Source organism: Nerophis ophidion, linkage group LG13 (genome assembly GCF_033978795.1).
Source record: "Nerophis ophidion isolate RoL-2023_Sa linkage group LG13, RoL_Noph_v1.0, whole genome shotgun sequence".
NCBI lineage: Eukaryota > Metazoa > Chordata > Actinopteri > Syngnathiformes > Syngnathidae > Nerophis > Nerophis ophidion.
Window position 1 is genome coordinate 24,324,179 of NC_084623.1, and position 288,358 is coordinate 24,612,536.

A 288,358-nucleotide genomic window follows, 5' to 3' on the forward strand; every position below is an offset into this window, starting at 1 on the left:
CTGTTAATTTCAGTCCTTAAAATCATCTCCGGCTTAGGAGCCTGGACACATTTATTTTAATAGAGTTCAAACAAGTAAATAGCACAAATTTAATGGAATGGACCAACAATACTAATAAGATAAATGTCACTGTTTAAAAGACTCTCAATCAATATACTGTTTTTTGCATGCTGACTTCTTGTTTTCAAATGAGAATGCATTTAGCAAGAACTACATAACATATTTGAAACATCAATTACTTTTATTTTTGAAATATTTCAATAATATGATATTGATACAATACGTGTAAATTTGACCTTGCATGGCTGTGGGTTTTAAAAGTAGTGTCTTTAGGACAATACACACACACATATTGAACCCAGACCTCTGTGAAGAGTGTAAGGTCAAAAACTATTAGTTTAGGCATAATTAACATGTTAACAAATTGTTGAGTCAAATCAAACACTGTTGATAAGACAGGATTGGGAGACAGTAGTTGCATTAGAGTCCATCTGCCAGAGACTTGCTGTCCTTTAGCAAACATGATGTCGGTGTCCTGGTCAATTTCACTTATCCTGCCAGGTTGTAAGAGACATCTCCAATGTGTTGCCAGATGATCAGGAGACTTTGCTTTTCATTCAGACGCACTCCCAGAATACGGGAGATAAGAGAAGCAAGCGGGGAACATGTTTACTGTCCGTTATTGATGGTGGTTTAATTTATTTTGTTCCCCCTATTGAGTTGAGGTTTAATAGGGGTGCATTATAAATATGAGGAATTATGACATCATAGTGTTAAATCTGATGACATCATTAAAAATCAACTGCTTTAACCATCAAAAAAAGCAAGATCTGTTGTGTTAGGGTGAGCAAATCAAGCGCTCCTTTCTCCTAACTCGAGGTCAGAAACCCACGGCTCTCGAGCCGCTTGCGGCTCTTTAGTGCAGTGGTTCTCAATCTTTTTTCAGTGATGTACCCCCTGTGAACATTTTTTTTTAATTCAAGTACCCCCTAATCAGAGCAAAGCATTTTTTGTTGAAAAAAAGAGAAAAAGAAGGAAAATACAGCACTTTGTCATCAGTTTCGGATTTATTAAATTGTATAACAGTGCAAAATATTGCTCATTTGTAGTGGTCTTTCTTGAACTATTTGGAAAAATAGATATAAAGATAACTAAAAACTTGTTGAAAAATAAACAAGTGATTCAATTATAAATAAAGATTTCTACACATAGAAGTAAACAACAACTTAAAGTGCCCTCTTTGAGGATTGTAATAAAGATCCATCTGGATTCATGAACTTAATTCTAAACATTTCTTCGCAAAAAAAAAAATCTTTAACATCAATATTTATGGAAGAAATTTATATATATATATATATATATATATATATATATATATATATATATATATATATATATATATATATATATATATATATATATATATAACTTAGATTCGTATCGCACTTTTCTAAACACTCAACGCGCTCACAGAGAAATGGGACTCAACATACATTCATACCTGGTGGTGGTAAGCTACATCAGTAGCCACAGCTGCCCTGCGGTAGACTGACGGATAATGCATTGTTGCATTTCTTTTCACAGTTTATGAACTTAAATTCATATTGTGTTGAAGTATTATTCAATAAATAAAGTATTTTTGAATTTTTGCTATTTTTAGAATATTTTTTAAAAATTTCACGTACCCCTTGGAATTACCTTCAAGTACCCCCAGGGGTACACGTACCCCCATTTGAGAACACTGCTTTAGTGCAACCCCAGTGGGTCCCTGGAGGATTTTTTGTTTTAGTATGTTTTTTGTTTGAGAACAAACATGACACAAACCTTACCATTTGTTAGAACAGGGGTCGGGAACCTTTTTGGCTGAGAGAGCCATGAAAGCCAAATATTTCAAAATGTATTTCCGTGAGAGCCATGTCATATTTTTTTAACTAAATGCGTGCTTTTTTAAGTAAGACCAACATTTTTAGAGTATAATAAGTCTCTTATTCTTTTTAATAACATTGTTATTCTGAAGCTAACCAATAATAAATAAAATGTCATGTCTGTTGATCATGTTTTTGTTTGGCCATGTGCTGTTTGTCCTTTGGACTCTTTAAGTTCCTATTTTTTTTCCACTCCCTTGTCTGGTTTCCTTGGTTACTCATTTTGTCCACCTGTCTCTGGCGGACAAAATGCCGGCTCACCTGCTCCCCGAGCACTAATCAGAGGCAGTATTTAAGCTTGTCTTTGCCAGTCAGTTGCCCTGTGCTGACTTGTTTCATGCCTTGCCATAGTTTTGTGCTTCATGCCATGCCAAGTAAGTTTTGTTTGATTTATGTTCTTAGTCTGTTTATGCGTTAGCTTTGTTCTTTAGCCCAAGTTGTGCCTCCGCTGTGAGCGATTTTTGTTTGTATATTTTTTTTGTGAAAATTAAATCATGTTTTTACCTAAATGCCATGTCCCAAGTAGTCCGTCTGCAACACCCACTATATCCCCCAAACCCCCTCTCCCCGATCGTGACATAAAATACTTCTTACCATTGACGCGACTTCTTGAACAGGTGTGGTAGAAAACGGATGGATGGATATAAATGCATGAGAATGGTTTATGTTTTGCACGTTATTTTTAGCACTGTGATTACCAGCGAAATTATTCATAATTATCGCATTAAGCAATGTCAGCTAAGATTTATCTGAGAGCCAGATGCAGTCATCAAAAGACCCACATCTGGCTCTAGAACCATAGGTTCCCTACCCCTGTGTTAGAAAGCCCCCTGTTTAATATGTTTGTGTGTATGCTTCACTGATTTAAACGATGTTCACTTATTTAGTGAACATCGTTTTGTCTTACTAATTTTGGCGGTTCTTGAACTCACCATAGTGTGGACTGTGACGCAACAGTTTGTTTACATGCAAAATTTTTCTCTCCTTCCTTCTCGGTCTCAGTTTGTCCACTTAAAGTTTTATGCTGTGCGCCCGTGAGTGCACAAAGGTGCGCTTTGTTGATGTTATTAAATTGTGGGGAGTGCTGATCAGGCATATTTGGTCAGTGCATGACTGCAAGCTAATCAATGCTAAGATGCTATTTAGGCTAGCCGTATGTACATATTGAATCATTATGCCTCATTTGTAACTATATTTATTAATTTCCTTTACTTTTATCCTCCTTCTATATAATTTAGTTTGGTGTGTCTCATGACACACTATTTGTTTGTAATATTGGCTCCATTTCTGATAGTTGTGTGTGTGCCATGTTGTTCCAGACCACAGCAAACATTACATAGCTTGCCTAAGATTGTATATAAATCTATTAAAAGAAGACGGACTTAACTTGGACAAGCACATCTATACTTTTGGACATTAAAAACCTGTCATTTCCAAGAGTTATCTCACCTTCTGAGTAGCCTCTGATTTACTAATGTTTTACAATGTTGTAAAAATGTATAGAATAAATATTTCATTTCAACATTTCTGTCACCAAAAATTTGTGTCAGCCTGCGACACAAAAACATTTTGATAGTAGGCTATGATAGCTGATATATTAGCCTACACTTAAATTATAACACTTAAATTAGACTTTTAATGTTTTGCGGCTCCAGACAGATTTTGTTTTGTATTTTTGGTCCAATTTGGCTCTTTCAACATTTTGGGTTGCCGACCCCTGTCCTAACTGTTAAGCCGGTCGCAAACCTCCCCTGAGTTCATTGTAAACAACCATGACGTCACTCGTTCACTGTTTCAGAGGTAGACTTAACATGTGCTATTTGCACCAAATGTTCTGCAAAACTTCAGTGAGAGAAAAAAACAAATCTGACAAAGACGCCTGCGCCGCTGAAGGAGCTTCCCCAAAGCTAGCTGCAAATAAAGGCCATACCACATACACATACCACAGTTCAATCTGCATTTGAAAAAAAAAAATAGATGGAAACTAGAAACAGCAATTCAGAAGAATTTTTTTTTAGGAGAAATTGAGAACCGTTCAAAACCCCCACTTCCTGGAACTGGAGGTTCCTGTAGAAGTGTGTGGTTTGTGTTTCCACCACTTTTCACAGTTAAGGGTAGTTTATACAAATCAGGCTGATGAACAATGGAGGAGTGGTTTTGTATATTTCTAAACCAATACCATATAAATCCATCCATCCATTTTCTACCGCTTGTCCCTATCACAGCTGCATTTGGGTGGAAGGCGGCGTACACCCTGAACAAGGCAAATCGCAGGACCAACACAGATAGACGGACAACATTTACACTCACATTCACACACTAGGGCCAATTTAATGTTGCCAATCATGCTATCCCCAGGTGCATGTCTTTGGGGGTGGGACCAGACAATATCAGGTCCGAGTCAATGTATTTGTAATAAACCATATTTTGTCCATTTTGGCTTTAATGTCTGCATCAGGGTCCAATACCAATTACACATAGAAGGGGGGGTTGCCCACATATGCAGTCCTCTCCAAGGTTTCTCAGAGTCATTATTGTCACCGACGTCCTTTTCCTAGCCCTTATGTGGGCCCTACCGAGTATGTCGTAGTGGTTTGTGTTGTGGTCTGTGCAGCCCTTTGAGACACTAGTGATTTAGGGCTATATAAATAGTCATTGATTGATTGATTGATTGATTGATTGATTGATTGATTGATTGATTGATTGATTGATTGAAATAGGTATGGAGAGACTGACCCGACGAGCCGACAGCGGGGTAGGAAATATGGCTGTCCAACCCAAGATGGAGGCCAGGAGGCGGAGCATGCAGCAGAGATGAGAGGCGGGGCGCACTCGGAGCGATGCTGCAGCCAGCCCAGTCAGGTGCGTAAATTACACACCTGTTCTCAATCCCATCATCTTCTGCTGCCGCATAAAAGGGGCGAAGGAGGAACACTCGGGGCAGAAGTAGTAGGAGACAACCAGACGAGCGATCAGACGAGCGAGAACCACGGAGAACCACGGAGCGACCGAGACCAGCACAGGAAAGACGCGGCGACTGAAAAGGAGCGGAGGTGGAGCTGAAAGAGCGACCGACCGACACTGCGAGCGACTCATTGAAAAATAAAGAGTCAAACCTGTGCGAAGCGATGTCGTTCCTGTTTGGTCCACGCAACCCACACGATGGCGGCAGGAAGCCGTTTACAATAGGCAATAGTCTTGCATCAAGCAGCTTGCATAAGCAATGCCGTCTTGTTCCTCCTCCTGCATACCCTCCCGCAGACCCTGACGTGCACCTCCCATAAATCATAGCTTTGCGGACCGCAGAGTTGTGATTGGAGTGTCCATGAGCACAGGAGAGCAGATATAGTGCTTGAAATGCACAAATGATTGTATTAGACAAAGGAATAGTGATTGAACATTTGCATGCAAACTGATATTCTGTACTTAATATCTTGGTGCGCTCTAAAAATATTTACTGAATATGTTGCTTTTCAGCTTGTTGTTGCGTTCAAAAGAAACCAGTTTTTAACTTTTATTGCCAATCTTGTGATAACAACAGGATCAATTTCGACATATTCTTTTTTTCCTGCACACAAGTCTTTTTCTCTCAAACATAACACTTACTCATTGTCCGTCAATCACCTTTTAGGCACGGTATGTTCACAAACATGGGAACTCTGAACATCAATAACACGTTAACATAAACATTAACACCAGCAGGTTATTACAATAGTTATTTTGTTGTTTTCAATTACATAGCTCACTTTTGTCCCTTGTCATGAACAGCGTTCCAAATTCGCCTATCCTCTGCCGAGACTCGTTCATGGGTTGCACAGTCCATCTTTACGAACATATTTTCCTCTGGGTTATGAGTAAGATGTCCATTAAAAATAAACAGATTTTTTTTTGGAATGATTATGCACCTGGGGATAGGTTGATTGGCAACACTAAATTGGCCCTAGTGTGTGAATGTGAGTGTGAAAGTTGTCTGTCTTTCTGTGTTGGCCCTGCGATGAGTTGGCGACTTGTCCAGGGTGTACCCCGCCTTCCGCCCGATTGTAGCTGAGATAGGCGCCAGCGCCCCCCGCGACCCCGAAAGGGAATAAGCGGTAGAAAATGGATGGATGGATAGTTCTGGCACTGCGATTAGGTAGACCGCCTTCCGCCCGATTGTAGCTGAGATAGAAACCAGCGCCCCCCGCGACCCTAAAGGGAATAAGTGGTAGAAAAAGGATGGATGGATGATTAGTTCCATTGTGGATAAATATGTTAATGTTTTGGTTCTCATTAATTTTCTCAAGAAGGTATATCCCTAGTAAACGACAGCTACCGTTCCTCCTTTGGAAACACAGCAGATGAGAATTACAAGTCAGTACCAGTACCTGAGGAAGAACTATAAAAGAATCAAGATGCCGTCAGAGGCAAAACAATCTAGAGTATATTTTAGCCATCAAGGAAAAGTGCACTTTTTTGGAATTTTTGGAATCCTTCACTCTCATTTTGTGAAACAAGAACACATGTTTTTTTTTTCTTGCATTTTCATTTGTAAAAACCGACCCGTTCTAGGTGGCTAGTAATGCTGCTAATGGGAACAATCCATTCTGTCTCTAAGTCAATCTAAAAATGAATCCAAAAAACGTCAACAGTACTTAATTCAAATTACGTATCATGCATATTACCCAAGCTGTAACAACATTGTTATTGTAGGACTGAACACTGAAGAACTGTTTTTTTAGCAAAGCACATCACCTTGAGACGGCATGCTGCGGCTTTAGCAAAAAAAACGTTAGCTCCTGCGTCAGCAGCTGAATCGCTTTTGAGTTTGTATTGCACAATACAATTCGATTGGACACCAATCTGTACTGACTTAAAAACATGAAGAAACATATTACAGTATCTGTAAAGTATTATTTCATGTTTTGTTTGTCTACAGCTAGCTCAACAGTGTATGTAGTTTTACTGACAAGCCGGATGTTCTTCATGTATCCGGATCGATATTATAAAGCGACTTACTCGATTTACAGTTGTCCGTTTTTTTCCAGTTGATTTTGGGTAGGCAGAAATAAGTTTCTATCACTGCAGGGTTTCTCACCGAAAACACTAACAGTTCGCATTTCATTGTGATGCAGTTTCTTTGAGCAGTGTCCTCCTAGCCGGATACAAAAAGTCTTCCCGTGGGAATAGCTTGGCAAGCTCAACATTTACAACACCAAATCTGCTACAATGTTTCACCCTCTCTCCGTGCTCGTGGAGCATTATGTATTTAAAATAGATAACAAAAATAGCTGAATTATTTCTAAATGTAGGATAAAGTGCAGTTCTTAATTGTTGCCTAACCTGACACTACAACATGGATATTTTGTTTGTTAAACAACAACAACATACTATTCACATGTGAATAATGCTGTATAATGGACTGCATTTATATTATTGACATGCAAAAAATACCCAAGTGTTTATTGTCTATTGTGAGCGAACTGATCAATTAAGTACTTTCTATTTTGTTCTATTCTATTCTATTATATTCCATAAAATGAAAATTAATGCAATCACTTAATGCATGGGTGTAAAACTCTGGCCCCCTGAGGCAATATCAAATTAATATTAGAGCTGGCCCTCCGGTACTATACCTCTGCCGCTGTAACACTGCATTCGCCGCTAATAGTCATACTTGCCAACTCTCCCGATTTTCCAACCATTCTCCCGAATTTCTCCAGATTTCCACCCGGGCAACAATATTGGGGGCGTGCCTATAAGGCACTGCCTTTAGCTTTGTCCACAATATGTTGTCACGTCCGCTTTTCCTCAATACAAACAGTTTGCCGGCAAAGTCACATAATATATGCGACTTATACACACACTTAAGTGAATGCCAGCATACTTGCTCAACAGCCATACAGGTCAGACTGAGGGTGGCCGTATAAACAACTTTAACACTGTTACAAATATGCGCCGCACTGTGAACCCACACCAAACAAGAATGACAAACACATTTCGGGAGAACATCTGCACCGTAACACAACATAGACACAACAGAATAAATACCCACAACCCCTTGCCGCACTAACTCTTCCGGGACACTACAATATGCACCCCCCGCTACCACCTAACCCCGCCCCCCGCCCCCAACCCCACCCATCTCATTGTTATTTTATTTTAAGATTTATTAGCCTGTGGAAAAATGTAATGTTGATAGTTACCTCAGAAGGCTGCAAATAGAAAAGAGGCATTACATGTTTTATTTAAATTGTATTAATTTTACCACTGATGTTTTTCGGGTTGTTTTTTTTTAAAGTTGATTTTGCACTATTAAGTTATATAATTATTGTTTGTTCCATATTCAGTGGTAAAGCAAATCAGTGGCGCAAACTGAGCAATAATTAACAATGTATTCATGCACTTTCTCTTGCTACTTCAAGGCTTGAATGTTTGATTCATTCCTTATTGTTATTTTATTTTCAAATGTATTATTAGCCTGTGGAAAAAGTTTATTTTGATATTTACCTCAGAAGGCTGCAAAGAGAAAAGTGTCATTCAATTTTTATTTAAATTTTATTTGATATACCATTGATATTTTTTTAATTATTATTATTATTATTATTTGAAACTAGGGCTTCACGGTGGCAGAGGGGTTAGTGTGTCTGCCTCACAATACGAAGTTCCTGCAGTCCTAGGTTCAAATCCAGGCTCGGGATCTTTCTGTGTGGAGTTTGCATGTTCTCCCCGTGAATGCGTGGGTTCCCTCCGGGTACTCCAGCTTCCTCCCACCTTCAAAGACATGCACCTGGGGATAGGTTGATTGGCAACACTAAATCACAACGTCTGTCTATCTGTGTTGGCCCTGCGATGACGTGGTGACTTGTCCAGGGTGTACACCGCCTTCCACCAGTTTTTAGCTGAGATAGGCGCCAGCGCCCCCGCGACCCCAAAGGGAATAAGCGGTAGAAAATGGATGGATGGATATTTGAAACTAAATTTTGCATGTCACTATAAAGTTACATAAGCCTTGCTTGTTCAATATTCAATGCAAAACTTGTTTGGGTCCCTATTAAAAGGTTAATTTGTTCAACCTTGGCCCGCGTATTTGTTCCGTTTAAAATTTCGGCCCACTCTGTATTTGAGTTTGACACCCCTGACTTAGTGGCTGAATAAGATTATAAATAATGGATGGAAAAGACACCTCGATATGAGATTTATTTAAAAAAGAGATACAAGTAGGCAGGGGCTTGAAACTTAATGTCATCGTGTTAAGGAGACTTGGTCACAACACATCAACAAGACTGTTTTATAATTGTTAAAGTGTGTATTTGATCACTTTTGATTAATTTGCTGCTTTGATTGTGACTTTATTTTTGTAAGTAAAACATGACATTATGTCTGTGCTTCTATTTTCCGCGCCATGTCAGCATGTCAGCCTCTTCTTCAGTAACAAGTCATTATTTGTGTCACGAGTGTCAGTAGTAAAGAGTCGTTAGTTCATGTCAACAAGATAGCTCTAACTTGACCTTGAATATAACAAAGAAACGGTTGCTGCTCCAGTAGGTGCACTATTTCCCATGTTTTGCCTCTTGTTGTCATGTCTGTAAGCACATCGGACAAGTTCCTCCAGTCTGTAATTTTAAGGCAGGTGAAGTATTCCCAAACAGATGATTTAGTTATTTTAAAGGGAGTAAAAAGTACAGGGGACGATCATCCTTCATCTGTCAGACAGCGTGCAGAGCTGCGTCCTGATAATGTCACCGCAGCCACATGCAGCCTAAAAGATTTCCATCTTTCACTTATACTGTATGGAAGGTATGAAGGAGCATTTTAGTGGTTCTGAGGCTGTACCTGTAACGGTACCTTAAAAAAAGCAACTAACAACAGTAAAATGCAGATTTTTTTGGAATCGAATTAAATGATTTGTACAGTGGTTCTTAACCTGGGTTCGATCGAACCCTAGGGGTTCGGTGAGTCGGCCTCAGGGGTTCGGCGTACCATGAATTGATTAAGGTGGACCCCGACTTAAACAAGTTGAAAAAAGTATTCAGGTGTTACCATTTAGAGGTCAATTGTACGGAATATGTACTGTACTGTATTGTGCAATCTACTAATAAAAGTTTCAATCAATCAATCAATCATGTAAATAAAAACTTCTCCCTATCGGCGTATTATGGATACGGCAACAGCAGATTTCACACTGATTTGTAGGTGTGTAATTTGTTGTGAGTTCATGCACTGTGTTGGTTTTGTTCTTTGAACAAGGTGATGTTCATGCACGGTTCATTTTGTGTACCAGTAAAAAACATAACTTTGTCTTGAATTTTATATCCATCCATCCATTTTCTACCGCTTATTCCCTTTCGGGGTCGCGGGGGGCGCCGGCGCCTATCTCAGCTACTGCGATGAGGTGGCGACTTGTTCAGGGTGTACCCCGCCTTCCGCCCGATTGTAGCTGAGGTAGGAATTTTATACATATATATATATATATATATATATATATATATATGTATATATATATATATATATATATATATATAAATATATATATATATATATATATATATATATATATATATATACATATATATATATATATATATATATATATATATATATAGTATATACATACATATACCGGTGTATATATATTTTTTTTTTCAAATTCAAGACAAAGTTATATGTTTTTTTACTGGTGCAAAAAAAAAAAATATATATATATATATATATATATTTTATACATACATATATATATATATATATATATATATATATATATATATATATATATATATATATATATATATATATGTATGTGTGGGAAAAATCACAAGACTACTTCATCTCTACAGAACTGTTATATGTATGTGTGGGAAAAATCACAAGACTACTTCATCTCTACAGAACTGTTTCATGAGGGAACCCCTCATGAAACAGTTCTGTAGAGATGAAGTAGTCTTGTGATTTTTTTCCACACATACATATTGCGCTCTACCACGGTATCGAGCACTATTCTCTGGATAATCCAATCAAGATATATATATATATATATATATATATAGACTTGTCCAGGGTGTACCCCGCCTGCCGCCCGATTGTAGCTGAGATAGGCCCCCCCGCGACCCCAAAAGGGAATAAGCGGTAGGAAATGGATGGATGGATGGATTTTAAATTTTTTAATTTTTTTTTCACTAAAGAAGGGTTCGGTGAATGCGCATGTGAAATTGGGGGGTTTGGTACCTCCAAGAAGGTTAAGAACCACTGGATTAGTATCTTTCCGGGATTGTAAATTGCTACTTTTTTTCTACGCTTTGAACGTATTTATGGATTTTTTTTTGCTAAAGGGCATAATGTTTTCTATTCACAAATAGTTTTCAACACTGACATAGACACAGAAAAGGTATGTTATGGTTTGTGCTATCACGCCATCTTTTGGACAAGTTTGCTCACTGCAGGTGCTGCAGAGTAAAAATGTCCTTTCTATTTTGTGCCTTCAACTGGAAGTATATCCCGTTTTGTCTAGTATTCGTCTATAGCGTTTCTGCTCAAAAGGACGGCGTGGCGAATTTGGGACACTGGCCGTGCCTGCAACCTGATGGTTCCTGGTTCAATCCCCACCTTCCACCAACCTCGTCACGTCTGTTGTGTCCTTGAGCAAGACACTTGTGTGAATGTGTGTGAGAATGGGTAAACCTGGAAGTAGAATCAAAGCGCTTTTTGTACCTTGAAGGTAGAAAAGCGTGATACAAGTATAAAGAAAAAGGATTCTTAATTCATCACTCTAAGCAATGATTGTAAGTTTTACAAGAAAACTAAAACAATTCATACTTACTAAACCATCCCATGCTTGATGTCTGTTAGAAGTGTTTTCATGCATATTTGTACGTGCTAGCGTAATGTAATCAAGCTACTGTCATTAGCATTAGCAAATATGCTAACACTTTTACAAGTGTCAGTGTTAGTGGTAATAACTTACAATGGCATTCTTTATGTATTGTTTCAGTTTCGTAAATTCACCAAAACGTCACTGTGGAGTTATTAAGTCTGTTTAAAGTCAAAGTTAAAGGCCTACTGAAATTCGATTTTCTTATTCTAACAGGGATAGCAGGTCCACTCTATGTGTCATACTTGATCCTTTCGCGATATTGCCATATTTTTGCCGAAAAGATTTAGTAGAGAACATCGACGAAAAAGTTCGCAACTTTAGGTCGCTAAGAATAAAGCCTTGCCTTTGCCGGAAGTAGCAGACGATATGCGCGTGACGTCACGGGTTATAGAGCTCCTCACATCCTCACATCCTCACATTGTTTACAATCATAGCCAGTAGCAGCAAGAGCTATTCGGACCGAGAAAGCGACAATTTCCCCATTAATTTGAGCGAGGATGAAAGATTCGTGGATGAGGAAAGTTAGAGTGAAGGCCTAGAAAAAAAAAAATTCCAAAAAAAAAAGGCGAGGGCGGTGAGAGCGATTCAGATGGTTTTAGACACATTTACTAGATTACTTCTGGGAAATCCCTTATCTGCCTATTGTGTTACTAGTGTTTTAGTGAGTTAAATAGTGTGGCCGCGGGTGTTTTGACGCCAGAGTCTCTGAGAGAAGTCACGGCAGCTGCAGGAGGACGCAAGCTCCGCTGATGTCTCCGGTAAGAGGCAGCTTATTACCACAATTTTCTTACCGAAAACTGCCGGTTGACATGTAGTCGGGATCCATGTTCGCTTGACTGCTCTGATCCATAGTAAAGCTTCACCTCCGGGAATTTTGAACAAGGACACACCGTGTGTTTGTGTGGCTAAAGGCTAAAGCTTTCCACATACATCTTTCTACTTTGACTTCTCCATTATTAATTGAACAAATTGCAAAATATTCAGCAACACAGATGTCCAAAATACTGTGTAATTATGCGATGAAAAGAGACGACTTTTAGCCATAAGTGGTCCTGGGCTAATATGTTCCCTCCAACCAACAACGTCACAAACACGCGTCATCATACGCGTCATCATTCCGCGACGTTTTCAACAGGAAACTCCGCGGGAAATTTTAAATTGTAATTTAGTAAACTAAAAAGGCCGTATTGGCATGTGTTGCAATGTTAATATTTCATCATTGATATATAAACTATCCGATTGCGTGGTCGGTAGTAGTGGGTTTCAGTAGGCCTTTAAAGTACCAATGATTGTCACACACACACCAGGTGTGGTGAAATGTATCTTCTGCATTTGACCCATCCCCTTGTTCACCCACTGGGAGGTGAGGGGAGCAGTGAGCATTAGCGGTGGCCGCGCTCGCATGGCGAGCTTGCTTCCGCAGCTAGTGGGTCCATGACAATGACTTCTGTTTTGTTTGATCAGACGTTTTACTGCTGTGTGACAGGCACTGTTTGGAAGCAATTAAGCTATGTAAATAAACATTTACAAAATCATTCAGACCAGAATATATCTAAAGTACGTAACAATATTTTTTTCTTCCAAAATTTGGTGGGTGCTGCTTAAACACAGGTGCGCTAAATAGCCCGGAAAGTAAAATAATCGCTGCAGCTCTAATTTGAACTAATGAAGTTTTAGAGCAACATGAATAAAAAAAGACACCAACAACAACCCATTCTGCTTTTTAATAAAGCAGCCATGCAGGAACTTTTGGGTTAGTGCTCATTATAAGAAGTCAACAATGTTATCTTATTTTCTTTTGGCTTCACGGTGGGTTGAGTTCAGCCTCCTTGATTCAGAAAGTCATTTACAAAGCAAGTGAAAAAAAAACGTCTGAGACCTGTGAATAAAATTAATTTAAAGATAATTGTGGAATGGGATGAGCCTGATAAACAAGCATTAGGTCTTCCTCTCGTTTTGAGCATGTCCAGGAGTCTTGCTGAGCAGCAGATGGTAAAGGAGAAATGGCTTCATGCATGTTCCTCTCCTGCCATCTGCTGGTCACACGCAGAGGTTCATTCTATTTTTCATTTTATCATACTGTATAACAGGGGTCACCAACCTTTTTGAAACCAAGAGCTACTTCTTGGGTACTGATTATGCGAAGGGTTTGATACACACTTAAATAAATTGCCAGAAATAGACAATTTGCTCAATTTACCTTTAATAAATAAATCTACATATATATATAAAAAAATGGGTATTTCTGTCTGTCATTCCGTCGTTCATTTTTTTCCTTTTACGGAAGGTTTTTGGTCGGGAATCAATGATGAAAAAAACACTTAATTGAACGGTTTAAAAGAGGAGAAAACACGAAAAAAATAAAAATTTGATTTTGAAACACAGTTTATCTTCAATTTCGACTCTTTAAAATTCAAAATTCAACCCAAAAAAATGAAGAGAAAAACTAGCTAATTCGAATCTTTTTGAAAAAATTAAAAAAAGAATTTGTGGAACATCTTTATTAATTTTTCCTGATTAAGATTCATTTTAGAATTTTGATGACATATTTTGAATAGGTTAAAATCCAATCTACACTTTGTTATAATATATAACACAATGTACCCCACCTTCCGCCCGATTGTAGCTGAGATAGGCGCCAGTGCCAGGCGACCCCAAAAGGGAATAAGCGGTAGAAAATAGATGGATGGACATTGGACCAAGCTATATTTGTAACAAAGACAAATCATTATTTCTTCTAGATTTTCCATAACACATTTTTTTTTATTAAATTCTAAAGACTTTGAAATAAGATTTAAATTTGATTCTACAGATTTTCTAAATTTGCCAGAATAATTTGTTTTTATTTTAATCATAATGAGTTTGAAGAAATATTTCACAAATATTATTCGGCGAAAAAACACAAGCTAAAATGAAAAATTAAATCAAAATGTATTTATTATTCTTTACAATAAAAATAAAAAAAATACTTGCAATTTGATTTAAATTGTCAGAAAAGAAGAAGAAGAAATTTAAAAGGTAAAAAGGTATACTGTAAGTGTTTAAAAATCCTAAAATCATTTTTAAGGTTGTATTTTTTCTCTAAAATTGTCTTTCTGAAAGTTATAAGAAGCAAAGTAAAAAATAAATGAATTTATCTAAACAAGTGAAGACCAAGTCTTTAAAATATTTTCTTGGATTTTAAAATTCTAATTGAGTTTTGTCTCTCTTAGAATTAAAAATGTCAAGCAAAGCGAGACCAGCTTGCTAGTAAATAAATACAATTTAAAAAATAGAGGCAGCTCACTGGTAAGTGCTGCTATTTGAGCTATTTTTAGAACAGGCCAGCGGGCGACTCATCTGGTCCTTACGGGCTACCTGGTGCTCGCAGGCCCCGCGTTGGTGACCCCTGCTGTATAACGTTCATCAAACAGACCCTGAGGGGAGCAGCAGGCAGCAGCGGTGACCGCGCCTGGGAATCATTTTTGGTGATTCAACCCCCAATTCCAACCCTTGATGTTGAGTGCCAAGCAGGGAGGTAATGGGTCCCATTTTTATAGTGTTTGGTATCACTCAGCCGGGGTTTGAACTCACAACCTACCGATGTCAGGGTGGATACTCTAACCACTACGCCACTGAGTAGGTTTTGTATGCATGTACTTTTCTTTGTAAAGACCAGGGGTCAGCAACCTGAAATGTTGAAAGAGCCATATTGGACCAAAATTACAAAAACAAATATGTCTGGAGCCGCAAAAAAATATAACCCATATTACATACAGATAGTGCGTCATGAGATATAAATTGAATTAAGAGGACTTAAAGGAAACCAAATGAGCTCAAATATAGCTACAAATGAGGCATAATGATGCAATATGTACATATTACTAGCCCAAATAGCATGTTAGCATCGATTAGCTTGCAGTCATGCAGTGACCAAATATGTCTGATTAGCACTCCACACAAGTCAATAACGTCAACAAAACTCACCTTTGTGCATTCATGCACAACGTTAAAAGTTTGGTGGACAAAATGAGTCAGAAAAAGAAGTGGCATAAAACATGTCTTAGAAAGTCGGAGAAAATTATACAAACCCCGTTTCCATATGAGTTGAAAATTGTGTTACATGTAAATATCAACGGAATACAACGATTTGCAAATAATTTTCAACCTATATTCAGTTGAATATGCTACAAAGACAACACATTTGATGTTCAAACTGATAAACATTTTTTTTTTTGCAAATAATCATTAACTTTAGAATTTGATGCCAGGAACACGTGACAAAGAAGTTGGGAAAGGTGGCAACAAAATACTGATAAAGTTGAGAAATTCTCATCAAACACCTTTTTGGAACATCCCACAAGTTTGCTGGCTAATTGGAAACAGGTGGGTGCCATGATTGGGTATAAAAGCAGCTTCCATTAAATGCTAATTAATTCACAAAAAAGGATGGGTCGAGGGTCACCAATCTGTAAGCAAATTGTCGAACAGTTTTAGAACAACATTTCTCAACGAGCTATTGCAGGGAATTTAGGGATTTTACAATCTACGGTCCGTAAAATCATCAAAAGGTTCGGAGAATCTGGAGAAATTACTGCACGTAAGCGATGATATTACGGACCTTTGATCCCTCAGGCCGGTACTGCATCAAAAACAGACATCAGTGTGTAAAGGATATCACCACATGGGCTCAGGAACACTTCATAAAACCACTTTCAGTAACTACAGTCGGTTGCTACATCTGTAAGAGCAAGTTAAAGCTTTGCTATGCAAAGCAAAACGCCATTTATCAACAACACCAAGGAACGCCGCTGGCTTTGCTGGGCCCAAGCTCATCTAAGATGGACTGACGCAAAGTGGAAAGGTGTTCTGTGGTCTGAGGAGTCCACATTTCAAATTATATTTGGAAACTATAGACGCGTTGTCCTCCGGAACAAAGAGGAAAATAACAATCTGGATTGTTACAGGCACAAAATTTAAAAGCCAGCATCTGTGAGGGAACGGGGGTGTATTAGTGCCCAAGACATGTGTAACTTACACATCTGTGAAGGCACCATTAATGCTGAATGGTCCATACAGGTTTTGGAGCAACATATGTTGTCATCCAAGCAATGTTATCATAGTCACCCCTGCTTATTTCAGCAAGACAATGCCAAGCCACGTGTTACAACAGCGTGGTTTCGTAGTAAAAGAGTGTGGGTACTTTCCTGGCCCGCCTGCAGTTCAGACCTGTCTCCCATCGAAAATATGTGGCGAATTATGAAGCGTAAAATACGATAGCGGAGACCCCGGACTGTTGAATGACTAAAGCTCTACATAAAACAAGAATGGGAAAAAATTCCACGTTCAAAGCTTCAACAATTAGTTTCCTCAGTTCCCAAACATTTATTGAGTGTTGTTAAAAGAAAAGGTGATGTAACACAGTGGTGAACATGCCCTTTCCCAACTACTTTGGCACGTGTTGCAGCCATGAAATTCTAAGTTAATTATTATTTGAAAAAAAAAAAAAAAATTTATGAGATTGAACATCAAATATCTTGTCTTTGTAGTGCATTCAACATAATATAGGTTGAAAAGGATTTGCAAATCATTGTATTGCATTTATATTTACATCTAACACAATTTCCCAACTCATGTGGAAACAGGGTTTGTACATGTAAACAAACCACGGTGAGTTCATAGTCCGCCAAAATTAGTAGAACAAAACGGCACCCGCCAAAAACTTGAATCAGTGAAGCATGTTTAATAAAAAAACAGTGTGTTGTATAACAATTATGGAGGTTTGTGTCATGTTGTCCTCCTAGAGAAACCATATTATTTTTTTCCCCTCATCTTTTTCCATTTTTCATACATTTTTGAAAAGGCTCCAGAGAGCCACTAGGGCGGTGCTAAAGAGCCGCGGGTTGCCGACCCCCGGTATGGACTATAGCTAGAATAACAACTCCAGACAGCTGACATGACAACATTGCTTGGCTAATCTACTTACACTCGAGCAACTGTTTTATCGAGATAACTGACTGAGCTACAATGCATTGTTTTAATCACAGAAAACACGTCAGGGAGGAAATGGACAGAATAAATGCCCGTCCATCCATGTTCGACCGCTTGTCCCTCTCGGGGTGATGGGGGTGCTGGGGCCTAACCCAACTGCATTCGGCCGGAAGGTGTGTCAACTTATCGCAAACAGGCAGACAACATTCACACTCACACTCTAGGGCCAATTTAGTGTTGCCAATCAGTCTATCCCCAGAGCCAGTTCTACCGTGTCGGCCAGACCAGCAGCAGGCCATAGACGGACGCGCCCAGCAGAGGACAAGGCACGGGAGAAGCAGGTGACAGTCAACCCTCAAGAGACCACACCCGATGCGGGCAGAAAGGCAGGAAGCGCTGCCCCGAGGGGCCTAGAGACTCCCTGCAGCCAGACGGGAAGACCGCCCACTCCCCACCAGCAACCAAACCCCCAGGAACCCAACCCCATACCCTGGAGAGATTGGCGGGGCCCGCCCCAGGTGTGTTTCCTAATGCGTTGATAAGGAGGTATGTTTTGTTTATATCAAAATCAGTTGCGCAGAGATCACCCAACAGGCAGAATGAGGGGGAGGTGGGATTGGGAATCTGTAAGGCTGATGACAAGTTCTCTCACACTGCAGGCACCAAGTTATTCACAGGATCACAGGACCATATTGAGTGTAAGTACTTGTCTATCTTGTTATCACACAGTGTACACAAATGTTAGAGTCAGCTAAACCCATTTTATATGTTCTTAGACCGATGTAATGTATTCCGGAAAGTGTTTTGAGCTGAATCAGCCGTAAATTTGTATACTTAATCAAACAAGAAGTATTGAAGCATATTTGATTCCAGAATTTTGGGTCACAGTTTGTAGATAGATCTGAGTGCAATTTGGAAGTTGGGTTACCTATTGTGTTACCATTCTTGATAATAAAGCATAAGGGAATAAGCTGTAGAAAATGGATGGATGGATGGATTTGGATAAAGCTTTGGGGCAGATATTTTAAAGAATTTAACAGTCGTGGGATTACTTTCCCATGTTGTTTTGTTGAAGGCATAAAAACGTCTCTTTTTTTGTGTTGAAAACATTTTGAACCGTGACACTATAATATTGAACCAAACTTTGAATTTTGTGTATTGGCACGAAAATAAACAAGTGAAGTTTCAGCTGAACAAGGAGTTAATGGGGAACATTATCACCAGCGTCAATATATACCTTGATGTTGCAGAAAAAAGACCATATAATTTTTTAACCGATTTCCGAACTCTAAATGGGTGAATTTTGGCAAATTAAACGCCTTTCAGGTTATCGTCAGAACGTGACGTCACCTAGGTAATAAAGCCGCTATTTTCCTTTTCTCATTCACATTACAAACACCGGGTCTCAGCTCTGTTATTTTCCGTTTTTTCGACTATTTTTTGGAACCTTGGAGACATCATGCCTCGTCGGTGTGTTGTCGGAGGGTGTAACAACACTAACAAGGAGGGATTCAAGTTGCACCACTGGCCCGAAGATGCAAAACTGGCAAGAAATCTGCCGGCAGTCCCCCATTGAATGTGCCGAAGTGTCTGCACATTTTACCGGCGATGGCAGACATGGCACAGAGATGTATGGACAACCTGCAGATACATTTCTGACGATAAAGTCAACAAAATCACAAAGGTGAGTTTTGTTGATGTTGTTGACTTATGTGCTAATCAGACATATTTGGTCGCGGCATGACTGCCAGCTAATCGATGCTAACATGCTATTTAGGCTAGCTGTATGTACATTTGAAACTAGATACCCGCATTTAATGCGAAACAAACACTTACCAATCTACGGATTTAAGTTGCTCCAGTGTCACAAGATGCGAAAGTCCTGATCGTTTGGTCTGCACATTTTACCTGAGATGCTAATAAGGCAGCTATTCGGCCATGCTATGACCGAATAGCATTCGATAACTATTCGCTCAATAGCTTCAGTTTCTTCTTCAATTTCTTTTTCGCTATCTGCCTCCATACTCCAACCATTCGTTTCAATACATGTGTGATGGGACACAAGTAGTGGATTTTATTTTTATTTTTTCAGGCTCGGGATCTTTCTGTGTAGAGTTTGCATGTTCTCCCCGTGAATGCGTGGGTTCCCTCCGGGTTCCCCGGCTTCCTCCCACCTCCAAAGACATGCACCTGGGGATAGGTTGATTAGCAACACTAAATTGGCCCTAGTGTGTGAATGGGAGTGTGAATGTTGTCTGTGTTGGCCCTGCAATGAGGTGGCGACTTGTCCAGGGTGTACCCCGCCTTCCGCCCGATTGTAGCTGAGACAGGCGCCAGCGCCCCCCGCAACCCCAAAAGGGAATAAGCGGTAGAAAATGGATGGATGTATTTTGAATTGCACGTTTTTAAATTTTAGAAGTTGATTGTCTTGTTTAATTGCATGTTTTTACTCCTTGTGGACTTTGCTGGTATTTTAAGACATTGCCCCTTTTATCTGGTTGCCCCTAACAACCAAAGTGCCCAATCAAACAGCACGGGAAATTGGACGCACCTGAGGAGCATTAGGACTGCACGTTTAAAAGGAGCAAAAAGAGAAAGAGTGAGTCAGGAGGCATGGGCGAGAGAGGTTGAATCGGCAGGAAGGATCGACAGAGGGAAACGACAGGCTTTGACGACAGGAGAGAGAGGACGGCAGGATTCGGCAGATTCTGGCCGGAACTGGGAAGAATCTGCGGCTTGGCCGAGAGCGACCGGGTAGACGCACGCAGGATGGGAAGGAACCCCTGGACACGCGGTAGAAGACCCCGCAGGCTACCGGAACGAACCCCAAGACGTCCACAACAGGCAGGGGCAGAGGAAACTCTGCCGCCCAAGTAAGTGCCGTACTGTTGTGGATCTGTGAGGACACCCAACTGCCTTTGGCTGTGGACAGGGGGGCGATTTGGACCCAGAGACCTGCGGAGACCCCCGGAGCAACCAGGAGGCGGAGCGGGACGGGTACGGACACGTGGGTCCCGCGAGTGACCGGAGACTGGCGAGGAGAGTGGGCGTGCCCCAGCACTTGGACGTGGAACTACAGCAAAGGCAGGGGAAACCCTGCTTTGTGTGTAAGTGTGACGTCAGCCCGGATAGCATCTCCGTTGTTTTAGTTGATTTTATCTCCGTGGCCTGCCTCCCTTTTTAATTTTTGTGCAGGAGGACGCCGTGGAAGGGGGCGGAGCTTAGATACCCACACGCCTGTTGGCCCCTCGTCAATCATATTGTACCATCTGGTATTTTAGTATCAACAACGGGACTGTTTTTTTTATTGTATTTTAATAAATTGTGAACCGGTTAATCATCTTTCCTTATTTTGGACAGCTGCTCTCACTACATTGGGTTCTTAATATTTATATAGACAATTTTTATTGGTTTTAACAACAACTGTATTAGATTTTAATATTTTTACCACTCGGGACCATTACACATGGGTGATCTGTTGAATTAATTAAGCCGCTGAAATCCGAGTCTGAATCCGAGCTAATGTCGCTATATCTTGCAGTGCTATTCGCCATTGTTTGTTTACATTGGCAGCACTGTATGATGTCACAGGAAAATGGATAGTAGCTTCGAGGATAGCGAAAATAAGGCACTTTAAAGCTTTTTTTAGGGATATTCCGGGACGGGTAAAATTTTGAAAAAAACTTAAAAAAACAAAACAAGCCACTGGGAACTGATTTTTATTGGTTTTAACCCTTCTGAAATTGTGATAATGTTCCCCTTTAAACAGGAAGTACAGCCAAAATAAGAGCACCAGGACAGAATATTATAAGGAACACAGGAACATAACAAATACAGTCCAAACTCTCATGAGAGTTTCTAGATTACCTCCGCAGATCCGTGTTTAAATTTAAGTTGCCACTTTCTTTTTTTAGTATTTCTTGTATTGCAATTTCAAACTTTTGCATATAAAGAGACAAGCGGTAGAAAATGGATGTATGGATGGATATATACATGTATTTTATTGAACTGTGTTGTACAACTTTTGTAACCCCCTGTGTTTGCGTTGAGGTCCGAAACCTTGAAAGTATGGAATTGAGTAATATCTCAATATCTAACAATGTAACTGACCTGAGGGGTACAGGGGGGTACAGGACTGTCAATACCTACTCAGTCAATCCCAGTTCCAACCGACATTGGCTTACATTACGACATTTTCAAGAGAAACATTTTCTCCATGCTAAAGCAACACAAGAAACATAAGCAAAACTTACCTAACTAACTAACTTATATATTATTAACTGTCTAGAATGGATGCACAATGTCTTTAAGTTTAAGTGGAGTGATAATGGTTTGTTGGCAACACCTAGTGACCACAATAATTAATTAAAATAAACTCATGAAGCAGTACAGTAAATTAAATGATGCGGACAGGTTTGGTACTGGATACTTTCTAATACGCTGCTGCCTTAGAGACTTTGTAAATGTATGTACAAACGTTTCAACCCATATTCAGTTGAATATGCTACAAAGACAACATATTTGATGTTAAAACTGATAAACATTTTTTTTTTTTTCAAATAATCATTAACTTCAGAATTTGATGCCAGCAACACATGACAAGAAAGTTGGGAAAGGTGGCAACAAATACTGATAAAGTTGAGGAATGCTCATCAAACACTTATTTGTTACATCCCACAGGTATGCAGGATAATTGGGAACAGGTGGGTGCCATGATTGGGTGTAAAAGCGGCTTCCATGAAATGGTAAGTACGGTAATTCATAAACAAGGATGGGGCAAGGGTCACCAATTTGTAAGCAAATTGTCGAACAGTTTTAGAACAACATTTCTCAACGAGCTATTGCAAGGAATTTAGGGATTGTACCATCTACGGTCTGTAAAATCATCAAAAAGTTCAAAAGCCAGCATCTGTGATGTTATGGAGGTGTATTAGTGCCCAAGGCATGGGTAACTTATACATCTGTGAAGGCACCATTAATGCTGAATGGTCCATACAGGTTTTGGAGCAACATATGTTGTCATCCAAACCACGTTATCATGTACGCCCCTGCTTATTTCAGCAAGACAATGCCAAGCCAAGTGTTACAACAGCGTGGCTTCGTAGTAAAAGAGTGCGGGTACTTTCCTGGCCCGCCTGCAGTCCAGACATGTCTCCCATCGAAAATTTGTGGCGCATTATGAAGCGTAAAATACGACAACAAGACCCCGAACTGTTGAACAACTTAAGCTGTACATCAAGCAAGAATGGTAAAGAATTCCACTTTCAAAGCTTTAAGAATTAGTTTCCTCAGTTCCCAAACGTTTATTGAGTGTTGTTAAAAGAAAATGTGATGTAACACAGTGGTGAACATGTCCTTTCCCAACTACTTTGGCACGTGTTGCAGCCATGAAATTCTATGTTAATTATTATTTGCAAAAAAAAAAAAGTTTATGAGTTTGAACATCAAATATCTTGTCTTTGTAGTGCATTCAATTGAATATGGCTTGAAAAGGATTTACAAATCATTGTATTCCGTTTATATTTACATCCAACACAATTTCCCAACTCATATGGAAACGGGGTTTGTATAAAGCGCTTTTCTCTAGTGACTAAAGGCGCTTTATTAAGTGAAACCCAATATCTAAGTTACATTTAAACCGGTGTGGGTGGCACTGGGAGCAGGTGGGTAAAGCTTCTTGCCCAAAGACACAACGGCAGTGACTAGGATGGCGGAAGCAGGGATCGAACCTGGAAGCCTCAAGTTGCTGAAACGGCCGCTCTACCAACCGAGCTATACCGCCTTATATATACTAATATAATTATTATAATTATTTGGTACTTGTTTATAAAAACAGATTTGCTGTTTTAGACACACTATTGTTCAATTAAATACACTTAAAGACACATATGTTTAGCTGGTGTGCTTTTGTGTGCTTAGCTGCTAGCGTCTAGAAGCCTATAGCGGCTATAGGCTTCATGGTAGGCTATAGTATAACCTACCATGTTTAACTTTTGTAAATGACTAAAATTGTTACAGTACGAAGAAGACGGCACAAATCACATGGTTGTAGCTCTTCTTTATTTATTTCTATACAGCATTATGAAGTGTGAAAACTAACCCAAAATGTGTATGGTGTGACTATTTTGTAGCGATTAGCTGAGTTACCAGGAGTGTTGAGCAAGAGGCAGCAGTCCAAGGGGGCAAGGCAAGCTTGGCGATCCAAACACAGGCAGGAGGTTTGGGGCAAGAGCGAGGCGTCAAAGTCCGTGTCCAGGCGGGAGGTTGAGGTCCAAAGAGGCACCCAGGGGAACCAGAGGGAATATGGGGAGACGAAACACACAGCTCGTGACGTGGAAACGGAGGAATGCTGCTGGATGGCGACAAGGGACAAAAGACAATTGAACACGGAGGGGGCGAAACAAAGAGAGAGAGATTGTTGGCTTAATGTACGGGAACAGGTGCTACGTCCTGGCCCAGAACGCAGGTTTGCTCTGACTTTAGAAGCCCAGGGAGTTCATGAGCGACAGGTGTGTTGAGTGCTGACTGATTGCAGATTGAATGCAGCCGCCAGCTGCAGCTTGGAGGTGCGGTCAGCGCAGCGCACAGATGAATTGCCCTGGCCGGGACAAAAATATAAGAACAGACCAACCTTGTGAGTTTATTGGAGGACTGGTTGTCCAGCTTCGCACAAGTAAACTCGCTGCAGGACTGCTTGTATTATATTGGACATTTTACATGCGATCAGATATAATCCCATACTTCTCGCTGATATTAGACTGATGTAAATTGGTTTGGGAGGTGAGGCCTCTGGTGAAGTCCTGCGATGAGGTGGCGACTTGTCCAGGGTGCACACCGCCTTCCGCCCGAATGTAGCTGAGATAGGCACCAGCGCCCCCTGCCACTCCAAAAGGGAATAAGCGGTAGAAAATGGATGGTTCTACATTTGTATTTGATCCAAAAACTGTACAAAAGGTTAAAGGCCTACTGAAATGAGATTTTTTTATTTAAACAGGGATAGCAGGTCCATTCTATGTGTCATACTTGATCATTTTGCGATATTGCCATATTTTTGCTGAAAGGATTTAGTAGAGAACATCCACGATAAAGTTTGTAACTTTTGGTCGCTAATAAAAAAGCCTTGCCTTTACCGGAAGTATATGACAATGTCAGCGTGACGTCACGGGTTGTAGGACTCCTCACTTCCTCACATTCTTTATAATGTGAGCCACCAGCAATAAGAACAATTTGGACCGAGAAAGAAAAAATGTTCCCATTAATTTGAGTAAGGATGAAAGATTTGTGGATGAAAATATTGATAGCGATGGACTAGAAAAAAAAAGAAAAGTTTAAAAAAACAAAAACAAAAAACAGGCGAGGGCAAGTGAGAGCGATTCAGATGTTTTTAGACACATTTACTAGGATAATTCTGGAAAATCCCTTATCTGCTATTGTGTTGCCAGTGTTTTAGTGAGATTAAATAGTACCTGATAGTCGGAGGGGTGTGGCCACGGGTGTTTTGACACCAGAGTCTCTGAGAGAAGTCACGCAGCTGCATGGACAGCGCAAGCTCCGCTGATCTCCGGTATGAGGCGACTTTTTACCACAATTTTCTTACCGAAAACTGCCGGTAGACATGTAGTCAGGATCCATGTTCGCTTTACCACTCTGATCCATAGTAAATCTTCACCTCCGGGAATTTTAAACAAAGAAACCCCGGCTGTGTTTGTGTGGCTAAAGGCTAAAGCTTCCCAACTCCATCTTTCTACTTTGACTTCTCCATTATTAATTGAACAAATTGCAAAAGATTCAGCAACACAGATGTCCAGAATACTGTTTAATTATGCGATTAAAGCAGACTACTTATAGCTCGGATCGGGCTTGAAAATAATGTCCGCCACAACCTGAGACGTCAAACGCATGCGTCATCATACGTGTCATCATACGGCGACGTTTTCAACACGACACTTAGCGGGAAATTTAAAATTGTTATTTAGTCAACTAAAAATGCTGTATTGGCATGTGTTGCAATGTTAATATTTCATCATTGATATATAAACTATCAGACTGCGTGGTCGGTAGTAGTGGGTTTCAGTAGGCCATTAAGACATTTTTCAATTTGGTGTCATGTGACTACAGCACGTTCTCCTTGTGGTTTTGTGCGTGTCAGATGTTGATAATCCAACTTGTAGTCCTTTCCAGTCTCATGCAGGTCTTTGTCACTGAGGTCCTTGGCCAGCTCTTTGTTTTTTTCCCTAAGGCAGGGGTCGGGAACCTTTTTGGCTGAGGGAGCCAAGAATCCAAATATTTTAAAATGTATTTCCGTGAGAGCCTAGGGTATCTGCAGGTTTCAGCAAGTCAAATTTAAGACCTTTTTAATACCACCTTGAATAAAAATTTAAGACCGAAAAAAATAATGAAAAATCTATAAATATAAACGATGTTTGGGGATCCCACTGTACTACAACCTCAATGACAATCAGTCAAGTTTACTTTTTGTATGTTTATTAATAAACTGATAAGCACCACTCTGCCAAACAGCTTATCAAAAATCTTGAGAGATCCAAAAACTTTGACATCCAAAACAAACAAACCAACGCCAGTAAAAACATAATAACCGAGGTGAGGGTAAAAATAAATTACATTTGGTCAATGATAGTGCAATAATAGTGCAAAACCGTATTATAACAACAAAACACTGAACACACACTCATATGAGCCTCAGTTGAGCTTCAGCTGGCTGTTCTCATTCACAAGTTCTGCCTCTATTTTTTTCAGCTCACTTATTTTTTCTTTGTATCTCTTGAAGAGATACAAAGAAAAAAAATGAGTGAGCTGAAATCACTCACTTTTACTCAAAGACGTCCCCTGATAAAAAAAAACAAAAAAAACTGGCCGGACAATTTAAGACCATTGAGTACTGAATTTAAGACCATTTTAGGAATTTCTAATAAATTTAATATTTTTTTAAGGCCTTAATTTTAGATACATGAATTTAAGACTTTTTAAGACTTTTTAAGGATCCGCGGATACCCTGGAGCCATATCATTTTTTTTTAAACACTGAGCAAAACTAAACATGTGCATTTTTAAGTAAGACCAACATTTCTAGAGTGTAATAGGTCTCTTATTCTTTGTAATAACATTGTTATTCTGAAGCTAACTGTGGAGGGGGCGTTGCCTGCGGGTCCTGCAGCAAAGCGGGGTGTGTCCATGACCGGCCTCGAAATCAGCGACAGGTGCGTAGATGGCCCACCTGGGCGTTGTTATCTAATCGCCTGTCGCTCTGTTATAAGCAGCAGCCAGGAGGAGAGACGATGTTGGGGCTGGAGCCAGTGTGATCGAGAACGAAAGACAAAAAGACAAATGCTGGAAAGCAACTAAGAGACTTATTGACAAAAAAAAAAACAATATTGTAACCCTGAAACAGGCTCTCATGTCGGTGCTTGGTGGTCTGAAGAACCCCCAGGAGGCCGAGCCCCACACTAACTAATAATAGATAAATAAATAAACTTCTTACCATTAACGCAACTTTTTGAACAGGTGCGGTAGAAAAATGGATGGATGGATGGATTAAAAATGCACGAGAATGTTTTAGATTTTGAACATTATTTTTAACACTGTTATTACAAGTGGAATTATTCATTACTTATCGTGTTAAGCAATGTCAGCTCAGATTTATCTGAGAGCCAGATGCAGTCATCAAAAGAGCCACATCTGGCTCGCAGCCATAGGTTCCCTACCCCTGCCCTAAGGTGTTCAGAGGTTTTATTGAAGAGAGTGTTTGTGACGGGTGTATTTTATAGTCATACTTAGTTAAAATTAGGAGTACTTTCTTAGAACGACAAGACTCTTCTGTGTGCTTCATCACTCAGTTGGGGTCAGAATTCCAGCTGCTTGGTAGTGGATTCAGATATTTATTTTCCCCAATCAAATACAAATTAATGTATAACCTTTTTATAAATTCTGTCTCTCTTTGACAAAATAAAATGACTATAACTAGTATGCTGGACTCAATGTGTATTTACTGTATGTCCTTATGCAACACTTCACCCTTGAGGGCCCTTCTGTCAGCGTCGTGCAGCAGGATCTCAAGGAATTAACAGAATTTGTGGTGAAGTGCAACAAGCAGCCGTGTCCAATCAACACAGTCAGTGAGCAGGCTGTGCAGTTAGAGTCCCGGGAGTCAGGATAAGCTGACAGTCCCCGTACAAGGGCCCATTGTCGGGATTGTACAATTTATATTACGGATGCATGAACACAGGTCCAAGACAAGAATAAAATGAATTTCTCTTCTGTTCTTGACTTGGTTTCATGTCATATATTTGTGCAAACTTCATGTCTCCCAGTCGGTTCATTCGTGGCTCTGACAGCCTCCTGCAATAAATCACCAGCGGTGTTGATAGGTTTTCAACATAGTGAATCCCAAGGACCTACAGGTGGTGATTTGGTTGGGTCCCTAGGAAATTCAGTGGGTCGCCAACTCATCACTAAAAGAGGCTGTGTGCAACCTTTACAGAAATATGTTTTAAAGACCACCTATTATGCAAAACCAACTTTTTCTACCGATAGATACGTATTTGTGTGTATTTGGGATGTGCATAAGTCCCAACAACTTGAAATCAAACCAACGAAGCATGGTTGAGATATTAATAAAACAATCTTGCATTCCTTCATACTTCCTTCAAAGGAGCCGTTTGGAATTTGCCCAAATTGTAACAGTTTTCCCAAGTTTTATGTCTGCAGATATCTCCATACATGGTAGAGATTTACCAAAAGAGCCTTGCGCAAGTCCGCCATTGTAGTCTGACACTGTAGTCAATAAGTTCCTTCTTTTCAGACTGGCTCGCACATGAAAATGTATCCATTTATCCTCAGCTCTTGCCGTTTGTAATACAAGGTAGCATATAGTTTTAACTTATATCTGTAGTAGACTCTCTATGGAAGCGCTAAAATCTACAACATGCTTGACGGCTACCCGATAGCTTCCACGCTAGGCCCTTTTGTTTTTGCTAGCGTCCATGCTAAGCTCCTTTTGTTTTCTAGCTCCCATGCTAGCTCTTTTAGTTTGTTATCCGCCTTGTGCACGCTTTTTGTTGTACCCCTTTTGTTTGGTTTTGTCTTAGTGTTTAATTAAATCATGTTTTCCTGCAAAATACCTCCTTCCTTCTCTGCATCTTGGGGTTCGTCACAAACTCACTCTGACACAGATCCCCTAACAAACTGATATGAGGCTTTAAGGTTGACTAAACGTTGATATCAACATCAATATCGTCCCCTTGTGTTGGAAAATTATAACACTTTTAACTTCCTTACCATGCTGATTTTTTTTTATGGTTGTTCTCAGGTAAGGATGTAACTGGATGCGTTACAGGGCCCGCTCAACGCTGCTTTCAGCTTTAATTACTAATGTTATTTTTTTTCTAATCCAGGACGTATTTATTTTGTTTGTAGAATGTGTCGTGGGCCAATAAAAGACAAGCTGCGGGCCACACTTTGCGCACCGGGGGGTCTAAAAGAAGTACACATTGTAACAAGATTTGTGTAGTTGAACCACCGGAAGAATCATTACTGCTGCCACAGGGGAGCAGTGAGGGAGGCTTCCTTCCCGGGCGTATCAGTCGTGAGCCGGGTCCAATTTCCAGCGAGCCTAACCAGGGCTGTTGGAGCGCGATGTCACATATTGTGCAGACTGAAAAAAGTCAGGCTTCAAACCGAAAGTATGGCCGTAAAACATGGTTGGTTGCACACACAAATGAATTTGTAGAAATCTAAGATATAATCACTCTAGTATCAATCATATACTGACACTACCCTTTGTATAAACTCTAACGTTGAACCACCAGAATAATTTTTTTTTCCCTTGCGCGTACGCCTGGCGTACATCGTTATATTATCCTCTCTCTTACTTGTTTATTTCCTGTTAGTACCTGCTTACTTTCTGCTGAACTTGCTCCATTTACATTTCTTAAACTTCATTATTTATTCTGTTCTTTCAACCTATCTTAGTGAATGGCTTAGCAATTAGCATGCCTGTTCTTGCTTGTTCTTACTCGGTGTGTAACATGTTTTGCCTCATCCACAAGTGATACTAAAATACTTGTAAGAAATTTAGTTTATTGGCGGCGAAGGAGTTGGTGGTTATTTACGTAAGGGAGCGGCTCAACACTATGTATGAACATTCACAGTTAGCGGCTAGCTGCCTCTGTCAGCCATGGGAACAAAAATAAATAAATGATCAGCCAGAGGGAATCGACTTTTATGATCGGCATTGTGAAGCTTTAATTGTCATTGGCCGATTGTAACTTTTTGGCAAAAATTTGCCAATAGTGATCGGTCGGTGTATCCCTAATGAAAATATATTTTTCTTCCTCTATCCTTATCTAAAAATAAATCTGTGTCGCACACCCTCAGCATAGGCAGAACAATTTCCGTTTTGTGCCCTGCAAGTAAATGTGTTATTTTTACGGAAAATGTCCAATATATTTAAATGCAAATGATCGATATTAGCTCTGTGTTGGAACAAAAGGAAGCAACATAAAAAAGCTACTGTGTAGTTCTTGTCAGGGTTGTCACGGAAAGTTTGGTTATGTTTTTGTTTCCCCTCTGTGTTTGTGTTTTGTTTCCTGTCAGCGCTCTTATTTTAGTTCCTTTTTCTGCACGTCTTCCTGAGCGCTTGTTCCCCTCACCTGTACCTGATTGGCAGTCTCTCCCACCTGGTGGCAATTGCCAATCAGGGTACTATTTATACCTGCCTCGCCCTCCAGTCAGGGCTGGAGTATTGTATGCTGGGGACTGTTTGCGGTCTCTTGTTCTCCCTGGTTCCTCGTTTCTTGTATGCTGATAGCTGTTTGCAGTTTGCTGTCACTTATTTTGTAGTTTCCTGTTTGCATGTTTCCTAGTTCCTGGTCACTGATTTGTGTTTTCTGGCATTTTTTTGGACATTAAATCATGTTTTCCTGCATCAAACCTGCCATCTCTGCATCATGGGGTTCATCAACAACACTCCCTGACAGTTTTCTGATCATGTTTGTTTTGTCTTCATGTGTTATTTTAGCCACGTTTGCAGTCCTGTAAGAAACACTGTCTGTCCTTGGTTGAATGAAGCGGTTTCTTGGGCAAAAAATTGAAGAAGCCTAAATCAATGTATGACATCATCACCCATCCAAAGCCCCATCAGTGCATCCTATCATCCTCGTCCTCCTCCAATTGTATTTCAGTAGAGGGTCTTATCAGCAAGGATTGTTTCCTGGGCCAAGGTCACCCCCCCATCTATTCAGCTCCCTGTGCTTGAAGTATTGATGCCAGTAGATCCACGGCTTTTGGCCACTAAAGCAAAATCGATATCCCTGAGCGCTTAGTGCTTGTGCTTTAATATCCTCCAAACACAGACTGCCAAAATGTTTGTGCTGCGCTGGATGCTTAAGGACACAGCAGCAACGACGAGGTGGGTAACAAAGACCGATTACAAATCAACCATTTACGATCTCATGGCTTCAAGGCTAACACTGGCGTCTTCGGTTGTGTCATGCACCCAAAAATAGAGCAAATATTTGTGATTTTTTTTCAATAGGCTTAACATGTATTGCGTTATTTTTTTTCTACTGTGTTTATGAGTCACTGCATTGTATTTTTCATGTATACAGCGACAAAAACAACACTATGGATCTGTGTATGATCTACTAAGACTGCTTGCACAATTGAAAAGTGGTGCATACCGCCTGATTGAAATGAGGTTTTTGCATGTACTATGCGGCTTTCACCATGGAAAAACTCATTTTCTGCACATACATGGCATCACGCGCCTACCCGTGGCGTTTTACTATGTTTGCAGACCATTATATACTACTTTTTATGGGCATTTTAGTGAACGGAACCTACTTTTTTACAGCCCTGGAGGTGCGCTCATGGGAAATACTGGAACTAACTGCGAGTGTGTGCTTGAATGATCCAGATGCAAGAAAATGCATATTTTTCATGAAGGAAATATATTTTGTAATGTATCTACTAAATGTAAAAAGGAACATCCCCCAAAAAACCACCAGCAGACAACAAAACTTATCAGTTTAGTTTGTTTTAATGAACCTCATATGAGTTATGCTTCAACTAAAAAAATTATAAAATTAAATTGCTGAATTTACAAAACTTAAAAAATATTTTTGTTTACAGTCCATTTATGTTGACAAGCTTACGTAGGGCACCAGACATGTCCCAACGAGTAATTCTCCCAGCAGATGGATGAAAAGCATCAACTTTTTTCGACCACAGCATGAATGGGTGAGAGCATAACTACAAATTAAACTAACTAGAGAAATAAACATTTTTTACCACTATTACCGTAATTTTTGGAAAATAGAGTGCACCGGATGATAAGGCGCACTACTGATAAATGGGTTTATTCAGCTCTATATTCATATAATAGGTGCACCAGATTATAAGGAGCATTAAAGGGGTCATAATATGATTTTTTCTGCATTTAAAACATTTCCAACTGGTCTACATAATATGTAATGGTGGTTCTTTTGTCAAAATGTTGCATAGGTTATGTTTTACAGACCGTTTTCAAGTAGCTTTCTGACCGCCTCTTCCGAATGCGCCGCTTTGTGGGCATAGCCCCTACAACAGGTAGAGTTTTTAGTGCTTCCATTGCGAGTCTGCAAGATAGGTTAGAACTGTACACTACTTTATATTAGAAATGGCAACAGCAGAGGAGGAATGCGACAACAAGAATATTGACTGAGGCGCGGACTACAAGGGCGAATGCGCGCACATTTTTGTGACACGAATGCGAATCCGAAATAAACATCATCAGGTACCAATGGGTAACAAAAGTTGGTTTTGCATAATATTGTGGAACAAAATGCCAGATTATGTCTCCTAACCTACTCAGTGGCCTAGTGGTTAGAGCAGGGGTGTCAAACTCAAATACAAAGTGGGCCTAAATTTAAAACTGAACGAAGCCGCGGGCCGAGGTTGAACAAATTAATCCTTTGATAGGGACCCAAACAAGTTTTGCATTGAATATTGACCAAGCAAGGCTTATATAACTTTATAATGACATGCAAAATCGAGTTTTAAATAATAATAATAAAAAAATATCAATGGCATATAAAATAAAATAAAAATACAAATTGAATGCCTCTTTTTGGCGGCGGGTTTGAGTTTGGGCGGGGTTTGGTGGTAGCGGGGGTGTATATTGTAGCACCCTGGAAGAGTTAGTGATGCAAGGAGTTCTGGGTATTTGTTCGGTTGTGTTTATGTTGTGTTACGGTGCGGATGTTCTCCCGAAATGTGTTTTTCATTCTTGTTTGTTGTTGGTTCACAGTGTGGCGTATATTTGTAACAGTGTTAAAGTTGTTTATACGGCCACCCTGAGTGTGACCTGTATGGCCGTTGACCAAGTATGCCTTGCATACACTTGTGTGTGTGTATGAGCCGCATATACTATGTGAGTGGGCCGGCACGCTGTTTGTATGGAGGAAAAACGGATGTGGCGACATGTAGAGAACGCCAAAGGCAGTGCTTTTACGGCCCGCCCCCAATATCATTGTCCGGGTGGAAATCGGGAGGGGCACTGAACTTCTGGAGTCTCCCGGGAAAATCGGGAGGGTTGACGAGTATGAGTATTAGTGGTGAATGCGGTGTGACAGCGGCGGGCCATCTCTAATGTTAATTTGATATTGCCTCAAGAGCCAAATTAAATTACACGGCGGGCCAAATATGGCCCGCGGGCCAGAGTTTGACACCCATGGGTTAGAGTGTCCGCCCTGTGATCGGTAGGTTGGGAGTTCAAACCCTGGCTGAGTCATACCAAAGACTATACAAAAAAAAATGGGACCCATTGCCTCACTGCTTGGCACTCAGCATCAATGGTTGGAATTGGGGGTTAAATCACCATAGATGATTGCCGGGCACGGCACCGCTGCTGCCCACTGCTCCGCTCACTTCCCACGGGGTGATCAAGGAGATGGGTCAAATGCAGAGGACAAATTTCACCATACTTAGTGTGTGTGTGACAATCATTGGTACTTTAACTTTAACCCAACTTTAACTTAATAGGTGCTGTTTTTGAGTCTTTCCATATTAATACACATATGTTGAAGCATGGTAACTCTGACTACGGTAGCCGTAATGCACCACATTCCATCAAGCAGTGCGGCTTCATAGCTTACCAGTTTCATACTAAAACATTTTGACAGATTTTTTAGCACCATGTATAATGTTCTATAGTCTCAATGAAACATCAAAGCTTTGGAGTTGCTTCCTTACCAGTACCTGCGCCATCATTTATTGAACAGGCGTCAACCTGCAGTCCACATGTATTTCTTATGTGTGACTGCCATCTACTGGTCACACTTATCGACACCATGTCCCAAATAAAATTGCTTTGAGGTTGCTAAGCACAACCAAAATTAATACAGACATTAGGCGCACCGGGTCATAAGGCACACTCTAAATGTTGAAGAAAATGAAAGAATTTTAAGTAAACCTTACAGTCAGAAAAATACAGCACTTGCTGCTATCAGCCTGCCCTCTTCCTTGATTTGACTGGAAGACGCCAAAAAGAACGGATTAAAAATGATTACAAATATTTCTTCAGACTGATGGAAAAGGTAAATGCTTATCGTATTTTACGGACCATAAGGCACACTTAAAATCATATTTTTTTTCTCAAAATTTGACTTAGGAATACATTTGGTTGAGCATACCCACCTCAAAAGCTATTTTATTTGGTATATGGTGTAATGATAAGTGTGATCAGTCGATGGCAGTCAAACATAAGAGATACCGTATTTCCTTGAATTGCCGCAGAGCATATAGTAGGCTCCTGCCTTGAATTACTGCCGGGTCAAACTCGCTTCGCAAAATAATTAGCTCATGCTTCGTATTACCGCCTGGTCAAAATAATTAGCTCATGCTTTGTATTACCGCCTGGTCAAACTCGTGACGTCACAAGTGACACTTCCCCTGTCATCATTTTCAAAATGAAGGAGGCTGATTTCAATACCAATAATTTGAAATTGCATAAAGGGAAGAAGATTAAGAGCTATTTAGTAGGATTTAAAGTCCAAGCTTACATCACACTCAAATTTTTACTGCATGCCTGCATGCCTTTGGTAAGTGCCGGAGTGAGAAGAGCTTTTAAAATAATTAGTGCATGATTACTTTTACCGCATGCCTTTGCTAAGCGCATGAGAGAGAGGAGGTTTTAAATTAATTAGTGCCCCGGCGGCAATTCAAGGAAGTACGGTAATTGTATATTGCCACTATGATGACAATATTTCTCATGTAAACAACACCAACATTTTCAATGTTCCATTGAAAATATAGAACATTACATCAAAATGTTTTAGTACGACTTTGGTAAGCTATGAAGCCGCACCGCTTCAACATATGAGTGTGTGTATAAGGAAAGACACATTATCTGGCGTTTTGTTTCGCAATATTATGCAAAAGCAACTTTTCTTACCTTGTGGTACCTGCTGATCTTTATTCGGGATCTGCGTAAATCCTGAAAAATAGTGCGCTACTGCGCCGGCGGCGTAGTTGATAAGCTTCTTCTTTTTCTCTATCTTCTTGTTATGTGACATTCATCCTCCGCAATTGCCATTTCTAATTAAAAGGAATTTACAGTTCTTACTTATATTTGTCAGTAAACTCGCCAACAAAAGCATTAAAACAGACCTGTGTAGTGAGTTTACATTATTCACCTAAGGAACTTTAGTTATAAAAGTTTTGGTCGGGCGGTTTTTCACAGGACACATTTCCGGTGTGGTTGTTTCCAGGTGAGGAGATGCTGCTCCGTTATTGATTGAAGTAAAGTCTGAATGTCATTAAAACAGTTAGCTCCATCTTTTGACACTTCTACTCCCATCCCTGCACGCTACACCGCTACGACAAAGATGACGGAGAGAAAACGCTTACGAAGGTGAGCCACGTAAATAAGGCCACCTACAAAACGGCGCATCAGAAAGCGGCTTGAAGATGATCTGTAAAACATAATCTACGCAACATTTTGACCAAAGACCCACCATTACATGTTATGTAGACCACAAAGAAGTGTTTTCAATTTACAAAAAGATAACAATAATGATATGACTCCTTTAATGTGCCCTATAATCTGGTGCGCCAAATATATGGAAAAAAAAAAAGATCCAAAATAGACCATTCATCGGCAGTGTGCCTTATTATGCAGTGTGCCCTATGGTCCGAAAAATACGGTACATTATTATTACAGGTGATGCGTTCACGGCAGTCCCAGCTGTGACAAGTTTGCAATATTTACCTACACTGTTATATTTTAAATATTAATATACTGTAGTTAATTGTATTTTTATTGTATTGCTGAGCTAATAGTTAGTGTTTCTTTGTAAAATGCATGTTACATGTTTATATAGTGCTGTTCTGGGAGGGCCAAGCACGGATTAATTTGATTTTAATGGCCAGGGCTACTTTAAGATACCGATTTGCGAGCTAGGCCGTTGGATGTCCTTAAAGTTTGAAGTACCACTGTATATGTAAATCTACAAACCCCGTTTCCATATGAGTTGGGAAATTGTGTTAGATGTAAATATAAACGAAATAAAATGATTTGCAAAACATTTTCAACCAATCTTCAGTTTAATATGCTACAAAGACAACATATTTGATTTTTTTTTTGTGCAAATAATCATTAATTTTAGAATTTGATGCCACCAACATGTGACAAAGAAGTTGGGAAAGGTGGCAATAAATACTGATAAAGTTGAGGAATGCTCATCAAACATTTATTTGGAACATCCCACAGGTGTGCAGGCTAATTGGGAACAGGTGGGTGCCATGAATGGGTATAAAAACAGCTTCCCAAAAAATGCTGAGTCTTTCACAAGAAAGGATGGGGCGAGGTACACCCTTCAGTCCACAACTGCGTGAGCAAATACTTAAACAGTTTTCTCAAAGTGCAATTGCAAGCAATTTAGGGATTTCAACATCTACGGTCCATAATATCATCAAAGGGTTCAGAGAATCTGGAGAAATCACTCCACGTAAGCGGCATGGCCGGAAACCAACATTGAATGACCGTGACCTTCGATCCCTCAGATGGCATTGAATTAAAAACTGACATGAATCTCTAGAGGATATCACCACATTGGCACAGGAACACTTCAGAAAACCACTGTCACTAAATACAGTTTGTCGCTACATCTGTAAGTGCAAGTTAAAGCTCTACTATGCAAAGCGAAAAGCCATTTATCAGCAACATCCAGAAACGCCGCCGGCTTCTCTGGGCCCGATATCATATAAGATGGATTGATGTAAAGTGGAAAAGTGTTCGGTGGTCTGACGAGCCCACATTTCAAATTGTTTTTGGAAATATTCAACATCGTGTCATCCGGACCAAAGGGGAAGCAAACCATCCAGACTGTTATCAACGCAAAGTTCAAAAGCCAGCATCTGTGATGGTATGGGGGTGCATTAGTGCCCAAGGCATGGGTAACTTACACATCTGTGAAGGCACCATTAATGCTGAAAGGTACATACAGGTTTTGGAACAACATATGGGGACGGCGTGGCGCCGTGGAAGAGTGGCCGTGCGCAACTCGAGGGTCCCTGGTTCAATCCCCACCTAGTACCAACCTCGTCACGTCCGTTGTGTCCTGAGCAAGACATTTCACCCTTGCTCCTGATGGGTGCTGGTTAGCGCCTTGCATGGCAGCTCCCTCCATCAGTGTGTGACTGTGTGTGTAAATGGGTAAATGTGGAAGTAGTGTCAAAGCGCTTTGAGTACCTTGTGAGTAGAAAAGCGCTATACAAGTACAACCCATTTATCATTTATCATTTACAGTATATGCTGCCAAGCGCCGTCTTTTTCATGGACGCCCCTGCTTATTTCAGCAAACAATGTCAAGCCACATTCAGCACGTGTTACAACAGCGTGGCTTTGTAAAAAAAAGAGTGCGGGTACTTTCCTGGCCCGCCTGCAGTCCAGACCTGTCTCCCATCGAAAATGTGTGGCGCATTATGAAGCGTAAAATACAACAGCGGAGACCCCGGACTGTTGAACAACTGAAGCTCTACATAAAACAAGAATGGGAAATAATTACACTTTCAAAGCTTCAACAATTAGTTTCCTCATTGCCAAAACGTTTATTGAGTGTTGTTAAAAGAAAAGTGGATGTAACACAGTGGTGAACATGCCCTTTACCAACTACTTTGGCACGTGTTGCAGCCATGAAATTCTAAGTTATTATTATTTGCAAAAAAAAAAAAAAAAGTTTATGAGTTTGAACATCAAATATATTGTCTTTGTAGTGTATTCAATTGAATATGGGTTGAAACGGATTTGCAAATCATTAAATGGGTTGTACTTGTATAGCGCTTTTCTACCTTCAAGGTACTCAAAGCGCTTTGACACTACTTCCACATTTACCCATTCACACACACATTCACACACTGATGGAGGGAGCTGCCATGCAAGGCGCCAACCAGCACCCATCAGGAGCAAGGGTGAAGGGTCTTGCTCAGGACACAACGGACGTGACGAGGTTGGTTCTAGGTGGGATTTGAACCAGTGACCCTCGGGTTGGGCTCGGCCACTCTCCCACTGCGCCACGCCGTCCCATTGTATTCCATTTATATTTACATCTAACACAATTTCCCAACTCATATGGAAACAGGGTTTGTATTATTACTCTTAATATGTTTATTTTTTGGATTAACTAATTGGATTAACATAATTTCCTGTGGGAAAAATTGTTTGGGTTTTCAGACTTTTAACGTATTTCTAGCAAAAACCAAGGTACTACTGCTGTGTGTTGAGAGGCCGGGTCCTCAACTTCCCATCAAGCTGATTGCTTTGGGATAAAGGGACGTTTCACAGGCCACTATCACGCCAGATGGTGACACAATGCAAACACATTCATAGTCGCTCAGTGTTTGCATGAGATTAATTGATGTTGGACCTCTTGACTTGATCAACTCCTCAGCACTGCATCCTTGCCGACAAACAAAAGCGGGGAAAAAGAGCGCGGGGGAGTTACTGCTCGGCAGGCGCACGACCCTGCTGCGTAACTGAAACGTCGCAATGGGAAGTACTGAATGTTCACAGAGGGAGTGGGGACATGCTGTGTCTTGCTGGTTAAATATGCAAATTATTAGTTTAATACAGCGCCATAGCCTTTTATTATTGATCTTGGGGACGGCGTAGCCTGGTTGGTGGAGTGGCCGTGCCAGCAACCTTAGGGTTCCTGGTTCGATCCCCAGCTTTTAACATCCTAGTCATGACCGTTGTGTCCTTGGGCAAGACAATACACCCTTGCTCCTGACGCATACTTGCCAACCCTCCCGGGTTTTCCGGAAGACTCCCGAAATTCAGCACCTCTCCCGAAAACCTCCCGGGACAAATTTTCTCCCGAAATTCAGGCGGTGCTGGAGGCCACACCCCCTCCAGCTCCATGCAGATCTGAGTGAGGACAGCCTGTTTTCATGTCCGCTTTCATACAATATAAACTGCGTGTCTGCTCAAAGACGTTATAACTGTAGAATGATCGAAGGGGAGTTCTTGGTTTCTTATGTGGGTTTATTGTTAGGCAGTTTCATTAACGTCCTCCCAGCGCGGAAACAACACACAACAGCAGTCACGTTTTCGTCTACCGTAAAGCAGTTCGTCTGCCGTAAACAGCAATGTTGTGACACTCTTAAACAGGACCATACTATCATCTACTGTACATGCATATGTGACAATAACGTCTACGGGTTTTAGGGAGTGCAGTGCACAACTGTGCACACAACAAGGAGACGAAGCAGAAGAACAAGGGAGATACAGCCGTGGTGACGCCGACGACGAGTAAGATGAAGAAATATACTTTTAAGTTCCAAGCCGCAGCTGCGTTTAGACCTGGCTAGCCTCCGGGAAGAAGTAGTGGACTACCAGGTGCTTGGCAGGGAAGATCTTCCTCAGGAAGCAAAGATTGACCTGTATTGAGCCATGCTAGGGAGAGATGAAAGATTCCAGACTCTAGTGCATTTGTGAAAGCACTTTTGTGCTTGCCACACAGCAATGCATCATCAGAGAGGGTGTTCAGCATGGTTAGAAAAATAGTGACAGACAATAGAACAGGGCTGGACAATTCAACCCTTAACTCAACAATGAGTAGATGAGTGTTATGTGTGTGTATATGTGTAAATAAATGAACACTGAAATTCGAGTATTTATTTTATTTATGTATATATATATATATATATATATATATATATAATAAAATGAAAAAAAATATATAGCTAGAATTCACTGAAAGTCAAGTATTTCATAAATATATATATATATATATATATATATATATATATATATATATATATATATATATATATATATACAAGGCTATTAGCTACCGGCTACCACCTACTGATATGGAAGAGCATTACACGACTACTCTGCCGAGTTCTGAGAAAAACTGAAAAACACTGGTCTGGGGTACACTTATTAATGATGAAAATGTTTACCTATCTGCGAGTAATCACGATTAATTTTGAACTAACTATGAACAATGCGATTAATGGTGATTCAATATATTTCTTCTCTCTCTGGCACTCAACGAGGGTGGACGCTCCCCTTTCTTCTCCCTTATCTCTCCTGCTTGCTTCTTTGTTTTGTCTTGTCTTAACTTTCTTGTTGCCTCTTTTTGCACTGCTCTCCATATCTAAACATAAACTATTTAACTGGCCTCAACAAAATTGACAAGATCTTGGGTTTGGGGGAACCTGCTGACGTGACGAAGCGGTTGTTGCTGGACACACGACGGACTCTTGGGAGAAGAAGGAGTGCCGCGTGCCTGGTGACCCTTTTCTGTCCAGGATGCGAAGATATCCACCGATTCGGAATTATGACAACAGGACATCTGCTGATAGGAGTAAGCGTTGCTCTGGTTTGTCGACAAATTGGAAGTTGCTGGCAGTCTTCAAAGTACCCCAAAGCTGCCACAAATGATTGGAGGATGCGGGAAGAACTGTGGATTACATCGGACTGTCTACCCCGCAGGTTTTGAGGACCGGTCATAGACAATTTAGAGTGAAAAGCAAATTTTATTTTCACTCGCATACAAAATCATTTTAACTTGGATTGTTTCCCTGGCTTCGAGACTCTCCCGAAGAACAGCGCAGCGAAGACACAACAAACTCCCTTCTTTTCTCTCATCGACACACACCTGTTGTTGTTGACTTTGGACGAGACGGAACAATACATCAAGGCCGCGGAACAGAGACACACTACGGGCTTATACACACACACATATCCACAAAAAATATATACGCCACACATACACCCCCCACCCCCCCACAACCCAACGCCCTAAACGCAAATCCCGTTTGGGTGATGAATGGATGGTCAGCGCCTGAGAGCTGTGGCCTACCACCATGACCTTGCACTACCTTCCCTCTGTTGCTAGATATCTCGAGATGTATTTTGTAATATGTATATGTGCTTTGCAATGGAGGTTTTTTTCCCGCTCCGAACTGGGCCCCCTCAGGAGCCCAGTCTGGATTGTATTTTTTTACTCATCCTTCCCCAGCGTTTACCTTTTCCCCATCTTTTACGGGGCGCCTTATGGCGACCCATCAGCGTTCTTGTTCTGTAACCCTGTTTGTTTGTCTAATCTTGAACAGGTTTGTGCTGAAAATAAAGTTTCGTTGTACTTGTGCAATGATAATAAAGATCTATCCTATCCTATCCTAATTGTTTGACAGCCCTAAAAATAATACAAGAAAGAAATACATTGAATTTCCCAGGAACCCACTCGACTCACCACCTGTGGGTCCCGGGGACTGACTACATAGAAAACCTATCAACATCACTGTACAAGTGCCAGTGTCCTATTTGCTACTTGTCTAATATCAGTGCTCTGGAGGATGCTACACACTAACCTATCATTGCAATCTGTCATACAGCTCCTGTTAGTTGACTTAAATCTTCATTGTATCCACTGTTGACATAAATTGTAGGAACTGTCTCTACCTTTAAATGTAGTTTGGGGTAAAGCCTTCCGTATATTGCTAATCGGAGCGAGGCGAATGTCTCAGTCAAGCTCTGTAGGACTTGTAAATAGGGCTGAACAATTAATAACATTTTGATTTTGATTATGGCTTCACACAATTATGAAAATATAATACCGTATTTCCTTGAATTGCAGCCGGGGCACTAATTAATTTAAAACCTCGTCTCACTCCTGCGCTTACCAAAGGCATGCGGTAAAAGTAAACATGTGCTAATTATTTTAAAACCTCTTCTCACTCCGGCACTCCAAAGATTTCTTTTTTTGTGAAGAAATGTTTAGAATCAAGTTCAGGAATCCAGATGGATCTCTATTACAATCCCCAAAGAGGGCACTTTAAGTTGATGATTACTTCTTTGTGTAGAAATCTTTATTTATAATTGAATCACTTGTTTATTTTTCAACAAGTTTGAATAAGCGGTAGAAAATGGATGGATGGAAGTTTTTAGTTATTTTTATATATTTTTCTTCCAAATACCGTATTTCCTTGAATTGCCGCCGGGGTGATAATTAATTTAAAACCTCTTCTCACTTCTGAGCTTACCAAGGGCATGCGGTAAAAGTAAGCATGCGCTAATTATTTTAAAACCTCTTCTCACTGCGGCACTTACCAAAGGCATGCAGTAAAAATGTGAGTGTGATGTAAGCTTGGACCTTAAATCCTACTGAATAGCTCTTAATCTTCTTCCCTTTATGCGATTTCAAATTACCGGTATTGAAATTAGCCTCCTCCATTTTGAAAATGATGACAGGGGAAGTGTCACTCATGACGTCACGAGTTCGACCAGGCGGTAATACTAACCATGCGCTAATTATTTTGCGAAGCGAGTTTGACCCGGCAGTAATTCAAGGGCAGGCGCATACTATATGCCCTGCGGCAATTCAAGGAAATCCGGTAATCGAAAAAATAAAAAAACGATTAATGGCCGGCGCAACGTGCATGCAAATTCTGGAGCTTTTAACAGTGAAACAGATGAGGAGCGAATGACTGAAAACAAGATGAGACGTTTAGGACTCACCATGGTTGCTTCTTTTATTTAACACAACGTTAGTAGGTCTAATCAATTATCGCCAAATCACTCAAAAAAAAGTAACGCATATGATTTCACGAGCGTTCGCGTAATCGTGGACAGAGTCTTATAATTTGCCAATAAAACGTAATCCACTGTTAAACGCAGAGAATATCAGAGGAATTGACATAAATGTGACTGAAATGTTGATATTTTTAGAAAAAGGAACATTTGTTTGGGAAAATAATGTGTTCAAGACCGCTCATACATCCCCAACAATCCTGTGCTATATACAATGTTGAGAGGGCCCGGGAAACAGCGACTATGAACTACAAAGCTAAACCTAGCAAGAACAATCTATATACCTACAACACATTTCATCTACTTGTGTTGTTGTGAACGACATCATCGATGTAACATTAATAAACAGCAGTCACAACTTGAGAGGCTCTCTTTTTTTACAGCCTCAAATTGTCTCCTTACTCGTCAAGCTGAGAACAACAGCATCCCTCCCTTCACAATAATAGGGCGGTCCGCCACATCCCATCCGACTGCACCTACAAAATAAAGGTTTAAAAACACTATCTTACACAAGCATAATGTACCTAATGTTACGATACAGTGCAGAAGGAGACGGCACAGAGAGAGGGATGTCGCTTAGCTTGCAGCGTATTTACAATGTGTGTAATTAATCCAAATACGTGTGGTGCTACTATTTGAAGCGATTATATGGTGAGTATTACCAGTAGGTGTTAAATGTGCGTGTTGAGAAAGATGCGGAAGTCCAGAAAGGGCAAAGCAGGCTCGGAGGTCCGGGGACAGGCAAGTGGTCAGCATACTTGCCAACCCTCCCGAATTTTCCGGGAGACTCCCGAAATTCAGCGCCTCCCACAAAAACCTCCCGGGACAAATTTTCTCCCGAAAATGTCCCGGAATTCAAGCGGAGCTGGAGGCCACGCCCCGTCCGGCTCAATGCAGACGGACCTGACTTAATGTTGTGACCCTCTTAAACAGGACAATACTGCCATCTACTGTACATAGAATAGAATGTAAATATATTCTACATTTAAGTGCAGTCAAGGAACGTGCATTAGGAGTCTGTTCTGAAGCCCACAGTAAAGAGACGTAACTTCATCGCGTTGCCTGGTTATTGACTCCAACCCAATACATTACACCGTGGACGAGCAAAATGAAGAAATACGCTTGCAAGTTCCAGAACGATTGGAAACAAGAATTTCAGTTTATCCAGAAAAGTTCGAAGGGGAAAGGGGTATGTTGCCTGTAAATTTTGTTGAACAGACTTCTCCATTGAACACGGCGGCCGAACGGATATTCAGCCATGAATGGTCAGCGAAGCACAAAGCGTCCGCAGCGCAGCATCGTTCACAACCCAGTATTATGGCCCACCTCGCAAAATGGAGACCCGATGGTGTATCCTATGCTGAGACAAAGATGGCTATGCTGATAGCTGGAAGCAACATCCCGTTCTCATTTGTGAATGTCTACAACAAATCCGTGCAGGATGTCCCCAGATTCGGAGATCACTCGTCAATACGCAAATGGCAGAACAAAGGTTACTCAAATAGTGAAAGGTAAGTGTTGTTGTTGTTTTTAGTAACCAGCAAGCACAGTACAGTTAGTAGAACAACTGTGTTTTTATTACTGTGTATGTGATGACTCTTCTTCGGCATTGTAATGCCGGTGTGGTTTTCCCGTGGATGCGTCGAAGCAGAACACAGCATAGGTAAGATAAAGGGTATTTAATAACAAAAGTCTATGAACAAAAATACTGGTGTAAAGAGAAAAAGTAAACAAAAGACGCTAGCGTGAAAGCTAGGATAAAACAAGGAAAACTAAAACTTGGTACGAGGACACAAAAGAGTAAACAAAACATTTAGCATGAAAGCTAGACAATAAAGTGGCTTGGCGTGAGAGCTAGCGAGAAAATACATACGAATGATGAGAGTCGTCACTGATGCGCGTGGGCAAATTAGGATCCGAGAATGAGTGAACAGAAAAGGTGAGCTTAAATAGGAGGGTGATAATTATTAGCAGGTGTGCGGGGCGAGACAGAGAATGAAAAAACAAACACGTGAAGATCTGAGCAGCAGATCGCAACAGTATTCCCCCCCAACAAAAGACAGATACCAGATGTCTTAAAAAACAAACAAAAACTTGAACCCCCTCCCCAAAACCAGAAAAGTTCACAAACGAAGGGAGGGCGGAGGGAGGCCACGGTGGAGGGTCGCCAGACCGCATGTCCCCGAATCCACCGAGGACACATCATGTGGCGGCGGCGGGTGGAACGCTGCTGCCGAAAAAGTTTTGGCGGGCGACCTCGAAAAGGCCACATTAGTGGCCGCCTCGCAGGATGAGGTGCCCGGCGAGGCGGACGACCCGGGCACGGCCACATCCGTGGCCGACATGGAGGAGGGAGTGTCTGGCGAGGAGGATGACCTCGCAGAGGCCACGCCCGTGGTCGACGTGGTGGACGACGCCTCAGCACCGAAATCCCAGCAGGCTTGGAAGCAGCAGACGAGGGTGCGGGGACTGCAGCCAAAGCAGGCCCGAGTGCAGCTGGCGAGGATGATGCGGGTGCTGCAGCCGCAGGAGTCGTCGGAGGCGGCCTGGGAGCCGCAGGAGTCGTCGGAGGCGGCCTGGGAGCCGCAGGAGTCGTCGGAGGCGGCCTGGGAGCCGCAGGAGTCGTCGGAGGCGGCCTGGGAGCCGCAGGAGTCGTCGGTGGCGCTGGTGTGGGCTCCAGCCCCGTCGTCGGCGCTGGTGTGGGCTCCAGCCCCGTCGTCGGCGCTGGTGTGGGCTCCAGCCCCGTCGTCGGCGCTGGTGTGGGCTCCAGCCCCGTCGTCGGCGCTGGTACCGGAGTGGGCTCCAGCCTTGGAGTTTGTGCTGGCGTGAGAACCAGTTTAGAGTCTGAAACTGGCGTGAGAACAAGGCTAGAAACATTTTCTGGTGTGAAAACCAGGCGAGAGTCTAATTCTGGCGTGAAAACCAGGCGAGAGTCTAATTCTGGCGTGAAAACCAGGCGAGAGTCTAATTCTGGCGTGAAAACCAGGCGAGAGTCTAATTCTGGCGTGAAAACCAGGCGAGAGTCTAATTCTGGCGTGAAAACCAGGCGAGAGTCTAATTCTGGCGTGAAAACCAGGCCAGAGTCTAATTCTGGCGTGAAAACCAGGTCAGAGTCTAATTCTGGCGTGAAAACCAGGTCAGAGTCTTGTGCTGGCGTGAAAACCAGGTCAGAGTCTTGTGCTGGCGTGAAAACCAGGTCAGAGTCTTGTGCTGGCGTGAAAACCAGGTCAGAGTCTTGTGCTGGCGTGAAAACCAGGTCAGAGTCTTGTGCTGGCGTGAAAACCAGGTCAGAGTCTTGTGCTGGCGTGAGAACCAGACTGGGAGCAGGTGTCGGCTTCAGCCGAGGAGCAGGTGTCGGCTTCAGCCGAGGAGCAGGTGTCGGCTTCAGCCGAGGAGCAGGTGTCGGCTTCAGCCGAGGAGCAGGTGTCGGCTTCAGCCGAGGAGCAGGTGTCGGCTTCAGCCGAGGAGCAGGTGTCGGCTTCAGCCGAGGAGCAGGTGTCGGCTTCAGCCGAGGAGCAGGTGTCGGCTTCAGCCGAGGAGCAGGTGTCGGCTTCAGCCGAGGAGCAGGTGTCGGCTTCAGCCGAGGAGCAGGTGTCGGCTTCAGCCGAGGAGCAGGTGTCGGCTTCAGCCGAGGAGCAGGAGTCGGCTTCAGCCGAGGAGCAGGAGTCGGCTTTAGCCGAGGAGCAGGAGTCGGCTTCAGCCGAGGAGCAGGAGTCGGCTTCAGCCGAGGAGCAGGCACAGGGGTCTGCCGAGGAGAACTAGGGGACTGGCTGTGAGCAGGACTAGGACTATGATGAGTGATAAGACAAACACTAGGACTCGGGCAAGGACTTGAGAGAGGACCAGGACTTACAATCACACTAGTGCTTTGAGAAGGGCTTGGGCAATGACCAGGACTTACAGTCATACCAGGGCTTGGGCAAGAACTAGGACAAACGGTCAAACTAGGGCTTGGGCAAGGACTGGGACTAACAATCAAACTGGTGCTCGGGCAAGGACTAGGACAAAGACTAGGACTTACAGTAACACTGGGGCTCGGACAAGAACTTGGGTAAGGACTAGGGTTCGGACTAAGACCACGAGGGGAATCAGTACTAATATTACAAAGGCAAGAAACAAGACTCGGGACCGGACTCGAAACAGGACTCGGACTACGGATCAGTCTACGAGTGGAACTAGGACTACGACGACTACGAGAAAGACTAGGACTACAACTAGAATCAGAACGGAAACTCGGACCAGGACTTGGACTACGACTCAGTCTACAAGTCGGTCTACGAGTAGGACTAGAGCATGGGCTACGAAGAAGGCTGGGACTCGAACTCTGAGAGAGACTGTGACTCAAACTAGAACTAGGGCACAGACGGAACACAGGTGGAGGAGGTCTAAGAGGGCGTGACTTGACCGGGGAGAACACCGGTGGAGGAGGTCTAGGAGGCCGTAGCGGTATAACAGGGGTAAACACCGGTGGTGGAGGTCTAGGAGGCTTAGTAGTTTTAAGAAGAGGTAGCGTCTGCCCTACCTCCGCAACACAGCTATAGGCCGTAGCCCCCCCCTCCAGACGGGAATCCCAGACCCGTTCCCTGTGGTCAGGGACTGACCATAAGGGAGGGCGGTGGGAGGTCTGGAGGCAGGCAGACCCCTCCCCTCTATATTGTCCAGAGTGTCCCTTTGAAAAGGGAGAAAAAACCTTGGACTTGGGCAGAGAATGAGGTTTAAACGGTGGGTTAGAAGAAAAACTAGGTGACTGAGGTTGACTAGAATAATAAGAAAAAATATCCTGATACTTTTGTATCTTATTATTAATGTTATTGTCATTTGAAAATGGCTGAGAAAACGAATCTTCCCCAAAAAATTCCTTGTTGATGACGTCATCATCGGAAGACGGGTTTGCGTTACCGGGGGGCGTCGACGAAATGACGTCATCTGCGCGGGACACAAGTTGGGAATTTGCCCAGTCGGTAAAACTGTTAGCAAAGTGTGTTATTGGGTCCCCAAACAATGGTGTAGGGGTTTTGTGTGCTGACTGTAGGTTGCTGTGTTCGTGAGGAGGGAGACATGGAGTGGGCAAGTCACTGTCGCCCGACGAAGCCATACTTCGCGGCTTCCGCCTACGCGGACGAGCGCGAGCGCTGCGGGAGGGAAACTCACCGCTCCCGGAAGCATCGATCGGAACCAGTTTTCCCTCCAGGTCCCACATCATGCTTTCGTCTGGATTGCATCGGAGAGTTTCAGCCTCCATCGCTCGGAATACCCTCCATGTGCCTTCGTCGAAGGTCTCCTCGTGGTTGCCAGACGCGGAAAAACTTTTTAATGCTCGGATCCTACTGTGATGACTCTTCTTCGGCATTGTAATGCCGGTGTGGTTTTCCCGTGGATGCGTCGAAGCAGAACACAGCATAGGTAAGATAAAGGGTATTTAATAACAAAAGTCTATGAACAAAAATACTGGTGTAAAGAGAAAAAGTAAACAAAAGACGCTAGCGTGAAAGCTAGGATAAAACAAGGAAAACTAGAACTTGGTACGAGGACACAAAAGAGTAAACAAAACATTTAGCATGAAAGCTAGACAATAAAGTGGCTTGGCGTGAGAGCTAGCGAGAAAATACATACGAATGATGAGAGTCGTCACTGATGCGCGTGGGCAAATTAGGATCCGAGAATGAGTGAACAGAAAAGGTGAGCTTAAATAGGAGGGTGATAATTATTAGCAGGTGTGCGGGGCGAGACAGAGAATGAAAAAACAAACACGTGAAGATCTGAGCAGCAGATCGCAACAGTGTATTTGATAGGTGCCATCGGAAATTCAACTATTGTTTTTATTTATATATATAATAAAAATAGATATATATAGCTAGAATTCACTGAAAGTCAAGTATTTCATACATATATATATATATATATATATATATATATATATATATATATATATATATATATATATATATTTCTATATTTCTATATATATATGAAATATATATGAAATACTCGAGTTGGTGAATTATACGCCACCCCTCTTATCCACGACCCCCGCCCCAACCACGCCTTCGCCTCACCCCCGACCACACACCCCCAACCCCCCACCCTCCACCTCCCAAAATCGGAGGTCTCAAGGTTGGCAAGTATGGTGGTCAGGGACTGGAGCGAGGCGTCGCAGTCTGGGGCAGGGGAGAGGTCAAGATCCAACGTGGCGGCATGAATTTCAGAGGGAATCCGGAGTGACGAGACACACAGTTCGAAACCACGGAACGATGAGGAACCGCAGGACGAGGACACAGGACAAGACACGATGAGCACAGAGGAGGGGAAAGATGGAGCACTTAGGCGTGGAAAGCCAGAGACGTGTAAAGCTTACTGTACAGGTACAAGTAGCTACGTTCTGGCACTGGAACGCAGGACACGCTGGCTTAAGAAGGAAGTGGAGTCCTCTTCAGCGTCAGGTGCGTTGATCACAGATTGAGTGCAGCCGTGAGAGGAACGCCCGTGGGCATGTCCAGCGGTGTGGTCCGAGGAGCTCTTGAGCAGTAACACTTAAAAGCCTACTGAAATTAGATGTTCTTATTTAAACGGGAATAGCAGGTCCATTCTATGTTTCATACTTGATCATTTCGCGATATTGCCATATTTTTGCCGAAAGGATTTAGTAGAGAACATCGATGATAAATTTCGCAACTTTTGGTCGCTGATAAAAAACCCTTGCCTTTACCGGAAGTAGCAGACGATGTGCGCGTGACATCACGGGTTGTAGGGCTCCTCACATCCTCACATTGTTTATAATCATAAGCCACCAGCAGCAAGTGCGATTCGGACCGAGAAAGCGACAATTTCCCCATTAATTTGAGCGAGGATGAAAGATTCGTGGATGAGGAAAGTTAGAGTGAAGCACAAAAAAAAATAAAAAGAAAAGGCGACGGCAGTGGGAGCGATTCAGATGTTATTAAACACATTTACTAATATAATTCTGGAAAATCCCTTATCTGCTTATTGTTTTAATAGTGTTTTAGTGAGATTATAAAGTCATACCTGAAAGTCGGTGGGGTGCGGGGACCACCAGTGTCTCTGAGAGAAGCAAATGGAGGAGCCAAGATCACAGCTGCCTTTTTGACAGCTGCATGAAGAAGGTTGCATAATCTGCTCAAGTCTCCAGTAAGAGCCGACTTAATATCACAATGTTCCCATCCAAAACTTGCTGGTTGACATGAGAAACATTTTCAGTAGGCCTTTAAAGCACTTATTGATACATTTACACAAATATTATGGTTTGACCTAAAATATTGATTAAAATTGTCCAAAGATGTATTGCACCAATGAATGTGAGGATTTTTGCATTTGTTTAACAAACATTTCATTACATTCTATTTGACACAAAAAGCATGCACTCTACGGTGGTAAAATAAGTATAAAAGGTAAAAAAAATAACAGAATTAAAAACAATTAAAACGCTAAAAAATACATTTCATTGTTTTTATATCGCTATTGTTATTTCTATTTTAATTTTTGTACTTATTTATTTGTTACTAATTTATATCTGTTTTTTTTAACTATATTTAGAGTTGAGTTTTGGTGGTACAATAAATACACAAGTTTTTTTAATGAATAATTGTGTTATTAATTGTGATTGCAATATCAATCAATATAATTGTGAATATTATTTTTCTCATTATTGTCCAGCCCTAGTAGTAACTACATTGTCACGAAACACATAAATTAAGTAGGCACTTTTTACTTCTTTTTTCAAATGATATTAAACATTTGTGAAATGAGCTGTGCTTAATACAACCAATAACGGGGCAATTTAATTTATGGGTCTCAGAGTGGACATATATTCATTTGGACTACAACTGCTGCTATAGGAAATAAAAATAGCCAATACGCGCAATATACGTAACATGTTAATAAACGTCACAAGATGAGGAAAATCTAAAACGTCTTGTTTGGAACAAAACAACATTGCTGTTGGGATCCGCTTCCCGGATCACATCCTTAGTCTGGTTTTTGAGTCCTTTTCGTTTTTTTGATTGTTTTGGACTCTTCCGGTGCTGAAGTTGTGTGTGCACTTCCTTGTTTGTTGTTGTCACCATGATTACTTGATTTGTTCACCTGTTACTTGTTTCCTTACGCACACCTGTTGGTAATTGTTTACATAGTATTTAAGCCTGCATTTGAGCTCAGTTCGTTTTGGCTCGTTGTTTGCTCCATGCAACAATCACGTTGGGTTATCTACTTTTTTGTATCTGTGCTAAGTTTTTGCCTTAGCTTCCGTGCGCTGGACACGCGCTTCTTGGACTTTTTCAACTCGATGCTTGTTAGCGTTAGCTTCCCGTGCGAAGGCACGCACTTTCTTCTGTCAGTTTATGTACCAGTGTTTTTATTTTTTGTATATTAAACCAAGCTCCTACCTGCAATCCCTGCTTGTCCAGGTCCTCGTGCATCTGGTGGTGACTCAACACGTGCATCCAAAATGCGTTCCAAACATGACAATTGTTTTATTAATATCTCCTCAAAGCCTGCATGGTTTAAAATCCCATTTTTGCACTGATGGGATCCCAAACACACAAAACAAGATGCCAACAGGGAAATTAAAGTATGTTTTTGCATGATATTTTATACAGATGCGATCAAAACTTTACATACACTTGTAAAGAACATAATGTCATGGCTGTTTGGAGTTTCCAATACTTTCTACAGCTCTTATTTTTTTATGATACCGTGACCACCACTTCCCGAAGACAGCTGGCACTCCACTCGGCGACGGAAAGTTTCTGTGAGTATGGCTTCCTGCGCTTCGTGCACTTTACTCATGGATAGGTTGGCTTTGCTAGAGAGCCGTGTCCGCCAGTTAGAGCAGTGTAATTTCGTAACTTTAGATGTTGCGGACACATCTGCTAGCGTTAGCTGTAGCGAGCTAACTAGCCCAGCTTGTAGCAGCCCTAAGCGGCCTACAAGCTACGGTGTACCGGTTGAGACGCATAATAGATTTAGCCCTTTAGCTAGTCCTACACCCCAGTCTACCGGGCACCACACTTTAGTTATAGGGGACTCCATCACCCGAAACATAAAGCTTAGCAAACCAGCCACAATTAAGTGTATTCCCGGGGGCAGAGCACCTGACATTGAAGCTAATCTTAGGGAGCTAACTCGCAACAGGTCTAGTAAGCACGTACGGCAGGCTAACCGCACCACTAGTTATGCGAATATAGTAATACACGTTGGCTCCAATGACGTTAGGATGAGACAATCAGAGATTACAAAGAGAAACATAGCCAGGTCTTGTAATCTCGCCAGAAAGATGTCCAGGCATCGAGTAATTGTCTCTGGCCCCCTGCCTGGGAGAGGCAATGATGAGAGATATAGCAGATTAGTCTCTCTTAACAGGTGGCTGGATAGCTTCTGCAGACAACAGGGATTTACGTTTATTGATAATTGGCCCTCTTTCTGGGGCAAACCTGGCTTGCTGAGGAGAGACGGCCTTCACCCTAACCAGGAAGGCGCTATCCTCTTGTCTCGGAACATAGACTTCGCATTGAGCCACATTTGACTAACTGCACTAGAGCAAGCCCGGTCACAGGCAATTACAGAGCCTGCTAGCCTGGGTATGGAGTCAGTTAAGTTAGAACTAGCCAGCGCCAGGCTGGATGATCCCTGTACACATAGCAATTTTCGTAGAATAATACACAACTCACAAAATGTTTTTTCTACTGTGTCTATGACTTCGTCAGAGTTAGACATGCGTTCTACTGAGGTGGCAAATTATGATGCGTTCAGTTTATCGCAGCGCCAAGTAGATAATCTGAAAATTCCCGTCATATCAATTCCTAGATATGGTCGTAATTATTTTAAGTACACTGCGCATAATAAACGCAACATTATTAATATTGCTACTACGGATAATTTTATCAACAACTCCTTAAAACAGCCCACTACCTATAATATGGGCTTTCTAAACATCAGATCTTTGTCTCCCAAAACGTTATTAGTCAATGAGGTCATTAGAGACAACAACCTTAACGTCATCGGTCTTAGCGAAACCTGGCTTAAACCAGACGACTTTTTTGCGATAAATGAGGCATCCCCTCCTAACTATACGAATGCGCATATTGCCCGTCACCTCAAAAGGGGAGGGGGTGTCGCACTAATATACAACGAAAACTTTAACTTTAGTCCTAACTTAAATAATAAATATAAATCGTTTGAGGTGCTTTCTATGAAGTCTGCCACACCTCTGCCTCTGTGCCTGGCCGTTATCTACCGCCCCCCAGGGCCCTATTCGGACTTTATTAGTGAATTCTCAGAGTTTGTTGCTGATCTAGTGACGCACGCCGATAATATAATTATAATGGGGGACTTTAATATCCATATGAATACCCCATTGGACCCACCGTGCGTGGCGCTCCAGACTATAATTGATAGCTGTGGTCTTACACAAATAATAAATGAACCGACGCATCGCAGCGGTAATACGATAGACCTAGTGCTTGTCAGAGGTATCACCGTCTCAAAAGTTACGATACTCCCGTATACTAAAGTAATGTCCGATCATTACCTTATAAAATTCGAAGTTCAGACTCATGTTCGGCAAGCTAATAATAATAATAACTGCTATAGCAGCCGCAACATTAATGCTGCCACAACGACGACTCTTGCGGACCTACTGCCCTCGGTAATGGCACCGTTCCCAAAGTATGTGGGCTCTATTGATAACCTCACTAACAACTTTAACAACGCCCTGCGCGAAACCATTGATAGTATAGCACCGCTGAAGTTAAAAAAGGCTCCAAAAAGGCGTACGCCATGGTTTACTGAAGAAACTAGAGCTCAGAAATTATTATGTAGAAAGCTGGAACGCAAATGGCGCACGACTAAACTTGAGGTGCACCATCAAGCATGGAGTGATAGTTTAATAACTTATAAACGCATGCTTACCTTAGCTAAAACTAATTATTACTCAAATCTCATCCGCATTAATAAAAACGATCCAAAATTTTTGTTTAGTACAGTAGCATCGCTAACCCAACAAGGGACTCCTTCCAGTAGCTCCTCCCATTCGGCAGATGACTTTATGAAGTTCTTTAATAAGAAAATTGAACTTATTAGAAAGGAGATTAAAGACAATGCGTCCCAGCTACAACGGGGTTATAGTAACACAGATACGATTGTATATACGGCGGATACTGCAAATATCCAAAATAGTTTCTCTCGTTTTGATGAAATAACATTAGAAGGATTGTTACAACGTGTAAATGGAATAAAACAAACAACATGTTTACTTGACCCACTTCCTGGGAAACTTATCAAGGAACTTTTTGTATTATTAGGTCCATCAGTGCTAAATATTATAAACTTATCACTTTCCTCGGGCACTGTTCCCGTTGCATTCAAAAAAGCGGTTATTCATCCTCTCCTTAAAAGACCTAACCTCGATCCAGACCTCATGGTAAACTACCGACCGGTGTCTCACCTTCCCTTTATTTCGAAAATCCTCGAAAAAATTGTTGCAGAGCAGCTAAATGAGCACTTAGCGTTTAACAATCTATGTGAAACCTTTCAATCCGGTTTCAGGGCAAATCACTCGACTGAGACAGCCCTCGCAAAACTGACTAATGATCTATTGCTAACGATGGACTCTGATGCGTCATCTATGTTGCTGCTCCTCGATCTTAGCGCTGCTTTCGATACCGTCGATCATAATATTTTATTAGAGCGTATCAAAATACGAATTGGTATTTCAGACTCAGCCCTGTCATGGTTTAACTCTTATCTTACTGATAGGATGCAGTGCGTCTCCTATAACAGTGTGACCTCGGACTATGTTAAGGTAACGTGTGGAGTTCCCCAGGGTTCGGTCCTTGGCCCTGTACTCTTCAGCATCTACATGCTGCCGCTAGGTGACGTCATACGCAAATACGGTATTAGCTTTCACTGTTATGCTGATGACACCCAACTTTACATGCCCCTAAAGCTGACCAACACGCCGGACTGTAGTCAGTTGGAAGCGTGTCTTAATGAAATTAAACAATGGATGTCCGCTAACTTTTTGCAACTTAATGCCAAAAAAACGGAAATGCTGATTATCGGTCCTGCTAGACACCGACCTCTATTTAATAATACAACTTTAACATTTGACAACCAAATAATAAAACAAGGTGACTCTGTAAAAAATCTGGGTATTATCTTCGACCCAACTCTCTCCTTTGAGTCACACATTAAAAGCGTTACTAAAACGGCCTTCTTTCATCTCCGTAATATCGCTAAAATTCGCTCCATTTTGTCCACTAAAGACGCCGAGATCATTATCCATGCGTTTGTTACGTCTCGTCTCGATTACTGTAACGTATTATTTTCGGGTCTCCCAATGTCTAGCATTAAAAGATTACAGTTGGTACAAAATGCGGCTGCTAGACTTTTGACAAGAACAAGAAAGTTTGATCATATTACGCCTGTACTGGCTCACCTGCACTGGCTTCCTGTGCACTTAAGATGTGACTTTAAGGTTTTACTACTTACGTATAAAATACTACACGGTCTAGCTCCAGCCTATCTTGCCGATTGTATTGTACCATATGTCCCGGCAAGAAATCTGCGTTCAAAAGACTCCGGCTTATTAGTGATTCCTAGAGCTCAAAAAAAGTCTGCGGGCTATAGAGCGTTTTCCGTTCGGGCTCCAGTACTCTGGAATGCCCTCCCGGTAACAGTTCGAGATGCTACCTCAGTAGAAGCATTTAAGTCTCATCTTAAAACTCATCTGTATACTCTAGCCTTTAAATAGACCTCCTTTTTAGACCAGTTGATCTGCCGCTTCTTTTCTTTCTCCTATGTCCCCCCCTCCCTTGTGGAGGGGGTCCGGTCCGATGACCATGGATGAAGTACTGACTGTCCAGAGTCGAGACCCAGGATGGACCGCTCGTCGGGACCCAGGATGGACCGCTCGCCTGTATCGGTTGGGGACATCTCTACGCTGCTGATCCGCTTGAGATGGTTTCCTGTGGACGGGACTCTCACTGCTGTCTTGGAGCCACTATGGATTGAACTTTCACAGTATCATGTTAGACCCGCTCGACATCCATTGCTTTCGGTCCCCTAGAGGGGGGGGGTTGCCCACATCTGAGGTCCTCTCCAAGGTTTCTCATAGTCAGCATTGTCGCTGGCGTCCCACTGAATGTGAATTCTCCCTGCCCACTGGGTGTGAGTTTTCCTTGCCCTTTTGTGGGTTCTTCCGAGGATGTTGTAGTCGTAATGATTTGTGCAGTCCTTTGAGACATTTGTGATTTGGGGCTATATAAATAAACATTGATTGATTGATTGATTGATTGGAGCAGAGAAAGCATTCATGAAGTTTGGTTCTTTTATGAATTAATTATGGGTCCACTGAAAATGTGACCAAATCTGCTGGGTCAGAAGTATACATACAGCAATGTTAATATTTGATTACATGTCCCTTGGCAAGTTTTACTGCAATAGGGCGCTTTTGGTAGCCAAATTGAGCTGTTTGGCCACAATACCCAGCAATTTTTTTGGAGGAGAAAAGGTGAGGCCTTTAATCCCAGGAATACATACCGTCAAGCATAGTGGTGGTAGTATTGTGCTCTGGGCCTGTTTTGCTGCCAATTGAACTGTTGCTTTAAATGGGACAATGAAAAAGGAGGATTACCTCCAAATTCTTTAGGACAACCTAAAATCATCAGACCGCAAGTTAGGTCTTGGGCACAGTTGGGTGTTCCAACAGGACAATCACCCCAAACACACGTCAAAAGTGGGCTAAATCAGGCTAGAATTAAGGTTTTAGAATGGCCTTCCCAAATTCCTGACTTAAACATGTGGACAATGCTGAAGAAACAATTCCTTGTCAGAAAACCAACAAATGTAGATTAACTGCACAGATTTTGTCAAGAGGAGTGGTCAAAAGTTGCGCCCTATTGCTGTGAAACTTGCCAAGGGACATGTAACCAAATATTAACATAGCTGTATGTATATTTTTGACCCAACAGATTTGGTCACATTTTCAATACACTAATAATAAAATCATAAAAGAACCAAAATTCATGAATGTTTTTTGTGACCAACAAGTATGTGCTCCAATCACTCTATCACAAACAAATAAGAGTTGTTGTGATCCACTTCCCGGATCACACCCTTAGTCTGTTTTTTGAGTCCTTTTTGGTTTTTTGATTGTTTGGACTCTTCCGGTGCTGAGTTTGTGTGCACTTCCTGTTTCTTTTTGTCACCATGGTTACTTGATTTGTTCCTCCTGCTATGCTTTTTACGCACACCTGTTTCTCATTGTTTGCTTGAGTACTTATACCTGCCTGCTACCTTTGTTCATTCTGGACGGTTTGTTTCCTTCTTGCAACAGTCACGTTTATTTCTCTGATTTGTATTTACCTTTGTTAAGTCTCGTCTTAGCTTCCGTGCGTTCGTTACACTATTTTGAACTACTTGCTAAGTTCCGCCTTAGCTTCCGTGCATTCGGCACGTAATTCGTGGACTGCTTTGTATCCGTGCTAAGTTTAGCATTAGCTTCCCGTGCGTAGGCCCACTGTTTCTTTTCCTTTCTGTACCAGTGTTATTTTACCTTTTTGTATTAAACAAGCTCCTACCTGCAATCCTACCTTTGCCTGGTCCGCTGCATTCTGAGGTGACAACTCGCGCATCCAAAATGCGTTCCAAACACGACAAAGAGTTGTAGAAAGTATTGGAAACTCAAGACAGCCATGACATTATGTTCTTTACAAGTGTATGTAAACTTTTGATCTCGACTATAAATTTAAGGTTCATTTCTTTTTTGCGGCTTGAGCGTCGTCTCCGTTTAGTCACACATTGAAGAATTGCACCACACGGTAAAGCTCATAGTGCAGCACAGAGATAAATAGACAGCAAAAAGTGCCACGAAGAACAAATGGGGATGGCGGCGAGAGGCGAGGGCGGTCAGGTCGTTTTGGAACAATCCATTGATGTATTTTTTTTATGTGTCTTTTTTATCCTATTGATATGGACACTGGGGAGGTAAATGTCATCATGCTCGTGCAATAGATGTCCGCTTGGCGAATGATTGATTGTTCTGGCATTTGATCCTGCGGCTCTCAGTGAAGGATGAGGTGATGGAGTCATAAAGCCACCCCCTTCACCCCCACCCCACTTATCTTTTCCTATTTACCCCAACGTCATCTATCTCGCCTGTCATATATTTTTCTGTGCCACTTTCCGACACAAGTGCCTCTTGCAGACATGACGTTTCGAAAGGTGTAAAGATTTCATCTGGGGATCTATTGTTTGGAGATCCAGAAGTGTCTGAGGCCCCAATCAGCTGGCAATTTCATTGTGTGTTTGTCACCTTGAGATAAGGTGTGAAGATAACCAACCTGAAGTATTAGAAGAATATAACTGAGAGGGTAAAACATATTTTTGTCAGGGTTTTTTGTGATTGCCGTGTCCTGAAATGTCTCAATTGGCGGCAAAAGTTGCAAAGTTTTGCTACCTGTTTTGTTCGATAATATTGATCAAACGTATGATTTATTAAATTTGCTATCAATGTTTTTAAGTGTTTCTTGTAACATTAACCTCGCAAAGCAAAAGGTTGCAACAAGAATAGCAATACAAATACTGCATTGATGTTTCTCTTGTGATCCGGTTCCTGGATCACATCTCTAGTATTTATTTTCTTATTATTTCTGGACTCTGCCGATCCCTTTGTTTTGAGCACTTCCTTGTTTGTATTTGTCACCATGGCTACTTCATTTGCTCCACCTGTACTTACTTTCTGACGCACACCTGGTTTTGATCGTTGTGTTAGTATTTAAGTCCGCCTGCTACCTGAGTTCTTTCTGGATCTTTTGTTTGCTCTATGCAACAGTTGCGTTTGGTATTCCTCTTTGTATTTACTCTGCTAAGTCCTAGCTTAGCTTCCGTGCGCTTTGCTCGCGCTACTGTGGACTCTGAACTCGACTCTTGTTAAACTTTAGCATTTAGCTTTTCGTGCGTTGGCACGCTTTTCTTTGCCTTTTGTACAAGTGTTCTATTGGTCATTTGTATATTAAAATCAGTTCTTACCTACTATCCTGCCTGTCCGAAGTCCTGTAGCATCCGGGGGTGACACTTCGCGGATCAATATGCGTCCAAAACTTGTTTTATACCACACAGACTTAAAAGTAGACCGGAAAGAGCAGTAAAATGAGATACTGCTGTCAGCTGTGTGCTCTGTCATCCAAAAAAGAGCTGTGTATAGAAAGAGTATTGACTACTCGGTTTCAAACTTGGCAGCAAAATGGCACCCTCGAGTCAGCTGACTGGCTTCTGACCAATCATTCAAGAGATCCTCTGGCCATACTTTCCCTAATTGGTCAAAATCCCCTCACGTGACAACTGGGCGCCATTTTGCTGCCAACTTTGAAACCGAATTGGCCTTACATCTCAGTACATGGTACTGGTCCACAAGTCTACAGACATACTGTATATGTTTTACACTTGAAAATTGTTTGTCCTTATTAAACAGTGGTCCTCAAACTACAGCCCGCGAGCCAGATACGGCCCACCAGCTTCCACAATTTGACACGCGGGACCTTTCAGGTAAAAAAATTTAAATATTTATATTTTTAAAACTCAAGTTTCTGTAAATGCCCACAAATGCTATAAATATTTTACAAAAGAGAAATGTTGTTTATGTGTATTCGGCTTTATTATATGTTTTTGTGTATGTATGTATATATATATACATATATACATAGTGTGTGTGCCCCACACTACAAAGGTCCTGGGTTCGATCCTGCGCTCGGGATCTTTCTGTGTGAAGTTTGCATGTCCTCCCTGTGACTGCGTTTCCCTCCGGGTACTCCGGCTTCCTCCCACTTCCAAAGACATGCACCTGAGGATAGGTTGATTGGCAACTCTAAATTGGCCCTAGTGTGTGAATGTGAGTGTGAATGTTGTCTGTCTGTTTGTGTTGGCCCTGGGATGAGGTGGCGACCTCTCCAGGGTGTACACCGCCTTCCGCCCGATTGTAGCTGAGATAGGCTCCAACGCCCCCCGCAACCCCGAAGGGAATAAGCGTTTGAAAATGGATGGCTGGATGGATGGATGACACGGCATGGGCTCGAACCCGCTTTTCCCCGGCAGGTGGGTTTGCCAGAACCTCTGTTGGCAGCGCGCCAAGACAGGCCCCTGCTTGCGCTGGCCACATCACGCCCACATGCCGGCAAGGCTGTGGGCAATCAGCAATCAGCACACCTGGAAATGATGAGGGCGACTTATATATAGACTGGTGGACCCAAGGATCCTCACCGGAACTTAATCTTCAGTTACCTGCGTAAGCACCGCCTGTCCGGCTTGCATCCCGCGAACTCGCTCTTCTTCCTGTGACTTCCTTGTTTCCGTGTTTGATGCCCTTGTTGTCTTCCTGCAGTGCTTCCTGTGTTTTCCTGTGATCCCCTGTTCTTCCCCTCTGGACTCTGGACTACCGCCCTTCATCCTCGACCTCCGTTTTGCACACGGAACTCTTGATGCCTCTCTCAGCCTCACGGACCTTCCGCTTGGATCGCAGACCTTCTTCTGCTTGCCCTTTGGGACTTTTCTGCTTCTTCATCCAACAATTAGGTAATATCCATCCATCCATCCATCATCTTCCGCTTATCCGAGGTCGGGTCGCGGGGGAAGCAGCCTAAGCAGGGAAGCCCAGACTTCCCTCTCTCCAGCCACTTCGTCTAGCTCTTCCCGGGGGATCCCGAGGCGTTCCCAGGCCAGCCGGGAGACATAGTCTTCCCAACGTGTCCTGGGTCTTCCCCGTGGCCTCCTAACAGCTGGACGTGCCCTAAACACCTCCCTAGGGAGGCGTTCGGGTGGCATCCTGACCAGATGCCCGAACCACCTCATCTGGCTCCTCTAGGATGTGAAGGAGCAGCGGCTTTACGTTGAGCTCCTCCCGGATGGCAGAGCTTCTCACCCTATCTCTAAGGGAGAGCCCCTTCACCCGGCGGAGGAAACTAATTTCGGCCGCTTGTACCCGTGATCTTATCCTTTCGGTCATGACCCAAAGCTCATGACCGTAGGTGAGGATGGGAACGTAGATCGACCGGTAAATTGAGAGCTTTGCCTTCCGGCTCAGCTCCTTCTTCACCACAACGGATCGATACAACGTCCGCATTACTGAAGACGCCGCACCGATCCGCCTGTCGATCTCACGATCCACTCTTACCCCACTCGTGAACAAGACTCCTAGGTACTTGAACTCCTCCACTTGGGGCAGGGTCTCCTCCCCAACCCGGAGATGGCACTCCACCCTTTTCCGGGTGAGAACCATGGACTCGGACTTGGAGGTGCTGATTCTCATTCCGGTCGCTTCACACTCGGCTGCGAACCGATCCAGTGAGAGCTGAAGATCCCGGCCAGATGAAGCCATCAGGACTACATCATCTGCAAAAAGCAAAGACCTAATCCCGTGGCCACCAAACCGGATCCCCTCAACGCCTTGGCTGCGCCTAGAAATTCTGTCCATAAAAGTTATGAACAGAATCGGTGACAAAGGACAGCCTTGGCGGAGTCCAACCCTCACTGGAAACGTGTCCGACTTACTGCCAGCAATGCGGACCAAGCTCTGACACTGATCATACAGGGAGCGGACTGCCACAATAAGACAGTCCGGTACCCCATACTCTCTGAGCACTCCCCACAGGACTTCCAGAGGGACACGGTCGAATGCCTTCTCCAAGTCCACAAAGCACATGTAGACTGGTTGGGCAAACTCCCATGCACCCTCAAGAAACTTGCCGAGAGTATAGAGCTGGTCCACAGTTCCACGACCAGGACGAAAACCACACTGTTCCTCCTAAATCCGAGGTTCGACTATCCGGCGAAGCCTCCTCTCCAGTACACCTGAATAAACCTTACCGGGAAGGCTGAGGAGTGTGATCCCACGATAGTTGGAACACACCCTTCCGGTCCCCCTTCTTAAAGAGAGGAACCACCACCCCGGTCTGCCAATCCAAAGGTACCGCCCCCGATGTCCACGCGATGCTGCAGAGTCTTGTCAACCAAGACAGCCCCACAGCATCCAGAGCCTTAAGGAACTCCGGGCGGATCTCATCCACTCCCGGGGCCTTGCCGCCGAGGAGCTTTTTAACTACCTCAGCAACCTCAGCCCCAGAAATAGCAGAGCCCACCACAGAATCCCCAGGCACCGTTTCCTCAAAGGAAGACGTGTTGGTGGGATTGAGGAGGTCTTCGAAGTATTCCCTCCACCGATCCACAACATCCGTAGTCGAAGTCAGCAGAACACCATCCGCACCATACACAATGTTGATAGTGCACTGCTTCCCCTTCCTGAGGCGGCGTATGGTGGTCCAGAATCGCTTCGAAGCCGTCCGGAAGTCGTTTTCCATGGCTTCCCCGAACTCTTCCCATGTCCGAGTTTTTGCCTCCGCGACCGCTAAAGCTGCACACCGCTTTGCCCGTCGGTACTCGTCCACTGCCTCCGGAGTCCTATGAGCCAAAAGAACCCGATAGGACTCCTTCTTCAGCTTGACAGCATCCCTCACTGCTGGTGTCCACCAACGGGTTCTGGGATTACCGCCACGACAGGCACCAACAACCTTGCGGCCACAGCTCCAATCAGCCACCTCGACAATAGAGGTTCGGAACATGGTCCACTCGGACTCAATGTCCCGCACCTCCCTCGTGACATGTTCAAAGTTCTCCCGGAGGTGTGAATTGAAACTCTCTCTGACAGGAGACTCTGCCAGACGTTCCCAGCAGACCCTCACAATGCGCTTGGGCCTGCCAGGTCTGTCCGGCATCCTCCCCCACCATCGCAGCCAACTCACCACCAGGTGGTGATCGGTAGAAAGCTCCGCCCCTCTCTTCACCCGAGTGTCCAGAACATGAGGCCGCAAATCCGATGACACAACTACAAAGTCGATCATGGAACTGCGGCCTAGGGTGTCCTGGTGCCAAGTGCACATATGGACACCCTTATGTTTGAACATGGTGTTTGTTATGGACAATCCGTGACGAGCACAAAAGTCCAATAACAAAACACCACTCGGGTTTAGATCCGGGCGACCATTCTTCCCGATCACACCTCTCCAGGTTTCACTGTCGTTGCCAACATGAGCGTTGAAGTCCCCCAGTAGGACAAGGGAATCACCCGGGGGACCACTTTCCAGTACTCCCTCGAGTGTACCCAAAAAGGGTGGGTATTCTGAACTGCTGTTTGGTGCGTAAGCACAAACAACAGTCAGGACCCGTCCCCCCACCCGAAGGCGAAGGGAAGCTACCCTCTCGTCCACTGGGTTGAACTCAAACGTGCAGGCTTTGAACCGGGGGGCAACGAGAATTGCCACCCCAGCCCGTCGCCTCTCACTGCCGGCAACGCCAGAGTGGAAGAGGGTCCAGTCCCTCTCGAGAGAACTGGTTCCAGAGCCCTAGCTGTGCGTCGAGGTGAGTCCGACTATATCCAGCCGGAACTTCTCTACCTCGCGGACTAGATCAGGCTCCTCCCCCCCCAGTGAGGTGACGTTCCACGTCCCAAGAGCTAGCTTCAGTAGCCGAGGATCGGACCGCCAAGTGCCCTGCCTTCGGCTGCCGCCCAGCTCACAATGCACCCGACCTCTATGGCCCCTCCCATGAGTGGTGAGCCCATTGGAGGGATGACCCACGTTGCCTCTTCGGGCTGTGCCCGGCCGGGCCCCATGGGGACAGGTCCGGCCACCAGGCGCTCGCCATCGTGCCCCAACTCCGGGCCTGGCTCCAGAGCGGGGCCCCGGTGACCCGCGTCCGGGCAAGGGAAATCTGAGTTCATTTTGTTGTAATTCCATAGAAGTCTTTGAGCTGCTCTTTGTCTGATCACTCACCTAGGACCTGTTTGTCTTGGGAGACCCTACCAGGGGGCATGAAAGCCCCCAGACAACATAGCTCCTAGGATCATTGGGACACGCAAACTCCTCTACCACGGTAAGGTAGCAGCTCAGAGAGGAGAATTAGGTAATACTCAACAGCTAATCATTCATAGCCTCCTACCATACACCCCTTTTGGATTATTTACACTCCATTTCCTTAGTTTAAGTATTATTGTATTTTATATATATATATATATATATATATATATATATATATATATATATATATATATATATATATATATATAATATATGTATATGTGTGTGTAAATGGTAGATAAAAACAGAATACAATGATTTGCAAATCCTTTTCAAATTATATTCAATTGAATAGACTGCAAAGACAAGATATGTAATGTTCAACCTAAAAAAACGTGTTTTTTGGGATTTCGAATTTTTTTTTTTACAAATAATCACTAACTTAGAATTTAATGGCAGGAACACATTGCAAAAAAGTTGGCACAGGGGCATTTTTACCACTGTGTTACATGGCCTTTCCTTTTTAGAAACACTCAGTAAACGTTTGGGACCTGAGGAGACCAATTTTTGAAGCTTTTCAGGTAGAATTATTACCCATTCTTCATTTTTGTACCACATAAATTGTTCAACAGTCCGGGGTCGTATTTTATGCTCCATAACGCGCCACACATTTTCAATGGGACACAGGTCTGGACTACAAGTAGGCCAGTCTAGTACCCGCACTCTTTTGCTATGATGCCACGCTGTTGTAACACATGCAGAATGTGGTTTGGCATTGTCTTGCTGAAAAAGACGTTGCTTGGATGACAACATATGTTGCTCCACAACCTGTATGTACCTTTCAGCATTAATGGTGCATTCACAGATGTGTAAGTTACCCATGCCTTGGCACAAATGCACCCCCACACCATCACAGATGCTGGCTTTTAAACTTTGTGCCTATAACAGTCCGGATGGTTCTTCTCCTCTTTGTTCCGAAGGACACGACGTCCACAGTTTCCAAAAACAATTTGAAATGTGGTCACATCAGACCACAGAACAATTTTATACTTTGCATCAGTCCATCTTAGATGAGCTTGGGTCCAGTGAAGCTGGCAGCATATCTGGGTGTTGTTGATAAATGGCTTTGGAATGTACACTTTTAACTTGCACTTACATATGTCGGGACTATCTGTAGTTGCTGACACTGGTTTTCTGAAGTGTTCCTGAGCCCATGTGGTGATATCCTTTACACACGGATTTCTGTTATTGATGCAGTACTGCCTGAGGGATCGAAGGTCACGGGCATTCAATGTTGGTTTTCGGCCTTGCAGTGATTTATCCAGACTTTTCTAAACCTTTTGATGATATTGCAGACCATAGATGGTGAACTCCCTAAATTCTTTGCAATAGCTCACTGAAAAATGTTGTTCTTAAACTGTTCGGCAATTTGCTCACGGATTTGTGACCCTCGTCCCATCCTTTCTTGTGAATGACTGAGCATTTCATGGAAGCTGCTTTCATTCCCTAATAATGGCACCCACCTGTTCCCAATTTGCTTGTTCACCTGTGGGATGTTCCAAATAGTTGGAACCAGTTCGAACATTAAGTATCTTGCCTTTGCAGTATATTCAATTGAATGTAGGTTGAACAAAAATTGGCAAATCATTGTACTCTGTTTTTATTTATGATTTACACAACGTGCCAACTTCACTGGTTTTGGGTTTTGTAAATTGATATTGTTCTATCGGCCCAGTCCTAGAATTAAATATGTTAGTAACTCAGGCTCTGTGTTTTTATTTGAGTTGAGCCAGATACAGTCGTAGCATACAGTAATAGTTCAATCAAATTTAACAAGAGCCTAAGAGTACATGTTTTCAGAGTGTCACTGAACGCATCAGACTGCTAAGTTAGGTATAACAAGACAATCATGGGTAAATCGGTGCTTACCAGCTGTCCTTGGTAGTTTTGTAGCGAGCTTTGTCCTGCAATGACACCTTGATGGCATATGTGGAATTTGCTCACGCTAAGTAGATACGTAATATGTGTAAAGCTGTCTCGCTCAGGTGTATGTTCGCATCACTTGATGTAAACAAAATGGTATGAGCACACGGCCATTGTCCATGAGTCCTTGGCTATAAGTGCTAGAAACACTCAAGAATTCAATAAATAACTTGTCGCATAGTACAGAGGTGGTGTTCGTGGCTCTTCCTCCCTTGCCGCTCATTGCTGTCAGGAGACTTCAAAAAGACAAAAGTTATGTTAAATATTCATGTATACATTTTATTGATGATTTATATTTCTACTAGTTTCTTGCAGTTAAAACTATGATTAGTCTCACCAGCAGACGATGTCGTGTGGAGCACTGCAGAGACCACAGCAGTGTGTGCGGGTGTTGAAACAGGGTTTTTATTTTGTTGTTTGTAACGTGTGCAAAATGTATAAGCATGTATGATTAAGTTAATGTTTAGTTTTTCGTTATAATGTACTTTTGTAGCTGTATGTACTGGTGGCGGCGCTGATGTGGCTGCTGGTTGTGTCAGCTCTGTGTTCCTATAATGTCTTTTTTGTCCTTTGGGTTTTTTGATGTTTCCCTTTTTTGTTTTTGTTTTTTTTGGTTTTTACATTATTTTGTGAATTTTTTTGTATCTGCACTACAACCACAAAATACAGTCTATCCGTCCTATAACAGTAATTCTCAAACTGTAGTACTAGTGGTATGCGGGCTCCATCAAGTGGTACACCAAAGAATCAGTTGTTTAAAGTAGAGTGTTTTATTTTCCTATATTCAAACAGTGTAACTCTTTAAACTATGTGTCAAACTCAGGCGATATCTGGCCTGCCATATTGTTTTACGTGGCCTGCCAAAGCATGGACATTTTTCCATTAAAAATGCACTTCATCATTCTTACTAAACTTATTTGTTTTTTTTTATTTTGACATAAACACTGCAATGTATTGCTTACAGTTGCATTTCGTTTAAAATTGAGAACAATCTTGCAATGCAAAAAACATTATATTAACACAGGGATGTCCAAAGTGCGGCCCGCAGCCCCAGTTTTGTTGGCCCGAAGCATATTGTTAGTTAAACAAATAACTATATTTTTTAATCTTTTTTTTTTTAAAGAGAAAACTTTTGTGATGTAACGCGAACAAAAGCTAAATATTTATTAATTTTATTAACTCAAATGTGTCCAAACCTTGTCCACAAATGGTCTCAAAAAAGTCAAAATATGTGAGGGCTGTGAAGACATGGACTAGGATTCGTATTGCTTCTTCCACGCAAAGGATGATTGGCATGAGCCAGACGAGTGTGAGTACATATTTAATTTATTTAAACACTATAATACAAAACAGGAAAACAAAGGGCGCGCACAATGGCGGATAATAAACTAGACTACACTCCAAACAAAAACAGCACAATGGCATGACTATATACAAACAAACAAAAGATGCTATCTGTGGCACAAAACAAACCAAAAACTTGCACAGAAGCATGAATACAAAAAAAACTTACGTGGCGTGGTCAAAACAATAAACAGCGTGGCAAGGCATGAAGGTCAGCAAGGTAAGGGAGGTAGGACCAGTAGATATCGAAGATAGAGTTCAGTACAATACATCCGGTAAAGTTACCAGGCCGACTATCAGGCAACTGTGCCTTAAATACTAGCTGTGATTATTGAAAACCGGTGTGAGGGCTGAGGACAGGGGCGTGACTTGGAGACCAGGTGGAAACTAATGAGTTACTATGGAAAAACAAAAAAAAACAGGAAGTGCAAAACAGGAAACAAGAGTCCAAAAAACAAAACATAACACGACCAACACAAAACCTGATTCACAAGCGTGACAAGGGCCCTTTTATTTTTTCTTTTATAACATAAAAAAGATAAAGGACATTATAAATCCAATGACAAAACTAAGGGTCAACATTGTGTTATAAGTGGCAGTGTATTATTATTTTTTACTAGTAACAAAACGTCTGCTTTTTCTTATTGCGTTACTTGTTTTGGTCTTCTTTTTTTTCTACCTGCGTAATATTCAGTTGTAATAAACCGATAACACAAAGCTGACACTAGATTTTGTCTTGAAAAAAACATTTTGTCTGTTTTGGCATTTTATTAATTTTTTAAAAACTTAAAATACCGTATATCAAAATAACCCTTACATACTTTGCCTTTTCAGTATGTGGCCATTGTTGGAAAAAGTTGCAACACATACTGTATATTCCATACCTTTTTTGTTAGAACAAAATGCTTGTCCCCAGGATTTATGATTTCAAACGCAATTTGCACGTAAAAAAATGAATATTCAAATCCATGGTGAAATGGGTTAGAGCATAATGAGGCGATTATACAATATAATGTATATATATTTACTGAAACAAGCGGCCCTCTGAGCGCAACCATAACAGCAATGTGGCCCTCATAAAAACAAGTTTGACAGCCCTGATTTAGGTGATAAAATTACAAGAAGGGTATAGTAGTGCATTGGTTCTCAAATGGGGGCACACGTACCCCTGGGGGTACTTGAAGGTATGCGAAGGGGTATGTGAGATTTTTTTAAATATTGTAAAAATAGCAACTATTCAAAAATCATTTATAAATATATTTATTGAATAATGCTTCAACAAAATATGAATGCAAGTTCATAAACTGTGAAAAGAAATGCAACTATGCAATATTCAGTGTAGACAGCCACATTTTTTGTGGACTTGTTCCATAAATATTGATGTTAAAGATTTCTCTTTTTTTGTGAAGAAATTTTTAGAATTAAGTTCATGATCCAAGATTGATCTCTATTACAATCCCCAAAGAGGGCAGATTTAGTTGATGATTATTTCTATGTTTAGAAATCTGTATTTATAATTGAATAACTTGCTTATTTTTCAACAATTTTTTAGTTATTTGTATATCTTTTTTTTTCAAATAGTTTAAGAAAGACCACTACAAATGAGCAATATTTTGCACTGTTATACAATTTACTAAATCAGAAACTGATGACATAGTGCTGTATTTTACTTCTCTATCTGTTTTTTTTTTCTACCAAAAATGCTTTGCTCTGATTAGGGGGTACTTGAATTAAAAACATGTTCACAGGGGGTACATCACTGAAAAAAGGTTGAGAACCACTGTAGTAGTGTACTGCACTGCCATCGTGTGGACAATACCTTCTGTATTCATATTTATATTTTGTCTTGAACGCTGTACATCACCTACCAGCTACGGTACTGTTGCATCTTCAAGACATGAATTAGACAGTGAAACTCATTCATAATATTCAGCATACTCATAGTATTTTACAAACAAGTCGAATGATTAGCTATAGTGTATGGGTTAAAGGCCTGCTGAAATGAGATTTTCTTATTCAAACGGGGATAGCAGGTCCATTCTGTGTCATGCTTGCTCATTTCGCGATATTGCCATATTTTTCCTGAAATGATTTGGTAGAGAACATCCACGATAAAGTTTGCATCTTTCGGTGCTAAGAGAAAAGCCCTGCCTCTACCGGAAGTCGCAGACGATGACGTCACATGTTGATGGCTCCTCACATATTCACATTGATTTTAATGGTGGCTGCGAACAAAAAGTGCTATTCGGACCGAGAAAATGACACTTTCCCCATTAATTTGAGCGAGGATGAAAGATTTGTGTTTGAGGATATTGATAGCGACGGACTAAAAAAAAAAAGAAAAAAGTTAAAAAACAAAAATGCGATTGCATTGGGACAGATTCAGGGATTCTGGGAAATCCCTTATCTTTCTATTGTGTTGCTAGTGTTTTAGTGAGTTAACATTACGTGATAGTCGGAGGTGCGTGTCCACTGGTGTGTTGACGCCAATGTCTCAGGGAAGTCGACGGCAGCTTTATGGACGGCACAAGCTCAGCTGATCTCCGGTAAGAAGCGACTTTTTACCACAATTTTCTCACCGAAACCTGCTGGTTGACATTCGGTCGGGATCCAGATCCGCTGTGATCCATAGTAAAGTTTCACCTTGGTGAATTTTAAACAAGGAATCACCGTGTGTTTGTGTGGCTAAAGGCTAAAGCTTCCCAATTCCATCTTTCTATTTTGACTTCTTTAATATTAATTGAACAAATTGCAAAGGATTCAGAAACCCAGATCTCCAAAATACTGTGTAATTATGCGGTTAAAGCAGACAAATTTTAGCTGTGTGTGTGCGCAGCGCTCACATTTCCTAACAGCCTGTGACGTCAAGCGTACATGTCATCATTACGCGATGTTTTCAAGAAGAAATTCCCGGGAAATTTAAAATTGCAATTTAGTAAACTAAAAAGGCCGTATTGGCATGTGTTGCAATGTTAATATTTCATCATTGATATATAAACTATCAGACTGCGTGGTGGGTAGTAGTGGGTTTCAGTAGGCTTTTAAATAAGCGCAATTAAATAGAATAGAAGCACTACATTTCAAGAAATTTAATTACTTTCTTATTTTTCTTTATATATATACACACACATAAATTATAGTATGTAAAAAATAATTCTCGTAGAAGTTTACAAAGACTCAACAGAAAGGTAGCAGCAAGTGAATGTATTACTGCATAGTGTAACAATGCTGTATTCTAAAAATGGTCATATCTCTGTCAAACTCCATCAAATTACATTAAAAGAAGGTAAAAAAAATAGGTGATAGGTTGATTGGACACACTAAATTGGCCCTAGTGTGTGAATGTGAGTGTGAATGTTGTCTGTCTATCTGTGTTAGCCCTGCGATGAGGTGGCGACTTGTCCAGGGTGTACCCTGCCTTCCGCCCGATTGTAGCTGAGATAGGCGCCAGCGCCCCCCGTGACCCCGAAAGGGAATAAGCGGTAGAAAATGGATGGATGGATGGATGTTCTATATAAAAAATAAGTTATTCTTCTTGAACTGCAGCAACAACACACGAAACTGGGATAAAATAACCCGAGACGGAACTCTTTCCTACAGTATTGTTGTTTTCGACGGAGTTATATAAACAGTGCACTCCTGATGGAATCGACCGAAGTTTTAAACCAGCTGTAATCTTCGGGTAAGACACATTTCCAAGATGTAATTTATTGTATAATTCCATTTAGCAACGAAATATTTGTGTCATTATGTTGGTTTGTCATATCGTATTATCAACGCGTTTCTTATAACTTCCGGTGGCAGACAGAGACAAACGGACCACACTCTCCAAACATAGAAATGATCTAAATCTAAAAACACCCAAACACAATCAAACCGATGCAAAATAAAAATGGCTTCAAAATTCCAAATCACACATAACTCCCCAAAAACAAATGCCCCACGTTCACGAAACTAAACGAAATTTAGCTATGCTACCAGGAAGTTATTATCAGACCTTTTATACAGGTACACGGCCCGAGGTATACTTGTCATTACAGTGGTCATATCCTTGTCATTTTAGGGATTTTAGAATGATATTGCATAGCAGTGGGGAATGAATAAAGTTATTTATTTGTATAAAATACTCGATAAATCTCCAATTGCTCTTGGCCAAATCTTCGATATATTATAATCTCAATTACCACGATAATGGCTAGAATTAAAACACAGTAACATAATAGGCCTAAAATTTATTTAAAAAAAAGCAGAGGTTTTATTTGATAAGTATATTTAAAGCAGCACTAAGTAACTTTTTAACCTTCATAACATTTTTTCTTAGAGGCCTACTGAAATGAGATTTTCTTATTTAAACGGGGATAGCAGGTCCATTCTATGTGTCATACTTGATCATTTCGTGATATTGCCATATTTTTGCTGAAAGGATTTAGTAGAGAACATCCACGATAAAGTTTGCAACTTTCGGTGTTATGAGAAAAGCCCTGCCTCAACCGGAAGTAGCAGACGATGACATCACAAGTGTGGGGGCTCCTCACATATTCACACTGATTTTAATGGGAGCCTCCAATAAAAAGTGCTATTCGGACCGTGAAAACGACAATTTCCCTATTAATTTGAGCGAGGATGAAAGATTCGTGTTTGAGGATATTGATAGCGACGGACTACAAAAAAAAACAAAAAAAAACGCGATTGCATTTGGACGGATTCTAATGTTTTCAAACACATTTACTAGGATTATTCTGGGTGTTGCTAGTGTTTTAGTGAGTTTAATATTACGCGACTGTGTTGGATCCATTGTGGATTGAACTTTCACAGTATCATGTTAGACCCGCTCGACATCCATTGCTTTCCTCCTCTCTAAGGTTCTCATAGTCATCATTGTCACCGCTGTCCCACTGGGTCATTATTGTCACCGATGTCCCACTGGGTGTGAGTTTTCCTTGCCCTTATGTGGGCCTACCGAGGATGTCGTGGTGGTTTGTGCAGCCCTTTGAGACACTAGTGATTTAGGGCTATGTAAGTAAACATTGATTGATTGATTGACTGATAGTCGGAGGTGTGTCTCCACGGGTGTTTTGACGCCAATGTCTCAGGGGAGTCGACGGCAGCTATGGACGGCACAAGGTCAGCTTTTCTCCAGTAAGAAGTGACTTTTTAACCACAATTTTCTCACCGAAACCTTCTGGTTGAGATTCCGCCGTGATTCATGTTCGCTTCACCGCGCTCTGATCCGTAGTTAAGTTTCACCTCCAGGAATTTTAAACAAGGAATCACCGTGTGTTTGTGTGGCTAAAGGCGAAAGCTTCCCAACTCCATCTTTCTACTTTGACTTCTCCAATATTAATTGAACAAATTGCAAAAGATTCAGCAACACAGATCTCCAAAATACTGTGTAGTTATGCCGTTAAAGCAGACTACTTTTAGCTGTGTGTGTGCGCAGCGCTCATACTTCCTAAAAACCTGTGACGTCTTGCGTACACGTCATCATTACACAACGTTTTCAAGACTAAACTCCCGGGAAATTTAAAATTCCAATTTAGTAAACTTAAAAGGCCATATTGGCATGTGTTGCAATGTTAATATTTCATCATTGATATATTATCTATCAGACTGCGTGGTGGGTAGTAGGCCTTTAACTGTTGGGATGATACATTGACTAACATCTAATTCAGGGGTCAGCAACCCGCGGCTCTGGAGCCGCATGCTCTTTGATCGCTCTGGTGTGGCTCAGCTGTAAACTTGCCGACCTTCCCGAATTTACCGGGAGACTTCTGATCTCAGTGCCTTTCCCTTAAATTGTCTGAGGTTTGCATACTGCGATTTTCACTCGGGAACGCCGTGATGGCAATACCCATAACATCTTCATGTAGTAGTGCCCGCTGTTACACAACTCTATGTACGTGTTGGCCGGTCACGTATTGTGTGAAACCTCTAATACAATCGTTAAGCGATTGCAATGCATACTTGTTCAACAGCTATACAGGTTACACTGAGGGTTGTGATATAAACCACTTTAAAACTCTTACTAATATGCGCCACACTGTGAACCCAAACCAAACAAAAATTACAAACAGGAAAACATCCACACTGTAACACAACATAAACACAACATAACAAATACCCTGAGATGAGGTGGTGACTTGTCCAGGTTGTAGGTGAGATAGGCACCAGCGCCCCCCGCGACCCCTAAGGGAAAAATCGGTAGAAAATGGATGGATGGATAACAAATACCTAGAATCCCATGCAATTTTGACTCTTCTAGGCTACATTATACACCGCACTAGCACCAAACCCCGCCCCCCCAAGCCCGCCCACCTCAACCAACGCAGAAGAGGGGGGTTGGTTCTAGAAGGGTGTATAATGTAACCTGGAAGAGTCAGGGTTGCATGGGATTGTGGATATTTGTTATGTTGTGTTTATGTTGTGTTACAGTGCGGATGTTTTACAGAAATGTATTTGTCATTCTTGTTTGGTCTGGGTTCACAGTGCGCCGCATATTTGTAACAGTGTTAAAGTTGTTTAAACTGGCACCCTCAGTGTGACCTGTATGGCTGTTAAACAACAATGCCTTGCAGTCGCATGTGTGCGTCTGCAGGAGCAATATACAACACGTGACCTGACTGGTAAGCTGTTTGTACAATTTGTGAAGGGAACTAAAGACATTGCCATCGTAGCACGCCCTTATTTGTTTGGGTATTACTCAGCAGACGTCCGAGGGAATAGTCCCTCTGGAATAGTCCCTCTGGAACCCGCGAGTCCCCCGGACAAATTGGGAGGAATTGCATGCGTGATGCTAATAAGTGGCATTCATATAAAACTCACTGGCTGCACTAACATCAAATCTTCATATTTAATTGCGGGCCGCGTGTCTGAGACCCCTGGTTTATACATAGCACAAAACAAAAAAAACTCTGTATACAGTGTTATTTCGTTATAAATTTTAAGAGTCAAAATGGCTCTTTGAGTGGTAAAGGTTGCCAACCCCTGATCTAATTGAATGACACCTCTGTCACGGCCTGAAGGCGTCTGTGTCACTTTTGCCTGCACTCAGCAATATAAAGGAGAGTGGCAGGAACCCAGCCACACAAAAAACTACAAATGTGCTGACTTGCTTTACGGCATTTGTGACTCTCCCATTCCCTATTTGTTAAAAAGACGAAAGTCGATGCGAACGCATAGGTGCCACCAGAAAACAATAATAATAAGAACGCCTACGTTCAATTACTGCTATGATGACCAAAGAAATGTAAAGTTTTGTCTGAGGAGACAAAAAAAAGACAGTCAGGATAAACTTTGCTCAGCTTTCACTCACTGGCCTGAGCTCAAAGACGAGGAATTTCAGACCGATGCTGCCTTGGCTGTGTTCCTGCTAAACTATTTAGTAACTTTTTATAAATTATAAATGATAAATGGGTTGTACTTCAAGGTACTCAAAGTGCTTTGACACTATTTCTACATTCACACACTGATGGCGGGAACTGCCATGCAAAGCCCTAACCACAACCCATCAGGAGCAAAGGTGAAGTGTCTTGCCCAAGGACACAACGGTCGAGACTAGAATGTTGGAAGCTGGGGATAGAACCATGAACCCTAAGGTCGCTAGCACGGCCACTCTCCCAACCGCGCCGCGCCGTCCCCGATGATAAATATGAAGCGTATGTAGTACCTAGTGTCATTGTGTGAGACGAGGAAAGGCGGATGTGTTTCCTTTAATGTTAATAAACTCACAATGTGGGACAAGCGGTAAAAAATGGATGGATGGATGGGTTATGCAGAGGTTATAGTTGTAACACTTTTATAGACAAATTACACTATTTATAAGGGGGGCGTAACAGAAAATAACTAAAACGTACCACAGTAATATAGCATTACAAGGTAAATTCTTAAAAGAAATCCATTACTTTAATATGTCCCGCCATTTTTTGTGGATTTCAGAAGTCATTTAAATACAAATGTTTTGTATTGTTGTGTGAATTTGAATGGTTGTCTGTGTATCTTATGACCCTGGATGAGGTAGTAACTTGTCCGGGGTATACGCGGCCTTCCTCCCGAGTGCAGCTGGGATAGGCTCCAGCCTACCCTTGACCCTGAGAGGGACAAGTGGTAGAAAATGAATGGATGTAATTTGAGATTGAAACTAAATTATAACCATGTCTGTTTGTGTTCTTTCACCATTCACTTCACCCATATTTGACCATCAAGGGAAGATGCTTTGTCTGCGATGGAACCTGTGGCTTCGACCTGCAGATGCACTTTGTGTTTTCTCTCACCAGAGAGTTCACAAGCTGGCCTCGCTGCAAGACGCCAGAACGTTATCACCAAATAAAATCAAAAGGTTGCTTTACCCCTTCACTGATGTTGACGCCTACCTGGACAGGTATCGTTGACAATGTTGAACTCCACTCTTTGCCTGCCTTTGAACTCTTTATATTAGAGATATGGCTACGGGGCTGATATTTTCTGATGAACTGCCGAGTTAGCAGTGGACAATCAAATGTTATTCTCGATCTTGATAATGGTTTTTCACCGATCATAAAAATATTACAATAAAAAACAACAACATTGTTTTATGGGCTACATAACGCGCATGCAAATTCCTCAGCTACTAACTGTGAAATGGACGAGTGAGCATAGGGCTTGGCGATTATATGATTGTGATCGTTAACCGCAATTTATTTGAGTTAGATCACAGTGATCAGCTTGTAGCACATTACCTCGGTCAAACATGGCGGAAAGGTTTGTTAGAAGTTACCACAGTAGTAAACAATAGGGAAGCAACTTTGCTCCATGTAATTTTGCACGAAACAATCACCTTTATTGGCCACAATTTTGTGTGTTTGTGAATGTGTGTGTTTGTGTACGTTTGCTTGTGTTTGTGTGAAAGTGTGTCTGTGTGCACGATCATCTCGTTCCGTCTCGATCATCTCGTTCCATCCTTACAATGTAATGAATGTTCAATCAGCGTTTTGCCTCTTCCGCCCCTTACACAGCTGGAAGTGCAGTCCAGAAGAATAAAATAAAGAAATATGACTAACACAAGCATAGAAGTTGAAACACAACATTTTAAAGGAGCAGGGACTTTAGTTTTACTATCTGCTGCAGCTCACTAATAAGAACGTCTGTGTGACTGTATTGTTCTCAACCGGGAGAATGAACACAACCGCTCATTTAATCAGAAAAGTTTTTTTTTATATTTGAATATGTTTTAATCAGACTTTTTGTATATGTGTCTGCAAAGATTTCGCTCTTTAACTTAACTGCACCTTTTTTGGCATTTTGCCTATCGTTCACAATCATTATGAGAGACAAGAACACACTTAACCTTTTTTTTAGGATTTTAAAGATGATAAAAAACTCTTTGAAGATGCGGCTAATGAGAGTCACCGTTTTAGCCTTCAAAGCCTCTAAAACAACTTCAAAACCCTCCATCAACGTTTGTTATAAACACTTCAAATCTGTATATAATGTGGTAAGAAGGGTTCATAACAATATGTACAATATTTACCGTATTTTGGTCATTTTTATGCACAGCCGGAGATTTGGAACTACAAACCCTGTTTCCATATGAGTTGGGAAATTGTGTCAGATGTAAATATAAACAAAATTCAATGATTTGCAAATCTTTTTCAACCCAGAATCAATTGAATGCACTACAAAGACAAGATCTTTGATGTTCAAACTCATAAACTTTATTTTTTTTTTTGCAAATAATAATAAACTTTGAATTGCATGGCTGCAACACGTGCCAAAGTAGTTACCACTGTGTTACATCACCTTTTCTTTTAACAACACTCAATAAACGTTTGGGAACCGAGGAAACTAATTGTTGAAGCTTTGAAAGTGGAATTCTTTCCCATTTTTGTTTTATGTAGTCGTTCAACCGTCCGGGATCTCCGCTGTTGTATTTTACGCTTCATAATACACCACACATTTTCAATGGGAGAGAGGTCTGGGCTGCAGGCGGGCCAGGAAAGTACCCGCACTCTTTTACTACGAGGCAACATTGTTGTAACACGTGGCTTGGCATTGTCTTGCTGAAATAAACAGGGGCGTCCATAATAACGTTGCTAGGATGACAACATATGTTGTTTCAAAACCTGTATGGACCATTCAGCATTAATGGTGCTTTCAGAGTGTGGAGGTTTCCTGCGTCTCGCCCGGCTTCTTCTGACCACAGTATCACACAGCTCAGGATACAGGTTTGACATAGTATTTAATACATCTTTTACTTCACACAATTGTCCGTCTGTTCAGCTTCTCAGGTTTGACACAGTCTCTAGTACATCTTTTACTTTACACAATTGTCCGTCTGTCCAGCTTTTCAGCTGTCTCTTGTTTGCCTCTGTCCTGCGTCCTCATGCCTTCCCCGCTTCATGGTCTCCAGCGCTGCTAATAAAGGGAACAGGTGATTAGATAACTCGTTCCAGCTGAGGTATCCACTCACCTGTTGGCTGCTTCATGGCCGTCCCCTGCAGATACCCCGCCCGCAGGGGACGCGTGGAACACGCCCCTCTCCACATGCCTCCATCGCCAGACACAGGCCGGGCACCCGTCGGGCCGCGCCCACTCCCCCACCCCCCCAATAGCTGGGCGAGAGAGGAAGTCTGCCACGGCCATCTGCACTCCCGGCCTGTGGACCACCCGGAAGTTGTAGGGTTGTAATGCGAGATACCACCGGGTGATCCGCGCATTGGAGCCATACTGTGGAGCCACTGGAGAGGTTTGTGATCTGAGCAGAGACTGAAGGCCCGCCCCAGCAGGTAGCAGCGGAGGGCCCCGACAGCCCACCGGATGGCGAGGCACTCCCTCTCCACCGTACTGTACCCCGCCTCCCGGTCCGACAATTTCCGGCTGATGTACAGTATGGGGCGATCGACGCCCTCCACCCGCTGAGTCAAAACGGCCCCCAGTCCCCGGCCCGATGCGTCCGCCTGCAGACAGAAAGGAATGTTAAAATTTGGCATGCGCAGTACCGGCTCCTCACAGAGTGCTTTCTTTACCTCCTCAAACACCTGCTGGCACCGCTCCGTCCACTGTACCAGGTCTGGAGCACCCTTTCGGGTGAGGTCCGTCAGTGGGCTGGTCAGGTCTGCAAACCGGGGAATAAATCTACGGTAGTAGCCCGCCAGTCCCAAAAACTGCCTCACCTATTTTTTAGTCTTGGGGGGTGGACAGGCCGCAATTGCCGCCGTCTTGTCAACCTGTGGCTGCAGCCTTCCCCCCCCAAGTGGTACCCCAGATACTGTACCTCCCTCCGGCCAACCGCGCACTTCGCAGGGTTGGCGGTGAGCCCCGCCCGCCTCAAGGACTCGAGCACTGCCCCCACCCGCCGGAGGTGATCTTCCCAGCTGCTACTCTGGATGATAACATCATCCAGGTAGGCAGCCGCGTATGCAGCGTGGGGTCGCAGCACCCGGTCCATGAGGCGCTGGAACGTGGCAGGCGCACCGAACAACCCGAACGGGAGCGTCACGAACTGGTATAAACCTTGCGGAGTGGAGAAGGCCGATTTTTCCCTGGACTCTGGTGATAAGGGAATCCGCCAGTAGCCCTTGGTTAAATCCAGTGTCGTGAAAAAACGAGCAGTGCCCAGCCGATCCAGAAGCTCGTCGACCCGAGGCATTGGGTATGCGTGAAAACGTGACACCTCATTCACCTTGCGGTAATCCACACAGAACCGCACAGACCCACCCTTCTTCCCTACAAGAACGATAGGGCTGCACCATGTGCTGTGGGATTCTTCTATTACTCCTAACTCCAGCATGGTTTTTAATTCGTCCCGCACTATTTTGCATTTGTGCTTGGGAAGCCTGTATGGCCGAGACCGCACCGTAATCCCCGGGCTGGTCTCAATATGATGTTGGATGAGATCCGTGCGCCCGGGCCGTGAGGAGAACACATCTGCATAGCGCCGCTGTAACTCAGCAACCTCCGCTCTTTGAGCCAATGTGAGCTGGTGATCACAGGGAAGAGGAGAAGAAGAAGCAGAGTGCGGGATCTCTGGCCCCAACTCCTCCTCTCTCACTACCGTCACCATGGAGACAGGCTCGGCCTCCGTCCATGCTTTCAGTAGGTTTACATGATAAATTTGTAAGCCTCCACCTTGGTCCGAGCGCCGAACCTCGTAGTCCACATCATTTACCTGCCGTGTGACCTCAAAGGGTCCTTGCCTCTTTGCTAGTAATTTTGAGCTGGAAGTTGGGAGTAGTACAAGTATTTTTTCTCCCGGTGAAAATGTTCTCAGCTGGGTTCCCTTGTTGTACGTACGCTGTTGCCGTTGCTGGGCGCGGAGCAAATTTTCGTATGACAAGTGCCCCACCTGGTGGAGTTTTGCTCGCAGGTCCATAACGTATTGTATTTCGTTTTTACTGCGGCTTGAACCTTCCTCCCAGCTTTCTTTAATTAGGTCCAATACGCCGCGCGGGTTCCTGCCGTATAATAACTCGAACGATGCAAAACCGGTAGAGGTCTGGGGTGCCTCCCGCATCGTAAACATTAGGGGATCCAGCCGTTATTCCCAATTAGGTTTGTCCTCGTGCGTGAACTTACGGATCATGGTTTTCAGCGTTTTATTAAACCATTCCACCAGCCCGTCAGTTTGTGGGTGGTATACACTGGTGCGGATCGCTTTTATCCCCAATAACCCGTACAGTTCCTTTATCGTGCATGATATAAAGGACGTGCCTAGGTCCGTCAAAATCTCTTTCGGGATTCCGACGCGGGAAATGACCGTGAAGAATGCTTGCGCCGAACACTCTTGGCAGAGATGGAGCGCAGCGGCACTGCTTCGGGATACCGCGTTGCGTAATCCACCAGAACTAACACAAAGCGATATCCCCGTGTGCTTGGGTTAAATGGTCCGATGAGGTCCATCCCAATTCTTTCGAACGGGACTGCCATGAGTGGTAATGGGTGCAAAGGGGCCTTCGGGACGGCCGCCGGGTTTACCAGCTGGCAATCCGGACAGGCAGCACACCAGCGGCGTATGTCTGCCCGGATGCCTGGCCAATAGAAACGGACCATGACCCGATTGAGTGTTTTCTCGTACCCCAAGTGGCCAACGAGGGGATTGCAGTGCCCCGCCGTGAAATGGCACCAACAACTGGGTGGACTCCTCACCTGTTTGAGTGCCACGGCTCACTCTATATAACCTATCCCTAATAATCACAAACTGGGGGATACCTGCGTTTTCCCCGGGCGCTCCAGCTGACCGTCTATGCAAACCACCTGGTCCGAGGCCGCGCGCAAAGTTTCATCGCGGGACTGTTCAAGGGAAAAATCCTCCGTGGACTGCCAGCAGAGGGCCGGTGGGGCCTCCCGCGAAGCCCCTGCCGGTTCCCGCCTGTCAGTGCCGGATAAATCCGCGTCACCAGCGAGTACTGCGCGGATATTCCCCTGTCCTACAGTCCGTGAACGCATCCCCACACATTGTGTCACTAACTGGTTAAACCCCGGCCAATTTGTTCCTAAAATTATGGGATGCGTAAGGTGCGCGCTGGCGGCAACCTTAACATTATGCTTTTGACCTTCATACCAAATTTCCACTGGCACAATCGGGTACTCGTGCACATCCCCATGAATACACTTAATTCTTCCCAGTGTCGCCTGCCTCAACACCCCGGGTCGAACCAGGTTTTGGTGCATGATGGACTGTTTACAGCCCGAATCCACCATTTCGCGGTATGTACTCCCTTGTATTCTTACTGGGACACAGTACGTCTCCCCCGGATCGGGGGCGGGTGCTGGGATCCCGACAACCCGCATCACATGCCCCACCTCCATTACGGAGCACTTCCGGCGAACGTGACCGGGTTGACCGCAACCCCAGCACACCGGCCCGGGCGTCTTAGGGGCCCTCTGCGAGGGAAGCCCTCTCTGGACAGCTCTGGTACCCTGAAACAGACAAGGAGACAGTGGATTAGCTCCCCGGTTCCCCCCCCTTGTTGGATGTGCATGTGTGTGTGCTTGTGTTGATTGTTCAAGGAGGGGACCTGATCCCTGCTTCCCGGTCCTCCGGCCAGGTGAGGGCGCCACTCCAGTGCCCGTCGGTCTGGTGGTGGGAGTCGTCGGCGTGGAGCTGGGATTGGCCTTTCCGCTGCCTTCGGTGTGTTGTCCCTCTGGACCGCTAGGTGGTCCTCAGCCAGTGCCACTGCTGTTTTTACCTCCGTTGGACGGTGGTATCTCACCCATGCTGCGGTCCTGGGCGGGAGGGCGTCGACAAAGTGCTCCAGGAGGATTCTTTCAACCACTCGAGGATCTTGACCATTTGGTTGAAGCAATCTGTTCGCCGCGTCCCTCATTTGCTGCGCCAGGACGAATGGTCGGTCTTCTTGGCCCAATTTCATCGCTTGGAACCTCCTCCGGTCATCCTCTGGTGATCCTCCGAGCTTCTGCCGACCCGATCTAGGATGGCGTGGCATAAGTTGTCGTACTGCATCCTGGCGGCTGCCGGGAGGGCCAACGTCGCTCACTATGCCTCCCCCACCAGAAACGGCAGCAGCTTCACTCCCCACTCTGCCTCTGGCCATCTGCATGAGGTCGCTGTGGCCTCGAAGACATCCATGAAGGTGTGGGGATCTTCTGCCTCCCCTATTCGCTGCCTGGATGTCGCTGCTCCCCCTCCTACCGTGGATCTGTCCATCAGCTGCTGGATTAGCTGCGTCTGTTGCCGGCTTGCTGCCGATACCTCGACAAGCACTTTCCCGAGCGCCTCCAGGGGTGATGTGGTGGACATCGTCGTGGTTTGCTTAAGTTGGGTGCCAGTTGTGGAGGTTTCCTGCGTCTCGCCCGGCTTCTTCTGACCACAGTATCACACAGCTCAGGATACAGGTTTGACACAGTATTTAATACATCTTTTATTTTACACAATTGTCCGTCTGTCCAGCTTCTCAGGTTTGACACAGTCTTTAATACATCTTTTACTTTACACAATTGTCCGTCTGTCCAGCTTTTCAGCTGTCTCTTGTTCGTCTCTGTGCCTCTGTCCTGCGTCCTCATGCCTTCCCCGCTTCATGGTCTCCAGCGCTGCTAATCAAGGGAACAGGTGATTAGATAACTCGTTCCAGCTGAGGTATCCACTCACCTGTTGGCTGCTTCATGGCCGGCCCCTGCACAAAGCCCGCCCGCAGGGGACGCGAGGAACACGCCCCTCTCCACACATAGATGTGCAAGTTACCCATGCCTTGGGCACGAATACACCCCCATACCGTCACAGATGCTGGCTTTTGAACATTGCGCCTACAACAATCCGGATAGTTATTTTCCTCTTCGTTCCAGAGGACACTATGTCCACAGTTTCCAAATATATTTTGAAATGTGGAGTCGTCACACCACAGAACACTTTTCCACTTTGAATCAGTCCATCTTAGATGAGCTCGGGCCCAGCGAAGCCGGCTGCGTTTCTGGGTGTTGTTGATAAATGGGTTTTGCTTTGCATAGTAGAGTTTTAACTTGCACTTACAGATGTAGCGACCAACTGTAGTTACTGACAGTGGTTTTATGAAGTGTTCCTGAGCCCATGTGGTGATATCCTTTACACACTGATGTCGGTTGTTGATGTAGTACCGCCTGGAGGATCAAAGGTCCCTAATATCGTCGCTTACGTGCAGTGATTTATCCAGATTCTCTGAACCTTTTGATGATTTCACGGATTGTGGATGGTAAAATCCCTAAAACTGTTCGACAATTTGCTTACAAAGTGGTGACCCTCGCACCATCCTTGTTTGTGAATTACTTAGCATTTCATGGAAGCTGCTTTTATACCCAATCATGGCACCCACCTGTTCCCAATTAGCCTGCACACCTGTAGGATGTTTCACATAAGTGTTTGATGAGCATTCCTCAACTTTATCAGTATTTATTGCAACCTTTCCCAACTTCTTTGTCACGTGTTGCTGGTATCAAATTCTAAAGTTAATGATCATTTGCAAAAATAAAAATGTTTATCAGTTTGAACATCAAATATGTTGTCTTTGTAGCATATTCAACTGAATATGGGTTGAAAATTATTTGTAATTCTTCGCCGCATTTATTTCCGTTTCCATAGTAGCGCACTTCCGACTTCCTGCAAGAAATTTGTTCCTACTCCTGGAATCACATGAGTGTGTTTTTTAATCATGGCAGACTTGGTAATAGACAATGAAGACAACTACCGTATTTTGGGACAAATGAGGATTCACAACATTATATTTTTGAAACTGTATGGAGAATGAACTGTATCTTATATAAGTTAGCACGAAGAAGAAGCTGAAATGTTGGAGCAGACTGAAGCCAAGAGTGGTCATGGTCATGCTGTGATCAAGGGTGATGGGTCAAATGCAGAGAATACATTCACCACACCTACTGTGTGTGTGAGACAATCATGGGTACCTAAACTTTAACTTTAACTCATTTTAACATTATCCATGGAAAGTATTGGTGATCAATCTTGGTGTTTATATTATCACTTTTATAGTGAATTGTCAAAGTATTAGATCGGGACTCAAAATCGGATCGAATCCGAGGCCCTAAATGTTTTATGATAATATATGCATATGTCTTTAATACACTTTCAGCTCTGTGGATAGATCACAGTTCCAGCTTTTCCACCCCTCTGTGGAGGACATTGGATCAGCTGAGAAGCTTTTCTGCTCTTCACCATCTCATAAGATTGAATACTACATGTCAGCAGAAAGGATGGACCACGCACCCACACTGAGACAACCAGAGGTCAGTAGATTGGGACATGTCCACTTTTTGGATTGTCCTTTTCAAACAAATAAACAAATAAAATCATGTTTTTTTCCCCCCGTATTGGTCTCGACCGGGAGAATCGGCACACCCGCTAATTGAATCAGAAAACGCGTTTTTTTATGTTTCAATATTTTCTAATCAGACTTTTTGTATATGTTGTAACTGCACTTTTTTGGGGGATTTTGCCTATCGTTCATAATCATTATGAGAGACAAGAACATTAGGATTACGATTTTTTCCGAAATGTTTTCCCTTATTTTTGAAAGAAACCAATAAATATAAATGGCAGAGGTAATTCAAAACATGTTTTACTCTTATCCGATCAAAAGCTAGTAGTTTGAAATTACACTGAATACACCTTATCTGCGCATAATTACAATTTGTATAAACTTGTTCTTTTTAGACTAAATATATATTGCACTTGGTATGGAATCATTTTCAAATAACTAATTTAAGAGCTTCCACTGGTAGTCAAAACTTCTGTCTGGAATAAAATACTTATGTATATATAAAGATAGTATTGTACATTGGGTGCAAATAAATAATCAAGTAAAACAATATCCGGGAGACTAGTCCGGATAGAGAGAAATGAGTGCAGCAATGTACAGATCCTGTACACTTCCCGTCCAACCTGATGGAGCTTGAGAGGTGCTGCAAAGAGGAATGGGCGAAACCGCCTAAGGATAGGTGTGCCAAGCTTGTGGCATTGTAATCAAAGACTTGAGGCTGTAACTGCTGCCAAAAGTGCATCAGAAAGGTTTTGAGCAAAGGCTGTGAATACTTTTCTCCATGCGATTTTGTTTTTGTTTTTTTATTTATAATAAATAAGCAAAAAAAACAAAAAAACTTTACACATTGTTATTATAAAGTATTGTCTAAAGAACAATGAATTTGTACAAAAATTAATATTACATTTTGGAATTAGTCTGTAACATAACTTGTGAAGCCCTGTGAATACTTTGTGGATGAACTGTATGAACTATATGGGCAAGGCAATGGCAGACTATAATGCAATATATATTTTTTTCCCTACCCCTAGCAGATAATTGATTGGTATTCATGTTTAGAGTTGAAAAAAAAAATATTATGCCTTCTCCTTTTTTGTACAACATTCTTTTTACATGAATAGATCTTGGATGAGAGTGATACATGAACATATGAAAAGGCTAATTGACAATGGTGTTGACTGCAGGTCTTAGAACGAGATGTTCTTCAGGCCGAGTCTGTTTGGCATGCTGAGTGCCGACACTACACTGGTCAGGAGATGATGTATTCATAGCTTACTGGCAGCAAGAGCTTCCAATCTATTTTGTGTCCAAGAGATGGATGAGCCAGAGCTGTGCCCTGAAGGGCTTGGCGGTCACATTGCAGCAACCATGTTGGTTACAAATGGTTTTGACTTCAATTAAGATTCAATATAAATTAATGAGGCAGATGTTCCTTTACAAAAAAAAATCATACCTGTATTCTTGCAAAGAAGGGAGCGCACGGATGTGTTTTGCCAAAAGCGTTGCTGCTTCAGTTTTGTAGTGTGCACTGAAGTAGCAGAGCAAATGGGATTTTAATTTCCCCTCGGGGATTAATAAAGTATTTCTGATTCTGATAATACTGTACTTACTCCACGCTAGGTAACATTCCCATTGTGTTGGTGTGTCCCCAGGTGTGTTTCATTGGCCGAAGTAATGTGGGCAAGTCTTCGCTTATGAAAGCGCTCTTCTCCTTGTGTCCAAATGTGGAAGTCAGAATTTCCAAAAAGCCTGTAAGTAGTCCAGACTGAATGCTGCATGTAGCACCAACAAGATATTGCATACTGTAAACTTCATGTGTTTCTCACAAACAATGCCAAACCGATGCATAACTAAGTTACATAAAATGATATTTGTTTCCCAATCAATATCCGTGCTGCTCTGGTTTGTCAATGCATTCAGCATCTCTCAATTTCCCTTTGTTTTTGTCATTAGATAGGAAAGCTGAATAAAGTAGATGCTTTTTGTAGGGGTTACATTACAAGACAACACATAAGTAGCAAAAAAAATCCTGAGTAATTTAGACACTGATAAAAAGGTCCATCAGTGAGACTAATAAAGCAATTTTGGTACCGTGTGGAGGCGTCAATGAACACTACAATTTCTCAGCCCTTCCCCTCTAAACTATCGAAGCTTGACATTCTGATTTTGGATCAACAACTTCAATAAAAGTGTGTGTTGTAATTATTGAATTAAATTCACCTCTGATAAGACTCTTTGTTTCTTTTTAATTACCGTTAATATCATGCGCTTCAAGGGGAACTGCACTTTTTTGGAAAATTTTACCCAGCATTCACATAATTATGAAAGACATGATGATGGATGGATTTTTTAAAATGTATTCTATATATTACATAAACGTAAAAAAAGTGAGCTTACAGCGTAGCCAGTGGGAGCTCCACTATTTCTCCCATAAAATCTGATAAATAATTATTCAATAAGTGCCAACAATACTCCATTTACATTTCGTGATTTGAATATTAACCAAGTATAAGTGATATTGTTGTTATAAGCGCTAACATGGATGAACTATATATAGCGGCAATGTAATCACTTCCTTTTCTCCCTATGTTTACATCATCGAGTGGTCTGCTGTTTCCTCTGCTTCCATGCTCCCTGTAAATTTTTGTTAGATCATAAATCCTACATCTCACCTAGACATGAGACGTCTGAGTAGGTAATCCAACAAGTTGGGACACTTTAACAGCAAATTTACAACCTCGAACTGGCAAGAACGGCACAAAAACCCCGGCCCAGTTTTTTTGCGAGTATTATGAGACATTCTTCACCTAAATAGGAATATGTGGACATCCTAGCAGTTGGCATCCTTATGACAGCTGATGTTGGAAATTAAGTGATGTTATATTATGTTGGTTGGGTCTAATAAAGTCTGCAGTGAGCAGAAATCAGTGATGAAGAAAAAAAAGCAAATGCTGTGATGTGTTTTGTAAATTAATGCGCCGCGTAAACTTAAAATGATCAAAATATATAAATATTACATGTTATTATAATTGTGCCTGTTACTAGATTACATATAGACTTACACCATGCATATAAAACCCTAATGGAGGTGTTTGGATGTTTTTTAAGGGGCTCAATAGGCAGAATTGAACGGCTCCTATAGGCTCTATTGTAAGCAAACTTTTGATTGCATTTATTTAATATTTAGAATGCCTGAAAACAAAAATCCGTCCGTCTTAATGTATCTCATAATAAATGGGAATGATATGCAAAATTCCAAAAAGAGTGCAGTTCCCCTTTAAGGAAGCTAACAAGTTAAAAATGCTTTGAAGCACAATTCAGTAAAGCCCTAAATATGCTTTATCCGCTGTAAAACCTTTTTTATGTAGCATGATGTATGACTGTCTACAAATAAATCTAACCTCACGCTGCAGCGACTGTAAAAGCTCATTCAGAAAGCGCACAGCCCACCTCTGCAAATGCCTTTTTCCAATTTTTTATCAACATTTACAATAGAAGTTAGTGTTATGTGTCGATTAATTCCAGCTGCAACAACACTCCACTTCTCTCTAATTACCGTTGTTCCAACAAGCTAAATAGTGTACAAGACTTGTGGTGGCCCACAGAGTTCAACTTTGATGAGGAGCAATAAAAAAGTTTAACCATAAAAAAACACAACATTAAAAAAATAAGACATAATGGAAAGGGAATAGGATAAAATGTTGATACTAATAGCTAGTGTTGTCCTGGTCTGACAACAAAAAACAAATATTGGATTCTATCGACTTTGATTTAAAATGTCCAATAAAAGCCCAGATTCAAGCAGTCTGGCTGCACGTTCACTTGTCCAAAGCTGGACAGCCAGTTAACATCTATAGTCGTGGTCAAAAGTTTATAATAATGTCATAGCTGTCTTGAGTTTCCACTATTTTCTACAACTCTTATTTTTTTGTGATTGAGTGTTTGGAGTACATACTTGTTTGTCACAAAAAACATTCATGAAGTTTGTTTCTCTTATGAATTTATTTTGGGTCTACTGAAAATGTGACCAAATCTGCTGGGTCAAAAGTATACATACAGCAATGTTAATATTTGGTTACATGTCCCTTGGGAAGTTTCACTGTAATAAAGCGCTTTTGGTAGCCATCCACAAACTTCTGGCAAGCTTATGGTTGAATTTTTTACACAATTAGTGCATTTCAGCTACATTTGTTGGTTTTCTGACATGGACTTGTTTCTTCAGCATTTTCCACATGTTTTCAACGGGGTTTGATTCAGGACTTTGGGACCATTCTAAAACCTTAGTTGTAGCCTAATTTATCCATTACTTTACCACTTCTGACATGTGTTTGGGGTCATTATTCTGTTGGAATACCCAACTGCGCCCAAGACCCAACCTCCAGGTTGATGATTTTAGGTTGTCCTGAGGAATTTGGAGGTAATCCTCCTTTTGCAGTGTCCCATTTGCTCTCTGTAAAGCACCAGTTCCATTGGCAGAAAAACAGGCCTGGAACATAATACTACCACCACCATGCTTGATGGTAGGATGGTGTTCCTGGGATTGAAGGCTTCACTGTTGTAACTTATGGGTTGTATAGTTCATGTGTGATGATCATTCATTATTTGCATACTTGATTTAATTGATAAGAAATTAATCTATTATTGACAGTTAAAAAGAGTTAAAAGGGAATCGATTTGATTTATATATGTATTTGATATTGATTATTTGAGAAAAACTGACACTGAATTGAGTTGTTTCTACTTTATAGCCTAACAAATTGTTAACTAAAATACTGCATGTTCAACAATTCATTGCGGAAAACAGGATGTTAGAAAGACTGGGAGTAGGTGCATTGTGGTTGTTGAGATTGAGCATTACGAGCCTACGGGTGAATGAATTAACGACAGATAAGAAGATAAAAGGATTGTTTTGTACTGTTTTGTATGCCAATTTTATCTCATATAAAGTACAACTTTATTTTCACTTTTCCGACGTCCTGTCCAATACTTTGATCGTAGTTGATCTACACTCACATTTTCTCCTTCAAACATATTGCTGGGTATTGTGGCCACTCTGATGATGGTCGCCATACAATTCAATTTGTGAGGAATTTTGCATTTAGAGATGCGGCTGGGCTCAGGTCTTAGCCCTGTATTTGATTAAACACATTATTTTATTGTAAAACTGTGCAATATTTGTTTCATCTGACCACAGAACTTTTCACCAAACAGGCTTAACTGTGGACACTGACACCCGTGTTCCAGCAGCTTCCAATTCATTGCAGACCTGCTTTTTGGTGGTTTTCTGATTGACTCTTGATCGTCCTGACCAATTTTCTCTCAGCAGCAGGTGATAGCTTGTGTTTTCTTTCTGATCGTGGCAGTGACAAAACTGTGCCATGCACTTTATACTTACAATTGTCTGCACAGTTGCTCTTGGGACCTTAAGGTGCTTTGAAATGGCTCCAAGTGACTTTCCTGACTTGTTCAAGTCAACGATGTGTTTTTTCAGATCTGTGTTGAGTTCCTTTGACTTTCCTATTGTCGCGTTTGTAACCTAGTCTAATGACTGCATCACATGAGCCCTATTTAAATGGGCTCAGAGAAGTCAACAGGTGTCGTCAATCATCACTCACATGAAGTTAAGAGGCCATGCCATGAAGCTAATTTGATTTCATTGTAACTTTGCTACATCACCAATCTTGATAATGTATGTTGCTGTATGTATACTTTTGACCCTGCAGGTCACATTTTCAGTAGACTCATAATAAATTCATAAAAGAACCAAACTTCATGAATGTTTTTCGTAACAAAGAAGTATGTGCTCCACTCACTCAATTGCAAAAAAACAGAAGTTGTAGAAATTGTTGGAAACTAAAGACAGCCATGACATTATGTCTTACACAATTGTATGTAAACTTTTGACCACGGCTGTAAATGTCCTCCAATAAGCACACACATTTTGTCTTTTCTTGTATTTTAGTCAAGTCATTTACAAAAGGTTAACATGGTAGGCTGTAGGCTAAGCACATAATGACACACAGTCTAGACCAGGGGTCTCAAACTCAATTTACCTGGGGGCCACTGGATGCAGAAACTGGGTGAGGCAGGGCCGCAAGAAAATATTTCTAAAATTTGACCTTCTTTGAATGACTTTCCCGCCCTAGCAACATACTTGCCAACTCTCGCGATTTTTCAGGGAAACACCTGAATATCAGTGCCTTTCTGACAATCTCCCGGGGCAGTCATTCTCCCGGTTTTCACCCGGACATAGGGCGTGCCGTGATGGCACTGCCTTTAGCGTCCTCTACAACCTGCCGTCACGTCCGCTTTTCCACCATACAAACAGTGTGCCGGCCCAGTCGCATATTGTATGAAGCCTCTGCAGACCCACAGAAGTGACTGCAAGGCATACTTGCTCAACAGTCATACAGGTCACACTGAGGGTGGCCGTATAAACAACTTTATCACTGTTACAAATATGCGCCACACTGTGAACCCACACCAAACAAGATTGACAAACACATTTTGGGAGAACATCGGCACCGTAACAACAAACACAACAGAACAAATACCCAGAATTCAATGCAGCCCTAACTCTTCCGGGCTACAAAAGGGGGCGGGGTTGGGGCGGTGGGGGTGTATGTTGTAGCCCGGAAGAGTTAGGGCTGCATGGGATTCTGGGTATTTGTTCTGTTGTGTTTATGTTGTGTTACGGTGCGGATGTTCTCCCAAAATGTGTTTTTCATTCTTGTTTGGTGTGGGTTCACAGTGTGGCACATATTTGTAACAGTTTTAAAGTTGTTTATATGGCCACCCTCAGTGGCTGTTGATCAACTATGTCTTGCAGTTGCTTACTGCGTCTACATAAGTGAAATACAACATGTGGCTGGGCTGGCATGCTGTTTGTTCAGGTTGCAGAGGACGCTAAAGGCAGTGCCCCTACGGTGCCCCCTTAATATTGTTGTTAGGGTGAAATTCGGAGGAATGATTACCCCTGGAGGTGCACTGAACAATGGGAATCTCCCGGAAAAATCGATGGTATACAAGTATGACGCTGTAAAGCGCCATTCATATAAAACTCGCGGGCCGCACCAACATTACATTTTCATATTGAGGTGAGGGCCGCAAAATAACGTCTTGCGGTCGCAATTGGCCCGCGGGCCGCGTTTTTGAGACCCCTGATCTAGACATATGTATTCAGTGTCCTCAATTAAACAATATTGTTGTTTTAAACAGAACATTTGTCAATTTAAAAAAAATCATTAATTAATTAATAATTATAGTTGCATATCACTTACACATTCAAAATCTCCAAGGCAGAAGCATATTAGAAGATATCCAGTAAAAAACCTGTCTGCATCATTCAATTTACTGCTTAATTATTGTGGCCACTAGGTGTTGCTAAAATCAATTTCCACTGTACTTTAAGTTAAAGACGGTAAAAGTGCATTCCAGATGTGAATAATGAATAGGTCAGTGTTTTTCTTACCTACCATTGTTTCTTTGTTTGAGTCATTTCATTGTTACATTTTCTAACAAAGTTCCACACTACCAATTTTTAGGTCTGTGCTGATATTGTATGATTTCGAGGAACTGCTGAGAGTGACAGTAGTTCTAAAAAAAAAATGCTTAGTAAGGAAGCACAGTAGCAATGAAATTAATTTCAGTACATGTTTGTTACTGTATATCCTCTTAGGGTCATACAAAAAAGATGAACTTCTACAAAGTGGGCAAGGCTTTCACCCTTGTGGACATGCCAGGTTATGGACACAAAGCACCTCAAGATTTTGTGGAAATGGTGGAACCATATCTCCACGACAGAAAAAAGTAAGAAATTGACTTGACTTCATGGTTGCACATCTGTGTGGAATGTTAGTACTTAGTAGCCAAATAATACTTATTTGATCATAAAAGAAATGAAATAACGCCAAGATAGAGCTGTCAAACAATTCAACTATTTGGCAGTGCTGTACGCATAGCTTTTTAACTTGAAAATTTAGCAGCACAGAACATTTTTTATAGCAATAATAAATGTCTTATATATTACAATTTCATTATTAACACTCACACAAGGTACACATATAATCACAATGCCATCAGAAGGCTCACTGTAACGCTCAAGTATACATAGAGAACACTCCTAAACTGTGCTAGCAAAGTCGCTAACACTAGTGTAGGGCTGGGCCATACGGATCTAAACTCATATCCCAAAAAAGTTTGGCCCATAAACTAGCGCATAAATGGAAATATTCGTTGACGTAACCAAATACAGTATCTCCAGCACCATGACTTGCATTTTTGGGACTGATGGGGATCCCAAATACACAAAAACAGGTAGGTTTTTTTTTAACAGGATCTCAACTTTGTGATGAGAAAAACACTTGAAATTATGTAAGAAAAGTCAAATATAATCTCCAATCTTTTTAATAAACACGTAGCTATGCTCAATTTTTCAGCTAACAGAAACACAAGAACAAAATGTGAAACAAAGTGACCTGGTTTAAGAGGACATGTTTAAACGTCAGCAGCAACATGAAAATAATTGATCTGTAATGATGGTGGTTTTAAAGGTGAACATTATTATAGGACATACACATGAAGATGTTAGCCAGAAACACCAACCCGCCAACTGCTTCATGTTCTGAAAATTATTTTTAAAAAGTCATCGGTCATAGTTACTTTTTCTTTACCAAAAATGTAATTGAATTACAAACGGAATTACTCTTTAAAAAAAATGTAATTCATTAATGTGTTACAGGCTAAAGGTTTTAAAAACCTTTTTCCTAGTGATGTGTGACGTCAGCGTGACACTCAGTAGTCTTAATTTGGGTTGTTTTTGTTCGCTTAGCAGGCTAGCAGCGGCAGTTTGTCGGCTCTGACGGCAGCTCTGTTAAATTTTTCACTGGTTTGTGTTACCTTTCTTAATAAATATATTTAATGTGCTGCCATGGCTGTATGTTCTTGTCAACAAACACGGTATTATTTGAATGGCAAATTTTCCCACTTCTATTATTGATTTGTTATTCAATATTCCCTCCGACCTTTGTAGTTAGGAGCGTGCATTGCGGTTTGTGTCAGGTGGTGGTGAACTGACCAGTTCCTTTTACTAATATCTACTTTCACCAATGTTAGAACAAGTGTGTGAGCTCAAAGGAGCAGCCTCGCTCCTCTCATTGCATGGCGCAGAGGGTTGGGGAGGATACACACAGGTCTTAGTGCGAGAGTTCAATCATTTGATTATGATTTAAATTTATTTCAAACGTGCTTTATAGATCGACCGGTAAATTGAGAGCTTTGCCTTCCGGCTCAGCTCCTTCTTCACCACAACAGATCGGTACAGAGTCCGCATTACTGAAGACGCCGCACCGATCCGCCTGTCGATCTCAATTTACCGGTCGATCTACGTTCCCATCCTCACCTATGGTCATGAGCTTTGGGTCATGACCGAAAGGATAAGATCACGGGTACAAGCGGCCAAAATGAGTTTCCTCCACCGGGTGGCGGGGCTCTCCCTTAGAGATAGGGTGAGAAGCTCTGCCATCCGGGAGGAGCTCAAAGTAAAGCCGCTGCTCCTCCACATCGAGAGGAGCCAGATGAGGTGGCTCGGGCATCTGGTCAGGATGCCACCCGAACGCCTCCCTAGGGAGGTGTTTAGGGCACGTCCAACCGTTAGGAGGCCACGGAGATGACCCAGGACACGTTGGGAAGACTATGTCTCCCGGCTGGCCTGGGAACGCCTCGGGATTCCCCGGGAAGAGCTAGACGAAGTGGCTGGAGAGAAGGAGGTCTGGGCTTCCTTGCTTACTTAGGCTGCTGCCCCCGCGACCCGACCTCGGATAAGCGGAAGATGATGGATGTATGGATGGACGTGCTTTATAGATTGGCAAAAATTTTGCGATACAAGGGTTGAAATCCCTTTTTTTAATTCTCACGGTCTATTTTTAGTTGCATTTGCAAGTAAATTTGTAACACCGTATAGCACTGGTCACAAAGGACAATGCACACGATATTTGTTCGTCAAAAAAAAATCATGGGAATTTTTTTTATTGCGTAAGCTTGACAGCCCTACCTAAAAAGAAAAACTTAAATAATGACATATTTCATGGTGTTTCCAAGATAATAGACATACATCACATACTGTTTTTTTAATTGTGTATGTTACTCTACATTATCTTTAGAAACTGACAAGACCAAATTGTCCTTGGCAATGACTTTGTAACTTGTTTTTTCAGCCTGGTCAGGACTTTTTTATTGGTTGATGGCAGTGTTGGTCTTCAGAAGATTGATCGTATTGCCCTCGAGATGTGTGAGGAGATGAGATGTCCATATGTGGTAAGAAACTTGTATCCTATTCGATTGTGCTGTAACGTTGGTCCATAATAGCAGGTCGGAACATACTGTGGTTTTAAAGGTCATGGTTAGGTTCATTTTGGGTACAGCAAAGGAGGAACATGCAAAACAGAATTGGTTAGCTTAGCTTTTATGTAAACATCCTTCATGAAAGTGCAACAACAGTAAGAGCTTTAAGGATTGTTATTTTTAGTCAAGGAAAGTTGTCTTCAAACGGAAACGGTAGCCACACATTCCAGTTTGTGAGCAATTTTGCATTTAGAGATGCGGCTCGGCTCAGGTCTTTTTATTTGATTAAAAAGATTATTTTATTGTAAAACTGTGCAACTTGGTCTAGGCGATTATATAATCATGATCGTTGATCGCGAATCCTTTGAGTTCGATCACGGTGATCAGCTGTTAGCGTATTTCCCTTGATCAAACATGGCGGAAATTTCTGATAGAAGTTACCGCAGTAGCCTTGCGATGAGGTGACGACTTTGTCCAGGGTGTACGCCGCCTTCCACCCGAATGCAGCTGAGATAGGCTCAAGCACCCCCTGCGATCCCAGGAGCGACAAGTGGTAGAAAATTAATGGATTTAGTTTGAGATTGAAACTAGATCATAACTATGTTATAACATTGAAACTAGATTATAACTGCTAACTACTGCAGTAGGGAGGCAACGATGCTTGGTATAATCCTGTACGGAACAATCCACGTTTGTTGACCGTAATCCTTTGTGTGAATATGTGTGTTTGTGTGTGGGTGTGTGAGTGTGTGTGTGTTTGTTTTGTTTGTTTGTTTAAGTTTGCGTGTGTTTTTATGAAAATGTTCGTATGGGTGTGTGTGTGACCATGCCGTTCCACCGTCGCAAAAGTCAGTCTCGTTACGACTTAATGAATGTTCTATCAGCATTGTGCCTCTTCCCCCTCACACACCTGAAAGTGCAGCACAAAAGAACAAAATTAAGAAATATGAATAATAATAGCATAGAAGTTGAAACACAACATTTAAAAGGAGCAGCTACTTTAGTGACACACTTTACTTTTGCTATCTACTGCAGCTCATCAGTAATCCGGCCCTTAATGCGGACTTGCATCCACTCAAAAAACGTCTATGTGATTGTATTGGTGCCGACTGGGAGAATCAACTGCCCCACTAATTTAATCAGAAAAGGCATTTTTATATCTAAATATTTAAAGACTTCTTGTTTGTGTCTGCAAAGATTCCACTAGATACAGTAAAATGCACAAAAAACTCTGCAGATACTTTGTTCTATTTGTGGATAGAAAAACCTTTTGTTCCTGAAATAATCATCAAACTTGTTTTATGTGTTGGGAAACAATATTTTACTGTACTTGAAATTCAAACTGTATTTTAATGTAATATGACATATTAGATACAGAATTTGAGTTTTAAAAACTCAAATCTGGGTCACCACTTTTTGTTTGCCAAATAACTGGTGAGAAGCACTGATGTGTACAAGAAATTAAAGAATACAAAACATGTACCATGCGAAAGTGTTGTTTAGTAAATGTTAACTTGAAATAAATGTCCTATAATATTAACTACAACACTGATACTTTGTTTACCGCAAAATGTTTGCGATGACAGCCAAAAAAACAGAATAACTTTTAGAGGAAAATAAGTTGTTCTCTTTACCCCCACAAAACATAACGAAAAAGAAGCATTACCGTGGACCTAACACCAGGAACGGACCGTAGCGTAGGTTACCTGTACCATTGCACCTCTAGTAAGCACAATTAAATATATGGACAAAATGACAGTTCTCAGCTGTTAGCATATCCCATCAAACATGGTAGAAATGTTTGTTATAAGATACTGCAGTAATAAACAGTAAGGATGTGGTACTCTGTATAATATTACACAGGGCAATCCGCTTTAATATTTAAAAAAAAAAATGGTGATATTAATGGAGATCGGATGATATGAAAAAAATAATCGTGAGCTTTTTTCTCCGAGCCCTACAATGAACTCTTCTTATAACTTGGAACATATATATATATACATACAATGTGCAGTTAAAAATATAATGTGCAACTTTATCAAAATAAAGTTAAATAGAGTGAAATACTTAATGTAATTATTTACCTTCAAAGCAAGGCAAGGCTTCAAGCAGCTACAACTAACTATAGTCCTTCAAAATAAGCTACATGTTACTGCAGTCCTTCGTTTATACTCCATGAAGGGAGAACAGTGGTGGCTTTTGATATGGTAGACCTTGCTCTTGGACTGACAGGCCTTTCTCCACTCCTTCCTAAACAATAAAAAAATATAAAAACAAAACATTCTTTCAGGATACACATTAGTTGTGCAGTCTGGTGTGAGAGAATGGACAGAGAACTTTCAACATTGTCATTTATCAATTACACTGTGTATGATTTGTACTATGCTTGTAAAATACTGAAGCTAATCACTGTTAAAATAAATGAAACATTTTTCGTATTTGGCATAAATTAATGTGGACCCTCTAGTTTCCTGAACTAAATAATACAATAATAAAGTTGTAACTTCATTTTTTTAGAGGAGATGCTTAATTCTCTTAAAATTATTGCTACTTTAATAATTTTCATTTCATCATTTTATTCCGTTACCGAAGTAAACATTTAAATGTGCTCATTCAGCTATTTAAAAACTCTATAGACATTTCTGAAAGCCCCCTGTTGTGATTGTATAATGAAGTCAATTATTCATGCTCTCAGGCTATTAAACGTTTGAAACACCATTAAGGCTCTGACAGCACAGGCTTTAGGAAAGATGAACTATTATTCGTCAAAATAAAAGAAAACTTTAATCTCAAGATTAGATGTGTCTCTTTGCCTCACCTATCTACCTTAGGGAATATAATGTATGTTTAATGCTGATGTTGTAATTTTACCTTTTACAAAGACAAATTGTTATGCACCACCAAAAATAGCAAAACCACCTCCAGTCATCACTATTTAAGGTGTTGAGCTCAAGTGCGTTGACACTTTCAAGTACCTTGGCTGCACTATATAGGCAGATGGTTCCCTTGATAAAGAGATATCAACGGGGATCCAGAAGGCCAGCTGGGAACTCAGTTGTCTAAGAGTAGAGGTCCTCCAACAAGAAGGCATCAAACTGTCTACAAAGATGGAAGTTTACGTGACGTTAATGCTCTTTTCACTATTGAATGGCAGCAAGACATGGACAGCCTAATGCCGTCACATAAAACAGCTGTACTAGTTTCACATGTAATTGCTGCACAAGGTTATTGGTATCCACTGGCAATACAAGGTCATCTCCCAGGAGGTGTTGGACAAGGCAAAAATGTCAATGAAGACCCAATTATATTGGACAGGTGATTTGAATCGAAGATGATTGAATCCCAAAACAACTTATATAATGACATGAGGTGGGCACAAGCAGATTGAGGAGAACGACAATGAAGAAAATCCAAACACACGAAGAAAGAAAAAAGTAATATTGGAAGAGGACCTTCTGCTAACGTAAACATGACTATGAATGTTTGTCACAGCTATCTGGCAGAGTTGTAGCTATCATAGGAGTTTCTGTTGTTTGCAATGGCAGACAAACACACAGTGTTTAAATCAGGGGACTCAAACATGCGGCCCGCGGGCCAATTGCGGCCCGCGAGAGGTTATTTTGCGGCCCGCACTTTGATATGACAATTTAATGCTAGTGCTTCCCGCGAGTTTAATATGAACGCATGAACTGCGCTTGACAGCGTCATACTTGCCAACGCTCCCATTTTTCCCGGGAGATCCCTGAATTTCAGGGAATCCATCCTCTAGAATTCCTGTCGATTTTCTCCCAATCAACAATATTCAGGGGGTGCCATGATGGCACTGTCTTTAGCGGCGCCTACATCCTGTTCAAACAGCGTGCAAGCCCAGTTATATGTTGTATCTGGCCGTGTAAGACACACGTGTGATATTGCAAGACATATTTGATCATCAGCTACACAAGTCACACTGAGGGGGCCGTAAAAAAAAACTTTACACTGTTACAAATATACGCCACACTGTGAACTCACACCAAACAATAATGACAAACACATTTTGGGAGAACATCTGCACCATAACACAACATAAACACAACAGAACCGATACCCAGAATCCCATGCAGCCCTAACTCTTCCGGGACGCTACAATATACACCTCCGTTACCACCACACCCACCACCGCCCACCCCCCCTCTTGTGTTGGTTGAGGTGGTGTATATTGTAGAGTTAGGGCTGCAAGGTGTTCTGGGTATTTGTTCTGTTGTGTTTAAGTTGTGTTAGGGTGCGGATGTTCTCCCGAATTGTGTTTGTCATTCTTGTTTGGTGTGGGTTCACAGTCTGGTGCATATTTGTAATATTGTTAAAGTTGTTTATACAGCCACCCTCAGTGTGACCTGTATAGCTGTTGACAAAGTATGTCTTGCAATCACTTAAGTGAATTTGCATAAGTCTCATACAACATGTTACTGCGCCGGCACGCTGGTAGTGTAATGAAAAAGCGGACGCAATGACATTTTTGTAGAGCAGTGGTTCTCAAATGGAGGTACGCTTACCACTGGGGTTACTTGAAGGTATACCAAGGGGTACGTGAGATTTAAAAAAAAATATTCTATAAAATAGCAACAATTCATGAATCCTTTATAAATATATTTGAATAATACTTCAACAAAATATGAATGTAAGTTCATAAACTGTGAAAAGAAATGCAACAATGCAATATTCAGTGTTGACAGCTAGATTTTTTTTAATGGACATGTTCCATAAATATTGATGTTAAAGATTTCTTTTTTTGTTATGAAATTTTTAGAGTTAAGTTAATGAATCCAGATGGATCTCTATTAGAATCCCCAAAGAGGGCACTTTAAGTTGATGATTACTTCTATGTGTACAGATCTTTATTTTTTATGATTGAATTACTTGTTTATTTTTCAACAAGTTTTTTAGTTATTTTTATCTTTTTTTCCAAGTAGTTCAAGAAAGACCACTACAAATGAGCAATATTTTGCACTGTTATACAATTTAATAAATCAGAAACTGATGACTTAGTGCTGTATTACACTCCTTTATCTCTTTTTGTCCAACCAAAAATGCTTTGCTCTGATTAGGGGGTACTTGAATTAAAAAAAATGTTCACAGGGGGTACGTCACTGAAAAAAGGTTGAGAACCACTGTTGTAGAGGACGTCAAAGGCAGTGCAGTCACAGCACGCCCTTAATAATGTCGGCCGGGTGAAAATTGGGACAAATTCGGGAGAATGGTTGCACCGGTAGATTGTCGGGAGGTGCACTGAAATTCAGGAGTCTACCGGAAAAATCGTGAGGGTTGGCAAGTGTGTTGCAAGGGCAGGTAAGCCATTCATAGAAGGTGAATTCATTAAAAAGTGCATGTTGGATTTTTTTAAGAAATCTTTTCTTGCGACCCAGCCTCACCCAGTTTCTGCATCCAGTGGCCCCCAGGTAAATTGAGTTTGAGACCCCTGCTCTACATTGAAAAACAGTACCACAGTTTTTTTGCCGCAAACTTTACTGCTACTTTTTTATCGTAAAATAAATGTTCCCTGTGTTTAAAGTGCATTACAGTAAATGCAAAAATAGTACCACTGATGATTTTAGGGTAAAATTCTGGCGACTGAGCTGCCTGATTTTTGGAGTAAAATCTGCTGACTTTTTTTTTCTACAGTGTAGCCTTGCGAACGTGCCATTAATAATTGTACAGCTTGAAAGGGGTCAGTATGAGTATGGATTAAACTTGGAAATGACCCTTTGGCGGGCCAAACAAAATGACACTGAGTTTGGCCTGCTGGCCGCACTTTGGGCATCACTGGTCTACACCATGAACTTAAGAAATAATTGATAAGAACTACTAATGTAATCATAATATGCAATGTTATTGTTACTTAACATTTAAAAGGACATCAACTTTTATTTCTCCGTACTGTAAAATTGTTTACCATTGTACTCTAATTAGAAGGTAAATAACGTTGTTATCCTAAATTAATAAACAAATAAATTAAATGGACTCTTATTTCTGTAAGAAACAACTTAAATAAAAAATATATGCATTGAGTCTTTTAGAGTGCTTAAAATGCCAGGAGTTAATCAGTAATTAAAAATATACCAGTGTGCAGCCTTTAAACACGTCATCACAAAATGCTTGTTTCTTTTTGAGCAAGTTAGTTTTGTTGTTTTGTCATTTGTTGTTGGCTGCTATTTTAATTGTCCTTTTTTTTTAAATAAAAAAATGCAATTGTTTATTTTTGCACCTTTTCTGTCCTTACTTTTAAATGGTCAAAAGCTTAATAGTTATTTAAACTTTTAAAACAGCATAATGAGCAGCACAGTTACAGTATGATTAAATATTTTTGAACAAATGAGTCATATTTGTTGTTAATAAGCATATGCCTAAAAATATCTCAAGCTGAATTTAAAAGTTGATTGCTAAATCAGAGCCACTAAGTATGTACACGCTTTATAATCCGACTAGTCGTTTAATTGTTAAGATAGTCGATGACTCGGCTATCAAATTAGGCGTTGGTAGCAGCCTACTTGGTAGCAGAATCTCATCTTGATATCGCTTCGCATTAGGATTACTTTCAATTCTTCCATAAAGATATTGCCACGCACCATCACACGGCCTCCACCCAAAATATCCCCATTATTCCCACAATCCAACTTTTACTGTCAGAATTTCCCTCCCTGAACAAACGACTGTCCACATGATAGGTTCCAACATTGCAAATGGGCCTGACAGTGAAGGACTGTCATGGCAACTAGAAATACTGCAACTTGGTTATGTGGAACACCAACTTAAAGCTTGATGCTATTGTTCGGGCCTTGGCAAAAGTCAGCAGAATAAACAGTAGGCTACGGCAGCGACATGGAAGAACTTGCACTTTTTAGACAGAAGCAGTGCACGTAATTGTGCCACTAAGCCCAAAAATGCACCTTATAAAATGTCTGTCTGGACAACTGACAGTCAATCTGTCATGATCACACCAGCCTTCATGATGAAAAATGATGATCGCCAAGCTTGGCAAGACTCAAGGAGTGTTTTTAATTGAATTGCTGTACCACTAATTAGTGCTGTCAAGTGATTAAACAAAAGAGCAAAAAATTATGATCTGTAATTAATCTAATTAATCTTGTTTTAATCTCATATAAAATGCTGAGAAAAGGTCTCAACCTACATGAATGTGGCAGATCAAAAGATTGATAACCGAAAAAAGTGGCTTTATGAAGTCACTTATTGTTTGACTTCAACATATGCAGTGTTTGTACTGAAGCCATTTACTTAAATAAAACATCAGGTCCAAATAAAACGCTGAAGTGAACACATCGAAAAGCAGTACAAACACTTTTTCAAGCAATAAACAAGAAGGTATTGAACAGAGGTGGGTAGAGTAGCCAGAAATTGTACTCAAGTAAGAGTACTGTTACTTTAGAGATATATTACTCAAGTAAAAGTAAGGAATAGTCACCCAAATATTTACTTGAGTAAAAGTAAAAAGTATGTAGCGAAAAAACTACTCAAGTACTGAGTAACTGATGAGTTACCTGTTCGTTTAATGATGACGGCAACAAGTAATGCACAAAAACATAAAAATAGCAATGAACAAATTCAGAGCCAGGAATATCTCTTAAGCAACAAAAACAATAATATATATTAAATAATATATATTTGGTTTTGCACTCTATTGAAAAAAAATTGAAAATTAATTTTACCTTTGCAACCTCATGATACTATTGGCTAAGTTTTATATTCATAAACGTAAGTTTCTCAATACCCAACCTGTTTTTTGTGCCTTTAAAAAAGATTTAGAACTCTACATTAAAACACTCTACCTCTAACAACCAAAAAGCTGTGAAAACAATGATGCTGTGTTCCAAATTTAAGTTATTTACTGAGATTGAGTGAGCCTATGGCTTTGCACTTTGTTTATTTTATATATTTTTTTTTGCATTTTATTTTAGTTGCTTTAAATTTACAACCCCCTGGCGCTGTTTTGTACGGTTTTTATACAGATTTGTACTGTTTTTGTACTTACTTTGATTATTATTTTCAACTGTTTGTAAATGTTGAAATTTATAAATAAAGGTTCATTTAAAAAAACCCTCTGCAGTTAATCATATGACCGCCTGGCTCTGTTTGATTGGTGAAACGGAGTCAAACGTCACCAGTGACTGCATTTGATTAGTGAAACGCAGGCATGTGATATCCTACTTTGAAGGTCTGTCTGACAAACCAAAACAAACAAAGCGTGCATTAACAGATCGATAAAAATCAGTAGCGAGTAGCGAGCTGAATGTAGATAAATAAAGTAGCGTTTCATCTCTATAAATATACTCAAAAGTATTTTGCATTAAAACTACTCTTAGAAGTGCAATTTATCCTAAATGTTACTCAAGTAGATGTAACAACGTAAATGTAGCGCGTTATTACCCACCTCTGGTATTGAACGATGGACTTGTTGCATATCCTCTGATTCAGATAATATACAGAGTTATTTTAAAAGAATGAACCGATTTTATTACACAATATTTTTATCAGGAAAAGCAAAATAAATGTCCAGCCAAGTAACAGCTATTTTATCAATTAAAGCAGGGGTGCCCATTACGTCGATCGCGAGCTACCAGTCGACCACGGGAGGTGTGTCAGTCGATCTCCAGCCAGGCTTTAAAAAAAAATAAACCTAAAAATTAGTGATCATCAATCTTCACCAAGACGTCACTTAAATGACATTCACGGTACCGGAGGGTCTTGTGAGATGACGCTGGCTGCTGCAAGATCATTAAAGATCATTAAGATCATTAAGATCATGGGGACGGCGTGGCGCAGTGGGAAGAGTGGCCGTGCGCAACCCGAGCGTCCCTGGTTCAAGTCCCACCTAGTACCAACCTCGTCACGTCCGTTGTGTCCTGAGCAAGACACTTCACCCTTGCTCCTGATGGGTGCTGGTTGGCACCTTGCATGGCAGCTCCCTCCATCAGTGTGTGAATGTGTGTGTGAATGGGTAAATGTGGAAGTAGTGTCAAAGCGCTATACAAGTACAACCCATTTATCATTTATTATGATCCAGGCTCGGGATCTTTCTGTGTGGAGTTTGCATGTTCTCCCCGTGAATGCGTGGGTTCCCTCCGGGTACTCCGGCTTCCTCCCACTTCCAAAGACATGCACCTGGGGATAGGTTGATTGGCAACACTAAATTGGCCCTAGTGTGTGAATGTGAGTGTGACTGTTGTCTGTCTATCTGTGTTGGCCCTGCGATGAGCTGGCGACTTGTCCAGGGTGTACCCCGCCTTCCGCCCGATTGTAGCTGAGATAGGCGCCAGCGCCCCCCGCGACCCCGAAAGGGAATAAGCGGTAGAAAATGGATGGATGGATGGATGAAAATATGACCGAGAGGAAGGCGAGAAACACTTTTTATTTCAACAGACTCGCGCCGTACCTTCCGTCAAAACTCAAAAGGCCGACTGCACATTTCCTATCTTCACAATAAAAGCCCTGCTTCATGCTGCCTGCGCTAACTAAATACAAAGTCTCGGAAAACTGGCGTGCACAAGCGATCCCTCAGAAAGCTGGCGTGCACATCACTTGTTCACGCCAGCTTTCCGAGACTCTTATTTTGTTAGCGCAGGCAGCATGAAGCAGGGCTTTTATTGTGAAGATAGGAAATGTGCAGTCGGCCTTTAGAGTTCTGACAAAAGGGACAGCGCGAAAGTCTGTTGAAATAAAAAGTGTTTCTCACCTTCCTCTGTCATTTTTTCATAATAATGAACTGGCAGCAGCCAGCGTCATCTCACAAGACCCTCGGGTGCCGTGAATGTCAATCAAGCAAGCTACGGAATTTTCCGCCAATGTTTTTCTTGTAAAGTGTATGGAAGCTGGATGAATTAGATGCCAAAAACCAACCACTTTCATGTGGCATTGTACAGAAAGGACAACTTTTTTTCTCCTCCATTTGAAAATGTGGGCGTTATCATCATTACTGTCTGATTCCAATCAATGCAAGTCATCAGAATCAGGTAATACACCAACTTATATTCTTGTCTTTGCGAAAGAAAGACATCTATATGTGTTAGACATGCTTGTATTATAATTAAACACATTTAACTTGTTTACAAAAATGTCTCTTTCATAAATAAATAAATAAATATAAATGATATATATAAATGAGGTAGATCCCCTCGAGTTGGTCAATTGAAAAGTAGCTCGCCTGCAGAAAAAGTGTGGGCACCCCTGAATTAAAGCTATCACTCAGTCAAAGTTTATTTATTTAGCGCTTTTTTGTCCTGTCCAGCCTCTCGGGCAAATCATATTGTTGATGTATAATCCCACATTTGCTGTACAGATTTACTTTACAAAAGAAAAGTGAAGGAATACTTCTTTTGTTGCCTTATTTGTATTTGACTTTATTAAATGGATTTATATTAATGTTTGGCTCAGCCGAAACCAGAACAGGAGGGGATAGGAAGAAAAAACAAGGAAGACTGAGGGGGAAATAGCGGGGATAAGAGGGGGATAAGACAGAGAGACAACAACAGAACAGCATCACCAAATACGATATGTACAAATATGATACAGAAAATATCATATTGAATAATAATAATTACCTCTATTGGATTTAAGGCGAACCGTCAGGACGGAACGTGACCGCAAGCCTTCGCAGATGAACCCAAACTCGAACTCTGGCTGCGCATCTCCAAAAGTCCAGTGCCAGGTGCCCTTCACATAGCCCACTGCCCTCCAAGCATGCAGGTAGACTGCAAACCCCACAAGGTGTGCGTACCATGACTGGTCCAACAAAACTGCTAGCTCTGTTAGTATTGGCAGTTCAAACAGTCCTGGTGGTTGTGTCGGTCACATCTTGACATCTCGGGACCAAGATTGATAGTCATATATTCTCAGTTCCTCGCAAGGGCCCAGACTGACCTTTTCAAAGAGAAAAAATGTGTACTGAGCCCAGAGCTCCTTTCAGTACCACCAGCAGGCAGTTGATGTCCGGCCACCCAGGCCCTAACTAATGAACAGCGAAACATGCAGAAAGCACCGAACCGCCAACAGCCAGGCACATGCAGCCAGAGGCCAAGAGAAGGCTAGGCCGAGTCAACTGCAAAGGCCACAGCACAATCAATGTACATCCCAAATTCCCACTCAAAAACCCAACAGTGCAACTCAAAAATGTTGGCACTCAATATATATATTAGCATATATATATATATTGGCATTCAATAACAATTTCATCAACATTACTTATATCAATTAACAATGCATAATTGTTGAAAACATTTGTTCTAATAAAAAAGGAAGAAAGGATAAATAGGGAAGTCAGAGAGGTTTTTTTTTACCATCATTTACATCATCGATATGCCTGATAGTCTGCAGTATTCGTTTTAGTACATAATTTTATACAGTAGGTATTTTACCATCCCTTTCATAGTTATTGTTGCATTATACTGTAGACAGGTTAATTATTATTATTATTAATCTTTAGTTATTCCCACATATCTATGCAGAGTATCTTAAATATGAGTTTGAGTTTATTTCGGAAGTACAAGAGATGTGTATAATATGAACAATGACTCGTGTTCTCAATATGTTTTAATTTTATACAGTACAGAAGTGTATTTTTATTTTTGTCCTTCATTTATTTATATGCAATTTCCAATTTAATGTTCACAAATGTAGTTTCATATACTTGTTCTATCTCTTTTTCATTTATTCAGATTGTAATCTGTTTGTTTATTTTTTCTAATTTCCAAAGAGAATATACAAACCCTGTTTCCATATGAGTTGGGAAACTGTGTTAGATGTAAATATAAATGGAATACAATGATTTGCAAATCATTTTCAACCCATATTCAGTTGAATATACTACAAAGACAACATATTTGATGTTCAAACTGATAAACATTTTTTTTTTTTCCAAATAATCATTAACTTTAAAATTTGATGCCAGCAACACATGACAAAGAAGTTGGGAAAGGTGGCAATAAATACTGATAAAGTTGAGGAATGCTCATCAAACACTTATTTGGAACATCCCACGGGTGTGCCGGCTAATTAGGAACAGGTGAGTGCCATGATTGGGTATGAAAGCAGCTTCCCAAAAAATGCTCAGTCTTTCACAAGAATGAATGGGGCAAGGTACACCCGTTTGTCCACAACTGCGTGAACAAATAGTCAAACAGTTTAAGAACAACGTTTCTCAAAGTGCAATTGCAAGAAATTTAGGGATTTCTACATCTACTGTCCATAATATCATCAAAAGGTTCAGAAAATCTGGAGAAATCACTCCACGTAAGCGGCATGGCCGGAAACCAACATTCAATGACCGTGACCTTCGATCCCTCAGACGGCACTGTATCAAAAACCGACATCAATCTCTGAAGGATATCACCTAATGGGCTCAGGAACACTTCAGAACACCACTGTCACTAAATACAGTTTGTCGCTACATCTGTAAGTGCAAGTTAAAGCTCTACTATGCAAAGCGAAGGCCATATATCAACAACATCCAGAAATGCCGCCGGCTTCTCTGGGCCCGAGATCATCTAATATGGACTGATGGAAAGTGGAAAAGTGTTCTGTGGTCTGACGAGTCCACATTTCAAATTGTTTTTGGAAATATTCGACATCGTGTCATCCGGACCAAAGAGGAAGCAAACCATCCAGACTGTTATCGACGCAAAGTTCAAAAGCCAGCATCTGTGATGGTATGGGTGTGCATTAGTGCCCAAGGCATGGGTAACTTACACATCTGTGAAGGCACCATTAATGCTGAAAGGTACATACAGGTTTTGAAAGACACGTCCTGCCATCTAAGCGCCGTCTTTTTCATGGACGCCCCTGTTTATTTCAGCAAGACAATGCCAAGCCACATTCAGCACGTGTTACAACAGCGTGGCTTCGTAAAAAAAGAGTGCGGGTACTTTCCTAGCCCGCCTGCAGTCCAGACCTGTCTCCTATCGAAAATGTGTGGCGCATAATGAAGCGTAAAATACGACAGCGGAGACCCGGACTGTTGAACGATTGAAGCTCTACATACAACAAGAATGGGAAATAATTCCACTTTCAAAGCTTCAACAGATAGTTTCCTCAGTTCCCAAACGTTTATTGAGTGTTGTTAAAAGAAAAGGGGATGTAACACAGTGGTGAACATGCCCTTTCCCAACTACTTTGGCATGTGTTGCAGCCATGAAATTCTAAGTTAATTATTATTTGCAAAAACAAAAAGTTTATGAGTTTGAATATAAATTATCTTGTCTTTGTAGAGTATTCAATTGAAAATGAGTTGAAAAGGATTTGCAAATCATTGTATTCTGTTTATATTTACATCTAACACAATTTTCCAACTCATATGGAAACAGGGTTTGTAATTAATTTTATTTGAGTGATAGTTTGTTGATATCAAACCATGTGTTCAGTGTTCTGAGCTCATGTTCCACTGTATTCAGGAGATGACCCAAGTTATCCCCCGAGCAGTAGACTGGTGTCATCTGCAAATGATATGCACTTTACATTGTAAATACTTCCCAGACATCATTTAAATACAAGATGAACAATTTTGGCCCCGATATAGAACCTTGTGGGATTCCATATGTAGTGTTTTTTTTTAATCTATATTGACGTGGTTCATGTTTACAAACTGTACAAACTACTTAACCAGTGCCTCTGATATCATACTTTTCTATTTTTTTAGTAACAGATAGTACATTAGGCGCACCGGGTTATAAGGCGCCCTGACGATTTTTGTGAAAATGAAAATATTTTAAGTGTGCCTTTTATAGTCCGAAAAATACGGTAATTGATTAAGCGTAATTAACATGATAATTTGACACCTCTACTTCGAAATGTCCAACAGGTGTCAAAATAAGACTTAGTTAATTGATTTTTTTTAATTAAATACAGTCCGTTAGTTCATCATCTGATATTGTTTTCACAGATGGTGGTGACGAAAATTGATAAATGTGGCCGTGGTCCGTTAATGACAAATCTTTTGAATTTCCAAGATGTCCTTAATACTCAGACCACAAGCTGCTACCCTCAACCATTCCTGGTCAGGCAAGTGTCACATCAAGGTTGTGTGTATGGTGAGGTCTTGTTTTTTTTTTTTAATGCATCAAATGATATGTTCAAATCAACAAAGTATAAATCCTGAGCAGAATGTTTGATTTGTTTATACTGTAAAATGGGTGTTGTCTCGGGGACCATTTGATTGCTTTTTAGCATATTTATTGTACAAAATGTATCATAGTAATATTAAAAAATATTAATAGTATTTGCCTCTACATTTTGATTTGTGCTTTTATTTTCATAATGTTTCACTTAGTCATGCTGTTGTCTTTATTAAATGTACTTTACCGACCAATGTGATCTTTCTTCTTCTTATAACAGCTCTCTCCATTTTTCGGGAATCTATCTCCTGAGATGCTTCATTGCTCATGTGACGGGAAAAATCCAGTTAACAGACACCTCTACAGGTATAAACTAATGTATTGGCTTTTATGGCAGGCAGGATAAACTGTTTTCTTTTGGGTCAATTGAGGAGTCAGTAAAAAAGTTAGTTAGCAAGGTGTGGCCAATGTATCCATGCTGACTGGATTAATTAGAAATAAAATGTGAAAATTATGTGCATCTGTTGAAATTGTAAACAGTGGTTAGTAATGTTTGTCATTCCTACAACAACTCACAACAACTCACGATTTAGTTTTGATTCCGATTGTTGGGGTGACGATTCAAATTATTTAGCATAAAAATTCTAATCAAGCCTTTTTAAAACATGTTTCATGTTACAAAAGCTCTTTTCGTATACGTATATGCGCAGCGAATAAGCGCAGAGATGGCCTAACTCAGTGGTTCTCAAATGGGGGTACGCGTACCCGTGGGGATACTTAAAGGTATGCTAAGGGGTAAGTGAATTTTTTTTTTAAATATTCTAAAAATAGCAACAAACAAAAAATCATTTATGAATATATTTATAGAATAATACTTCAACAATATATGAATGTAGGTTCATAAACTGTGAAAAGAAATGCAACATTACAATATTCAGTGTTGACAACTACATTTTTTTGTGGACATGTTCCATAAATATTGATTTTTAAGATTTCTTTTTTTTCGTGAAGAAATGTTTAGAATTAAGTTCATGAACCCAAATTGATCTCTATTACAATCCCCAAAGAGGGCACTTCAAGTTGAAAATTACTTCTATGTGGAGAAATCTTTATTTACAATTGAATCACTTGTTTATTTTTCAAGTTTTTTGTTATTTGTATATCTTTTTTTCCAAATAGTTCAAGAAAGACCACTACAAATGAGCAATATTTTGCACTGTTATACAATTTAATAAATCAGAAACTGATAACATAGTGGTCTAATTTACTTCTTTATCTCTTTTTTTTCAACCAAAAATGCTTTGCTCTGATTAGGGGGTACTTGAATTAAAAAAATGTTCACAGGGGGTACATCACTGAAAAAAGGTTGAGAACCACTGGCCTAACTAACACAGTCTATTATGTTAGTACTAATATTTGTAAAATTGAAATGTATGCCTTGGGCGTCACGGTGGAAGAGGGGTTAGTGCCTCTGCCTCACAATAAGAAGTTCCTGCAGGGTTCAAATCCAGGCTCGGGATCTTTCTGTGTGAAGTTTGCATGTTCTCCCCGTGAATGCGTGGGTTCCCTCCGGGTACTCCGGCTTCCTCCCACTTCCAAAGACATGCACCTGGAGATAGGTTGATTGGCAACACTAAATTGGCCCTAGTGTGTGAATGTGAGTGTGAATGTTGTCTGTCTATCTGTGTTGGCCCTGTGATGAGGTGGCGACTTGTCCAGGGTGTACCCCGCCTTCCGCCCAATTGTAGCTGAGATAGGCGCCAGCGCCCCCCGCGACCCCAACAGGGAATAAGCGGTAAAAAATGGATGGAAATGAATGCCTTCTTATTTATTTAGCTGAGCATGATGAGAAACAGATTTAAAAGTTTTCATTTTCTGTAGGTGAATGTTCAATTGTAGTCAGAGTTGCATGTTTTCCTGCAACCATATTTTCTCTGTCATGTTATACAGGTCAAACACATGGTGTACCAGGGGTTTGTGCGTGTGCCTGTCAATACAAAGGTCCTTTGTTCGATCTTGGGCTCGGGATCTTTCTGTGTGGAGTTTGCATGTTCTCCCCGTGACTGCGTGGCTTCTCTCCGGGTACTCCGGCTTCTTCCCTCCTCCAAGGACATGCACCTGGGGATAGGTTGATTGGCAACACTAAATTGGCCCTAGTGTGTGAACGTGATTGAGAATGTTGTCTGTCTATCTCTGTTGGCCCTGCGATGAGGTGCCGACTTGTCCAGGGTGTACCACGCCTACGGCTCGAATACAGCTGAGGTAGATAGGTTCCAGACCCACAGCTACCCTGAAAGGGACACGCTGTAGAAAAAGGATGGATGGATGGATGGATGGAACTCATACAATTAGATTATGGTGTAAAAGTGACATATCTCTCTCATGTTTCTAAATGTTGCATTCTTGTGTAATTTGCACATGATTCAATTATTACCTTTAAACTAAGCCAAATGTATTCTAATCCTCCCCTTTTCCCTCTTTTTTTTTTCTAAATAAGAATCGACAGCAGAATTGAGAGAGGATTCGGAACCTGAAAAATCTTATCAATTCCCATCCCAAATCTTGCGTCATGCATTTCACTAATCAAATACAAGCAGTTACAAAAGTATTTGCAAGTAAAAGTATGTGCAAGTGAGAGCAGAAATTCCGCCATCACAAGCCCAGGGAGTTTGCATTACTACAGTGTGCAGAAAACCTCCAGAAGCATGCCGCTCAAACTTTAACTTCCACAAGTGTTAAGAAAATAATAGCTTAAAGACATTCTTCTGTCCTTTGGCAACACTTTGAACACCACCGCTTTACTTATTTCACCAGGTAGGCAAATTGTAACCATTTGCTGAATGCAGCTCTTTTTTATGGGCCTGTGGAACTTTGTAGAAATAAAGTAGAAAAGGACAACAAGAGCAAAAACGCATAACGTAATGAGAAAAAGTTGAAATGTGCTGACAAAACACAAAGATTTGTCTTTAGATATGTTTGTCTTTTTATTAGCCTATTTTATTACATAGGATTTCCTACTACCACCGTATTAAAAGCATGTTAAGAAAAATATTGTTTGTTTCATATACTTGAAGGCTCAATGGTACGGTATTGAATAAGCATCAACAATCGTGGAAATGTATAGGTGTCGATACTGACTAAAAATCTGGTATCATGATAACCCTATCCAGTGACATAAAACAAGCCCTGGCACGCAAACAGAGTGACGCATCACTAGAGTTTTGTCGTTAAAACAGTAGGAAACCATCACAATGCTATAGGGTGAAAATGTGTAGTAGTTGACTTAGGAGATTGTGTCTCTTAGCGACACATAAATATGGGGACACAACTGATGATCAGCAGTTAAAAGCAGTCATAACTTTTATAGAAAGTAGTGCTGGAAGGGTCAAGGTTATAGCCTTAAAATCTTTTGCACTGCAGTTTCTATCACTTCATAAAAGTTAATCTAGATGTTGACCTGCACCTTATGGCTGCATGTTCTCCTCCAGAGGATGAACGTGTTTAGAGTGTCATTATCTCGATTCGGATCGCTTAAGAAAATGACCATGACGTGACACAACTCCTCACACGCATTTTAACAACCCGGGAAAACATCCCGATTGAGGAACCAGCAGTGAAAAAAAAGATAAGATGGGGAGAGATAAAGATTAGATAAGACTCTGTTACCTACCACTAGTATTTGATTACTCCATCTGGCAAACCGCATACCAAAATCCAGACTCTGAAGCGTAAAAGTGCAACATACTTTGTTTGATGTTTATTCTTCTGTGATCCACCTTCCTATCTCATCAGTCTGTTAGTTTACTGATGGAGACACTAGAAACCAGCAGTCAATTGGAAGTGAATACCTCTATTACACTCCTGACACTTCCCAGCATTCACTTTACTAGTTTGTGTCCATAAAATAAAACAATAACTAAGCAACTAAACACAAACGCTAAATGAGTAAAGAAATAATGACACATTTCACATGACATTGATGGATTATCGTAATGACACAAGAATCACTGGAAAGAGCAGGACCCTAATTGTCAGAAACCACTGGGCAGGGTTGCCCCTAATTGTTCACGTGTCTGAGCAAATGCACAAACGCCCTGAGCATTCTTTTGACCACATGTGAGCAACGTCAGATGTGCACACTGTAGCCACACCAGCATCGCACCAGTCCAAAAGCTGACATTACAAGTTAAATGTTTTATTACTTAAGTATAATATTTTAAAAAAACAGCTGACATTTCCATTGTTTTATTTTATTGTCTAATATATAATGATAATATAAAATTTTGACCCACTGTCAATGAAAATAAAAAAATATTGTATGTGCACACTGTAGCCACACCAGCATCGCACCAGTCCAAAAGCTGACATTACAAGTTAAATGTTTTATTACTTAAGTATAATATTTTAAAAAAACAGCTGACATTTCCATTGTTTTATTTTATTGTCTAATATATAATGATAATATAAAATTTTGACCCACTGTCAATGAAAATAAAAAAATATGATAGGTTGATTGGCAACACTAAATTGGCCCTAGTGTGTGAATGTGAGTGTGAATGTTGTCTGTCTATCTGTGTTGGCCCTGCGATGAGGTGGCGACTTGTCCAGGGTGTACCCCGCCTTCCGCCCGATTGTAGCTGAGATAGGCGCCAGCGCCCCCCGCGACCCCGAAAGGGAATAAGCGGTAGAAAATGGATGGATGGATGTTTTTCATGAGCTCTATGTTTTATTTTAGCGGGTGAGTCCTGCTGTGTACCTCTTACAGCAGGGGTCACCAACCTTTTTGAAACCAAGAGCTACTTCTTGGGTACTGATTAATGCGAAGGGCTACCAGTTTGATACACACTTAAATAAATTGCCAGAAATAGCCAATTTGCTCAGTTTACCTTTAACTATATTTTATTATAGAATTAATGATATTTATCTTTGTGGAAAAACTGATCATCTTGATGATTTCTCACAATAGATATATATAGAAACAGATAAATATCAATATGCAACACTTTATTTTTATATTTTCTCTAAGTGCACATTTTTCAAATTGAACATATTCAAATGATCACTTCTAAGACAGTCTTGTGAAATCACAATATCCCATTTTAACTAGCTAACCACTAACATTTTTTCACAAATCATGAATTACTTTACACCATGTTTTTTACAAATAATAACTCATGTAAAATACAAAAGTCGACTCTCAAATGTTTTAATAAATCATGTCACACTTTGAACTGGACACCAAATCTGTTATCTGTTGCTTTGTCAGTTAGTGGGAAGCCTGGCATTGCATGCTGTTAAGTAGTGTGTTGTACTCAGCTGTGTAACTTGACAGTGCAACTCTGAGTGAGTCTTGCAGATGTGCATCAGTGAGGCATGTTCTGTGTTTGTTCTTGATGAAGTTCATATCAGAAGAGGCTAATTCACAAAGATAAGTTGAACCAAACAGGCTTGCAACCTTCATCGCTGCTGTGCATACACCACTGTACTTTTCTTTGTCATTAAGGCACCAAAGGTTTGGTGCAGCCTGGTGGGCTTTAACTTTTAAATTGTCAGGAAAGAAGAGGAAGGAATTTAAAAGGTAAAAAGGTGTATGTGTTTGAAAATCCTAAAATCATTTTTAAGATTGTATTTTTTCTCTAAAATTTTCTTTCTGAAAGTTATAAGAAGCAAAGTAAAACAAAAAATGAATTTATTTAAACAAGTGAAGACCAAGTCTTTAAAATATTTTCTTGGATTTTCAAGTTCTATTTGAGTTTTGTCTCTCTTAGAATTAAAAATGTTGAGCAACGCGAGACCAGCTTGCTAGTAAATAAGTAAAATTTAAAAAATAGAGGCAGCTCACTGGTAAGTGCTGCTATTTGAGCTATTTTTAGAACAGGCCAGCGGGCTACTCATCTGGTCCTTACGGGCTACATCGTGCCCGCGGGCACCGCGTTGGTGACCCCTGTCTTACAGTGATCACATTTTGTTCATCTTAAAACGTCCACATTTTGTACAATGAGATGTATAATGTAGCACAAGCATGGGATAAAGTGTACATTTTTTACTAAGTTTTTATTAACATTTTGAATGCTAATTAAAACTAAAGAATGTTACATCTTTTAACAGCATTTTATGATAATATCCAAAAACTAACATTCTTAAACTCATGACACTGGGAATAAGCACAAATGTGATTTGGGAGTGTTGGTGTACATGTATTGGCTGTTCATTCTGCTAAATTGAGATAGCATGCCATTTATTTAAAAGTAACATGCTGTTAATGTCTTTGATAGGTTGCATGTAAACAATGTATACATCACAATGTAAAGACCTGGCAGTTACTGTTTGTGTGGTGTTGGACTGGTCAGACGTTTTTTGTGGCCATTATTAACACATCTGTGGTTGAGCAGTGTGTGCGCGTATTCTGACACCGATTAAAGAGAGAGACTGTTGTCAATTGGCATTTAGTTTGTTTGTTTTGGTGTGATTTAAGCAGATAGTGTCTAGTTTTTTTCTGATGATTTTTTTGGTTTCAGTATTGCCGACAGTAATCAGTTTTGCGCAATAAAATGATTGTTGATGCCGACCACCTTCTCCTTCAAATGTATCAGATGCCATTTTGTTATCTGTTGTGACCACTTGTCACATGTCATTCATAGAGTTGCATTGAAAAATGGTACAGAATAAATAAATAATTTTATCCTGTTTCGAGTTTAGATTGGATTTTGTGCGTAGCATAGATTTTCTGTGCGTGGAGGACATGGGAGTAATGCGCAGGTGTGCACCGTGGACTGTAAAAGGCCGCTGGGGTTGTTTTGATAGCGCACATTGTTTAAGATTTTCGGTAGTTTACAATAGTGTTACAAATCCTCTAGCAGCTTTGGTGTTAAAAGGTATGAATACAATACATTTGGAAAAACTAGGTGGGCTTGGGCCCTAGTTTGCTGATGCTTGTTTGAAATGGACACATCCACATTAGGTCTGATGAATCAAGCAAAAAAGAAAAGAGGTGGTTTAAATCAGAAAATTCAACATTACTAGAAAACGAAGGTCATTTTACTGTAGAATTTACAGTTGTTTTAGTATCGACAACTATTCGGCGAGTCAGTTTGACGCAATCTGATTTGACTAATAACCAGTCGAAATCGTCAAACATTTAACCCACTTCAAAGATACTGAAATTCCATGACATAGTGAAATTGCAAACAGTTAAAATTATACACAAAGCAAACTATAACCGTTTATTTTCCATTTAGTCCATCACCATGGTTACTTATTAGTTTCAGCTGTTACTCCCAGTTCCTGTGCACCTGTTCTCTGTTAATCACCTTCCCTTTATAAGCCTTCCTCTTTTCATTCTCCTGCCTGGGACTCTAGTTTGTTTTCACGCATTGTAACGTCAGGTATGCTTTTCTCGCTAGCTCATTAGCTCAGCCACCTAGTCATCTTTAGCTCACATGCTAATCATCTTTGTTTTTACTTTTTATGCCTTCATGCCAAGTCTTAGTTCTTTATATTTCTTAGCTTTCACGCTAGCGTCTTTTCTTTACCTTTTTATTAGCTCCAGTGTTTTTGTTCGGAGCTCACCTTTTGTTAATTAATTTGTTAGATCCTACCTTTGTTGTGTTCTTCGTTTGACGCATCCGTGAGGGAATCGAACCCGGTACCACGATGCCGAAACGGCGTTACACTCCATCCATCCATCATCTTCCGCTTATCCGAGGTCGGGTCGCGGGAGCAGCAGCCTAAGCAGGGAAGCCCAGACTTCCCTATCTCCAGCCACTTCGTCTAGCTCTTCCCGGGGGATCCCGAGGCGTTCCCAGGCCAGCCGGGAGACATAGTCTTCCCAGCGCGTCGTGGGTCTTCCCCGTGGCCTCCTACCAGCTGGACGTGCCCTAAACACATCCCTAGAGAGGCGTTCGGGTGGCATCCTGACCAGATGCCCGAACCACCTCATCTGGCTCCTCTCGATGTGGAGGAGCAGCGGCTTTACGTTGAGCTCCTCCCGGATGGCAGAGCTTCTCACCCAATCTCTAAGGGAGAGCCCCGCCACCCGGCGGAGGAAACTCATTTCGGCCACTTGTACCCGTGATTTTATCCTTTCGGTCATGACCCAAAGCTCATGACCATAGGTGAGGATCGGAACGTAGATCGACCGGTAAATTGAGAGCTTTACCTTCCGGCTCAGCTCCTTCTTCACCACAACGGATCGATACAACGTCCACATTACTGAAGACGCCGCACCGATCCGCCTGTCGATCTCACGATCCACTCTTCCCCCACTCGTGAACAAGACTCCTAGGTACTTGAACTCCTCCACTTGGGGCAGGGTCTCCTCCCCAACCCGGAGATGGCACTCCACCCTTTTCCGGGCGAGAACCATGGACTCGGACTTGGAGGTGCTGATTCTCATTCCGGTCGCTTCACACTCGGCTGCGAACCGATCCAGTGAGAGCTGAAGATCCCGGCCAGATGAAGCCATCAGGACTACATCATCTGCAAAAAGCAGAGACCTAGTCCCGTGGCCACCAAACCGGATCCCCTCAACGCCTTGGCCGCGCCTAGAAATTCTGTCCATAAATGTTATGAACAGAATCGGTGACAAAGGACAGCGTTGGCGGAGTCCAACCCTCACTGGAAACGTGTCCAACTTACTGCCAGCAATGCGGACCAAGCTCTGACACTGATCATACAGGGAGCGGACTGCCACAATAAGACAGTCCGGTACCCCATACTCTCTGAGCACTCCCCACAGGACTTCCCGAGGGACACGGTCGAATGCCTTCTCCAAGTCCACAAAGCACATGTAGACTGGTTGGGCAAACTCCCATGCACCCTCAAGAACCCTGCCGAGAGTATAGAGCTGGTCCCCAGTTCCACGACCAGGACGAAAACCACACTGTTCCTCCTGAATCCGAGGTTCGACTATCCGGCGAAGCCTCCTCTCCAGTACACCTGAATAAACCTTACCGGGAAGGCTGAGGAGTGTGATCCCACAATAGTTGGAACACACCCTCCGGTCCCCCTTCTTAAAGAGAGGGACCACCACCCCGGTCTGCCAATCCAGAGGTACCGCCCCCAATGTCCACGCGATGCTGCAGAGTCTTGTCAACCAAGACAGCCCCACAGCATCCAGAGCCTTAAGGAACTCCGGGCGGATCTCATCCACCCCCGGGGCCTTGCCACCGAGGAGCTTTTTAACTACCTCAGCGACCTCAGCCCCAGAAATAGGAGAGTCCACCACAGATTCCCCAGGCACCGCTTCCTCAAAGGAAGACGTGTTGGTGGGATTGAGGAGGTCTTCGAAGTATTCCCTCCACCGATCCACAACATCCGCAGTCGAAGTCATCAGAACACCATCCGCACTATACACGGTGTTGATAGTGCACTGCTTCCCCTTCCTGAGGCGGCGTGTGGTGGTCCAGAATCGCTTCGAAGCCGTCCGGAAGTCGTTTTCCATGGCTTCCCCGAACTCTTCCCATGTCCGAGTTTTCGCCTCCGCAACCGCTAAAGCTGCACACCGCTTGGCCCATCGGTACCCGTCCACTGCCTCCGGAGTCCTATGAGCCAAAAGAACCCGATAGGACTCCTTCTTCAGCTTGACGGCATCCCTCACTGCTGGTGTCCACCAACGGGTTCTGGGATTACCGCCACGACAGGCACCAACAACCTTGCGGCCACAGCTCCAATCAGCCGCCTCGACAATAGAGGTTCGGAACATGGTCCACTCGGACTCAATATCCAGCACCTCCCTCAATTCACACTTGTCCCGGAGGTGTGAATTGAAACTCTCTCTGACAGGAGACTCTGCCAGACATTCCCAGCAGACCCTCACAATGCGTTTGGGCCTGCCAGGTCTGTCCGGCATCCTCCCCGACCATTGCAGCCAACTCACCACCAGGTGGTGATCGGTAGAAAGCTCCGCCCCTCTCTTCACCCGAGTGTCCAAAACATAAGGCCGCAAATCCGATGACACAACTACAAAGTCGATCATGGAACTGCGGCCTAGGGTGTCCTGGTGCCAAGTGCACATATGGACACCCTTATGTTTGAACATGGTGTTTGTTATGGACAATCCGTGACGAGCACAAAAGTCCAATAACAAAACACCACTCGGCGTTACACTATGAAATATAATTTACTTCACCAGTTATTTATTTATTTATTTTCATTGTGATACTTATGGAGTATATTGTGAATACATTGAGAAGAGGAAGTGAAGAAAAGTTTTAGCAACTGTGATGTAAGAGAAAAGACGTAGGATTAAATAAGCTCTGCTTCTTCCTACTCCTTTTCGAACATGTTGAAAAGAGAAACTGGAAATTGTGATGTATTACGTTGTATGCTTGCATGTTCGAAATGAACTCAAACTCAAACTTCTCAAGTTGAGTACCTGAAGCACCCTGCGTACAGTGGGCGTGTTTGAGGATGTTATGAGATGGGGGATGGGCTGCCATCAGACACAACGCTCGTCGTGCCACCACGCTGCCCTGTTGGCACACGCCAGAAATGTTTATGTTGTATTGTCGACCAGTTTGCTCGACCAGAAAGTCTCCCTCACTGCTGCCCTGCGGCAACAGTCATGATCCTTCCACAGGTTCACCATTCCTGTTTTTTCTTTTTCTTTTCTTTCCTTTTCTTTTTCTTTCTCTGGTCAAGTTTGATTTTCTACCATTTTACCGTTTATCAGCACTGCCAGAACCGAGGACCTCACTAAATTGTTCAATCTCAACAATGTTTATTTGTTAATCTGAAAGTGGGAAAAAGTCGAAAATGAGATTTGTATGAATGATGGGTCCTCACTTCTCTGTGAATCGCTTTGAGTGTCTAGAAAAGCGCTATATAAATCTAATTGATATTTTTTTCTATTCAATGTGTTCTGTTTATAAGTTTCTTGATGGAGAATCACTGTAACGGCTATAGCTACATCTATGATGTGACCTTACTTATATTTAGTGACCAGTCAGTGTAAAGCACTACATATCATAATCATCACCAGCTGTGCTCTTAACAAATACGATGGAATAGATTTGAATCATTCTGACTATGGAAATCCCTAATCTATGACAGCCTTTTTGGGGTTGCAAACTTTCTCTTAAAATAACCAAAACGTTTTGTTCCACAGATCCGGATCATTTATTTGCATGAACTGCTCTGATTGGATGATTGATGACCGGTGACAGACTGATCAGCGCTGGTAGGCTATTCAATGAGACCCGGGATCTAACATTCTCCACATGTGATATGACACAACTGTTTCATCAGATTTGGTATCTGAACATTTAGCTGTTTGGGAAACCTTTTTAGGATTAAGTGTATTTTTTCCTCCCTGTACTATGCGAAGGTTTTTTAAAGCATGTTTTACATATTTTTGGCCTTAAATTATGCATTATATGCAGTAGCAGCTGCATATAACCAATCAGAGTGTACTGTTCAGTATCTTGTCCACTTATTGGCTCAGCCTTAGGCAGCATCCAGGCCTGCCTTTTAATGTAAAGGTGACCATGTGGCTGTTATTTCATGTATCATAATGTTAAAACGGTATTTATACGTGTTTTTAATGCTAAATTTTTGAACATTTTAAATTTAAAAGGATTACTTCCTACTTTGCAGAATTTAATTTTCCACAATCTAGGCCCGAAACCAATTAATAAACAACGGTTCACCGTGTTTGTTAGTGAGTTGCAACAAAACAATATCCCTAAATTTGCAAACACTTTAATTTTTCTTTTTCTCCAATGATAAGTGTTAGTTTACAAGCAGGTTCTTAAAACTTTCTACGCAAATAGAGGCCATGATAATTAAATACATTTTGAATTTGATTACATATTTGAAATATATGCAAAGACTTGTCATATCTTCTGATAAATTGTCCAAAGTGGAGAAACACAGCTTTAGGACATAGTGCCAGCTTCATACGTTGAAAAATTCATTCCATATAGTTATTTGATTGATAACTTGATGTTTATTATTATTAATGACTATAAAAAATGCACAAATATTTCCATGGTGATAAAACCAAATTATCAAATATCAAGTGCTGTGTTGTTTTTTTATGTATAGAGTGCCAGGTCGTGTGTAATGGTGTTTACTTTCTGCTACCATGACAAATACATCTATTTACACTCGCCACACATATGTTAAAGAGCAAATACAATACAGAATATCAAATTTGATTAACAAATTGCATCAGTCAGTGTCATGTAAAATAGTAAATTCACTATTGATGATCGATTAAACAATAAAAAACTAAAATAATTAGGTAAGTCAGATGTTGTTCTTGATAAAACTTGGTTTACCGCCATTGAATGAAGGATGAAAATTAAAAAAGGTTCTTGGTGCGTCACTTCACCATGCTTTTTTTCTGCCTTGTCTTCAAAACGTATTGTACTTAGCTCACATTCTCACATCTGGCGTGTTTTTAATGGATCACATACTTAATAAAGCACTATCAATCTACTTTGCGTTAAAAGCATTGTATACGCCCTTGTTGTGCGCAGGTAAGCCTTATAGATGACACCTTAGAAGTGTATGTGACATGGCACAGGTACCACGTGTTTATCACCGATGAACCCTTCAAATACAGTACGTCTGACAGGCTGTCGTAGTCTTTTGAGGACAGAGGGTTCACACAGTGCATTGCTGTATTAAAATCATAAAAAGTAAATTTTATATGTGGTTCTTACACGTGCATACAACGTGTAGTCTCTTTGGAGTAAAACAAGCCGCCACCCTTGAACCCATAAAAAGCTCCAGCCATTTGTACTTAAAAAAGATAATAATTATGTTTTTTCTGTAAAATACTACTTATTGATGTGAAAAATATGTGATGTTTCATTTTACATTTTTCATAATAAATGTATTCATTTTTTGAAAAGATGTCAACTTACACTTTCTTACATAGCATCATGTGTTCATGTGTCTTGTTAGTATTTTTGCTATTGTGACAAATGTGTCACGTCAAACTTCACATATACGATTTTAAGGCTAAAAGAGTGATATTGTTTTTAGCTTGTTTTCTATGAATTCATTGAATAACTGTAGTACGAACAGCTGAATAGTAATATTTGACACCCTATTAAAACATTAAAATTACATTAATTTAAAATTAGCTTTAAAGGCAAAAAAGGGATATTTTAGAAATTATATATTTTACCTGACACATTTTGGAAAAGCCATAACCTGGGATAGTCACTTTGGAATTTAATGAATTCAAATCAAGAACAAAACTGTATTGGACATGGTTTAAAGGCCATTCCACTGAATTCGAGCCTATTGCTTGTTTTAACTCTAAAAATAGTCTTCAGTTTCTGTCTTTTTAACTCTTAAGTCTAATAATACACAAATTGTACAACTCTAAATCTGTATTGTCCCATCTTTATTTCATTTTTGTAAAAGGTGTGAATGTTGTCTATCTGTGTTGGCCCTGCAATGAGGTCCAGGGTGCACCCTGCCTTCCGCCTGGATAGGCTCCAGCACCCTCCGCGACCCCAAAAGGTACAAGCGGTAGAAAAAATGTTTGGATCGAAAGTTTCTAAGCTATAGATGACTCATTTGTGTTACAGGACTGAACGAATCAGTAGTGAGTTTTTTAGCATATAATTTATAGGTACTTGAAATATACCACATGATATTCATAAAATAAATACATATTGTAGTGATTCAACAAAAAGATTAAAAAAATAAACAACTCTAAAACAATGTAGGTAGCAGGATTATACTGAGATGTTTAACCCCCAATCATAGTGGGGGTTAAAAAAATGGGTGATCTCGCTTTTGTTCTTTCCATGTCCATGTTCAACACAGTAGCTTAGTTACAATGATGGAAAGTGTAAGGATGGAAAGGACATTGCAGGTATAAATAGACTAGGTATAGCAATGTAAAATATAACATATCTGCGAATATATACAATATATACTTATCATGTGTACAGTATACAATATATACAGATATAATATGTCTATAACATATATACAATATATACCAAATGCTATGTACACTATCACAGTATATTTGGCAGCCCCAGCATAAAAAAAGAGAGTAAGTCCAGCAGAAAATGGAATATAGACATTAACAACAAAAAAAAGTAGCTGACATAGAAGGTGTCAGGTAATAGGCGGATATTATCTGTTGCTGTATGGGGAGTTATTATACAGCTAGATGGAGTGTGGAATGAAGGAGTTCTTGAATCGCACAGTGCGGGAAGTAAGCTGAAGGAGCATGTTGGAGTATGAACTCCGCTGTCCCTCAATTGTCTGGTGGTGTGGGTGGGAAGGATTGTCCATGATGGCCAGCAGTTTGTCCAGTGTCCTCTTGTCCCTCACTGATACAAACGCCTCCAACTGCGAGCCAATAGTTTGGCCGGCTTTCCGGATCAGTTTATCAATCCGGTTTGAGTCCCTTTTGCAAAATACTCCACATTTTCAGAGTTGGTAATGTGTTAGGTTAACAGGACTGGGAGAAAACCGTAAGGCACCACTAAAGTGTACATTTTTACTGAGCTGTTGTTTTTTTTTCATTTTAAGAAAATAAAGTTAGAGTAAAGTTGGGACAAGAGGTAACACAGTTGGCACGGTATATAAAAATAGTTCTGTCAAACACATGTTTTTAATCAGATTAATCACAGTAAATAATTGCATACTTTAAAGTTAACTTAGACCACAATATTTTGACACAAATATATTACTGTCAGAATGTCAGAAAATTTTGAAAATGTAGTACTTGATTGTACGTCATTTATTTGCTCAAAAGTTGGTAATCGTCTAATCCTAAATCCCGTTGGGTTGTATTTTGAAGTGAGTACACCACACGGAGTCTCCTCACTCATCTTTGCACTGACGTATGCCTTGACCTGATAACTGACTCTATAACACGCACCACCTTTCAGGTACCCATCCAAAGGAGCATGTGTGCCCAAAAAATAAAGTGTGTGACTCTGCTGATCTCACATGTGATTGATGCAATCATTTTTGAGGATGAATCCCATGTGTTAACATGTTATCTTTGACAGCCTTAGCAAACATTTCAGAAGGATTTGAATGATTATATTTCATGGTAAAATTAAAATTTTAGTAAGCATTGGCAGGCCACAAACGCTGTTTCCAGTGTTCATTGTAGTTTAAATCAATCTTTTAAATTTGTATTTATATTAAATGTGGAATCTAATTAATTTGCAAAACAGTTTGCTTTGTAGAAACAATATTTCCCATTTATTTTTATCATGCATTAATACATTTGATTTTCATGGGGGCACAAATGGCACTGTGACACAAAAAGTGTTGGTGTCACAATGACTTATTCTGCATTAAACTCATAGGACATGATGCTTCATGGTTTAAGTGTGCTATAAAGTTTTAAGAGTGCAAAGATCATTCCAAAGAATGATGGTGCAATCATACTTCAAAACGATGATTTTATATGCATGTGCTTTTGAACACTGACCCCATAAAACATAACAATGCTTCATTTAATTTTTTATGCCATTTTCCTTCCCACTTGCACTTGAAGCAGTGGGCTGGTCTGTTAAGTCATCGTCACGTTATTGGATAACTTAAGGAACAGAAAATGAGTCAGTCCAGTAATATCTACAAATTACAAGCTACCAAAGAGAACACTTCCATTTGTCCCTCAAAGTTAACAGGCACAGATGATTTTCCCCCGCCATCACGTTTCCAAAATGTCTTTATTCAAGGAATCGACTGCAGGACTTCAATGCCTCGCAGAGGCTACCATCTGCTCGGGCGCCAACTGCCTTGTTCCGACTAGTGACTTCAATGCAACATTGAGTCTCGTGTTGAGTACGGTGCTCACCATCATGCTAGCTATGGTGATGTTTTCAATGGGCTGCACGGTCGATGCTGAGAAACTTTGGGGGCACATCAGGAGACCGTGGGGCATCTTTATTGGTTTCCTCTGCCAGTTTGGCATCATGCCTTTCACCGCCTTTGCTTTATCCATCGCCTTCGGTGTGCTGCCTGTTCAGGCCATTGTCATCGTGATCATGGGTTGCTGTCCAGGAGGTTCCGGCTCTAATATCATCTGCTACTGGCTAGATGGAGACATGGACCTAAGGTAAGACATTATCTGGTCTCTGTGATACCTAGTCATGGACCTAATGTAAAGACATTGTCTGGACTCTTGACGTCTAGTTATGGATCTATGGTAAGACATTGTCTTGACTCTGATATCTAGTTTTGACCTAATGTAAGATATTGTCTGGACTTATGTCTATTCTTTGATTTAGTGGATCTACAGTCCATCAGTGAATGGCTGAAGACTGTGTGAGGTTATGTTCATGTGGTAGAGTGGTTGTTTTCCAACATGATAGTTGTGAGTTCAATCCTCATCTCCCCTATGATCAGGTCCAAGTATCTGTGGGCAAGATACTGCACCCACATTAATGTCTGTAAAGTCTGTCATTACGGTCATGTACAAACCCTGTTTCCATATGAGTTGGGAAATTGTGTAAGATGTAAATATAAACAGAATACAATGATTTGCAAATCATTTTCAACCCATATTCAGTTGAATATGCTACAAAGACAACATATTTGATGTTCAAACAGATAAACATTTTTTTTTTTGCAAATAATCATTAACTTTAGAATTTGATGCCAGCAACATGTGACAAAGAAGTTGGTAAAGGTGGGAATAAATACTGATAAAGTTGAGGAATGCTCATCAAACACTTATTTGGAACATCCCACAGGTGTGCAGGCTAAGTGGGAAAAGGTGGGTGCCATGATTGGGTATAAAACCGCTTCTCAAAAAATGCTCAGTCGTTCACAAGAAAGGGTAGGGCGAGGTACACCCCTTTGTCCACAACTGCGTGAACAAATAGTCAAACAGTTTAAGAACAACGTTTCTCAAAGTGCAATTGCAAGAAATTTAGGGATTTCAACATCTACGGTCCATATTACCATTAAAAGGTTCAGAGAATCTGAAGAAATCACTCCACGTAAGCGGCATGGCCGGAAACCAACATTGAATGACCGTGACCTTCGATCCCTCAGCGGCACTGTATCAAAAACCGACATCAATCTCTAAAGGATATCACCACATGGGCTCAGGAACACTTCAAAAGACCACTGTCACTAAATACGGTTTGTCGCTACATCTGTAAGTTCAAGTTAAAGCTCTACTATGCAAAACGAAAGCCATTCATCAACAACATCCAGAAACGCCGCCGGCTTCTCTGGGCCCGAGGTCATCTAAGATGGACTGATGCAAAGTGGAAAAGTGTTCTGTGGTCTGATGAGTCCACATTTCAAATTGTTTTTTGAAATATTCGACATTGTGTCATCCGTACCAAAGGGGAAGCGAACCATCCAGACTGTTATCGACGCAAATTTCAAAAGCCAGCATCTGTGATGGTATGGGGGTGCATTAGTGCCCAAGGCATGGGTAACTTACACATCTGTGAAGGCCTCATTAATGCTGAAAGGTACATACAGCTTTTGGAACAATATATCTGCTGCCACCTAAGCGCCGTCTTTTCCATGGACGCCCCTTCTTATTTCAGCAAGACAATGCCAAGCCACATTCAGCACGTGTTACAACATCGTGGCTTCGTAAAAAAAAAGTGCGGGTACTTTCCTGGCCCGCCTGCAGTCCAGACCTGTCTCCCATCGAAAATGTGTGGCGCATTATGAAGCGGAGACCCCGGACTGTTGAACGACTGAAGCTTTACATAAAACAAGAATCGGAAAGAATTCCACTTTCAAAGCTTCAACAATTAGTTTCCTCAGTTCCCAAACATTTATTGAGTGTTTTTAAAAGAAAAGGTGATGGAACACACTGGTGAAGATGCCCCTTCCCAACTACTTTGGCACGTGTTGCAGCCATGAAATTCTAAGTTAATTATTATTTGCAAAAAAAAAAAAAGTTTAGGAGTTTGAACATCAAATATCTTGTCTTTGTAGTGCATTCAATTGAATATGGGTTGAAAAGGATTTGCAAATCATTGTATTCCGTTTATATTTACATCTAACACAATTTCCCAACTTTTATGGAAACAGGGTTTGTATTTAAAACGTTCAACTCCTGTAGTTTTAATGTCTCTCTGTGCACTCACGTCGTCACTTTCTTGTTTACATTGAAACAGATGTTAATGTCTGTAACATGTTAGAACTATATGAACTATCTCTGCCTCTGAGAACCTCATGTCTCTTGTTGGTGCCCAGAGTCAGGATGGAAACATGGGGAGACTGCGTTTCAGTTTTAATGCTCCTAAAATTTAGAATAGTCTTCCAGTAGATGAAACACAGGATTTCAGCGTTGGGGAAGTTCAAATCCAGGCGGAAAACTTCTTTTGTAGTTTCAATGGCACCCTCTTCGCACTCACTTCCTTTTTTTTTTAATTTCCTCACATCCTATTTACATTGACACAACTGTTCATTTTTGATGACAGTCCCCCATTGGTTTGGTTTACCTGTAATCCAATTCTGGTAAGCAGTACGGGGCGAACCCATTTAACACACATTCTGGCCTGATGAACTCTTGGCACTACTATTTCCCCCATGTCCTTGTGGTGCCCTCTAAGACAATTGTCCATGTAGATCACACCTAAAACTTCAAACTGAATTTTGTCACTTCGAGCTTTGTTGATCAACATTTACCATTATCATTGAGGTCAGCATCACTCCATTGAGTTGGTTACTGGACCAAAAATTATTTGTGTTTCTTATGACCCTTATTAAACAAAATGTCAGAATTAGCAGTAATCCATTTCCTTCTCGCAGTATCAGTATGACAGCATGTTCTTCTATCCTGGCCTTGGGCATGATGCCACTCTGTCTGCTCATCTACACCTCCATCTGGACTTCTTCAGACACAATCCAAATCCCCTATGACAGCATTGGTGAGTGAAAAAGTCATAGTTGATTCATGAAAATCGACATGACATTTTTATTATTCCGCAGGTATTACTTTAGTGGCCCTCCTTGTCCCAATTACCGTGGGAATATATGTGAAACGTAGATGGCCCCACGTGGCTAAGAAGATCCTCAAGGTACAAACATACATCAATTCTTCTTTTCTTCATAAAAGTGACATTGTTATTGTGTGAAGGTTGGGTCCATTGCAGGCTTTGTTCTTATTCTCATCATTGCTGTGGTTGGAGGAATTCTTTACCAATCTTCCTGGACAATTTCCCCTTCCCTGTGGATAATCGGAACAATCTACCCTTTTATTGGCTTTGGGTTGGGTTTCCTTATGGCCCGCTTTGTTGGACAACCATGGTACAGGTAAGGCGATAGATGCACAATGACACAAACCATTTCCGTGCGGAGCCTAGCAAATACAGTTGTGATCAAAAGTATTCAACTCCCACACAATTTTGGTGTTTTAGCAAGTTGGACATTTATTCCATATTTTGTTTATAGTCATATCCAATAAAGATGCATTAAATAGACCAATTCAACTTGAATTACAACATTATATTTTGTAACATACCAAACAGTGTCATTTCCCTTAATATCTCATTGACAAAATTATTCAACCCCTTGAAGAGTATAACTCTTAAGAACAGAATTTGAATAAGGTCTTTTCTATCAGGTGTTGAAAACACCTGTAGATGTGATTAGAACCATAACGAGCAACAATTAAACTGATTGAAAAAGACTGTGACGCTCAGCTTCTTGTAGATGGTCAATGGTGTATTTGCAACATGGTGAAGTCCAGGGAGTGGTCAAAGAAGTCAAGAGAGGAGGTAATTTCTCTTCATAAGAAAGGGTAGGGATATAAGAAAATAACAAAGACATTACACATTCCAAGAGACACAGTTGGGAGCATAATTCGCAAGTTTGAAGCTAAAGGCACAGTGGAAACACTACCTGGGCGTGGCAGAAAGAGGATGCTGTCCGGTATTTGAAGCGTACAGTGGTGAAAAACCCCCGGGTAACAGCTGAGGAACTACAACAGGACATTGCAGAAGGGGGAACGCAGGTTTCGTCCCAGACAATAAGGCGCGCACTACGAGATGAATGCCTCCATGCCAGAACTCCCAGGCACACCCCACTTCTGACTACCAGGCAGAAGAAAATAGACTCCAGCGCACCAAAAATCATCGGGACAAACCCCAAAGATTTTGGGAAACTGTTCTATGGAGTGATGAGACAAAACCGGAACTCTTTGGGCCTATGAATCAACGTTATGGCTGGAGGAGAAAAAATGAAGCTTACAAAGAGAAGAACACCTCACCTACTGTTAAGCATGGTGGGGGTCAATCATGCTCTGGGGCTGTTTCTCTGCCTCAGGTACCGGGAATCTCAAGCGCGTTCAAGGCATTATGAATTCTATTTCCTACCAGGATATATTAGCTGCAAATGTCATGAAGTCAGTGACGAAGCTGAGGCTTGGGAGACGTTGGACCTTCCAACAGGAGAACGATCCCAAGCATACCTCCAAATCAAAATCAGAGTGGTTGCAGAAGAAGGGCTGGAAGACTCTGGAGTGGTTTTCACAGCCGCCAGACCTAAATCCTATAGAAAACCTGTGGTGGGACTTGAAAAAAACAGTTGCAGCACGCAAGCCCAAGAATATGAATGAACTGGAGGCCTTTGCCCAAGAGGAATGGGTTAAAATACATGTAGATCGTTGCAAGAAGCTTGTGTCCGGTTATGTATCACGTTTGAAGGATGAATTACTGCCAAAGGGTGTTTTACTAAGTACTAAAGATGCATGTAACAAGGGGGTTGAATAATTTTGTCGATGAGCTATTAAGAAAAATGTCCTTTTTTGGTATTTTGTAAAATACAGTGTTACAATTTAAGCTACATTCGTCTGTTTGACACATCTTTATTTGATATAACTATAAACAAAATACGGAATAAATGTCCAACTTGCTAAAACACCAAAATTGTGTGGGGGTTGAATAATTTTGATCACAACTGTAGCAACCCACAATGGATCGCTTTGTTGTGAAAGCGAGTGGTGCCAGCTCATTAGAAAAAACACAAAACCATGTCCTTCTCCACCTGGAAAAATGGCTGGATATTGGCAAGAACGTCACTATTCAATATGTATCATGATAGTGCAGTCACAATAATATTGTGATATTCTACATAATTCACTGTAGAGTTGTACAGCATACCAGTATGTCACACATAGATATGTCGAAGTACAGCGGTACTAATTAATGAAAAACGGTACTTTACTGCCTCTGAAAAGTTTTTTTTTTTTTTTTACAGACACATTGTGACATTGCTGGTTTTACTAGGAGGGGCGCATGTTAGGCAACGCACATGCACGAGGCACTTAAAATCTGTAACAGTATAGAGATAAAAAAAAGGAGAATGGACTCATTTGGCTTGAAAACTAACAATAAAGGTGAAGCTATAACACTGAAACGCCCTCAGGAAGAGGTGCTTTAAGACATGGCTAGCTAGCCGCTAACGTCCATCCACAGTCAGCAGTGATTTAGCTACTTCTAAATCACTAATCCTTGCCTCCATAGCGACAAATAAACTAAGTTTCTTACATGTATCATCCCTGCAGGACGAGGACTAGCTAAACATGCTTCACAACACACCGTAGGAGGATACAACAGCTAACCGCTAACAGCAAGCTAATGTAGGGTGGATCTACACAGATATCGATTGTAACAATACCAAATACAAGACCCATAAATTGTCAATACTACAATGATTACATAGCTATGTTTTATTATCACAAAATCTTTTGTTATTTTTATTGTTTAGAAACTCTGAAAATACGTCCATGGACACAGAAGAACTGTAATTATGACCAACGTATGACCCTTGAACTACCTGGTATTGGGTTGATATAAAAATGTCTAGTATAACCCAGAAATTATATAAAGTATCCAAATAACAGAAGTGTATAGGTTATTATAATATTTTAATAGAAGTGTAGATAAAAGAGAAATTTTGCAGATATTAACAGCAAATGAAAAGTAAATTATTAAGCCATCCATTTCCTGCCGCATGTCCCTCATAAATTTGACAAAATGATCCAATATGTTACTGCATACTTCAGCAGCCAAATTAGGAGTTTTTGTAAACTGTTTGCTAACTTACTATTAAACACATTTATCGTATGATTTTTAATTTTTTTTTTTTTTTTTTGCGGTTTCATTTGTTTTGAAAAGTATCTAAATACATTTTGGTACCGTTACCGTTACCATAATATTGGTATCAGGACAACTTAAGTTCACTGCTAAATTTAAAGTGCAGCTTAAAATACAGGATGTAGATATCTACATTATATGACAGTGATGAGTTGTTGGACAAACAAATCAAAAATCAATGTAATTAAAATCAACCATTTGCATTTATTGCAGTTGAACACCAAGTTTCTTGCCACTTAAACATGAAATAATGTCTTCTACTTCTTAACTGTCTTCTTGTACTACCTTACTCACCACACGTTATTCAACTTTCCAGATGAGAAATCTTACTGTACGATATTATCAAGGTATTAAGACCATGGTATGATGTTATTGTGGTATATGCTAAAAAAAAAAACATATCGTGATAATGTGTAAAATGAAGTGCAGGAATGTTTAGGATGAACAAACCTACTGTAATTGAACACATATTATGCTAAAATGTTCTAATTATATTTATTACTACAAACATGTATTTAAGGTGTAAATAATTGTGCAGGAATATAACTTAAAGTTGATGTCTTTAAAGGGCCAATTTAAACATTCTCTGATGTTTAGCTTCGTTGACTTTAAATATATTTCCGGGGTGACGGTTTATGAGGTAGTGACTTGTACAGGGTGTACACCGTAGACATCATATATATAAACATCACATGGACCACTACTTGCCTATTGGTGCTGACGATATGTGGGGCCGCTATCTTAAAAAGGGCAACATCTCCATCTGCTGACAAGCTTAATGAAGCTTCAACTTTCTAAATCTCAAACTGATTTTCTGTTTAGGTTACAGCTTGCTGGCAACAATTTAACTGGAGGGGGCATAAATACACTACAATAACCTTCGATTCACAAAATACAGTCAATAGTAATGTTCACTCTTTCTTGTAAAAAGTAATCCCCCATTTGTCCACTGTCTGCAGATTTGTTGTGATGTGATGTGAGTTATATTTATATAGCGCTTTTCTCTAGTGACTCAAAGCGCTTTACATAGTGAAACCCAATATCCAAGTTACATTTAAACCAGAGTGGGTGGCACTGAGAGCAGGTGGGTAGAGTGTCTTGCCCAAGGACACTACGTCAGTGACTCGGATGGCGGAAACGGTAATCGAACCTGGAATCTTCAAGTTGCTAGACGGCCACTCTACCAACCGAGCTATGCCGCCAAAATACATACATGGAACATATACAATTTTGGTGTTGTTTACGTAAGTCATTTTGTAGTCTACACCTATCTCTCATGTGTGACTGCCATCTACTGGTCACACTTATCATTTCACCATCTACCAAATAAAATAGCTTTGAGGTCAGTAAGCACAACCAAAATTATTCCTTACATAAGGCACACTATCAAGTTGTGTTGGTTTGCCCACATCTGAGGTCCTCTCCAAAGTTTCTCATAGTCAGCATTGTCACTGGCGTCCCACTGGATGTGCTTTCTCCCTGCCCACTGGGTGTGAGTTTTCCTTGCCCTTTTGTGGGTTCTTCCGAGGATGTTGTAGTCGTAATGATTTGTGCAGTCCTTTGAGACATTTGTGATTTGGGGCTATATAAATAAACATTGATTGATTGATTGATTGATTACGGACCGTAGATGGTGAAATCCCTAAATTCCTTGCAATAGCTCGACGAGAAATGTGCCCCTCCCACCTCTAAAGACATGCACCTGGGAATAGGCCCCTCCCACCTCCAAAGACATGCACCTGGGGATAGGCCCCTCCCACCTCCAAAGACATGCACCTGGGGATAGGTTGATGGCAACACTAAATGGTCCCTAGTGTGTGAATGTTGTCTGTCTATCTGTGTTGGCCCTGTGATGATGTTGCGACTTGTCCAGGGTGTAATCCGCCTTCCGCCCGAATGCAGCTGAGATAGGCTACGGCGCCCCCCACGGCCCTGAAAGGGACAAGCGGTAGAAAATGGATGGATGAACAACATACAAACTTCACGGTTTTTGGGTTTTGTATTATAAATGTGTCTCGAAACGCTTCCCCATTGTGCACCACAAATTCTGCCAAGCAACAAAGCAGAGGGGTCATGCACGGACTGTGACCACCTAAGATTACATGTTTGGTTTGTGTTAACTGTTAATTCTAGCACTTCTAATTATGTCATCTCGTCAAATCTACTCAGAACAGTGATTTGGCATAGTGTTTTTCCTTGTTTCTGCTGCTGGAATACAAGTAGATGCCCCTTTCAGGTTGGCTGCTGAATTTCCTGCACTTTAGCAGCCAATGCTGTGTCTACAAATATGATTTCTATGTTGTACAAGGCCTTCCACACAAATGCAGCTGGGATAGGCGCCAGTCCACAACCTATACACGCCAGATGTGTATATATATATATTTTTTTGGTGATTTCCCTCAGTGTGTTTCGACTTGACCTGTTGGCTGTGTCCCCTTTGAAACACTCAAGACAAAAGTGGTGCGCTTTGCTTTGCATAAAACAGACTTTCTCAACTCCGCCAAAGAGGTTGTGTTTTCTCCAGGGCTTGTTTGTCTGTTTGTTAGCAACATAACTCAGACAGAGCTATTTGACATTTTCAGGAAACGTGCCAAAAAAACAATTCCTCTTATCCTAAATGAACATTCACTTCCTGTTTACTGTTCCACACCCCCAGTTTCCCGCTCCCTGTTACGAGGATGTCAGTGTGGTTTGTGTTTTGGTTTGTGCAGCCCTTTGAGACACTAGTGATTTAGGGCAATATAAATAAACATTGATTGATTGATTGATTGATATTTTCAGACCCGGCCAATTCTAAAGCGCCAAAAACAACTACACTCACCAAGTTTTTGTTTGATACCGTCACACGTCATGGCATTATCGTGAAGACTTTGAAACCGAAATACTGCAATATCTACCATTACAGCCCTAAAAACTACGGACTGTTGTTTCGTATTTCCAAACTGATTTAAATAACGCAATGGTGTGGTTCTTATATCATTCTGAGATCAGCGTTATCGGCCGTAGAAAGTTGGTCTATTTCATTCGTCAGAATTATAAATATTAGGGATGGGAATATTACATCTCATGATTCAATTCAATTACGATTTATGGGGTGACAATTTGAATGAGAAATGATTCTCGATTAAACACCTTTTTTAATTCAAAACAATTCTCGCAAAATATAATTTAGTATATGTAAATTGGAATAAATCATTTTCAGAACAGGTTACAAAAGTGCATCCTAATTGCTAATGTATATCCTATACGTACAGCGAGGCAAGTGCAAAGATGGCCTAAAAAGTGTCTTTTAAAAATATATATATTTTATTGTATTCTATTTCTAATTTTATTAATCTTGTTCTATTTTAGGGCCATTGCACCATTACAAAAATCCTACCCTGTGAATACTTTTACTGAAATTATGATATAAAATCTCCTGATTCCGATTAAATCTAACTGAAAAATTTGAATCAATTTAGATTGAAATAAATAAGAATCACGATTTGGATGTAAATCCATTTTTTTTATCTGGCACCCCTAAAAGATATTGGGGACAAATAGACCTCTTATTCAAAACACAAATGTCCACTGCAGAGGATGCTGTTCCCGTGATGCGTAGATTTAGTGCAGTAGTAAATATACATTAGAGAATTAGGAAGCATTCACACGTATGTTTTTTCGCACAATATTGTTGTTGGTTTTCTCAACCGATTTAAAGCAATTCAATATTAATATGTTAGTTAATTTAGGATATGATGGCCTGCTATTTGTGAATTCCAAAACATTCTCACATTTGCCATGTCACTATTACCTTTGAAGATAAAATGTAATATTTCTCAACTGATTCATTCAAACATTAAAATGTTAAGTTTATTCAGGGCATTCAGGCTATCTACTTTTTACATTACAACAATTGTCTTTTTCCTTTTAATAATACCATATTTTCTGGACAAAAATACCCAAAAAACATTTTAATGAGTGGATTTTTTTTTACACATTTCTAAATCCATTTAAATCATTCTTGCATCAAATGGGTTATGGGTTATACTTGTATAGCGCTTTTCTACCTTCAAGGTACTCAAAGCGCTTCGACACTATTTCCACATTCATCCATACACACACACATTCACACACTGATGGCGGGAGCTGCCATGCAAGGCCCTAACCACAAACCATCAGGAGCAAGGGTGAAGTGTCTTGCTCAAGGACACAACAGACGTGACGAGGTTGGTAGAAGGTGGGGATTGAACCAGGAACCCTCAGGTTGCTGGCACGGCCACTCTCCCAACCGCGCCACGCCGTCAAAGCATTCGGATAAACAATTGTGGCACTTTCCAAAAATTCCTACTCTTCCCAATTTCTTTTCCAAACACAGATCACTTAGAGCTCGAAATTAGTAACAACTGTCACATTTGTCCAACCGTTTTAAAGACCTAAACATTATGCTCAATCAAAACATACAGAATATTTTCCAAATTTCCAGTTTTCCCAAAATACTAGATGTACCCCTTCAATATTTCCCATTAAAACAGATAAAAGTTTCCCACATCTCTAAACTCACTTACAAAACTTCAACATTAAACGGTCCATCTTGGAATTTCATGCAAATTTATGCAAATTTAACCAATCCCATCTAATATAATAAAATGTAGTCGTATTGCTCGCAACATCCTTGCACATATTGACCAATCAGTTCCGCACTTTGCCAATCGAATTTCAATCAACAGTCTAATCAAAACTTTTTTTGTTTTTGTTACAGTAATTTGTAACGATGTATCAACTCTTTATTGATCAAACGAAATAACTGTCGTCTTCCTGTGTAGCTCAGACCTACTCTCTCTTCCTGTCTGCAGTGCTAGGCCTTCTGGATAACGAAGTATACAAAGATTTAGCAGCATACCACTGTCCCCACTTACTATTTTACATTTATTTACATATTTATTTAAGGTGTATTTACCCATGGTATGATAAATACGATAACATTTTCATTTGCAATGTCGACCTAGGAAAAAGGCAGCATTGATATGACAGAGATGTTGAAGTGTGATGATAATCCCTCGTCGTCTCTTATTTACCAACTAAAAATACCAGTAAAGATTGCCTCAACAATTCACAAATACTGTTAACGTGCAAATATAAATGTGTTCGAACATAAATGAATGTATAAAAAAAAGATGGACAACCACGGAAAATGTCTGCAACCTGTGGACGATGACAAAGCAGACGGGGAACAATTGGTTGTGCTTCTTTTCATAATTATTATTGATTAATATTATTAGTTATAACTAATTAAAACAATAAAGTAATTTGACGGTGTACTTTGAGTATGTGCTTCTTGAGGACACAACACTTAAAACGTTGATCACAAGTCCCTAAGTTGATTCCATTTTATTGAAAAAAAATAAGCCTCGAACTTTCTAAAAATATACCGCAAATTCAGACTTTGAAGGCAGCAACAATCACAAAGCTAGTAAGCAAAATCCTGGAGGGACTGAATAAAGCATAAAGGCTAACAATTTTCCACATTCCGAAAATTGCCAATCAAAAAGCTAGTAAGCAAAATCCTGGAGGGACTGAATAAAGCATAAAGGCTAACAATTTTCCACATTCTGAAAATTGCCAATCTCCCATTTTTCAAAACAGCATTTCATTTCAGTTCTTCTTTACGCACTCGCAATTACTACACAAATGGCCTTCCGTAGATTTTCAATTACTACGCTTGTATAGAGTCCTAATTATAGTTAATTGTTTTTCAGGTGTCGTACAATTGCACTGGAGACTGGTTTCCAGAACTCCCAGTTATGCAGCACCATTGTCCAGTTGTCCTTCAGCCCAGCTGAGTTGGAGGTGATGTTTGCATTCCCGCTTATCTACAGCATCTTCCAGCTGGTAGTGGCCGTCCTGTTTGTGGGAGGTGAGTGTTCACTGAGCAGATGTAAAATATTTTGAGATTACTTTTCCCGGGAAAACTGGACACTTGTGTTGACAATCACAGAGGTCAGATTTTTACTGTAGTTCAGAGGTGGCCAACCAGTCAGAGACTAAAAGACACTTTTTTTACTGCGTTACTGCAAAAGCCACATCCTACACATGGGCACACATGAACATCACACCATCCCTTCCTCTCTCTCACACACACACAACACACACACACACACACACAGTGTTTGTGTGTGTGTGTGTACTAAGACCACAGGCCAGTTATGTTCAACAATTAACACAGTGTGCACTGTCTCACACACACAAACTCTCAGTTCAACCAAGTCCACAAACAAAAATAAAATATTTTTTCTGTTACTATGCATGTTGCTTAGTGGGACTTCTGGCATTCCTTGTTACGCTGAAGATTTGAAGTTTCTATTATTGTATCGATTATCGCTTTCCGCCAGTGTTTTCTTTTGTTTATATTTGCCGGGTCAAATTTCCGTCCCCGTTTATTGCATTTTTATTAGTCATAAATTTTGATTCGCTGAAAGTTTTATCAATGACAAATACTGCCTTAGTTTGCACTCAGACAAGTTTACCGGGACAGGCTGTCAAAATAAAGACTTCAAGGTAAACACTAAGGCACTAATAGAGTTGTTACACCTTTCCAGACCATAGTCGAGGAGCGCAGGGGAGACGTTACTCCAGGGCCGATGTACTCTGGGGGTAACACCGTTCAGTGGGTCTTTACAGCTCCAGACCTGAGGGTGAATGACGAGGCCGGCGGTTTGTTGCAACTTTGTGACTTTATAGGTGTCTTGCAAGCAGCCATCCATCAATCTACAAGCACCTGCATGCATTCACTGCTACCGCTCCCTCACCTCTCTCGCCCACCCACTCACTGACGTCACTCACCTTCCATGCTGTCATATCTTAAAGGGCCACACACACACATACGCTACTCTCATAACAGAGTTAAGAGCCGCGTGAAGCTTGCGAGCCGCAGGTTGGCCAGGTCTGCTGTAGTTGGTCAGCAATATGGACTTTGCTCAGAGAAACATTTGCAAAGTAGAACAGTTGCACCTCCATGTTTGACAATAGCGACATTTTTGTTGGATTCATATTCAACATTTCTCTGCAAACAAACCTGTAGAGTCTACTTGATGACAAAAACTTAAATTTTTCTATCTTGTGACCACATCATATTCTCCCAAGCCTTGTGTGTTCAGTCATAGTGCTTCGTAGGCACATAGCTGGTAGGATTATTGCTAACTACTATCTTTCTATCTGTGTGCTTTTAAATGTTTTACGGGTTTCTTTATTCCTTCTAAAACATATTTAGTAGTCTTATCAAACTCTCTCAGCTAGCTAGCTGCTAAGCTAACGAAGCTAAGCTAGTTGTGGCTCAAAGCAACTCTGCTCCAAAGGCGCCTGCCACTCTTCGCCTATTGCTCCGAAGACAACAATAACTCGACTCGGTGAAAGAAACAACCTAGCTAGCTGCTAAGCTAACATAGCTAAACTCGTCGCAGTCGAAAGCCACTACGCCCCGAAGGCATCTGCTCTCTAACCGAGTCACCACTTCTCCGACGACATCTAGAACTCAACTCGGTGAAAGAAACAACGTGAGTATGGCTCTCTGCTCTTTGTGGACCGTTCTCATGGATAGGTAGGCCCTACAAGAGGACCGTATCTGCCAGATAGAGCAGAGTAATTTCGTAACTTTAGACGCTGCGGACACATTTGCTAGCGTTAGCTGTTCAAAGTCGGGACCCAGAATGGTCCATCCCCCCTTGCATCAGTTAGTGATTTCTCGTTGCCCTAACGTGTGTACATGCAAGAGGATCCACTGCTGGCCTGACTATGGACTGGACTCTTACAATTATTAACTGTATCCACTTGGGATCTAACGGAGGGATGCCCACATCTGTGGTCTCTTCCCAGGGTTATCGTTGTTCCTATTGGGTCGAGTTTTTTCTTGGTCAATGTAGGACCTGACCAAAGCCCTTAAGATATTTGTGATTGAGGGCTATATAAGTAAACTTTGATTCATTGATTACTTCCCTTTAATATTTATGATTGGATTCCCATTTAGTTATATTATCCATGCATCCATCCATCTTCTTCCGCTTATCCGAGGTCGGGTCGCGGGGGAAGCAGCCTTAAGCAAGGAAGCCCAGACTTCCCTCTCCCAGCCACTTCGTCCAGCTCTTCCCGGGGAATTCCCAAGCCAGCTGGGAGACATAGTCCTCCCAACGTGTCCTGGGTCTTCCCCGTGGCCTCCTACCGGTCGGACGTGCCCGAAACCCCTCCCTATGGAGGCGTTCGGGTTTGGGCGTCCTGACCAGATGCCCGAACCACCTCATCTGGCTCCTCTCGATGTGGAGGAGCAGCAGCTTTACTTTCAGCTCCCCACGGATGGCAGAGCTTCTCACCCTATCTCTAAGGGAGAGCCTCGCGACCCGGCGGAGGAAACTCATTTTGGCCGCTTGTATCCGTGATCTTGTCCTTTCGGTCATGACCCAAAGCTCATGACCATAGGTGAGGATGGGAACGTAGACCGACCGGTATATTGAGAGCTTTGCCTTCCAGCTCAACTCTTTCTTCACCTCAACGGATCGATACAGCGTCCGCATTACTGAAGACGCCGCACCGGTCCGCCTGTCAATCTCACGATCCACTCTTCCCTCACTCGTGAACAAGACTCCAAGGTACTTGAACTCCTCCATTTGGGGCAGGATCTCCTCTCCAACCCGTAGATGGCACTCCACCCTTTTCCGGGCGAGAACCATGGACTCGGATTTGGAGGTGCTGGCTCTCATCCCAGACGCTTCACACTCGGCTGCAAACCGATCCAGTGAGATCTGAAGATCCTGGCCAGATGAAGCCATCAGGACCACATCATCTGCAAAAAGCAGAGACCTAATCCTGCAGCAATCAAACCGAATCCCTTCAACACTTTGACTGCGCCTAGAAATTCCGTCCTTAAAAGTTATGAACAGAATTGGTGACAAAGGGCAGCCTTGGCGGAGTCCAACCCTCACTGTTATATTATCTCGCGTAGAAATTTGATTTTGATGCCAATTTATATTGAATTTGCCTTATACATCCATCCATTTTCTACCGCTTATTCCCTTTCGGGGTTGCGGGGGGCGCTGGCGCCTATCTCAGCTACAATCGGGCGGAACATGAGTTATCTTATATTACCTTCAAATGTGTTGATCAAATACAACCAAACAGCCGGTGAGTAATAAGCACAATACTCGAGTGTAAACACTTTGTAGGAACCAACAAAAGACAAAACTGACAATTTTAACTTAATAGCAAAAATTACTTCCTGAGTACGGCAACACACTTTAGACAAACTGAAATGAAAGCATACTTGTAAACCATAAGGAGTGGAACAATAACAATATGTAGCAAGTTATTACTGTACTACAACAGCCATCAGCTCACTGTTAAATGTTGCATTGAAAAATATTAGATTAAACTAATCAAGGTATAGGTTGATTGGCAACACTTAATTGGCCCTAGTGTGTGAATGTGAGTGTGAGTGTAGTTTGTCTATCTGTGGTGGCCCTGCAATGAGGTGGCGACTTGTCCAGGGTGTACATCCCCTTCCGCCCGAATGCAGCCGAGATAGGCTCCGGCGACCCCAAATGGGACAAGCGGTAGAAAAATGGATGGAAGGAAAATGTATTACAGCATGAATACTCAATAGTACCATTTTTTGGCGGCTTTATGAATCAGTATTAATTGCCAGGTATTGTATTGGTTCCAATATGTAAGGTGTTCATCCTTAGGGAAAATCTTCTACTGTATTTTCCTGTTCCTAAGCCACACCGGCATATTAACCGCACCCAATGAATTCTTGAGGATTTTTTTTTTCTCTTATTAGCCGCACTGGACTATAAGCCTCGAATATATACCGTACCGGTACTTTGTGAAATTACATATTTACATAGAAAGATTTTGTAAATGTTTATTTGCATACTTTCAATGTTTCTAAAAGGTGACTGCAAAACGGCTGATCAAACTAAACAATAAGGCCATTGATAAATTATACATTATATTCATTTTTTATGAGAGGGATAAGATGTTCTCCTTTTTTAATAAGGTTCAAGATGTCTATCAGTGTTTTTATTCTTTGTACTTTGTAAACACTTTGAATTTGAACAGTCTCTTAAAGTGGATCTTTAGTACTTTGTTTCATTTCTTTGCTTAATCTGTTCCTTACATTAGCCGCACCGTTGTATAAGCCGCAGGGTTCAAAACTTGGGGAAAAAAGTAGTGGCTTATCGTTTGGTAAATATGGTACTACGTGCACATACCAGGAAAACAACAGTATTATCTCATTTTGTCTTGGTCAACCATACTTGCCAGACTTATGATAATAAAACTACTTCATAACCACGCTTTGGGGTTTTACAATAACTTTTTATCGTGCCCATACCAATTTCCAATTGAATCAGCTCCTTTGCAGGAGTGGAAAATTTGATAACTGTACTCCGCCTGTGTTTGCGGTTATTGATTCAACCCAGTCCCTTGTCAAAGGAGCGCATGCGTAACAAGGAGACCAGTCAGGAGACGAGTACTAGTAAGTATGTTTCAGTAAAACACTGTTACATTTTAAGAGTCATTCGTGATTTAACCATCGCTACTGCTTTATTAGAAAAGTACCATTGGAGTTGCATTGTTGCTCTGCCTCCAATGTAAAGTTGTCTGTGAAGTTGTAACTGTATAACTGCATTATAAAATTATAAAACCTGCAGAGAATGTGACAGGTTACTTAGCTGCAGTAAGTCCAAGGACATTGTTCAAAGTTTATAACCGTAAACCATGTAATCAGAAGTTGTACAAACACTGAAAAAAATTATGTAATAACCAGGCGTGGAGGATGTTCATTCCGTTTAATTTTGTAGAAAAAGATAACAGACTTTTAACAGGGCTATAAGAAACACTAAAATAAATCAAGAATACAAATTGTGTTAACAGTTTCATAAATATAGAATTATGAGGAAAGAGTTATGGAATCACCCAGTAAATGTTTATTTCCAAAGTCAAAACCTGCATCAGATCAAATCAGTTCATTAGTCTGCAGTTAAAAAGAAGTGTTCACACCTTAGAGAGCTGTTGCACAAGGTGGACTGACTCATGACTCCAACACAAGATATGTCAATTGAAACACACAGTGTTCACATCTTAGAGAGCTGTTGCACTAGATCAGGGGTTGGCAACCTTTACCACTCAAAGAGCCATTTTGACCCATCCATCCATCCATCCATTTTCTACCGCTTATTCCCTTTCGGGGTCGCGGAGGGCGCTGGCGCCTATCTCAGCTACAATCGGGCGGAAGGCGGGGTACACCCTGGACAAGTCGCCACCTCATCGCAGGGCCAACACAGATAGACAGACAACACTCACACTCACATTCACACACTAGGGCCAATTTAGTGTTGCCAATCAACCTATGAATGCGTGGGTTCCCATTTTGACCCGTTTCACAAAATAAAGAAGACAATGGGAGCCGCAACCATTCTCGTGAAAATCTGCTGGTGGTCACCCAGATAACAATAATGAGGACGTGCTATGAAGCCATTGCCTTAGATGCCATATACGCCTTCTACAACATGTACATGCTGCTTGCCAGCCTAGGAACATGTTGTATGTGGCTTCCGCAAATACACGTACACGACTGCAAGGCATACTGGGTGATACAGGTTACAATGAAGGTTGTGATATAAACAACTTTAACACTCTTACTAATATGCACCACACTGTGAACCCACACCAACCAAGAATGACAAACACATTTCTGGAGAACATCCTCACAGTAAGACAACATAAACGCAACACAACAAATACCCAGAATCCTTTGCATCCATGACTCTTCCTGACTATATTTTACTCCCCCCCGTGCGTCGGTTGAGGTGGGCGGGGTTGGGGGCGTGGGGGTGTATAATATACACCAACGCTTATCTCCTCTGGGGTTGTGAAATGGCCGAGCGGCGCTACAGAGCGAACAGCGGGCCTACGCAAACCCACCCCTCCCTCTGTTGCAAGTTGGTGTGATATATGTATGTTTAATGTGTGCCATGCTATGTGAGGTTTTTTCCTTGGACTCAGACTAGACCTCTAGCCTTGGACTGATATTTTTTTACTCCCCCCCTTTCCTAATGTCACCCTTTTCTTATCTCTTTAAGGAGCGCTGTAACCGGCTGATCCGTCGGCGGTCTCGTCTTGTCCCCCCCCCCTGTAACGTGTGTTTGCTCTTAGCAGGACTGTGCCGATAAAGGAATTTCAGTTCTGGAGTGTCTTGTACATGTTGGAACGGACAAATAAAAATGATTCTGATTCTGATTCTGATAGAAGCATCAAAACGCATGCGTCCGGTCGGCACACAGATAGCATTGTGTGAAAGGCGGTTGCGGTGATATGTTGTAGATGACGTTTAAAGTAAAGCCATCACGGCACGCCCTCAATGTTTTAGTCCGAGTGAAAATCGGGGAACATTGTCCAGGAGAGGCACCGAAATCCGGAATCCCCCCGTAACAGTCTGGGGGGGTCGGCGATTATGCAACTGAGCCGCATCAGAGTTGCCAAAGAGCCGCATGTGTCTCCGGAACCGCGGGTTGCCGACCCCTGCACTAGATGGATTGACATGAATCGTGGCTTCAGCACAAGGAAGGTCAATTGAAACAAAGGACAGGATTATCATACTTTTTCAAGAAGGTAAATCATGACATAATCAGATGTTGATTGTTATCAATTAGCTGTGTCTAAAATCTGGACCAAGTACGAACAACATGGGAAGGTTGAAAAAGGCAATTATACTAGTAGACCAAGGAAAACATCAAAGTGTCAAGTCAAAAATAAGGCAGCATGTCTTAAAAACAGAAAATGCACAGCAAAACAAATGAAGGACAAATGGGCGGAAACTAAAGTCACCGTCTGTGACCGAACCGTAAGAAACCACCTAGAGGAAATGGGATTTAAATACAGAAAAGCTAAACAAAATCCGTCATTAACACCTAAACCGAAAAGAAAGGGTTTCAATGGGCTAAGGAAAAGCAAATGTGGAATAAAGATGACTGGATGAAAATCTTATTGAATCGCAAATTCCACATTATATGGAGCTGCATATCAGTAATGGCACTGGGGACATTATCTGTCATTACATCTTCAATACACGCACAGGTTTACGTTGACATTTTGGACACTTCCTTTACTCCATCAATTGAAAAGGATGTTTGGGAATGATGACATAATTTTCATGATGTTAATGCATCTTGGCGTAACTTTAAAACCTTTCCTTGAAGAAAAAGTCATAAGGTTAAAGTCATTGGCTGCAAATAGTCCAGATCTCAATCCAATTAAAAATCTGTGGGGGAAAATGAAGAAAATGATCCATGACAAGACTCCAGCCTGCAGAGCTGATCTGACAACAGTAATTCAAAAAAGTTGGCGCAAGATTAATTAAAAGTACTGTTTTTCACTCATTAAGTACATGCCTCAGAGACTGCAAGCTGTTATAAAAGCTAAAGGTGGTGCGACAAAATAGTGGTGTGTTGAAGTGGAGGAATTAAGAGAGTCCGCAGCTGCAGGAGGACGCAAGCTCTGCTCATGTCTACGGTAAGAGACAACTTATTACCACAATTTTCTCACCGAAACCTGCCGGTTAACATGTGGTCGGGAACCATGTTCGCATGACCGCTCTGTTCCATAGTAATGCTTCACCTCCGGGAATGTAAACAAGGAAACACCGGCTGTGTTTGTGTTAATAAAGACAGCTGCAATACACCGCTTCACACCTACATCTTTCTTCTTTGACGTCTCCATTATTAATTGAACAAATTGCAAAAGATTCAGCAACACAGATGTCCAGAATACTGTGTAATTATGCGATTAAAGCAGATGAATTTTTAGCCGTGATCGGTGCTGGAAGAACATGTCCGCTACAACCAGTGACGTCACGTCATCATTCCGCGACATTTTTAACAGGATACTTCGCGGGAAATTTAAAACTGCAATTTAGTAAACTAAACCGGCCGTATTGGCATGTGTTGCAATGTTAATATTTCACCATGGATATATAAACTATCAGACTGCGTGGTCGGTAGTAGTGGGTTTCAGTAGGCCTTTAATCTCATACGTGAAATAATAAATGTTGACACCAGTTGCACCAACTCCAGGACTGACATTGACATGAGTCGAGGCATATTTACTTCTGTAAACACAAGGCTACATGTTTGACGTCATGTTTTGTGTGAATGATAGTCACTTCATGGACTTATTTCGTTCTCATTATAGATGTACATAAATGTTGCATAATTTCTTGGTAATGTTAACGACTACATTAAAAAATCTTATTTGACAAAAAAATCTGTTGGGCGTCTTACCCTGCAGTGTGAAGATTGCCCTAAATTTCTTGCATTTCACTCTACAGGTTACCAAATCTATAGAAAGAAATGTGATGGAGGAAAAGCTGAGACGGACGGCGAGTCTCCGTCGTTGGAAGAAGGCTGCGCTGAACAAGCAAAAGAGAAGCGCTATTACGTGGAAAACAGGGCGTTTGAATCGAATGAAAGTAGCATCATTAAAGGCAAAGCTGATCACCCGGAAAAGAACACCCAGTTGTGAGACGACGACCAGGGTGACCTGCACTCCACGCTGCTGACAGCTGCCGACTTGAAACACTCTGCAGGCTGGTGGTGTGTGCTAGAAATTACAGTACGAAGGGGATTCATATGGCCCCATTTGTTGCGGGTTTGCCTGACACATGAAAGCTGATGAATTGGGGGGTTGCACTATTCACTTTAGCCGCCAAATGGCAGTAGTGTTGTGAATATCTTAAAGTGTGTTTTGTGTTAATTGCAACTATGTCCATAGCATCAGTTGTTATGCAGAGTGGCACTTTCCATAATTTTCAGCAGACTGCATTGCAAAATATATAACTTTTTCTCACACAAGATCCACCCAGGAATGGGGCCATATGAATCCCTTCCCTACTATAGCTCCGTTTGCAAACGAAAAAATGGTGACCAAACTAGATGTTAGATTTTCTGTATTTTTGTCGACTTATTTTTAGGTTCTGATGAAGTACATAAGTGGTGTGGTACAAATTACCTGCTGAGAAACCAGCATGCTCTACAGTGAACATTTGGGATTCGCAGAACAAATAACTATCTTTTTCTTAGAATTTGTTTACTCCGACAAAAGAAGTAGCCCTGAAAACAAATGTCCACTAAATATGTGGATTTATCCAAACAGTAAAAATACACAGTAGAGTTTTGCATACAATAGTACCTCAGGATACAAGTTTGATTAGTTCTGTGACACAGCTCTTACCTCAAACAACTTGTATTGAGAAACAGCTTCGCCCATTGAAAATAAGTGGTGTGGCGGAAAAAATCCATTCACATCTAAATTGCTAATTTATTACGATTCTGAATTGATTCAATAATTTTAAAGAATAATTTTTTTTAAATACTTTTGAAGCCTGGCCCTGCGATGAGGTGGCGACTTATCCAGGGTGTACGCCGCCTTCCGCCCGATTGTAGCTGAGATAAGCACCAGGGCCCCCCGCGACCCCAAAGGGAATAAGCGGCAGAAAATGGATGGATGGATGGACTTTTGAAGCTGTCTGTGCTTACTCAGTGCATCTGTACGTCATACGTGCGCAGCTAAGAGGAGCATTTTTAGCTTGTTTTAAAAATGTTTTTTTTATTATTTATTTTATACCAAATAATATATTGCGAAAATCTGTTCGAATCGAAAATTCTGATAAATCAAGAATTGACACCTATTTGAATCATCATCAAATTGAGTCGTGAGCTGTAAGATTCATATCCCTTGCTTTGACCTTGAAGTACAAACTTCTACTGCATCTCCTTCCGACCGCTTCTTCGTCAAACACACCATCAGCAGCTTGGATACATGATTGTTGTTCAGATGTTATTTTAACATCCTTGTCTGGGGTTATGCACTCATTATGCGTTAATATGTGGCAGATTAGCTGTGCTGCGCTCCAACTGCTTCACCAAGTTAGTCTGTTACACACTCTGTCATGGTTTTAATGATTTCTTTCTTTGATTCAATGAATATCATCCATGTCTTCTTTTCAGCACTCTCTTCTTCCCATCCTTGGAAAACAAAGTTATGTCCATCTTTTGCTGTAAGCTAATGCGAGCGAGTAAGACCAGATTTTTTTGATCGGATTTTATGGGGTTTACTATGACATTCACTACGCTACCTGGTCGTGTGGAGGCTTGCAACCCCAATTTTTTCTTGCAAACGAAAACATCCTGAAAACTTGCATCCCAAGGTACAACTGTATATTTTTTCTGCACCAAAATTCTATATATTGTTAGTCCTCTTATTTTTTGACACTCAACTATTCACTCTTCAAACCCTACCAACATGTTCAATTGTCTAGTTCAGGGGTCACCAACGCGGTGCCCGCGGGCACCAGGTAGCCCGTAAGGACCAGATGAGTCGCCCGCTGGCCTGTTCTAAAAATAGCTCAAAAAGCAGCACTTACCAGTGAGCTGCCTCTATTTTTTAAATTGGATTTATTTACTAGCAAGCTGGTCTCGCTTTGCTCGACATTTTTAATTCTAAGAGAGACAAAACTCAAATAGAATTTGAAAATCCAAGAAAATATTTTAAAGACTTGGTCTTCACTTGTTTAAATAAAATAATTTCTTTTTTTTTACTTTGCTTCTTATAACTTTCAGAAAGACAATTTTAAAGAAAAAAAACCTTAAAAATGATTTTAGGATTTTTAAACACCTTTACCTTTTTACCTTTTAAATTCCTTCCTTTTCTTTCCTGACAATTTAAATCAATGTTCAAGTATTTTTTTTTAATTGTAAAGAATAATAAATACGTTTTAATTTAATTTTTCATTTTAGCTTCTGTTTTTTCGACGAACAATATTTGTGAAATATTTCTTCAAACATATCATGATTAAAATTCAAAAAAAATATTCTGGAAAATCTAGAAAATCTGTAAAATCAAATTTAAAACTTATTTCAAAGTCTTTTGAATTCCTTTAAAAATTTTGTTCTGGAAAATCTAGAAGAAATAATGATTTGTTTTTGTTAGAAATATAGCTTGGTCCAATTTGTTATATATTCTAAAAAAAAGTGCAGATTGGATTTTAACCTATTTTAAACATGTCATCAAAATTCTCAAATTAATCTTAATCCGGAAAAATGACTAATGTTGTTCCATAAATAATTTTTTTTCATTTTTTTCAAAAATATTCAAATTACCTAGTTTTTTTCTTCATTTTTTTCAGTTGAATTTTGAATTTTAAAGAGTCGAAATTGAAGATAAACTATTTTAAAATTTAATTTTCATTTTTTCCGTGTTTTCTACTCTTTTAAACCGTTCAATTAAGTGTTTTTTTCATCATTTATTCTCTACATAAAACCTTCCGTAAAAGGAAAAAAAATGTACGACAGAAATACCCATTTTTATATATATATATAGATTTATTTATTAAAGGTAAATTGAGCAAATTGCCTATTTCTGGCAATTTATTTAAGTGTGTATCAAACTGGTAGCCCTCCGCATTAATCAGTACCCACGGAGTAGCTCTTGGTTTCAAAAAGTTTGGGGACCCCTGGTCTAGTTCATCTAGGACACGATGGCTACTCATTGACACAGTTCTTAACATGTCCCACATTTGCTGTAATTTCCCATTTTCCGTGATAAAATTCTTGAATTTTAAAAGTTTAATATTTTTTTAAGAATTCCAACAGGACAACATTCATGGTATTTCGGCAAACAATTTTCCACCTCCCAACATTCCTAAATGTCACATTTTTTTAAACAAAAATGTCTTTTGATCTTAAGAATTCTTACTACGTCCCCATTTCTCACACCATTCCAACATCCAAATTTAGCTCATTCAAAGTATCTCGGTTTGTCCACATTTCAAACATTTCTACTTTTACTGTTATTCAACCTTTTCCAGACAGCGTTCACACTTGATTTCTAGTATACACCTACAAATAATATTCAAAAGGCCTTAAAGATATCACAAATTATATTAAGACAACAACTATTGTCTTATTTGGTACTGTTTATGCTTCATACGAGTTCATAGTTTGCGGGATGACCTGAGCTTATGTTTTTAGACAAACTGTAGGAGCCATTTATGCTTTGTTTGGGTACAATGTATTTGCTTTGTTTTGGTGAGCCATGGTTCTTTGTAAAGGTGCCATTTAAGAAAAGAAGCAAATGGACATGAGGTGCTTGGGTGATGGGAGATCCTACAGTTTTTACTAGGGGTGTCCCTATACGACTTTTTCACTTCGATACAATGCCAATATTGGAGCCTCGACTATTGGCGATACCGATATTGACCCGATACAATATCAGCAAGAATCATACATATATTTTTTTTTTTTTTGTATGTGGAGTGTTAGAAAATGTTTGATCAAGTGAAAAAATCATCAAAGGGCATCATAAAAAACACTAAACTATTTATTATTGAATGTCCAAAATGGACTTGGGCTGTCTCTCAGTTGAAGAGGATTTTTTTTTTTTTGACAACAACTACGGAGTACAATACTTAAGATCAAAGTTAAATGATGCAGACACGTTTGTTACTGGATACTTTTTCAATATGTTTCCACTTTGGAGACAATGTATCTTTAAGTAATACGCAACTATAATTATTTGATACTTGTTTTCAACTGGATTATTGCTCAATAAAAGACACTTATGTCAAGCTTGTGCGGTTTTGTGTGCTTCATTGTTGTGTAGCTGTTAGCTCCTGGTAGCCCATAGCCTCCCATGTTTCCTTTTTGTAAATAACTTGACTGAAATACATTAAAAGACCAACCTTTTGGAGAACAGTTAGATGTTAACTGGCTATCAAGCTTTGCATAAGTAAGCACGCTACGGGACTGTTTGTATCAGAGATCATGTCACACATTTTACATGCAAACCCAAATAATCCCATACTATTTTTGCTGTCTATGGATTTTCTCATTCATCCAGATCATTGTATTCTCAGGGCATTCAATCGATTGCAACCGGTCTGTTTGTTTGTCTTAGAAGATGTTTTGCCTTTCATCCAAGTAGGCTTCATCAGTTCGTGTTCATAGATTTAAATTGGTCAGATATAGCTTTAGTCTTAGATCGGTCAGATCTAGACTAGCAGCTGGTGCCAAAACCAGAATATGGCTCTGCTGGACATTCCTTTTTTTTTTGAAGTGTGTTATGGCAAGATCCGCCGTACCCAGAAACAACTAAAAGGTGAGACGATGTAGTCGCTACATAAATAAAAAACTGATAACACAGACACCTTTATACAGCCATCAGTGGTCAAAAGAAATATAGCTCATCAAAGCAGAACAAAAACAAAGATTTTCTAAATTTTTCAGTTCGATGGCGCAGTCATAGGGCCTGTGAGGGGGAAGGGATAGTGCGCGTTCCTTGCTAAAGACAGCGACGAGATCGAGGTAGATGGCAGGTATCTGGGCTAAATCACTGTGGTAAATACTGGGTCTGGGTCTGCTGATCGGGGGAGACGCAAATCTGAGACAATTAGCGTGGCAAGGGGTGCTCCAGGCCATGATCTTTCCAGTCGTCCAGGAAATGTGTGGGTCGTGCTGCCGCAGCCATGATCTCCCAAGGACTAGAGGGGGGACGGGAGCGCTCAACACCCTAAAACTGATGGTTTCCACGTGGTTACCCAAGGGGGGCAGCGATACGGGCTATGTACGGTCTTTTATGGGCCCCAAAGAGCACCATCCAGGGCTTGCACAGGAAGAACAGTGTCCAAGGGAACAAGCGGAATTCGAGCTTGCTGGGCGAACTCGTAATTGAGGAGACTCTCGTCCACTCCGGAGTGTAGGTCGGCAACCACTCGCACGGTACTAATGTTCCATGACAGTGTGGCGGGATAGCATACCTGGATCCCTCCTCTTCTGGGGCAAAGACGTAAGGCTCACCTGGACCCCCTTTGCTGGTGAGCCTGATCCTTTTGGCCTCGACGGGCAGTCGTGGATGATGTGCCCTGCCAGACCACAGTAGAGGCAAAGACACCGCCTATATTGTCCTCTCTCTCCTTGGTCACTAAGATAGATAGATAGTACTTTATTTATTCCGTCAGGAGAGTTCCTTCAGGAAAATTACAATTTTCAGCACAATCCCATTCAAGATCAGACAAACATTACAGGGAGACAGAACAGGATCGCTGACGGGCCTGCCGGCTTCCAGCGCTCCTTACAAAAAAGATGACATGCAGGTAAACAAGGGGGGTCGGGGGGGGGGGGGGGGGGGGGGGAATAGAAGATTAAAATAAAATAAAAAAATTGGTCTTAGCCTGGGCCCTGGAGTGGGGGTGAAGAAGCGCGTTCTTCCCAACTGCATGGACTCAGTGGTCGTCATAGGTGTGGGTGGAGGTATAGGTTGGACGACGGACGTCTGGCACGTAGGTCGGAGCTGGACCACGGAAGTGAAGCTGGACACCCCATGCGTGATCTTCGCTGCTTGTCCGCCGGTCTCTGGTCGAAAAGGTGCGCAAGATCGATGAGGGCTCGGCAGGAGGTGGGTCTGTCCTTCAGTAGGCCATCCATGACATGTTCTGTCAGACCTTGTCAAAACGCGCTCTGGGGAGCCCTGTCGTCCCATCCACTGTCTGCCGCAAGGGTGTGGAACTAGAGGGAGTAGACTGCCACCGAGTGGGAGCCCTGCTGGATGGTGTGCCGACGACCAGCCAAGTTTCCCCCATCAATGGGGTGATCGAACACGGCCCGGAAGGCAGCGTAGTCGGTTCCCAGGCCCACAGTCTTGTCCACGGCCGCAGTGGCCCACTTGAGTACCCGCCCGTCAGCAAAGAAAAAATGAAGGCTATATTTGCCCCGTCTGAAGAATAGCGCAAGGGTTGGTGCTTAAATATGAGGTCACAATGGACCAAAAACCCTCTACAAAGTTCAAAATCTTCCTCAAAGGTTCTCGGGCTTGCAATCTTGGGTTCCCGGACCTGAGTGGTGATCCAAGGTCGAGCCGCTGGGGTGGCACTAGAGCTAGCCACGGGTTCCGGAGCCTAACTTGGGCTAAGGTTGTCTAGCCTAGCAATCAAGTTGGCAAAAGCGCTCTCCAGCTTGTTTTCCAAGTGGAAAAACCGAGCCTGGTGTTCCTGAAGGACCGCTTGCATGGTCGCGAGATCAGGTGTCCTGGAGGGTCGGGACAGAGGTGCCGACTGATGTCTGCCTGTGTTGTCTGGTTCCGACATATTTGGCCGGAACGTACTGTTACGTACGGCGGGGGAAGGAGACAACACAACGGCAGGGATCATTTCAATAGGTTTATCGAAACTGATGATGATGATGTGTTGGGGTGTAAATGTACTATACGTGAATGGTGCAAGATAATGTTTAGCATTAACAATATAAATGTTACCAAAGTTTGTTGTGAGTGTGTGTTGGATGAATCCTTCATCAGACCGGAGGGGCAAGGCGAGAAGACAGTCCGTAGGCAAGCCAGAGGTCGGGGGCTGGAGAGGGGAGACGAGGTCCGTGTCCAAACAGGGGTCAAGGATCGAGCAAGGCAGTCCAGAATACAGTGGAAAGTCAAAGCACGCAGCTCGAACACGGGAAACAGAGGGAACACTGCGTGGAACACAGAGGACATAAGACACAGGCACAAGGAAAGCACAGAAAGAGCAAGTACGCAGAGGGAAGCCAGAGACGGGTTGCTTACTATGGAGAGTGAACTACGTTTCAGCACTGGATCTTCGGGTCTGCTGGTCTTTATTCCTTCTGCCCTCATCAGACCCAGGTCTGTTTATTTCTGACTGCCGGCAGCCGTGCAGGCGCGTGGCCACGATACGAGAAGAGGGAGCAGGAGGGTGTCCGGCACGCTTCTAGCGGTGGTGCCAGCTGGGCTTGCAGCAGATGACATGCTGTATTGCGCATGCGCCGTGACAGAAATAACTAAAAATATGTTTTATATTCTAGTTTCTTCAAAATAGCCACCCTTTGCTCCGATTAATGCTTTACACACTCTTGGCATTCTCTCGATGAGCTTCAAAAAGCCAGCTGAAATGTTTTTTACTTCACAGGTGTGCTTAAATCTCATCGAGAGAATGCCAAGAGTGTGCAAAGTAGTAATCAGAGCAAAGAGTGGCCATTTTGAAAAAAATGGAATATACATGTTATTTCACCTTTCTTAGTTAAGTACATAACTCCACATGTGTTCATTCATAGTTATAGTCATATATTAGATTAGATTAGATTAGATAGTACTTTATTTATTCCGTCAGGAGAGTTCCTTCAGGAAAATTAAAATTTTCAGCACAATCCCATTCAAGTTTAGACAAACATTACAGGGAGACAGAACAGGATCGCTGACGGGTCTGCCGGCTTCCAGCGCCCCTTACAAAAAAGATGAGATAAAGGTAAACAAAGAAGATTAAGATAAAATAAAAATAAAAATCGGTCTTTGCCTGGGCCCTGGAGAGGAGGTGCAGACTGAGGCCAAGGGAAAAAAAAATAATAATAATAATAATAAAACAACAACTCATAGCCATGGTACACATCCCTCTTCCATGTTTGTAAAAGGGAAACATCAAACATCAAAGAACACACAGGACATTAAAGACATTAAAGCAGCAGATACAACCAGACACTTCTAGACACAGCTATGAATAAAAAGTAAAAGAAACATATCCACTGTGGTGGCCTCTGCGGTGTTCCACGCCATCTAATATCTAATCGCCATATAATAGTCATAAAAATAAAGAAAACACATTGAATGAGAATGTGTGTCCAAACTTTTGGCCTGTACTGTGTGTGTGTGTATATATATATATATATATGTATATATATATATATATATATACTGTATATATATGTATATATACATATATATATATAGTGTGTGTGTGTAATCACAAAAATTATCAAGGATTAGACCAGGCTACTAAAGTGCAAAAATGATTTTTTTTTCCAAATGTATTGTGTGTGTGTATATATATATATATATATATATATATATATATATATATTTTTTTTTTTTTTTACACACACATTTGTAGGAATGTATTCAGGCCAGGCTGATTACAAAAATAAATATTAAAGTGTGTGTGTGTGGGTGTGTGTGCGTGTGTGTGTGTGTGTGCGTGTGCGCGTGTGTCTGTGATTCTTGTATAAACTGTCAATAACATCTATCCATCCATTTTTTTTCCGCTTATTCCCTTTGGGGTCGCCGGTGCCTATCTCAACTACAATCGGGCGGAAGGCGGTGTACATCCTGGACAAGTTCCCACCTCATCGCAGGGCCAACACAGATAGACAGACAACATTGACACTCACATTCACACACTAGTGCAGTGGTTCTCAAATGGGGGTACGTGTACCCCTGGGGATACTTGAAGGTATGCCAAGGGGTACGTGAGACTTTTTGAAAATATTTTAAAAATAGCAATAATTCAAAAATCCTTCATAAATATATTTATTGAATAATACTTCAACAAAATATGAATGTCAGTTCCTAAACTTTGAAAATAATTGCTACAATGCAATATTCAGGGTTGAAATATGACATTTTTGTGGACATGTTCCATAAATAGTGATGTTAAAGAGTTCTTTTTTGTGAAGAAATGTTTAGAATTAAGTTCATGAATCCAGATGGATCTCTATTACAATCCCCAAAGAGGGCACTTTAAGTTGATGATTACTTCTACGTGTAGAAATATTTATTTATAATTGAATCACTTGTTTATTTTTCAACAAGTTTTTAGTTATTTTATATCCAAATTTCCAAATAGTTCAAGAAAAAAACACTACAAATTAGCAATATTTTGCACTGTTATACAATTTATAATAAATCAGAAACTGATGACATAGTGCTGTATTTTACTTATCTCTTTTTTTCAACCAAAAATGCTTTGCTCTGATTAGGGGGTACTTGAATTAAAAAAAATGTTCACATGGGGTACATCACTGAAAAAAGGTTGAGCTGTGAAGAGAGATTTTTTTCAGGGCACTCGCAGCCCATCAACGGTTAAGAAAATCCGGTCTACAAAACATCAGTTGAAAGTTAAATACTGCATCATTCTGTAAATTGTTTTTTAAAAACAAAATGTTTTAGTTATCTATATGGTAAACTTGTTTTTATTTCTTTTATTATTATTTTTTTTCCCATGATGGAGCTGCTGTAGTTGCTGCTGTTGGCAGGAGCTCTGTGCTCTTGTGTCATTGTTTTCTGGTCCTGATATTTCCCTCTTCTTTTGTGTGTTTTTGGGGTTTTTTTTGGCTTTTGGTTCGGGACCCTTTGGGACTGTGCGACAAGGGGTGCCACTTTCGAAACTTCTGCGGTGCTTTTTTGTGAACGTCTGGATCTGCCTCCCGGATGCCTTTTGACCATGGAGACCAGCTGCTGGGTCTCTCCCCCACCAGAGTCCGTTTGGAGAGATTGGAGGAGATGCGGATGAAGAGACGGGGCTGCGGAGTTGGCACTGAGTGCCAGGACGGACAATGCTTCTCAGTGTCTTGGCTGAATGAGCAGGCATCGGTGACCTCGGTCTCCTTAGACGCATCCTCGCTCATCCATGCAGACTGGACACTGAGTGAGAGTTAGTGGGCAGCCTAGGGTGGAGTCGGCTCTCTTGGTTGCTTTGTTGGGTCTGCTCCAGTCTATGGCCATGTTTCCCCCACCCCAGCAAATGATGGTGTGGAACACCGGAGAGGCCACCACAGTGTATATATTTTTTTTACTTTTGTGGCTGTGTATAGAAGTGGCTGGTCGCAGCAGCTCTGCTCTTTGAATGTCCATTGTGTTATTTGATGTTTCCCTCTTACACATGTTTATGTGTGGTATGGCTATGAGGTTTTTTCCACCTTGAAGTTGGCAGACCCGTTAGCGATCCCGTTCTGTGTACCTTTAATGTTAGTCTGCTGTTGAATGGGATTGTGCTGAAAATATTAATTTCCCCTTGGAGTTTATTAAAGTATTTCTGACTCTGATTCTGAAACTTGATATGATGCAAACTACAAAAGCAAAAATAAATACCGTATTTCCTTGAATTGCCGCAGTGCATATAGTATGCGCCTGCCTTGAAATAATTAGCGCATGCTTAGTATTACCGCCTGGTCAAACTCATGACATCACGAGTGACACTTCCCCTGTTATCATTTTCAAAATGGAGGAGCCTGATTTCAATACCGGAAATTTGAAATCGCATAAAGGGAAGAAGATTAAGAGCTATTCAGTAGGATTTAAGGTCCAAGCTTACATCCCACTCACATTTTTACAGCATACCTTTGGTAAGTGCCGGAGTGAGAAGAGGTTTCAAAATAATTAGCGCATGCTTACTTTTACCGCATGCCTTTGGTAAGCGCAAGAGTGAGAAGACGTTTTAAATTAATTAGCGCCCCAGCGGCAATTCAAGGAAATACGGTATGTTAAATGTAGAATTCACATCTAATGAATTTTTGTAAACGTTTACATACTTTTTTTTTTCCAATAATGTACATTTGTAAGAAGGAAGCAAATCACTTGGTTGTAACAATCTACTGTGGTATGTTTTCTATAAAGTTGCCACTCATGTAAAACTGTGGTACGTGTACCACTAGTGAGAGCCGTGTAAAGAAAGAGTATGTCCAACTCAACTAGCTCTATAACGACAAAGGGATTTCTTATCCCTTGACTCACAAAATCTTATTTTCCATTGAATAACTGGGAAATATTACGTGTAGCGCTATCGTGAGCGATTACCCTAGCCTTTCAATTTGGCTTCTGGCAATGCATTGTGTGATACTCTAGCCCTCTCTTTTCAAACAGTGTTGCTGTTCAAACTGTGTGTAATGTTGCAGTGGCCAAAAATACTAAACCTACTTGTTATTTACAACCTCTGCCTTGTTTTAATGAATACTTAGGCTTACTACGCTACTGTATTTTAATGTTGGTCATTATGGTGGCACTTGGTGAGCCAAGTGTTTTCAGAGGTGGTTTAGATTCCACTGAATTAGAGCAGTGGTTCTCAAACTTTTTTCAGTGATGTACCCCCTGTGAACATTTTTTTAATTCAAGTACCCCCTAATCAGAGCAAAGCATTTTTGGTTGGAAAAAAAGAGATAAAGAGGTAAAAATACAGCACTATGTCATTAAATATGTTTCTGATTTATTTAAAGGACTACTGAAATTAGATTTTCTTATTTAAACTGGGATAGCAGGTCCATTCTATGTGTCATACGTGATCATTTTGCGATATTGCCATATTTTTGCTGAAAGGAAAAAAGATTTAGTAGAGAACATAGACGATAAAGTTCACAACTTTTGGTCGCTAATGAAAAAGCCTTGCCTTTACCGGAAGTAGCAGACAATGACGACACCGGTGTGAGGGCTCCTCACATCCTCACATTGTTTATAATGCAGTGGTTCTTAACCTTGTTGGAGGTACAGAACCCTACCAGTTTCATATGCGCATTCACCGAACCGTTCTTTAATGAAAAATAAAATGTTTTTTTTCAAATTCAAGCCAAAGTTGCATGTTTTCGTTAACACTTTAGTATGGGGAACATATTCTAAGTAACAAAGACTTAAGTTGGAGTTTTTTGGACACTAGGGGAACATATTCCAAGTAACAAAGACTTAATTTAGAGTTATTTGGTTAGGGTTAGAGGGTTAGGGTTATAATAAATCCATGCCGAATAAGGCATTAATAAGTACTTAATAATGACTAGTTAAGAGCCAATATGTTAATAATTTGCATGTTAATAAGCAACTAATTAATGGTGAATGTTCCCCATACTAAAGTGTTACCATGTTTTTTTTACTGGTGCACAAAATGAACCGTGCATGAACATCACCTTGTTCAAAGAACAAAACCAACACAGTGCATGAACTCACAACAAATTACACACCTGCAAATCAGTCTGACTTCTGCTGTTGCCTATCCGTAATACACTGATAGGGAGAAGGTTTTATTTAACGAGGAGTCGGGTGTGTCTTGACCTCCACCGAACCCCTGAGCCCGACTCACCGAACCCCTAGGGTTCGATCGAACCCAGGTTATGAACCACTGTTATAATGTGAGCCTCCAGCCGCAAGAGCTATTCGGACCGAGACAGCGACAATTTCCCCATTAATTTGAGCGAGGATGAAATATTCGTGGATGAGGAAATTTAGAGTGAAGGAGTAGAAAAAAATAAAAATAAAGTAAAAGAAAAAGGAGATTGCATTGGGAGCGATTCAGATGTTTTTAGAAACATTTACTAGGATAATTCTGGGAAATCCCATATCTTTCTATTGTATTGCTAGTGTATTAGTGAGTTAAATAGTACCTGATAGTCGGAGGGTTGTGTCCACGGGTGTGTTGACGCCAGTCTCTGAGAGAAGTCACGAAGCTGCTGCAGGACAGAAGCTCCACTGATCTCCGGTAAGAGGCGACTTTTTACCACAATTTTCTCACCGAAACCTGCCGGTTGACAAGTGGTCGGAAACCATGTTCGCTTGACCGCTCTGATCCATAGTAAAGCTTCACATCTGGGAATTTTAAACAAGGAAACACCGTGTGTTTGTGTGGCTAAAGGCTAAAGCTTCCCACCTCCATCTTTCTACTTTGACTTCTCCATTATTAATTGAACAAATTGCAAAAGATTCAGCAACACAGATGTCCAAAATACTGTGTAATTGCACGATGAAAAGAGACAACTTTTAGCCGCAAGTGATGCTGGGCTAATATGTCCCTTCCAACCAATAACGTCACAAACATGCGTCATCATTCCGCGACGTTTTCAACAGGAAAATCCGTGGGAAATTTTAAATTGTAATTTAGTAAACTAAATCGGCCGTATTGGCATGTGTTGCAATGTTAATTTTTCATCACTGATATATAAACTATCAGACTGCGTGGTTGGTAGTAGTGGGTTTCAGTAGGCCTTTAATTGTATAACAGTGCAAAATATTGCTCATTTGTAGTGGTCTTTCTTGAACTATTAGGGAAAAAAAGATATAAAATTAACTAAAAATGTGTTGAAAAATAAACAAGTAATTCAATTATAAATAAAGATTTCTACACATAGAAGTAATCATCAACTTAAAGTGCCCTCTTTGGGGATTGTAATAGAGATCCATCTGGATTCATGAACTTAATTCTAACAACTTTTTCACAAAAAAGAAATATTCAACATCAATATTTATGGAACATGTCCACAAAAAAATCTAGCTGTCAACACTGAATATTGCATTGTTGCCTTTCTTTTCACACTTTATGAACTTACATTCATATTTTGTTGAAGTATTATTCAATAAATATATTTATAACATTTTTTTAAATTGTTGCTATTTTTTAGAATATTTTTAAAAAATCTGCCGTACCCCTTGTCATACCTTCAAGTACCCCCAGGGGTACACGTACCCCCATTTGAGAACCACTATGCCTGATGGACTCTTGCGACTGTGTTGGATCCATTATGGATTGAACTTTCACAGTATCATGTTAGACCCGCTCGACATCCATTGCTTTCCTCCTCTCCAAGGTTCTCATAGTCATCATTGTCACCGACGTCCCACTGGGTGTGAGTTTTCCTTGCCCTTATGTGGGCCTACCGAGGATGTCGTAGTGGTTTGTGTTGTGGTTTGTGCAGCCCTTTGAGACACTAGTGATTTAGGGCTATATAAGTAAACATTGATTGATTGATTGATGTTAGAATACGATGTGGTGATCTACGACCACGCTTTTGGAGTCAATGTTTGACACCAACATTAAAAAATAAGTCATGTCATAATCACGTTAAATTGTCGACAAAGTTCTGAAGTGACACTGACTTAACTTTTCATCATGTCAAACAACACCCTTCCGTCCTGCTGCTCGACCCGCCCCAATAACTACAGGCGCCTTCAAGGTCTCCCGGAAATTCTACGAATGTTTGTTTTAAAACGCGCAAGTAATGTTGGCACCAAGTTTAATGGAATCTGATCGTGTGTAGTTACAATTTACACAGCGTTACGTTTGGAATTGTCCGACCCGTAACATGGAAAACACGGATCCGAATCAAACCTTGGCTGCGATGTTACAATGCACGAGGGAACGTGAATGCATCGTTGTACCGTTTTTAGAAGGCAACCATCAACACGAGCAGAAGCTACTACTTTATTATTTGGTGAGTTATAAATAATTCAAATGTTGTGTTTATTCGTTCTATGTCTGACAAACTTTTTAATCTACTTAATCGCCGAGAACAATGTTTTGAGCGGAACGTAACTTGTTTTCGCATCTTGAAAAGGCTGCAACTGACGAAGGGTTCACGTCGTCGTCTTCAACTTTTCCGTTATCATTTACGATTATCGTCATCATCATCGATACTGTCAAACTTCTTATCGGTTATTATTGTACCTGGAATTTTACTGAAAAAACTATCGGTTGAAAGCCAGAAACGGATGACTGATGACGACAATGGATTAAGAAATTATTGTTTGGTCTATTTGTTGGTAGATAAACAACAATTGTTTCTAAATTGCAACGCAGAGGCAATTTTAGGCCTGCATCGAGCTTGTTGTTGGCCATTAGTGTGTTAATATCAAATTAACAGTTATGGTAAAAAAAATATTTATGTACGTGTCTAAAATTATTTTTAAAATATATCATTGTTGATTGGCAACACTAAATTGACCCTAGTGTGTGAATGTGAGTGTGAATCTTGTCTGTCTATGTGTGTTTGGCACTGTGATGAGGTTGTGACTTGTCCAAGGTGTAAACCGCCTTCCGCCCGAATGCAGCTGAGATAGGTTCCAGTGCCCCCCGCGGCCCCTAAAGGTACAAGCGGTAGAAAATGGATGGATCATTAATTTGATAAAACTGTTATGTGTGGGGGCCAGCACGGTGGAGGAGGGGTTAGTGCGTCTGCCTCAGAATACAAAGGTCCTGAGTAGTCCTGGGTTCAATCCCAGGCTCGGGATCTTTCTGTGTGGAGTTTGCATGTTCTCCCCGTGACTGCGTGGGTGCCCTCCGGGTACTCCGGCTTCCTCCCACTTCCAAAGATATACATCTTGGCAACACTAAATTGGCCCTAGTGTGTGAATGTGAGCGTGAATGTTGTCTATCTGTGTTGGCCCTGCGATGCGGTGGAGACTTGTCAAGGGTGTACACCGCCTTCCCCCCGATTGCAGCTTAGATAGGCACCAGCGACCCCCAAAGAGAATAAGCGGTAGAAATGGATGGATAGATGGATGGATAAATTATGTGTGGGATCTGAGCCGAGGATTTCGTTGTGGCTTGTGCAGCCCTTTGAGACACTCGTGATTGATTCATTAATTGATTGATTGCTTAATCAGACAGATCTTGTTAAGACGATTTCAGTGATATAAGTTTGATTTTCTTGTGGATCGGTTCTGCACATCCCAAGTCCGAGTCCATGGTTCCCGCCTGGGAATCATGGACTCCGAGTTGGGGAAGAGATCTTGCCCCCTGTGGAGTTTAAGTACCTTGGTCTCCTGTTCACGAGTGACGGAAGAGTGGATCGTGAGATTAACAGGCGGATCGGTATGTCGTCTTCAGTAATGCGGACCATGTATCGATCCGTTGTGGTGAAGAAGGAGCTGAGCCGGAAGACGAAGCTCTCAGTTTACCGGTCGATCTACGTTCCCATCCTCACCAATGGTCATGAGCTTTGGGTTATGACCGAAGGACAAGATCTTGGGTACAAGCAGCTGAAATGAGTTTCCTCCGCCGGGTAGCGGGGCTTTCCCTTTAGAGATAGGGTGAGAAGTAAAGCCATAGCTCCTCCACATCGAGAGGAGCCAGATGAGGTGGTTCGGGCATCTGGTCAAGATGCCACCCGAACGCCTCCCGAGGGAGATGTTTAGAGCACGTCTGACTGGCTGGAGGCAATGGGGAAGACCCAGGACACGTTGGGAAGACTTTGTCTCCTGGCTGGCCTAGGAACGCCACGGGTTCCCCCGGGAGCAGCTGGACAAAGTGGCTGGAGAGAGGGAAGTCTGGGCTTCTCTGCTTAGGCTGTTGTCCCCGTGACCCGACCTCGGATAAGTGGAAGGATGAAATATTAAAGTTATGAATTTTTTTACCCGATGGAAATACACTAATATATGGTCAACCTCTTTAATACAAAGTCCATCCATCCATCCATTCCTACCGGTTGTCCCATTCTGGGTCGCGGGAGTGCTGGAGCTTATCTCAGCTGCATTTGGGCGGAAGTCAAAGGGGCTCAATATTATAGGTGTGATCTTTTTTTTTAAAAATGTCATAACTTTCTAAATATTTACCCCATTTAAAAAAATTGAAGATATTAAAACAAAGCAAAGGTATATTTTTAATTGATCAAATTAATGAAATCAATATAGAAAGTGACGGAAAATCGAAGTAAACATGATTGGTTTGACTCGACTTGTGATGTAAGTCATATCACATCGACAAGGAAGAGGAAGTCGGTGATTCCAAAAAATCAGTGTGTGAATCTATCAATTTGAAATATATTTGGCAGACTCACAGATACTTAAAAAAGTTTTCCAATGAAGTTTTTACTCACTATAGATTTGTTGCAGGGAAGTTTATTGAGTGTAAATGTGTTACATTTTGTCAGAGCTTTGTGGTGCGAGTATTTGTCCAATCTGCAAGTTTCAATGTTCTGAATAAACTAGGATATGTGTTTTACTTCATGACTATAGAGGTGACGAAAACAATGCGCACGCAGTTGAACTCTCAAAACAGCGGTCTGGTCGCTACTCAGGATGGCGGATTCAAGAATGAAACGCTCTAAGTGACCAGCAGATAATACATAAACACCTATTTAATGAATTTATCATCAATTAGAATTTTAATTGTATATTACTCTAATGTTTGTATTTACCTATAACACAAAGCTTAGATGTTTTGTTTAAATATCTTAGCACAGAGGTTTTCAATAGTTGGTCTGCAATGGCCCATGACATTTTTGGTTGACTGTAATTTTTTTTAAATATATTTAAATGAATGTATATTAGGGCTATTAAATTATATATTTTTTTCAATCAGATTAATCACATTTTGAAAATTTGATTAACATGATTAACCATAGGTGATTACTCGCTTGCGTAATTGAAATTAGCTCAACAAAAGATCCCAATATGTGTACACAAATGCAATTGTGTTGCCAAAATGTAACCCAGGAACGTTTTTAAACGTATTACTTGAATGCATGTCATTTATTTGCACACAACTTAGTAGCAGTTGTATCTAAAGTTTTTTCCAGGCTGTATTTTGAGTAAAATTTCCCAGCGAGCACACCAATGGGTGACTCCTCACCTGTTTGTATACTGACTTTGACATTGATGTGTTCACTGATCATATAGTTGTTAAAGTAAAGAGCTTGTACGGTTCAAAATAAAGTGCATGATTAATGCGATACTTTTTTGTGATTAATTACATGAGTTTAATTTTGACATGTTATATATGTATGTATGTATGTATGTATGTATGTATGTATATATGTATGTATATATATATATAGATGTTAAGTATATAAATGTATATATACAGGTATGTATTTTGTGTGTATATAAATGTGTATATATACATCTACATACATATATACATGTGTGTGTGTGCGTATATATGTATATATATATATACTGTATATATATATATATATACAGTATATATATATATATATATGTATATATATACATATACTGCATATATATATATATATATATACACACACACATATACATACATATATACATGTAGGTTTATATGTGTGTGTGTATATATATGTATATACGTGTATATATGTATGTGTGTGTATGCGTGTGGGTGTGTGTATACATATACACGTATATATGTGTATGTATGTATCCACCACACTTTAGTGTAGTTTGCAGTGACATGGCCGCCCTACTCACAGTACCAAATAATTGTATCATTATATTCATGTTATCTTTTAAGATAACTAGCAATTAGCGTTTGAATTGCCAGGTAGAGAATACCGTGCGAGTTGCCAGCGAGCTATTAGCGGCACTATTATGTATTATTTGAAAATTAGCATTGTACAATAACAAGGTACCTTAAAGATCAGTTTATTTTAAAACAAAATTTTATACAGCACACACAGTATATGTGTCAGGAGCAGGATGCGTTGCTTGCAACGGGATCCCAGGATCCAGGGAACATCTGGTGGAATGCAGGTAAAGATTTAATTTAATATACAAACATAAACTAGTGCCGCTAGCAAGTACAAACAATACGTAAAGCAACCCTTACTGAAAACCACTACAAAGACCAAGCAAGTGCTGTACACAGGACAGGGCTGGCCTGTAAGGAAAAACTGTTTGGCAACCAGGAACATGTGTGTCTTGGCTTACTTTGCGTATATCGACCTATGTTTTTTTTTACAAATGTTAATTTACAAAATTCATCAAATTTCCCCTTAATATCTCCACTCGCTTGGTGAAATATTTTCCCTCCATGTATGTTCCAACCAATAATTAACTATTATACATAAGTCTATATGTTAGAGTTTGGTATTAACCTAAACAACAAAGGCAGGATGCAGCAAACATTCAGCTTCGATGATTTACGACATGTCAGGGACCTCTCTGATGTTTGCCCATGTGATGGTAAGTTAAAGATTAAATTCCAGTAAAAAAAGAACCTTGGTCATCAGTCTTTATCATACATAATTCAGTGTGGGGAATGAGCGTGTTGAAAACAAAGCACACTCCTAACTTTAGAAGTCAACAAGACAAGTTATGTTGATTGCATTCGGTAGTTCTAAGTTAGATTGGGTGAGTTTTCCAACCGTAATTAAAGTGCCTAATCATAACTTTACAGTAGAAAAACCTGTGTAAAATACCACTTCTTTTTTTTCCAGTAACGTTAAATCAACTTGGGATTCTACAAATTTGTTATCAATGTTTAAGTGTTCCTATTGACCCTAACTAAAAAATACACAGGATATCAAATACTGTATTGATGTTTTACATGTCGTATACCACACACTCTTAAAGGGAGACACTAAGTGGCAATAAAATTACTTATGGTACTTTTTAAAGTCATTATAACTAAGATTAGTAATACTTAATTATAAATACATAAATAAAAAACACCAAATAGTTCCTTATTGTCTGTGGTCTGCTCTTTGGGTTTGTAAGCAGTGTAGTCCAAAAATCTTGAGATTCAAATGCGTTAAAATGAAATTGCAGTTATTGACAAACAATGCTATGAAATGTCAGTCATGGCTATTGATTAGACTCCTAACCAATGTAAGATTTTATATCTTGAGCTAAATAGCTTGTCCCTAAAGACAACAGGGACAATAACAGTAGTCCCTGGTGAACATCTTCACAGCACAGAACCCTAACAACGACCAACAGACACAATCTCAGATTAGTGCTCAATGGTGTCTGATGGTTAAAATCAGCACAGCCATTATATAAGTAACATTTGTTATATGTGCCAACATTACAACGGACATCATGTACAAAAAGAACTCGTATGTTGACTTGTCCATGTCTGCGGTCGTAAAGAGCGACATGGACGCAAAGAAAGGTATCTTTGTTTTTGTTTTAACGTCATAGATCAACTAGAAAAGCAATACAGTTAAGGAAAATCAGCATCCCCCCAGTGTACACACAACGTATGACCAGTAGTCGCATTACAGGTAAAAGCGCAAAGACACTTGGACTTCACACTTAGGTGTGAAAATACAGAAAACCGAACTATTTGAGAAATCAGACTAACTGCATGTAAACGTAGTGAGTGAAAAAGTCCCACATGATCAACTCCGTATTTTTTTTAATGAGGTTTGGGGAAGTTTTTGACCACACCCTAACACACCTAAGTACTTACTACAAGTATATGTATTTTTCCTCATTGGAGCCTTTATTTTTTAAATGTTGGAGTTCTTTTTTAATGTTATCAGATATTTTTGGTATGATGTCATAATTCCTCATATCTGATATAAGATTGTATACTCCTAAATGTGTGAGTTCTGGAGGTAACTGTGTGCACCACTCGCAAAAGGGACTAAAAATAGGCCATGCGACTTTAAAAAAAAAGCTGTCTCAAATGTGCGAAAAGGGATTTAAACCCATTTTGCCCCGAAAATAAATCCATCCAAATCTGATAAAACTACCGTAAAATGAAAATACAAAAAACAGCTCAAACTCAAGACGACTGAGGGTCTCGCTGAGTCACATGTCACTAGGCAACAGGCACTGCCTTTTAAACGCAACACACACTCTCTGAAACGTATCTTAACTGCATTATGCCAAATATTTGAAGTTTATTTTTTAATTTTCCATAGTAATTATTTACATTTATTGAAGAGTAATTATGTTCGTAATTCAATTCCATTGTTGGTAAAGTAAAAGTAACTATAATCAATGACTTTTTAAAAGTAATTTTCAGAACATAGCCTGTCTAAAAGCATCATGAAGCAGTTGGCAGGTTGGTGTTTATGGCTAATATCTTTGTGTGAATCTATCCATCCATCCATTTTCTACCGCTTGTCCCGTTCGGGGCTGCGGGGGGTGCTGGAGCCTATCTCAGCTGCATTTGGTTGCAAGGCGGTGTACACCCTGGACAAGTCGCCACCTCATCACAGGGCCAACACAGATAGACAACATTCACACTCACATTCACACACTAGGGCCAATTTTAGTGTTGCCAATCAACCTATCGCCAGGTGCATGTTTTTGAGGGTGGGAGGAAGCCGGAGTACCCGGAGGGAACCCATGCAGTCACGGAGAGAACATGCAAACTCCATACAGAAAGATCCCAAGCCCGGGATTGAACCCAGGACTACTCAGGACCTTCGTATTGTGAGGCACATGCACTAACCCCTCCTCCCCCATGCTGCCCCTTTGTGTGAATGTCCTATAAAACTGTTTACCTATAAAAACACCATTATTAAAGATCAATTATTTTCATCTTGCTGCTGACGTTTAAACATGTCCTCCTAAACCAGGGCACTTTGTTTCACATTTTATTATTTTGTGTTTTTGTTACCTGAAGAATTGAGCATAGCTAAATGTTTTTATATTTGAATGTTCTTATATTATAGTCAAAGCTTTTTCTTTTTTCTTATCTCAAAACACCTCTTAAGTTGTGATCCTCTTTTGCAAAACCTATTTTTCCTATTTGTTGGTACTTCTTTTTGGATCACCCTCAGTCCCGAAAATTGAAAAACAAGGTGGGGTAGAGATCTTTAGTTATGTCAGTCCTTCTTAAGCAGTGGGGCGGACCCCTCAGGGGGGCCGCGGTGCAATGCCAGAGGTATGTGACCTCGGGTTTCATGCTTTTTTTGCCGTACCAAAATACGATGAAGCACATGTAGCACTTGGCTTCACTGTAACCACGGTGGAAGATGAGGAAAGACCAGTGTGTCGTTGGCTTTAATGTTAATAAGCTTACAATGTTATATACAGAGGTATAGTTATAACAATTTTATGGACATATAATACAATTTATAGTCACGATGTAGAGTTTGGAAGGGGACGCAAAATATCTTCATCTTCCTGGGTGGGTGTAACAGAAAATATTTGAGAATCACTGAATTAAGTCAACAAATATTGCCATTAATGGGTTAGTTTATGGGCCAAACCATATTCGGATATGAGTTTTGATCCATATCGCCCAGCACTACACTCGTGTTAGCGACAGTTTAGGGATGTTGTCTGTGTTTAATTGAGCGTTACAGTAGGCCTTTTGATGGCATTGTAGTAATATGTATGCACATGGGTACCTTGTTTGAGTATTAATAATGAAATTGTAATATTTAAGACATTTAGTATTGCTGAAAAAAATGTTCTGTGCTACAAAAATAATTATTTGCTACAAATATTTCGTTTTATTTAATAGCATTGGTGCTACTAGTTAAAACGCTATGCGTACTGCACTGCAACTTTTGAGGGCCTTCATAACAAAAGGGGTGAATCCTTTTTTTTTTTTTAAGTTATTATTATTACTATTTTTTAAATTTTATTAAATCAACATAAAAATATACAAGATACACTCAGCTGAGATAGGCGCCAGCGCCCCCCGCGACCCTTAAAAGGGAATAAGCGGTAGAAAATGGATGGATGGGCACTCTCCATTAGTGCATCACCCCCCCAAAAAAAAACCCCTCACTCCCCCATTCACACTCATCCACACCCACTCACACAAAAAAGGGTTGTTTCTTTCTGCTACCAAAATTCTGGTTCCCACAACATATATATTGTGTGTTCCGCCGGTCCACTAACATTTTCATTAATTACTATTTTTTATATTGTTGTTTTATATGATTTTACTTTCTTTTTTATCGAAGAAATTTTTTTTTTTTTTTAATCTTATTTTATTTTATTTATAAATAAAAAGGGAACCTTATCTTCACCAGACCAGGTTGTTAATGAAATTAGACTTGTCTAAAAGGTTTTTAAAACCAGGTCTAGTCCAGATAATGTCCAAGTCGGGCTCAGAAACACACACCTTCATCCATCTACAACAAGAAAAAAATAGGGAAACAACAGATTGCATATAATTTATAAACAAAATTACATTTTCATAAAAAGCATGTGTGTATAGTCCATATTATGTCCAAGTCAGACTCAACACACACCTTCATTTTGTACACTCAAAAATAGGGAACACAACAACAGGGGTGAATACTTTATAATGCACATGTCAGTTTTCAGATCATTGTATTTTAAAAAAATGTTTTCATGTTATTTTTCATTTAACTTTACCAACTGAAACTTTTTCCATCACATGAGATTCTGATTTGAAAACATTTAAACTGCAGGTTGTCATGTAACAAGATCAGTAAAAACCAAGGGGTGAATGCTTTGGCAAGGCACTGTATATAAAAGATATGTTTAAAATACTCATACTTTGAGATATGATGTTAGAAAATTAAAAAAAAATACATTTCCTTTGGGAGACCACGTCTGGCAATGTATCCACATTTAAGTGGACCATTAAAGACCGTGGCAATGATTTGACATCATTGGATCCTTTAGTGAAATGCACTAAGGGAATGAAAGGTGAGTGGGAAAGGAAGGATCCTGAAATAAATGAGCCATTATTGTACTTCCTGTTTGAAAATGGTTTGATTTGCCTCTTCCAGAAAATGGTCCATTAAGGTTGGTGGAGGCCAGCAATGAGTCAAAACAGTCCCTGCCTGTGGACCGAGGTTCCCCAGACCAGCGCTGCCCCATGTGACCGCTGCAAGCATGCCTGCTGTGCCTACGATGGCTATGTCTATATCCTGGGAGGAAGAGACAACAGCACTCTACGGGATTTCTGGAGGTACAGTGTTGGTAAGACATGCAACTGAATTATTTAAGCGGTTTGTTAAAAGGAAAATTTCACTTTTTTGTGGGATTTTTCCCAACATCCACAATCCCAATGTGAAACAAGAACACATCTTTTCGCCTTTTCTGCGCGTTGTAAATAGTGATAAACCAGCTCCCAAGAAGCGACTAACAATGCAGGTAATGAAGATTAACCTATTGTACTTAAAAAAACCTCTAAAACATCCCAAAACCCCCAAGAACATTTTAAATACATGCTATAACAGGCACATTCATGATAACATAATACTTGCCGTTTAAATTAGTACTGCAACTTATTTTCTGGGTGCACACTACTTCTGTCAACAACAATAAATACTTGGGGACAAAAGATGATCCAGAACCGGATTTTTGTAAGCCTGACTATACAGACGATGAGCTTCAAATTTTAGAAAAGGTGTGCTAAACAGATCCAGCTATAGTGAAACACTAAACTCTCATGAAGCACTAGTGCTCATTGATGAAAGTTGATTGGATAAAATAAGAACAATAACAAAGCATCAACTTACAATGGCCACTCTCACAGGGATGCTGATGGAAGGGATGGTTTCATCTTTCAGCACAATACTTGTGCTATCCGTTTGGATGGTAAAGTTAGCATAATCCTAGGGTAAACAATGTTGGAGGGAAACGAGCATCTTGCCTGTCTTCCTTGGGTTGTCCTCAAGTTGAGAGCCAACATATATACTGAGTCTTTTGGCCTGAATATTGAGCTAGTAAATTGTTAAATTTCAAAGTTCAGAACTTTTCCAAACTCAAAAGTGGGACCAACATTGTTCTATCTCTACATAAACTACATTTGTTATAAAGAACTTAAAGTTAGTATAATTTTGAGACAATACGACCACATTTTTTTCCTGGAGAGAACACACAAGAGCTAATACAAATAATAACAGAAAAGGACAAAAACTTTTTTTAATCTTAGTCAAACTAAAATAATGCTATTCGGTAACAGTAAAAAAGAAATAGAAAATAAACGCAGTAGACATTAACAAGGTAAAAGAAAGACAATTTTGTGATGCAATGATAGATGATAAAAACTACTCTAAATCTCACAAAATAAGGTGGCAAGAAATACTTTAATAAGGAATGAGGCAAAATATGTTCTGGAAAAGAAACCTCATATTCTCTACTGCTCGCTAATATTACCATATCTGAGTTCTTATGTAGAAATATGGGGAAATAACTACAAAAGTTTGATTTATTCACTAACCGTCACAAATAAGGTTAGGCAAATACATAATGTTGATTATAGAGAACATTCAAACACTTTATGTCGTTATAGCTTGGTAAATATGCAAGTCACGGCTATGGATGATGTTCGAAAACCGGTTCTCCCGATGCTTCGATAAGAAAAGTACCGATTCTATGGATTCGAATCTCTTTTTGAGAACTGGTTCCCGTTATCAAGGGCACTACCCTTAACAATCCTCATCCACAAATCCTTCAAAGTCCTAATTTTCTGTGTCTGAAATGAACAGCTGGGCAAGTTCTTCATCAAACACGCCAGATTCCCTCTCGTCATTTTTAAAGTCAGTCCCGTTGCCGCAGGGCTCCTCGGAAAAGATGCCTTTTTTTCTATAAGCTCGAACAACAGTGCAAGCAGAAACGAGAGCTCAAGCATCCACGATCCATTCACAAATTGTGCCTCCCAATTTTCGTGAAGCTGTGTTCGTCTGTCATCCATCGCTCCCATGACGCTCACAATTTCACTTTGAACATCTTGTTTACACCCATGTCCAGCGGTTGGAGTTCCTTCGTCATGCCTTAATGATGACTCCAGGTGGAAACTTTTCTTTCGGCAGCATCTTCCACTTGAAAATCACCATAGGGGGCAGTTTCTGTTCATTAGCATAGCAAGCTAGCACAACAGTAAAAGCTGACTTATCTTACCCCTTTGTGCGTATCGATTCGCTCCCGTGCTGGTCTCCTTCTCTACAGTGTGTATCACCGGGATGTCGAAAGTGAGCGGCACCTCGTCCATGTTGATGATATGTTTGTCGGCAATTTATTTATTTACAACGCACACCGCAGCACTATATGCTCACTGGGGGCGTGCCTTTAGCGTCCTCTCTCACCTGAAACCTTCACCCTTTAACGTCCGCATGCTGTCCTCAGTCACGTCCACCTTTCCTCCATATAAACGTGCCGGCCCAGTCACATAACATCTACGGCTTTTGGAACTCAGTGCACACACAAGGTGCACACGCAACAACCTATCTGGATTCGATAAAAGATTCGATAAGGAATCAGTTCGATAAGAGGATTCGAATAATGGCATTGACATCGATAATTTCTTAACGAACATCATCCTTAGTCCCGTTATGTAAATGGAAGTTTTTTAAGAATGCTTTATAGGCAGAAAAAGATTTAAAATTCACTTTAAAAAAAAAGGTTCGGGGAAGGAAGGTAAAATAACATAACTTAAGTGTAATGTCCATCCATCCATTTTCTACTGCTTATTTCCTTCGGTGTCACGGGGGGCGCTGGAGCCTATCTCAGCTACAATTGGGCGGAAGGCGGGATACACCATGGACAAGTCGCTACATCATCACAGTTAAGTGTAATGTATATAAACAAATTACATTTCATAAAATGATGAGTGGGTTTATCATTGTGAGTCGATGTGGATGTAATTGGATAATATATGTAACTTGTATTAATACTGAATATTACATGTCGGATGATTAAGTATTCTATTGTTGATGAATAATTCGATTTTTATAGCTTAGTGATGGCAGTATCCACTTTGCTTTTTTATGCTTCTTTTTTGGACACACAAAATGTTTGCATCACAATGCAAAACCAACTTTTCTTACGTATTGGTGGTACGTGCGTTACAGAATGTGGCATTTAAATAAGTCCCAAAAATTTGGAATGAAACCATTGAGGTATTGCGAAAAAATTAATAAACTAATCTTGCCTTCCTTCACACTGCTGCCAAACGAGCCGTTTGAAATTTGCAAAACATGTGGCCTTTTCACACTGATGATGTCACCGGATTATCCATATATGGTATAAATGTACCCAAAATGCTTTGCGTGGGTCCTCCATTGTATTGTGACGCTGTAGTCAATTAGCGCCTTCTTTTTCACTATCCTCTTGTGCGGCAGACTGGCTCGTACATGCACATGCATCCTCCGCTGTTGCCATTTATAATGCAAAGTAGTGTATAGTTCGAACTTATATTTGTCAGTAGACTCTATATGGAACCGATCAAATCTACTACTAAGATGGCGGCGAGAATACGCCGTCAAAGTGAGGCCATGTAAATAAGGCCACACATAAATTAGCGCATCCTTTGGAGACAAAATATAAAGTATTCAAAATTTTGATCATAGAACCACCATTACATATTATGTAGACCACAAGGGAAAAAAATGCATAACATGGTAAATGGTTTGTACTTGTATAGCGCTTCTCTGCCCCTTTTTAAGGTGCCCAAAGCGCTTTGACAGTATTTCCACATTCGCCCATTCACACACTGACGGCGGGAGCTGCCATGCAAGGCGCTCACCAGTACCCCATCAGGAGCAATGGTTAAGTGTCTTGCCCAAGGACACAACGAACGTGACTAGGATGGTAGAAGGTGGGGATTGAACCAGCAACACTCAGATTGCTGGCACAGCCACTCTACCAACTTCGCCACATGACCCCCTTTAATATTGTTTTTTTTTTTTAACAAATGATGGTATTGTATTGTAGAAGCTACTTCTCTTCCTTCAATTGTGTAGATGAAGAGTATGAATGGTTTGTTGTGTCTGAAAAGAAAAACCTCATCAACTGGCAGTTTTTTTACATTTAGAACCCACAGAAAATGGAAAGCCATGTGTGTTCTTGGCTAAAAGAAGGATTGTGGATGATGGGCAAAAATAAAAAAGTGTAGTTGTTCTTTAAGCAAGACATAACCATAAAGTTTGTACAATTATTTATGATGAATAGAAGATTGGAAAAATAATACAAAGTGAATTGCGTTTGAAGCTTTCCGTAGTATTTAGATGATTGTGTTTGAGCGGGCTTTTTAACTTAATAATGCTATACAAGAGGGTAAAGCGTACAAAATGAGCATAGCATTATTCCTCACCACAGTTAAAATTATTATATTTCACAGATTTGAAATAGAATAGAAATTGGCCCAATGGTACTGAATATCATTGTATTCAATGGACAATTTTGTAGTGCGCAATGAATGGACAGAGTTGAGCTGCAGAGGAGAGACGGCACCAGAAGAAGTCGAGGAACATTCCATGGTCATTCATAAGGTGCAAATTATTTTTACTTTATTTTTTTAAAAATTGTGACCTGTTTTTTATCATGATCTAGTGATCATCAAAAATGATCTGGACTTTTTTTAGGGCTTCATATACGTGTTTGGAGGCATACTGGATTCTTCATTTACTGCGCTGACATGTCCTCTGTGGGTGTTTGATATTGGTAAGTTTCTCAGTAATGCTCGTTTTGCACTTCTGACAGATCATACTTCTTAAACAAAACATGTCGTAACATGTTGACTACATTTGCTTTCCATTTTCTAACTTTTTTATGGTCTAAATAACATGTAATGATTGTTCTTTGGTCAAGATTATACAAACCCTGTTTCCATATGAGTTGGGAAATTGTGTTAGATGTAAATATAAACGGAATACAACGATTTACAAATCCGTTTCAACCCATATTCAATTGAATGCACTACAAAGACAAGATATTTGATGTTCAAACTCATAAACTTTACTTTTTTTTACAAATAATAATTAACTTAGAATTTCATGGCTGCAACACATGCCAAAGTAGTTGGGAAAGGGCATGTTCACCACTGTGTTACATCACCTTTTCTTTTAACAACACTCAATAAATGTGTCTTCAACTAATTGTTGAAGCTTTGAAAGTAGAATTCTTTACCATTCTTGTTTTATGTAGAGCTTCAGTCGTACAACAGTCCGGGGTCTCCGCTGTTGTATTTTACTCTTCATAATGCGCCACACATTTTTGATGGACTGCAGGCGGGCCAGGAAAGTACCCACACTCTTTTTTTACAAAGCCACGCTGTTGTAACACGTGCGGAATGTGGCTTGGCATTGTCTTGCTGAAATAAGCAGGGGCGTCCATGAAAAAGACGCCGCTTAGATGGCAGCATATGTTGTTCCAAAACCTGTATGTACCTTTCAGCATTAATGTTGCCTTCACAGATGTGTAAGTTACCCTTGCCTTGGGCACTAATGCACCCCCATACCATCACAGATGCTGGCTTTTAAACTTTGCGTCAATAACAGTCTGGATGTTTCGTTTCCCCTTTGGTCCGGAGGACACAATGTCGAATATTTCCAAAAACAATTTGAAATGTGGAGTCGTCAGAACACCTTTCCACTTTGCATCAGTCCATCTTAGATGATCTCAGGCCCAGAGAAGGTGGGCATTTCTGAATGTTGTTGATAAATGGCTTTTGGTTTGCATTGTAGAGCTTTAACTTGCACTTACAGATGTAGCGACGAACTGTATTTAGTGAAAGTGGTTTTCTGAGGTGTTCCTAAACCCATGTGGTGATACCCTTTACACACTGATGTCAGTTTTTGGTGCAGTACCTCCTGAGGGATCAAAGGTCACGGGCATTCAATGTTGGTTTTCAGCCTTGCTGCTTACGTGGAGTGATTTCTCCAGATTCTCCGAAACTTTTCATGATAATATGGACCGTATTTGGTGAAATCCCTAAATTTCTTGCTGGTTAAGAAATGTTTTTCTTGAACATTTAGCTCCCACATTTGTTCACAAAGTAGTTTACCCTCGCCCTCTCCTTGTTTGTGAATGACTGCGCATTTCAAGCTGGTTTTGTACCCAATCATGACACCCACCTGTTAACAATTAGCCTGTTCACCTGTGGGATGGTCTAAATAAGTGTTTGATGAGCATTCCTCAACTCTCTGTCATTTTTGCCACTTGTGCCAGCTTTTTTGAAACATGTTGCAGGCATCAAATTCCAAATGAGCTAATATTTGCAGAAAATAACAACATTTTCCAGTTCGTATCTTCTATTTGCAGTCTATTCAATTGAATATACGGTAGGTTGTAAAGGATTTGCAAATCATTGTATTCTGTTTTTATTTACGATTTACAAATCGTGTCAGTTTCACTGGTTTTGGGTTATGTAGTTTCATACACTCCACTCTTAGCTTGTTTCATAAAAAATATACTATCTGTGCAACTTGATGGGAAAAAAATCAGATTTTCTGTCTAGTATAAACGTGGCCACAGTTACAGTCGATAACAAGAAGTCCCTCAGACACCCAAGAAATTACAAGTTCCATCTCTAAATTAATATATGTACACACGCTTGGTTCAAAAGATACTTTCGTGGCACATATTATTGTGATATAGAATCACCTATATTTTTGTCCATATCACACAGAATGAGGCCAACTCCCCCCCCCCAAAAAAAACAATTAGTTTAATAAAACTTCTATATTGTTAGTGCTAGTAGTAGTTTACTCCTATGTACATGTATTTTTAGGTGGTTTTACGCCTAAAGAACTCCAGCATTAAATATAATTATTTTATTTTCAATTTGAATAAACTATGCTGCGACATGGTACAGCCCTCCTCACGTCAGGTTTCTATGAATACTTTTTGAACCAGAGACAAACCTTTGCTGCTTTGTGGATTCCACAACGTGTTGATTCATGTTTTTCCCTAAAGTCATGTTGTCCTGTGCTCTGTGTGTTCCAGCAAAGCAGAAATGGCTGCACTGTCAGAGAAAGACAAGCTCTCTTCAGGTAGAAGATCATTTTTAAAAACTGCTACCACCACACTTGTAAACAAACCCACTGAAGTTATGTATGCTGGTATGTGAAAGTAAATCATGAAGCTTTACATATTCTAGGTATCAAACGTATAATGAGATTAGTGAGGTCACATATAGCTGATATTTGATAGGACAGTTTACAATCTTATGTTTTATTAAATAATCAATTATTGCAGCAAAAATGTAATGATTTGGTGGCCCCTTTGATTTATTCACTTTCTTATTTTTGCACTGGAGACAAGGTAGGGGAAGTGTCACGTCAAGTACACAACAGCAGTTATCGGGATGGAGAAAGCCGGGTTTGGACCGTTAATCGTCCATTTTTTGGAAGATCGACTGAACCTCCTGAGCCACTTCTGCCCGATTTTGTTCATAAAACACACTATAACGAATCAAGTGTTGGTCAAAATATGCTTGGCAGGTTTATGTAGTTGATTACCCTAATTTCCGGACTGTAGAGCGCACTGATATTTAAGTAGCACCCACCAAATTTGAGAAAAAAATACAGATTTTTACATATATTAGCCACACCGGACCATGAGTCGCAGATATATACCGGTACGAAAGATTTTGTAAATGTTTATTCACATACACGGCAGTAAAACAGATGATTAAATAAAACAGAAGTCATGGACGCACTAGCTGCAGAAGCTTGATTTCCAATCAGCTAAACAATGTTTTCGTGACTTATACGAACTGAAACAATAAAAAAAAATGCCGTTGTAAGTTAATAATACTAACAAAGACACTTATAAATGTGTTAGCATATTCGCTGAAGCTAACGAGGTTAGCTTGATTACTTTGTGTGAGTAAGTACAAATATGCATGAAAACACTCCTACAGACGTCACAACCGGGACGGTTTAGTATGTATGAACTCTTTTAGTTATATTGTAAAATTTACAAAGGTTGCTTGGAGTGATGAATGAAGAATCCTTTCGAGCAGAAACGGTGTGGGCGAATGTTCTTCCTTCATGAAACAGGAAGTACATTGTCAACCCGCAGCCCCTGCAGTGAGTGAACACAAACATTAACTCACCTTCTTAGTGTTTATGTTAGTGTAATATGAAAATTATTTGTGGAATACAAAAACAATATTAATACTTAACATTTTTATTAGATGTTAAAAGGTTACATTCTCCATGTACTAGTGTTTTTATATTTTGTTAGTTTTTGTTAAGATATTATAGTAGACAATGCAATATTTTCTTTCAAATCTACAATTTCCGGCGATGTAATATTTATTATAGTCAATTGAAAACAATTTTAATTGTAGATGACTGATTGCTAAAACAAATTTATAAGTTGTAATTTTAATTAGATACTTTGTGAAAGTCTAATTCATTGCTTACAATACACATGGATTTAAACGAACTTAAACAAAACAATACAAACATAAACAAAATATCTGTGTGTGCTTGTGTGTGTGTGTGTGTGTGTGTGTGTGTGTGTGTGTGTGTGTGTGTGTGTGTGCGTGCGTGCGTGTCTATTTATACAGATATACACATATATACATGTGTGTGTGTGTGTATATATATATATATATATATGCATATATATATGTATATATTTTTATACATATATATATATATACACAAACACACACATATATGTGTATCTATATACTGTGTATATAGATACACAGTATACAAGTTATACATATATATATATGTGTGTGTATATATATACATGTGTATATATATATATATATATATATGTATATGTATGTATATATATGTTTATATGTATGTATAAATATGTGTATATTTATATATGTATATATATTTAATGTATACATATGTATTTGTATATATATTTGTGCATATATATATATTTAATGTATTTATGTGTATGTATGTATATATTTGTATATGTATATAATGTATAATTTATGTGTGTATATATATATATATATATACTTTTGTATATGTATAAATATACAAGTAAGCCCCCCTCCTAGAAAGTTTCATAAAAGCATCGAGTGACAAATCAAGCAGCTTTTTCTGATCTCTAACGATGCACGTGTTGCTCTTCAACGAGCAGCAGGTTCTGCTGTTGGTTTCTCCCCATTTCAAGGCATTCATTTGCAGCTCCGCCCGTTCTAACATTAAAAAAGACAGAAAGGAGCAACAGAACAACATTTCAAAGATAGTTTGCTTTGATTGCTTTGTGTGTCCGACAATATGTCTCATTGACTTTTGACACTGGATGAGTGCATGCAAACCTTACAATGTGATGTTTGAACATCACAACGGAAGGAATGAAAATAATTTGACGGTTACTTGAAAGTAGTTGAGAGAGACTCCAGCACCCCCTGCGACCCCGAGAGGGACAAGCGGTAAAATAATGGATGGATGGTATACTGTGACATAAAGTTTGTGTGTTATTTTTTCTGGCCATAGACGCAGATGCCGACGCCGACTAACAGGAAGGGCCATAGTGCGGTGGTGGTGGGCTCATCCATGCTCATGTACGGCGGCTTCATAGACATTAAAGGATCTTCTCAGGAGTTCTGGAGTTTGGATTTTGGTGAGTGAATATTGACATACTAATCAGAAGAATTTGTCTGCACTTGTTATTGGGTAAGAACCAGGAATGTTTGAGTGTATTTTGAAGGTGATTATGCTGGACAGATACCATGGTTTGGGCACTGATCGGTGGTAATCAGCATGGGTCCCTGAGCCCAGGACCAAGACACAGTCACTCTGCAATGGTCTACCAAACTTGCATGTACCTGTTCGGTGGCTTGAAAGGCTTGCGAGAGCAGAGGGATTTCTGGAAGTGGAATTCTGACAGCTGTTCATGGAGTTCACTCAAAATCAAGTGAGTCAAGTTTCTTCTTTTGGTTGTATCTGGATGGCAGAAATCTACATGAGATATTTTAACAGTAAAACGGCGGCGTGGCTCAAATGGTAGAGTGGTTTTGGTTCGAGTCCAGTTTCCGCCATCCTTGTCACTACCGTTGTGTCCTTGGGCAACACACCCACCCTGCTCTGTAACCCCTGTGTCTTAAAGTGGTTTGGTGAAGGAAAGGTATATTAGGGATATCAAATGTTAACGCGATTAATAACGCGGTAACTATAAGTTCCTTTAACGGCGAGGATTTTTTTATGTAACATTTTTTACCCTTGGCCCGTTCAATAGTTTGGGGTGTAATGGCGTCCAGTTGCTGTTGAGCCACAGGCTCGAAATTAGCTGGGACATCTCTGCGCTGCTGATCCGCCTCGACATCTCTGCGCTGCTGAGCCGCCTCCGCTTGGGATGGTTTCCTGCTGGCTCCGCTGTGAACGGGACTCTCGCTGCTGAGTTGGACCCGCTTTGGACTGGACTCTCGCGACTGTGTTGGATCCATTGTGGATTGAACTTTCACAGTATCATGTTAGACCCGCTCGACATCCATTGCTTTCCTCCTCTCTAAGGTTCTCATAATCATTATTGTCACAGACGTCCCACTGGATCATTGTCACCGATGTCCCACTGGGTGTGAGTTTTCCTTGCCCTTATGTGGGCCTACCGAGGATGTCGTGGTGGTTTGTGCAGCCCTTTGAGACACTAGTGATTTAGGGCTATATAAGTAAACATTGATTGATTGATTGATTGAACTGTTGAACTGAAGAAGATCTTATGGAAACGTCAGATCCAAAGCTATGGCAAGTCGTTCTCCGTACAAGACAAGACAATTTTACCTTCAATCGCCGTGAGACAGCATCATTGGAGCGAACGCTGGGCGAGCATTGCTGCCTGGGCTGAGGAGAAGCTTCATGTCTGTGTTCGAATTACAGTTAAATGCACTGAAAACTTAAAATGTAGATTGTTACTAGAGCTGCTTAGTAAGATGGAATACAAGCTCAGCAGAAACAAAGGCGGTAAAGAAAAAAATCTATAGTCACTTTTATCAGAGATTTTTTTTCAAAACATGTCAAGTTTTTTCTCATACCGATCACACACGTCCGGTTGGCGGCTTCACAATAGCGCTACGCTTCACATCCTGTTTAACCTACAAAACAACACATGCTATTTTGTTATTCTGTGGTATTTCTATCTGAATACATGTTTTCTGGAAGATTGAATTGAAGTGTATAGCTCTGGAAGCGGCATAGCTCGGTTGGTAGAGTGGCTGTGCCAGCAACTTGAGGGTTGCAGGTTCGATTCCCGCTTGTGCCATCCTAGTTACTGCCGTTGGGCAAGACACTTTACCCACCTGCTCCCAGTGCCACCCACACTGGTTTAAATGTAACTTAGATATCGGGTGTCACTATGTACAGTGCTTTGAGTCACTTGAGAAAAGCGCTATATAAATATAATTCACAATTCATAAACGTGTCTTCTTCTTGCTACCACAGAGACTTAAGTTTGATACTACAGGCATGGCTGCCACTGCCCTCTGCAGCCCACATCGGGTAATTACAGTTCACTACACAATATTACCACCGCTATGGTATATTCTTCTGTAACGTGTTCCGTTTGATAGTCCGCAATTACAGAATGTTTAAAAGGCTGAATAATACATTTTATTAATAAGTAGGCAGATAAGGTTAAAACATTGTCATGCAGAGATATGGATGCCATTAAATTGCACTAATGTGCAGAAGTTTGGGGCAATAACTACAAACGCACACTATATCCACTCATCACCCTGTAGAAGAAAGCAAAAAGGGTCATTTATAAGGCAGGTTATAGGGATCACACAAATAAATGTTCCTTACATACAAAACTATTGAAATGTAAAGCTCTTGTGGAACTACAAACAGTACAAATCACACTTAAAGCACAAAAAAACTGTCAAGTGTATTAGATTGTAAAGATGAATGAAAGTATACATTTTTTAAGACCGGTCAATGTATCATTGTCTATAATAATAATGATTATAAGAAAACTAGTTAATTGATTTTTAAAATAACGGTTGGGAGTAGATAAATTTCACTTCTTCACACTCCGTTTTGGATATGAAAAAATCTAAGCATTGTGTATTGTTTTCATTCCTTATGTGTTTTCATTGTAAAATATTTCTTTCTATTTATGTACCTTACTATAATGTTATCAAGATTATTTCCTTTTTTCCATATTTTTTTATTTTGCTACTAGTAGTTTATTATAGACATGTTTAAAAACAAAGCAAAATTAAAAATAATGGAAAGATTGAATAATATAAACTACTACTACTACTAGTAGTTTATTATGGACATGTTAAAAACAAAGCAAAAAAAAAATATCGAAAAACTTAAGTAATCTTGATAACATTACGCTCTTGTTTAATGAAATACAATATTGCGTTATCAAACGTGAATGAAGATTAATTAGTGTTTGTTTTGACCGCCATAAGGTGGCGTGTACTGCACGGGTAATGATCACGTCACATATCAGTGTGATGGAAGATAGAGCAATGTGCTCTGCGCCCTTCAAAACAAACTCGGACAAAATTTTAGATACAACTGAGATCAGGCATGTGATTTGAACTTGATAAAAAAGATTGAAAAATAAGCGAAGGGTCCCAGGACCAGGGAAGTGCCCAGATGGAGGAACAAAATGGTAAATAAAAATGGTAAATAGGTTGTACTTGTATAGCGCTTTTCTACCCCTTTTTAAGGAGCCCAAAGCGCTTTGACAGTATTTTCACATTCACACACTGATGGCGGGAGCTGCCATGCAAGGCGCTAACCAGGGCCCATCAGGAGCAAGGGTGAAGTGTCTTGCTCAAGGACACAACGGACGTGCCTAGGATGGTAGAAGGTGGGGATTGAACCAATAACCCTCAGATTGCTTGCACGGCCACTCTCCCAACTTCGCCACGCCGTCTCCAAAGTTGACACTTCACAGCCATAGATGTTTCATCTTGTTATTTACATTATTTACACATTATCAATCATCAATCAATCATTTTTTATTTATATAGCCCTAAATAACAAGTGCCTCAAAGGGCTGCACAAACCACAACGACATCCTCGGTAGGGCCCACATAAGGGCAAGGAAAAACTCACCCCAGTGGGACGTCGACCATGATGTCTATGAGAAACTTTGGAGAGGACCCTCCACCCCCCCCGAAAGCAATGGATGTCGAGCGGATCTAACATGATACTGTGAAAGTCAAATCCATAGTGGATCTAACCTAACCGTGAGAATCAAGTCCAAAGTGGATCCAATATAGTAGCGAGAGTCCCATCCACAGTGGAGCCAGCAGGGAACCATCCCAAGCGGAGGCGTATCAGCAGCGCAGAGATGTCACCAACCGATGCATAGGCGAGCGGTTCATCTTGGGTCCTGACTCTGGACGAGCGGTCCATCCTGGGTCCCGATTTTGGACAGCCAGTACTTCATCCATGGCCACCGGACCGGACTCCCTCCACAAGGGAGGGGGGGACATTGAAGAAAAAAGAAAAGAAACGGCAGATCAACTGGTCTAAAAAAGGGGGTTTATTTAAAGGCTAGAGTATACAAATAAGTTTTAAGATGAGACTTAAATGCATTACTTTGCTTCATTCACACATTACTTTGGCATTTTTGCTTCGATGGCTCCGGTATGAGCCTTCCTGGCAAATTTCTGAGCAGCTTGCATTTTACTTTTTGTTCCTGCTTTAGTGGACTCTGCCTTGGATTTTATAGCCAATATCTGTCTTGTCGACTCCCTCTCCACTTCTAACCGCTCCAAATGCAAAAATCATAGAGTACACACAATGTTTATTCTATTAGCTAACTTCCTTTATCTGAATAGCCTTTAGTGATTTATAACATGAATAGTTTGATTGGCAACACTAAATTGGCCCTAGTATGTGAATGTGAGTGTGATGATTTTTGTCTGTCTATCTGTGTTGGCCCTCCGGGGTGTACCCCGCCTTCCGCCTGATTGTAGCTGAGATAGGCACAAGCGACCCCAAAAGGGAATAAGCGGTAGAAAATGGATGGATGGAAACCGTGTATTCATTATTGACATTGACTAATCAATGTTATAATCATCCATGTACAAATTAGTTTGTTATTCCGCCCACGTGCGTGCTTTTTGTTTCTTCTTGTTTAGTTTTAATTAAATCATGTTTTCATATTCTATGCCTGCCTCCGTCTCTGCATCTTGGGGTTCATCAACAACAAATAATTGTGACACTAGGATTCGTTTTCACCTCATTACTCTACTTTGTGCTCTCGCGGTCATCTTGTGTGCTCTTGCGGTCATCTTTACAGGATATCCACGTCTAGGGAGAGGACTAACACTGTGAACTTTTTCTTACTCGTAGACAAGCTGTCTTACCGTACTGTAGACATGGACATCAAGGCTTTTAAGAGACACTTTTGTAACCCTTTCCAGCTTCATGTAATCAACAATTCTTGATCATAGGTTTTCAGATAGCACTTTAGTGTGAGGCAACTGTTCACATCAGGCAGAACTTCTTGAGAACACCTGACTCAAAACTGGTGTGTGATTTTATAGGGCAGGGCAGCTTTAAGCAGCACCTGCTAAAATGTTTAGTTGGTTGAATATTACCATTTATGAATATTCAGAGAAGGTTAAGACATTGTCATGCAGTGTTAGGAATATAATTAACTTGTACAACATATAATGTACATAACATCAGAAGCATTTATTCAGGTAGATATATCATAGATTGCATTACCAAACATCGTTGACAATCAAACCATGATTTTTACAATCTAATTGCTAAAAAATGCAAAATCTGGCAAAACACCAACACACAGCAGGTATTTTTTTTCAGTTCTCTTTAAAAGTGTGCTTTTATCATTTTAGTGCTGAGCTATTTAAAAACAAAGCATAATATTGAAAACACATTTCATTAAAGCAAAAAATGTTTCCTGTTATCAAAAATTTGGTGATTATCTAACTATTGTACACTTATTATCGATGAAAAATTATATCTCTCAGCGATTAATCGCGATTTAACTATATGCAAAATGCGATTATTATAAAATGTTACAGATTTTTATTGTTTGACAGCGTACATACATGCACATATATATATATATATATATATATATATATATGTATGTACAAAACCCAAAACCAGTGAAGTTGGCACGTTGTGTAAATCGTAAATAAAAACAATCATTTGCATATCCATTTCAACCTCTATTCAATTGAATAGACTGCAAGGACAAGATACTTAACGTTTCAACTGGAAAACGTTGTTAGTTTTTGCCAATATTAGCTCATTTAGAATTTGATGCCTGCAGCATGTTTCAAAAAAGCTGGCAGAAAAGGTAAAAAAGATTGAGAAAGTTGAGGAATCAAACACTTATTTGGAAAATCCCACAAGCGAACAGGCTAATTGGCAACCGGTGGGTGCCATGATTGGGTATAAAAGCAGCTTCCATAAAATGTTTAGTCATTCACAAGCAAGGATGAGGTGAAGGTCACCACTTTGTTAACACATGGCTGAGCAAATTGTTAAAGAACAACATTTCTCAACCAGCTATTGCAAGAATATAGGGATTTCACCATCTAAGGTACATAATATCATCAAACGTTTCAGAGGATCTGAAGAAATCCCTGCACTTAAGCAGCAAGGTTGAAAATCAACATTAAATTCCCGTGACCTTCGATCCCTCAGGTGATATAGCATCAAAAAGCGACATCAGTGTGTAAAGGATATCACCACATGGGCTCAGGAACACTTTAGAAAACTATTGTCAGTACCGACAGTTGGTCGCTACATATGTAAGTGCAAGTTAAAACTCTACCATATAAAGCCAAAGCCATTTATCAACAACACCCAGAAACGCTGCCGGCTTGGCTGGGCCCGAGCTCATCTAAGATGGACTGATGCAAAGTGGAAAAGTGTTCTGTGGTCTGACGAGTCCACATTTCAAATTGTTTTTGGAAACTATAGACGTGTCGTCCGGAACAAAGAGGAAAAGAACCCTCCAGATTGTTTTAGGCACAAAGTTGAAAAGCCAGCATCTGTGATGGTATAGGAGTGTATTAGTGCCCAAGGCATGGGTAACTTACACATCTGTGAAGGCACCATTAATGCTGAAAGGTACATACAGGTTTTGGACCAACATATGTTGCTGTCCAAGCAACCTTATCATGGACGCCCCTGCTTATTTCAGCAAGACAATGCCAAGCCACTTATTACAACAGTGTGGCTTCATAGTAAAATAGTGTGGGTACTAGACTGGCCTGCCTGTAGTCCCGACCTGTGTGGTGCAATATGAAGCCTAAAATACCACAGCAGACACCCCGGACTGTTGAACAACTTCAGCTGTACATCAAGCAAGAATGGGAAACATTTCCACCAGAAAAGCTTCAAAAATTGGTCTCCTCAATTCCCAAACATTTACTGAGTGTTGTTAAAAGGAAAGGCCATGTAAGACAACAGCAGTAAAAAATGCCCCTGTGCCAACTTTTTCGCAATGTGTTGCTGCCATTACATTCTAAGTTACTAATTACACAACGTGCCAACCTCACTGGTTTTGGGTTTTGTATGTATGTATATATATATTTTTATTTATTTTTTTTTTTTTTCGAGCCTGTGGCTCAACAGTAACTGGATGCCATTACACTTTTCCCCAAGTTACGGAACAAGCTGGAGGTCAAATTTGTTACTCGGGCATAAAAAAAATGATCGCTGTTAAGTTAAGGTGTTATTATCTCTTTGACTTGACAGTCCCATTACATACATATATAATGTAGAGTAATATATATATCCATCCCTCCATCTATTTTCTACCACTTATTCCCCTTTGGGGTCACGGGAGGCGCTAGTGCCTATCTCAGCTTTAATCGGGCGGAAGGCAGCGTACACCCTGGACAAGTCGCCACCTCATCGCAGTATATATATATATATATATATATATATGTGTGTGTATATATATATATATACATATATATATATACACATATATGTATATCTATATATACATACATACATATATATATGTATATACACATATATATGTACGTGTATATATGTATGAAAATATAGGTATGTACTGTATATATGTGTATGTGTGCATATATATATATATATATTTTATTTTTATTTTGTTTTCAGTTTTGCAGCAAAAGTTGCATATATATATATATATATATGGCCACAAAACAGTTCAACTTTTGCTGCAAAACTGAAAATGCTGCCCCGGATTCAGGCATTTTAGTTTGTAAAAATCGCCAAAAAAGCCAGCAAAAACTTGGAGGAATTGGTAAAATGAGTCTCTGTTAAGGCTAAAACAACCACTTTTATCCTTCTTTTTTGGCTGTATTATGACTGAGACAGAGTACAAAAACTGGGACAAACTGTTGACCCTTTTAATAAATAATAAACCGAATTGTACGAAAAGTGTCTTTACAGAATGCGAGGTAGACTGTATTTTGAAAAAAGTTTGGAGAACCACTGTAGGGTGAAATAGTAATTGAAATTCCTGATCCAATCACATCATGCTGTGTCATAAACTGCACCTAACAATACTTATGCACTTTTTCTCCAGATTGGGACCCTCCAAACTCTTTGGTCACTCAGCTGTGGCCTACAAGGACGGCATGCTTCTTTTTGGGGGAGGAGAGAGCCAGAACTATCCAAATAACTTCCTGTGGAGGTACACCTTCTCCACTCGCACGTGGAGTCAGGTGAACACAGTGCCGGGGTCATCGCGCTCTCCGGACAAGATGCACCACTGTTGTGTCGCCATAGGTGCTGCCTATGCCGGCGTCTGCTCGGAAACCAACACGAGACTTGAGCACGGGAAGTTCAAGCCGTTCAAAAACAAATGTTTTCCTGCTGCCCTCACTTTTCTGGGCTCGGAGGGTGCTATAGAGCTTCAGACGTTCAACCTGGACAAGGGTCCCAAGGCAGAATGTGGCGGTGACCCTGCAGAAACGGACAAAATTGTTGGCAGCTGTCTGACGTATGAAAACAGAGCTTTCAGCAGACATTGGAGCTGCACAGAAAATGAGGTGCTAGATGAAGATGCTGAAGACATAGCACAACATTTGCCCAACCTCTTACTGGTGCTGGGGGGCCGACCGTGCGCCAAATATAAACCCATTTCTGTGTGGCAGATGACTCTGGGCGACACTTGACAGCACTCTTGAAAACAGGATTCCCTTATTCTGAGAAGAACAGTGTTCATAGTGCCATGACACCTTTTCAATGCCAACACACGCATAAATGGTAAACGGGTTTTACTTGTATAGCGCTTTTCTACCTTCAAGGTATTCAAAGCGCTTTGACACTATTTCCACATTCACCCATTCACACACTGATGGCAGGAGCTGCCATGCAAGGCGCTAACCACGACCCATCAGGAGCAAGGGTGAAGTGTCTTGCTCAAGGACACAACGGACGTGACTAGGTTGGTAGAAGCTGGGGATTGAGCCATGAAACCTCAAGTGGCTGGCACGGCCATGTATACATGATATATAAACACTTAATATACCACGTTATTAACATTTGTTACACCTCATGTTAGGATTGCACGTGAATAATTGGTCACTTTTAAAACAACAATGCGAAACTTTCCTTTTGGGAGGTAAGTAAGGGACTTTTATGCTAATAGAGTTCAACTAACAACCACTTAAGGCAGTGGTCCCCAAACTACGGCCTGCAGGCCAGATCCGGCCCGCCAGCGTTCGAGATCTGGCCTGCGGGAAGTCCCAAAAATGTTTGTATTTTTTTTTTATTTCTATTTTTTTAAATCTGTCCTTTCTAATCCATTTTCTAACGCTTGTTACTCTCAGAGTCCCCTAGCCACTCAGGCAAATCATATTGTCTAAAAATGCATTTTCCAATTGGCCTGACGGAACAGAGACAAACTGTATTGAAATTGCTTCTCTATAGTTACATTTCAGGATACGCTGAAGGGTTTGTGTCTAGCACTTGGCCCGGAAGACAGAGACTATCTCCTTGTGTATCTGGAAGAGGTGTCCAAAGAGCCGAATAAACAGGGGCATAACGTAGGCTGGATGGAATAACGCCGGAATTTCAGAGGTCAAAAACTGGAGGGTCAGTGGTTTGATTCACAAGGGACTTTTGGGTGCATTTTAAACATATTTGGGCAACCCATTTTTCCTTGACTATTTGGGTTTATTTGGGACCTACCCAGTCCTCTCCAAGGACCTAAATGGGTAGAATTCGGACCTTGTAAATGGAAATTACTGGAAAAATTGGGTTATGATTTGGAAAAAACACCTTTGAACTCTACAGGTGGTAAGTGTGGGTTTCCTTCCTGAGACTGCTACTCCCTGCGACCTCGATGAGCAGTGGAAAAAGGTTGAATGGATGGAATAACTCAGGAGTTGGAGCAGGTCAACCAATAATTGGAGGGTTTGTGGCCCGAATCTCGCTTCCTCTACATTAATTCTTTCTGTTGTGTCCTTGAGCAAGACACTTTACCCATTTTTCCCCTCGAGTCGCCCATACAGGGCTGTCTAAGAGGCTAACCTAAGACCTTGATTTGGTTGCCGGACACTCCACGATGGTGTCCCACTGCTCATCAAGAAGATTGTTTCAACTAGAGTTGGGCGATATGGCCTTTTTTTTTAATATCTCGATATTTTTAGGCCATATTGCGATATACGATATATATTACGATATTTTGCCTTGGCCTTGAATGAACACTTGATACATATAATCACAGCAGTATGATGATCCTATGTGTCTACATTAAAGCATTCTTCATTCATATATGCTATTTTTAAACTTTCATGCAGAGAGGGAAATCACAACTAAGTCAATTGACCATATACATACACACATCTATATACACACACATGTATATATATATATATATATATATATATATATATATATATATATATATATATATATATATATATATACTGTGATGAGGTGGCGCCTTGTCCAAGGTGTACCACGCTTTCCGCCCGAATGCAGCTGAGATAGGCACCAGCACCCCCAAAGGGAATAAGCAGTAGAAAATGGATGGATATTTATATATACACAGCCTGGTCCCCGGCCAAATTTTTTCCCAATGTGGCCCCCGGGTCAAAAAGATTGGGAACCCCTGACTTAAGGGGAACAACAAATGTGTTCACATTTGCCATGACAAACTCGCATGTTTTAAGTTGGATTCGATGATAAGCGTTGGATTAGTAAACACCACCGACTGCTTGCTGTTTCCAAGACAGTTAAGGAACAAATTTAGGAGGAGTGCTCAGGAATTTGCAATGTTGCGATTGCACCAATTTAAGCAAATTCAACCAATTACCGTATTTTCCGGACTATAAATTGCACCCACTGAATTTTAGAAGAAAATTTGATTTTTCCATATATTATCCCCATCGGATTTTAAGCCTTTTGGTATGTTTCGAAATAAGATATTTAGAAAAAAAAAAATTAAATGTTTGTTTCAAATGGTGCCTGTAACTTGGCAATAAAACATCTGATCAAACAAAACAGAAAAGTTTGATGTCTTTAGTCATCCTTTATGAAATGAGTAAGATGTTGTTTTTAAATAGGGTTCAAGATGTTTATTAGGATTCATCGTCCTTGTACTTTGTAAACACTTTGAGTTTGAACAGTTTCTGAAAGTGAATCATGTCAGTATTTTGATGGATTCATTTTCCAAATCTGTTTTAGAATTGAGCCACTAGCAAATAAAAAAATCCATGGATTAGTCTCGCACCTTTGTAAAAGCCGCAGGGTTCAAAGCTTGGGAAAAATTGGCGGTTTATAGTCTTGAAAATACGGTATGTGCAGCCTCCCGACTTACACATTTTGGCTAATAACTGAGCAGCACTCACACTTGCACATCAAGTATCTAATCAAATTTAACATGTTTTTGTTGTGTAGATGAAGCAAAAACAACATTTAATTATATATTTAACCTTTTTTTTTTATTTTATTTATTTTACAATTACCATATTTTCAGGGCTATAGAGCGCACCGGTATTTAAGCCGCACCCACCAAATTTTAGTAGAAATTAAAATGTTTACATATATTAACTGCACTGGTCTATAGATATCAGATATGAGTACAAAAATATTGTTTTAATGTTTATTTCCATACCTTATTGTTTCCAAACGGCACATTTCACATGGTAGTAACATGGCCACTCAAACAAAACAGACGTCATCGTCATGGCTGCGGATGCTAGCTCTTCAATCAGGTAAACAGACTTAATAACTCCACGGTGACGTTTTGGTTAGTTCACGAAACTTAAACAATATACTTAATAGGAATGCTATTCTAAGTCAATAATACTAACACATACACTTGTAAATGTGTTAGCATATTTGCTAATGCTAATGACACTACATTAGGATAGCACAGATTAGATTAGATTAGATAGTACTTTATTTATTCCGTCAGGAGAGTTCCTTCAGGAAAATTACAATTTTCAGCACAATCCCATTCAAGATCAGGAGTGGGGGTGCAGACTGAGGCCAAGGGAAAAGAACAACTCATAGCCATAGTACACATCCCTCTTACATGTGTGGAAGAGGGAAACATCAAACATCAAAGAACACAGAGGACATTAAAGACATTAAAGCAGCAGATACAACCAGACACTTCTACATACAGCTATGAATAAAAAGTAAAAGAAACATATACACTGTGGTGGCCTCTGCGGTGCTCCACGCCATCGTCCGCTGGGGAGGAGGGAGCATGGCCAGAGACAGGAGCAGACCCAACAAAGCAACCAAGACAGCCGACTCCACTCTCGGCCAATGTCCAGTCCGCATGGATGAGCGAGGATACGTCCAAGGTGACTGAGGTGTCCGACACCTGCTCACCCAGTCAAGACACCGCGGAGCCTCTCCGTCCCAGTGCTCAGTGCTAGCTCTGCAGCCCTGTCCCCTCATCCATTTCTCCTCCAGTCCCTCCAAACAGACTCTGGTGTGGCAGAGACCCAGCAGCTGGTCTCCATGGCCAAAAGGCTCCCGGGAGGCAGATCCAGAAGTCCACAAAAAAAGCACCACAGAGGTCACGAAAGTGCCACCCCTTGTCACACAGTCCCAAAGGGTCCCGGACCAAAATGCAAAAAAATATAATACCACATGAAAACAAGAGGGAAACACAAAAGGATGATACAAGAAAATGCATGGAAACATTCCGACAGACGTCACACTTGGGACAGTTTTGTAAGTATGAATTGTTTTAGTTACATTGTAAAACTTACAAATGTTGCTAGGAGTGGTGAATGAAGAAGCCATACAAGCAGAAATTCTATGCATGGGTTTACTTCTGGTTCAAGGAACTAAACAGGACATACATTTTCAAACTGCACCACCTGCAGTGAGCAAACTTACTAAAAGATGTCACAATAGCACAAACAGTAACACACCTTTTCAGTGTCTAACGATGTAACATAAAACTCATTGTTGAGTACAAAAACATTAAAGCTGTGAGCAAAGAAAAATCTGTGTTTTAACTGCACCGTTTTATAAGCCGCAGGTTTCAAACCGAGCGGCATATAGTCCGGATACTACGGTAAGAGCACAGTTTCATTTGCAATCCTGATTTAGCAGAAATATTTTAAGATGTGGATGGGTGATGATAATCTCATTGTCTCACTTTTACTAAAGATGACAATCTCCTTGTCTCACTTTTACTAACAGAAATTTGCACTACAGATCGCTCTCAACAGTTCACAAATTCTCTTAATGTGCGAAACTAAATGTGTTGGAACTTAAATGAATGTTTAAGATGGACAAACATTTTTCAAGTGTAAAACATACACTGAGAATGTCTGCAACTTGTGCGTGACAGAGCAAACAGCGGACAATAAGGAAGCCTTTTTTCTGTAATAATCATTAACTATTAGAATTGCACAAAAACGCGATTCATATCTGGATCGCAGTTCTTTTTCATCCCAATTCTATATCAATTAATCTTTTCAAATATCGTTTTGAAAATGTGTTTTTAATTGGGGGATTAGATTCAATGTTTTAAATCATGTTGAATGTGAGTGTGAATGTTCTCTGTCTGTGTTGGCCTTGTGATGAGGTGGCGAATTGTCCAGGGTCTACACCGCCTTCCGCCCAAATGCAGCTGAGATAGGCTCCAGCATCCCCCGCAACCCCAAAAAGGGACGTGCAGTAGAACATGGATGGATGGATTTTATTAGGCAATCTCCTTGCAAATAGAAGGAGCTTTTCTAACCTGTAATCTGTTTTGAAAAAAGGTTCATTCGAATTGTTATGCCAAATAATACATTGCCGAAATTGTTTGAATCTAAAATAGTGTTGGGTCGTGAATCAATTCTGGAGTGAATCATCGGAATGAGATTGAATCGTGAGGTGCCCAAATATTCACACCCCTAATAATTATTACAATTAGAAGTTATGAATAATTCAAACAGTACAGAAATATGATAATTAGGTTTAAGTCTTAAGTCTTACCATGAATGATTCCCGGGCGCGGCACCGCTGCTGCCCACTGCTCCCCTCACTTCCCAGGGGATGATCAAGGAGATGGGTCAAATGCAGAGGACGAATTTCACCACACCTAGTGTATGTGTGACAATCATTGGTACTTTAACTTAACTTTTACTGCCATCTAATGTCTACTTTAAAGTCTGTTACATAAAACGAGTATAAATGCAATACAGTGTTTGCAATTTTTGGGAAAATACTGTTCTTTTTTAGGTTAAGGGGTTCAAAGAACACTTAGAACTAGAGATGTCCGATAATGTCTTTTTTGCCGATATCCAATACTCCGATATTGTCCAATTTTTAATTATCGATTCCGATATCAACCGATACCGATATATGTACAGTTGTGGAATTAACAAATTATTATGCCTAATTTTGTGGTGATGCCCCGCTGGATGCATTATACAAAGTAACAAGGCTTTCCAAAATAAATCAACTCAAGTTATGGAAAAAAATGCAGACATGGCAATGCCATATTTTTTATTGAAGTCACAAAGTGCATTATCTTTTTTTAACATGCCTCAAAACAGCAACTTGGAATTTGGGACATGCTCTCCCTGAGAGAGCATAAGGAGATTGAGGTGGGGGGACGTAGAGGGTAGCTGGGATGTATATTGTAGCGTCCCAGGAGTTAGTGCTGCAAGGGGTTCTGGGTATTTGTTCTGTTGTGTTACGGTGCATATGTTCTCCCGAAATGTGTTTGTCATTCTTGTTTGGTGCGGGTTCACAGTGTGGTGCATATTTGTAACAGTGTTAAAAGTTGTTTATACGGCCACCCTCAGTGACTTGTGTGGCTGTTGACCAAGTATGCATTGCATTCTCTTGTGTGTGTGTGAAAAGCCGTATGTATTATGTGGTTGGGTCGGCACGCATAGGCAGTGCCTTTAAGGTTTATTGGCGCTCTACTTTTCCCTATGTCCGTGTACCACTCCATACAGCAGCGTTTTAAGAAGTCATACATTATACTTTTTGAAACCAATACCGATAATTTACGATATTACATTTTAATGCATTTATCGGCCGATGATATCGGCAGCCCGATTTTATTGGACTTCTCTACTTAGAATGTTGATAAAAGAAAAAAGTCATAAGTACATTCAATGTGCCTAAAATAATAAACATCAAACATTGCAACTTTCTGGAAAAAGTTGCAATCATTTCTGGCAATTTCGGCCAAAACAATCACAATAAAGCACACCAAATCCTAGAGGGACTAATAAATGACGTGTATGTGGACATCTGCAGTAAATTTATGCCAACCCCAAGTGAGCGTCAATTTAAACATTATGGAAGAAAGTACAAAACAATTAATTTTGTAGCAAGTTTATCCTAAACAGAGTAAACAGTTGAATAACTCACCATATGCTTCCGTAATTTCACACAGGAACAGGAAGGAAGTACAACACAAATCCAGTTAATTAAAATTAATAATCTGGAATAATATGTTACCTCAATCTCTCTTCTCCAGTTGGATTTTATGCCTGTTTGTTGTTGAATTAATCCCACTTAACAATTGTCTTGCCGTGCTTGTCATGATCTGTGGTTTGGATTATGTTTTTTTATTTTCAATCCAAGACTCCTTCGGTTCCTGTTCTTTGTGCACCCTTGTTTGTTTTGGTTACCATGGTTACTTATTATTTCCACCTGCTTCTAATTAGTGTTCACTCGCTCACCTGCTGCCTGAGCACTAATCAGAGGCATTATTTAAACCTGACTTGCCCTCCAGTGAGGGCTGGAGTATTGTTTGCTGCCTGAGCACTAATCAGAGGCATTATTTAAACCTGCCTTGCCCTCCAGTCAGGGCTGGAGTATTGTTTGCTGTTTGCTGTGGACTGCCTTTTTTTTGGAAGCTGAAAGCTATTCCCTGGATCCCGACTCCTGTCCCTGTTTGCTGTTTCCTGGTTTCTGGTTTTGTTTTCCTTGCCTTATTTTTTGAACATTAAAACCAGGTTTTTATTTTCCAAGCCTGTCATCTCTGCATCTTGGGGTTCATCACCTCCACTTCGTGACACAGCACAGCCACAATCTAATGTGATTGCTGGAATTTAGAGGTCAATCAATCAAATATTTGTATAGCCCCACATCACGAGTGTCTCAAAGGGCTGCACAAGCCACAAAGTCATCCTCGGCTCAGATCCCACATTAGGGCAAGAAAAAACTCCATCCAATGGGGTACAATGAGAAACCTTGGAGGTCGACCGGTGCAATGGACGTCGAGTGGATCTAGATCATAGTGTGAGAGTCCAGTCCATAGTGGGGCCAGCCGGACATCGTCTTGGGTGGAGACAAGTCAGCGGCGCAGAGACGACCTCAACTGATGCACAGATGAGTGGTCCATCCGGCTTTGAACGACTAGAGCTTCATCTGTGGCCCCACTCTCCTTGTAGAGGGGGGCAGAGCAGAAAAGAGACGGCAGATCAACTGGTTTAAAAGAGGGGTCTACTTAAAGGCTAGAGCGGACAAATGAGTTTTAAGATGGGACTTAAAACAAACTATCAACATCATTCGTCATTACAGCAAATGTATTTATATATATATATATAAATTAACATATTCAACTTTTTTTTTTTTTAAGGTGGCCGCTGGCTGCATTATACAGGTATCCATTATAAACAAGTTTTTACTTGTCTCTGCGGAGAGTTTTTGGGCCGCTTACACACATCTGACTACTATAAATTTTACAAACTTAAGTGAGAAACAAACTAGTAAGAAAAAAAGTTTCTATACAAATATATATTTTTTTGTGGTTATGACTCAACTTGTCTTTTGGGTGGGCCCGCCTTTGAGCAAAATGTTAGAAGCTTGTTTTTATTGGCGAGTCTGTGATAGTGGTGCGACCATATATGGGCATGACTGTTGACTACTCAACACATTCAAAAAGACTAGTGGTGGGTACTAATACTAACCAATAAATAGTCTTCCAAAATATGATTTGTTACCATAAAAAGATTTGTACAAAAACAAAACATTTTTAACCAAACAATTTGTCGACTTGTCCAGAGTGTACCCCGCCTTCCGCCCGATTGTAGCTGAGATAGACGCCAGTGCCCCCCGCGACCCCAAAAGGGAATAAGCGGTAGAAAATGGATGGACAACAATTTGTAAAAAAATATATATATAATAATGTTAACCAAAAGATTTGTAAAAAAAAATTAAATAAATTGTAATCAAAGGATTGGTAAAATAAATAAAAAAATCGATCTATTACAAAAAAGGATTCTAACCCCAAAAAAAGTATACCCATTAAAGTGACCAGAAAACTGGATTTGTAGCACAAAATACAATTTGTGACCAGATATTTTTTTTTACAACCAAGAGAGAAGCAACAAAGCAGCATTAAAGGCCTACTGAAACCCACTACTACAGACCACACAGTCTGATAGTTTATATGTCAATGGTGAAATATTAACATTGCAACACATGCCAATACGGCCTTTTTAGTTTACTAAATAATATTTTAAATTTCCCGGGAGTTTCGTCTTCGAAACGTCGTGTAATGATGACGTGTACGCAAGACGTCACAGGGTTTCAGGAAGTATGAGCGCTACGCACACACTCAGCCAAAAGTCGTCTGCTTTAACGGCATAATTACACAGTATTTTGGACATCTGTGTTGCTGAATCTTTTGCAATTTGTTCAATTAATATTGGAGAAGTCAAAGTAGAAAGATGGAGTTGGGAAGCTTTAGCTTTTAGCCACACAAACACACGGTGATTCCTTGTTTAAAATTCCCGGAGATGAAAATTTACTATGGATCAGAGCGCGGTCAAGCAGACCTGAATCCAGACCAAATGTCAACCAGCAGGTTTCGGTGAGAAAATTGTGGTTAAAAAGTCATTTCTTACCGCATATCAGCGGAGCTTCCGTCCTGCTGCCGCTTCGTGACTTCCCTCAGAGACACTGCGCGTCAACACACCAGTGGACACACTTCTCCGACTATCAGGTAATATTAAACTCACTAAAAGACTAGCAACACAATAGAAAGATAAGGGATTTCCCAGAATTATCCTAGTAAATGTGTCTAAAAACATCGGAATCCTTCCCAATGCAATGGCGTTTTTGTTTTTTGTTTTTTTGTTTTTCTAGTCCGTCGCTATCAATATCCTCAAACACGAATCTTTCATCCTCGCTCAAATTAATGGGAAAATTGTCGTTTTCTCGGTCCGAATAGCACTGTTTGTTGGAGGCTCCCATTAAAATCAATGTAAATATGTGAGGAGCCATCAACATGTGACATCATCGTCTGCGACTTCCGGTAGAGGCAGGGCTTTTCTCTTAACACCGAAAATTCTGACTTTATCGTGGATGTTCTCTACTAAATCCTTTCAGCAAAAATATGGCAATATCGCGAAATGATCAAGTATGACACATAGAATGGGCCTGCTATCCCTGTTTAAAAGAGAAAATCTCTTTTTAGTAGGCCTTTAACACAGCTGTTTATCAGCTCTGTTGAATCTTTTCACTGGATTGTGTTAGTGCTAGTTAATAGAGAGATTTAATGTGCAGAAATGCAAGCTTGTCACTTCAGTCATTGATTTGTTGTTCATTATTTCCTCGTAGTAGTAGTAGTAGTAGTAGTAGTGTGCAGTGACGTGCGGTGAGGTTGATAGCTGGTGAGGCACTGACGTAATCAGAATCAGATTTACAAATATACAGTGTGCGCTCTGTGCAAATTATTTGCCATTTGATTGGCAGCACTTTACGGGTTGTGTTTCATTTCTGCATTCTTTACACATACAAACTGTCACCCACAAAATGTGCATTATATTAAAACGAAACAAAAATAATGTCATCGCCGTCTTACCTTTACTTATAAATGAAGTCCATGCGCTGGTCCTTCACGATAAAAATAGCCGTCACTTTCTGGTATAAGTCCTTGACTTCCTTCAGTTTTAAAAGTCTTATATGAGTTCAACATAGTTGCAGAGCTCCTACTCTCATCATTTCCACAAAATGCGAGCTGCTGTTTGGCGAGGAAGCAGGTCGCATTGATGACATCTTTTAAAATCTCTCGGTTCTCTTTTACCTTAGTCGCCGCTGTTCATCCAAAGCCAAGTCTATCCTCGTCATCCCAAATATTTTAGCGCAATCTAGCTTTGAATATGAGCGGCCGACCGCTCATGTTTGGTGAGGCTTCTTTGCAAATTCTTTAGGTCAAAAAATCCCATCTGATTCCACACAGTTCCACAGGTTGAAAAAAGAAGGCAAGGAAAACAGAAAAGGCAGTTTCTTGCAGAACATCCACAAAGCCAGTCTTTTCACGTATACCACTCCGTTTGGAAAAAGCGAGTAACTTTCCGTCTTGCTGATTGAAACAAACCATTAAGCTCCGGCGTTGGTCTTTCTTTAGTAATTATCTCCTGCTTCTCTTGAAAGTCTACTTTAGAAAACTGTTTAAGTGCGGAAATGTAGTCATCCTTGTTGATAGTCGGGTGCACGAGACGGAAAAAATAAGTCGCTGCTGCACTTCCCCGCTGAGGCCACCGTATGTCTGGGATCATGAGCGCCCCTATCGTGAGGCACGAGAACTGTTTGCCTCACCTCAGACTTTTTTCTCTGCCGTTTTGATGGCTCAACCAACACACAAGACATGCAACTCGCTGCGGCACTTGACTCGCTTACGCCACCATATGTGTCTGCTCATGAGCGCCCCTATCGTGAGACACGAGAACTGTTTGCCTCACCTCAGACATTTTTCTCTGCCGTTTTGAACGCTCAGCAACACACCAGACAAGAACGCGCTCTGTCCGCATAGCAGACAGAGAAGTTTACGAGGGATTGCAAAAATTTTGAAGAAAAAAATCATCCAAATTGGTGAAGCTAAATGAAAATTAAAAACTAACAATTTCAATTATTTAATCATTATATGTTTTATTTCTTTGCATGATCACAGATGAGGCTCTGCCTCCCCTGACCGCACGTCACTGGTAGTTTGTATGTGTGTGTGTGTGTACTTGCACTTGCATTGCAGGTTTTGTGTTGTTTGCTGTGTGATGTTGCCTTCTATTTAATGTCAAGTTAATTTTAGTGTGGTGCTGGTTGTTGTTTTCATTAGTAAAAAGCCATTTTCCTGCATTGACCTTGCTGTCCTTCTGATGCTGTCTTGTTGACATACAAACACATCAAAAGTAGCGCGGCACATTACATCGAACATCTCAATAACAGCGTTGTAACGTACATAAAAGTAATTCATTAGATCAATCCTTACTAGAAAAAGAACGGGGTATGTAATGTCGTTATTAGGGACACTTCCGAATATAACCCAACACTTTTTTTTGTGACCAAAAAAACCCTATTTGTGACCAAACAAATATTTGAAACCACAACAATGTTTTTACTTATTAAAATTTTAAATCCAAATACTTTTGTTTGCAAATCTTTATTTTGTTTGTTTGTCCTGCTATCAATAAAGAAGAGCCAGCTAAATCCAACATAATACAAATAATCTTTGTGTCTGCAAAGGACAATGACATCACAAACTTTTTGAGTATGTGTGTTTTAAAAAAATATTTAAATAAACTGTTTTTGATAAGATTCAGCAAATTAATATTGTGATTTTTTTAATTTTGGGTACAGAGGAGAAATCCTCATTAATATCAGGTTATTTTGACAGAAAGCAGATTACAATATATTCTCATTGTGCCCAATTTTGTTTTTTTTCCTTCAAACTGCTGCAGTATTTGAACCTTCAACCATTTTTTTTTAAAGGGCTTGGATGAACGTTTTAAGCGTCACAGCTTCCTGTAACACAGTCTGTCCAAAATATTGCTCCACCTTGTTATTGTAATGGCAGACAACACCGTTATTTGTAATGACTACTTATGACCACTAGATGGAAGTGTTGTCCATTAATTGTCGCCGCCAAACGTGTAACTGTCATACAAAAGAAATGTACAATCTAGTACAATAAAGTCTGCAAATACTGTATAATATGCATATATTATATTAATATAATTTTTAATATTTTATTTAAAAATCCGTAATATTGAAAACAAATAATTCATGCATTTGTGATAAATGAAATATGAACAAAATAAATGTATTAATGAATGAATTTCCCCCAAGGATCAATACAGTACTTTCTATTCTATTTTTATTCTATTCTTAAAAGTAATATAGTTTATAATTATTTGATGTTTTTATCAAACTACTTTTTTTGAAAATATGATTATTATTTATTAATTGTATAGTAATGATTCCCCCCGTATGTCCACATTGTATGTTCAACAAAGAAACACTGAATTTGAAGACTCAGAAACAACATTTTACACCAACACAATGGAAATAACATTTTTGAACAGTTTCATCCACGAATGAAATATCACTTTAATTGTATGAAATATTTTTACTAGTTTATTTCTCTGCTGAAGCTGTATGATTTAATTAATATCATTCAATAAATATGACACAAATTATATTTGACAATAGAGTCACCCATTTGAAGTATGGGCATGAATTATAGACATTTGAAATACATAAACAAAAACCTTCAATGAAAAACAACTAATAAATATATTTTTTAAATTGCCATCAAGTAATTATAAAACTAAATAATGTAGTTTGCATACTTTATACAAATAAGTAACATTTATTTGTTAAGTGACACATCCATACAAAAATATTATTTTGATATTTAAAAATATATATTTTTCAAAAATATGAGAATATGTAAATAATAAAAAAAACACCCATATTTCTATTAGAATTTGTATTTATCTAAAGGGTCCTGTATATTCAATTAAAAAAAATGTTATTGTATGAGGTGTTTCTAAAGTCTACACATTTTTATTTAATTATTATATATTTACATATTCACATTATGCATGCATATTATGTGTTAAGTTAAAAAAAATCAATAATATGGAATATATATACATATCCATCCATTTTTTTACCGCTTGTCTCTCGCGGGGATGCCTGGAACCTATCCCACCTGCATTTGGGTGGAAGACGGTGTACACCCTGGACAAGTCGCCACCTCATCGCATGCAGGGCGTATATATATATATATATATATATATATAAATATACTATATTGTGAGTGAATATGTATATATATATGTATATATATATATATATATATATATAAATATACTATATTGTGAGTGAATATGTATATATGTATATATATATATATATATATATATATATATATATATATATATATATATATATATATATGTATTATACAAAACAGTTGAATGTAACGAATAAAGAAATAATTATTAACAAAGTAATTACAATATACTGTAAAACAATTTTTAAGTATTTGTTATGTTTTTGTGCAGTTTAGGGACACCATGTACATTATACAAATGGGTAACTTGTAAATTGATTTAAGCTTAATTATCTTTTTTAAAAGTACAACAAATATGTTTTAAATATTCAATAAAAAAATCATACAGTATTACAAAAATGATGGTTGTAACTGTTTTGCAAATAATAGCTTAGAGGAAAAAGAACACACTTAGTATTTGTCTTACATTTTCATTAAATACAAATTACATGTTGTTGTTGTTTTTGCACACGGTGTTGCTAAAGTGCAAATATGTTTTTCGATATAATCCCATTACATTTATATAGTCATTTAAAATATGTGGTTGTGTAATACCAATTAATACAAGACTGTATTATATTCTCGTCATTGACCTTTTGTTTATTTCTTCCCTAAAATGATTTGTCTATTGTATGCACATCCCACATAATTTCAGTGGTACATGATGTAAATCAGTGGTTCTCAAATGGGGGTACTTGAAGGTATGCCAAGGGGTACTTCCGTCAGTCTACCCCAAGGCAGCTGTGGCGCATGTGTAGCTCACCACCACCAGGTGTGAATTAAGGATGGGTTCCCACTTCTCTGTGAACGCTTTGAGTATTTAGTAATAGAAAAGCAGGATATAAATCTAATCCATTATTATTGTTATTACTTGAGATTTTTCAATTCAAAAATCTTTTATAAATATATTTATTGAATAGTACTTCAACAAAATATGAATGTAAGTTCATAAACTGTGAAAAGAAATGCAACAATGCAATATTCAGTGATGACAGCTAGATTTTTTTGTGGACATGTTCCATAAATATTGACGTTTAAAGATTTATTTTGTTGTGAAGAAATGTTTAGAATTAAGTTCATGAATCCAGATGGATCTCTATTAAAATCCCCAAAGAAGATGATTACTTCTATGTGTAGAAATCTTTATTTATAATTGAATCACAAGTTTTTTGTTATTTTTATATCTTTTTTTCCCAAATAGTTCAAGAAAGACCACTACAAATGAGCAAGAAACTGATGACATAGTGCTGTATTTTACTTCTTTATCTCTTTTTTTCAACCAAAAATGCTTTGCTCTGATTAGAAGGTACTTGAATTAAAAAAATGTCCACAGGGGGTACGCCACTGAGAAAAGGTTGAGAACCACAGTGTTACTGCATGCATCAGCAGCTAAATTAGGAGCCTTTGTTAGTTTACTAACTAATAAAAGACAAGTTGTCTTGTATGTTGACTATTTTAATCATTTAAGGACAAACTTGCAATAAGAAACATACCCCGCCTTCCGCCCGATTGTAGCTGAGATAGGCGCCAGCGCCACTCGCGACCCCAACAGGGAAAAAGCGGTAGAAATGGATGGATGGATGGATGTTTAATGTACCCTAAAAAATGTTGTTCAAATAAAGCCAATAATGCAATTTTTTGTGGTCCCCTTTATTTAGAAAAGTACAGAAAATTACTTTTAAATATATTTATTGAATAATAATTCAACAAAATATGAATATAAGTCCATAAAGTGTGAAAAGAAATGCTACAATGCAATATTCAGTGTTAACAGCTAGATTTTTTTGTGGAAATGTTCCATAAATATTGCCGTTTTGTGAAGAAATGTGTAGAATGAAGTTGATGAATCCAGGTGGATCTCTATTACAATCCCCAAAGAGGGCTCTTTAAGTTGATGATTACTTCTATGTGTAGAAGTCTTTATTTATAATTGAACCACATGTTTATTTTTCAACAAGTTTTTAGTTATTTGTATATCTTTTTTTACCAAATAGTTCAAAAAAGACCACTACAAATGACCATTATTTTTGCACTGTTATACAATGTAATAAATCAGAAACTGATGACATAGTGCTGTATTTTACTTTTTTTTTTCCAACCAAAAATGTTTTGTTCTGATTAGGAGGTACTTGAGTTAAAAACATGTTCAGGGGGTACATCACTGAAAAAAAGGTTTAGAACCACTGGTGTAAATGTTCATTTTTAAATACTTGATTTACTTCAAGCGTTATTTTTAGTGTGATGAAATGATTTATCATGATTCTATCCAAAGTAGGATTTTAGTGTTAAAATGTGCAGAAAAAGAAGAAAGTGTGGGTTGTCTTTTGTGGTTGGTTGCGTTAATCCTTGCGTCTAGTTGGTGGAAATCCCCACGTGGTTCCGACTCCTATAAAAAAAAAAAAAAAAAACTTTGGAGTTTGGAGGTTTTGTGGAGGATCCGGCAGACGGAGGTCGGAGTCTGAGTCGCAGACATCTCCCCGCAGGACGCCACGTCTTTCCAGGCCAGCAGGACGCAGGTTACCGGCGCGCAAATTACCTTCCGGACTGAGGACGAAGTTTGAATGAAAAGGAGGACTTTTTTCCAAATTCTTCTCCAACTTTCTGATCTCCAAGTGACTCTCTCCGGAGGATATCGGCGGAATATGAGGTCCTTTGGCCCGGTGAAGATGACGGTGTGCTTCCTCCTCTGCCTGCTGTCGGTGCGCTCGGAGACGCAGAGCTCGTCCGCGGAGTCGACATGCGCGTCGTGCGGCTTCCAGTCGGAGCGCGTCAACCTGGACTTCGTGGAGGCGGTGAAGCGGCACATCCTCAACCGGCTGCAGATGCGGGACAGACCCAACATCACGCACCCCATCCCCAAGGCCGCCATGGTCACCGCGCTGCGGAGGCTGCACGCCGGCAAAGTGCGGGAGGACGGCCGGGTGGAGATCCCGGCTCTGGACGGCCAGGCGTCCTTCAGCGGCGACCTGCGAGCGGAGACCTCGGAGATCATCAGCTTCGCGGACACTGGTAACTTTTCTCTTACGTCCTCTCCATCCGCTCTTTGACGCATCTGCACGCCGTTTTCTCCCGCATACTTTCCTAGCCGAAGGTAAACTTTTGGATAAGAGAGAGGCTAACTGCGACGAGGTGACGACTTGTCCAGGGTGTACGCCGCCTTCCGCGGGATTGTAGCTGAAATAGGCGACAGCGCCCCCCGCCACCCCAAAAGGGAATAAGCGGTAGTAAATGGATGGATGGATGGAGAGGCTAACTGTGTTTGTATGGCTATCGCGTTTACGCGGGCTTTACGATTAATCGGTTACCGTATTCGATTACCGTATTTTCTTGAATTGCCGCCGGGGCGCTAATTAATTTAAAACCTCTTCTCACCCCTGCGCTTACCAAGGGCATGCGGTAAAAGTAAGCATGCGCTAATTATTTTAAAACCTCTTCTCACTCCGGTACTTACCAAAGGTATGCAGTAAAAATTTGAGTGTGATGTAAGCCTGGACCTTAAATCCTACTGAATAGCTATTAATTGTAATACTAAGCATGCGCTAATTATTTTGGGAAGCAAGTTTGACCCTGCAGTAATTCAAGGCAGGCGCATACTATATGCCCTGCGGCAATTCAAGGAAATCAAAATTTCCCATAGAAAAAAATACTTTTTATTTAGTGTTGTGCCGATACCAAAAATGTATATCGATACTTTTCGGTACTATTTTTCAATAAAGGGACCACAAAAATGGCATTATTGGCTTTATTTGAACAACATTTTTTAGGGTACATTAAACATCCATCCATTTCTACCGCTTTTGAATTGTTGTAATTTTTAGAATATTTAAAAAAAAATCTCACGTACCCCTTGGCACACCTTGAAGTACCCCCATTTGAGAACCATTGACTTAAGTAGCCGAAGGTAAACTTTTGGAGAAGAGAAAGGCTAACTGCGATGCGGTGGCGACTTGTCCAGGGTGTACACCGCCTTCCGCCCGATTGTAACTGAGATAGGCGACAGCGCCCACCGCCAGCCCAAAAGGGAATAACAGTAGAAAATGGATGGATGGATGGAGAGGCTAACTGTGTTTGTATGGCTATCGCGTGTACTCGGGCTGCAACGATTAATCGATTACCGTATTTCCTTGAATTGCCGCCGGGGCGCTAATTAATTAAAAACCTCTTCTCACCCCGGCACTTACCAAAGGTATGCAGTAAAAATTTGAGTGTCATGTAAGCTTGGACTTTAAAGGCCTACTGAAATGAGATTTTCTCATTCATACGGGGATAGCAGGTCCATTTTATGTGTCATACTCGGTCATTTCGCGATATTGCCATATTCTTGCTGAAAGGATTTAGTAGAGAACATCCACGATAAAGTTTGCATCTTTCGGTGCTAAGAGAAAAGCCCTGCTTCTACCGGAAGTCGCAGACGATGACGTCACATGATGATGGCTCCTCACATCCTCACATTGTTTTTAATGGGAGCCTCCAACAAAAAGTGCTATTCAGAAAAAACAAAAAACGATTGCATTGGGACGGATTCCGATGTTTTTAGAGACATTTACTAGGATAATTCTGGGAAATCACTTATCTTTCTATTGTGTTGCTAGTGTTTTAGTGAGTTAAATAGTACCTGATAGTCGGAGGTGTACGTCCATGGGTGTCTTGATGCCAGTGTCTGAGGGAAGTCGACGGCAGCTTTAGGGACAGGGCAAGCTCAGCTTTTCTTCGGTAAGAAGCGACTTTTTACCACAATTTTCTCACCGAAACCAGCTGGTTGAGATTCCGTCATGATTCATGTTTGCTTGACCGCGCTCTGATCCACAGTAAAGTTTCACCTCTAGGAATTTTAAACAAGGAATCACCGTGTGTTTGTGTGGCTCAAGGCTAAAGCTTCCCAACTCCATCTTTCTACTTTCACTTCTCCAATATTAATTGAACAAATTGCAAAAGATTCAGCAACACAGATCTCCAAAATACTGTGTAATTATGTCGTTAAAGCAGACGACTTTTAGCTGTGTGTGTGCGCAGCGCTCATACTTCCTAAAAACCCGTTACGTCTTGCGTACACGTCATCATTACACGACGTTTTCAAGACGAAACTCCCTGAAAATTTAAAATTGTAATTTAGTAAACTAAAAAGGCCGTATTGGCATGTGTTGCAATGTTAATATTTCATCATTGATATATAAACTATCAGACTGTGTGGTGGGTAGTAGTGGGTTTCAGTAGGCCTTTAAACATCCATCCATCCATTTTTTACCGCTTATTCCCTTTTGGGGTCGCGGGGGGCGCTGGTGCCTATCTCAGCTACAATCGGGCGGAAGGCGGGGTACACCCCGGACAAGTCGCCACCTTATCGCAGGGCCAACACAGATAGACAGACAACATTCACACTCACATTCACACACTAGGGCCAATTTAGTGTTGCCAATCAATCTATCCCCAGGTGCATGCCTTTAAACATATGTTTTCTATTGCAAGTTTGTCCTTAAATAAATTAAATAGTCAACATACAAGACAACTTGTCTTTTTTTAGTTATTAACTAACAAAGGCTCCTAATTTAGCTGCTGATGCATGCAGTAACACTGTGGTTCTCAACCTTTTTTCAGTGATGTAACCCCTGTGAACATTTTTTTAATTCAAGTACCCCCTAATCAGAACAAAGCATTTTGGGTTGAAAAAAAATAGATAAAGAAGTAAAATACAGCACTATGTCATCAGTTTCTGATTTATTAAATTGTATAACAGTGCAAAATATTGCTCATTTCTAGTGGTCTTTCTTAAACTATTTGGAAAAAAAGATATAAAAATAACTAAAAACTTGTTGAAAAATAAACAAGTGATTCAATTATAAATAAAGATTTCTACACATAGAAGTAATCATCAACTTAAAGTGCCCTCTTCGGGGATTGTAATAGAGATCCACAAAAAAAGAAATGTTTAACATCAATATTTATGGAACATTTCCACAAAAATCTAGCTATCAACACTGAATATTGCATTGTTGCATTTCTTTTCACAGTTTATGAACTTATATTCATATTTTGTTGAATTATTATTCAATAAATATATTTATAAAGAGTTTTTGAATGGCTGCTATTTTTAGAATATTTTAAAAAAAAATCTCACATACCCCTTGGCAAACCTTCAAGTACCCCCCGGGGTACACGTACCCCCATTTGAGAACCACTGGCTTAAGTAGCCGAAGGTAAACTTTTGGATAAGAGAGAGGCCAACTGTGTTTGTATGGCTATGGTCGTGTTCTCGGGTTGCGACGATTAATGGATTATTTCCATTACCAAAAAAAATACTTCCATTTGATGTTGTCCCGATACCAAAAATGTATTTTGATACTTTTCGGTACTTTTCTAAATAAAGGGGACCACAAAAAAAATTTGACATATTGGCTTTATTTGAACAAAAAATCTTAGGGTACATTAAACATACGTTTTTTATTGCAAGTTTGTCCTTAAATAAAATAAATAGTCAACATACAAGACAACTTGTCTTTTATTAGTTAGTAAACAAACAAAGGCTCCTTATTTAGGTGCTGACGTACGCAGTAACATATTGTGTTATTTAATATTCTATTATTTTGTCAACATTATTAAGGTAGAAAATTAACTATTAGTCTACTTGTTCATTTACTGTTAATATCTGCTTACCTTTTCTTTCAACATGTTCTATTTATACTTCTGTAAAAATTTAATAATCACTTATTCTTCTGTTGTTTGGGTGCTTTACATTAGTTTTGGATGATACTATGAATTGATTAACGTGGACCCCGACTTAAACAAGTTGAAAAAAAAAAGTTACCATTTAGTGGTCAATTGTACGGAATATGTACTGTACTGTGCAAACTAGAGATGCGCGGATAGGCAATTATATCATCCGCAACCGCATCACCAAAGTCGTCATCCACCCGAACCAACATTTTATCAGAACCGCAACCGCCCGCTGCTAGCGGGGTGTAGAAAATAGTCAGGAAAAGTCATGGATACAAAGGATTCTGGGTATTTGTTGTGTTGTGTTTATGTTGTGTTACTGGGAGGATGTTCTCCCGAAATGTGTTTGTCAATCTTGTTTGGTGTGGCTTCACAGCGTGGCACATATTACTAAGAGTGTTAAAATTGTTTATATCACAACCATTAGTGTACTCTGTGTCACCCAGTATGCCTTGCAGTCGTGTGCGTGTTGCTGCGGAAGCCACACACAACATGTTGCTGGACTGACGAGCAGATCGTACATGTTGTAGAAGGCGACAAAGCCAATGGCTTCATAGCACGCCCTAATACTTATTAACTGGGTGACTGCCGGCAGTCATTCTAGAGAATATTAGCGTCTCCTATTGTCTTCTTTGCTTTGTGACACGGGTCTTAAATGGCTCTTTGAATGGTAAAGGATATCGATCCCAGAACATGTATATCAAATATATCCGGATGGTTCAACCGCCACCCGCCCGAATCTAATTAAAATCAATTTTTTCGTCATGTCACCCGCCCGACCGCAAACCGCGCATCTCTAGTGCAAACTGCATTGTTTCATATAATGTATTCTCATCCTTTGCAATCTTCTAATAAAAGTTTAAATCAATCAATCAAACCACAAATCATGCCAATACCAAGTAGTCACAGGATCATAGATAGTCATATTCAAAGTCCTCAAGTGTCCAGGGATGTATTTCCTGAGTTTATAAACAAAGTATATATATTTTTTTTTAAATGAAAGAAGATGTTGTGATGCCAAAATATCGATGTAATCATAGTAGTATCGACTAGATACACGCTCGTACTTGTATCATTACAGTGGATGTTAGGTGTAGATCCACCCATGTCGTTTGTTTACATTTTGACGCCATAAGCTACGGTGTGTAGTGAAACATGTTTAGTTATTCCTCTTTCTCGCCATGAAGGCGAGGATTAGTGATTTAGAAGTAGCTAAAACACTGTCGACTGCAGCTAGACGTTTGCCGCTAGCTAGCTAGCCATGTCTTAAAGCACCTCTTTCTGAGGGTGTTGCAGTGTTATAGCGTCACCTTTATCGTTAGTTTTTTAAGCCAAAAATACGTTTGTTCTACCTTTTCTGTCTACACACTGTGTCTGTTTGTAAGTACTCTGTGATTGTGCGCTGCCGAACATGCTCGTCAGCTTGTAATCCAGAAATGATATGACGTGACGACGGCGGGGACCAAGGGGGTGGGGGACTAGTGACTTTTCAGAGGCGATATAGTACCGAATATGATTCATTAGTATCGTATCGCGGTATTATACTAATACTGGTATATTAGGGTTGTGAATCTTTGGGTGTCCCAAGTTTCGATTCAATATCGATTCTTGGGGTCACGATTCGATAATATATCGATTTTTTTCGATTCGATTCTCGATTCAAAAACGATATTTTTCCGATTCAAAACGATTTTGTATTCATTCAATACATAGGATTTCAGCAGGATCTACCCCAGCCTGCTGACATGCTAGCAGAGTAGAAGATTAAAAAAAAAAAACTTTTATAATTGTAAAGGACAATGTTTTATCAACTGATTGCAATAATGTAAATTTGTTTTAACTATTAAACGAACCAAAAATATGACTTATTTTTCTTTGTGAAAACATTGGACACAGTGTGTTGTCAAGCTTATGAGATGCGATGCAAGTGTAAGCCACTGTGACACTATTGTTCTTTTTTATTGTTTTTATAAATGTGTAATGATAATGTCACTGAGGGATTTTTAATCACTGCTATGCTGAAATTCTAACTAATATTGATACTGATGTTGATAATATTCATTTTTGTTTCACTACTTTTTGTTCTGTGTCGTGTCGCAGTTCTGAGTGTTGCTGGGTCAGGTTTGTTTTTGGAATTGGATTGCATTGTTATGGTATTGCTGTGTATTGTTTTGTTGCATTGATTTAAAAAAAAAAAAAAAAAAAAAAAAAAATATATATATATATATATTTTTTTTTTTTAATCGATTTTTTAAAAATGAGAATCGATTCTGAATCGCACAACGTATTCGATTCGATTCGTATTTGAATCGATTTTTTCCAACACCCCTATGGTATACCGTACAACCCTACTTCCATTAGAAAAAAGCTTAGATTCAAACAAAGGACTCTATAAAAGTCTGTTTGTTTTTTTTTAAATAAAGAATGTTATACCTTTTATGCCTATTTTGACACCATAAAGTGTGTCCGTTGATTAAATACAAAAGACCTGGTGCCAGAAATGTAAGGATATGAACATTTAATTTAATTGTTGTCGTTATCACAGTGTTGTTGAATGTGCTCAAAAAGTACTTACACACTGAAATAGCAAGGCAACGACACTTTGATTTATGATCAATTGCTTTGATTAATCGTTTAATGAGGGTACATAATAATCGCTTAATTCAATTGGAGAAACACTTTGATTTAAAATCAATTGTTTTGATTAATCGTTTTAATGAGTGTGCATAATAATCGCTTAATTCAGTAGGAGAAACACTTTGATTTGAAATCAATTGCTTCGAATAATCGTTTAACGAGTGTACTTAATAAAAACTGATGCAATGCGGTCCGCATGGAGTGTCCAAAACCTGATGAGAGACCACAATCTGGCCTCTGGGGCGCCCCCATTTTGTATTAATTTTTTTATTTTATATTTTGTATTTTTTTTAACCTATCATGTCCAGCCACTCAGGCAAATCATTTTGTTGATGTAGATGCCAAGGGCAGCACGGTGGGAGAGGGATTAGTGTGTGTGCCTCACAATACGAAGGTCCTGGGTTTGATCCTGCACTCGGGATCTTTTCTGTGTGGAGTTTGCTTGTTCTCCCCGTGACTACGTGGGTTACCTCCGGGTACTCCGGCTTCCTGCACCTGGGGATAGGTTGATTGGCAACACTAAATGGTCCCTAGTGTGTGAATGTGAGTGTGAATGTTGTCTGTCTATCTGTGTTGGCCCTGCGATGAGATGACGACTTGTCCAGGGTGTACGCCGCCTTCCGCCCGAATGCAGCTGAGGTATGTTCCAGCTCCCCCCCACGACCCCGAACGGGACAAGCGGTAGACAATGGATGGATGGATGTATGTAGATGCCAATATCTGCTGTACAGATTTATTTTGCAAAAAAATGTGTAGGTTACTTACTTTTCTTGTTGCCTTATTTGTATTTGACTTTATCAAATGTTAGAATATATTTAGTGTTTGGGGCATGCATATATATATATATATATATCTATATATATATCTATATATACATATATATATATATATATAGATATATATATATATATATAGACATATACATATACATATATATATATATCTATATATATATATATATACATATATCTATATCTATATATATATATATATATATATATATATATATATATATATATATATATATATATATATATATACATATCTATATATAGATATATATATATATATATATATATATATATATATTAAGGATGTAACAATATCAAAATCTCACGCCACAGTAGGATATTATTGTGGTATATGTCCCCCAAAAAAGACGTAAAAATGTCATGGTGTATAAAATGAAATGACTGGAATGTTTTAGATAAACACACTTACTGTAATTAAATGCAACCCTATTGCTAAAATGTTCTTATCACATTTATTACTACAAACATGTTTTTTTGGTGCAAAGAATTGTGCGAGAACATCCATTGTCCCTCTCAACTTTTACTTTATGAGAAGTAGTGTCCTCCACAGTGGACATTTTTATATCAGTGTGAAAAATGCAGTGCTTCAGAAAAGTTGAAGGCGAACTGCACTTTTACATTTTTTTTGCCTATTGTTCACAATCATAATGAAAGACATGACGACGAATGTTGATGTTGTTTAAAAAAAAAAAGTATTATAACTCGTAAATAACTGCGATGAGGTGGCGACTTGTCCAGGGTGTACACCGCCTTCCGACCGATTGTAGCTGAGATAGGCACCAGCGCCCCCCGCGATCCCAGAGGTAATAAGCGGTAAAAAATGGATGGATGGGACTTGTAAATAAATGTAAATAAAAGTCTGCTTACAATAGAGTCAATAAGAAGTCCTCTAATCCGCCAATAAAAAACAATAAAAAACAAAAAAATCGCCAACAATACCGCATTTACATTTCTTGACTTGAATATTAACCAAGTGTTAGTGATATTGTTATTATAAGCGTTAACGCGGACAAACTATTTATAGCGGCGCCATGATCACGAGCGTGTGTGTGCCTACGTTGACGATATCGACTGGTCAGCTGCTTTCTCGCTTCAATGTTCTTGGAAGTTTATTCTCTTTCATAAATCACGCCTCTCACCTGGAAAGTAGAAGGATGAGGACGACGAGTTGGTCAACTTTGGCATCCAATTTAGACCCGGTAAAGGCGAAAAACGACACGAAACAACGCTTGGTTCCACTCCCCTTTTCCTCGCAAGGATTATGAGTCATTCTTCATCTAAATGGTAATATACCACAATTATTTCAATTGGCATCCTAATGACAGCAGATATTGTACGGTAAGTGATGTTTTATTAAATGTGTTGGCTCTCATGAAGTCTGGAGTGAGTAATAATCAGTGATGTTGAAAAAAAAAGCAAACGTTGAGATGCTTTTTTTGATATTAATGCGCCACGTTTGCTTAAAATGATAAAATTATTCAATGTTATTATAAATGTCCCCGTTACTACATACATTACATATATACTTACATCATGTATACAAAATCTTGATTGAGTTGTTTGGATGATTTTTTATGTGCTTTATAGGCAGAATTGCACGGCTCCTATAGGTTGACTTTTGATCGCATTTAATGCTTACAAAAAAAAAATATATATGTATTTACAGTATGTGTATGTATGTATATGTATATACATGTACATACATATATGTATAATTGTATGTATATTAGGGGTGTAACGGTACATGTATTTGTATTGAATTGTTTCGGTATAGGGGTTCTGGTTCGGTACGGAGGAGTACCGAACGAGTTCCACACGAACATATGAAGTAGCCGCCTATGCTAAAGTCTTAACAACCTGCTCCGCTCCATTCTGCCTCCGTCTCCTGCACAACACCCTGCATTGTCCCTCCCACACAACCATCTGATTGGTTACAACAGTAGCGATAACAAGGCAATCAGCAGTGCGTATTCAGAGCGCATCTAGTCAGCGCTTCAGCGTCGAGCAGATAGGCGTGTAGCAGGGGAGCAACGGACTCTCCCCAAGTTATACTAAACACTTCCAAGTCAACTACTTTCTAAACATCACTATGAGCCCGTTGACCTTCTAGAAACAAACTCAGCTCACTCGCAGTCCTGGCTTTAGGTGAAGGCTAGTTAGCTTTTAGCGTAATGTTAGCTCATTTTGCGGTGTGTGTGTGTGTGTGTGTGTGTGTGTGTGTGTGTGTGTGTGTGTGTGTGTTACGGACAGTGTTAATTGAGGAGTGTTGAAGCAGCAAAAAAAGGACATTATCTTAAATGAAGAGTTTCTGTCTCTGATAGTGTATATAATAATGTAAGTGCATCATAAAGCCTACATGAACTCCTATGGCTAGTGTACTATTTTTTTCAGCAATAGTAACATTAATCATTAGTAATGTAGCAGCCTAGTTTTGAATGGCAGGGTCCCTGCTATCACATGTTCATACAAATATAACATTTACATAATAAAAAATCCACTACAGGTTTCCCCAATGCTGTAATAAATTAAGCATGATGACTTGACTTGAAACTGTTTAATGTTGCACTTTTTATATGTAGAAGAAAAGTTGTGTCATTTTATTTCATCTAAGCAACAATTTGAGGCATTTTAATGTGGATTAACGTGGGCAGAATTATTATAGTGTTCCCAATGTTAAAAGGATCAATCCATTGTTTACAAATTTGGTAAATAAATAACCAAAAAATGTATATTTTGTTGTTTTCTTACTGTGCCGAAAATGAACCGAACCGTGACTTCTAAACCGGGGTACGTACAGAACCGAAATTTTTGTGTACCGTTACACCCCTAATGTATGTATATATCCATCCATCCATCCATCCATTTTTTACCGCTTATTCCCTTTAGGGGTCGCGGGGGGCGCTGGCGCCTATCTCAGCTACAATCGGGCGGAAGGCTGCGTACACCCTGGACAAGTCGCCACCTATATATATATATATAAATACAATTCATATGTATATGTTATATAATATATTACTAAAATAATCAATAGCTACAGCCCTACACTGATTAAATATTTCAACAATTTTTTATTTAAAATAAATAGACACACAATATACTTTCTTGGCAAAAGAAGTATTAAATATTGTTATGGATTTTTAAGAACCATATCACTGTTTTTATTTGAGTGTTTAAATATGTATAGCGTCTTCCATTTTAATTAGTAGAGGTTTCTAATGTTTGTTTTGTGCTTCCTGTTGCAGACATTGTGTCATATTCCTCAAAGTATTGATCGATTACTCAATAAGCAAAAATTTTATGTTACAGCAAAGTGTTTATACAAGTTTTGACTGTGGTATGTCGTTTACTAATGGGGAAATACATTAATGTCTCTTGGTTTTATGTTAGCATTTAAGCCAGCTCGCTAGCAAGTGCTGAGTTTATCAAAGTGTTTTTATCATTTAGAATTGTAATTTAGAAGGATACTACCAATGACTGCTTTAGGTACAAACTTTTTTTCAAAACCTTTAGTTTGCTGGAGGACAATGTTTGAAGTTGCGCACAGCAATTTTATTGTGAAGGCTGGAAGTGTGCTGCTGTTCTTTAAGGGTGCTTGACAGCTGCTATGTTATTGAGTGGAGACGACGCAAGGTTGTTTTGAATAAACAAAAAACACAGAGTGCCTCTCAATTTACAGCTTCTGTCCTGCCTGTACATTAATTAGTCTTACATCAGTGATATCATCACAACAACACAGCAGATGAGATGTGTTGCGTGAGTATGAATCCTTCTCCTCACCATTTTACTCACAACTATGTCAATGTTCGTGATGATCCGTGTTTAACAGCAGATTTTTGTTTTATTGGCCAATTCCCTGATTCCATTAATGCGGAAATCATAAGGCCCTATTTAGTCAATTAATTGAGCAATGAGTTTAACTAATAAAACAATGATTAAATTCGGACTGCATCGAGTGCCCAGAACTTGAAATACATGGACATAGTTTCTGCACGGTGGCTGAGAGTGGTGCACCTATTAGTGATGCAGGTCATGCTGCTTAAGCGATTCAACAGATTATTGAAACGGATGGTTGGACTATGGAGGCAGATGGCAAAAACGAAATGTAAGAAGAAACTGAAGCTATTGAGCGAATAGCTATTGACGCTATTCGGCCGTGCATGTCTGCGTTAGCATCGCCAGTAAAATGTGCACACCAAACAATCGGGACTTTCGCATCTTGTGACACTGGATCAACTTAAATCCGTCGATTGGTAAGTGTTTGTTTGGGATTAAATGTGGGTGGAGGGAAACGCTGGATGCAAATATAGCTACAAATGTACATACAGCTAGCCTAAATAGCATGTTAGCATCGATTAGCTGGCAGTCATGCCGCGACCAAATATGTCTGATTAGCACATAAGTCAACAACATCAACAAAACTCACCTTTATAATTTTGTTGACTTTATCGTTGGAAATGCATCTGCAGGATATCCATACATCTCTGTGCCATGTCTGCCTTAGCACAGCCGGAAAAATGTGCAGACACTCCGGCACATTCAATGGGGGTCTGGCGGCAGATTTCTTTGACTTTATCGTTGGAAATGCATCTGCTTTGAGTGTTGCGGGATATCCACACAATCTTGCCATCTCTGTAGTAGCATAGCTTTCGTCGGTAAAGGGTGTGTGGGGAAGTGTGCGGCTTTCCCCACACCCTCGTAACGACTGACCATTTCGTCGGCTTTCCCTACACCCTCGTATTTTGAACAAATTTCGTCCAATTTTTTGCCACTTTCGCATCTTTGGGCCAGTGGTGCAACTTGAATCCCTCCCTGTTAGTGTTGTTACACCCTCCAACAACACACCGACGAGGCATGATGTCTCCAAGGTTCCAGAAAACAGTTAAAAAAACGGAAAATAACAGAGCTGAGACGCGGTGTTTGTAATGCGTTTGAGAAAATGGCGGCTTTATTACCTAGATGACGTCACGTTCTGACGTCATCACTCCGAGAGCGATACATAGAAAGGCTTTTAATTCGCCAAAATTCACCCATTTAGAGTTCGGAAATCGCTTAATAAAATATATGGTCTTTTTTCTGCAACATCAAGGTATATATTGACGCTTACATAGGTCTGGTGATAATGTTCCCCTTTAATGGGGACATCGCTCTGTTTACACAGTCACCTTTAGGGGACTTCTGACGGTATGGGGACAAAAAAACAGGTCCCTTAAAGGGAAACCTTTTGAAATGATAGTCAGATCCATTCTGAAGATGCCAGTGGTTCTTAACCTGGGTTCGATCGAACCCCAGGGGTTTGGCGAGTCGGCCTCAGGGGTTCGGCGGAGGTCAAGACACATCCGACTCATTGTGTATATAAAAACATCTCCCTATCGGCGTATTATGGATACCCCCAAACAATGTTCCCTCTAATTTTCCATCTGATTTGCAGGTGTGTAATTTGTTGTTAGTTCATGCACTGTGTTGGTTTTGTTCTATGAACAAGGTGATGGGCATGCACGGTTAATTTTGTGCACCAGTACAAAAAAACATTACTTTGTCTTGAATTAAAAAAAAAAAAACATTTTATTTTTCACTAAAGAAGTATTCGGTGGACGCGCATGTGAAACTGGTGGGGTTCGGTACCTCCAACAAGGTTAAGAACCACTGGTTTAGGACATACAGTGGGGCAAAAAAGTATTTAGTCAGCCACCGATTGTGCAAGTTCTCCCACTTAAAATGATGACAGAGGTCTGTAATTTTCATCATAGGTACACTTCAACTGTGAGAGACAGAATGTGGGGGAAACAAAATCCAGGAATTCACATTGTAGGAATTTTAAAGAATTTATTTGTAAATTATGGTGGAAAATAAGTATTTGGTCAACCATTCAAAGCTCTCACTAATGGAAGGAGGTTTTGGCTCAAAATCTCACGATACATGGCCCCATTCATTCTTTCCTTAACACGGATTAATCGTCCTGTCCCCTTAGCAGAAAAACAGCCCCAAAGCATGATGTTTCCACCCCCATGCTTCACAGTAGGTAAGGTATTCTTGGGATGCAACTCAGTATTCTTCTTCCTCCAAACACGACGAGTTGAGTTTATACCAAAAAGTTCTATTTTGGTTTCATCTGACCACATGACATTCTCCCAATCCTCTGTTGTATCATCCATGTATCCATTTTGCTATAAACTCAACACGTCGTGTTTGGAGGAAGAAGAATACTGAGTTGCATCCCAAGAACACCAAACCTACTGTGAAGCATGGGGGTGGAAACATCATGCTTTGGGGCTGTTTTTCTGCTAAGGGGACAGGACGATTGATCCGTGTTAAGGAAAGAATGAATGGGGCCATGTATCGTGAGATTTTGAGCCAAAACCTCCTTCCATCAGTGAGAGACACGGACATATAAGTAGTGCACCGCACGTTGTGTAAACAATGCACACCGAGGCACCATGAATTGATTAGCGTGGACCCCGACTTAAACAAGTTGAAAAACTTATTGAGGTGTTACCATTTAGTGGTCAATTGTACGGAATATGTACTGTACTGTGCAATCTACTAATAAAAGGTTCAATCGATCAAAAAAACAACAACACACGGCATGATGGCAAAGACTGGGCTATGATAGACCGACCACACCTCCTCTTTTCACGGGATATGTCCTCTTTGCTGAGCTGTCCAGGTGGAGTTTCTTAAATGCCTCGAATGTCCGGCATTTTAAGTTAGGGTTGCGTGTATTTTCAATGTATGTTCAGGGTTAAGAAGGGGTTAAAAAAAAAAAAAGTGGTGCACGCAGCAACATTCGTGAGGGAGGGGGAGAGACAGAGAGCGAGAGAGTTATGATAAACGTGCATGTGTCGCCAGGCTCTGCTTTTTACCCGTTGGTTCATCAGATTTTATTTTTTATTATCTATAGCAAGGGTGTCAAAAGTGTGCCCCAGAGGCCATTTGCGGCCCACAGCTAATGTTTTAAAGGCCCACGGCACATTCTAAAAATAAACAAAAACATTAACAAAAGTGAAATAAAAAAGCTTAAAGGCTAAATGTAGTTTAGAAAAAGTTGCAACGTTGACTAATGAAACAAAGCTGTTTTTTTTTTCTTTCAAACTGTCATTGCTCAAAACATAATATTGAATCAAAATCGATGTTATAATGAATTATTGACCTACCGGTATCCAAGTTTCCGATTACTTCACATCAAATATTCCACTAAGAAAAATATCTTTGGTGGAAGATTTACCAAATTTGTCAAATAAATAATCAAAAAATTTATATTTTGTTTTTTTCTTACTGTAATGAAAAATGAACCGAACCGTGACCTCTGAACCGAGGTACGTTTGGCCCGTCACATTGTTGGAAGCGATCCGTCACGTTATTCAAAGTGTCCCGCCACATCATTTAAAGTGGCCCACCACATCATTTACCATGAATATATTTATGTGGACCCCGACTTAAAAAAGTTGAAAAACTTATTGGGCTGTTACCATTTAGTGGTCAATTGGACGGAATATCTCCCGTCCAAAGGCAAAACCCAGTAACTCAATTTTGGTCAAAACTGAGCTGATAATAATTTTGGAGTTCCTAGGTGATATGCTTTACATTAGTGTATGCGATATTGTAATTTGTTCCATAAGTAAGCTGTTACGCGCAATGCAGGAGCTAGCAACCAGCACATAATCGCGTAGATACAACAGAAAAACCTAGTATCTCAAGGGACCAATCGAAGCTTCTTTGTCAGTCGCCTTATTGTCTTTAATGAGACATTTGCACAAATGGGGGCCGACGGTCAACCCGATTATGTGATATTATGGCACGAGGGGATATTTGGAAGATTGGCCCAGGACGTTGCAAGCACCTTCATTAAATGTATTGTTCTTGATTCTTCCCCTTGCATACTCTTTTGGGCAGATAACTGTGGAGGTCAAAATAAAAACTGGACGCTGTACACGGCTCTTGCCCAATGTGCAAACGCAGAATGGGGCCCACCCGAGATTGTGATAAAATATCTGGAGAAAGGGCACATGTTCATGAGAACAGAATCAATCCATGGCTCAATCAGCAAGAAAATGAAAGCTCAAGAAAACATCTATACGTTTGATGACTTTGTAGATCTTTGTAAGACACCATCAAGATAGATTGGTTTTTCTTTGTTTTCTCAAAATCAGCTAGAAGTGATTTACTAGGTTTTGCCTTTGGACGGGAGATATGTACTGTACCATGCAATCTTCTAATACAAGTTTAAATCAATCAATCATTTAAAATGGCCCGCCATGGTATTAAGTGTGGTCTTCCATGTCATTTAATGTGGTCTGCCACGTCATTTAAAATGGACCACCATGTTATTCAATGTGGACTTCCACATCATTCAATGTGGTCTGGCACATAATTAATGTGGCCCGTCACATTATTTAAACTGGCCACTTTAATTCAATGTAGCCATCTGAGAGCAGCCATAATTGCGATGCGGCCAGCTGTTTTAGGCTAAAATATGCTCTCGCGTCACATAGCTTGTGTCCACTCTGACGGCGTCTAGGCAGTGTCTCCTGAAGGAGCAACCGCAGCTTGTGAAGAGTGATGACACCTGCAACGTTAACATCTCTGTTGGCACTGGAACAAATCATTCAGAAACATCAGTTAATTTTTATTGGACGTTCTCCACTCATAAACCAGAAGAAAATACTTTTTGTGAAGATGGACTGAGCTTTCCTTGAGCCAGTCTTAACACAGGATGGGCAAATTCACTACTGCCATTCGTGACATGGGGCAACAGAGAGCTGTGTAATTGAAAATAAACAAAACTGTTAGATAACATTTTGTTTGCTGGTGTTAACGTTTATGTTCATGTGTTATTGATGTTCAGAGTTCCCATGTTCGTGAAAATACCGTGCCTAAAAGGTGATTGACGGAGAATGAGGAAGTGTAGTGTGTCAGAGAAAGAGACGGAGACATGTGTACGTGCACGAGAAAGAATATGTGTCGAAATTCATCCTGTAGCACAAGATTGGCAATAAAAGCTAAAAGTCATACTTTTTGTGACTACTTCTCGATGCACCATAAACACAGCAAGATAAAAAACGACACATTCAGTACCGTATTTTTCAGATTATAAGTCGCTCCGGAGTATACGTCGCACCGGCCAAAAATGCATAATAAAGAATGAAAAAAACATATATACGTCACACTGGAGTATAAGTCGCATTTTTGGGGGAAATTTATTTGATAAAATCCAACACCAAGAATAGACATTTGAAAGGCAATTTAAGATAAATAAAGAATAGTGAACAACAGGCTGAATAAGTGTACGTTATATGACGCATAAATGACCAACTGAGAAGGTGCCTGGTATGTTAACGTAACATATTATGGTAAAAGTCATTCAAATAACTATAACATATAGAACATGCTATACGTTTACCAAACAATCGGTCACTCCTAATCGATAAATCCGATTAAATCTTCTTCCTCGATGTCGCTTCTGAGCAACTCTGTCAACTCCAAAGGTATGCGCCGCTTCCTCTTGTCGTTTTCTGCTGCATATTTCACTACGTCCAGCTTGTAATCTGCAGTAAATGATCTCCTTTACGGTCCAATTTTTGTTTAGCCCTTCTCAGTTTTTATAAGTTATAAGTTACCGCCAACGATAAAATTAACCATTTTAATAGCTATGGCAGTAGCATATAGCAGTTAGCTTTCCATGACCCACAATGCACTTCTGCCATGACCCTCGCCCGCCGAATTCTTATTGGCTGACGTGTATGTGACGATTGCTGACCTTTTCTTCGTCTCTTCCGCGAATGAGATGAATACTATTATTTTATATTTTAAGGTAATGCGTTAAAAGCCTACTGAAATGACATTTTCTCAATCAAACGGGGATAGCAGGTCCATTCTATGTGTCATACTTGATCATTTCACGATATTGCCATATTTTTGTAAAGGATTTAGTAAAGAATATCGACGACAAAGTTCGCAACTTATGGTCGCTAATAAAAAAGCTTTGCCTTTACCGGAAGTCGCAGACAATGACGTCACAAGGGGGAGGGCTCCTCACGTCCTCACATTGTTTATAATAGGAGTCTCCATTAAAAAGAGCTATTCAGACCGAGAAAACAACAATTTCCCCATTAATTTGAGCGAAGATGAAAGATTTGTGGATGATGATATTAATGGCAAAGGACTAGAAAAAAAAAAAAAAGGCGATTGCATTTGGACAAATTTAGTTGTTTTTAGACACATTTACTAGGATAATTCTGGGATTTTCTTTGTATTTCTATTGTGTTGCTAGTGTTTTATTGAGATTAGATAGTACCTGATAGTCGGAGGGGTGTGTCCACGGGTGTCTTGTTGCCAGTCTCTGAGGGAAGTCGACAGCAGCTGCATGGACGGCGCAAGCTCAGCCGATCTCCGGTAAGAGGCGACTTTTTACCACAATTTTCTCACCGAAACCTGCCGGTTGACAAGTGGTCGGGATCCATGTTCGCTTGACTGCTCTGATCCATAGGAAAGCTTCACCTCCGGGAATTTTAAACAAGGAAACACTGTGTGTTTGTGTGGCTAAAGGTTAAAGCTTCCCACCTCCATCTTTCTACTTTGACTTCTCCATTAATAATAGATCAAATTGCAAAAGATTCAGCACCACAGATGTCCAGAATACTGATCAATTGCGCGATGAAAAGAGACAACATTTAGCCGCAAATAGTGCTGCGCTATAATTTCCTGACAGTCCGTGAAATCATGCGCACGCGTCATCATTCCACGACGTTTTCAACAAGAAACTCCGCGGGAAATTTAAAATTGTAATTTAGTAAACTAAAAAGGCCGTATTGGCATGTGTTGCAATGTTAATATTTCATCATTGATATATAAACTATCAGACTGCGTGGTCGGTAGTGGTGGGTTTCAGTAGGCCTTTAATCATTTAACAGATAAGTCGCTCTGGAGTATATGTCGCACCCCCGGCCAAACTATGAAAAAAACTGCGACTTATAGTCCGAAAAATACAGTAGTTATTTTTAGAGCGCATCAAGATGTTAGGATCTCAATATCAGTTGCTATGCCTCATGCAATAATTAGTGCATTTCAAACCCAACTTCTGCTTTCCTGTGCTCAGGGACCCGACTTGGCAAAAGCTGACTAATCACTGCTCTGTTGTCCTCAATACCGCTGACGCAAAGCTGAAATTTTTGGGAGGTGCACATCTGCGGAAGGGTACGCAGAAGTTGCATTACGCAAGATATGTGACGCGAGAGTGTATTCCCGCCTTGAGTTACAATCATCCTGAAATGACTTTTAAATGGTTTGTTTGAGCTTCCAGCTCGTCTTGCTGTGGCATGTGTGTATTAATACACATATAGCAGTTCCTATAGCAATGCAGAAGCGACCCCAGTCCGGAAGTAGGGTGCTATTCAGAGGTTAATTAAGGCAAAAGTGTGGTTTGAACTAGGGCTGGGCGATATTGCCTTTTTTTAATATCGCGATATTTTAAGGCCATATTCCGATATACAATATATATTACGATATTTTGCCTTGGCCTTGAATGAACACTTGATGCATATAATCACAGCAGTATGATGATTCTATGTGTCTACTTTAAAAATGTTTTCTTCATACTGCATTCATATATGCTACTTTTAAACTTTCATGCAGAGAGGGAAATCACAATTAAGTCAATTGACCAAAAGTGTATTTATTAAAGTTATTAAGCAATGGCACAAACATTCAAGTCATTTCCAAAAACAAAGTGCAAGATTGTCAGAGACATTTTAAGTGTCAAATAAAAATGAGCTGCATAATAGGAAATCAAATAGTATTCGTCCTTCACTATATGGTATGTTACTAAGGTTATGAAAGTCTCTTCATTCTCTAGCGAGTGACTTTTCAAATGATGCTACATATTAGCAGTAATGCTACTTTTTATAGCAACGCTTTTTTCCCCCACACTTGACCAATTACGGTTGTCTGTTGGACATATTCCCACTTGAAGCCGAACCACCGCCAGACGATGGAAACCCTGCTGTTTTTATTGGGAATTAAGTCTTCCTTCATTTGTTACCAGATTCGCAGCATCTTTCTCTCGTACGGCTATGTTAGCAGCTAACGTTAGCCACGCCACTAGCTCTCTGCCCTGCAAAGGCGTGTATGTGACGTATAACGTGACAGTTTGTGACAAATGCGCGCCTATTTGTCTGCGAGGAGACACAGGAAAGAGCGAGGAGAGCCTGAAGTGTACGCCTGCAGCTAAAAGTCCTGCGTGACAACGTATACTCGAATATTACGATATAGTCATTTTCTATATCGCACCCGCGATATATGATGTATATCGATATATCGCCCAGCCCTAGTTCAAACCAAAACCAAACACACTTGAATACTGTAAAAGTAAAATGGAAGACACGGTCTGGTCTTCCTCGTCGCTCCGGTCTTGGTGCTGCTGTCATGGATGATCTCAGTGCCCTTCAGACAGAGGAGCAAAAACCAAGCCATTATTGTAAGAGCACAACGTGTTCCTCTTAAACTCAACATGTCAACGATCAGAGAAGAAATGTAAGAGAAGAAATTGCGCATGATGATGACATCTAAGTGTTATGTTAAAGTTGTGTGTGTGTGTGTTTTTGTCATTCCTAATGTCCACTGGCCTCCTTTGCTGCTTCTTCTTCTGTGTTTTTCCCCCACTGTTCAGCCCTATTCTTCCTCACACCTTTGAGTCTTTGTGCGGTATTGTGCCACCGAGCTGGCTCGGGTCCCTGCTCCCGAGTCCCCGTTTGCCTCCCGGCCAGCTGGCTCACGACCCGCAGATCACACACTGCCAGCTGGGCCACGGCTCAGAGGCCAGGTCTCCCGAAAGCCGGGCCAACCTTGATTGTCGGTGTTTGTTTCCAGTGTGAGATGAGGCGTGTTGGGGAAGTGGTGCGTGGCGGTGGGCCGCCGCGGCGACAACGCTGCTGAAATTGTGCGTTTCGGGTGAGCGACGGCGCTTCATTTGTCAGCTTCTGCTCTCCTCCCAGGTTTGAGTGAGGGGCTGTCTCGTTTGCACAGACGTTCAAACGACTGGAAATGTGTTTTTCCCCCACGAATAATTCCACATTACTACATGCTCGCGCATGTATGCAATTTCGCAATCGCTCCTCCATGTTGGCTTTTTGCTAAAGGGTCACTTCAAATTAATCCACAAAGTCTAAACCATTGTTTCATGAATGCAAACAAAACCATGGGAACAATATCAGAAGTGTAAGCACGAGAACTGGGTGTAGTGTGCACAAATAGGGCCAATTATTTTCAATGTCTTTTTATTTTTGTACTTGTCTTAATCCTTTAGTATGTTTTACACTTCTCTCATCTTTTTTTAAAAACCTAACCAGGGACAAGGGTTGCAAATTAGCCTGTGGCTATAAGTCTTCTGTACTTTGATATTGGTTACCTATATGTTTAATTGCACTGTCCCTGTCAAATAAATACATGCATTCCAGGCATGTTTTCATCCAATAAGAATATTACTGTATTCGTTAATCAACATACACTATATTGCCAAAAGTATTTGGCCACCTGCATTGACTCACATATGAAATTGAAGTGCTACCCCACTCCTAACCCTTAGGTTTCAATATAGATGTTGGTCCTTTTGCAGATATTACAGCTTCAACTCTTCTGGGAAGGCTGTCCACAAGGTTGCGGAGTGTGTTTATAGAAATTTCCGACCATTCTTCATAAAGCACATTGGTGAGGTCACACACTGATGTTGGTCGAGAAGGCCTGGCTCTCGGTCTCTGTTCTAATTCATCCCAAAGGCGTTCTATAGGGTTCAGGTCAGGCCAGTTGAGTTTATCCACACCATGTATTTATGGACCTTGCTGTGTGCACTGGTGCAAAGTCATGTTGGAGGAAGAAGGGGCCCGCTCCAAACTGTTCCCACAAAGTTGGGAGCATGGAATTGTCCAAAATGTTTCGGTATCCTGTAGCATTCAAAGTTCCTTTCACTGGAACTAAGGGCCCAAGCCCAACTCCTGAAAAACAACCCCAGATCATAATTCCTCCTCCACCAAATTTCACTCTCGGCACAATGCAGTCCGAAATGTACTGTTCTCCTGGCAACCTCCAAACCCAGACTTGTACATCAGATTGCCAGATGGAAAATCATGATTAATCACTCCAGAGAAGGCGTCTCCACTACTTAGAGTCCAGTGGCGATGTGCTTTATTTACACCACTGCATCTGACGCTTTGCATTGGGCTTGGGTTAGATGTAGCTGCTCAGTCATGGAAACCCATTCCATGAAGCTCTCTGCGTACTGTACGTGGGCTAATTGGAAGGTCATATGAAGTTTGGAACTATGGAGCAACAGACTGTGCAGAAAGTCGGCGACCTCTTAGCACTACGCGATCAACATCCACTGACTTCTCTCTGTCAGTTCACGTGGCCTACCACTTCTTGGCTGAGTTGCTGTTTTTCCCAAACTCTTCCATTTTCTTATAACAAAGCCGACAGTTGACTTTGGAATATTTAGGAGCGAGGAAATTTCACAACTGGATTTGTTGCACAGGTGGCATCCTATGACAGATCCACACTGGAAATCACTGAGCTCCTGAGCACGGCCCATCCTTTCACAAATGTTTGTAGAAACAGTCTCTATGCCTAAGTGCTTGATTTTATACACCTGTGGCCAGGCCAAATAATTAGGACACCCGATTCTAATCATTTGGATGGGTGGCCAAATACTTTTAGCAATATAGGGTATTCCCAATATTGGTGCTTATGACGTCAAAACCAAACAGTTGTGTGGTCTTTTCCTGCAAAAAGACAAATATGCTTGACTTTATGTTACATGTGGTTGTTTTGGTGGTTTTGCATCACATGCAGAGGAAAAGTATTATTTGTATTATTGAAGGGATTTATATTAGGAGTCAGGCCTGTGAAATTCCAGGGGAAACACGGAAATCGGCATTTTTAAACATACATTTTTGCGTTAAAACATAACATCTTGCAGGACAAGCTAGTATGATTAGCAGCAAAGTAAACAATGTTATGGCTCTGATAGCAAACTGAGGTGATAACAAGTAAGCTAGCTGTATGGTTAGCTAACTAGCAAGCTTGTGGTGCTCCAAAAAAAAATACAAGATAGAAAATTAGGATCACGGTGGACTTGTTGTCGCCTCTGTTCGCTATCAGAGTCACAATGTTGAAGGCTGTCCACTTTGCTTATAGTCATATTTGGATTACTACAATCCGAACACTATTAGTTCTCAACCAGTTGTAGTTGTAGTGTGTTTCTTAGTAGCCAGCGAGAAGGTTTCATATCTGACGTGACAGATTGTAAACAAAATAAGGAGGTGTTTAGGGTACATCCGACCAATAGGGGAAGACCCAGGACACGGTGGAGAGACTATGTGTCCTAGCTAGGAACACCTCGGGATCCCCCGGGAAGAGCTGAACGAGTTAGCTTGGGAGAGGGAGGTCTGGGCTACCCTGCTTAGGCTGTTGCCCCCGCGACTCGAAGATGAATTGATAGATGGATGGATTGTAAACAGAGGTCATGAGACCGGACGTTTATCACCCGCGAGGGCGTGGCTAAAAGATAAAGTTGCCAAATGAGAAATGTTTTCTAAGTTCTTTGCATGCATGTTATAGAATTTTACATAATTTTTTTCAATTTTAATGCTATTAATAAATGATCTAATAATAAAACGAAAAATTATGTGATAGGTCACATGGCACATGTAAGTCTCAAGAAGACAAAGAGTTTGGAAGATCACAATAAATCAAAAAGTAAAAAAAAGTGTAGATATGGAAATATTGCCTTGATTTTCAACATTTTATTTTGGGGTTTGAGTTGCAGCACTTCGTTCATGTATACATTTTCTTCTTTTTTTCTCAAAAGGTGCTCACATCCAAATGGGGTGTCCCAATGCAATTTTCTGATATAATGCCGCCATCGTAGCCTAGAGGATTGGCCGCTGACGATTTTGTTCCGATACGATATCAGCAGAAATCATACATAGTTTTATCATTTTGTGTGGTTTGATCAACAGAAATTAGTTAAACAGAGAACAATGGTAGGTATAAAAAAACTCTTAACTTATTTATTATCAATCATTTGTGATGGACTCATGCTGTCCTTAAATTGAAATGGAGTGGGGATTTTTTTGGTTACACCTAGTGGTCACAGTAATTCATGTAATAAGTTGTTTTCTGCTACAATAATTGATTTAAGCTCATGATGCAGATACATTTTTTACTGAATACTCTCTAATACTCTACTTAATTGGAGAATTTGTATGTGTAAGTAAAATGCAAGTACCGTAAATTCCGGCGTCAAAGCTGCTATTTTTTTCCGACGCTTTGTACTCTCTGGCTTATAAAACGGTGTGGCTAATTTATGGATTTGTCTTCGCCGTAATACAAATAGATACAAAATTATTGTTTGGCACCATCTATTGGACAAGTTCACTCACTGCAGGTGCTGCAGTGCCCTTCTGTTTAGAATTGAGCTTTCAACCTTAATGTCTTCTTGCCCCTCATAGTGTTTCTACTCATTTGGAGTCTTCATTCATCACTCCAAGCAACATTTCTAAGTTATACAACACAACTAAAACAATTCATATTTACTCAACCATCCCATGTGTGATGTCTGTAGGAATGTTTTCATGCATATTTGTCCATGCAATCGTAATTTAATGAAGCTAGCGTCTTTAGCATTAGCTAACACATTTACAAATGTGTGTTTGTATTATTAACTTACAATGGCATTCTGTTTGTAATTTTTCAGTTTCACACATTTCTCGATAAATTCACCAACATGTCACCGTGGTGTTATTGAGTCTGTTTACCTGATTGAAGAGCTCACTTCCGCAGCTAGGGGGTCCATGATGATGACCTCTGTTTTGTTAAATCAGCCATTTTACTGCCCTGTTACTGGCACCATTTGGAAACAATTAAAGCATCTGAATAAACATTCACAGAGTATTTCTGTGTAAAAACCTAATTTCACAATATAAATAACTGCGGCTTATGTTCCGGTGCGACTTTTTCCCCCAAAATTTTAGTGGGTACTGCTTGTATTCCGGTGCGCTCTATAGTCAGGAAAATACGGTATAATTATTAGATACTTGCTGATATTGCCAAATCTGCTCTTTTAGATTGTAATGTTGTTCACTTATATGTCGAGCTTAAGCTTGTGTTGTATTTTGTACTTAGCTGTTGTGTAGCTGCGAACCCCTTGTAACAAATAGCCTCTCAGGTAAATTGTAACCATACTTGCCAACCCTCCCGGATTTTCCGGGAGACTTTCAAAATTCAGCGCCTCTCCCGAAAACCTCCTGGAAGAAATTTTCTCCCGAAAATCTCCCGAAATTCAGCCGGAGCTGGAGGCCACGCCCCCTCTAGCTCCACGCTGACCTGAGTGGGGACAGCCTGTTTTCACGTTCGCTTTCCCACTATATAAACAGCTTGCCTCCCCAATCATGTTACAACATCTAGGGATTTGAATAAAAACCTGCACACATAAGGAGACGAAGCAGAAGAACGAGGAAGATACAGCCATAGCGACGTCGTCTGTAATAGAGTGATTCTATGTTGTCTGTCGCCATCTCCTGGTGAATGTTGGCTATAGCGTTATGGGGTTGCTTTTTGATTGGCCAACGATTTATGTGGTGTTGTGCACCTGACGGCAAGTGAGAGAGTCTGAAGCCCACAGTAAAGAGACCTGGTTATTGAGTACAGTTAGTAGAACAACTGTGTTATTATTACTGTGTATTTGATAGGTGCCGTCTGAAATTCAACTATTTATTTTATTTATATATATAAAATAAAATAAATATATATAGCTAGAATTCACTGAAAGTCAAGTATTTCATATATATATATATATATATATATATATATATATATATATATATATATATATATATATGAAATACTCAAGTTGGTTAATTGTAGATGTAAATAAACCCAACCACACCCCAAAAAACGCCTGTTTTAAATACATACATACAATACATAAAACTATAAAAAGTATATATACATATAAACATATATCCATATGTTTATTTACAGTATGTTTTTTTGTAATATTTAGTTTTTTAATTAAAATAATTCATTTTTTTGGTACAAGCTTGTATACATAAGTCACTTAAATGCTTCATTAGTATAAATACAACTACAAAATATTTTATTCATGCTTTAGTACCTGTTTGTATTATAATCAAAACGATTTGTTTTGATAATTTTTTTAACAGAATTTTGTGACATGCAGCTTGACTAGAATAGAAATGTAAACACTTCAGTGATTTAAATAAAATGATAACTGGATCAGTCAATATAAAATAAAACCAAGAGCAAATTGTGTGAAATTCTGTGCAAACGAAATGTCAACATTTGACATTACTTTAAGTGCATAATTCTGCACAATCGCAGCAGGAATTAGTAATTGATAGACAGTTATATGTTGTTGGATTTGCATTATGATGGCATTAGCACAATAGTTGTGTACTCATCAAAGCAAATTAAGTTAAACTAACTTATGTGTTATTGTTGACCTTCAGAATTGTGGTGTGAGTGAATGCACATCACTGTGAGTGGGATTGGCAGATTATGAAAAAGTGTTTGAGAAACCATGAATTGATTAACTACCATGAATTGATTAACGTGAGCCACGACTTAAAAAAGTTGAAAAATGTATTTGTGTGTTACCATTCAGTGGTTAATTGTACGGAATATGTACTGTACTGTGTAATCAGTGAATACACATCGCTGTGAGTGGGATTGGCAGATTGTGAAAAAGTGTTTGAGAAACCATGAATTGATTAACTAGTATGAATTGATTAACGTGGACTCCAACTTGAACAAGTTGAAAAATGTATTTGTGTGTTACCATTTAGTGGTTAATTGTATGGAATATGTACTGTACTGTGTAATCTACTAATACAACTTTCAATCAATCAATCAACGTGCGAGTTTAAATAATACTATAATGGAACAGAGCACTGCTTCCATTATTTATGATAGCAATTTCCTTTTGCTGTCTGGTTAAGGCAGTTAAAGTTAGCACCAGTGCCGTTATAGTAAGGAGTTTCGGTACACATCCTTTTTAGTTATTTGTTAATATTGAAAATGGGAGTGTTGATGGATACAAACAAATCCTGCAAAGCTTCTAAGCATGTGCAAGAACCACTTCATATACTGCCATTTAAGTGGTCTTAGTTTGATGCAGTGTTCTGCCAGTGGTTACGATCGTCTCTTTAATAACTGCAAAATCACTTCCTCAAATGTTGTCATAAAAACGTATGATTTTGTAGCTATTACAAAAACACATGGTGGTTGTTTTGGGAAGAGTACAAAAAGTCAGTGCGGGTTTAGATGAGTTCTTGACGTCTGGAATAAGTGAACATGTGGTGAAGGGAGGCTTAATTATGGAAGGTCATTAACTCCAACCCTGGTTCTTACGAGGGATCAGGTGGGCAGGTTCACTTCAGGACACAACTCTTTCAGTAGGGCCTGTCAGTCATGGCACTCTTGGACCTTCTCCAGACATTTTCCACAATCAACCTGCTAGTGTACGTTTCCCCAATGACCTTTTTTGTAAGCCTTGTGATCCAATACATGATTCATGAACGCTATTAAAAGGCATCTCCAGTTGACTCCGGCAGCGGTCAATGTAGAACCTTTGCAGTGGTGTTTTCAAAGTTTCCATCCTTCTTGGCCCTCCATTCTCTCTGCCCACGTCGCACTGAGCCCAACGCAGAAGACCCGAACTGAGACCACAAGCAGTGATCAGTCGCCCTGGCGTCTGTGGCGCAGGTGAGGACAAACTGAAGGAGTCCCTTTATCTGTACAAGCCCATCCAGGTGTCCTCCCTGCTGATGTTCACCAGCAACCTCCATCTGCTGGGTCAGGCGAGACGTGTCAGGGCCAGTTCTGAACAGTACAGATGAAAAGAACTGTCCTCAAAGAGACCACCAGTGACAACAGGGTACTTCTCTTTGTGTCTCGCCGTTTGCTTTTAACTCTGAAAGGATCCGTGAAATAAAAGAATAGCTGCAGAGTCAAGATGAGGATAAAATCAAATGTACTTCAAGTGAAATGGATTTGTTAAAGGGGTTCTATCTCTCAATCCATGATCCAGAGTCCCAGTTTGGCACTTCACTCAGATTGTTTTTGTTAAAGTCTTTCATAAATATCAAGGTGTGTACAGGGTAAATCTGCATTATTCTCCTTTTGGCTGACACGCTCTAATTCTGTTGCGATTGGTCAGGAGTTAAGGGAGGGCTCCCACCTCTGCTTAAAGTGTGGCTTAAACAATTATAATGACATTAATAATTCATCAATATGACATTGGGCTCTAGAAAAAATGTAAGGCTTGCTTGAAGAGGTGATTTTATTAACAGTTTTTTTAAAGATCGTAGTGAGTCAGAAGCACAGATGTGTAGGGGAAGAGAGTCCAAGTGGCGGGGGGCCGTTATGACGAAGGCCCTATCTCCCAAGGTACGCTGCTTGGATCGAGTGATAGGAATAAGGTTTGATTCTGAGGATCCAAGGCGGAAGAAAGGGTGGAAGTCCAGTCATTGAGCTATGCAGGGGTTAGGTTGGGATTTGTAGGTGATGAGTAGGATCTTGAAGTGGATACGCTGCTGTATGATGAAACAGTGGAGCTTTTGGAGCACAGGGGTAATGTGGTCTCTGGAACGGGTGTGGGTGAGAAACCGGGCCGACATGTTTTCTGTACACATTGAAGTTTTTGTTCGTAGGTGAGTGGAGGGAAGACCATAAAGGAGACTACTGTAAAAGTCCAGTCTGGAAAAAATAAAAGCATGGATCAGGATATGGGCAGAAGGTTTAGAGAGGATGGAAAGAGGCAGTTTTAGTGATTTGGTAGATGTGTGGTTGGAAGGAGAGAGTGTGGTCAAAAATGTATCAAAGATTTCTGATCCGCGGTGTGGGTGTGATTGAGTGATCATCAGTGGAGAGTTTGAAGGGGAGGAGGGATTTGGAAACAATGGTGATCATTTCAGAGTCCTTACGGGAAGCTAGTGGTCATCCATTAGTTTATTGAAGAGGCAGTTTGTGAGGGTAGTGACTGTGGCAAGAGGGATTGTTTTGGTGGTATAGTTGGGTGACATCAGCAAAGCAATTGAACTAGAATGCAAGTTGACAAATGATATGTCCATGTGGTATCATCTAGAGCATGGGTGTCAAACTCTGGCCCGCGGGCCAAATTTGGCCCGCCATGTAATTTCATTTGGCCCTTGAGGCAATATCAAATTAACATTAGAGCTGGCCCGCCGGTATTATACAGTGGCTGTGCCGCTTTAACACCACGTTCACCGCTAATATTCATACTTGCCAACCCTCCCGATTTTCCCGGGAGACTTCCGAAGTTCAGTGCCTCTACCGAAAATCTCCCTGGGCAACCATTCTCCCGAATATCTCCCGTATTCCACCCGGACAACATTATTGGGGGTCGTGCCTTAAAGGCACTGTCTTTAACGTTCTCTAAAACCTGTCGTCACGTCCGCTTATCCTCCATACAAACAGCTTCATAATGTAAGCGGCTTATACACACTCATAAGTGAATGCAATCCATACTTGGTCAACAGCCATACAGGTGACACTTGAGGGTGGCCGTATAAACAACTTTAACACTGTTACAAAGATGTGCCACACTGTGAACCCACACCAAACAAGAATGACAAACACATTTCGGGAGAACATCCGTACCTTAACACAACAGAACAAATACCCAGAACCCCTTGCAGCACTAACTCTTCCGGGACACTACAATACACGCTACCACCTAAAAGGTTTATTTGTTCAACCATGTCCCGCGGCTTTGTTCAGTTTTAAATTTGGGCCCACACTGTATTTGAGTTTGACACCCCTGATGTACAGCATGAAAAGGAGGGGACCAAGCACTGAGCCTTGTGTTACAGAGATAGTGTGGGACGTACAGCTGTATATGGTGATGTATTGGAGTCTGATGCTGAGGTAGGATGTGAACCAGGAAAAAGCATCACCAGTTATTGGGAAGTTAAGTTGTGAGCGCTGGGGTATCAAACGTGGCTCTTAAGTCAAGAAGGAGCAGTCAGTATGAAGAGTCAGTTGGATACTGAAGCAAGCAAAATGTCTATGTTGACTTGAAGTAGTGTTTTTTTTCTGTGCTGTGATGGGTGTGGATTGAAATGTCTAAAATAACGCAAAATATAACTTAAAGAAAATTGTCCCCTAAAGAGCACTTGTGGTCATTGTGAGGTGCTGCCTCGGCAGTTTGGTCTGCCGATATGGTGCACACGCAACGAGGTGTGGCATTTGTCAACATTCCTCACCAAGTGTTTTTCCTACCATATTTGGAATGCCCCTCCCGCAAGAGATTTCAAGTTACTTTAGAAGACAAATAACTGAACTTAACTTATGACTTATAAAATTCACAATGAACTCCATCTCTGCGTTGAAACTAGTGCTGGGGGATATATCGATTTATACGATACATCTCGGGTTCGTGTCTGTGCGGTAAAGAAAATGACTATATCGTAATATTCGAGTATACGTTCTCACTCAGTTGCTTTTAGCTGCGGGCATTACACTACAGGCTCTTCTCAATCTTTCCGGTCTCTCCTCACAGACAAGCAGGCGCACAAACTTACACACGTCACATCATACGTCACATACGTATACGCCCTCGCCCAGCAGAGAGGTAGCAGACTGGGTAATGTTAGCTGCGACGCTAACATAGCCATACGAGTCCTAATACGAGAGAAAGAAGGTATGAATCTGGTAACAAATGAAGGAAGACTTAATTCCCATTAAAAACAGCAGGGGGTCCATCGTCTGGCGGTGGTTCGGCTTCAAGTGGGAATATGTCGAACAGACAACCGTAATTTGTCAAGTCTGGGGCAAAAACGTTACTTTAAAAAATAGCATTACTGCTAATATTTTAGCATTATTTGAAAATTCACTCGCTAGAGAATGAAGAGAATTTAATAACGTCCTTAGTGACCTACCACATAGTGAAGGACGAATACTATTTGATTTCTTATTATGCAGCTCATTTTTATTTGACACTTAAAATGTCTCTGACAATCTTGCACTTTCTGTTTTGGAAATGACATGAACGTTTGTGCCACTGCTTAATAACTTTAATAAATACACTTTTGGTCAATTGACTTAGTTGTGATTTCCCTCTCCGCATGAAAGTTTAAAAATAGCATATATGAATGAAGTATGAAGAAGAATGTTTTAATGTAGACACAGAGGATCATCATACTGCTGTGATTATATGTATCAAGTGTTCATTCAAGGCCAAGGCAAAATATCGTAATATATATCGTATATCGCGATATGGCCTTAAAATATCGAGATATTAAAAAAAAAGGCCATATCGCCCAACTCTAGTTGAAACAATCTTCTTGATGAGCAGTGGGACACCATCGTGGAGTGTCTGGCAACCAAATCAAGGTCTTAGGTTAGCCTCTTAGACAGCCCTGTATGGGCGACTCGAGGGGAAAAGTGGGTAAAGTGTCTTGCTCAAGGACACAACAGAAAGAATTAATGTAGAGGAAGCGAGATTCGGGCCACACACCCTCCAATTATTGGTTGACCTGCTCCAACTCCTGAGTTATTCCATCCATTCAACCTTTTTCCACTGCTCATCGAGGTCGCAGGGAGTAGCAGTCTCAGGAAGGAAACCCACACTTACCACCTGTAGAGTTCGAAGGTGTTTTTTCCAAATCATAACCCAATTTTTCCAGTAATTTCCATTTACAAGGTCCGAATTCTACCCATTTAGGTCCTTGGAGAGGACTGGGTAGGTCCAAAATAAACCCAAATAGTCAAGGAAAAATGGGTTGCCCAAATATGTTTAAAATGCACCCAAAAGTCCCTTGTGAATCAAACCACTGACCCTCCAGTTTTTGACCTCTGAAATTCCGGCGTTATTCCATCCAGCCTACCTTATGCCCCTGTTTATTCGGCTCTTTGGACACCTCTTCCAGATACACAGGGGGATAGTCTCTGTCTTCCGGGCCAAGTGCTAGACACAAACCCTTCAGCCTATCCTGAAATGTAACTATAGAGAAGCAATTTCAATACAGTTTGTCTCTGTTCCGTCAGGCCAATTGCCCCCAAATAACCTGAGTCCTCTGGACTATCCTGGTGGGAATGCAAACTCAGAAAGAACTGCATCTTAGAAGTTTATCACACTGTAAGTGTATTCTTTTTTCTTTACCTGTTGTGATATTTTTTGAATGTCGGAGCTGTAGAGGCAAGTTCAAATGAGGTGAGGTTACACGCAGCTCAGATGTTATTTTCCAGCCATCGCAGATAAAAGCCTTTACATGAGTACTGTATGTACCCAGCGTATAGGCCACCTCGTACTATTTGAAGTCTTAATGCTCAGCATGGGAACGGGTGTGTGCGCGGATGGATAGAAATGTGTGCATGCGAAGCGCTTGAGCCGGCAGAGGCGAGCTGGTCTGAACAAGTCCGGCTTGTGTGAATGTAAAGCTGCGGTTTACATGAGGAAAGAGCCAAAGCGGCGACTTCAATGGGGTGCGGGACTAGGGGGGCATCTTTGGCATCCACATGTTGACACTGACAAACACTAATCAGTCGGCAAACAAAGTAATTTAGCCACTTTTAGGGCAGCACTGCTTGAGAACATGTAGCAAGTGAAATAGAAACCTTTCAAGATGCCTTTGGGTAAATTGGAGGACATAATTAGACTCTCATTGGCAGTTTTTGGCTGCTTTTTTTCCTCCTCTAAGCCCGTCGTCACCTTTAGACTTGCGGAATCTCTTCATTGTGCCCTTGGAGAAAGTGGCTAGTGTCATGTAAATTGCTTTTATTTTTCCCCTCATCATGCATTTTGCTGGAAAGCCACGTGTTTCAATGCCGGGCTGCTGCACGGCTGTCTCCCAGTGCCTCACAGGAGGCTTTGTGCTGTCACTCCGAGGGCACTTGCGCTGGGAGGAGGGTCGGGGTGGGGTTCAGTGGGGTGCTAACAGTGAACTCAATGAACCCCCCAGGGGTCTTGTCCATGTCCACCGCCCTCCCACCTTTTCACTTGCATCCTTGTTCTATTGTTTTTTCCTTTACTCTCTCTTTGGCTTTGTCACTAACATAACTGGTCTTCGGCCAACTTGGCCTCGTCCAAGAACCGCTCTGTTACAGATGGCGCACTAAGAACTAGAGGTGTCCCGATACAACTTTTCACTTCCAATACAATGCCAGTGGTAAAGCCTCGAGTATTGAAAAATTCCGATATTGATCAGATCAATAGAGCTGAATAGATGGATCAAAGTTGAAGTGGAGTGCTAATTTTTATTATCGACACCTCGTGACCACAATAATTCACGAAGTTAAGCATATGTCTCAGTAAGTTGAATAGTGCTGAAACGTTTGTAACTGGATACTTTCTGATACGCATTGGAGGCTTTGTATGTGTAAATAATAGGGGTGTGCCAAAACATCGATACTACGATATATCGTGATTTTCCTCTTGCGGCACGTTATCGATACACGGGCGTCAAATATCGATATTTAGAAACATAAACATACAGCCGTTTTAAACAGATTCGCCCACAAAAACCTGTTTGATTTATGGAGTCACTACTTCGAGCCTCCACATTATGGCGCTCAGCATGAATAAGAGTGAGTGTAGAGTACTCTTTGAAAGGAAAGAAGAAGAAGCAGCAGCAGATGGAGGGAATGGCGCAATGCGGAGGAGCGAATAGCAGAGAAAAACACGTGAAAGATGCACCGCCGAATTTTAAATCTAAAGTCTGGGCCCACTTCAGCTTTTACTATACAGACAATGGAACAAAACTTGATATAAAGTTCGCAATCTGCAAGAACTGTCTCGCGAAGGTCAAGTACACGGGCAACACAACGAACATGCACAGCCATCATCCTGAGCTTGCTACGGAGGAAAGGGCGAGTAGCGACGCTAATGCTAAAGTTTCTGTTAGCCAGCCTACAATCAACACCGTATTTAAAGCAAAGCTCCATTCTGCATCCCCCAGGGCTGCGAGCATTACAAAGTCCATTGCTTACTTTATTTGTAAAGCATGCTGACCAGTTGCTCTTCCTGAAGAAGAACATGCTGTTTTGAAATGTGTGTGAAGTACAGGTTTTTTTTAATAATTTTAATTTGCACAGACAGAAAATATTTTGGTGAAGTGGATTCAGTGCAGTCAATATATTTTGAATTTCTTCAGTGACACTGAAATCATGATGTATCGTGGATGAAATTTCTTTCAATACATCGATTATCGCATAATTGTTGTATCGTGATCTTATCGTTATCGTGGGCAAAATATCGTGATATTATCGTACCGCGAGGTACCTGATGATACCCAGCCATAGTAAATAATATGCAAATATTTATTATTTGATACTTGTTTATATGGTCAAATGTGCTGTTTTAGCCTGCAATACAGTTCAATCAAGGACACTTATGACGCATGTATAGCTTGTGTGCTGAGCTGTTGTGTAGCTGCTGGCTCCTAGTAGGCTATAGCCTACAAGGCTTACCTTTAGTAAATTACTAAAATAAAAGAAAAGACCAACCTTGTGTGCTTATTGAAGGACATTTAGATGTTAATATTTTGGTACCAGTACTGGTGTATTTCAATACTTTTCAAAATGAAGGGGACAACAAAAAAATTTCATATTGACTTCATTTTACCACAAAATCATACCGTATTATTCGGACTATAAGTCACAGTTTTTTACATCGTTTGGCGGGGGGTGCGGCTTATACTCAGGAGCGACTTATGTGTGAAATTATTAACACATTACCGTAAAATATCAAATAATATTATTTAGCTCATTCACGTAAAAGACTAGACGTATAAGATTTAATCGGATTCAGCAATTTGGAGTGACATATTGTTTGGTAAACGTATAGTATGTTGTATATGTTATAGTTATTTGAATGACTCTTACCATAATATGTTACGTTAACATACCAGGCACCTTCTCAGCCTGTTGTTCATACTATTCTTTATTTCTTTTAAATTGCCTTTCAAATGTCTATTATTGGTGTTGGGTTTTATCAAATAAATTTCCCCAAAAAATGCGACTTATATATGTTTTTTTCCTTCTTTGTTATGCATTTTCGGCAGGTGCGTCATACCCGGAGCAATTTATACTCCAAAAAATACGGTACATTAAACGTATGTTTCCTATTAAGTTAGGTTACTTTATTAGTACCCGAAGGTAAACTTGTTTTGCAGCCAGCAAGATCAGGATATCCATTAAAACATACAGAAAAAAGTTAAATCTTGGACATGCAATACAAAGACCGGCCACATAACAAGCATTACAAACTTCCATTCATCCGTCCATCCATCCATTTACTACTGCTTGAGGGGGGTGGGGGTGGGGTGGCTGGAGCCTATCCCAGTTGCACTCGAGCGAACGAGTCGCTACCTAATTGGCAAGCTAATATAATAGTACATGTTCTCAAAGTTCGCCATAAAAAGAATAAACAATATAAAATCCTAATCAGATAATATTTGGGACAAACCAGAATAAAATGCCATTAATAGAAGAATTACACTACTACAACTTATTTAGTTCTGTAAGGGCAGCTTGGACAAAAGTGCTTCGGTACTGTTTTGTTTTGCCTCTTGGGACTAAAACCCTCCATCCGGATGGGAGAAGCTGACCATGGCCGTGTAGGAAGTGCGATACATCAGTTAAAATGGAGGAAGCTATCCTCACTACCTGTTTGTTGTAGAGACAAGTCTGAGACTCACCAATTAATTTACAGTTTAACAGTTTGATTTAGGAAATTCTTGTCCTGTACAAAATAAATAACATGGTAGACAACACACAACCTTGTTGTGAGCCGGTAGAAGTACCTTTCTTGACAGACAAGGTATTGTTGACCCTGACTTTCTGGGTTCTGTTTGTTAAAAAATCAAGGATCAAGCCCATCACTTTATTTATCAGATTAAATTGCTCAGTCAACCTGCTAATCAGGTTTATGTGGCTGTATCATGTTGAAAGCTGAAGAAGTCTACAAACAAAAGTTCCAGTTTTGTCCAAATACTGATAAAGGTTCTTATTCATCCCGGTCGTTGTCATCTCAGGGCGTTCAATCGTTCCCTACTGGACTGCTTTGTTTGTCTTAGAAGACGTTTCGGCGTTCATCTGATTAGTCTTCATCCGTTCGTGCCCATTGACTTAGATTGGTCAGAAAAACGGATTCACAGTTTCTTAATTGTTCCTCGTTATAGCTTGACATGATATGCCACATCAATCGCAAAGCAGACAGCAGAGCTTTGACTGGTTGACTTTCTAAGTAAGTCATGTCTGATATGCAGCCTTTTCCTGTTTTTATTGTCCTCACATATAAATTACAAGTGAGTGATGTTCCTTCTCAATTAGTTAGATCAGGGATAGAGCGTCTATGGCTCTCGAGCCAGATGTGGCTCTTTTGATGACAGCATCTGCCTCTCAGATAAATCTTAGCTGACATTGCCTAACGTGATAGGTAATGAATAATTCCGCTGGTAATGACAGTATTAAAAATAACATTCAAAATAAAAAAACATTCTCATGCATTTTAATCCATCTATCCGCTTTCTATCGCACCTGGTCAAGAAGTTGCATTAATGGTAAGAAGTACTTTATTTATTATTGTATAGCTTCAGAATAACAATGTTATTAAAAATAACAAGATACTTATTATACTCTAAAAATGTTGGTCTTACTTAAAAATGCACACATTTAGTTGTATTCAGTGTTAAAAAATATTATATGGCTCTAACGGAAATACATTTAAAAATAGTTGGCTTTCATGGCTCACTCAGCCAAAAAGGTTCCCGACCCCTGAGTTAGATCATCAACAATGTCATTGTCTGCGATGAGATAGCGACTTGTCCAGGGTGTACCCCGCCTTCTGCCCGAATGCAGCTGAGATAGGCTCCAGCAACCCCCCGCCACCCCAAAAGGGACAAGCGGTAGAAAATGGATGGATGAACAATGTCATTGTTCATTTCTACTCCACAGCATACATGCCAACCCTCCCAATTTTCCCAGGAGACTCCCGAATTTCAATGCCCCTCCGGAAAAATTCATATGGCAAACATTCTCCGGAATTTCTCCCGATTTTGAACCCCCCATCCCATCTCCCAAATTCGGAGGTCTCAAGGTTGGTAATTATGCCCCACAGGCAACTCAGGGTTTCCCCCAGCTTGCCAATTGCTTGTATTCCATCACGTGATTTGAACCCGCAAGTGAAAAACAGTGATGGTCAACCAAGCAGAAATGGCGGTTGTACAGCAAGTAGCGCATGAACTATCCGAGGAAAAACGAGGCTTAAATCTTCCTGCAAAAAGCCGATACGAGCAAAAAAATGGAACTATGTAATGGAATAGATCACTGTACTTTGTCAACAAAAGACTTGTCGAGCGAGATATCAAGGTTTGTCCGTTCGATCGCGTTCCCAGACATATTGAGCTATTGTGCTCAAGTCGCCATTCTACTCGGCAAAACAGATGGAAGCTGGAAAAGGATGGAGGTCTATAACTTCTATGTTTGTGACTGGGTCAAGGAAATTGGTATCAAGACTCTACCGGATAAATCATGCATCGTTTTTGCTCGGGTAGAGTCTACTGCCATGTTTGTTGCTGTTGCACGTGCCATTTACAAGTAGCGTGTTTTTCCCCGTCTTTGTCAAAATATAACTATAGATGTCAACATTGTGCATGTGCTGAAAGCTTCATCCATGATTGTTGCCTTTGGTAAAAGTTAGAGATGGCTTTTTTGCCGATATCCGATATTGTCCAACTCTTAATTACCGATTCTGATATCAACCGATACCGATATATATAGTTGTGGAATTAACACATTATTATGCCTAATTTTGTTGTGATGCCCCGCCGGATGCATTAGACAATGTAACAAGGTTTTCCAAAATAAATCAACTCAAGTTATGGAAACAAAATGCCAACATGGCACTGCCATATTTATTATTGAAGTCACAAAGTGCATAATGTCTTTTAACATGCCACAAAACAGCAGCTTGGAATTTTGGACATGAAGAGAGCATGAGGAGGTTAAGGTGGGCGGGGTTGAGATGGGGGGGTAGTGGGGGTAGGGGATAGCCAGACGTGATGTCAGTAAAATCCAAGCATGGCTCAGGATGAGGCTGGGGGTGTGGTCATTATGACATCATCATATAATTCGCATTATCAGTGATGATGCATATACTTTTTTAAAAAAGGCTGACAAAAAATCGTTAAAAATATTTAAAAACTATTTTTTTGTAATTGGTATTAACTTATTGTTTTTATATTATTTTGTTTTGCTGTATTTTTAAAGTGTCGCTGCAATGTAACACAAGCCGTATACTAGTAGCCGCTGCTGGTCTTTCAAGTAGTGCAAGCTCATTTTCAGCTACTCTCTAAACACAAGTACTGTCTCCACTAACAGATAAGAGACATAAAGATGCAACATTTTACAAAGAAACCGTCACTTGCAGGATCGTAAAATTCTTAATATCAATGGGAAACAACAGAATAAAAATTTGCAAAATGCTCTGGCACTGGTTTACAGGGTTTCCGCGAGGCATCAAAAAGCATTATGAGTCATTAAATGGATTTTGCGAAAATTAAGGCCTTAAATGGCATTTAAAAATACATTAAATGCAATGTCCAAAGGCATTAAATATGTAACTCAATTGTAGGACTTGGCCGATACATTAAATGCAATGTCCAAAGGCATTAAAGATTTAACACAATTGTAGGACTTGGCCGATAGTCAATACGTCAATTAATCAAACGATGAATGAAGATGAATTATGAAAATTTAGGAACATTGTGGTCATCAATAAATTGCTACGTCTGTCTGTGTTTCTTTTGCGACATAGCTCGGTTGGTTGAGTGGCCGTGCCAGCAATTTGAGGGTTCCAGGTTCGATTCCCGCTTCCGCAGTCCTAGTCACTGCCGTTGTGTCCTCGGGCAAGACACTTTACCCAGCTGCTCCCAGTGCCACCCATACAGGTTTAAATGTAACATAGATATTGGGCTTCACTATGTAAAGCGCTTTGAGTCACTAGAGAAAAAGCGCTATATAAATATATTCCACTTCACTTTTCTCTGTCTTTGGTGTTCAAACTGGATACAAGAGCTTCCGTAATGTCCGAAAGCAAGAAAAGCGCTGCCTGTTCATGTCAGTCTACAGTTCAACACGCATGAGTTTACTTGGCTCACATTAGCAACTGTCGTGACTTACGGTGGCCTAGGATGGTCAAACAAGGCAATTTTCACAACAGACCACAACTCTTATTTTCTGACATTCCCACAGTAAATGAATTAGTGTTCCTTCAGCTGCCGGACATTTTATACATAAATTGCTATCTAATGTACCCATTTTAAACAACTTAGAGGGTGTAAAATACAATCTATTTGAGATGTTAAATTGACTCAGTGTATTTTTAGAACATCTAAAGGGTTTATTGGCATTTTTGCAAATATTCCATGATATGTAATTTTCTAAAATGTTTAAATGATCTATTTTCAAACACATGCAACATTTGCATTCCTAGTGTGATGTTCATTTATTTTATTTTATTTTTAGCAATTTTTAAATGTATCTTGATCCAGTTTGTGGCTATTGTTGTGGCATCATAATAATTCCCTCAATTCCCCCCCAAAATGGATTAACTCTCTGAAATATAAAGACAATATAACATACATCCATAAATGTGGATGCATATGCAAAACTGCTATATATTTTTCTGTACAATAATCTATTTATTTATATCTGCACCTTATTGATGGTGCACTACCATGAGCTAATGCAAAAAATTTTCGTTCTTATCTGTACTGTAAAGTTCAAATATGAATGACAATAAAAAGGAACTCTAAGTATTATAAGGCATATTTTCGGAGAATATCACAGCATGTTTTAAAGAAATACAATTTAAACAATTATTTATATTAGTCAACTAATTTAGAATTTGATGTTTATTGAGAGGGCTTAAGTGCAGTTCCCCTCAAATAAGTTTTTTGAAGGTACAGTGTGATGATTGATAGGCGGAATCTTTCAATTAACAATTGTCTATGGCCATGCACAAAGTCAGAACACTGGATGCTACTACAGAAAAATAAATAAATAAATATCAATTCTCAGATGAAACAGTTTTGCGAGCCAATTCTATTTAACTAGATAGTAAAAAATAATGTAAACCTTTCAACTATTCAAGATTATCATTGTCAAAAGTTTACAATTGTGTGTTGACAGACAGTTGTGTGTAGGCTTTTGACTGTACTTAGTAACCTATGCGGTCGGACAAGGGCATTACATTTTTTAAAGTGGTATTAAAAAGGGCATTAAAATGCTTTAAACTAGGTTTGCTAATACCTGTAGAAACCCAGATCGTTAATTTGTTCAATTTGCTGTCAATAAAACAGGGATTCAGCCTAAGCCAGTTCATCCAAACATCATGCGGGAAGCCCGGCGTCCAGGCCAGCGAAGGCCGCGCCAATTTCTGATTCATTTCCAAAGACGCTCGGCGGCCATGGGCGGGACCAAGCCGAGCATTTATCCAACGGTTGTCGTGTTTGGCTGCAGTGGATCAACCCACTCTGTGCTCCAAATGAATGACAAGAAAGTCTCGTCCGGTGTTGCGAAAGTAGCTGATTCTCAACCAAATTTTAACGCATTCTAGCAAATACTTAGACAATGAAATGTAAACACAAATGTCAACATTTGACCATTTGTAAAAATCTAAATTTTATGGGGAAAACAAACTTTCCTTGCAGTCTTACCCCTGGCAAGTCATATCCATAACTGTGGGAGAAGGATTAACCAAAAGTTGGGTGGGTCAGGGGTGTTAAGACGTTTCAGGCGTGCTGTTTCGGAGTCTTTTAGTGGCCAAGTTTTCGGTGCAAGACAATCGTGCGTGAATAATAGGCTGCATACATTCATTCATACAATGTATTACTTTAATTTGTTTTCACGTAAAAGATCCTAATTTGTAGGGTGTGGCGTCTTTTATCTTGATGTGGCGCCACGATCAATTAAATGTAGGGAAATTAATGCTCACTCACAGAAAAATACTGGGCCAACGTCTTCTCAGAGAACGGGTACTCAACTAGACCAAGAGCTATAGGGTAATTGTTGGAGAGGACGGTGTAGGGCAGGGGTCACCAACCTTTTTGAAACCAAGACCTACTTCTTGTGTACTGATTAATGCAAATGACTACCCGTTTGATACACACTTAAATAAATTGCCAGAAATAGCAAATTCGCTCAATTTACCTTTAATAAATAAAGCTATATATATATATATATATATTGGGGAAAAAAAAAGGGTATTTCTGTCTGTCATTCCGTCGTACATTTTTTTTCCTTTTAAGGAAGGTTTTTTTGTAGAGGATAAATGATGAAAAAAAAACACTTAATTGAACGGTTTAAAAGAGGATAAAACAGGAAAACAATTTAAATGAAATTTTGAAACATAGTTTATCTTCAATTTCGACTCTTTAAAAGTCAAAATTCAACAGTAAAAAAGAACAGAAAAACTAGATAATTTGAATCTTTTTGAAAAAAATTAAAAAATAATTTATGGAACATCATTAGTCATTTTTCCTGATTAAGATTAATTTTAAAATGTTGATGACATGTTTTAAATAGGTTAAAATCCAATCTGCATTTTGTTATAATATATAACAAATTGGACCAATGTATATTTCTAACAAAGACAAATTATTATTTCTTATAGATTTTCCAGAACAAAAAATTTAAAAGAAATTAAAAAGACTTTGAAATAAGATTTACATTTGATTTTAAAGATTTTCTAAATTTGTCAGAATAATTTTTTTGAATTTTAATCATAAAAAGTTTGAAGAAATATTTCAGAAATATTCTTCGTCGAAATTGTGATATATATATCTTACCGGGGACATCAGTGGATTATTCGTCGTCCTGCAGCAGCTGTCAAAAAAGGCAGCTGTGAGCTTGGCTCCTCAGCTTCTCTCTGAGACACTGTGTGTTCACCGCAGCCATCTGACCTCGGGGTATGTCTTTATAATCTTTAAATTCTTACTAAAACACTATTAAAACAATAAGCAGATAAGGGATCTTCCAGAATTATCCTAGTAAATGTGTCTAATTACATCGGAAACGCTCACACTGCCGCTGCCCGGAGCCGTCGCTTTTTTTTCCTTTTTTTTCTAGTCCTTAACTATCAGTATCCTAATTCACAAATCTTTCATCCTCGCTCAAATTAATGGGGAAATTGTCACTTTCTCGGTCCGAATTGCTCTTACTGCTGGTGGCTCCCATTATAAACAATGTGAATATGTGTGGAGCCCTGCAACTCGTGACGTCAAGCGCACATACTTCCGGTAAAGGCAGGGCTTTTCTATTAGCGACCAAAAGTTGCGAACTTTATCGTCGATGTTCTCTACTAAATCCTTTCAGCAAAAATATGGCAATATCCATAGAATGGACATGCTATTCCCGTTTAAATAAGAAAATCTCATTTTAGTAGGCATTTATATGTTAACATTTTTATTTCAAATGTAACCTTTGTCTGATTATAATTTTCTTCAGCTATCAAACCAGAAAGGAAAGGAAATGTCAACTCAAGCATAGAAAACAATCAAACATGTAAACAAAATGTTTTAAATCACAATAAATACATAACAATTACTTCTTTAAATTAAGGTGCAAAAATAAGGAAAATGTAACGAATGCTTAATAAAATATAACGAAATAGAGTAAGTGTGAAAATGTAAACATACATACACCTGAGAATGTTTTCCAAGTTTAGTGCTAGGAAGTTACATAGTCTGTGTTGCAATTACATTGCTCTGTTATTCAAATTTAAGTATGGAAAATCGTTTATGTCATGCAGTAATTATTATTTTATTAATAGTTTACCAAATTGTCTAATATTGTTTAATGTATTTTATTTATACAGTCCTGCACTGTAGAGGTGTTGAAAAGAGCAGATGAACGTGGTGAAGGGATATATATATATATATATATATATATATATATATATATATATATATATATATGTATATATAAAAGACCAGTGCAATGGTTGCTGAGTGGATACAGTTAACAATGTGAGAGTCCAGTCCACAAAAGGGCCAGCAGGGGATCATCTTGCGTGTAGACAAGATATTCGGAGCATAATATTCAAAATGGCCGGTTTAATTTGTGGCATGTTGTGATGTATAGACGGTATTTTCACATAGTTTGTGGATTATAAATACAATTGTATATGGGTTAATGTAGACCTAGGCAACATAAGGCCTGGAGGCCACATGCGGCCCTTTAATATTTTCAATCTGGCCTGCTAGACATTCTCAAATAATTTTTTTTAGATCTTTAAGATGGAAAGTTTAGCTGCCATTATGATGTGCAGTGATCTTTTCTAATGACCGGAAGTCTTCAGCTATACTAAGTATTTCAATGGTTGAAATCTGCATGATAAACTAGTTACTATGGTCATTTAATTAGTTACTATGGTCATCTAATTAGTTGCTATGGTAATGTAAGTACCAGCAGCTCAGATGAGGCACCAAGCAGTGTGGGTGGGGAGCGTTTTCACAGAATGTTTCCAGAGCCTGAAATGTGGGTGTCAAGGACAGACACGGAAAGGGATTTTTTCAACAAAGATCTAAAGTTTAGTGATATATCAGGGTTTTTTTTATCCTTTGCGTTCATATTATGCTGTTTGTTGCATTTTTTTTGCGTTTCGCTTGATTGTAAAATATGTGGGTGGAGAGGGGGTGACGTTCATATGTTGTCAATATTCAGTGTTTTATCCTTCTTAGTTAATATTGTAATTCCCACATTCTTTATTTTGTGTACATTCTGGGTGGCTCATTCAGTAAAAAAAATTTACATTGCATTCCGTGTTTTAAGGCGGTCTGTCATAAGATTTTTAGCATTCAATCAGACATTATTGCGAGGTTTTGTGTAAGCGTTCCTAAAAATAGATATACCGGCCCCCAGACACATATTGTTCTCTTAATTTGGCCCCCGAGTCAAAATAATTGCCCAGGCCCGGTTGAATGGATACAATGAAACACAATTAAGCATATAAATTACTACTGGTACTTTAAAGTCCTGTCCGCTTCGGGGTCGATTTTAAAGTTCTATCATTAGTTTTTAAATGTCTTAATGGCCTTGCACCTTCTTATCTATCCGACCTGCTTTTACCGTATCAACCCTCGCAAATCTTGAGGTCTTCTAGCACTGGCCTTTTATCTTTTCCAAATACTAGAACAAAGTCACATGGTGAGGCGACATTTAGCCACTTTGGCCCCCACCCGTGGAACAGCCTGCCATAGATCCTCAGGGCTGCAGAGACATTTGAATTTTTATTAAGAAAGGCTTAAAATACACCTTTTTAATCTTTTTTTTTTTTTACTGATCTTGTTGAATTCTACTTAGGTTTTATTTATTTTTTTATTTAACACATTTTTTGTTACATTCTTATTTATGTATTGCTATTATTATTACTATTTTCCCAATGTTATGTATTTTTGTCAATGTATTATTGTGCTATTTCTATTTTATTTGCACATATATTTTTTAATATGCTTAATAATATTTTTAAAATCATGTTAATTTTAATTATTCTCCAGTGTGGACGCCTTAAGAGTTGCGTTTTTCCTCAATCACCAGTCCCATGCGATGTTTGGTTTCTGTTATTGTTAAAGTGCTGCGTTAGGGTGTGTGTTTGTGTGTGTGTGTGTGTGGGTGTGTGTGGGTGTGTGGGTGTGTGTGTGTGTGTGCGTGTGTGTTTTCTTCTCATTTGTTTGTTTTTAGTGTTAATCACTTTGTGTTGCCACTTGCCTGTGTATGAAAAGCGCTATTTGATTTCATTTGATTATCGATATCACAAAATCTTTCTTGTTTTTGTTTACGAACTCAAGAAAATAAGTCCCTGGACACAGGTGGACGTTAAAGGCAAAAAACCACAGGATGGAAATCAGAGACAACAGTAGGAAATAACGTTTATATTTAACTGATGTCAGATTATAATCGTGATCAAATTTTTTTTACTGTTTTTTTGGAGTATAAGTCGCTCCGTAGTATAAGTCGCACCTGCCGGAAAAAACATATATAAGTCGCACTGGAGTATAAATCGCTTTTTTGGGGGAAATTTATTTGATAAAACCCAACACCAAGAATAGACATTTGAAAGGCAATTTAAAATAAATAAAGAATAGTGAACAACAGGCTGAATAAGTGTATGTTATATGGCGCATAAATAACCAACGGAGAACGTGCCTGGTATGTTGACGTAACATATTATGGTAAGTCATTCAAATAACTATAACATATAGAAAATGCTACAAGTTTACCAAAAAATCTGTCACTCCTAATTGCTAAACCCGATGAAATCTTATATGTCCAGTCTCTTACTTGAATAAGCTAAATAATATTATTTGATATTTTACGGTTATGTGTTAATAATTTCACACATAAGTCGCTCCTGAGTATATGTCGCACTACCGGCCAAACTATGAAAAAAACTGCGACTTATAGCCCGAAAAATACGGTAATTGATTGATCTTGAACATTTTTTGTGTCCTATGGCAGTGGTCCCCAACCTTTGTGTAGCTGCGGACTGGTCAACACTTGATAATTTGTCCCGCGGCCCGGCAAGGGGGTGATTTAATTTTTATTTTTTCCCTTTGTCATGAAAAAGGTAGGTTTTTGTCATGAAAAAGGGAGGTTTTTTTTGGGTTGTTGCACTAATAGTAAGTGTATCTTTGGTTTTTTATGTTGTTTTAATAAAAATAAAAAAATAAAGTTTTTTTTATTTTTTTTTATTAAAAAATAATACAAATTAATAAAAAAATATTCTGCGGCCCGGTGGTTGGGGACCACTGTCCTATGGGATCCATGCCCATATTTGTAGTATCACCCAAAACTAATGTGAGGCGTTGAAACAACAGAATAAAAAGTGAATTACATTTTACAGCAGGACCATGTTATAAGTGATCATAACTAGCTTTTAAAAGTTAATTAATATTTGTATTATATTTTTAATAAAATAGTACAACAGGAAATGAAGCAATATTATTGCATACGTCAGCAGCCAAATTAAAAGCCCTTATAACCAATTTTAAAATGGTAAAATTATTATTTGTATACCAGATAGTGTTTGAAATATATATTTTAGGTTATATCACCCTTCCCTAACTGGGGTTTTTTTTTCAAGAAGTTGTAGTTTGGGGAATTTGTTGCTGCGGCACTGTTCTCAGGGCATCACATTGATTGCAACTGGACGGATAGTTTGTCTTGGAAGATGTTTCACATAATCATCAGAGTAGTCTTCAACAGTTATTTCTCACAAAGTTAGATCGAACAGCTCTAGTCCGAACGCTTGGTGCCTAGGTCTTAACTATTTATCGTAAGGGGTGTATGCACAAGCAAGAACGAGTTTTGCTGTTTTGTAGTGTAAAAAAGATGAATGTCTACATCGAAAAATGTTAACCGTAGAATTTCATTTTATGTACACTGTATCTAATCTCATCGAATCGTTTGTTTTTAAAATACTTTGTTTCTGAATCGTCTCATAACCCATGTATCTAGTATGTATCTAGTAAGTACATTTTAATCACAAAGCACTTTTCACAGATAAAATCACAAAATGCTGTAGAAAACTTGAAGTAAAACAATTAAATTAAAACAACGAGGGCAACACCATAAAAAGGGTAACAATTGGATTAAAATTGATAGTTAAAATGTGCATTAACTAAAAGCTTTACTAAAAAAACAAGTTTTCAAATGTATATTAAAAGTTTTAACAAAGTCAAGATCACGGAAGGACTGGTGCAAATTGTTCCAGAGTCTGGGAACTATAGCCTGGAATGCCAGGTCTCCTTGGGCTTAAAAACGAGTTTTGGGGATCTTTAGAAGACCCTTGCCTGAAGACCGGAGGCTGCGTCCGGAAGAGTAGAGGCATACCCAGTCAGTGATGTACTGAGGGGCCCCACCATGCAATGCACGGAATGTCAGGACTAACATTTTAAACTCAGTACGGAATTTGACTGAAGGCCAAAGAAGACTGGATAAAATGGGGGTAATACGGGCTGTTCTGGGTGCACCGCTCAAAAGTCTGGCTAGTATGTATAACCCATGTATTATGGATATTTTTCGAATCGTCCATCAGAAAAAGATGGACAACCCTACCTTGCCACAGTTTAGGAACATGTGAGCTCAAAATAAATGGGGTATTTTTTATGATTAATCACATGCGTTACCGTGTAAAGCTTGACTACCCTACTAAAAAAATGTATGCATATTCTCCTGCACACTGACATCTGTCTTTTACTTTGTGTCCACAGATGAGTACACATCTTCAAAATCCAGTCTCTACTTCCTCGTCTCCAACGAAGGCAACCAGAACCTGTATGCGTCACAGGCCAACCTGTGGCTCTACTTCCGGGTCTTGCCAACTGGTCCAGACAAAGGCCTCCGAAGGAAGGTGACGGTAAAAATCCGCTACCAGGAAGCTGTGAGTGATGCAGAAGGAGACCTTGGAGGACATGGTGGAGGCGGCACTGGTCGCTGGGCCCTGGTGGAGAAGCGAGTGGATCTGAAACGCAGTGGTTGGCATACGTTCCCCTTCTTGGAGGCTGTGCGGGCCGTGTTCGGCAAAGCTTCCCGCCGACAGGACCTGGAAGTCCACTGCGAGGAATGCGAGACAGCTGGAGTGGCTCCGGTGCTTGTCGACTCCGGCGACCCCTCCCACCGACCCTTCCTTGTGGTCCGTGCAAGGCAGGTGGACGGTAAGCACCGCATCCGCAAGCGGGGGCTGGAGTGCGACGGCACCAACGGGGGCCTATGCTGCCGGCAGCAGTTTTACATAGACTTCCGTCTCATCGGCTGGAACGACTGGATCATTGCACCGGCGGGGTATTACGGCAACTACTGCGAGGGGAGTTGCCCAGCCTACATGGCCGGCGTGCCGGGATCAGCTTCATCCTTCCACACGGCGGTGGTAAACCAGTACCGGATGAGAGGAATTAGCCCAGGTTCAGTCAACTCTTGCTGCATCCCCACCAAACTGAGTACCATGTCCATGCTGTACTTTGACGACGAGTACAACATCGTCAAGAGAGACGTGCCCAACATGATCGTGGAGGAGTGTGGCTGCGCTTGAGTCTTGTTATCCTCTTTGAACGGAAAGGCCTTTTGTACAGACGGGACATTGTGGTACTGTACACACGGACACAACATCTGCACGTGCAGGCAACACATCGTACTACAATCGAGTATCATCATCGCAGCTCGCACACGTCCACACGAGTGTATGTATTTATCCGACTGAGTGATGTGCCGTCTGACTTTTGGAGTAGACAGCATCGGGAGGAGAAGGGAATGATGATCACCAAATTGTACTTTTGTTCGCCAACGGCTCGCCATCGCCGAACGGAAGGACGATACGAAGCATTGAAGGGAAGTGACAAGGTTGGCTCCCAGAAGTGCTCCTCAGACCCCCTAAGTACTTCAAGCACATGAGAGACTTGTTTGTTTGTTTGTTTTTTTGAAGCACTGACAATTCATCAGCTGATACAACTCAGAACATAAGCACTTCACCAGCATGCCGACAGACACAGTCTGCCCGTCCTCTGGTGGGTTTAGACCAGCAGCGCTTAATGCCTCACAGGATTACTCCCCCTGCACTGCAGCGGCAACGGAAAGTCCTCCACTATATTTTGTACTCGTAATTACAGACCTTGCGTCTCAGTTTCCTGTCTGTCAAGAGTGCTGCGGGTGGGACTTGATGACCCGACCAGACACATCTCAGAAGTGCACTTTAATTGTGCACCGAGAGAGAGACTGGGATAGAACTCCTCTACTTCCTACTGCTCATCAAGCCCTTGCGGGACACTCGTTTCGACCCAGCGGGTCGCCGCGGTGCAATGCAGCACTTGGAGGAACTGAAATGCACACCCTGATTAGCACTTGTTTGAATATTTGCCTTCTTGCTGTCCAATCATGAAATAAGTGCCACATGAGCTATGCAATGTATAGTAAACTCGACACATGATACAACACGCCCTGGTAGACGGAACACTGGGGGTGGGCGGTACTGCAGAGTGTGGTATCCATCTGATATCAAGCAAATACACGGATATTCATACTTTCAACTTGAAATCCTTCAAAACCACTGAATTATTTTGACTTTAAAGGCCTACTGAAATGAGATTTTCTTATTTAAACGGGGATAGCAGGTCCATTCTATGTGTCATACTTGATCATTTCGCGATATTGCCATATTTTTGCTGATAGGATTTAGTAGAGAACATCGACGATAAAGTTCGCAACTTTTGGTCACTAATAAAAAAGCCTTGCCTTTACCGGAAGTAGCAGACGATGACGTCACCGGCGTGAGGGCTCCTCACATCCTCACATTGTTTATAATGGGAGCCTCCAACAGAAAGAGCTATTCGGACCGAGAAAACGACAATTTCCCCATTAATTTGAGCGAGGATGAAAGATTTGTGGCTGAGGATATTGATAGCAAAGGACTAGAAAAATAAAAAAATAAAGTTTAAAAAAAAAGATGTTTTTAGACACATTTACTACAATAATTCTGGGAAATCCATTATCTCTCTATTGTGTTGCTAGTGTTTTAGTAAGTGAAATAGTACCTGATAGTCGGAGGGGTGTGTCCACGGGTGTATTGAAGCCAGTGTCTGAGGGAAGTCACGGCAGCTGCATGGACAGCGCAAGCGCCGCAGATCTCCGGTAAGAGGCGACTTTTTACCACATTTTCTCACCGCAACCTGCCGGTTGACAAGTGGTCGGGAACCATATTCGCTTGACCGCTCTGATCCATAGTAAAGCTTCACCTCCGGGAATTTTAAACAAGGAAACACCGTATGTTTGTGTTGCTAAAGGCTAAAGCTTCCCACCTCCATCTTTCTACTTTGACTTCTCCATTATTAATTGAACAAATTGCAAAAGATTCAGCAACACAGATGTCCAGAATACTGAGTAATTGCGCGAAGAAAAGAGACAACTTTTTGCCGCAAGTGGTGCTGGGCTATTATGTCCCCTCCAACTCGAGACGTCAGCATTCCGTGACATTTTCAACAAGAAACTCCGTGGGAAATTTAAAATTGTAATTTAGTAAACTAAAAAGGCCGTATTGGCATGTGTTGTAATGTTAATATTTCATCATTGATATATAAACTATCAGACTGTGTGGTCGGTAGTAGTGGGTTTCAGTAGGCCTTGAAATTTGTTGATCATGATTATAATCAGACTAAATCAGGTTTCAATAAACACATTTGTGATCAATGTAACAGTATCCTGCTGACAACCAGCGTCCTCTGCAGTGAACATTTGTGGATAATAGGGATGGGAATCACTTCCCGATTTTATCGGATCCAATTCCGATTTTTGGGGCAATGATTCGATTCACAATCTACAAGATTCTCAATTCAAATTGAGTCTTAAAATATTTTCTTATAATATAATTTATAATGAAACCTTTTCAAATCAGGTTGCAGGTCTCAGTCGGAATGGGATTTGTATGGTCCCATTTGTCACAGTTTAAACGTGACGAATTGGGGGTGCCCAATCCACTTTAGCCGCCAGACGGCAGTACTGTTGAATGTCTTAAGATGTGTTTGGTGGCAATTCCAACTTTGACTATAGCGACAGTCTATGTAAAGTAGCGCTTTCTATCATTGTCAGCAGACTGCTTTGCAAAATAATCACCCTCCCACCTTCCTCTTACACAAGATCTACCCAGAAATAGGGCCAAATCAATCAATCAATCAATGTTTATTTATATAGCCCTAAATCACTAGTGTCTCAAAGGGCTGCACAAACCACAACACAAACCACTACGACATCCTCGGTAGGCCCACATAAGGGCAAGGAAAACTCACACCTAGTGGGACGTCGGTGACAATGATGACTATGAGAACCTTGGAGAGGACCACATATGTGGGCGACCCCCTAAAACCTGTGACTCCTGACGTCGCTGCTGACGTATGACGTATACATGCAGTGAGAAAGCAAGGACATGGCCTAAAAATTTTTTTTAAATCAATTCTTGAAAATGATGTATCGATTTAAAGTCCTAATAAATTGAAGAGATTTGCGATTCGGATGTAGATTGATTTTTTTTTGCACCCCCTTGTGCTGTTTTATTCTAAAACTTGCAATGTGACAACATTCTGGTTCTCTGGAGGACATTGTAATAAAACAATCGAAGATATGTAACGATATCAACGAAATAACACCAATGTTATCAGTTTTCATTAGTAATCTGTTCCAAAATATCAGATGAAAACTGAAAGACTTTGCCATCACAAATAATATACATTCAATTTATCTGTTCCAAACAATGTGACCAAAAAACTAGAATAGAACAGAGAATCCATCCTTTTTAAAAATCCTGAATCCAAACGGTGAACTGGATCGCCCTCAATATCTATCACGTATTCCTTTCCCAATATCTGAAATTTCCTCAAACTTTCATCCAAATCTGCCCTTAACCTTTTGAATTATGTTGATAACAAACAAATCAGGCAGAAGCAATAATTGTAGTTTTATAGACAGAGAACAATGGGAAATACTCACTAATTACAAATGAAATGGACAAATGAACATTTTACACCACTTTTACAATCAGGTTCGACCCAAGTGGACACCCACCACCTTTGTACTTTGCTAAGACTTATTTCTTTGACCCCATGGTGGATTATTTTGCAGTACATTTTGCAAAAAGTACAGCTCACTAACAAACAGCTAGATCAGGGGTCGGCAACCCAAAATGTTGAAAGAGCCATGTAGGACTAAAAATACAAAAACAAATTAAAAGCCATATTACATACAGATAGTGTGTCATGAGATATAAATTGAATTAAGAGGACTTAAAGGAAACTAAATGAGCTGAAATATAGCTACAAATGAGGCATAATGATGCAATATGTACATACAGTTAGCCTAAATAGCATGTTAGCATCAATTAGCTTGCAGTCATGCAGTGACCAAATATGTCTGATTAGCACGCCACACAAGTCAATAACATCAACAAAACTCACCTTTGTGCATTCATGGCCAACGTTAATAGTTTGGTGGACAAAATAAGACAAAAAAAGAAGTCGCATAAAACATGTCGGAGAAAGTTATACATGTAAACCAGGGGTGTCCAAACTATCCACTGAGGGCCGCACACTGAAGAATCAAAGCAAGTGGGGGCCAGTTTGATATTTTTTTATTTAAAAAAAACAATACAATATATGTATAAGAAATATAAATGTTGGCCTCCACTCAGGCTCGATCCCAGGAACTCCAAAGGGTTTTGGTCAAAAAAATATTAAAAATGTGTCATTATTCAGTTCTATTAGTTTTATTATTATCCAAGTTTTAAATCTCTAGATCAACATTAAGTCTATTTGTCAATATAATGATTTTCAAGATTTAAGTTTTTTATGGAAAAAACACAAAATATGCAACATTTTCACCCAATAATTTTTTTTTAATACTTATATAATAATTAGGCCGTAAAAAAAGTCAATAACTAATAACACCGTTGATTTTAATTCATTATTATTTTTTGAGCAATGACACTTAAAAACAAATCACACTAAAATTATTGGGGATCCAAAAGTGTCCTACTTATTAAAGTGTTAGAAAATAAATTATACATTTTTTTTACTGTTTACTTTTAACACAATAATCTCGAGATCAATTTCAGATCCATCCGTCAATTACAAGGTTTATTGTTGTTTATGTTATTTGTTTTGTTCATTTTATGCCCTTCCTTAAAAAACAGCTCAGTTTTTTATATGGCAAACACAAAATATGCAACGTTTTCCCCCAAAAATATGTAAAAGTGGAATATTTTACGTGACGTTGAATAGCTTAATAATTCATAATGACGATGATTTTGTTTCGTTATTATTTTTTAAAGAAAGATACAGCCTGCATGGCAGCTTTGTGTTATTAGAGTAAACAATGCAACATTTTCTTCTTACATTTCACCTATTTGCTCTTTTACATTACTTTTACGTTTAAAAAATGTTTCAATCGTATTTTTAAAATGTGCTGTGAGGGTGTTAAAAAATTACTTGCGGGTCGCAAATGGCCCCCGGGCCGCACTTTGGACACCCCTGATGTAAACAAACTATGGTGAGTTCAAGGACCGCCAAAATTAGTAGGACAAATCGGCGCTCGCCAAATACTCGAATCAGTGAAGCATGTATAAAATAAACAGTGTGCTTTATAACAATTAGGGAGGTTTGTGTCATGTTTGTCCTCCTACATTTTTCATATATTTTAGAAAAAGCTCCAGAGAGCCACTGGGGCGGCGCTAAAGAGCCGCATGCAGCGGGTTGCGGACCCCCGAGCTAGATGATAGCAGTCTGTAAGTTTATTAGTTAGGAACATATCGAGCTAGCTGGTTATCCAAACAAACTTTTCAACATAGTCCACATCTTGTCCGTTGATTGATTTCTGGACACATGTTGATTGAGCAAAACTTAAGAAAATGTTGTATAAATGGTGGAAAACACAAAAAAGAGAAAAGTAAGCAACACGCGGTGACAGTGATTCGGATCACCCCCAAAATCGCATCACTCGTTCCTTTTAACATTTATGACATTTCCTGCAAGTTTCCTCAAAAAATTGAGCTGCCTTGCTATTTAACTAAAAGCCTGAAAAATATCGCTCTTTAGTACCGATATTGACACCGGCCTGGGTAACACTGCTGTGGATATTCCGCTGGATTCTGCCCACCCCTACTGAACACTGTTTCTCTGAATGTTTCTGTCTTTCTCCTGTTTTGCTTTCTCACTCTTTCTCTCGCCAGTCCTCGACTCTTAATCAATACTTGAAATGTAATCTTTCGCAGTCCTTTCTAAGGCGAATGATTGTTGTGATGTTTGCACTGAAAAGTTGCAGGATTAGTGAAACAAAAACTGCCATTGAAAAGTTATTTTTATAGTATGTTAAGTATATGTTTCAGATGTATTTTACTTAACCAATGGAACCAAAGAGGCCATGATTTTTTTTAGCTGTTGTACCAAGAGGTCAATGTGTAAAAATACAGTTTTGATCGTTTGCAAAAGGCCTACTTATATCAGGGTACAATCCATCATTTTGTTGCTTACATCTTTTTGTCAATACACAACATTTCATCTTTTAATTCTATTTTTGTTTCAGTTTTCTATTTAATAAAACACTATTTTTAGTTGCTGTTTAAGAATCACCCTAGCCAAACAATGTCATCTGTACAGCGTATGTAAAATAAAATGTTTTCTTAAATATTTTGAAACTGTGCGATTCTCCTGTTTTTCATTTTCTTTCTGGTTAACCAAGACAAAGGCTGATCAGTCCATGATTGTGCATAAAAACACACAAAATAGAGATTAGTTTTTTGAACGGCTCTTTTAAGTGAACGATGAGAACCGATTCACAGTTGCAAACTGTTTTAATAAAAATTGCTCAGGCATATTGTGAAGTAGTTCGGTTTCAAACACCGAACAGAGTACTACAATTTTGCATCTATATTTTTAATTTTGTTAGGTTTTTTTTGTGTGTGTTTGTCATCTACAAAGGTGTTGTTTTTTTTTTTTTTTAGAAACGGTGATCTTTTTTTCAATACATAGGGGATAGACCAGGGGTCGGCAACCCAAAATGTTGAAAGAGCCATATTGGACCAAAAGTACAAAAACAAATCTGTGTGGAGCCGCAAAAAATAAAAACATATTACATACAGATAGTGTGTCATGAGATATAAATTGAATTAAGAGGACTTAAAGGAAACTAAATAAGCTCAAATATACCTACAAATGAGGTATAATAACACATAGCTAGCCTAAATAGCATGTTAGCATCGATTAGCTTGCAGTCATGCAGTGACCTAATATGTCTGATTAGCACTCCACACACGTCAATAACATCAACAAAACTCACCTTTGTGCATTCATGCACAACGTTAAAAGTTTGGTGAACAAAATGAGACAGAAAAAGAAGTGGCGTAAAACACGTCCTAGAAAGTCGGAGAAAGTTGTACATGTAAACAAACTATGGTGAGTTCAAGGACCGCCAAAATTAGTAGGAAAAAACGGTGCTCGCCAAATACTTGAATCAGTGAAGCATGTTCAACAAAAACAGAGTGCTTTATCACAATTCTGTAGGTTTGTGTAATGTTTGTCCTCCTACAGAAACCATATTAAAACCAAAAATATATATTTTTTCCCCCTCATCTTTTTCTCTTTTTCATACATTTTTGAAAAAGCTCCAAAGAGCCACTAGGGTGGCACTAAGCAGCCGCATTCCGGGTTGTCGACCCCCTTAAGGAATGTTCACATTGAAAACATAAAACGAATGCAATGATTACTAATGTTTCAGAATAACTCCTACTAATTATGAAAATATAGGTTAAAATGGTCATGATCCAAATCTCTTAACTTCTACCTATATATATATATATATATATATATATATATATATATATATATATATATATATATATATATATATATATATATATATAATTTATTTTTTTTCTTCTTTTTTTAAATTTTTTTGTATTTATTTTTTTTTCACATTCTGTCTCTCACAGTTGAAGTGTACCTGTGATGAAAATTACAGAACTCTGTCATCATTTTAAGTGGGAGAATATATATATATATATATATATGTCTTGATTGGATTATCCAGAGAATAGTGCTCGATACCGTGGTAGAGCGCAATATGTAGGTGTGGGAAAAAGAGATGAAGTAGTCTTGTGATTTTTTCCCACACCTACATATATATATATATATATATATATATATATATATATATGTATATATGTATATTTAAAATATATATATATATATATATTATTTTATTTTTTCACATTCTGTCTTTTCACAGTTGAAGTGTACCAGTGATGAAAATTACAGACCTCTGTCATCATTTTAAGTGGGATAATATATATATATATATATATACATATATATATATATATGTGTGTATATATGTATATATATATATATATATATATATATATATATATATATATATATATATATATATATATATATATATATGTATATATATATATATATATATATATATATATATATATGTATATATATATGTGTATGTATATATATATATATAGCGCCCCCCGTGACCCCAAAAGGGAATAGGCAGTGGAAAATGGATGGATATATATATATATATATATATATATATATGTATATATGTATATTTAAAATATATATATATATATATATTATTTTATTTTTTCACATTCTGTCTTTTCACAGTTGAAGTGTACCAGTGATGAAAATTACAGACCTCTGTCATCATTTTAAGTGGGATAATATATATATATATATATATATATACATATATATATATATATGTGTGTATATATGTATATATATATATATATATATATATATATATATATATATATATATATATATATATATATATATATATATGTATATATATATGTGTATGTATATATATATATATAGCGCCCCCCGTGACCCCAAAAGGGAATAGGCAGTGGAAAATGGATGGATATATATATATATATATATATATATATATATATATATATAGATAGATATATATATATATATTGAGATATATATACATATATATATATATATATATATATATATATATATATATATATATATATATATATATATATATATATATATATATGTCTATATATATATATATATATATTTCTCAATGAGCAGCAAGGTCGAATAATTTGATCCCTCAGGCGGTACTGCATTAAAAAAAAAGAGAGACATCAGTGTGTAAAGGATCTCACCACATGGGTCCCGGAACAATTGAGATAAACCACTGTCAGTAACTACAGTTTGTCGCTACATCTCTAAGTGTAAGTTAAAAGTTTACAATGCAAAGCTAAACACCCAGAAACGCCGCCGGGTTTGCTGTGCCCAAGCTCATCTAAGATGGACTGATGCAAAGTGGAAAAGTGTTCTGTGGTCTGAAGAGTCCACATTTCAAATTATTTTTGGAAACTGTGGACGTTGTGTCCTCCGGACCAAAGAGGAAAAGAACCATCCAGGACTGTTATAGGCGCAAAGTTCAAAATCCAGCATCTGTGATAGTATGAGGGTGTATTACTGCCCAAGGCATGGGTGACTTACACATCTGTGAAGGCACCATTAATGCTGAAAGGTACATAAAAGGTTTTGGAGCAACATATGTTGCTCCAAGCAACAATTTTTCATGGACGCCCCTGCTTATTCTAGCAAGACAATGCTAAGCCAAATTCTGCACGTGTTACTACAGTGTGACTTTGTACTAAAACAGTGTGGGTACTAGACGGGCCTGCCTGAAGTCCAGACCTGTCTCCCATTGAAAATGTGTGGCGCATTATGAAGCCTAAAATACCACAACAAAGACCCCAAACTGTTCAACAACTTAAGCGGTACATCAGCAAGAATAGGAGAGAATTCCACCTGAAAAGCTTAAAAAATTGGTCTCCTCAGTTTCCAAACGTTTACTAAGTGTTGTTAAAAGGAATGGCCATGTACTGTAACACAGTGGTAAAAATGCCCCTGTGCCAACTTTTTTGCAATATGTAAGAAATGATTACTTGCAAAAAAATAAATAACTTTCTCAGTTCCAATATTAAAAGCTTATCTTTGCAGTGTATTCAATTGAATATAGGTTGAAAATTATTTGCAAATCATTGCATTCTGTTTTTATTTACGATTTACACAACGTGCCAACCACTGGTTTTGTACTTCGGAAATGTGTAACTGATCAAATAAATAGACCAAAAATAAATCTATACTGCAGAAGATGATATTTAAAAAAATAAATAAAATAATAGTGAAGAGAGAAGTCCGGCCCAAGTCTTAAATGTGGCCCCGAGAACAATTTAGTTGAATATGCCTCCTCTAAAGTAACAGTACTCTTACTTGAGGACATGTTTGGCTCCTCTACCCACCTCTGCATGAATAGTCCCAAAAGACACATTAACATATTTCCCATATCACCACTTGTATAAACACATCGCTGTTTGAACAGTTAGGATATTTAATTGTGCACAAAACTACAGGCTGTGCTCACTTAGCACAGCCATGAGCTCATGGAGTGATTTTGAGTCACCAAAAGGGTAACAAAATATTTTTTAAACCCTCAGTATTTTTATAAGTGTTCAGTTCAGTCCACAAATTAGCCTACAATAGCACAAAGTTTTTAAGTAGAGAACGACTTCCTAATTAAAGGACAACTTAAATCTTGCCAGGCATAAAAATAAAACACTAAATCCTTTCTTTTTGTCAAAGTTGCCCAAATAGTGCTAAAAAACAACAACCCTGTGTTAGAAATAAAATGCATACAGAAGTATAAGATAAAGATTTAAAAACATGTTTGGTTGTGGATGTTAATTAAGGTGTTAATGATATGGCAAAACAAGTGTATTCTCTTTGTTTGGGATAAAATAAGCAATGAAAATACACAATATTGCCAAAAGTATTTGGCCGCCCAATCAAATGATGAGAATCAGGTGCGCTAATCACTTGGCACGGTGTATAAAATCATGGAAACTGTTTCTGCAAACATTTCTGAAAGAATGGGCCACTCTCTGTGATTTCCAGCATGGAACTGTCATAGGATGCTAACTGTGCAACAAATCCAGACGTGAAATTTCCTCGCTCCTAAATATTCCAAAGTCAACTTTATTATAAGAAAAGTGAAGAGTTTGGGAACAACATCAAGTCAGCCACCAAACAGTAGGCCACGTAAACTGACAGAGAGGGGTCAGCGGATGCTGAAGCGCAGAGTGCAAAGATTTTCTGCACGGTCGGTTGCTACAGAGCTCCAAACTGTCACATTTTTGGCGTTTGGGTCGGGGTATGTTCTCCCGGAATGCAGAACAGACAGCTCGGGACGACAGCATAAGGTAGGACATGATTGTTTAATGAGACACGTACCAAAAAGACAAAACAAACAAAAGAAAAACGTGCCGATCCCACGGAAAGCTAGGGCAATACCTTAGCACAGGAAACACAGGAGCAGGACACAGGAACATGGGACGTAAGAGCTGCGTATAGCAAATAATGAAACCACGACGAGTGACCGGTAAAGGCAGGCTTAAATAGAGTCTCTAATGAACAACAGGTGAACGTAAAAGACAGGTGAAAATCATAAGTTCCCATGGTGACTAAACAAACTCACCGGTGCACAAACAAGAACAAAAGGAGTCCAGAACTAACAGAAATTAACTAAACAAAACATGACTTGGATCACGGATGATGACACAAACTTCATGAGACTTTCCAATTAGCCCACGTACAGCACGCAGAGAGCTTCATGGAATGGGTTTACATGGCCGAGCAGCTGCATCTAAGCCAGGGGTCTCAGACACACGACCCGCGGGACGTTATTTTGCGGTCCCCACCTTAATATGAAAGTTTAATGTTAGTGCGGCCGACAAGTTTATGGTGTGGGGTTGTTTTTCAGGAGTTGGGCTTGGCCCCTTCGTTCCAGTGAAAGGAACTCTGAATGCTCCAGGATACCAAAACATTTTGGACAATTCTATGGGATGGTACTTCAAGTTCATATGTGAGTAAAGGCAGGTGGCCAAATACTTTTGGCAATAGAGTGTAAATACTACAAAAATTAGGAGCTGGGGAGATTTTTATTTTGTAAAAGTAGCACTCAGAAGAAAAAAGGTTGGAGACCCCAGGATATAAAGACCCATACACGGACACATAGGCGCTGATCCCGTGGGTGCTTCGGGGCCCGATTGATTGATTGATTGAAACTTTTATTAGTATTTTGCACAGTACAGTACATATTCCTACAATTGACCTGCAAGACGACGTGTAGAATTAACCATGTAAATGTTACCAGAGTTTGTTGTATGTGTGTGTTGGATGAATTCTATGGCGTCACATTGGTGTTCCAATTTCTTATGTCTTTTGTGTTCCCAGCAGTGCTTCCCCTGTTTCCCGTGATCGAGCTGTGTGCCTCGACTTACCTCTGGATTCCGGACTGCCTCCCTCGATCCTCAACCCCTGCTTGGACTCGGACCTCGTTGCTTCTCTCCAACCCTCGACCGCTTGCTTGCCCACGGACTGCCTTCTCGCCTTGCCCCCTTGGTCTGACAAATAATTCTATGGCGTTACTTTAGTGCCAAAAATCCAAGCGCATAAAAACTGTTATCGCGCGCTGATTCTCCACTTCGTGCGTGCGCGCGACACCCTTTTTCGCGCGTGTGGTGCTTAGACGGCCCCTCCTTTCTGATTGGTCAGGTGAAAAAAGCTCAGGGCCAATCAGAAGTATAGCAGGGCGGGGCATCGTCAATATGTATCAAGATTTACAGAGGAAGAAGTGGATAAAAAAATGTTGGCTGAAAAAGAGGTAAGCTGAGGGACACAGTTATTTACATTATTGAACTGGTTTGGAGTGATTGTAAGGGTTTACTGACTTGTTAGAAGAATGGAGGCTCCACTGCTATTTTAGTTGAAAACATTAAATGCAATGAGGGAAATTATATTTTCAAATATGTTTTCTTTCCTCACTTGTCTGTTTTAAAAAATATTTTTATTTATTTAATATTTGTATATGTAAATATTGAATGTATGCCACAATGTTGGACTATTAATTTTCTTTCCTCTATCTACTTTAAGTTTACACCAGAGTCTACCCGAACCCACTTATCTACGCGTACTTCATACTAGGACCATTTGATTAGCATATGGGCCTAATTATTGATGTTATGATTCCAATTACTATTTTAGTAGAATAATGAATGACAGGTTATCACTACAATTAATGAATATGGTTTTAATATTACTATAAAAAGTATTTACGTTTCTGCAAACAACTCAAACTATGGAGAATTATATATCAGCCCAGATCAGTAAGGATGGCAGAGTTAAAAATATGTATTAAAATAAAACAACAAAAAAAGCTAGCTCCATACATTAGGCAAATTAAATCTGAGAGATAATTGTATTAAAGACTTACTTGTTCAGCCATGATAGCCCCATGAAAACCTGATTTCCTTTCTTTTTAATCCCAGGGAACTGCCATGGACCTTTCATCATAGATATGAGTAAACACTCCATGTTTCTTCATCTTACCTCGGACAGCTGGTCCCGATCATTTTACTGATGTCAATGGTACATGTATTATTTAAATATACATATACATACAATACTCTGACATTTATAACAAATCGAACCGTTTGGAAATTAGTTGAAAATTGAGCAAGTTATGGTTATTTAAAAAGTACATGTTCCTTGACATCTATGTACCCAGCTGCCTGAGGTAAGATGTAGCGCTAATACAACACACATATGAAAAATGCTCAGAGCCAATCAGAAAGAAGGGACCGTCTAAGCATACCCGCCCCCAAAGTGCCAAAACAAACATGATAGCGCGAGGAGAGATGCCAGGAGTACACAGACAGCGCACAGACCGAGACGAAGTGGAGAATCAGCGCGCGATAACAGTTTTTCTGCGCTTGGATTTTTGGCAGTCCGGAATCCAGAGGTAAGTCGAGGCATACAGCTTGATCACGGGAAACAGGGGAAGCACTGCTGGGAACACAAAAGACATAAGAAATTGGAACAGGGAAGTCACAGAGGGAGAGAGCAAGTGCGCGGGAGGGAAGCCAAAGACGGGATACTTATTACGAGAGTGAACTATTTTCCGGCACTGCGTCTTCTGGTCGGCTGGTCTTTACGCTACCTGCCCTCATTAGTACCAGGTACGCTGATTACTGATTGCCTGCAACTTTTGCCGGCGTGTGGCCGCATTGCGGCCAGAGCGAGCTGGGGCGTGTCCTGGCGTTCTACCAGCGGAGGTACCAGCGGGGTTTCCAGCAGAAGGCATGAGGGATTGCGCAAGCGCTGTGACAATAACAGTGACTGTGGAACCAACTATACAACAAAGCAAACCAATACATATTACTTAACCACAAGGAAGTGCTTTAAATGTAGACTAAAATCATCAGGGGTCCTCTTTAGGAGACCCTCAAAAGGTTTAAAAATGAAAATGAAAGCAGACAAACATATTTAAAATCTCTAAGAACAACCATATTTAATGTTCTGCCAAAGAAAGTAAGTTGTGTGTCTGTTGTTTATACGACTTGGTAAAATATCGTGTTGTGAAATGTTCATATTGTTACAATAATATTGCCGGCATGTTTTTAGGGGGTTAAATCTGTCAGAAGGAGATTTCTGATGAAAGACACTCTGGGCCCATCCCAACTTCAAAGGTGTGGCTAAAATGGTTGGGAAATACAAGAAAAACACTCGGCCTGAGTCTCTACTGGTTGTGACACGTGACTTGTCTGTTTGCCATCTGTCAGAATGATTGCCTCTCATTAGCTGAAACACAAATTACAACAACGACGCAGGGGATCACCGGCATGTGCTGTTTACCTGGCAGCACACCTACCTCATTCTTACCTGCATGCAGTTTTATTGTGTGCTGCAATTTTTTTCGTGGGGTTCATTTCTCTGGATTTGAATGCAATGTTTGTGTTTTCCAGGAGGGTTTTAATGTTGTACTTTCAGGAGTGCGTGTCAACAGCAGCCAGTGGCGACACCCAACAACAGCTCCATCTACTAAGAAGCAAATAACACGCGCTAAACAGCGTGTGCCAACTGCCAATTGTGTGTGCTATTAATAGGCGTGTTGCAGTGAAAACATAATTTCAAAAAAGCAAAAGAAGAATTAAATGTATATATACCCCCTCTTACCCCAAAAAGGGACAAGCGGTAGAAAATGGATGGATGGATGGAAGGATATATGTCTATTAGTGTCAGACCACGGTGAAAGATGTCTTGTCTTGGTTTTTTCTGTCTTATAATTTGCTTGCTTTAGTTTGAAAAGTAACTCTCTTCTCGTTGCAGGTCACTTGCCCTTCCTTTTGTGTCATCAGTCTGACGTCATCCCTGTTCCCTGATTGTTTCCACCTGTTACCTATTACACTCATGTGTCTTATAAGCCCACTCCTCCCTTTGATCTGTGCTGGATTGTTTCGTTTATTCGTGCTCTCTACAGGAATGGGAATTCCGCCGATTTTGGCTCTGCTGTTGTACCGAAATCTGTTACCCATCGAAATTTGTAACTCCAGGGGGCGATGTTCCCATAGCGTTTGTTTGATGGTTAAACGGCAAGCAAAGAGGAGGAGAAGAAGAACGCTTGCGTAAATGGCGTAAATTACCCTTAATGCTAAAACGTCAGTTGTCAGAATTTCAGCATTAGTAAATTACACATATTCTTTAAATCAATGACTTACTTTCATTACAGTATGAGTCCATTATATCAGCTTTTGATTCTCTCTCACACACATACATTTTCCAATATAGTTTACGCCATTTAAGGATAGTTTACGCCATTTACGCAAGCGTTCTTCTTCTCCTCCTCTTCTGCCTTGCCGTTTAACCATCAAACAAACGCCATGGGAACATCGCCTCCTGGAGTTACAAAATCCTCAATTATTGTGAGCGTTTTTGAAATCGTATTCTGTTTATATTGGTTGTGTTTATCGGTAACTAATCTGGAAAGAAAACACAGTAGCTCTTAATTAACACGTTTCTTTATTGACACAACAGTTTCAGACATGGTTAAGCTTATTCAAGATAGGAATGCTTCATTAGCGAAATATATCGATAAGGGCGTGAGAAACAAGTGGAACTGGGCATGGCTCGATGTATCTATCAAACTGAAGGTGAAGATTAACAACGATATCGTAGAAGTAGACGAACCGATCAGCGATTTCATTGCAAAGTGCGATGAACCGGGACGTGCTCAGTGCTTATATTGCAAGGACATTGTGAACTATGGATCTCGGGGAAAGGTGGCACTCTTTGACCACGCGAAATCGGGTAAGGCATCTAAGTAAAGTGAGTTTACGGAGAAGTCATTTTTCACTGGGATCTGCCTTCAAGCTGAAGTCAAACATTGTCACAAATGCAGCCTCCAATCAACTATCGAAGCCTCCCACCTCCGACTCGGCTCCTCAGACGAGTCCATTCAGAGGTGCAATACACGATTTTTTTATTCTTTGAATTAAATGATTTAACATATCTTGCATGTGTAATACAGAATGAGTTAATACAGCATGATGTTTTCTTCAAAATAACAGATTGAACGTGTGAAAAGCGTGTTGTTAACTAAACCTTTAAAGCATGACAGGCATGTAAGTTATTTTACATAATATTTTTTCAATTATTGATTGAATTTTTCAAAAAGTGATCTTTGCATCTTTTTGAAGAAAATGTTTCCTTTCCAAATTAAACTTTTTGTGCAATGGATTCAAAAGTAATCAATATAATCCAAAAGTGTGCAAGAATTTGATTAAAGTGTAAACTTGTATGCATAAATTTCATCACATGATACATTTTTATGAAAATATTTGCTAATAAATGTGAAATTTTGGTCACGAGAATATTGTTAGATTTTGACTCAAAATAGCAGGAAATGCATCCTATGCTAACATAGATTTCAAAATTTTTCTGGGGGGGCATGCCCCCAAACCCCCTTAGCAGGCGAGGGCCCTGGGTGCACTCGGGTGCGGCTGCTGAGCGGCCAAGAGCAAAGCGGTGTTTTAGGATTAAAAAATTTTCAGCCGATTTTGTAAATTTCAATTCCCATCCCTGTCTCTAGCATCCATGTCCATGTCCATGCCTTGCCATACCTTGCCTCGTCTCGTGCTTATGTTCCTTGATCCTGAATCCATTTTGAGTTTTCCTTTCTTCCTCCTCAGCAGACTGATTTTAGTTGTTTAATTTATTCAGCCGAAGTGGTAAGTTATCAGTTATTTTTCCTTCTTTCCTCAATTTTTTGACTGACATATTTTGTTAAAACTTTATTAGATTAGATAGTGTAGAATTTTTCATAGCTGTTGTTTCTTCCTCCTGTTAGAGCGTTTTTCATTAATACATTTTATAGCATATACGGCGCCAATTGTAGTTTGTCCTTGCTCTTGTGTTTTCCTCCGTTCGGAGTGATTTTCGGTTGTTCCTTTTTTTTGGAACCTTTTTCGCCGATTAGTTTTTTTTGGTTTCTATAGATATTGTAATTCCTTTGACTTTGGAGGTGAAAGGAAGTTATCAAAATAAAAGCCTGTCAAAGTTCCCTAGTCTGCATCTGAGTCCTTTCCTTTTTACCAAGCCTGACAATTAGGGCTGTGAATCTTTGAGAACCACACGATGCGATTCGATTTTTGGGTGTAACGAATCGATTCTCCATTCAAATGTAATACTTTTTAATAACATTGCGTGCCAGTGCTGTGATTAAATACATGTCTCCGTAAACTAGAATAACAGCTGTGAAAAATGTCTGTATTACTGAAAATAGAACTGGTTTTGTTTAATAAGATTGTACCCAAACATTTAATGAAGTCAAATACAAATAAGGCAACAAGAGAAGTATCACACACTTCTCTTTTATAAAATGAATCTGTACAGCAGAGATAGGCATCTACATCAATGATATGCATTGCTTGAGTGGCTGGACAGGACTGATTAAAAAAAAAAATGTTTTAAATAATTTTCAGATTTTTTCAAAATCTTTTAAGAATCATTACAAATAAGAATTACAATTTATTCAAAAATCAAACTTTTTGTTTTACACCCAAATGTTAATAATACATACAAATACATCTTAAATCAATATTGAGAGAGGCACCTGGGGGTTCATGCTAGTCAGTGGGTACCCCAAAGCCTGACACACCATCTAAAATCTCTGGCAAATTGCAGCATATAGAACATGGATCGGGAACCTTTTTCGGCCGAGAGAGCCAAAAAGCCAAATATTTTAAAATGTATTTCCGTAAGAGCCACAAAATATTTTTTTTAACCCTGAACACAACTAAACGTGAGCATTTTTAAGTAAGACCAACATTTTTAGAGTATAATAAGTCTCTTATTCTTTGTAATAACATTGTTATTCTGAAGATAACTATGGAGGGGGCGTGGCCTGTGGGCCTGCAGCAAAGCGGGGTGTTGCCAGGACCGGCCTCAAAATCAGCGACAGGTGCCTAGATGGCCCACCTGGGCGTTGTCATCTAGTCACCTGTCGCTCTGTTATAAGCAGCAGCTAGGAGGAGAGACAGGTTTGGAGCTGGAGCCAGAGCTTGAGCGAGAACGAAAGAGAAAAAGACAATTGCTGGAAAGCAACTGAGAGACTTATTGAAAAATAAAACAACATTATAACCCTGAAACAGGCTTTCATGTTGGTGCTTGGTGGTCTGAAGATCCCCCAGGAGGGCAAGCCCCACACTAACAAATATTAAATAAATAACTTCTGACCATTATAGCTAAAAAAGCATGAGAATGTTTTATATTTTGAATTTTTGTTTTAACACTGTGATTAAAAGTGGAATTATTCATTACTTATCGTGTTTAGCAATGTCAACTCAGATTTATCCGAAAGCCAGATGCAGTCATCAAAAGACCCACATCTGGGTCGTGAGCCATAGGTTCCCTACCCCTGATATAGAAGGAAGTTGTGACACAAGCGGGCGATGTTGGTGTCGATATCAACGTGTAGTCATGATCAGATCCCAACCTATAAGCCTCATATCAGTTTGACATGGAATCTGATCATTTAAAATGAAGTATTGACAGTTTGATGACGAGGAGTAGTTTTCACCCACAGGCTGCGCCCACTACAAGTGGGTACAAACAGGCACTTCAGGGTTTTATCATCATAATTTTTACCAATTATGATCAAGATCTAAATTTGTGGAGCCGAGTCATAGATGTTGAAAGATTTGTGGCAAACCATCAAATCACATCTTATGGCGTAGTAGGGATGTAGTAATGTGTTTGTGATTGACGATTCTATTCGCATCTCGATACATGGGAACGATTTGATGCGATTCGATTTAATGTATCAACGATTTCATATGATTCGATACGATGGTTAACATTTGTTAATGGACACTTTTTACACCACAAAAGAACAAAAGCATTCATTCCTGTTAGAACATGGGTGCCAACCCTCACGATTTCCCCGGGAGACTCCCAAAGTTCAGTGCCCCTCCCGAAAACCTCCCGGGGCAACCATTCTTCCGAATTTCTCGCGATTTCCACCCGGACAACAATATTGGGGGCGTGCCTTGAAGGCACTGCTTTTAGCGTCCTCTACAGCCTGTCGTCACATCCGCTTTTTCGTGCCGGTCCAGTCACATAATATATGCTGCTTTAACAAACACAAGTGAATGCAAGGCATACTTGCTCAACAGCCATAAGGGTCACACTGAGGGTGGCCGTATAAACAACTTTAACACTTTTACAAATATGCGCCACACTGTGAAGCCACACCAAACAAGAATGACAAACACATTTCGGGAGAACATCCGCACCGTAGCACAACATAAACTTAACAGAAGAAATACCCAGTACCCCTTGCAGCAATAACTCTTCCTGGACGCTACAATATACACCCCCGCAACCACCAAACCCTGCTCCCCCAATTTTTATTTACATTTTATTTGATATGCCATTGATATTTTTTACTCATTATTATAATTTGAAACTCGATTTTGTATGTGACTATAAGCTACATAAGCCTTGCTTGTTTAATATTAAATGCAAAACTTGTTTGGGTCCCTATTAAAAGGTTAATTTGTTCAACCTTGGCCCGCGGCTTTGTTCAGTTTTAAATTTTGGCCCACTCTGTATTTGAGTTTGACACCCCTGTGTTAGAGGATAAATAGTTAGGACCTTGGCACCAAGCGCTCAAACTCAATCTGTCCAAGCTAAGTCTATGAGCATGAACTGATGAAAACTACTAGGATGAGAGGCCAACCATCTTCTTAGACAACTGATCAGTTGAATGCCATTAAAATAGCAATAACCTGACGAATGACATTGCTCATAAACACATTCATCTTCAAATATAAAAAAAACCCTTTTATAAAAGTGACAAAGTGAAACATTTGTAAAACAACATATATCCCCAAAGATGTTAAATAAAGTAAAAAGGCAAATGCATGTCAAATATATATTTCTTTCCTATGAGTCATGTCAAGTCAGTGTTGCTACAGACGCCTACAGATTCTAGTCTATGGCTTGACTGGGGGGCGGGACTTCCTAAGCAATGATCTGAAGTGACTTGTGTTGTGAAGGGGAAAAGTCTTTTGAAAGGTGCCAGATAAGAAAGTAGAAGACGGAGATCACGAGAACGTTGCATTTTGTGAAACAAAGAAAGACGAACTGGGAATCTGTCTGAGCCTCAATTCCTTGAGATGTTACAACATTGACGGACGTCACAGCCTCACTGACAACAACTCGTGATCTGATTGGCTATCGCAACTGTCTATCACTGTATGTCCCCAGATGCCCGCATTGTTGATTCTGAAGGCCTCTGGCAGATTTGGTACAGCATGGCAACATAAGCTAGTTGAATTCTGATTGGATAAAAACTCTATAACCTAAAAACAACGGAGCTGGAAGGAGCATAATATGACATGAAGAGAACATGAATCATTCTAGACATTTAGGGAAAGTAAATTAAACAATACTTTTATCTTTAATTATGATCATGATTTCTAATTATGTTAGGCCAGCAGAGAAGGCCTTGCTGGCCATGATGGCACACCACTGAGTGGCACACACATGTGATGTCGGCAATTTTCATGTATAAATGGCTCAGAAACAAACAACTTCCAACTTGGAGTCGGTTCTCATCGTTCACTTAAAAGGGACGTTCAAAAAGCTTTGACTGGTTCTCGAACGTCACACAGTGAATCAAAATTTTATGTTAATGTAGTCTTCCTTGATAGCTTGCATTTGATTGCCAGGTAAATGCATAAACCAAGAAACACTTACTGTCTTTCCCTTTCAATCCATACTGTCCAAATATATTAATATATTAAGCTAATATATCAATATTAGCGTAATGAATTGACTTACAAATGTTATTAATTACACTCGGCTGTGAACCGATCCAGTGAGAGCTGAAGATCCCGGCCAGATGAAGCCATCAGGACCAAATTATCTGCAAAAAGCAGAGACCTTATCCCACGCCCATCAAACCGGAACCCCTCAACGCCTTGACTGCGCCTAGAAATTCTGTCCATAAAAGTTAGGAACAGAATCTGTGACAAAAGGCAGCCTTGGCAGAGTCCAACCCTCACTGGAAATGTGTTTGACTTACTGCCGGCAATGTGGATCGGTTCGCAGCCGAGTGTGAAGCGACCGGAATGACAATCAGCACCTCCAAGTCCGAGTCCATGGTCCTCGCCCGGAAAAGGGTGGAATGCTATCTCCGGGTTGGGGAGGAGACCCTGCCCCAAGTAGAGGAGTTCAAGTGGATCGTGAGATCGACAGGTGCGGCGTCTTCAGTAATGCGGCCGTTGTACCAATCCGTTGTGGTGAAGAAGGAGCTGAACCGGAAGCCAAAGCTCTCAATTTACCGGTCGATCTACGTTCCCGTCCTCACCTCTCCCGTCCAAAGGCAAAACCCAGTAACTAAATTTTGGTCAAAACTGAGCTGATAATAATTTTAGAGTTCCTAGGTGATATGCTTTACATTAGTGTATGCGATATTGTAATTTGTTCCGTAAGTAAGCTGTTACACGCATGGCAGGACCTAGCAACTACCACATAACCGTGTAGATACAACAGAAAAACCTGGTATCTCAAGGGACCAATCGGAACTTCTTTGTCAGTCGCTTTATTGTCTTTAATGAGACATTTGCACGAATGGGGGCCGACGGTCAACCTGATTATGTGATATTATGGCACGAAGGGATATTTGGAAGATTGGCCCAGGACGTTGCAAGCACCTTCATTAAATGTATTGTTCTTGATTCTTCCCCTTGCATACTCTTTTGGGCAGATAACTGTGGAGGTCTAAATAAAACTGGACGCTGTACATGGCTCTTGCCCAATGTGCAAACGCAGAATGGGGCCCACACGAAATTGTGATAAAATATCTGGAGAAAGGCCACACGCTCATGAGAGCAGATTCAATCAATGGCTCAATCGGCAAGAAAATGAAAGCTCAAGAAATATCTATACGTTTGATGACTTTGTAGCTCTTTGTAAGACAGCATCAAGATGGATTGGTTTTCCTTTGTTTTCTCAAAATCAGCTAGAAGTGAGTTACTAGGTTTTGCCTTTGGACGGGAGACCTATGGTCATGAGCTTTGGGTCATGTCCAAAAGGATAAGATCACGGGTACAAGCGGCCGAAATGAGTTTCCTCCGCCGTGTGGCGGGGCTCTCCCTTAGAGATAGGGTGAGAAGCTCTGCCATCCGGGAGGAACTCAAAGTAGAGCCGCTGCTCCTCCACATCGAGAGGAGCCAGATGAGGTGGTTCGGGCATCTGGTCAGGATGCCACCCGAACGCCTCCCTAGGGAGGTGTTTAGGGCACGTCCAACCGGTAGGAGGCCACGGGGAAGACCCAGGACACGTTGGGAAGACTATGTCTCCCGGCTGGCCTGGGAACGCCTCGGGATCCCCCGGGAAGAGCTAGACGAAGTGGCTGGGGACGGCTGCTGCCCCCGTGCCCCTATCCGATAGGCGGAAGAAGATGGATGGATGTTATTAATTATAGTCACAATTTGAATTTTTTTTTTCTAGGCACAACCTATGATGCATATCAATATAATATTACGGAACTGTCCGGGCTTCACCGTGGCAGCGGGGTTAATGCGTTTGCTTCACAATACGAAGGTCCTGCAGTCCTGGGTTCAATCCCAGGCTCGGGATCTTTCTGCGTGGAGTTTGCATGTTCTCCTCGTGAATGCGTGAGTTCTTCGGGTACTCCGGCTTCCTCCAACCTCCAAAGACATGCACCTGGGATAGGTTGATTGGTAACACTAAATTGGCCCTAGTGTGTGAATGTGAGTGTGAATGTTGTCTGTCTATCTGTGTTGGACCTGCGATGAGGTGGCCACTTGTCCAGGGTGTACCCCGCCTTCCGCCCGATTGTAGCTGAGATAGGCGCCAGTGCCCCCCACGACCCCAAAAGGGAATAAGCGGTAGAAAATGCTCTGCGCTGCTGATCCGCCTCCGCTTGGGATGGTTTCCTGCTGGCTCCGCTGTGAACGGGACTCTCGCTGCTGTGTTGGATCCGCTTTGGACTGGACTCTCGCGACTGTGTTGGATCCATTGTGGATTGAATTTTCACAGTATCATGTTAGACCCGCTCGACATCCATTGCTTTCCTCCTCTCTAAGGTTCTCATAGTCATTATTGTCACCGACGTCCCACTGGGTGTGAGTTTTCCTTGCCCTTATGTGGGCCTACCGAGGATGTCGTGGTGGTTTGTGCAGCCCTTTGAGACACTAGTGATTTAGGGCTATATAAGTAAACATTGATTGATTGATTGATTGAAAATGGATGGATGGCTGGAACCGTCCTACCTGTCAGTAATCGTTGCCTCTTTATAACGTATTTTTAAAGATTGTTATTAAAATTAATAGGTCCTCTTTAGGTAAATGTAACAAAAGTGATATAGCTTGTTAATAGTACTACCCACCTCCTGTTACCATAGAAATTTCTCAATATTGATAAAAAGTACCGGTAAAAACATGGTTCATGGTACAAATATCATTCCTCTACGGTTAAAACTCACAGAACAAACATCTTCATTTACTCTTGTCAGTAGTAAATATATGTTCATTTTCCAAAGCAACCATTAACGTCTTTGACACCAACATCATCAATGTACATATTTTACATATTACTTATTTTAAGATATATCATTTTCAAGCTAGATAAGCCTTTTATGACCAGCGTTTAAGAGGTTATACACACACACGCACACACACACACACACACACACACACACACACACACACACACACACACACACACACACACACACACACACACACACACACACACACACACACACACACACACACACACGCACACACACACACACACACACACACACACACATTTTCTTGTATTTTTTACCTTCTTGAGACCTCCGAAAAATACCTACCTCTTTAGGACCACCCTTTCTAGATATATAAAGATTTGTATTTACAAAAATAAAACCATAGACATACTATGCAAATATAAAAAAATGTAAGCTTTTAGTTTAGTTTTTTTTTTGTAGAATTTTTTGCTTTGGAATTGTTTTTTAATATTCATTATTTACTTCAAGTTATTACAGTATTTCTCTATATACATATTTATTTTATTTTTTGTATTAATTTCGGCCAAAGGGGGCACATTTCAGTTTCTTACACACACTTGTTATTTCATATGTTGACCAAAGGGGGAGCACTTTTAAAACCAACGCACAGTCAATTTGAAAAATCCCTCTTTTTTGGGACCACCCTAATTTTGATCGATTTCACTGCCAGGGGTGTAAATGAGATCTCTATTTTTTATTTTTTTTTTATTTTTAATGGCTATTGGCACAGATGGCCCCTGTGCTACACTTTGCGCAACTCAGCTGTAGAAGCTAACTGTTAATGGCCTCTATATTCTTAGTATCGTAGTGTATTTGTTCATCCTATGGTCACATATGGAACCCTGGTTCTCTTACATCAGCACCGGAAGTCATAAAATCAGCAGTTCAACTGGCGGGTTTTTTTCGGGGATGAATAGGGACATAGCTGCCTTTGCACCTGTTAACATACTTGCCAAACTTGAAACCTCCGAATTCGGGAGATGGGGGGAGGGAAACAGGGGATGGGGGTCATGGTTCGGGTGGGCGCGGTTAAGGGGCGAGGAGTATATTTATAGCTAGAATTCAAGTATTCTTATATATATATATATATATATATATATATATATATATATATATATATATATATATATATATATATATATATATAGTACACAGTAATAAAAAACACAGTTGTTCAACTAACTGTACTGTACTAGCTGCTTAGTTAAAAAAAGTAAAACAACACTTACCTTTCACTATTTGAGTAGCCTTTGTTCTGCCATTTGAGTACTGGCGAGCAATCTCTGAATCCGGGAACATATCCTTCACGGATTTGTTGAAAACATCCGCAAATGAGAACGGGATGTTTCTTGCAGCTATCAGCATAGCCATCTTTGTCACGGCATATGTTACACCCTCGGGTCTCCATTTAGCAAGGTGGCCCATAATACTGGGCTGTGACCAGCCTTGTGCTTCTCTGACCGTTCATGAGTGACTATATCCATTCGGCCACCATGTTATGGGTTATAAATAAACCTATGGATAACGGAGACGCATATAATAGTCCCCTTTTCAGGTGAGAGAGGACGCTAAAGGCAGTGCCTTTAAGGTATGCCCTAATACTTGACTGGCTGGAAATTTTGGACATTACTACTTGCCGTAGTTTTGAAGCAATGCATGATGGGAATCCGGATGTTGTGTGTAAGTGTATTAACGTGCCGGCTGGAATAAACACACGCTGAGAAATAGCTCCGTGCCTGTCTATTTCATGGGTTATATGGGTGATGCAAGATGGCGGCGCCCGGACGGGCTGCGACACTGCGGTGCTCTTGCTAAAGATGGAACATTTGGCGGAAATGCCGGACAGTTCTGCATACATCATGGCTGGCTCGCATCGTGGTCACTCCGTGATCACGTACGACCGCCAGACACTTCTGGATATGGACATATTGGGCCGTTTTGGACTGATAGACGCGGGCGTGCTAAACATGCTAACTAGCATGGGGATACATCGGCGGCTACATCCAGCGGCCTGTGAAGCAGGGGAGTCTAGTAGCAGCGGGGGCCGTCTACGGAGCAGACGCCAGCGGTGTGATCGGAAACGCGGATGTCGAGCGGGGCTAAAAACAAAGCAGAAGGCTAATCCCCACAGTACACCACTTCCCTCCACCCTGAAGACGGATTTAGATGGAAAATGCGAGACTACTGGTCTGGGTAAGGAGTCTGTTAAATTAGAACAAGTTTTTTCTGCTTTGAGTGTTTCAGAGTTGGACATGTGTTTTACTGAGGTGGCTAACTATGATGCGTGCAGTTTATCAAAGCAACAAACAAACAATCGGAAAATCCCCGTTACTGAGGAGGCTAACTATGATGCGTGCAGTTTATCAAAGCAACAAACAAACAATCGGAACATCCCCGTTACTGAGGTGGCTAACCATGATGCGTGCAGTTTATCAAAGCAACAAACAAACAATCGGAAAATTCCCGTCGTATCAATTCCTAGATATGGTCGTAATTATACTAAATGCACTGGGCATAATAAACACAATATTATTAATATTGCTACTACGGATAATTTGATCAAAAATTCCCTAAAACAGCCCACTACCTATAATATAGGTTTTTTAAACATAAGATCATTGTCTCCCAAAACGTTGTTAGTTAATGATATTATCAGACACAACAATCTTAACGTCATCGGTCTCAGCGAAACCTGGCTTAAACCAAACGACTTTTTTGCGCTAAATGAGGCATGTCCTCCTAACTTTACACATGCGCATATTGCCCGTCCGCTTAAAAGGGGTGGGGGGGTCGCACTAATATACAACGAAAACTTTAACCTTAGTCCTAACATAAATAATAAATATAAATCGTTTGAGGTGCTTACTATGAGGTCTGTCACACCGCTGCCTCTACACCTGGCTGTTATCTACCGCCCCCCAGGGCCCTGTTCGGACTTTATCAATGAATTCTCAGAGTTCGTTGCTGATCTAGTGACACACGCCGATAATATAATCATAATGGGGGACTTTAATATCCACATGAATACCCCATCGGACCCACCGTGCGTAGCGCTCCAGAGTATAATTGATAGCTGTGGTCTCACACAAATAATAAATGAACCCACGCATCGCAACGGTAATACGATAGACCTAGTGCTTGTCAAGGGGATCACCGCTTCCAAAGTTACGATACTCCCGTATACTAAAGTATTGTCCGATCATTACCTTATAAAATTCGAGGTTCAGACGCATGTTCGTCAAACTAATAATAATAATAACTGCTATAGCAGCCGCAACATTAATACGGCCACAACGACAACTCTTGCTGACCTACTGCCCTCGGTAATGGCACCATTCCCAAAGTATGTGGGCTCTATTGATAACCTCACTAACAATTTTAACGACGCCCTGCGCGAAACCATTGATAACATAGCACCGCTAAAGTTAAAAAAGGCTCCAAAAAAGCGCACCCCGTGGTTTACAGAAGAAACTAGAGCTCAGAAATTATTATGCAGAAAGCTGGAACGCAAATGGCGCACGACTAAACTTGAGGTGCACCATCAAGCATTTAGTGATGGTTTAATAACTTATAAACGCATGCTTACCTTAGCTAAAGCTAATTATTACTCAAATCTCATCCACCGTAATAAAAACGATCCTAAATTTTTGTTTAGTACGGTAGCATCGCTAACCCAACAAGGGACTCCTTCCAGTAGCTCCACCCACTCAGCTGATGACTTTATGCAATTCTTTAGTAAGAAAATTGAAGTCATTAGAAAGGAGATTAAAGACAATGCGTCCCAGCTACAACGGGGTTCTATTAACACTGACACGATTGTATATACGGCGGATACTGCCCTCCAAAATAGTTTCTCTCGTTTTGAGGAAATAACATTAGAGGAATTGTTACAACGTGTAAATGGAATAAAACAAACAACATGTTTACTTGACCCTCTTCCTGGGAAACTGATCAAGGAGCTCTTTGTATTATTAGGTCCATCAGTGCTAAATATTATAAACTTATCACTTTCCTCGGGCACTGTTCCCCTAGCATTCAAAAAAGCGGTTATTCATCCTCTCCTTAAAAGACCTAACCTCGATCCTGACCTCATGGTAAACTACCGACCGGTGTCTCACCTTCCCTTCATTTCAAAAATCCTCGAAAAAATTGTTGCGGAGCAGTTAAATGAACACTTAGCGTCTAACAATCTATGTGAAACCTTTCAATCCGGTTTCAGGGCAAATCACTCGACGGAGACAGCCCTCGCAAAAATGACTAATGATCTATTGCTAACGATGGATTCTGAAGCGTCATCTATGTTGCTGCTCCTCGATCTTAGCGCTGCTTTCGATACCGTCGATCATAATATTTTATTAGAACGTATCAAAACACGAATCGGTATGTCAGACTTAGCCCTGTCTTGGTTTAACTCTTATCTTACTGATAGGATGCAGTGTGTCTCCCATAACAATGTGACCTCGGACTACGTTAAGGTAACGTGTGGAGTTCCCCAGGGTTCGGTCCTTGGCCCTGCACTCTTCAGCATCTACATGCTGCCGCTAGGTGACATCATACGCAAATACGGTGTTAGCTTTCACTGTTATGCTGATGACACCCAACTCTACATGCCCCTAAAGCTGACCAACACGCCGGATTGTAGTCAGCTGGAGGCGTGTCTTAATGAAATTAAACAATGGATGTCCGCTAACTTTTTGCAACTCAACGCCAAAAAAACGGAAATGCTGATTATCGGTCCTGCTAGACACCGAACTCTATTTAATAATACAACTCTAACATTTGACAACCAAACAATTAAACAAGGCGACACGGTAAAGAATCTGGGTATTATCTTCGACCCAACTCTCTCCTTTGAGGCACACATTAAAAGCGTTACTAAAACGGCCTTCTTTCATCTCCGTAATATCGCTAAAATTCGCTCCATTCTGTCCACTAAAGACGCTGAGATCATTATCCATGCGTTTGTTACGTCTCGCCTCGACTACTGTAACGTATTATTTTCGGGTCTCCCCATGTCTAGCATTAAAAGATTACAGTTGGTACAAAATGCGGCTGCTAGACTTTTGACAAGAACAAGAAAGTTTGATCACATTACGCCTGTACTGGCTCACCTGCACTGGCTTCCTGTGCACTTAAGATGTGACTTTAAGGTTTTACTACTTACGTATAAAATACTACACGGTCTAGCTCCATCCTATCTTGCCGATTGTATTGTACCATATGTCCCGGCAAGAAATCTGCGTTCAAAGGACTCCGGCTTATTAGTGATTCCCAAAGCCCAAAAAAAGTCTGCGGGCTATAGAGCGTTTTCCTTTCGGGCTCCAGTACTCTGGAATGCCCTCCCGGTAACAGTTCGAGATGCCACCTCAGTAGAAGCATTTAAGTCTCACCTTAAAACTCATTTGTATGCTGTAGCCTTTAAATAGACTCCCTTTTTAGACCAGTTGATCTGCTGTTTCTTTTCTTTTTCTTCTATGTCCCACTCTCCCTTGTGGAGGGGGTCCGGTCCGATCCGGTGGCCATGTACTGCTTGCCTGTGTATCGGCTGGGGACATCTCTGCGCTGCTGATCCGCCTCCGCTTGGGATGGTTTCCTGGTGGCTCCGCTGTGAACGGGACTCTCTCTGCTGAGTTGGACCCGCTTTGGACTGGACTCTTGCGACTGTGTTGGATCCATTGTGGATTGAACTTTCACAGTATCATGTTAGACCCGCTCGACATCCATTGCTTTCCTCCTCTCTAAGGTTCTCATAGTCATTATTGTCACCGACGTCCCACTGGGTGTGAGTTTTCCTTGCCCTTATGTGGGCCTACCGAGGATGTCGTGGTGGTTTGTGCAGCCCTTTGAGACACTAGTGATTTAGGGCTATATAAGTAAACATTGATTGATTGATTGATTGATTGATTGATAAATAAACATATAGATAACGGAGACATATAATCTCTTTTTAGGTGAGAGAGGACGCTAAAGGCAGTGCCTTTAAGGCACGCCCCCAATAATGTTGTCCGGGTGGAAATCGGGAGAAATTCGGGAGAATGGTTGTCCCGGGAGATTTTCGGGAGAGGCACTGAAATTCGGGAGTCTCACAGAAAATTCAGGAGGGTTGGCAAGTATGCCCGTCAATGTTTTCTTTTGTAAGCGCATTAAATCAACAAAAGAAATCCTGACTTTGGAGCAATGTTCAGGGACTAGTATTTGGCTCTGATTTGACCATGATTTTGGTCCTAACTAGTCCTAACTAACCGGTCCTCATATGGAAGGTACTTTTCCTTTTTTATGTCTCAAGAAGGGTAGCAACACACACACACACACACACACACACACACACACACATACACACACACACACACACACACACACACACACACACACACACACACACGTGTGGCCAAACACGCAAGGAACCTCTACAACCCCGAGGTATCAGCTTAAACAAATATTGTCCCTTTCCCTCCACCACCCCCATCTAATACTGCCAGAGGTTGAGGTCATGACAGCTGTCAAGTTGACGAGGTCAACTGGTTTATCACCGTAATAGCGTTCATTCCTCCAATCCTAGCTACGCGCTCGCTAATGAATTTATGACTCCGCATTGCCTGGGGTGGCATTCCTCTGCCTCACATCGCTTGAATTTGAGTGACGTGGAAGAATGCACTGAGGGCCTGATCTTCTAAGATCCAAATACCACACGGTAAAGAGCGTGTGCCATCTATAAAATTGTGTGTACTATCAGTGGGCGTGTTGCGCGTGATCGACTAAGACTGTGTGTACAATTGACAACAGGTGCACACCACCTTATTTAAAATTAGGTTTTTACATGTACTATTGGCCTTATATGGTCATGGAAAAACTCAATTTCCTCCACATTCTTGTTATAATGCTCTCCAACCTGAGTAGAGTGCATACACACAGCACACATTAAACTCTGTAACACCTTTTGTCCAATAGAATCGCAATCAAAACAACAGAAACTATTTTTAGCTGGCTGACGCGAGCTCTGCATTGAGGCGGTGAACCACCATAACATCAACACATTCATGCCTTTGGAATGACCCAAATGCAAGAAAATATATATTGTGAGATTATATTGTTTTCATATGGGATATATACTGTATTTTAATAATATAGTTCGGAAATTAAAGAGTACTGTCAGACACCAACACTGCAAAAATGTTCAAAAATTAGACAAACAAAAACAAAAACTAGGGGTATTTTATTTGAACTAAGCAACATTATCTGCCAATAGAACAAGAAAATTCGGCTTGTCAAGACTTTCCAAAACAAGTAAAATTAGCTAACCTCAATGAACCCAAAAATTCCTTAAAATAAGTATATTCTCACTAATAACACGTGCAGTTTTCTTGGCAGGAAAAAAATAGACCTTTTTGCATAATATGTTGACAAATATTCTTAAATTAAGTAAATGATATTGCTATCATCTTGACATAATGATACATTATGCACTCAGCATCATGATTTTTTTTCATGCTTGAAGTAAGAAATTATTACTTTAAAAAATAACTTTTATACTTGTGAGTATTGATGACACAGCTTTGCAACAGTTGATATTCTAGTTTCAAGCATGTTTTACTCAATGTAGGTCATAAAATCTCAGCAAAACCCTCAAAACAAGTAAAAGACTTTAACATAAAATCTGCTTAGTGAGAAGAAGTATCATATCAGACAGAAAATAAGCAAATATCACCTTTATTTGAGATATGTAATCTTACTTAGATTTCAGTTTTTGCAGTGAAAATGCATCAATTCAATTAAATGTAATCAGCCCTTAACTCATCCAGCAGCTATAACATGATAAAACAATATTGCTGAATATATTTTTCTTTCTGACAGTCCAAATATGTTGACGCACGCACGTCGGACGAAAGATTTGCTGTCCATCGTTGCGCAATCACCTATTTTTCAGACGAACTAAATAAAGATGCAACATAGCGCCCGCGGAGCAGTTTTAGCCTTGATAAATCACATTGCGCATGCTGAATGACTGTATTTGCATCTTCTCCTTCTCCTCCCAGTATTGATTGTATTCCGTCACGGGACTTTTTCCCAGAAGTGAAAACCAGTGGTGGTCAACCAAGCCAAGATGGCTGTTGTGCAGGAAGCAGCGCACAACAGTATGCAAGGGGCCTAGATCTTCTGGCAAGTAGCAGACACGACAAGACGAATGAAAACTTGTAAAAAGAATGGAGGTCTACTACTTCTTTTTATGGCTGGGTCAAGGATATTGTTATCAAGACTCTCCCGGATAGATCTGCATCGTTTTTGCCTGGGTAATGTTGCATATCATGATTTAACTTTGCATCTTGCAAGGACTTGACCATTATAAAACAAACTAGCACATGACAGCTGACACCTATCAATTTAACAAATACTTACATCACCATATTACATTTTTGTCCTGTTGTCATATGTACTCTGACACATTTGTGTACAGAATAAACAAGAGGGGAGACGTACACACTTTCCTGACAAGGTATAAGATACAAGTATCTGTTTGTAAAAAATAAAAATACAACCAATATCAAGATATCATTTCAATGGCAAACACTAAACGAGTAAACTATATTAAAAGTGATCACTGCAAACTTGTGTGATCTTTGACTCTGCTTTTTTCCTTGGACTTAAGTCAAGTTATACCAAAGACTATACAAAAGGGACCCATTACCTCCCTACTTGGCACTCAGCATCAAGGGTTGGAATTAGGGGTTAAATCACTAAATGATTTCCGAGCACGGCCACCGCTGCTGCTCACTGCTCCCCTGTGGGGATTGGTCAAATGCAGAGGATACTTTCACCGCACCTAGTGTGTGTGTGACAATCATTGGCACTTTAACTTTAACTTAAGTGTGTGCCACTTTTGTTTTCACCTTTCGTAAAATCTTGCATTCTTCCCCCCTTCTCGATTACCACTCGAGAAACTCTGAAGAAACATTTATCCTTTTTTATGATTTGAGCGGTTCAAAACGGCCAAAATCATTGCAACCATAAGGCATTTTTCTTTGAGAAAGGCTAAAGGATGCCAAGTACCCATTGGGAACAGACGCCAGCATGACCACCACACATATTCAATTAGCTGGACGTGACGCTGTGTAAGTCCAAGCAATTCGGGGGCATTCTGTCCATCGCCGTGATATTTTGATGATTCATGATGACAGACACGCTAAATGGATTGCGCTCCTTATTCTGCTCACTTAAGAGACGAAAAAGTTTAGTAGATCAGCTTTGCGTGTGTTATCAAGTTTGCTGTATCATGCCTTAAATGTATTGATCATCATCCTTACCATTAGGTTTCCTTATGCCACAGGAACCCAAAATCAATTTGTGTTTACAATAAAATACCATACATCAAGTAGTTTACATGCTGTAAAACATTTGTAAAATACTGCTCATTCACATCAAATATACCATACTTTCCGGACTGTACAGCGCACCGGATTATAAGGCGCATTGCCGATGAATGCTCTATTTTCGATCTTTTTTTCATATAAAAGGTGCATCGGATTATAAACCTCATTAAAGGAGTCATATTTTTCAAATTCCATTCATCCACCCATTTTCTACCGCTTATTCCCTTTGGAGTCTCAGCTACTATCGGGCGGAAGGCGGGGTACAACCTGGACAAGTCGCCACCTCATCGCAGGGCTATTTTTCAAATTTTTTTTCTAAATTGAAAAAACTTCCTTGTGGTCTACATAACATGTAATGGTGGTTCTTTGGTCAAAATGTTGCATAGATTATGTTTTACAGACTATCTTCAAGCCACTTTCTGACAGTCGCTTCCGGATGCGCCGTTTTGTGGGCGGTCTTATTTACGTGGCTCGCATTTTGCAGCGTCTTTTCCCCGTCATCTTTGTTGTAGCGGTGTAGCATGCAAGGACGAGAGTGGAAGAAGTGTCAAAAGACGGAGCTAACTGTTTTAATGAAATTCAGACTTTACTTAAATCAATAACAGAGCAGCACCTCCTCATACGGAAACAACATCAAGGCTGGAAAAGTGTCCCGTGATAAACCGTCCGACCAGAACTTTAATAACTAAAGTTCCTTGGGTGAATAATATAAACTCACTACACCGGTATGTTTTAGCAGTTTAATGGCAAGTTGACTGAAATAGGTAAGAACTTTAAACTACTTTATTCTAGAAATGGCAATAGCAGAGGATGATTGTCCCATAACAAGAAGATAGAGAAAAAGAAGAAGCTTATCGACTTTGTCGTCGGGACGGACTACAAAATCGGACGCTCGCAATTTTTCAGGATTTATGAAGATCCCAAATACAGATCAGCTGGTACCAGAAGGTAAGAAAATTTGCTTTTGCATAATATTGCTAAACAAAATGCCAAATAATATGTCTTACCTTATACACACACCATAATAATACTCGTCTGTTTAATGCGCCGACAATCCATCAAGCGGTGCAGCTTCATAACTAACCAAAGTCGTAATAAAACATTTCGATAGATTTTTGAGCGCTGTGTATAATGTTCTATATATTCAATGGAACATATAAAATGTTGGTGTTGTTTACGGGAGCGATACCGCAATCATACCTCTTACCACGTATCACTTATGTTTGACTGCCATCTACTGGTCACACTTATCATTACATCCATCCATCCATCATCTTCCGCTTATCCGAGGTCGGGTCGCGGGGGCAACAGACTAAGCAGGGAAACCCAGACTTCCCTCTCCCCAGCCACTTCGTCTAGCTCTTCCCGGGGGATCCCGATGCGTTCCCAGGCCAGCCGGGAGACATAGTCTTCCCAACGTGTCCTGGGTCTTCCCCGTGGCCTCCTACTGGTTGGACGTGCCCTAAACACCTCCCTAGGGAGGCGTTCGGGTGGCATCCTGACCAGATGCCCGAACCACCTCATCTGGCTCCTCTCGATGTGAAGGAGCAGCGGCTTTACTTTGAGTCCCTCCCGGATGGCAGAGCTTCTCACCCTATCTCTACACCATGTAACAAATAAAATTGTTCTGAGGTCGGTGCGCAAAAATAGTCCGGAAAATACGGTGTGTGATTATTCTTGGTAAATGCATTCCTTATTTGAAAATATCTCAACTTGACACTTTTTTGTTTATTACGAATGTATTTGAATTAAACTTTTATCTATTAAAAATATTGAAAAAGTGACATTAATTTAAAATACGATATATAAATATGCATGAAAACACTCCTACATCACATGGATAGTTTAGTAACTATGAATTGTTTTGGTCATATTGTAAAATTTACAAACGTTGCTTGGAGTGATACATGAAGTATCTTTTCGAACAGAAAAGTTATAGACAAATGATGATGAAACAGGATATTCTTCCGTTTCCAGGAACAACTCATTCAAAAGATGGCGCCAAAGCACAAACAATTACACATGTTGGATCCGCTTTGGACTGGACTCTCGCGGTTGTGTTGGATCTACTATGGATTGAACTTTCACAGTATCATGTTAGACCCCGCTCGACATCCATTGTTTCGGTCCCCTCGAGGGGGGGGGGGGGGTGGGGGGGGGGGGTCGCCCACATATGCGGTCCTCCCCAAGGTTTCTCATAGTCAACATTGTCACCGACGTCCCACTGGGTGTGAGTTTTCCTTGCCCTTATGTGGGATATACTGAGGATGTCGTAGTGGTTTGTGTTGTGGTGTGTGCAGCCCTTTGAGACACTATTGATTTAGGGCTATATAAATAGTCATTGATTGATTGATTGATTGATTGATTGATCATTTCAGTGTCTCCGTTGGTGTAATGTGAAAACTACTTGTTGAATACAAAACATTATGGCTGTGATCAAAGAAAAATCAACAAATTAGCCACATATTTTCATAAGCCCAGGGGTTCAAAGAGCTGGAAAAAAGTAGCCTCTTATAGTCTGGAAAATACGCTACTTTTAGTCTTGTAGGAACCTTGTTAAAAAATAAAATAAAGTAGCCTGAGATGGATTAATACACTTTTTGACATGTGTTTTAGTCACATTCAGAGTTGTAAAAAGACAGATATGTATTGAGTTACAACAAGAAAAAGACACCTATGACGCTTTTGTTATTGTGACAGGTCATGACAAGTGTTCCATATTAATGAATTGTTCCATAGCCTAGCTCAGTGATTCTCAACCTTTTTTCAGTGATGTACCCCCTGTGAAATGTTTTTTAATTCAAGTACCCCCTAATCAGGGCAAAACATTTTTGGTTGAAAAAAAAGAGATAAAGAAGTAAAATACAGCACTATGTCATCAGTTTCTGATTTATTAAACTGTATAACAGTGCAAAATATTGCTTATTTGTAGTGGGCTGTCTTGAACTATTTGGAAACAAAGATATAAAACAACTAAAAACTTGTTGTAAAATAAACAAGTGATTCAATTATAAATAAAGATGTTTACACATAAATGTAATCATCAACTTAAAGTGCCCTCTTTGGGGATTGTAAGAGAGATCCATTTGGATTCATGAACTTAAATATTTAATTAATTTATTCACAAAACAAGAAATCTTTATAATCACTATTTATGGAACATGTCCACAAAAAATCTAGCTATCAACACTGAATATTGCATTGTTGTTGATTTTTTCCACAGTTTATGAACTTACATTCATATTTTGTGGAAGTACAAACGTATTATTCAATAAATGTATTTATAAAGGATTTTTGAAATGCTATTTTTAGAATATTTTTTATAAAATCTCAAGTACCCCTTGGCATACCTTCAAGTACCCCCAGGGGTACGCGTACCCCCATTTGAGAACTACAGGCCTAGCTTGTTTTCTATGAATTCATTGAAGAAATATGGTAAAAACAATTTAATTGTATTATTCACAACCGCTGTTAAATGTTTACTACGAGGTCAAGTCAGGCAAAAAGCTGATAGGACACATTTGAACACATTTTAGGTGTTGGTGTCACCGTAGCTTCCGATTGGTTAACCATGTCAGAACAGTCCACAGACCTTTCTAGTACAGATATTAACGCTTTGATAACAAATGAGTTCACAGAGCTTACATGACAGGATTTCTATTATCTGCGATTTAAGCGTGACCTCATGTTTCAGCCTTTCGAGATCATGTAGAGGCACTCTTATTCTAAGGATTTAGGCTGCGGGCCCCTAAGACAGGAGGCTTATTCCACTCCTGTTTACTTCTACCGACAACCCAAACTGACATTTTGACCTTTCGGAGAAAAGTGGACTGTGGTCCCTGCAAAGTCTCTCACAGGCGGATTACTGCGGGACTGAAATGGCTTTGCAACATGAAAGCATATTTGTGAACCCTAATGAGCACAAAACTAAATTAATCCAATTATTCTTAATGGCTGCATTTTTGTCCTTGCATTTCTTCCCTGTGCTTTTGTCATGTTAATAAAGCCAACAACAGCCGGAAAACAACATTTTAGTTGAACTTCACTTCCTCTCTAATGAGTTTTCAGCAAGATAATTGCTTTGTTGTGCGTTTTAACGCATGCAAATCCTCGCCTGCGAGTGTAGATTTTGGGAAGCATGTGCCTGTTGGATGATTACGACTGGCTGAAAAACATTCTGGTTGATTGACGACAAAAGCAACCCTCGACTGGTCACGCATGGCCACCACTTGAGAAGGGCGGGGAGAGTATGTGTGTGTATGTGTGTGTGTGGGGGCGAGGGGGGTGTAATTAGCGCCGCCTCTAAGGCTATGTCCACACGAACTCAAATATTTCAACAGGGCATATTTTTATACATGTTTTGGGCCTTTTGTCTGAACTCAAACTGAAGTTTGTGTCCTTCAAAGATTGCGGCGTCAGCTATTTAGTGTGGACGACTAAAACCCAGCTTTTTGTCTTTCTGGTACTGTTAGGGACATTCCACCAAAATAAAATGTATAAATGCACGATAAAGATATCCGGAAATTGTGTCTTGGATGATAATCAAATTGCATTTTAACCCCCCCCCCCCAAAAAAAATTATTGAATAAAAACTGGACTGAAAATAGAAAAAAAATAAAAGATCCATCCATCTATCCATTTTCTTACCGCTTGTCCCTTTTGGGTTTGCGGGGGTGCTGGAGCCTATCTCAACTGCATTCAAGCGGAAGGCAGGACACACCCTGAACAAGTCGCCGACTCATCGCAGGGTCAAAACAACTAGACCGACAACATTCACACTCACATTCACACACTAGGGCCAATTTAGAGTTGCCAATCAACCTATCCCCAGGTTTTTGATTGATTGGTTGATTGAAACTTTAATTAGTAGATTGCACTAGAGATGCGCGGTTTGCGGTCTCATCCGCGGAGTCTGCGGATAAACCGCGGTTCGGGTGGGTGACATGACGAAAAAAATTGATTTTAATTAGATTTGGGCGGGTGGCGGTTGAACCGTCCGGAAATATTTGATATGCATGGTTCTGTGATCAGTATTCTTTGCCATTCAAAGTGCCGTTTAAGACCCGTGTCATAAAGCGAAGAAGACTAAAGAGACGCTATTATTCTCCTGAATGACTGCCATCAGTCACCCGGTTAATAAGTACTAGTGCGTGCTATGAAGCCATTGGCTTTGTTGCCTACCACAACATGTACGATCTGCTTGTCAGTCCAGCATCATGTTGTGTGTGGCTTCCATGGCAACACGCACACGACTGCAAGGCATACTGGGTGACACAGAGTACACTAATGGTTGTGATATAAACAATTTTAACACTCTTAGTAATATGTGCCACGCTGTGAAGCCACACAGAACGACAAAGAACAACAAACACATTTCGGGAGAACATCCTCACAGTAACACAACATAAACGCAACACAAGAAATACCCATAATCCTTTGTATCCCCGTGCGTCGGTAAGGTGGGCGGGGTTGGGGGGGTGTAAAATATATTCAGGAAGTGTCACGGATACAAAGGATTATGGGTATTTCTTGTGTTGCGTTTATGTTGTGTTACTGTGAGGATGTTCTC

General features: G+C 40.2%; 4 protein-coding genes across 7 annotated transcripts; all 4 read left to right on the forward strand.

The window, feature by feature from the left end:
- Positions 1 to 70,571: 70,571 nt before the first annotated feature.
- gtpbp8 (GTP binding protein 8 (putative)) lies at positions 70,572 to 121,054 on the forward strand. 2 transcript variants are annotated; one of them, XM_061918617.1, is made up of 9 exons: positions 70,572 to 70,704; positions 75,225 to 75,399; positions 83,576 to 83,729; positions 85,414 to 85,512; positions 91,440 to 91,570; positions 93,976 to 94,075; positions 108,024 to 108,142; positions 108,476 to 108,561; positions 119,303 to 121,054. In XM_061918617.1, exons 2-9 carry the CDS (start codon positions 75,230 to 75,232, stop codon positions 119,323 to 119,325), a joined length of 882 nt encoding a protein of 293 aa, XP_061774601.1. In that variant the 5' UTR covers positions 70,572 to 70,704; positions 75,225 to 75,229; the 3' UTR covers positions 119,326 to 121,054. The 2 variants fall into 2 exon arrangements, with proteins under 2 accessions (XP_061774601.1, XP_061774602.1); XM_061918618.1 differs by lacking the exon at positions 85,414 to 85,512.
- A 103-nt stretch (positions 121,055 to 121,157) lies between these two features.
- slc10a2 (solute carrier family 10 member 2) lies at positions 121,158 to 148,919 on the forward strand. Its single transcript, XM_061918616.1, has 6 exons — positions 121,158 to 124,249; positions 126,919 to 127,037; positions 127,099 to 127,187; positions 127,247 to 127,422; positions 136,004 to 136,161; positions 144,619 to 148,919. Exons 1-6 carry the CDS (start codon positions 123,825 to 123,827, stop codon positions 144,810 to 144,812), a joined length of 1,161 nt encoding a protein of 386 aa, XP_061774600.1. The 5' UTR covers positions 121,158 to 123,824; the 3' UTR covers positions 144,813 to 148,919.
- A 10,140-nt stretch (positions 148,920 to 159,059) lies between these two features.
- Positions 159,060 to 187,888, forward strand: si:dkey-3d4.3 (leucine-zipper-like transcriptional regulator 1 homolog). 2 transcript variants are annotated; one of them, XM_061918619.1, is made up of 8 exons: positions 159,060 to 159,301; positions 168,242 to 168,434; positions 172,647 to 172,729; positions 172,823 to 172,901; positions 175,185 to 175,231; positions 177,662 to 177,788; positions 177,893 to 178,082; positions 185,694 to 187,888. In XM_061918619.1, the coding sequence occupies exons 2-8, from the start codon at positions 168,275 to 168,277 to the stop codon at positions 186,283 to 186,285; spliced, it is 1,278 nt and encodes a 425-aa protein (XP_061774603.1). In that variant the 5' UTR covers positions 159,060 to 159,301; positions 168,242 to 168,274; the 3' UTR covers positions 186,286 to 187,888. The 2 variants fall into 2 exon arrangements, with proteins under 2 accessions (XP_061774603.1, XP_061774604.1); XM_061918620.1 differs by lacking the exon at positions 159,060 to 159,301 and having other exon boundaries at positions 168,291 to 168,423.
- Positions 187,889 to 195,697: 7,809 nt separating this feature from the next.
- Positions 195,698 to 256,076, forward strand: inhbb (inhibin subunit beta B). 2 transcript variants are annotated; one of them, XM_061918622.1, is made up of 3 exons: positions 195,698 to 196,184; positions 202,370 to 202,667; positions 249,121 to 256,076. In XM_061918622.1, the coding sequence occupies exons 1-3, from the start codon at positions 196,101 to 196,103 to the stop codon at positions 249,936 to 249,938; spliced, it is 1,200 nt and encodes a 399-aa protein (XP_061774606.1). In that variant the 5' UTR covers positions 195,698 to 196,100; the 3' UTR covers positions 249,939 to 256,076. The 2 variants fall into 2 exon arrangements, with proteins under 2 accessions (XP_061774606.1, XP_061774605.1); XM_061918621.1 differs by lacking the exon at positions 195,698 to 196,184 and having other exon boundaries at positions 202,088 to 202,667.
- The last annotated feature ends 32,282 nt before the right edge of the window (positions 256,077 to 288,358 follow it).

Coding starts and splice junctions, on each gene's coding strand:
- inhbb (XM_061918621.1), top strand. CDS start 202,220: ATGAAAAGGAGGACTTTTTTCCAAATTCTTCTCCAACTTTCTGATCTC. Junction 202,668..249,120: donor CATCAGCTTCGCGGACACTG/GTAACTTTTCTC, acceptor TTGTGTCCACAG/ATGAGTACACATCTTCAAAA.
- slc10a2 (XM_061918616.1), top strand. CDS start 123,825: ATGATTTTCCCCCGCCATCACGTTTCCAAAATGTCTTTATTCAAGGAA. Junction 124,250..126,918: donor GATGGAGACATGGACCTAAG/GTAAGACATTAT, acceptor TCCTTCTCGCAG/TATCAGTATGACAGCATGTT. Junction 127,188..127,246: donor TGGCTAAGAAGATCCTCAAG/GTACAAACATAC, acceptor TATTGTGTGAAG/GTTGGGTCCATTGCAGGCTT.
- gtpbp8 (XM_061918617.1), top strand. CDS start 75,230: ATGCTTTGTCTGCGATGGAACCTGTGGCTTCGACCTGCAGATGCACTT. Junction 83,730..85,413: donor CCACACTGAGACAACCAGAG/GTCAGTAGATTG, acceptor GTGTGTCCCCAG/GTGTGTTTCATTGGCCGAAG. Junction 108,143..108,475: donor CCTCAACCATTCCTGGTCAG/GCAAGTGTCACA, acceptor TTCTTATAACAG/CTCTCTCCATTTTTCGGGAA.
- si:dkey-3d4.3 (XM_061918619.1), top strand. CDS start 168,275: ATGAGTCAAAACAGTCCCTGCCTGTGGACCGAGGTTCCCCAGACCAGC. Junction 172,730..172,822: donor ATTCCATGGTCATTCATAAG/GTGCAAATTATT, acceptor GACTTTTTTTAG/GGCTTCATATACGTGTTTGG. Junction 175,232..177,661: donor GAAAGACAAGCTCTCTTCAG/GTAGAAGATCAT, acceptor TTCTGGCCATAG/ACGCAGATGCCGACGCCGAC.